The following is a 258,972-nucleotide window of genomic DNA, read 5'->3' as shown; positions in this document are numbered from 1 at the left end:
ACCTGCTCTCCTAAGTCGACGTCTATATTACATTTGTAATGCTAGTATTCCTTTTTTGCTGCTGTCAAAACGTCAAACTGACTAGGTTTTATGAAATAAATTAACATGTTAATTGAGTAGGCCAGCGTACAACCCGGGGTTCTGAGTTCTTTACGCCAAGTGCAGTCCCACCAGTCAACAGTGTATTTTCGTTGGCAAAAAAATCTCATCAGCTGCGATAGAGATAGAGTGCGCCAGTAACGTCAGGTTTACGTCATCACGCAAGTGCAGGGAGAACCCCACACGAGGCGCCAGTTGCACGGTGTCGTTGGGTGTTGTTTCGTTTCTCTCTACTGCGCGCCCTCTCGGTTAATTGAAATAAAAGGCTGAGCTTGGACAGCACATATTGCTATTAACAAAGGACAGGTTCATAATAAAATGTAAGTTTTTTTAAGCTAATCGGCAGGGGTTTATGTCGTGAGTGAACTAGATATTATTATATTGCCAGAAAGAGAATGGGACATGTGTGTAAGTGCAGACCGATGGTATGAATGGCCTAGCGAGCTGGAATATAGCTCAGCCTGCTAAATCGCGGTAGGCCTCATTTTACATCGTCGGTCAGCCCTGTAGAGATGGCTGCTACCTGGATTTCGAGCGAACTAAAAGCTTGCTGGACAACCAGTGTCCGCTGTATTGGCTACATAAAGGGAAGATTTGCGCGTTTTCTTTGGATGAGTGTTACTGTGCGTATATGTAGCTAACTTGGGTAGCTTTATGTACGGACTCGTTGGCTTTATTATTTATTTACTATTTTTTTTTAGATAATATACATCGGAGGTGGTAAGGTTAGTTGTAGCGCACTGGTTTGTATCTTGTACAGAATGCGTAGTCTATGCTATCAAGTCAGCAAATGTTAGCAAAAGCTAGCTATTTTTTGGTTACAGTCGCAACATAGCTGACAGTTTAAATTGGGCTGATTGGCTAAAAACATGCATGGTCACTACCTTGAAAACCTTTACATTTGAAACTTTGCACCAGATTTATCTTATAGCTGCTGAGAATGTTGGTGTTAACTACTTATACAGAATCGATGTGACCGTGACAGGTACTTTCTAGACTGTTCTTCAGGAGTGTTGTGTCTAGCTAGTTACCAAGATGGCTAATTAACGTTAGCTTTCATTCGAGCCGGCTACTCGTCACATGGCAAATACCCGTCGCGTTGCCGTCTTACGCAATTGCCTATGCAACCTAAGCGACCTGATGGCTTAATTAATTTGACGTATTTAGCGTTACACCTTACTTAGGTCGTCTCCTGCTCGTATTAACTGACTGAAAGGTATTGCACAATGAAAATGTGTGTCATGTTTACATTGAGGTCGGTTGTCCTTTGAGTGTGTTTTTAGTTCCTGCAATGTAGAATGCTGAAATATAAATATATGTGATAAGTCACATGAATGGCTACGTTCAATTGATACTTGGGTACCAGGACGAATGGTGCCATTTCCCAAGTTGGGATTCCGAAGCACGTGCACAGGAAAATATTATGGGAGAATTAATTTAATTTAAAGTTTTATTAAATTTTATTAAAGTTTACATAGTAACTGTTATTTAATATTATCTTTTATATTTGGTCATGTTAAATTGTAATGTGAGGTATCTTAACTGTACCACAAATTTCAGTAGAACTTTTCTGTAGTTCTTTTAAACAAATTTAAACATCTCATTTAAAAGGCAAATCTCTTTGTTTGCATAACTTCTTACAGACCTTGATGAGGGGGCTGGGAGCTGGAGTACTGCAGTACCAAACTCCTGGAAATATGACAAACTGTCCAAATATTAGAATGAAAATTCATATTTTCTGGTTACAGGGAGCAGAATACCATCCATCTTTTCCGATAACTCGCTTTGAAGTTTAGCAGTGTAAGGGTGCTAGACCTAACCCAGAAGTGTGTGATTATACCTAATAAATGTATGCTATTTTCCACTGCATGCATTAAACACAGTGTGTGGGTTAGCCTACTCGTATTCATGTGAGACTGTCAACTTCTGTTAGTTGCTCATTTTGTCAGTCTTTGGGATGAGCTTATAAACTGAAAGTGCCTCAGACAACAGGCTGCATGTGACTATGGGTGCGAGTGGAGTACCATGCTTCCTGCACTCAATGTCCTCCTTTTCCTCTGTTTCCAGGCAGCCTGCAACTGCAAAGTGGTATGACAGACGAGACTATGTCTTCATTGAGTTTTGTGTAGAAGATAGTAAAGATGTTCACGTAAAATTTGAAAAGTCAAAGTTTGATTTCAGGTAAGTGGTGTGCATATCATTGGGCGGTACTGAGTTAGTCTCTCTAGCACTGTACTCTAGTCTATGTCTTGTGCAGTGTGGCCCAGTTTTTTTCCTTTGTAGTTCTTAGCATGTGTCACATGTGGCGGGGGCTAAGATGGTATTGTGTGTGCTGTGGGGTTTTCATTGGTACTGTGTGTTCAGTGTGTTGTGTGCTGTGTGCTGAAGGCGCGGGTGAGTAAAAACAAGCCAGCTGTAATTACATCATCTGTGAGTCTCTCTAAACCTGTAGTAAATGCAGGTTTAAAGGCTGTATGCGTTTTATTTTATTGTCATAGTGTGAAATAGCCTTTTCCTTCCAGCAGGGGGAAGCTGTAGCTCAGAGATATCGAATATTATCTGGAAAAGAGCCTCTGTCTGCAGGTTTTTGTTTTAGACTAAGACTCCTGCTTATCAGGGTCTCGAGTGACAACCTGAGAGAAGTCAGGTGTCACAGTCCATCCGTCCAGCCTTTCGTTCATTATTTACACCCGCTTATTGCTAGTCAGGGTCCCAGGGGGTGCTGGAGCCTATCCCAGCATGCATTGGGCAGAAGGTAGGAATTCACCCTGGACAGGTGGCCAATTCATCGCAGGGCAGGTGTCAGTGCTGGACAAAAAAAGAACAAAAAAACCTGCACGCACATTGGGCAATAAGATTGGACCCCCCTGCTCTAGACATTTCCGGCTAATTTATTATGGTATAATAGTATCTTAGTGGTAGTTCTGTTGGCTATTGTATTAACTGTAAAAAAAAAAAAAAGAGAGGGAAATACATTAAGGTGTGTCACACTTGGCATGCTAAACATTGAGCCATGCATGCATCATGGCCCTCTAGACATAAATGTGCTCAAATATTTGAATAACAGCTCAGTGCAGCCCATTGGCACTGGAGTGGACCAGTATCTCTGTCGTTTGTGCCTGTATTTCTAATGGAATATTATTTTGTGCATTTGTGTTTTGTGCTTGCGTTGCTTGCCTTGTATAAGACTTTTGCCATAATAAGTAGTTAATTGCTTAGCCATAATATATAGGCTTGGCGCTAAGTAATCCAATGAGTCTGAACTAGAGAAAGTGGAGTTCTTAACATGCATACCAGACACACCAAGGTTGAAATCATAGCTTTCAAATTCCAACATCTTCTCATCATCTCCTCTTTAGTTTACTTGCCATTTGGCTTCTTTTCCCCCAGTTAATTTGTCTGTCTGGAAAAATGATGGTTCCTGTATTGTTCTGATTGAATGTGTTTCTTGCACACTCTCTCCTTTCAGCTGTCTTGGTGGAACAGATAACATCAAACATCTGAATGAAGTTGACCTTTATGGAGCAATTGATCAAAATGTAAGTGTGTTCATATTCAGAGGTCAATTTGTGTTTGCAACTGCAGTTCAGCAGTTTTAACATGTCTAGAATTCAGTTTTTTTTCAGTTTGGGAAAGCTTTGTGCTAAAATGGGCTTGTTTCTTAATTTTCTCACAGGATTCCAAACACAGGCGAACAGATCGATCTGTTCTGTGCTGCTTACGGAAAGCAGACCCTGGGAAGTCCTGGCCACGGCTAACCAAAGACAAGGCCAAGGTCAGTATTCGCGTGGGCCGAACCTGGGCCTGGGGTGGCACCTCATTTCCATCATTTTGTCCAGTGACTGGAGTTTGTACACGGCAATACAAGTGTCTTTATTGACTTTGACTGGTAAACAAAACATTAATATTGACCCTGCGAGGGAAGGTGGAACTGGACTGATATTTTGCTCAACAGCAAAATATCACGCAACAGAAATGTGTACGTGTTACTGCAAATAAATGAAAATTAAAAAAACCTTGCAGAAAGCACGTGGTGAGCACTGGTGCTGCAAGTAGACTGACTTAGGCTGGAAACATGCCTGAATTTTCTTGCACTTCGTGCTCGTGAAGTGGTTGCGTCCCAGGCGACATTGTTCACATGCTGGTCTGCTTACTTTCTGTCTGACTGGAGGTCTAAAAGATGTGTCCACTAGGGGGCTGATCATGGCTTCTCTTCAAATGATTCTGCCATCCTTCCTGGCTTCCTAGCGTCAGTCACGTCACTTGGCATAAAATGTATGCTGCCCCCGCTGTTTACGCTGGTATTTCACCTCGCGGAAACATAGCGTTAATTTTTGAGGACGTACTCAAAGAGCGCTCTGAATGACCGCAGGATAAGTGTGATGGCCATCTTGCGTACGCGATCGTATATTTTAAATCAAGAATGGTTCCAGCTTTAAGGTGTTTTAAGGGGACTCGTTTTTGCAGCAGTAGGATGGTCCTACTTTGACGATTGGGTAAGGGCTTGTGTGTGTCTGGGAACGGTCATTACTATTCTGAGGTCAACAGTTTTCCCAGAAGTAAAACATTTAAAAGTTACGATAAAAACAGAAAACTTCTGAACATCATAAATGGCTTGTACTGTAAGCTTCTGTACTGACACAGGCTAAACCTCATTGTGAAAGGTTCAGTCCTGGTTAATGCTCTTCTTGGTCAGACTGCCTGCAGTGTTCACCCAGGTTGAGCCCTGTTGACAGTGCCTGAGGCCTGCATGGGCGCAGTCGCGCTCAGCCGACTGCAGGCACCGCCCTCCTCTTTACTCTCCTCTGCTCCGCAGCTGAACTGGCTCAGTGTCGACTTCAACAACTGGAAGGACTGGGAGGACGACTCCGACGAAGAACTGTCCAACTTCGACAACTTCTCAGAGGTACGGAGTCTGGGGCGACCGGAACGGGGATTCCGTAAAGATAGGGCTGGTTCTGATGCTTTTCCGTACATGTGAGAGAATGGGGAATGCTGGCAGTGAAACTGTGTGCTGTGTGCTACTGCTGCCGAAGCTGCTCTTCACCAGTCTGTATGGCTGATTTCAGATGATGAACAACATGGGAGGGGAGGATGACTTGGCAGATGTGGATGGTGGAGATGAGGTAAGAATCACTTGTCATTACCTTTTTTTATTTTTAATTATGGTAATTTTTCATAGACGCATAAGCTTAAACGGCTATGCTATTGTAATTGTCCTCACAAACTATACAGGTTTGGTGTGGCATTAGAGGCGTGTAGCATGCTGCAGTGATGAGTAAATTTAACTGCTCTTGCACTGAGCTTAACCATCAGGGAGCTGTGTGGAGCAAAGCTTTGCCTATCCCAAGTGATAGCAAATAGTGGTATGGAATGTTAAAAATGCAACATTACATTACTTAACATTTTGGCATTTAGCAGACACTTATCAAAGTGATTGGCACAGATAAGTTTTTTTTGTAAGTCAGTCAATTTAAACAGCTGGATATTCACTGAAAGAATCCAGGTTAAGTACCTTGCTTGAGGGTACAATGACATTGCCCCAAGCTGGGAATCAAACCCGCAAAGCCCAGTTCACTAAACATTATTCTACACTATATGCAATTCAGTTTGCATACAATTTGATGGACGTTCCTGAATAATGATTTGTCACACATTGAGTATTTTTATTCCATGGAACAAATTTTCAGATCATTTTGTGTTAAAGCTTGCTAATTAAATTAATCATTTTTCACCTTTCATTCCCAGGATTCTGCAGATAGTGATGATGAAAGTGAGTATGTTTCCTACAGCCTTAAATATTTCTCAACCCGTGTCAGTCGCACATTGCATATTCAATATCTTTTCCTTGTCGGTTCGTTTTCAGAAATGCCTGATTTGGAGTGATGGAGACCAGGAGGTAGCTGTGAAGAACTATTGCATAACCTAACAAATCAAAAGAGGACAACAGATAGCATTTTTTTTTGTACAAAACCCCCCCTTTGTGTTTTTCCAAGAGCAGTTTCCCCCGAAACAGTCGCAGGCAGCTCTATGGGTTGATATTCATCCACTGTTCCACACCGCTGTTCCCATGGGCTGTTCCCGGCTGTGCGACTCCCCATCTCTTCCTCTCCCAGGTCTCAACTGGAGCACAACCCCCGCAGTGACTGATGACAACAGAAGTTTGAAATCTCATGAAGAGTAATAAAAAGCTTTGTCTAACCCTCCTAATGGGGGTACGTTCTGTGTTGGAGAAGTTTTGCATTATTCTTTGCTCATGAAACAAAATGATGGTGAAGGCTCTCAAAAATTGGCCTAAATTTCAATACAGCTTTTCACTCTTAATTTACCTGGTGTTGTTCACACTAAATGGAAACTATTTCTGGCACAGTATCTTACATTTTAACAGTTGTAAATACTGTTTATAAACATTTGTTTGGACTTTCATAAATGTTCCAATGTTCTACTAGAAATGGTTTTCCCACTTCTAATGGCGTGTACTTATTCTTTTCGCAAGGGTAATTTACATTTTATGTTCATGAAGTTATCTTTCATTACCAACTACAAGCTTGTAATGGTTAACATGCATACTTTCATCACTGTAAAAGAGGAACAGGTATACAGATATTAAAACAATTCTTCCATGTGCGAGTTGGAGAAGCTCAAATATGTCTGTACTGAATGTTTGACCAACAGACTCATGTAGTCGCGCAAACACACGTGTGTACATACCAACACATGCACATGCATATGCCTGCACGTGTGCACATTGTAGCCTCTAAATGTATGCATACTAAACTAACAAAGATTGTGCTGATGCCAGAAATGTAAGTGTGGTGTTCTCCCAGTTCATCCATCTGAGCAACAAAAAATCCTGACTGCACTGTTTCCAGGAAGTCTTTTTTGGTTATTATCAAGGGTATGAATATACTTGGAGGCTGCAGTTTGTGTGAGTGTCTGTAATGTGTGTAGGGTTCATGAGTAAATTTGAAGCCTCTGGTTAGTCTGATAATTCTAATGTACGAAATAGACAGTAAACAAATGGATGACCAAATTGTATTTGCACTGTCAAAAATTAATGCAAGTGTAGGTAAAATAAGTATACATATTATGCACTATTCTTACTTTGTATGTCAACCTGCCAGCCTTTAAAGGGCTGGACTTCAGTTTTGTTGAAATGCAGTGGGGAGCTTTTTTTATTGTCTACATCTTTATAATAAACTTAAGACACCTTTGACAGCGTGCCTGTGAGTTAGTTTATTTTGTCTAAATTGGTAATCTCCATACTGTTCCACCTTAAATGCATTATTTCAGTACTGTTCCACTTCAGGAGCAATTGAAGTGATGTTCCACCTTGAATTAGTTGCCCTGTATTTCCTCTTTAAATGGGCATTTAAATGTGTCCATTTAATTAAGCACAGAGGGGTGACTGATTTTAGGTGGATGCTGTTTCATGTAAAATTTATCACCACTGTTCTGTCTTAAATTAGTCATCAGTGCTGTTAAAATCACTTCTGGCACCAATGATGATGGCAGCCAAGGTTTTGTCACTCCTACCAGTTTTGCTTTTGTTCATAAGTGTTGTCAACTTCAATCAGAACAGGATAGCCAGCAAGAACTACTATACTTCCAACATACTGCACCGCCCCATCAGGTTCCTCCTTTTTCTTCAGTTACTGAGTTCTTGGACATTCTGGTCAATGGAGCTGCCCAAGGATGCGAGACAAAAAGAGAGGTAAGCGTGTGCGTACCGATGGGAGTTTGTTTCCTGGAGCAGCCACAGCAACCTGGAGTTCAATGCTCTGAAGATGGCGGAAATGATTGTAGACCAGGAGAAGCCCCACCCCCTCCCTGCAGGTTCTTAATATTAATGGCTCCACAGCAATGTGGAGTCATTTGAGTTCCTAAGCACCACAATTTCCCACGACCTTAAGTGGAAGAGAAACGTAATCAAAGTCACCAAAAAGGCCCAGCAGAGGATGTATTTCCTGAGCCAGCTTAAGCAATTCAAATAGCCTCAGAATGGTGACTCAGTTCTACACTGCCATCATCGAAACCTTCCATTTCTTCATATCTTTGGTGCGGGTCAATACTTGTATAATATGCTATCGCTTGCAGTATGACCTTTACCGTTATTACTATTTTTTAAATCCATATATTACAGTAATTCTATTAACTTTTTTTGCTCCATTTCATTATTTTATGTAGATTTTAATAACATTTTTACATTATTTGATTTATTAATTCTAATTTTATATATTTTATTTCCCTTTGTATAACTACCCTGACTCCAAATCCCTTTTCTGTGGTTGCTGTTGAGTTTTGTTTAATGTGATGTATGTGAGCCAAACCGAGGCAAATTCCTTATATGCGCAAACCTGGCCTATAAATCTGATTCTGTTCTACATCAAATTTTTAATGTCAGCACTTTTTTTAAAGGGGAGTTCAGGTGTGTGTGGTAGCATTTGCCCGTTTTTGACAGACACTAGAAAATGAAAAGGTTATCAATCGATTTTCTAGTAAACTTAGTGAAATTATGGCCTGTGTGATTAAATTACATTCGAAACACTATTACGTATGTTCGGAAATGGGTTTCGTGTTTGATCCCACAATGCAGATAATAGGCCTAAGGATAATAGTTGCACTTGCAATACATGCATATGGGGACTTATGAATGAAAACTTATGAAAGAAGTTTTTACGGAATAACATCGGTATTGTATAATGTACAACAAACTTTATAACTAACAATTACGTGGGAAACGTTAGATATCAGTCAGGCCGAATGTAGCGATGTCACACAAGGTAATTTCTAGTTGACAATACAAATTAATACTTATTATTATATATTGGTATTCAACAAAACAACTACAACACAAATAATAAACAAACAACATGCATGCATAGTTTACATATTTTGAGAATCTCCTCTCCCAGATAGGCTACGATAGCACAACAGTCGGCTCTAGGACCTAGGGCTGCCCGTCCTCCAAGCTCTGTGTACATCACCACGATTCTCACTTCCTCGAGTCGATTTCTTTCTTTTCAATGATCATGGCTGCACTCAAGTAGATAGAGCCAGCCATGTTTGCTAATAATGAAACCCAAAGGTTAGCGAGTAGCTGTTTATTATTTGCATCGTTTTTACCAACATAAACGACATATTTAGTCAATCAAGAAGATTCAATATATTGCTGTCTTTGGATATCGAGGATTATAAGGTTTGGTTTTTTTTGTATTAAAACTTTTCAGCGTGCGGCTCAATGGTTGCCGTTTGAAAATTTCTCAACTGCATCAGTGAAACTGAGTTTATTAAACAAAAGAGGAGTATCCAATTTGTCCACAGTAGAACAAATTATGGATTCTTGGGAAATATTTTATGGTTAAACGTAAATGTTAAAATTGTCCAGAAAGTTTTGTTAAAGTTGACGTGCAGCTATAGTATTTTTATTAACTTTAACAACTGTTTAAATAAACTTTAATCTGTCGTTATTTATGGAGGGCCTTGTATGCAAAGGCCGAATTATTGACCATTCATCCAAATAGCTAACGTTATAGCTAGATCCCAGGCAGTTTAGCTAATTTAGGTATGATTTCAGAAATTATTTTTGTGGAATCCGTTTAGGATGTTTGTATTGAACTGAATTCTTTGCTGAATATTTTTGCGGGGTGTTATGGTATTGTAAATATAAGGCCTGTGTGGGGTCTAATGATGAAATATTAAATGTCTGATTAGAAATTACGTTTTGCTTGTCGAAACAGCGTTGCTAGCCCGTTCGTTTCTTGCCTAGCTGGGTAACTGTCTAGTTTGAATGAAAATCGGTTAACGTAACGTCGATGGTTAGCTATCTAAGTTAGCTTGACATCTTAGTTGAAAATAAGGTTCGCTAGTCAGAAACAAATTCTGTATAGCACAGGTTGAATTCACTCGTTCGTTTAGCTTCTATCACCAATTGCAGTCTTACCAACTGTGTCGCTATTGTAGATGGGATGTTTTTTTTAGCTAGTTAGTCTAACGTAATTCATTTTAGCCAAATTAGTTAAACCAAGATAACTAGCGTTAGCTATTCCGCAAACTATTCAGCCAGATTGCTTTCCAGAAAAACGTGTTCATCACATCGCAGCAATGTTGCCAAAGATACTTATCCAAAAGCAGGAGTTTTCAAACTTGGGGGCGCAGAGGGGTTGCCGTTGGGGCGCAGACATCGATCTTAAAGCCTAGCTAACCTAAAATGAAATTATAACGTTAATTTATTTAACTTTTTATTTTTATTTTTCCTGTCTCTGCCACTCTGTTAGCTACGGTAACCAGTCTATTTTCAAGGCAACGCCAGACGGCGGCACTTCAGTTACCTACCATCCATCCATCACATAGGTCAACATATACAGTACACTACTGTAGTTATCAGAGCTAGAGATCAGATCACCAGCATGGAAATGTTTTTAAACCGAGACTTCTCGACCTGAAGAAACCATGCCGGTATCGGAAATACCATCCGTGGTTTTTAGATGTGGGGTTCACTTACACTGGGTCAGATGACAAGCCCCGAACGCAATCTGCGCCGAGTTCTCGCAAGTTAAATATTACATTTATTACATAGATATTCACCCCGAATCAGAGTAGATTTCTTGTATAAAGCTTTATTTTGTGTGGTCTGCCATTTCTGTACTACAGTCATTTGATTGGTCTTTGCAGAACTTGCCAATAAGGTAAATAACATACAAGTCGTTTTTTTCTTCTTTTGCAGATGGAGGCGAATAATCATTTTAACTTTGGCAGCCATCCAGCTGTTCCGACAAACTCAGGGTCTAAGCCTTCCTCAGGAGATTCTCACTATTCTAACGGGTCCTCCATAAGCCTCCCACAGCCTGGGAAAAGTGAGCTTCTCGGTCTCAGGCTTCTCTCAATATGGTTATTCAACCTAAAACACTGTTCTAAATCTTGTTGTTTAAAGTGTTGCACTATTATTAGTGCCAATGTTCAGAGGAAAATGTGGCCTACCTGTTTTTTAAATGATTATTGTTGTGATTCTTGCAGATATGAAGAGTGAGGTGAATGTTAATGGCATCACTACTGTAAAGGGACCCAGCCAGCCCCACCCCCTTCCTTCCACACCGTACACTGTGATTGGTCATCGCCGCCACCACAGCGAACTGGAATACGATTATCTGTGGGGCCAGCAGCAGTACAGTCCGCCAATGGGCATCGACCCCGGAGCCACCCTGCAGCAGCAGGAACACAGAAAATCTGAGCCAAACGGTGGGCTGGCGGCCTCCTGCCCACCTAATGTTACTGTGGGGAAGGGCGGGTACTGGAACCAGGGTATCCCTGGCCAGCAGCATGGCACTTCCCCTAACCTCTTGGAGTACAGCTCACACAGGGCCTTCCAGAGTCATCCTCAGCTCAGCGAAGCACCCCAAAAGGGCCACGACAACCTACAGTCACAGCAGCATCATCTGAAACACAAACACCCCCCATCACAACAGCTAGCATCCCAGCAAAACCAACAGCAACCATCCCAACAAAATCAACAGCAACCATTTCAACATCATCAACAGCAACCATCTCAACAACACCAACAGCAAACATCCCAGCAACACCAACAGCAAGTATCCCAACAACAACACCAGCACCAACCATCCCTACAGCAACAACACCAAACATCACAATGGCAACATCAACATCAGCCATCCCAACAACAACACCACCAATCATCACCTCAGCAACAACACCAGCACCAACCATCCAAGCAACACCAGCAGCAGCATCCTTATGGGATGATGTTCAGTGGGATCTCCTGCTTCCACCAGCTGGCGCCTCACCACTCGCACCCTCCGGCTCAGGTGATGCCCCCATTTTCAGAGAGCTGCGCCCCCCAAAGCAGTGGCCCTCGACAACACAACCTGGGCCAGAGAGGGTCTGCCAGCCACCTGTCCGTGCAGAGCTCACCTGCTGCTCTGGAGAACAGCACTCCCCAGGACAACAGTGATGCAGCGACGCTTGCATTCAACCACAGTAATGGTAAGCGACTGTGTTAGGTTCTTAATAAACGGTTTGTTCTGTGGGCGAAAGTAAGTTTAAAAATGCAAAGCCGACCCGGTCATGTGAAACTTAAGTTCAGTGTCCGTGTCGGTTATTTAAGGTTAGCAGTGCTTTAATTTGGTTTCAGTTTTGTTCTGAGGCATTATTTTTGAGACAAGTGAACCACCATCCAAATGTAGATCACTATCTGCCAGTTTTTGTGGTATGTGGTGTAACGTGCAACAGTTCGGAATCTTGTAGTAATTATTTGTCTGAGATCTTGTGATTCTAGTAAAGTTCATGCGTAAACAATGAATGAAAGAAATTGAGCATATGTGTGCAAGTTGAAATTTCACTTCTCAGAATGTAGTGCTTTTTCCTTGTTGAAATTTAGCTTTTTGAAATTTGAGGAAATTAAAAAGATTTATTGTTCCTAGAACATTACTGTCAATCTGTTTCCTCTTGTCTCATTGACCTTGTTTTGTCCTCCAGGGCACATGAATGAGGGGGGCAATGAGGCGGACAGCCGTTCCGGTGACAGCGAGCAGTTTTCTGTCACCCAGCGGCTCCCCAAGAATGAAGGGCTTCCTATTCCTCAACCCACCTCTCTCTGCCACTCGCAAGTTCGCCACACCTTTGTGGACAATGGCGGAGGCCCCACGAGCCAGTGGCAGCTGTCGAGGGACCCGCCATGTGCTTTTCCTTCACCCGCTGAAATGGGATCCAGGCGCAATGCTCCAAATCAGCAGGGATCTGCTGCGGAGTCAGACTCTTCCTTAGCAATGGTAGGGCCTTCCCTTACACCTGGTGGTCAACAGGAGGTGTCCAACATGAACATGGGCAGGGAGGTGGAAGCCAGCACCCCCCTGTTCCACTCTGGGGTCGCAGGTCTGGCGGAAACCCAAAATGGTCCTATGGTATCCTCAGGGAACAAAACCCCAGAGCACCCTCCCTGCATCCCCCAAAACAGCAGGTACCCAGACCACTCCCTTGGGAGCCTCTTCAAGAACCAGGAAACTGCAAACGGAATCTTCACCGCCAAAGATTCTGACGAAAGTGCTTCACACCTGGAGGAGACCCTTAGTGAAGGTATGGAAGTCAGACCCCCACACTCCGACCGCACTGTCTCCACCCTGCCCTCATCCTAGGGTGAGTGGGTGGGTCATGGTTTGTCATTCCCCAAAATGCAGTTAGGGCTTATTCATTCTTTTAAATGGGGATAAGGGCAGTGGACAGAAAATGGCCACTTTTTTACCATTGTGAGAACTTTTGACTTTGGACAAATTGGTTCCACAAAATCTGAACCATGCATTATAGTGACTGTATGGCTATTGGATCATTATTCATGCTGTGCACTGAAATGTGCTTTGCACCAGTCTTGCCTCTCAGCTGCAATTTGCAGATACTGATGCAATTTCCTGCACTGAAGTACTGGCAGATACAAACGCTGTGCACCTAAAATACCTCTTGTCCTTTTGAGAAATGAGTGGACACATCAACAAGCTTGTGTTCACTTTATCTGTAAACCTGCTTCGGTCTTATTTGGTCAAGAAGACCTTGTGTCAATCAGGTTTATAGCTAAAGTGAACACAAGTTGCATTGTTGCCTAAAAAAGGTGACTGAAAAGTGGTAGGTGTTTTTATGGGAGTCATCCACTGATTTGTTCAGTTTGCTTGTTTATGTCCTCAGTGGAATTGTAATGCGGATCATTCAGTCCCATAGCCAATGCACTTCTGTCCTCAGATTCTAAGTTGGAGGAGCTGGAGGAGGAGGAAGAGGATGTACAGGATACCCCAGGCTTGGTTGAGAGCGCAGCAGTGGGGGTTTGGATGGAGGAAAGGCAGAAGGTACCGTGTGACTCTCCAGCCTCCAGCGCTGGAGCCTGTGCAGAGGAAGACCGTGCCTTCCAGGCCCCTAATAGTCATGGTAACTCAGACCGCTCCACCAGCACCGCACCTTCCCAGCCCTCACCAGTCATAGTAACTCAGACCACACCACCAACACCTCACCTTCCCAGTCCTTACCAGTCATGGTCACCCAAACCGCACCGCCTGCACCTCACCTTTCCAGCCCTTACCAGTCATGGTCACCCAAACCACACTGCCAGCACCACACCTTCCTGGCTTTTTTCTGTGAAGCTAACCAATTTTTACTTTCACAGTTAACCACCTACCTATAGATTTCACATCTGTGCAGCCTTTTTTGTTCATGGTGTCAATATGCAATTGCAAGTTCATGTGTTCACAACCAAGGTTATGCAGTCTTTTCTCCCTGGTTGTCTCGTGATATGTCTGTGTGGAAAGAAAATGATTATTTTTGAATAAAGATTATTATATATTTCACTAAGCCTTCCTATAATTAATAAATATCACTGGTGTTTGACAGATTCACTGTGTGAAAAGGAGAGGAAAGATGACACAGAGGATGGGTCTGAATCTCTGGACCCCTCTGAAGATGAAACTTCTGCTCCCAGCCTGTCTGCTGCCCCGCCCACATCTTCACCCGCGTCCTCTCCCTCCAACTGCCAAGACCCGTTCTGCTCTCACCCTTACCCCCCCTCCCCCTCCCCGCTGCCTGCCAGACCCAAGGCCAAGAGGGCAAAGAAAGCACCAAAAATACCCAAAATGGAGGAGAAAATTGAAGACCACTATAGTGAAGAGGAAGAGGTGTCCATCTCCAACGGTGAGCAAAGCTCCTAAATTGAGAAGTTTAGCCAGTTAGTTTGTTACGGATTAACTGATTCTTCATTTGCAGTGTCAATCACAATGCTAATATTAATTTGCAAAAGGTCAGTTTCTCTAGCCCTAGAGATGTCCTGGTTTCCCAACTGTATGCAGGTGAACACTGGTTCAGACTATGACCTTTCAGGGCTCTGATACTGTGAGTGTCATTATGATTGCAACCTTTTCCATGCAGGCCCAAGGAGGAGGATAGCCACTGAGGAACAAGTGCATTTCCCACTGCAGCATGGGTAATGTAGTCTTCAGAGATTTCCCATTCTCTGAGCACATACGCCTTCTGTACAACAGACAAGAACAATTACACTCCTGCCTGGATAGTCTGTTTACAGGTTTTTGTTTCCAATTACCCTTGGTTCAGTTATCTAACTGGCTGCACACATCGGCCCTACTTCAGTCATGGATCACCATTAAAAAATTTACATAGACACAAGTCTTTAGCTGGCTTTCATAAAATTGGCAACCAGTTCAGACCCAAGAAACCAGGTATGGGGAGTCAGCTGTATTATTGCCTGTTTGATCAACCTGCTTTGAGTGACAGCAATAATGCACATGCTCTGTGCCTCTCCTAGGGGAAGAATGAGTACTGATATAGAAGACTGAGCAGGGAGGCAAGCATTACCCTGCACAGGAAGGTTGATAATAGTGGATACATGGTGCCAAAGAGCAGCACTGGACCGTCCCTGCCATTCTTTTAGAGATTTCCAGTGAGAATATGAGAGTTGCAGTATAGACCCTGTGGTGTATCACAGGCCTGATAACTAGTGGAGCCTGGAGGTTGGGTGCGGAAGTGTGAGGTTTGTGTTTGTGGCAGGTGGAGACTGGGGGTTGGGTGCAGTAGTGTGAGGTTTGTGTTTGTGGCAGGTGGAGACTGGAGGTCGGGTGCGGAAGTGTGAGGTTTGTGTTTGTGGCAGGTGGAGACTGGGGGTCTGGTGCAGAAGTGTGAGGTTTGTCTTTGTGGCAGGTGGAGACGGGAAGTCCGGGTGCGCAGGTGTATGAATCGGCTGAAGGGAGAGACCTGGTACTACAGTCCATGTGGCAGGAGGATGAAGCAGTTTCCTGAAGTCATCAAGGTGCATGCAGTGATGAAACACGAGGTTAAATAGTATGTGATGCACATCCCTGTGTTGGTTTTTGGTGAGTAACTGTTTGTCTGATTTGTCTGTGCAGTATCTGAAACGGCAGCGAGGTGGCGCCGTCTCCAGGGAGCACTTCAGCTTCAGCCCTCGCATGCCCGTGGGCGATTTCTATGAAGAGCGGGAAACCGCCGAGGTCAGTTGGACGGCGCCCATTTTGCATTTAAAAATAAGGTTCTACTCTGAGTCAACTTGAGCACCACGAATGAGGCAGATTGCTCACAGTGGCCGTGTGCAGTGCATGTAGGTCGTGTGCAGTGTGTGTAGATGGCGTGCAGTGAGTGTGTGTGTGCGTTGTTGGCAGCGGGTCACATGGGTCCGTGCGTCCCTCCTGCAGGGCACGCAGTGGCTCCCCCTAGCCGACGAGGAGGTGCCCTCCATAATCATGGCCATCACCGGGAGGCGTGGCCGCCCCCCGAACCCTGACAGGGAGAGGTCCCGGCCCCGGCCCCGCGCCCGCCGCACCCTGGGCGGCCCCGGCAGACGCCCGGGGAGGCCCCACGGCGCCAGAATGATGGATCTGCTGAGGAAGGTGGACGCCAGGCTGCTGCAGAAGCTCGAGGCTCGCGGTAAGGGGACTCTGTCACAGCCTCTGTGCGTACGCTCACCTGGCTGCCATACTGGCTAGGGTCTCTTAAGATGGGTCAGAGGCAGGGGGTGTTCACGTGCACGCAAGTGACTTGGGCTGGTATTCATTTAACATTTAGAAGTTGGCACAAATGTGTGGACTGTGTATACTTTGTAGTTATAAAATGCAATGGTTTAAACAAAATGTTTTCTGACAATTAACTTTTTTACTTTTCACAGAAATTCTCAGTGAAGAAGAGAAGGAGAAACTGAAGAAAATCAGGAGGAAAATGAATAGCAAGGTAGAAGGAATGTAGGGAATGCAGTCTTTGCACTGTGACTGGAGCACATTACAGCACACTCACACTGTACACTGCGATCTGAGCATGTTACAGCACACTCACACTGTACACTGCACAACACAGCAAACAGTGCAACACGACTGTACTCTGTACGCTGCTCAGCACTGCAGCACAACCAAAGCACATAGCAGCACCTTCACGTTCTGCCCAATATCTGCTCCCTCTGCAGATGGAAAGGTGCATTTCATCTCCTCCAAGAAATGTGACCAATAAGTATGTGTTCTGCGCAGGGTTTGCGCTTTGGAGGGACTTCCCTCAGCCTCTGATTGGTAAAGCATGCCTGTATTAGGGGCCAGGCTTTCATTCTAACCAAGCGGTTACACACCTGATTCCACTAATCAAAATCCTTAGCAGAGATTCTTGTGGTTGATTAGTGGAATCAGGTGTGTTCCTGCTCGGTTGGAACAAAAGCCTGCACGCACACCGGCCCTTTCTGGATAAGACTGAGGACCCCTGGTCTAGTGTAATGAGCATCCCGCTCATGATAACAAAACATTGAGCAACATGCTTGTAAAAATTAGTTTCACATGTCAGTACTACAATGTATTTTCTTGTTCAGAATGGATATTGCAGTTGATTTGTCTTTACTCACGGGCATGTTTTGGCTTTGAACTGCGCATTGTAAATGCTGCTTGTAATGATGACACGAATGTGAGTAGTTGGACTGTGTCAGCACTGCCTTGTGGAGGCGTAGTGTTTTAACCTGACAAAAGTGTGTGTTTTTCGTACTCCAAGACCGGGAACAAAAGAAAGGAAACAAAAATTTGGAAAATGCGGCAGGAGAGAAGGAGGGTTAAGGTTAGTCTGAGATGGCCGCAGGCTGTTGGATGCATGCTGCTGGTGGCCAGCGGGGTTCTCTTGCTGGGTGGTCTGTGCCTCGCAGTTTGACCACCAAACCCCTCTGGTCAAGCGGATGCCAGCATGCGTCTGCATGAGCTGCACGTTAAGTGTGCTCCTCTGACCGTAGGGCTGAGCTCACGCATGATGAATGGAAAGAAAGCAGTGTTTGTCATGTGCACCTGCAGCTATGGGGCTGACTGATGAATATTGTTGGGTGTTCCCGACTGGGAGAGAAAGGGAACAGTGGGAATGGGGGAAAAGGTTAAAGGAGACTGAAGGTTCTGCATGTTATTGCTGAAAAAGCTGAGTACTATAATGTGAAGGTTCTGCATGTTGCTGAACGAGCTGAGTGCTGTAATGTGAAGGTTCTGCATGTTGCTGAACGAGCTGAGTGCTGTAATGTGAAGGTTCTGCGTGTTGTTGAAAGAGCTGAGTGCTGTAATGTGAAGGTTCTGCATGTTGAAAGAGCTGAGTGCTGTAATGTGAAGGTTCTGCATGTTATTGCTATAAGATATAGGACTATGACAGGGCCCTTTAACAGGTTTTGTTAAAACCTTCCGGCACTTTCTCTCCACCCAGCTGGTGAAGGCCACAAGCACCGATCAGGAGTGGGAGGAGCACGGTGCGACCAGTCCTCGGCCCCTGGAGCGGAGGGAGGGGGCAGCCGCGGAGGCAGGCGAGGACACCCCCACCCGGGAGAAGCGGGCGGGCTCGGGGCGGAGCGATGCGAAGATGCTGGCCAGGGCGAGGGCGGAGAAGGAGGCCCAGGCTCACGCCGCGGAGGTGGCCAGGAGGCAGGCGGAGCGGAGGGCTCAGGTGCAGAGGCACCTGGAGGAGCGGCGCAGGCAGCAGTTCTTCCTGGAGGAGCTGAAGAAGCCCACGGAGGACATGTGCCTCGCCGATCACCAGGTGAGCCTTCGCGGTCGCGTGCACTGAGACCACGGTCGTGCGCACCCTTGACCGATCACAAAGTTCCTGAACTAGAGATGCAGGACGGAATTGGATTGCCCTGTTTAAGCAACGTCCTGGTAATTTAGTGAACACTCGACGGTGCTGAAAAGTAGAGTGTAATTCATTTCTTTAATTGCAAAATATATCCAAAACACTGTCATCTGCGTTACAACACTAGGCGGTGGGTTTCATGGGTGTTGACCCCATTAGGAAGTGGGTGTGACTGCTGTTAACTCCTTTTGGCAGCGGGTGTGATGGGTGTTGACTCCTTTAGGAGTTGGGTGTGATGGGTGTTGACTCTTTTTGGAGGTGGGTATGACAGTGTTGACTCCTGTCGGAGGTTGTTGTGACGCGTGTTGACCTCTCCTTTCCCAGCCGCTGCCTGAGCTGCCCTGTGTGCCGGGTCTGGTGCTCTCGGGCCGCGCCTTCGCGCACTGCCTCCAGGTGGTGGAGTTCCTGCACAGCTACGGGAAGGTGCTGGCCCTCCAGCTGTCCCACGACGTGCCCAGCCTGGCCACCCTGCAGGAGGGTCTCCTGGGCCTGGAGGGCAGTGAGGGCGAGCTCCTGGATCTGCTGGTGCAGCTAGTGCAGGCTGCGCTCCATGACCCGGGCCTGCCCTCCAGCTACCAGGTAAGGGCCGGCTGCTCCAGCCTGACGCTGTAACCACGCCCTGAATATATGAATGGAGAAAATGTGCTAGAGGTTTATCACGTCTTCATTCAGCCTCACAATTAATCCAGTTAAATAATAATTTAGCACCTGTACTAGGTTTAATATAGGTTGTCCTCAAGATAATTATTGATTTACTGATGGTATGTTTTTATTTGTATGACTGTTTCTAAGTGTTAATATTTATACTGTATATAAACTGACCCCCCAATTCTCAACTTTCCTAAAAGAATTATCTACATTTGAATAATTGCTACGTTTCTGAATGTCTCTCTGCAGTCGGTGAAGATCCTCGGGGAGAGGTTGGGGGACGTGGAGCTGAACCCCAGCAGCGTGTCAGAGGGGCTGCGGATCTTTCTGGAGTCGCGTGGTTTCGAGCCGGCCGCGTGCGCCAGCCTGTGCACCAGGCCTTTCCAGGCTCACAGCCCCGACGCTAAAGCCGCCATGCTGGCCTTCCTGGTGGGGGAGCTCAACGACAGCGGCATCGTCACCAAGTGAGAGCCAGAAAATGGGAACTCCACCACCACCACCTTCCTTTCTTTCTCCTCCCTCTCTCTGTCTCCACCTCTACCTCTCAACCAGAGGGATAAAGTGGCCATGATGATATCTCTACACAAAATGTATAACTAGCAAAGCTTAAGGGAAGAGGGCTGAAGGGGATGTTTGGGGATGTAATATCACGTGTATATTTTTAGAAAATTCTGCATGCTCACTGTGTATGTAGCTCATGGTATCATTGGATAATCCTTTTCTATCCACTTTAGGGAATTAGATAGCACACTGGAGAAAATGGCTACCTACAGGAAGAACAAGTGGATAATCGAAGGAAAGCTACGCAAGTAAGTTTGAAGCTCATCTCCCTGACGACGCTAGCCTGTGGAGTGGGGATGTACTAGAAACAAATCCTGACCATATTGGTGCACTAACACTGTATAGTTGCATTCAAAGTCTACATTAGCTAAGTAGCACTGAGGTTTGCGTGCAATATCACTGAGTGGTCTGTATTAGCACAGTAGTGCTGAGTGGTCTGTATTAGCACAGTAGCGCTGAGTGGTCTGTATTAGCACAGTAGCGCTGAGTGGTCTGTATTAGCACAGTAGCGCTGAGTGGTCTGTATTAGCACGATGGCGCTGAGTGGTCTGTATTAGCACAGTAGCGCTGAGTGGTCTGTATTAGCACAGTAGCGCTGAGTGGTCTGTATTAGCACAGTAGCGCTGAGTGGTCTGTATTAGCACAGTAGCGCTGAGTGGTCTGTATTAGCACAGTAGCGCTGAGTGGTCTGTATTAGCACAGTAGCGCTGAGTGGTCTGTATTAGCACAATAGTGCTGAGTGGTCTGTATTAGCACAGTAGCGCTGAGTGGTCTGTATTAGCACGATGGCGCTGAGTGGTCTGTATTAGCACAGTAGCGCTGAGTGGTCTGTATTAGCACGATGGCGCTGAGTGGTCTGTATTAGCACAGTAGCGCTGAGTGGTCTGTATTAGCACAGTAGCGCTGAGTGGTCTGTATTAGCACAGTAGCGCTGAGTGGTCTGTATTAGCACAATAGTGCTGAGTGGTCTGTATTAGCACAGTAGCGCTGAGTGGTCTGTATTAGCACAGTAGCGCTGAGTGGTCTGTATTAGCACAGTAGCGCTGAGTGGTCTATATTAACGCAGTAGCGCTGAGTGGTCTGTATTAGCACGACAGCGCAAATCATTCAGCTCTGTGTGCCCAGGCTGAAGGCAGCACTCGCACAGGAGCCATGTCTGGAGGGGCAGAGTAGGACCTCCAGGACAGAGGAGACTCTGGAGGAAAGCCTGGAGAGGAGCAGCCACTGCACCGACAAAGAGGAGGCCCAGCTCGGACAGGTGGGCAGGGCTACTGGGCGGGGCTACTGGGTGGGGCCATGAGGTCAGGTTGTCAGGGGAATTTTGTTAACCACTTTCCCTTTTCAGTTGGTTGACCTTTTGCTAAATGTATGCTTGGAGCATCAGAGAGAAATCTATTGCATATGTTTTGCTTACATAAATCATATTTACTCTCATTCTCCCTCAGGGTCAGAGTACTTCCTGTGGCAGCGTCCCTGACCTTGAACGGCAGATCGATAAGCTGACCAAGGTAACGCTCCGTTCCTCTCTCCGCAGCAGGACAGAAAGTTTGGGTTGGTAGTAACTTTTTTCTCCTGTTTTTTCCCCTCTCGCAGCGGCAGGTGTTTTTCCGTAAGAAGCTGCTGCAGGCGTCCCATTCCCTGCGCGCGGGCTTCCTGGGAGAGGACCGGTACCGGCGCCGGTACTGGGCCCTGCCGCGCGTCGGCGCCATCCTGGTGGAGGGGTCCGAGGAGATCTTAGGTGGGTATGGGTCCTCTCGGGGGTCCTCGTGCGTAGAGCGAAATTCGGCCTTAAAAAAGAGGCACAGATTTGTTTATCCTCCAAACTGTGGTCCTGGGCATAAGCTACCAGTGATGTGACCTGTATCCACATTTTATGGTTACCAGAAGAGTGCTGGCACCTGTTTTTGTTGAAGTTCTGTCACCCATTAGCCATGACATGACTGAGATTCTGGCGCTGTGGTTAGAGGGCAGCATATGCAGATTACAGATTCAGGTTTTTTCTGAATTTTTTTTTTCTGATAATTTCTAGTTCCTGGGATATCATGGTAGTTCTCCATGATCAAATTAGTGCTGGAAAATTGCCTGGACCTGGACTGGAGTCAAACAACCTGTGCTGTTCTTGAACTTTTATTGGGTGTTCTGTTCTGTTTCTTTTGCACAGAAAAATACACTCACCTATGATTATATAATGCTTTTTATGCTGTTCATATCCATTGCGGCACCAGTACCACCCTCCCCTTTCTCCCAATCCTGATCTTTGTCTTACAGGTTGCCAAGGAGACGTGTTTGTGTCCGACGAAGCTGTTCCAGATCTTGCTCCTGTTAAGAAGGAACCCAAACCTGAGCCTCAGCCGACCCCGGCCCCACCCCCGCCCCCAGTCCCTCCCCCCGCCGAGGCGGACCCTCTGCCTGGCATCGCATCCCTCATGTCCCGCCCCAGTGGGCGGGGCCGGCCGCGAAAAATCAAACCCGAGGTGGAGCTGCATCTGAGGACCGCCAAGAGCCGCCGCCATCGCCGTAGCAGCAAGGCGGGCCGGGAGGAGGAGGGGGGCGGGGCTTACCCCCAGCACAGGGACGGTGTGAAGGAGGAGGCGGAGAGTCTGCTTCCCAAAGCCCCCTGTTACCCCGCCCTACCCTCCAGTGACTCCCCCCTGACCCCTGCTGCTCCTGATTGTCATGCCACTTCACTTTTCCCGGTGAGTCCTGTCCATCAATCAGCAAGTTTACAGCTGAATGATATCCACTAGGTTACTAGGCTATTCATAAAAGCCCATCATCTTATCTGGTAATGATCCTGCCTTGAAAAAAAATCTTTATTAGATTTTATTGCCCCCATTTGTCATTGCATTGTTTGTTCCTACTGTTTACCTCGTTCTTGGTTTTGTTCCTGCAGTTCAACCAGGTGTGCTCCACCCCCCTCCCAAGACCGGGCAGGAGGAGGGGGGGCGGTGCCGTCGGCCCCCACGGCACCCCCAGGCGCCGTGGCCGCCCCCCCTCCTCGCTCCTGCGGCAGGTGGAGCAGCAGTACCTCTCTCAGCTGGACGCCAGGCCCATTCCCACAGGTCAGAACTGCCCCTGTGTCCGGCACCACCTGCCACCCCCCCAAACTGTGAGGGAGGGGCGGGGTTCTGTATTTCTGCCTCTACACATTCTGTCCAAAGAAACTTTGAACTGTGACCCTAGTGAAGTACGCACAGATACAGTGCTGTGAAAAAGTACCAACCCCCTTCCTGATTTTCTCTGTTATTGCATATTTGTCACACTGAATGGTTTCATATCTTTAGACAAAATGTAGTATTATACAAAGGGAACCTGAGTGAACAAAACACGTTTTTAAAATTATTTTTTCATTTAATGAAAAAAGTTGCACTCTAATCTCCCATGTGTAAAAGCAATTCACTGCACTGTAAATTGGCTGTTCTACTCGATCTATTTATTTGCAAATGATGTCGTGAAACATTTGAAGCCAGTAGGGACCGACTCCAAATGAACAGAATTGTAAAAAGCGCAAAGAAGTTGCGGCACACGTTAGTGTTGGTGCTCAGGTGGACAGGTGGTTTCTCCCTCGTCCCTTGGCGTTACAGTGAGTTACCTGCGGGAGCTCAGAGCAGCCCTGGAAAACGCTCTCTGCTTGTGTGTGTGCACGCAGGGATGGCGCGCGGCTGGTGGTGGGTGAGGGGCCCCGAGGAGCTGGCGGCCCTGCTGAAGGCCCTGCACCCGCGGGGCATCAGAGAGAAGGCCCTGCACAAACACCTGAGCAAGCACGGCGAGTACCTGGCTGAGCTCTGCGCCCGGGCGCCCTGCGGTAAGGCCCGCCTACAGGGGGGAGGGGCTTCGCACCGGGGGATCCCATTGGACCATGGAAAACTGCGGCCTCAGTGTGTTGTGATCTCTGTGGTTTTGTGGCTTGACTGTAGCCGGGGTGTCTGGTTTCCGCAGATCCCATGTTCCAGGAGGAAACTGCGACGGGCAGGGTGTCGCAGGCCCTGGCCCAGGCGTGGGATGGGGAGCGCAGGGCCATGGAGGCAGATCTCGGCGTGCTGCAGTGGGTGGAGGACCTGGAGAAGAGGGTCCTGTCGGCCCAACTGCATGCCAAGGTGGGCAGATCGAGGTGCAAGTACCCAGTCAATTTAGCTTGGGTGTACTTGAGGAATAATGTCCCTGATATTGTATAGTATTGCACGTTGCTGTGGGTGTGTTGTATAATATTGTTGTGTGCCAGCATCCACCATGTGTGGTCTTGTAACCTAAAGGTCCCAGGTTGTACCCTTGAGCAAGGTACTTTTTAACCTGCATTGCTTCAGTATATATCCAGCTGTATAAATGGATGCAGTGTAAATGGCATGTAAACGTTGTGTGAGTCGCTCTGCATAAGGGCGTCTGCTGAATGGCTGTAGTGCAATGTGGTGTGCTGTAGTTCTGTAATAACTGCTCTCTCTGCGTGTGGCTCAGGACTGGGCCTTGCCGGAGCCGGACTCCACGCGGGAGGACCTGCGGTACCACGAGCACGCGCTGGACCTGCAGGACGACTGGGTGTTGAAGCCCAGGAGGGAGCGGTGCGCGCTCCCGCGGCTGCCCTCCAACCCCCTGGACCTGGCCGTGCTGCGGCTGGGCCGGCTGGAGCGCTGCATCCAGCGCCGCTGCCTGAGGGAGCCGCTCTGGAGCCTGGGGGAGGTGGTGCGGCTCGCCCCCCTCGACCCGCCCGCTGGGGAGGCCGTCCCGGAGGACTTGGAGAGGTGCATTACCTGCATGTTAGCTACCCACGTGCTTTACTATGTCTTATGTCAAAATTCCAAATTTCTAGGCAGAATTCCCTTTGTCTTTGAGTTAATTTGGAGCTCTGACACGTCCAGTGGTTATCATCCTCACCAGCAGGTGGTGCTAGTACTCTGCAGTCGTAGCTTGCTGTGGTTGCATCCTGTGTGGCTTTATGGTTTAAGTGAAAGAGCTCTGCTTTGGTTCCTGTGTACAGACTGCAGAGAGAATGTACACTGACCTATAAAAATAAATGATACTGGTGGTGCCGTGTGCGTGCGTGCGTGTGCAGATTTGTCTGCGATAGGCGTGTGTTCATATGCGTGTTCTCTCCTGCAGTGTTGAGAGTGAGATCACCCTGCGTTTGCGGGCGTGGCGCCAAGCCCTGGATCGCTGTAGCAGCTCCGCCCAGCTCTCCCTGTGTTTAATGCAGTTGGAACATGCCATTGCCTGGGAAACGGTGAGTCCCGCCCACTCCCTCTCCCTTGCATTCCTGCCCCCGCCCTCACCCTCTCACCTCCACATCTCACTCACCCAATCCACCCCCCCCCCCCCGCCTTTCTGTCCCCAGGCTAATGGTGAGCAACGTCATCCTGCAAAGCAGAAGTCCCGAGCACGCAAGAGGTACCCGGGGGGGCATGAGCCGGGCAGCTCGGACGAGGAGAACCCCCCCAGGAGGGGAGGCGCGGGCGGAGGTGGGCCGCGCAGGGACGACGCGGGATTCTCCTCCTCCCCTTATTCCCGTTTCTCAGGGGACAGCTGCTCTCCTGCCAAACGCCGTCGCGTGACCACCCGCAACCAACCGGACCTCACCTACTGCGAGTACGTCACTCAGACTGTTACCTGTTCCCCCACCTCGTCATACTCAAACCCCCCAAACCCAACCCTGTGGGGTTGAGCGTGGGGTTAAGCGTGGGGTTGAGCGTGGGGTTGAGCGTGGGATTGAGCGTGGGGTTGAGCGTGGGGTTGAGTGTGGGATTGAGCGTGGGGTTGAGCGTGGGGTTGAGTGTGGAGTTGAGCGTGGAGTTGAGTGTGGGGTTGAGTGTGGAGTTGAGCGTGGGGGTTGAGCGTGGAGTGGTGGATGGAGATGGTGGGTGGAGGTGGACAGAGGTGAGAGTGGGGGGTTGGGAGAGTGGAGATGGGTAGTGAGGGTGGAGGTTAAGATAGATGGTGGTGGTCAGGGTGTGGGTGGAGCTGAGGTCAGTCTAATGTCCACCGGTGTTCCAGGATCATCCTGATGGAGATGGAGGCCCACGGTGATGCCTGGCCTTTCCTGGAGCCCGTCAACCCCCGGCTGGTCCCCGGTTACCGCCGGGTCATCAAGAACCCCATGGACTTCCTCACCATGCGAGAGCGGCTACTGCAGGGAGAGTAAGGGCCCCAACCGCTAAACCCCTCCCTCATGACGCATAAACCATTCCCCTAGGAACTGTAGCCCCATTGACTCTGCCCTCGTACACACTGGACGTTTTAGTTTTGAAATGTTCTGGAAACGCTTTAATTTTGAGGTTTCCGCTACCTTGATCTGTTTGTACGACTTCACTGGAATTAATTTTGTGGTTTTCAAAACTTATAATAACCTCAATGCAGTGCCTCTCCTGACAGCGGATTTTATCTATTGCACTTTGTAATCATGGTTATATTAATTATGGATTGCAAGTATTAAATTTGGATTGCAAGTAGAATTGGTTTGAGAAATCGTGGAACTGGTTAAGCCCCTGAGAATGGGGTTAGCGTGTTAGCCTCGCCTGTCCCTCACCCCCGCCTCGCCTGTCCACAGGTATCGCAGCTGTGAGGAGTTTGCAGCCGACGCTCGGCTGGTCTTCGACAACTGCGAGCTCTTCAACGAGGACACGTCGGAGGTGGGCGTGGCCGGCCACTCCATGAGGCGCTTCTTCGAGAGCCGCTGGGCCGAGTTCTACCAGGACAAAGGCCAGTAGCAGGGGCCCCTGGACCCAGGGCTGAGGGCCTGGTCCCCCCCGGGGGACGGCCGCTTGTGGAACCTCTGGATCTCTCATCTCCCACCATTTTGCGGATGTTCCTCATTACCATCAGATCTGCTACTGGAGCCCAACCGCATCTTTATAAATTCCAGTCTAACCATGCTAAATCAGGGATTATATTCAGGGTTATGTATTTTTCTGTGATTTGGTCGCACTGCTGATGAATCCACGGCACTGAACAGTAGCAATGTTCGAAACCAAAAAGTGAGCTCAGCTTCAGTCAGAAAATGGCTGCCTGTCATACTGAGTCCACGTCAGTGCCTTCTACTGAAAATACAATGCTGTGGTCTTAAAGGCTAGAAGCATTTTGTGTGCGTGTATGCGTGCGTGTGCATACCAACACATTGTACATTGACTGGCTGAGATTTCTAATAGCAATGGGTCATAATGAACATGCACATATCAAATAATAGGGATTCTTTAAATGTCTGGTGGAACAGAAATTATTTGCTAATTTTCAGTGAGTCAGACAACTCAATTCTGTGACATTGAGATGCTGCTTTATCTAGAATGTTCTCATTATCAGCTTGGAAGAGATTGTTCTCTCTCAGTCTTCTGGGTTGTTTGCAAGATGGATGTTGGTGATCATACTAGCAGGTATTTAATTCCTCTGCTTTTTTCCCCCAGTAGCTTCTGTAGGCTCGAGGTCTTGTACCAGTTTGTTTATATATATTCACAGAAAATGTTTTCTGTGCTTTAGAGGCATTTGTTTTTCACGCTGCTGCTGGGAATTGGTTGACTGCATTTGTACACTGACAGTTGGCGTTCCTGTTCAGTCGATATTTAGTTTTGAATGCTTGTTCGCTCAGTGGGCCCTCGGCTGCATTTCCTGTGAGGTTTAGTAATATGCCCGCCCCCCTCGATTTTATTATGTTTCAACACTAACAGGACCTGCTGCTTCGGCAGTGCTTTCCTGAAGTAAAATAAATGCCTTTAATCTGCGGCATTCAAATTTAGTTAATTTCCATTTCAAAAGCTGGCGGTCCCTGGCACAGGCTCACAGTTTCGCCGCTGCTGTTGGCTGAGGTGACGGTGCGTCGGTGCGAGGCTATCTGTTGGACAGTACCCGTAATGGCCAGCGGGGGGCAGGGGGGGGGGGCACGCAGGCAGTGTGGGGCCCTGAGGGCTGCTGCCTGAGCGTGCGGAGAGCCGTGTCGTGGCTCAGGAGAGCTCCTCTGGGTCCCTTAGCGTTTCCTTCGTTTCGCTCTACTCTGTAGTAACAGACGAAGGTGGCTTCTGCTTGTCCTCATTCAGATCTGTGCTGTTTATTTTTTTTTATTCCATGTATTTTTTTTTCCTTTCCCCCAGAATACACTGCAAACCTGCACTGATTTATCAAGGTTTGTGGAAGAACCTGAAAGGAAAGACATAGCTCTACAGTTTACTGGCTGTTTAAACGTCTGTTCTTACACTGGTTAAAAAAAAATACTGATGTGTTGTTTGTAACTCTAAAGCAGGGCTTTCCAATCCTATCGGAGAAGGCCGGTGTGTGTGCTGGTTTTTTTTGTTTAGCCTAGCACTACAACACCTGATTCAACTAATTAACCAATCATGGCATTCAATCAAGACCCCCTAGTAGAACCAGGTGTGTTGGTGCTGGGCTATAGCTAAAGCCCACACACCCACGCCGGCCCTTTTTGGATAAGGTTGGGCACCCCTGCTCTACAGGGACAATTTTTTTATGAAAACCAAAATGTGGTCTTTTGGTGATTTTAATAATGTACTATTTTATCATTAGATGCATTCCATTCTATTTTTTTAGGACCAGTATCATTTTTATGAGGTATTAAAAACATGTTATATTGAGTTGCTGGGTGGCCCATCTGGTTAAGGCACTGTTCTTATTCTAGTTCATGGATGGGCCCCACAGTCTGGGATCAAATCCAGACCCTGGCAGTGTGAACTGTGGCTAGTAGCCATGCGGGGTAGCTCATCATTGGCGTTAGAGGTGCCCTTTGTGAGGGAGGGTTCAGTTGGTATGCATCTCATTGTTCTCTACTGACCCCTGCTGGTTGATTGGGTGCCTGCAGGTGAAGTGTGTTCATCTGACTCGTACCTGCATAAACCCGACTGCTCGTCTGCACTCTCCCTGCTCGATAGCGGAGGACCCAATAATGAGCGCTCGTTTATGATGGGCCTTTCCAAATTTGGGGGAAAAACAGACGAATGTGATATAACGCCTCTGCATTTGTAGAACATTGTATCGATGGAACTCTTGTGCATCTGCGAGTGTTATACGATTGTGAGGTAACATCTGTGCTTTTGCGGAACGTTATACCAACGTTGTGTAACACCTGTGCATTTGTAGAACATGTATTACGGATGTACATGTGCATTTGTAGAACACGTATGGATGTAACACCTGTGCATTTGTAGAATGTACTGTGAGGAAAATAAAGTGTCTAGTTAGGGGCTCTGTCACTTTGTTTCCTTTTCTGAATGAATTCACACAGCAGTAGGTCCCGGTTACTCTGGTTTCTTCTGTATGGGAAATCGGGCAGTCTTTTCTTAAAGGGCCTGCTTAAGAATTCTAGCCCCTTAAGCACTGCATAATCTCTTCATAAGCACAGTCGTGTTTCTCACAATCAAATGATTGCAGGTCTCCCTGGCCCCAGGAATCAGAATTGCCACTACTTAACATGCACCTAGCCCTCGTATTAAACTGTATTACATAGTTTATTCTGGCGCTTTCACTTGATTGAATTGGCTCTGCAAAATTTGAGCTGCATTGCTGAGTCCTTGTCATTGCATTATGTCCAACCATTTGAAAGTGAATTAAATCTTGACCAGGTAATGGTATCAAGACTGTGACGGGCAATATTATCATTCTTTCGTTACTCACCCAAACAGGAAATGTTGTCCCCCGGAAATAAATACCACTTGAGGTAATATTTCTGTTCTGTGTTTCTACACTCGTCTGGTGAATCCAGGGTGTGATTCTACTAAAATGATGTTTTCTATTCTTGGTTTTTTCTTTTACTTTTTAAATGATTTTTACCCCCCCCGCCCCCACCCCCCAATCAGGAAATGCCAGTCTGTTCATGCTGCAATGCTCATTGCAGCCTCAGTTGATTTTAAAGCACACAGACAACCATGTGCTCTCCTTTGAAGCATGTGATGTCAGCCACTCCTTCTTACCGTGCTGCACTTTGCAAGCCTGGCTTGCGCATTTATAATTCGGAAACTGGCGGAGGCGTCTAGCCTGCCGTGTGGCCCCCTGCGAGGCCTGTCGGTCGCACATGGCTCTGGTCCCTCCCCCTGTCAGTCCCAGCTGAGCTCTCTACTGGATCCCCCACACCAGCTATCTCAACGTGCATTTTAATTCCATAGCCAGCAAGGAGTCCATGCGCTGCCTTAAAGGAAAATCAGTCAGTTGCCATGCCCAAAATTTACACTGTGTAAGACGGGAGGGCAATACTAGACCAAGAGGTACTTTGCTATGCTAACCTAACGTGGGTCTGGCTCTCTTTACCTTGTCATATGTTTTATGGTTTTATGGTGTAAGTATTTTTGAGTCTGTCTCTGTCATCCCCGTGGACCAAGGTGGGGGGTGTTGAAAGATGTCTTGTTTAAACGGGATAGGATGGTGTAATATTCAAGGGGACTCAGTGCTGGGTTGAGGTGCGGTGAGAAGGACAGCACACTTTGTCCAATGGTAAAAGGGAACCTGTTGGGTCCACCACTGGTTTCCCTGAGCTGGCAGAAATGAGGGGGGGGGCGTGTGGGTGTTGTGTCCTCGTCAGCACTCTGGGGGGTCGGAAACCGAAAAGTCCCCACGCTAGCAAGTTTCACACTAGTCCTGCACCGGGGCTTACTTCCACAATAGAAGGGTTACCAGCATTGGAAGAGTAATCTCCCCCCACAATGGGCACACCCACACACAGTCCCAACCAGTGCATTCTGGACCCAGTCTGCAGAATCCCCCTCAATCCAACATGGGAGAGTGCATATATATGTATACATACAACATGCGCATACACACACACAAAACCACTTGCGCATACACACACACGTTAGTGTTAGTTGCATTATGCACTTTAATATCTCCGTCCACATTTTTAAGGACTATTCCTGCCTGCTTCACTTTCTCTCCCCACTCATTATCCCTGCCCTCTCTTCCTGCTTTCTCTCCTCTTACAGGGTGCTGACCTCTCAACTCCTGCTATCACACTGTCCAACTACATGCTCCCTAAATCCCGCTCCACACCCCTCCTCCAGCCCATCTCTCCTGACAGCCCCCCATTCTTCATCTCCCTGGTGAACTCATCCCTGTACCCTGGTTGTGTCCCAACAGCCTTCAAACAATCTCCAAAACCCACTCCTAACCCCTCTGCCATCCAGAAGCAACATCCTATTTCTTTAGGTTCTTGAACGCTCTCCTTTTCTTGTTAGACCCTCTAATCTGACTTCAGGGCTGGCCACTCAACAGGAACGGCCCTCCTTTGCAGTCAGTGAGCAGCTCTTACTATTATAACTAATAATTCAAATAAATCATTTACCAGCTACATTTTGGCAGAAAGTAATGAGTTGAGTAATTTGACCAGCACCATACATGGATTGGCGATGGGAAACTATGAATCCCTCCCTTAGTGGCGCTTGTTTGAGGTTTGGGGTCCATTTGGTTTATTAAATTATATTAAATTGGTAGATGTGCTCCCTCTTTCATGTTTGAAAGGGAGGGCAAGTTATTTACTGTTGTGGTTTCACAAAAGGCACCATGGCAACAGGAAGGATGAAAGGCGGCTGTAGCCATGGCAATGTGCGCTGTACCACACAAGTGGGTTCCGGAAAGGAGACCTGATGCTTAGGTTGGTAAGCCGAGGGGGATATAAATTGAGTCCAAACTGTTTTTCAATGCTGCGTTTACCATGCTTCCCCTTGTGGCAATAAGATATTTAAACAGTAGAGAATTTTTTAAACAGCCTGAGTGGACTCTGATGACCAGTCTTTCTGCAGGCTGAGAAGTCAGCTCTAAAACATTACATTTCCATGTTTGATTGCAGCTTTGGCATGACCTCCGATCAGCCTCTTACAGGGGTTCCTTTCTCTTTTCTTCTGGATTGGTATAGTTTCTACTTGATAAATGTAAATGAGTATATGGGTATAATGGCATTTTTGGTCTGAGGGTCATTAGAAAGGTATAATTGTCAAAAGTCCTTGACCTTGGGCTTCTTTGACTTGTATCCAGCCATCTCCTAATAACAGATTTCAGAAAACATACTGAAAATGTTATTTAATAAAAAGAAAAATTATATTTCATATTTTAGATACTGCTTGTTCCTGTTCTGCTCACAGTACCACTAGCTGGCCCACTTTAGTCTGAGTGGGCTGTTTGTAAAGCTGTTATGAGCTTGGGTGGGGGAGTGGGGCGGGCGTCTTTAAGGGCAGGCGGGGAAGGGCGGGCTGCCGGGGGGGCTTGTGCAGGTCCTCCTGAACGCTCCTCCAGTGTCATTAACGAGCTCACAGCCCCACATGCCGGACGAGCAGCCGGAGAGAGACGGACCAACGCACTCAACACCCATCATGGCGCTGCGCGAGGTAAGATGGGTGGGGGGGGGGGGGCGGCAGGGGATACGCACCCAGCCTTGGGACCCATACGACGGCAGGGGAATGCGGGGCACCGTGTGGAAACAGAGAGACCGCGGTAAAACTCCGTGAATACACACCACACAGGTGTCTGGGACAGCCAGTCCCCCCTCACGGCTTCTGAGAGCACTGGGTTGCAGAATGAAACTTCCAGGTGGATTTGACTTTGCTGTTCCATCTTGAACTGGATTGCTGTTTTGGAACAATGACCCTCATGATTGCTTCCTTGACGGTTGAGAAAAAAAAAGGCAGAGGACTGAAATAGTGCACACTCCGTCAAAGCCAGTAGGAGTGAGGTCATGTCAAAATGGTTTCCACTGAAGAGTGCAGCCTATAGAAACAAAATAGTCCAATTTTCATTACCATGATCTAATCTTTTAGAATTCTGACTTTGTATGTTAAAAGTGTTATTAAAAGTGAATTTAAATGTGTATTGTCAGTACTTATCTGACATGTATTAATGTTGAACCTTCATTGATGCATTTGTCTCAAAACGAAGCCAGAACACTGTGGCGTCTACTAGGTGATGTGTTTGTGTCAGGAAAGGCTGATTCAGAGCCCACCGCATCTCTGCCTATTAATTAGGCCTCGTTGAGCTGAATGAATGATCCGGTCTTTGATTCTGAGTGTAGGGCTGTGGGCCTCTTCTGTGTCCCTCAGAACAAAGGGATCCATGCCTCTCAGCAGCCCTGAGAGCAGTGATGTCATCTCCTTAGTGACAGGCTTGACGACCTGATCCAGACCTACTGACACCGTCAAACGCGTGCCTGTCTGCTTTATAACCAGCTCTTACAGGAGAAGAGAGGTGTACCCTGGGATCATGGGCGATGTTGTGGTGATGAGGCAGCTGATTGCTCTTAGAAAAGCAAAACCCACGGCTTAAAAATTGCCTTAAAGAGCCACAAAAGGACAATATACCAAGTCCACGTTTATGCAATACGATGACCATAAAAGGATCAGCTACTCTATGACCTTGTTATTATTTGTACCACATTATTCAGTTTAGCCATTATTAGTGAAACCCATGGGGATTACTAAAATGAATGTCTCAACTGGTCGCAGGGATGGCTCAGGGAATACTTTACTAATCCTTCTACCCCTAATTGGCTCAATTATGTTTTCTTTGTCCATTGCGACACTTTGTGTGGCAGTTTGTTTCTAAATGTGATGTCCAAATTTAGAGTGATTTTTTTGTTTCAGTCCCATAATGCTTCATTCCTCTTCAGGAGCTGCAGAGACGACAGTTCTGGCGTGCGGTGCTGGCAGAGACCCTCGGTTCACTCATTTTCGTGTCGGCGGTGTTGGGCGCTTCGGTACCGGGCCCCGGCGATGTTGCTCAAGGGCCCCTGTACCCCGCCCTGGCTGCAGGGATGGTGGCAGTGAGCCTGGGGCACTGTTTTGGGGAGATGAGTGGAGCCCAGGTGAGGGGTACAGGTAGGGCATAGATATGGACAAGGTACCTATTGAGTGGATGAGTGAATAAGATCAAGATGAATCAAGATGAATTTTAAGATCAGTGATTCGGTTAAACATCTTTTCAGCAATGATCAAGTGAGGACTTGAGTCTGAAGGCTACCTGTCCTGTGCCCTCTAGGTGAACCCTGCTGTTACACTGGCCTTCCTGGCCACCCGCCGGCTGGACCTGCTGAGGGCCGTAGCCTACATCCTGGGCCAGTGTCTGGGGGCCACCCTGGGGGCTGGAATCCTCTACCTGGCCCTACCACTCAAATCTGCTGCCAAATGCTACGTCAGCAAGGTGAACTAGGGGCCCCATGATGGTGCTTCTGCAGATGCACATTTAAGTTGTACTACTCAGGTTATGTCTCTCTTAGCCATGCTGCTTTGTGTCTGTCTCTCTGAGCTGTGCTACTCTGTGTCTCTCTGAGCTGTGCTACTCTGTGTGTCTTTCTGAGCTGTGCTACTCTGTGTGTCTTTCTGAGCTTTGCTACTCTGTGTGTCTCTGCACTGTGTTACTCTGTGTGTCTTTCTGAGCTGTGCTACTCTGTGTGTCTCTGCACTGTGCTACTCTGTGTGTCTTTCTGAGCTATGCTACTCTGTGTGTCTCTGCACTGTGCTACTCTGTGTCTCCCTGCACTGTGCTGGTCTGTGTGTGTCCCTCTGCACTGTGCTACTCAGTCTGTCTCACTGCAGGTGTCCTCGGAGGGTAATGCTGGCCAGGCTCTTGGCATGGAGGTGCTGGCCACCTTCCAGCTGGTCTTCACCATTTTCTCTGTGGAGGAGCAGCGGCGGCGGGAGGGGTCTGAGCCCGGTAACCTGGCCATCGGGTTCTCCCTGAGCGCCGGCATTCTAACCGCGGTGAGACCCGGCGGCCAAGTCCCATCCAGCAGCAGCCGGCCTCAGTCAATACTGTATAATTAATAACACCAATCGAACAATATGCCATACGGCCTACATTCAATACGCCTAGCATAACCAGTCATAACAGCATAAGCAGCAGATGTAATAACACTGTTATAATATACTGTATGCTGGAATAAGTTTTCGGTTATTTTACGTGTCTTTAGGGCCTTTTCTCTGGGGGCAGCCTGAATCCTGCTCGTTCCCTGGGTCCCGCCATCATCACAGGAATCTGGGAGCACCACTGGGTGAGTCCCCCAAACCCCAGCCTGCCAATGCGGAGCTCCACATCATCATTATTATTATTATCATAATCATTATCAATATGTTCATCATAATCAATATCATCACCAATAATAATAATAATAATAATAATGTTGTAATTATTGTATTGGATATAATATTATCCATAGCAACAGTAGTAGTAGACATTGTAATAATTGCAATGGCATTTGCGGTGGTTTTATTAAAAAGTTCTTGCAGGACGGAGTGTAGCACAGTGGGTAGGGAACTGGGCTTGTAACCGAAAGGTCGCAGGTTCGATTCCCAGGTAAGGACACTGCCGTTGTACCCTTGAGCAAGGTACTTAACCGGAATTGCTTCAGTATATATCCAGCTGTATAAATGGATACAATGTAAAATGCTATGTAAAAAGTTGTGGATAAGAGCGTCTGCTAAATGCCTGTAATGTAATGTATTAGTAGTCACAGCTGTAGTAGTAATCACAGCTAGTCGTGGCTGGTTGGTGTTTTAGTGATTGTAGCTGTATTAGCAGTTGTTGGTTTATTACCAGCTGTTCTTGTAGTGGTAATCACAGCAGTTTTAGTAGTTGTAGATATATTAGTGGTTGTAGCTGTATTAGCAGTTGTTGCTTTATTAGCAGATGTTTCTCTGTTAGTAATTACAGCTGTGCTAGTAATCACAGCTGTATTAGTAGTTCAGTTCATCAGTTCAAATGTACATAGAAACTGTCTGTGGATGAATGTTCCTTTGATTCCTCCCTTCTGGTCCCCTGCCCCATCTCTCATACAGGTCTACTGGATTGGGCCGGTGCTGGGGGCCATCCTTGCCGGGGTGTCCCACGAGTTCTTCTTCACGGCCAGTGCCTCTCGGCAGAAGCTTGTGGCCTGCCTTACCTGCAAGGACATAGAGATCATCGAGACGGCCAGCGTCTCCCGATCCTCACTGTCCACCGTCACTCAGACTGCCATGAGGGCCAAACAGGCCCACAAACACGACCACAACTAAGACCAGCGTGAGGGCAGACCCATACTGGTGAGAAAAGATAGACACCCCATAATTATACCAGTATCAGATCTGGGACAAATACGTATTAGATTTGGATTCAAATACTTTTCTGTGCTCTATTGATCTTGCCTGGTATAATTGAGCCTGCCAGTATGACCAGAAGGCAGGGTTTGCACATTTTGAAAGCATTCCATTGGTGCCAATACACCAGACAAGATCAGTAAAGCGTAGAAAAGTATATGTATTTGACCCAGGTCTGACCAGTATTCATCAAATACTAATCATTCGAAAGAAAGCATGCAGCCATACACTGTTCTGTACCAACCAAAGTAACATGCACAATTTCATGTAGGATTAGAGCAGAAAGCTGAGGCCTTACCATAGGCTTACCATAGCTATGGTGTTACCGTAAGCTTTCCTCCATAACCATTAACTATGGCAGTTCACCACTGGTGAGGGTATGCTGTGAAATGTCTTGTGACAAATGTCTTATAAAATGCACAGTGTAAATAAGATTTGATTAATTCATTGATTGACCACTCTACCCAAACTGCTCCTCTGACTTAACCTGTCATGTATATGTGGAAAACTAAGGTATTGCCTATTGCCGGAGATAACGATTCCTGTGGAGAAATCCAACGATATATAATTTTCTACAGTACTAGAGGTCTTTGGCTGAGGGCAAACAGTGGACAGGGGCACTGCAATTGTGTGGGGGACCCACCAAATCAAGACAAATTGACAGATAGCAGTTGTGCTGCTCTGCACTTTAAAAAATATTTCACTGTTGTGTTTTTGTAGATTTTGGACCTGTTGGTTATTACATTTAAAAAAGAAGAGTGCAATAGCGCTTCATTCATAACAGTTTATTTATTTATTATTTATTGTCCTTTCTGCATGTCATTCAAATAGTCTGAAAGTCTGCGAAGCATCTGGCATTTTCACAGCAGCCACTCTGATTGAGAAACTAGCCAAAGCAGCACTATGTTCTTTCGTTCCTGTACTGACCTGCGAGCTGCAGGCTGAGGACAGAGAGTGGATTCCTCTCGCTGCTCTAAGAGACCCACCATTAGGCCCTTCCACGCTGCCTTTTCAGTATGGCTTTTCAAAGAGGCAACATGTCTGAGAGCTACGCGTGAAGAACCTAAATGATTGTGTAGGTACAATGGTTTTCTCACAAAATATATCAACCTATTTGGTTCGGGTTTAACTAATTAGCACGTGCAATGGTTTTTCCATCAAATTTACAGACCTATTTAGCTCTGGCTTGTTCCCGCCTTCAGTTCTGGCTAATCTTAATCCGTCTGAGATGTGAAGAACCTTAATTAATGTGTTTTTCTTTCTTTTTTGTGTAACTTAATTAGCAGGTGCAGTGTTTTTTTTTCCATAAAACACTTCAGGGGAAATGGTTGTGAGGGATTAGTCTGAATGCTGATGAAGAATATTACCCAGCCGATCTTGTTATCTAGGGGTAAGAGGTGTCAAAAGCAGGGGATGACGTCAAAAGATGGCAAAACAGGCAGTTGGCAATCTGACTAAACTGGATAACTCTGTCAATCCCAGTCCCGAAAACTGATCTCTCTCATGCATAAAGCAGTGGTCTGCCTATGTTTTACTGTACTGTTGTTGTTTTTTTGGGGAGGGGGGAGGGAGATTTCTCTCTATCATATGGATGATCACACATGGTAGAGGGAAACCTCCTGTCAGAGAAACAGCATTGTAGTCTAATGTTTATGTCAAGTATTTTTTTAAGTGAAATTTCATGGAATAATAAAGAACATTTAAAAAGGATAAATTGCACACTTACCACATTATTCCATTCCAGCGTTCCGACTCCACATGCACACACACACACACACACAAACACACACACATACGCACACGCACACACGCACAATAGAAAACAGCGAAACCATATGCTGCCAGCATTTTGTTTTGTGTGTTCTCTATATGTGTAAAGCACGTGGAGTGAAATGTTGAGCACAGCAGTACTCTTTCAGCCTCAGCCTGTCTCTGTGACTGCTCGTCAGCGCGATGCCCCAGTGAAGAACTTCAATGCCCCCCCGCCCTCTGCCCCACCCCCTGATCCAAATGGGGGATTTTCCAGGGCTTTATCTGGGGATCCAGTCCCTGCAGCCCCACACAATGCAAACCTCTGGCTAATCACTTCTGCACCCAACGGGCCCACAGGGCCCAGAACCAGGGGGAAGGTGCAAAATTTCACTGATCGCAGTCAGAGATGGAGCTGGAAGGGTGGACTTTTGTAAGAATGGGGAGCGGTTAATTGCTGGGGGAAATGAAGAATTAGATGCTTATTGAGAAATTGTCGATTGGTGAAGCAGATAGGGTGCTGGTTCTCTTGATACTGAATGGCATGTATTCACAATGCCTCAGGGAGAGGTTTAACAGTAAATTGCCCATGAAATGCCAGACCAAGATTTGTAAACACACTGAGCATGCCCAAGGTTTGTAAACACACTGAGCATGCCCAAGGTTTCTAAAAACACTGAGCATGCTCAGGGTTTGTAAACACTGAGCATGCCCAAGGTTTATAAACACACTGAGCATGCTCGGGGTTTGTAAACACACATGCACCCCCCACCACCTCAATTTCTCCTTCCTAAACCCATGGCAAAGAAAATGTATGTGTTTAAGAAGGTGACCACCTGTGATGTAATTGCACCTTTACAACTAAACCTTCAAAAGTACAAGTGTCTAAATTATTTTATGAAAATCATATTTATCTGCCTCCTAATATCATTAAAGTATTATGGCATTACTCTGCAGTATATTTGTACAGAAAGCCATTATGGTACCCAGAATATTTTAAGGTGGCATTATAGCATTATTTGAAACAATTGCCTGATTGGCAATTATCAAGAATCAAAGGATTAACATATTTTTATTGCCTTTTTTCTGTATTGATATGTTCCTAATGCTGGACTCTTGTAGAGACAGTCTCAACATTTCAGCTTCAGCAATAAATACTAACAAGAATTACAGAACACTAAAGCTAATAAATGAATGTGACCCAGTGGTTACTGAGACACTCCACTGTGACGGAGGTTGATAGTGGTAGCAGTAGCAGTGATTGTGTTACACTTAAGGAAATATCATTTAAATTACTCCATAAATTGTAAGGTCATGTTCTTCTGTTCAGGTATTCTTTTGAACTTGTCCATTTTGACTTAAATATTGTGACACTCTTTTGTACTGGCTGTGAAATAGGTCTCTTGTTTGATTATGTTCGCTGTTCCAGACTCCAGTGAAATTGATTCATGAATGTATTACCATCAGAATGGTATGGATGGTCCCCCATTATGCCAAAATTCCCTTGTCACTGTTGTTTATTCAATAACTGCTCTGTCAGTAAAGCAAAAATAACATGAACACAAAACAGGAAAATGTAAATAACGTTTTTTAAACTTACAGGTCTCCCTGCTGGTTTCCTCCGGGTATTCTGGTTTCCTCCCACAGTCTGTAGACATGCAAGTTAGGTCAATACGAGAGTCTAAATGGTCTTTGTGTATGAATGTGTGTGTGAATGGTATGTGGGACCTACAATGGATTGGTGACCTGTCTAGGGTGTATTCCTGCCTTTTGAAAAATGAATGAATGGATGGATGGACCTGATTCTCCAATCAAAGTTTGATAGGAACCAAATAATATTTTAGATGAGACCAAAACTAAGGTCATCGGCAGACTGGTGCTCACCTTTCATTCTTCCCTCATTCATACAATATCTTCAACAATAAGGCAAGAATCATCCCTACTTGCTTTAAACTCAGTCTGGGCAGTTTAACTTTTAACTTGGACTTTTTCAGGCCAGTAGATTTAAATGTCTCTGTAATGAACACATACATTATTTTTAACATTTTAATCAATGGTTTGTTTTATTTTGGTTTTTGAGAAGACAAGTAAGCTATGTTTTTATTGAACGGATGTCAACTGCAGACAAGTTACTTAGTTGCAGCATGTTAATTACATCACACCCAATGAAATTATTATATTAATTTATTGCCCCTTATGAATAATCATTAGCCTTTTAATTGTGTAAATCACAATTTCACATGAGAATTTAACATTCACATAAAAAGAAAATTGTCATATGTAAACTGGACATTTTTAAATGTGGCTTTTTTCTACAATTTTAACAGTTGAAAACAAAACATGTGAAATAAATAGCATAGGTTACTTTATTCTGCTCTCATCTTATAATTGTTTTTTTTATAGTTCACATGTGTACTTTTTACATGTTGGGTGTTCATATGTAATTTTCAGATTTTCACACTCTTATGAAGAGGTATATACACACACACACACACACACACACACACAATAAATCACACCCAAATGCATGCAGGAACATATATGAGAGCATACATTCATAAGGCCTGCATTGATATTATTAAAACATGTTCTCCGTGTACAGATTCATTCATTGTTATTTTAAGGCCCTTTTAAGTGGGGCCTCTTATGCTATTGCGAGTGGGATCATTTGCGGAGGTTGTTTTTTAGAGTCAGTGCTAACTCCATACAGAGAAACGGCTTATCTTTCTCACACTTCACAGTTTCTCTTGTTAGTCAAGAGGAAATGTCTAACGTGGCTGCAACAGGATGCTAAACTCCCAGTTCTAGAGCGATTGACGGGGCTGTCCATCACAAAAGCTTATTCACTCTGGCGTCAGGCGCTCTCATACCTGAGTTACCTGAACACACCTGTTTCTGCGGATTAGGAGCTTATGATATCTAACATCTGTGATCAAATAACACAATAATACAATAGTATTTATCTATATATGCACTGAAAGAATTGTATGCTAGTGTGAGAGCATACCATCCCTGATTCCAATATAAGGATGACATTGAACAACAAAATCAAAACTCAGCATCCACTGTAATCATCATTGTCGTTTCATTTAAACCTATTAAGGCCACTTGAGCTGTTCCTCCCCACCCCAGTAAAACACACACACACCTTTGTAATCTGTATAAACCACTGGAAACAGTCCGACTGCCACAGAAGGGTAAGGGAAGGGTTAACTTTTCAATTTAGGGACGCCCCCTCCCACTGGGCCGCCCCCTGGGGGATTATGGTGTCCCTTTGGCCCCCAGGCCATTATAAATCCCCCTAGTCTGCCCTCCCGGACTATCAGAGAGCCTGAATACCTGCAGGACATGCTCTCCATGTCTGTTTCCTAACCCCAACCATCAGGCTCACATAGATGCACAGATCCTCTGAACTAACCAAACAAAACAAAACTACAAAAAACCAGCCGACGCCCATCTTTCTGCACGCACACCGATGCCTGTATGAAACCGCTCGAGTCCAGAGGCTGACGTTGCGGACGAACGCAAACGAGGCGAGCTGAGTGGGGTCCAGCTCAGCCGTATGTCAAACTGTTCACGCGTTGGCGTGTCCTTAGTCTTAGATCATTTTTTCGACTTTGTCTTTTTTTGTTGATGAAAGAAAAACGTCAAGATTGGGCGAAGAAAGTTTTTGAAATTGAGGTCTGAAGCGTCCGAGCCCATAGGAAAATTAGCTTCACAGTCGTCCGATTGAGTGAAAAAAGGGCGTTCACGCGAAGCGTCCGCATTACTTTCTCTTTCCCACCCAGTGTTTCCTTTGGCCCCTGACCTCTGGTGAGGATGTGGGAGTTCAGGTCGATGTCGTTTTGGCGGGCGGTGTTCGCGGAGTTCTTCGGCACCATGTTCTTCGTGTTTTTCGGGCTGGGCGCGGCCCTGCGCTGGACGGCGGGCCCGCACCACGTCCTGCACGTGGCCTTCTGCTTCGGGCTGGCGGCCGCCACGCTCATCCAGTCCATCGGCCACATCAGCGGCGGCCACATCAACCCGGCCGTCACCTTCGCCTACCTGATTGGCTCGCAGATGTCCCTGTTCCGCGCCGTCTTCTACATGGCGGCCCAGCTGCTGGGGGCGATGGCGGGCGCCGCCGTCCTCTACGGGGTCACGCCCCACAACATGCGGGGCACGCTGGCGCTCAACACGGTAAGCGCCCGCGGGCACGTGCCCTCTCTCCCCGATCGGGGTAATGTTTCCCGTAGCGGTGTCAGAGACCAGAACAGCACCAAACCCCACGGACCTTCCATACACCAAATACATGTTGCTTTACGTTACCATGCAACACCCCAACATTCTGTTGCAGCCTCCTTTATAAATGACTGGTTAATACAAACTTTAAGGAAAATGTTATCAGAGCTGGTGGAAATTTGACCATCATCTGCTGCTAAAATACTTAACAGTGTGATGAGTATAGCTGCTTTTCTCATGGAACCCAGGCTATTGGAAATCAGGAACAAGGGCCTGAAAGAGCTGTCCATCTGCAGCACTTACAGGGGTGGGGAGCTAGGCAGTGGGCATATGCAGAGTAGAAGGAAACCTGTCATTTGTTGTGATTGGCTTCAGAAATCTCTCCTTCAGGTTGTGTAATGAGGCAGAAGTGCTATGTTAGCCAGGTACTATAAAGCTTCACTGTTCCTCTAGTGCAGCATGTGTTCATTGTGCTGCGACTGGCTAAGAACATCATAGGAATACATACTTCATATATATTTCTTTCTGAGTCAGTTTTGAAATGTCTATATGCACTGATGTGATATTCTTTGGACTGGTAGAGTGGTTCGCATCCGTCCCTGTTTAAAGTGTGCCATCACAGCAGATACTGAGGGTCATAAAAGACAGCACTTTAAGTTACACGCTGCACCATTCCTGCATTTAGCATCAATGAACCGAATGAAGCAATTTTGTGTGTTTATTTCCTGTCTTCTACTGGAAAGTCCTTAGGTAAAGCTAAAAGGAACCGGATTGCTACTGAACAGAGTGGTGCTCTGATTCCTGAGTTTTTATTTGGCACAGTTTTGACAGTCTGCTGCTTGAGATAGCCCACTGGATCATTGGAAAACACACAGCACTGTTGCTTGTTTTCCTTCCTGAAACCCTTGTGCAATATTTATCTGTTCCCAGAGATGTCAGTTTCATCATTTCGCCTCGAATACTCATATCTTTCGGTTAAAAATGATATAATAACAAGAAGAACAAACTGCATTTACCAAGCATAGTTCAATAAATATGTATTTAAGACATTTAAAATCCCAATGCTCCTGGTCTGCTTGTCGTATGTGTGGATTAACAAGTGTCTCCTCTGTCCCCCTCAGCTACAGCCAGGCGTTAGCCTGGGCATGGCCACCACCGTGGAGGTCTTCCTCACGCTGCAGCTGGTGGTCTGCGTCTTCGCCGTGACTGACGATCGCCGCAACGGCCGACTGGGCTCTGCAGCCCTGGCCATCGGCTTCTCCGTCACCATTGGCCACCTGATGGGGGTAAGGGACTGTCCCAAAAAAACACACAGGCACTCCAATTCATCACCATGCCAGAGTCCACACATGCTCGAGTATAATTAACTGCAGTTAAAATGCAATTCGCATATGTTGTCATTGACCCCTGTATTCATACAACATTAATTGACTGAAACATGTCCAGTATTTCAACTATTTACAACCAGATTACAAATCAAATGTCAGAAAATATCTTAAAATGTAAATGGGCTGACATGTTTTACACAGATCATGTCATAGTAAAATTACGAAATGGAGGTTGATATGATATGTCTAAGAGATGCTGTACTTGCTGTAGATGTACTACACTGGAGCTGGGATGAACCCTGCCAGGTCTTTCGCCCCAGCTGTGATGGTCAGAAACTTTGTGAATCACTGGGTAAGAGATGCGCCTGCCGTTACTTTGTACTTTAAAAATCTGAGGAAAGCAGATTTATTGTTTTCATATATTCCGCTGGTTAAATTATATAAGGAAATCTACATGTTAAGATAGATTAAGTTGATATTGCTGATCCCATGTAAAATGCTTCTGAAAACACTATATACATATATATATAAGATGAAAGTCTATTATATACATAGTTTCAATGTGATTTTATATGTGAATAACAAGAAATAAGTCATAGAATTTTGTTACCAGTTTATTACCCAATAAATTGAATGATAGGTATTAGGTATTTGATAACTGAAGACAGGCAAGTATTAAATTTTAGAAGAGGTTTACTCACATTGACACAATTGGTGTTATATATATATATATATATATATATATATATATATATGTATTTTCTTGTTTATAGTACTGTCTTTATGCATTTTTATTTCATGTGAATGTGTCTCAAACAGGACAGCAGTTAAATGTACCATTACAGGGCACAGGTTGAATATTTGAGATGTTGGGGCAATGTAATTTATAGCAATAAGAATGATGTGCATTTAATGCAGGTGTATAGTTATGTGATGGAATTACCAAATTGTGTTTGATAATGAAGACCTTCCTCTGTGTGTGTGTGTGTGCGCGCTTGTGTGTGAGTGTGATAAACAATACCTTACTGTGTGTGCTAGCCAAGACCTTACTGTGTATGAATGTGTGAGTGCATTTCCTAACCTAGCTCTTCTTTTGCGTGTGCAGGTGTACTGGGTGGGTCCCATGATTGGAGGTGCCATGGGCGCGCTGTTGTACGACTTCATGCTCTTCCCTCGCATGCGGGGTCTGTCCGAAAGACTGGCCACCCTGAAGGGCAGCAGGCCCCCGGAGTCCGAGAGCCAGCAGGACCCCCGCGGTGACCCCATCGAGCTGAAGACCCAAGCCCTATAAAGCTAGGGAACCCCCCTTTTACCTCCCCACCTGCCCCAACACACACATGCAGATTACTAATACATATACACGCATTGCTAACACACACATGCAGATTACTAATACATTTACATGCATTGCTAACACACACATGCAGATTACTAACACATATACACGCATTGCTAACACACACATACACATACACATTACTAATACATGTACACACATTGCTAACACACTCATGCGCATTACTAAGACACACAGATTGCTAACACACATGCACAACAGTAACATGAACTAACCACAAGCATACACGTGCCCTAACACACACAATCACACGTCACTAACACACAAATACACACAACCACTAGTAACGCACCACTAACAAGCACGAACACACCACTAACACACACGTCCACAAAACAGTACTCTTTGTCCCACGACCTGCTTGCAATTCAAACTGGACATTTTGAAACGGGGGCAATGACTACCCACTCCGCCGCCTGCCTCCCCTCTTCTCCAACCCCCTCCACTGTGCCCTGTCAGAGATGGCAGGACAGTGAAATCAGACTGCAGCAGAGGCCTGGGCCGCAAGGTGGGCAGGCTAGACCTGGCTGGGCCAATCAGACCCAGGGCCCCTCTCTCTCAACTGTAGTCTCATAGGAGTGAACTAGAGCAGTGGACTTTAATTCATGCTTTTTTCATTTTTTCCCCCCTTTCATATGTTTTAACCTCTTTCCTTTTTTGTTTTATTTATTTTCTGCACTTCCAATTCATGAAATGGATGTATGGTACTATTAGAATTTGCTAGGATTTTATTCTCAAGTTGAATTTGATTTTTGTGTTTGTGTGTGTGTATGTGTGTACGTGCGTGCATGCCTATGTTGTGTGTGCATGCATGCCGATGTGTGTGCATGTGTTTGAATGCATGTGTGTGTGTTTGTGTGTGCATGTAAATGCATGTGTGTGTTTGTGTGTATGTGAATGCATTTGTGTTTGTGTGTGTGTGTATGTGTGTGTGCGAGCAAGTGTGCCTGAATGTGTGTGCATGTGAATGCGTGTGTGTGTGTGTGTGTGTGTGTGTGTGTGCGCGCATGTGTGCCTGAATGTGTGTGCATGTGAATGAGTGTGTGTGTGTGTGTGTGTGCGCGCATGTGTGTGCCTGAATGTGTGTGAATGTGAATGTGTGTGTGCCTGAATGTGTGTGCATGTGAGTGCTTGTGTGTGTGTGCATGTGTGTGCCTGAATGTGTGTGCATGTAAATGCTTGTGTGTGTGTGTGTGTGTGTGTGCGCATGTTTGTTTTTACTGATTCTTTCATTTAGGATGTTTCACTGCCACTTGCCCGTGTTTGTACAATGCTTATGTTTAATTCATCAGTTTATCCTGAACAATAAACTCATGAATTATCCCATATGGTGACATTGTCCATCAGATTTCATTTTAGACCTTTAAACCTCCTTCTGACTTTCCACTTCATCTTTTTTATTCCTTTTTTTTCTTTCCAAAGACACAGTCCGCAAAACATATTGCATCTCAGTTTTGAAACGGCTCAGTCAGTTGAAAGCAGCTGTATGAACACATATCAGACTTTCTTTTTTAGGTCTTGATACCACAAAGTGATTCCAACCATATTGAAAAAAATAACACGAAAACATGAACACATGACAAACACTGATGTATTGTCGTAACCGCGCCTTTCAGCCCTCTGCTGTGTGTTAGTTACCCAAATACATATAGTTTTAGATGCAGATTTTACTGTGTGAAAACAGATCCTCGGATGTGTTTTTTAAGAATGGTATTGTGCCTCCCCAGTTTAATTTAATTGTATATATCCGTGCTGGGCAACAATAACATTGTGGTTAGATGCATCAGGCAGGTTTTTTCAAGTATAACCACTTTCCACCACTCACAGCAGTACAAGGGCTGAGTGACTGCCCCAGTGTGGACTGGTGGGTGAACTTTCCAAACTTGCTTAGATCCAGCAGCAGGCATTGATTGATGCTTCATTTAATTTTAAAATTAAATATAAAAATTAATATAAAATCTTACTTAAGAGATCTTTTGCTGAAGAACTACATGCAGGGTGATACAGTGGCATTGTGCTTCACCCTGGTATCGGTAGAGATCTGGTGCTTTATTTTGCATGGGCAGGGTATGGGGTAGGGATTTTTGGACCAAAATATCTTGGATTTGCTGAAAGAGGTTTAGGGATTTTTTTTTTGGGGGGGGGGGGGGGGGGGGGGGGCATTAAAAAAAGCCCTCAGATGAGTCACTCAAGCCCTCTTCTGTAACCAGTATCTCAGTTGCTTGGAGATAGTTCTATGTTTTTCAAGTTTTTTCCCCCTCAGCATTAGAAAACAATTAAAGATGAAAAGATGTGTTGAGTTGAAATGTCAAGTTTACGTGAAGCATACATATTTAATCACTGGGGTGTTCCGAGGTGTTGCAGTGACAGGTTTGTTTTCCAAGTCTCTATGTGAAAAAGTTTCTGATGTAAAACGTAATGGAATTACGCCACTGACAAAAGCTGGATAAATAATGTTACCTTTCTTTTTTCAACAATTTAGAGATAGAGGGCCTGAGAAGACAATGCTTCGAAACAGCTTCAATCTTCAATTTCTCATTTGATATTTTTTATGTTGTTTTTGGTGTCAAAAATAGATCCTGGGAGAACACATTAACATGTTTAAATAAGTATTCATCTCTCAGGATCAGAAAATAAAATATAGTTCTCAAGTTTTATTTTGGTTTCTTTATATATTAATATTTTTGCTTCTTTTTGTGTGGTTTTCATGAAATGCACTTGGGAACAGTGTTCAAGTGTGATTTTAGATACATTTACATGCATTTATATCAAAAATACCCCATTTGGATTTAATTAATAAGCTGTGGGTCTTTATTGTCAACAAAACAACTTAATATATTATTATTGTGTCACCCAAGGTAGGAGAGGGATCAGTCAGTTAGGGGTCTTAATTTCATCACTTCCCAGCGACTACCATGGGTCAATAAAATGTCTGTAGACTGTGTGCCAAAGCTACATATGAAAGGTCTTCCTCCAACTCCACCATGTGAAATTAGCTGTCATCACTGGCCCTCCAGAAATTCACTGCACACCTCTCAAAGGTGATGTCTTTTCCATAAAGCTGTCCAGCTTTATTTTTGCCTCATTATCTTTTTACTGTGGCTTACTTGGCAGATTTACAGTCCAGACTGGAATGTCACAAAAATAGAAAATTTTAAATAAGTTATGTAGAAACAAAAACAGGCATTGTTGTTTTATTTTGTCCACCAGGGGGTGCTATGCCTGCATTCTCCACCAGTGCGGCACGGTGCTCGGGGTGGTCACTGTGTTACATGGTGGTTGGTGAATGGATGCACAAAAATGGTTGTAGCTAACCGCTCGTCATTTACTAGTAATTTGCTATGGCAAGACCTTTATACACCCCATTGATTAGGCAATGGGTAACAGCTGTGATGATTGGCAATGAGCTTCCTATGAGTGCTGTCCGTGGTCCTACAGTTTTCCCAGGTTGCCAAAATAGGCAAGGTGCTGAACGGACAGTGCATCAGAAAGGAACACCCTCTGTGCCATGCACCAACATTCCTGCCATCATTACAAATTTTATTTATTATTATTACTTCTTATTTTTATTCAAAATCTTGACCATCATTTTAGACCTGTGAGAGAGGGGGAAGAAGGGGAGATGGGGTAACACTGGCCATTCTCTATGTAATGTCTCTAAATACTGTGCAATATAATCACTTAATTCTGGTGTTTATATGCCATTTTTTGGAATGGAAATGTGAGATTTCACTTGATGTGGCATTCATTTCCCGCATTCAGTCAGGATATGAGACAGTTTGTGAGCTAAAGTTTTCTACCATCATACAGGAATTGTTTAGTGGTTTGACTACCTGACAAACTGCAATTTCAATCATGAAATATCCCTGCTATTACTGCGATGAAACTGGTCAGTGTTAAACTGTTTTGTAGCGCCAAACTCTGGTTGACAAAGCAACATTCTCTGATCACTAGAATTTTGTGCAAAACATGTTGTTTTGCTGCATGTGCAGAATTTATAACATGAGCCATTTTAAAATTTCCCCCAGAAATACCTTTGTATAAGACATCTTTGAAAAGGCACTGTCCAACCCTTACAGCACACTGAAACTTTGTGGTCTGTGGCTTAATGTTCATATAATGATATGTACAAGTATATACGTCCAAAATAAGGATGGAAATAGTCAATCAGAAGTTGAATATTATGCAAATACTCTCTAGCTGGTCTTGAAATGAAAAAAATTGAATAAAAAAAATAAATCTGACATTTGCACTACTGGGTTTGAGGAGAAACATATGACATTTCACATAAGAAAAACGGACATTTTGAAACCAAGTAAGGAATGTTTAACTGCATACTAGTGTGACGATATAGTGGATATAAAAAAAGAGGATGTGTGGGCAATCTTTTTTTTTTTTCATAGTATGAAACTATGTGGTCTATGTAATGAGCAAAACCTAAAGAGGCATTTTTAGGATTTTAGAAATCCCACATGGTCCCAAAAAGAATAAATGTCCAGTAAAAAGAGTATGTCTGGTCAGCCCATGCATACGCAGTATCTCCTGGTTCCCCTCCTGGTCCCTCTCTTTGGCATTGACACATTCTGCTTGGTGTTTACTTGTTGAGAATAACACACTAACCTAGTTGGCTACTAGTAAGAGCACATAAAATATTCCTTAAATGCACATTACGTACTGTCAATAAAAATGTAATAAAGCTGGATGTTTACTTTGCTTTAGGTTGTATAACTAAAGGTATGTCTTTTCATCTTAAAGCAGAAAGTCTCATGTCTAGCTGACAATACTGAGGAATCGATCAACAGTGGTTTCCTTTCCTGTTTCTCATTTCTTTTCATGTAATGAAAAACAATAAACAGCTGGAAAATCTATCGTATGATATTGAAAATGGTATTTGGAATGCCTTAATAAAAAATGGCAAATGCCTAGCATCGACTTTTGGAGCTGTGGAAGCCTTTAAGTAGCATCACCAGCTATATCCCACGTCTGATTTAGTCGTGGTTTAAAAACAGCCTGCATAATCAGTCTGTAAGCTCTTTGGACAACAATAAACAAGGTTTTGTTTATATTTTTGGAAGCATTTGTTTTGCCCTATTTTCTCCAATATGGAATCACCAGCTATGCTTCTCAGGTCATTCCTATGCATCCCTACTGTGGTCAAACACGTGTGGTGCACTTACCCAGTGTACCCATCAATGCACTATAAATGACCATTTTGCATACAACAGGCAATGTAGGGTGTCAGTTATATAAGAAAATGTACATTTTAACATGACATTTTTTCATCCAGATTTAAAGTTAATGTAAATGTGCTTCTCTAGTTGTCTTTTTAACAACATATTTAAAAAATAACACACATAGATACTCAACTTTTTTAAAGCATTTTATTAAAATGATGAAGAACCAAGAAACGGCATTGTACCAAGTTAAAATAGGCCCCAATACTAATACTGTATTTACAAAAATATAAAAAAAGGCTATTTTAAATATATAGTAGCTACCTTTTGGGCCTCTGGAAGCCAATGATAACAACACAAAATTAAGAACCATTAAATAGCATATAATGGCTAAATTCAGCCAAAGTAACAATAGAAAAATAAAAATAAAAAAAACATTTCTTTCGCACGTTCAGCACATTATTCCAATGTAAAAGGTTGGATTTTGTATAGGAGTATTAAATTAAACATGAAACAATACAAACCCAAACAAATGTTCGCATTAATAAATGATATAAAAAAATGAACAAGGAAAAAAAAAAGCATATTTTCTCCCTCATTGTTATCAGGAAATCTCAGATAATTGTGCGCTAATTTAAAAATTAATTTAAAGAACGGAGAAATGAAAACTCGGGGGAGGGTGTGACAGTCAGTCAGGATCAGGACTTTCAGAGGCACCCAGTGCAGGCAGCGAACGCACAGATTTCACAGAGGTCTGCTCGGGCTGCCACAAAACCTGGGAATATAGAGACATGAGCAGGAGGTCACATTTCATCAGATCTCGCATAAATGACACACACACCCATGAACCTGCATACGAACACACCTATCATGAGCAATGATGCTGGGTTCTGGAAGTTCATTTTTCATGGATAATACACATTAGGATATCAAATTTATAAGTTTGTATTATTTTCACTTCAGCAATGTACATGTATGTCTGCAATGCCCCCCCTTCACCAACATGGAGCTGAACACACAATCACAGGCCCCCCCCCACCCCCCCTTCTCCTGAATTTCTTCCCTTAGCTTACCCAGTCTGAAGAAAGAATTGGCTGCTCCTTTGCTCTTGCAGAGGGGCAAGAACACAGCTGGCAGGCCTGGGTTGGTACAGACGGCCGTAGTACTGGTCTTTGCCAGGCGAGGGCTCTGTTTCACTGTCATGTCAACCCCCATGAGCTCTTCGAGTTTTTTCACTGCATCAAGTGGGAAGCTGAAGCCTCCTTCCTGGAAACAGAGAGAAAGAGACAAAAATGAGAAAACAATATTGTTTGCACTAAGTACACATACACAGGGCATCCTAACTGGTAGCCAAAGATATGATGTCATTGCCCTTTTTTGGAGTGCACACACACACTATGGATGAATACTGAACAAGTGATAATTAGGCACGTGGCATGAATTGAGTTAAAACTTGAACATTATACGTTGCAAATTCATCTACGTCGGAAACATTTTCTGAAGCCCAAATTTTGACTTGATCCACCTTTCAGAACCCAGCCAGACTTTGTGATAATACCATGATCTAGAAAAGAAATCCCAGGGAACAGTTACATACTTCCACTTGGACGGCTTCGGTGACCAGAGCGAGAGCTACAAGCAGGGTCGTGATAGACAGCATCGGCTTCATCTTCTCCTGTGAGTGGTTCGCTTTTGATATAGCTTTGTGTCTTGTCTTCCTGTTTGTGACCTTGCTCAGTCTATGCCTTGCGCTCTGCTTCTTCCTCTCCTTTTAAAGTGTTTACTTCAGAATCATAACAGCAGGTGATTGGCTGGGCAGGTAACGGACCAAAGGTCTCCGTAGTTAATGTGTAAGTTTCAGATTTATGATCTCATAAAATAAATTTCATAAATTACCCCTGACCTCACAGAGCGTGACTTTTTAGGCACCCCTGGTGTGAGAGTCATAAAACATGGTCTGCCTCTGTTAATCAATGATATAGCCCAGTGTAGCAGGGCACACACTTTCAGTCCGTAAACTAACATGGCTCAAGGGGATAACCTGAAACTGGAAAGAAATCCAATAGCCAAACACTCAGATAAAACAAACAGCCTAACACTCAAACCTCTGCAACCTAACAGAAATAAAAACATGTTGCGCTGAAAGCTTACATGAAAACTTAAAATAGCTGACAAAACCTTTAGGGATATACAGTTTTCTAGCCCTTCTCATTGTTAAAGGTTTTATGGAACTGTGCAATTCTAGGATTATATGGATGAGATTTGATAAAACAATTTAATGTAATAATATAACTAGGTAGTAATAATATAGTACATTAAGAGGTAGATCCTCTGAAGGAATGAAAGTTATTAGTGAGCTATTCACCATAAAGTTGGTAATTCCATTCCACATTCCTATCATTAGGGTGCATTTGCCTGAGTTTAGACTGTTAGTGCAATTTGTGTTTCAGATTCAGAATGCTATTGAACTGTCATGTATAATACACGTGTTCTCTCGTAATTTTGAGTGCAAGACATACCTGCAAAATGTTATTTTCTCCCCCATTCTCTGTTTTTTACAGTTTTATATGCCATAGTTATACCCTTGCCCAGAGTCACATGAAATATTAAATCTTAGACACCCATGTAGTGGAGATGATCTTTTTATTTTTTTAAATTTTTTTTTACAAAAGAACATTGCAAGCATTTCAGACAGGATTTGAACTCATGATCCCCAGGTACACAGCTCTACATTCTATGGCTTTTTCACAAAAGAATCTTATTACAACCGTATTTCTATCCACGATAGACTAGGGGTAGTAAAAGTGTGAGATTATTGCCACTGTGAGAAATATGTGCTTCACATGTGCATCTAGCATCAATAGCATTTCTTGTGATCATGTGTCTGTTTACAACTATTAATCACTCATTAATTATTGTCTGAGCTGAAATTTCTCGGAATTCAGTGATTTATTTGTGTGTTTGCTCAATGGGAATTTTAAAGATTCATAGTAAAGTATCTAAAAAAAAAACATTAATTAATACTTGCAAAATCTAGGCCTGCCGTTAAAAGTATTTATATCAAAATGAGGCCAAGATACAACGTTTGGCTGTCTTAGCTCACACAAATGAAACAAGCTCAATTTCAATGCTACCCAATGTTTCCTAAATTATTTCATGTAAATTTGTCCTGTGTTTTTTCATTTGACCATGTGAAGAGAATGTGATTATTCAAACTTCAGAGTCACATCAGAATGTCAAATAACAAAAAATCATTTTAATGAATGTTTTAAGCAACTGATTATCAACTTAATCAGGGACACATCAAAATCAAACCCACATCCAGTGCCAGAAGGGAAAGTTGATTTAACAGTGTACACATAGTCCACAGGGTAGCCATCGCTGGAGTCAACCAAAACAGAAAGTTTGAATCCCCATTTAGTAGGATCGGCTTTCATACACTGCACCATTCCTGTATGAGCCTTTGTCGCCACCAGTCACTAGTCTGTAGTCACTAGTGAGGCTGGGAATGACAGAAAAAATGTGGCTATGTCCCCAGTATGAACAGATGTCATCCAGCTTCAGCAAAGCCATGAAAAGCCATGAGACCCATGAATTTATATAATTCCTCAACAGATATGTCAGTCCAGGAGTATTTTTTGTGTGGTACTGATATATACAGAAAGTGCATAATATGTGGTAAGGAGATGCATGACACAAATCATGGAACAGTCATAAGTAATACCTGGCTGCTGCCATCATTTGAGAACGTGTGTTTGAACCTGTGAGGACACAATATCACTCTGTAGTCAGATACCACACCCCAAAAGTCTGCTTCAGGAGGGAACCTCACTATCAGTCTACAGCAGTCGAGCACCAGCCAGTGCAAGTGTTTGTTTAAGATAAAGCAATTACTTTTAAACCCACAAAACAATCACCATGAAAAGGCTGCTTACGCAAGATTTACCTACTGACCAGTTTTGAACAATGCAATAAAAGGGTTAGGTTGTGTTTTTGTAAGCTGATCTTAATTTTATGCTTTGTGATTTAAGCTGCATAGTATTTCACTGGGTCTTTGTGCTATTTCTAGTGTATTCATTTTTATATTGATTCATATATATTAACTGTTTTAGTGCTTAGTCATGCTGGTAAGGAAGAGTTCCATATGGAATTATGAGGTGTATGAATGCATCTTAATTATACCTGCTAATTATGTAGTATACAAAACAGCCTCTGATTTTTTTATTTTTTGTATACTTTATTTTTATGTGGCTTTAATTCTGAGAAACAATTAAAGATGGTGTTACTGTTTGGTATGATCAAAACATTATATTTATTATTTTTACTAGAAAATATTCAATATCCAGGGTGGCTTTTACGACTCACACACAGCAAAATGTCTAGTTCTAAACTCCAAGAGAACATATGAGGCCAGTGTGTACCATATGTACTCTAAGAGTTGATTTAACAGCGAACATTGTACTGTGCATTATGATTGATTTGCATAGCAGGATATTGACATAGGTGACTGAGGAACAATATGCATCTACCGGCTACAAGCGTAGCTATTTAACAAAAAAAAAAAAAAAGAGAAAAGAAAAAAGACCAACTTAAGCAGGAAAGGCTGCAGAGGGCTTGTTCATGTCATAACCCACTCCACAACAGAAAACAGGAAACAGAAATGACCAACGCCAGCAGCCATTGAGAAAAAAAAGCCTTTTATTACGCAATTCATTAGGCAATAAATAGCCATTGTAATGATTACAATGAGCCCCAGCTGCTGCCATACCTGTGACTAGGGCTGGCACTGCCCCCTGGTGCACAGCGCACCGACTCCCTTCCTGGCGTCACTACATACAGGATATTTTGTGATTTTCATTTCTTGTATGTCAAGGCAAATGATATATTTGCTGTTTCCAGGGAATTGGACTGAGAAGATGTTGTTTCTCTGGATGTGGAGGGGGAGCTGTGAGGAGAAGTCCCAGGAAGTTGACGCTGGGTGAGTTGGCATTCACTAGGACAAGAGTAAATGATCAACCATTCAGACGGACACGCTGACACCTCAGAGGCAAAATACGGACAGCAAACGTGCTTCTTTCAGTGACAAACTCACTCAAGGGTACTGATCATGGGAGCTTCAAAAAACAGTTAATGCATAATGTTTTTTGTGTGCACTGCATACACAATTTTGTTTGTACAAACTTTCATCTACCGCTCCATTTCCCTTAAAGACACTACAAAGGAAGTAGACTGGACGAAACTTCCCTGAGGGTCCACACACACTGCCTGAAGTATGTGAACAGATTTACTGCACTGTTAGTCATTCATTCATAAATGAGGCATTTCACAAGTATGTTGTTTGATTGAAAATCTGAAATTGTGGAGTAGTTCGGCCCCACAGTCTGGTATCACTTTGGCCAGCAGCCGCTAGAGTGGGGTATAATTGACCACAGTGTGGCACAGAATGAGAGAGAGTTGCACATGCAGTGTCTGCTTCAGTCTCAAACTGTGAGCCAAAAGAAGCAGTGCATGATATTACATGCTTCAGAGGAGAGTGCATGGATATCTGTGCTTTCTGGCTTTGAAAAAGAAATTGCTGTAATGAGCAAAAACATAGACACATTGGCTATATAGAAAATATATTACGATAGTAGGATAAAAGTTTTTTTAAAATAAAATTGCATTCATGCTTCCCATGAGAGGCATTTGTGAATTTGACAATAGCTTGATAATAAGCAAGAAGTAAAGTAAATACATACCCAAAAGCGATTTTTTACATGGCCAAGAGGAAACCAAGTGATTGGGGATTGGTAATTCCCATACATTGTCTGTGCTAACTTCTCGAAATGGTTGCATAATTCACAAAAGTGTTAAATTAGATTGTGACGCCACTGAAACAAAGGCATAAAGTGCTGTACACATTACAATTTGACAGTCTGCAGTGGCTGGTGGTGGAAACTATCATAAATTACGATGTAGGTCTATAAAAATGTAAACACCATATGTGTAAATCATTGCTTGTAAAATACGTTTTACGTTCACGTCCCAATTTCTGTCTTGTAAATCTGTAAACGCAGGAGTCAATGTGAAGAATATGAGCGCCGGTGACGACAATGGCGGTGAGCCACGCATCATACGATTGATGTGTAACCTGTGGAAAGTCTGGAGGAATAGGGAAGACATTGCACTCTTCAACAACCAGTGTGCCTTATGGTAAACAGACCAATGCATGCTGTCTGTATTATCATTCAGGAGATGTCCTTCAGGGGCTAGAAGTGCGTAGAGACAAGTAAATTGCAAGCTTAATATCTGTTGTCACTAAAAAAAGAAGTGTCAGGATTCAAAAATAGTATACACATGGCACCTTCTATGCCAGATGGTGTTGCATACGTAAGGTATTATGCATGCACATTCCACACCTTGACATACTGTAAAAAACTATTAGACTATTCAGACTTCAGCCAAGGTTTCTATCCTTTCGATTAGAACTAATCTGATTATAACATAATATGATCTTCAGTAACATTGTTTATTTGTTAGATTCGGGTAAATGCATGCACTAGCGATTTCACAAGCTCTTTCACAAATATTATTTCTACTGTTAAAACAGGCTGTTGATTTTTCTGGCTCAGATATGGCTTAAAATGGGTTAACATACTATACATTGATAAGCATTTCTTCATTTTTTTTACATGGATATTTTTTCAATTGTGTTATTGTATTATATTTTTGAATTTAACAAAATATATATTTTAATGTTCTACAAACGGCATCATTTCAGAGTCATATTTCATTTAAAGGTTTTTTCTGTGAGCTCTTTGTGATGAGGTGAGCACTGGGTATTCAGCTATCTAATCTCTAATGTAGGAAACTGGAAAGATAGCACCGGGTCCTGCCTTGCACCAGGGCTGTTACAAAAAGCCTTATCTGACTAATCGATCACAACTACAATCAGGCACAATTCCCTGAGAAATCCGAAGATGTGACATATGTGTTGCAATCAAACTGTTTATATGACAGGATGTTGCCATCAAAAATATTTACGTACTAATATAAAATGTCTCGCAGTAATATTTGGAGGCAGAATCCATAATGTGACCATAGAATGCTGCAAGAAATTATTTTCTGCCATGAAAGCAGATAGCCAAGCGGAGTCCCTCACAGTCAACACCTTGTTCTGTTTTATTTTATCAAATTATTTGGGGAAAATACCAATGTGCTGGTGTGTATATTCGTTTTCCTCAGACACGTTAAAAATAATAGTTCAAGCCTTGTTGCAAATTTGACTAAGACAGCTGTTCAGAGAACATTATGCTGTTAGTGACAATTCTTTTGTAAAATATCACACATAACAGTCTCTGTGGGTTTGTAAAGACGCTGAACTGCCATATAAAGGCCAGATAGCTTTGAATGCCACGTTTTTCCAAGAAAGAAGGCAATAAAAAATTAGGTTTCCATTGTTGTGTATTAAAACCTCCAATCAATGATTTCTGCATCCATTACTGGCTGCCTTTTTGTCAATGAGTGGTCTGCGTGCATGTGTGTGTGTGTGTGTGTGTATGTGATTGAGTGCCGCTGAAACAGGATGGAACTCATTCTCTTCAGGTTTTAACTTTTCTCTCAAAGGATTTAAAATACAACCTTGATGCAGGGAGTAACAGTTTAACAAAATAAATCAACCTGTAAACCTTATCAACCTGTAAAAACGTATTATAGCACCACAGAACCAAATTGATGACTGAGAGCCAAGACAGTCTGGTGTTATCTGTGGTTACCTGCGTCATAGCGAGAAGATCCCTCTTGTAACTTTTAAGTTGCCCTGGGAACCCTGACAATAGACCAACATATGATAAAATAAAAGCCTGAACAAATGAAATATTAACTCTTTTTGTGAAACGGATTTTATTTTAACCTTGAAATCAAGGCCAGCATCTGCAGTTAATGAATCTTAGGGGCTGTTAGGGCAGGGGCAAAATAAGCAGTGACTGGTCGTACGTGCTTCAGAGGAAAGCACAGGCATGTCTGCGCTCTCCTGGAACAGAAGGTGTTGTAGTGATGGGTCAGACCTACATGTATGATTGGACATTCCGTATTTGGAAAAATAGAAAATGGATACAACGGATATTTGACTTAAAAATTAATGCTCTTAAATAAATAAATAAATAAATAAAAAGAACAGCAGTCACCAAAATACAACAACATACTAGAATTGTGAAGAAGGAAATGAACACTTGCAGCCGTGGTTTGTTGCCGTGTTTGTCATCGGGTGATACTGTGTAGAAATTCAGCGTATACCTTTTCTGCCCTAAATGAGACCATTAGGATAACATGAACCCATTTTCTTGCACAGACGACTCCAGAAATCTAATCCCGGTTCTCCTGCTCCTCCATACAAGAAAGCGGTGCTCATTAAGTTTCTACTGCAGATGTTTCACTGATTACCAAAACGTGAGTGAAGCTGCAGAGGAGAGCGTGGCCTGAGCTCTCAGCGCCCTCCTGTGGTCAAATTGCATCCAATTTTTACAGCGCACAATGACAGTAAGACGACCATCCTTTCTTATTTGATACCAGTTAAAATTCCCTTTGGGAGGTATAACTTCACTAAAAGCCTAGACTGCGTATGACTGACCAAAACACAGTTTGGTGCTAAACTGTATTATTTTGGCTGCTGAGGTAGCAATCTGTTACACCTTCTTTATGAATATAATCTCATTCATTTATCGGTTGGGGAGGGTTTAGCGGTGATTTCTTCCCATCTAAATGAATCTAAATGGTTCCCAGTGTGCAAGTGTGCACTATGTACTCCGTAACCCAATCTCCTCTTGAATCACAGTGCTGTGTAGGACAATGTCCAATATATTGTATATATTAAATGAACGTGACTTGATTCAAAAAGGCTTATGCTTGATAAAGGCTTGTGCAATGTTTATGCGTCAGTGTTTGTGCAGTAGCATTGTGTTGAAGTCAAATTTCCCTCGGGGCAAATAAATTAAAAAATATATAAAAATATATATTAAATGTATCTTGAACAAAATGACTTCAAAAACACGAGAACAAGCTGTATGATTTCATTTAATCAAAAAATACATTTAAAATAATAAGTCTAAATAACTACTACTATCACATTAGAGTTCTTAAAGTGCCAGTGCATGATTAGACAGAATCGAATGGCAAATGAGTCGGGACGTAATGGACATCAAAGTCAATATTTTTTTCGATGACTAATGTCTGTGATATGCATGATAATGAGTAGGCAATTTACATTAATTTACATACTTTTAACATTGTGGAAAGTAGAACGGTAGAGAAAATATTTTGTTCAGGTGATTATTTTTGGTTCAGAAACCTGTCTCTAAAATGCTGTCCAGTGAGAAAAAAAATTGTGTGGACACATTCGCAGCAAATAGATAATACACATAAAATGGAATTGACAATATAAAGCTACTACCCATTTATACCCAAATACAAATTTTTATATCTGTGTCTATTATCGACTATATTGGGAAAGCTGTCTGCACTGTATCAAGCTTTTTTCAGTTGGCCCGGTGTAATATGGTACAAATGGCAGAATGATATAAAACAATGAGCCTTTCTCAACATTAAGAATACTAAGAGGTTGCATTCTGCAAGCAGTGAAGGACATCCATCAATGTATTACTGCTCGTCACGAGCTGCCTGCCACACTCCAATAGATATTTTAATACAGCATTAAAATGAGGGAAGAGCAAATTGTTTTTGTGGTGTGTGCGCTTCTTTTGTCTAAAATGAGTATAAAATGTGTTAAAATAAATTGCGACAAGAATATATTATCATAAACGTGTTACACATTATGCAAACAAATTGTCGCCACCTATAACTCTATCTGACCTCAAAAAGTAAATCTGGTCCATTGATAGCGTCACAGGTTAGTCACAGCTTTCCTTTTTCTAACAGAAATCGCCGGTGTCTTTTGGATATTAATATTAATGCACTTAATTTTCTGTTCGCAAATAAGACCTGTGCAGAGATGCAGATTCCTAAAAACATACTGACCACGTATTTCTATTTATTTATTATTTTGTTTGCATTGTTCTTTGAAGCATTTAGCACGGTAGCGTTCACGTGGCCATAGTGTTGAGTCGTAGGGGGAAACGCAATCATCGCGTCCACACCGAGGAGTTGCGAACTTGCAAAGCCACTGCAGCGTGAAGGAAGCGTGCTGAACGCGAGCAGCGATTGAAGTTGTATTGTGTTTTCCTTTTATGAGTGATTTGATATTGTGTTTGCTCTTTTATTTTATTGTGACCCCTAGATAACGAAACACTGGGCTAATTCTGGAAACCAGTGAGGAAAGCGGCACGAACTGCTTCTTACCGTGAGCCGGGAAGCACATCGTCAAGGCTGAAAGATTTGTTCTCCATGGAGAAGTGTCACAGCTCAGCTCCGAGATCTTGCAGCAGATGTTGACGAGGACCACGGTTAGTCATTTCATAGTTTGTATTTTAGCATGTGTTGTATACAATTTATTTAGGGCTATAAGTATTATTTTTAAGTGATGTGAGTGATGTGTATGGATCTTTCTTATTGTAGAAAGTCATTACAGCACATGACTACAAAAGTGATCATGAAATGAAACACCCCTTTCGCTCTTCTAGTGTCAGTGAAAGAACTGTACAGTCGCAGTCGCGGGAATTATGGAATGTAAACTGAAGCTGTTCGAGTTCTGAACAGCAGTTATTGTGAGCCTCAGATATAAATTTTAATGCATATTTCACTGATGTGAATCGCCCTGGACTCCGAGGTGTGATAACAGGTGATTTATCTGTAGTATTGGCTTAATTATATACAAATAAGGGTATAAAATAAACTCTTCTCTAGGCTATACATTGTACCAGTTGACAGTGGAGAAAATGACTCCACTAGAATTTTCCCCTCTAGAATTATTACTAGACAGAGTACATTGGCATATTTGCGAAGGTTTAATAAATTTTTGCAGAGTATTATGTTTCTGGTGTTGCTGGATATGACCCTTCTGTTGCACCCTATGTGAAATATGGCAATCAAGTGTTTTTTAAATTAGCTTTTAGATTGGCATACTGATTTTAAAGAGCACCAGTAAAGGATACATTTTTATTTATTAATTGTTTATGTGCATATTTTCTAATAAAGGGATAAAGGTTAAAAAGAAAAACTGATTTAGCATCTCTTGCCAGTGAGTAAAAGCTTGAATCTAGATGTCTAGAGGGATGGAAATTTAGGTCGAGAGACATTTTGACATGAACTAAGTAAGATAGCCCCAATACAGCTCAGGCTTTACATGCGTTTAGCTGGGCTACATCCTAGATGGCTAGAAAACTTCCTCTTTTCAACCAAATGTAGCTGGGTTTTCACCTGAACGCCTAGATGGAGGTTCACTGCCTTTTCAACTGACTTTTCACCACATAAATGTTCACTGAGTTGTAGAAGCATCAATTATATTCTTGTTGGGCACAACAGGTGAGAACCACCACTGAAGGCTTGTATTTTATTGCATGTGACCAGCTTGTATTCAGATCATTTCACTGCTTTCAATACACAAAAAATACAACTAAGCATCAGGACTAAAAGTATCAAATGTCTTTTGCAAAACTTAACCTACTTATTTGATGATAGTTTGTTTCTTTCTCAGTAGTCTCTACTAAGCAGTGATGCCCACATTTCCCAAGTGAAGTCCCAGTCTGAGTTGGAGATTATCAGGGAAGATTGTCAGGGCCCCTAGACTCTTCCTGCCTCTTCTGTCAACGCTGCTTCTTCACACAAAGAGTGGGTTTTAACAGAATGTCAGTTGAAGGAATGATGCTGGGCTCTGGGGGCTTATGCTATTTCAACATGGCAGAATCTCCCCAGAATCAGTATCAGCTGATTATTGTGAATACATCACCGGTGTCATGGATGAAGTAGCACAGCTGATTCAGAGGGGACTCGAAAGGCGGGCTGACCAATGATGAACTGTCATTTAAACAGCGCTGAGGCTGACTGGCGATAATTATATTGTACCATTTCTAGGTGGGCCAAAGGGTGTTTTATCTGAGCCTAATATTGCTTATATGCACCTGTAGCTTTGGATACAAGTCTTCATCTTTCTCCTCCTCATATGCTTCTTGGTTTCTAAAGTGCCAGTGGCTGCTAAAGTAAATAACGTGTGAAAGCCAGATGTTGCAATATTAAAATCAAATAAATTCTGTACGTTAGGTCTTGTTGTGGAGGGTCTTAGCTGTCAGAGATTTATATTTCATTTATACTGAATTGCATAAGCTCTGTCTAGTCTGGTGCTGCTTACCAGACAGTCTGACCTTTCAGAATGTGAATTTTGTCTTTAATTGTTCCTAACTGGTGATATCATTGATTTGAAGAACAAGAAGGAATAGTACATTTTTTATTTAATCCCAACTATTGCTGTACTACACCACTGAGAGTACTTAATTTTGATTGGCCATTTGGGCAATGTAATGTAGCGTAGTGTATTGTAATGAATTGGCAACTGGGCTTGTAACTGAAATTCCATGTGTTCAGTTCCCAGCAGGGATTGTATCCTCGAGCAAGATCATTAACCTGAATTGCTTGAGTAAAATATCGAGCCATATCGACAGTGTAGTATAATGGGTAAGGAAGGAACTAAAGGTCACAGGTTCGATTCCTGGGTAGGACACTGCCGTTGTACCCTTGAGAAAGGTACTTAACCTGCATTGCTTCAGTTATATCCAGCTGTATAAATGGATGCAATATAAATGCTATGTAAAAGTTGTGTAAGTCACTCTGGATATGAGCATCTGATAAATGCCTGTCATGTAATGTAATGTAATCTAGCTGTATGCAGACTGTGTGTAAATTTGTAGTCCGTGTGAATTGCTCTGGATAAGAGTTCTAAATTCTGAAATGTACGTTAGCTAAATGTAAGGGAAAAATAAAATTATATATCCTGTATATTTCATATATACTAATAGATATGCCATTATAAAACACGTTCTGTCTTAATAAAGCATATAAAACAGGATTCCAAGCTGTACTATAACTAGACAGCCAGTCGATCTGTGTTGATCTGCTGTGACTGAATGTCAAGACAACTGATTGGAAAGTCTGCAGCAACAGACTTGTTTGTCTAAGGTGTCTGTTAGTGAACTGAACCCACAGTAATGGCAGTGGAGGAGGCTGTCTACATCAGACGCAAACATGGTGCAGACTGGGTGTAGACCGCTGCAGCACAGCTTTGCAATAAGCATCCGGTCTATATTTCTTTCTCGTGTGGCACAGAGAAGTGTTTCTGCAATTAAATTTGCTCTAGAACATTGATGAAGATGCTGGCACATCACTTGTTCCCTTCTGTACAAGTGCAAAACAGCAGAAATATTAATAATCAGCTAATTAAATGGTAAATGGACTGCATTTATATAGCACTTTTATCCAAATTTTTTACAATTTTTATTGTAAAAATTGATGCCTCTCATTCACCAGAGCAGTTAGGTATCTTGCTGAGGGACACTTTGACACGCCCAGGGCAGGGATTGAACTGGCAACCCTCCGACTGCCAGACAACCACTCTTACCTCCTGAGCTATGTCACCTATGTAAACCAGCCTTTGCATTTTTCTACTGTCCTGGTAGAAATAAAATTAAGCCCTCAGAAAAAGAATCACTGCTGTCTCTGTTAGATTTGTAGAAGGGGTTGGGATGATTTTTAAAATACACAACTGAAATACTGATCAAATGACATAGCCTAGAAATGAAGGAAAGAAGAGTCACCACTGTTTGTGAGCTGAAATATATTAAGTTAAATGGAAACATTAACCAATTTCTCCAAGCCTGTTTGATTCCTCAGATATATTTAATCTCATTGTTTGCTAGAGGGGCATAATATAAGATTAGTGATGAAAATTATCTGACTTGAGAATGTTTTCCACCAGCCATTATTATAATTGCATTCAAAACGTGGGATGTTATTGGGGTGTCCCTAAGCTAAAATGCTTATCTTTATGATGATAAAACAATTTTTACTAAATTTGATCATTTAATATAGTTGAAGTGAATATAGAGGTGGCACCATGCGGGACACAAGCAGAAGTCCAGTGGATAAGATGAGCTCTAAATGCAAGTTCTCCAGCCACAGATATTAAAAGTTCAGGAGCTTAATAGGTTTGTTGATTGTTCCCAAACCATGCCTTATGAATAAAATATTTTTCTGTGTGTCTTCTACTGAGTACATGTGATGAGGGAAAGATTGACTAATTCATTTAGTAGATTTGGAAGTTTGTAAATTTGGGATAAGGGCTATTTAAAACATGAAAACACAAGAAAAAACTGGCTTGACATTGTGGAGTTTATTGATGAATTTGAGACTGCCATAGGTCTACGTAGAAGAACAAAGAGAAAATAGTTTTGTGGATGTTCCAGCACCTTTTGTCTCTTCCCCCTTCTCACAATTAATTATCTTGCATTGTGGTAGTCGGCCTGTTTGATAAGGACATTTTTAAATAGTAGTTTTGCATCTTGAAAGTAATTGTGAGATAAAATATGATTAAGCAGTATGGACATTTCTCATTATATCACAATTAATGATTCAAGCAAAAATACAACAGTATAACAACTACACAGAGTTGTATTACAAATGCCGCCTATTGGAAAACCCATTGGAAAAAGATGTCATAAAACAAAAGCAAATGAAACCAGTGTAGACAAGAGTGACAAGACAAGACATAGAAGTAGCCCCTTCAAGTATCCCCTTTGATGTGAAATTGATGATTGTACTTTGTTGACATAAGCTACACCTATGTGCTTGGGGAGATTGGCACAACCTGATCTGATTTATGTGGCGTCGCTTGGCGTCTTTTACCCTACCGCACACAGCTTACTGTATATTGTGTGCATTATGGGCACATGATGCAAAAGCAGTTTATGATGTGAAATTATTAATTTGTTTCACTGGCACATGTTGGTTTGGGGAGACAAGGTGAGAATGGAAGAGTGGCATTGTGTTACCTTGTGATGCCATTATGAAAACACACATTTGTCTTTTAGGAGACACCGGAACAGGACAGGTTACCAAGCACAGACATCCTGCTCCGCTAGCTTCAGGCTTCAGGCGAAAGCTCTCTTCTCTGAGATGGAATACAACAGTTTAGAGGACATCTGGCAGAACTGCTCAGAGCTCGGCCGTGTTTACTGCAACCTTACGAGAAACGTCAGTGGGGACTACCGGCACTCGATGATCGACGAAATCCTCCTGAACATCTTGGGGCCCAAGAGGTCGTCCTTCTGCCTTCCGGTCTCCATCGCCTACCTTCTCATTTTCATCACAGGGGTCACCGGCAACCTCCTCACCTGCGCAGTCATCTGCAAGCACAGGAAGATGAGGACCCCCACCAACCTGTACCTCTTCAGCCTGGCTATGTCCGATCTGCTGGTGCTCCTGCTGGGAATGCCGCTGGAGATTTACGACCTGTGGCAGAACTACCCCTTCCCCTTCGGCGAGGGCGGGTGCTACTTCAAGACCTTCCTCTTCGAGACGGTCTGCTTCGCCTCCGTGCTCAACGTGATGGCGCTGAGTGTGGAGAGATACGTGGCCGTGGTGCACCCGCTCAAGACCCGCTACATCGTCACCAACAAGCACGCCCACCGAGTCATCAGCGCGGTGTGGGTGGGTTCCCTGGCATGCGCCGTGCCCAACACCTCCCTCCACGGTATCTACTACCTGTACCTGCCGGAGAGGGTTGCCGAGTCGGCCACCTGCATCCTGCTCAAGCCACGCTGGATGTACAACCTGGTCGTCCTGGTCACCACGGTGCTCTTCTACCTGGTCCCCATGACGGTCATCTGCGTGCTGTACATGGTCATTTGTTGCCGGCTGGGCCATGAGAGGAGGCAGCCGCAGGGGACCCTGGGAAAGAACTGCAGCTCTGACACCAGCTGGAAGATCCAACTGGAGAGCAGGAGGAGGAGGCAGGTCACCAAGATGCTCTGTGAGTTCGTCCTTTATTGCTCCGCAAACTACTTTAGTGCAACTCATTTTCATGTTTTCTCAGAGGACAATCTGCTGCATTTGAGCCATGATTTGATTAGGGCACCAGTAGATATCTTCATTTTACCCACACACAATCATAGATGACCAAAGGTAAAACGGAGCGTGCCGAGAATGTAAAGATGAAGTAGTAGTGCTACCGTGGTTATTTAAGGAGGCTGGCCACAGCCATAGGACTACCCGTACATGGGACTAATCGAGAAATCAGACTGTATCCTACCGCATGGAAGGATACCCTAATGTAGTGATCCAATGTAGTGAAACAAAGCACCATTTTGGCATAGCCATAGCCATGTTCCATTCAGTACATGTGTGGTGATTGTTTGGGTTAGTGATAGGTGTGCAGAATATTTATTTATCCAAAAAAAAAAAAGTTATGTTACTTATTGATTTGACTGAGTTATCGATAATTATTGATAGATTGATATGTGGTCCCAGCCCTAGTAGTTATGAATATCATCATCAAATGAAGTACAGCTTGATGCTTATTCAATTTGACCCTGTTGCATTAATGTCCAGCAGCTCTTTCCCGCTGTCCATTGGAAAATGTTATTGATGAAACCGGTCAGTTACATTATCTAACATAGATTTAGTGAAGATAGCAGTCTTTTTGTTTGAATGTGTGGCCTGTGGCCTACTGAAATGTATGGATATGTCACAAAACTGGTAACATTTTATGACACTTCTTCGTGATGAGTCAATGTGGAAGCCACATGTAGAAACATTCGCTAGCAGACATTCATTTAGGGATATTGAGAGTAGATCAGTTTATTTTCAAACAAATGTCTTTTACTATGAAGGACAATATTTTGTGGCAAGCTTAGGTGCTAATGTGTATTTTTTATTCCATTGCCATTTCAAATTTGTTTTTAATTCTAGAAAGTCATATCTTTATTTTATGTACGGGTGAGTGTGCAACCGAATTTGAGACACGATATACAATCTGTGTAATAGGGTTATTTCTCTGGCTGTTGATTGGGCTTTGCAAGGTGGCACTGGCACTGGCACAGGTTTTACAATGGTAATGGTAATGTACAATGATAATGGTTTTACATTCTCAGGTATATTCGGATACTGAATAAGTATCTAATTCAAATGACGATTTTCTTTCGTGCTATAATAAGATGATATTTTTGTTGCAGTTACTGCAGTGGCAATATCCTTGCTATCTACCTTTATAGATTGCCACCCATTTTTGTAAATGGGTTCAACCGAATGTGGAAAAGACTTAATTGTGTTTGAGCAGCACACCTCTTCCAAGCATGTGCACTTGGTGACCTACTCAGGCTGATATCTTATCAGTACCTTATCAGCATCTGAATAGAATTTATTAGTTCTTTAAGTTAACTTGTCTTCAGCAGTCATTGTTTCTTCATGTGTATCTTTGTATTTGTATCAGATAGCATGACTATAATCATATAGACTATGGTAATAATTGATTTGTCAACGTTGCTAATTAACTTGCTAACTTGTCTCGCGTGGAACACTGAAAACAGGTAACGTTGACCTGCCAATGAGAAAATATCTTTGCTTCCAGAGCCAATAGTGTATGAAAAGGGAAATAAATTATAGTCAACAAATAAAAGAATGAAATATACACACCTGAAATTCACATGTATTTTTAAAGACCAAGGTGGTGATAATTCATGCAAGTGATTTGCTGTAATATGCAGTCACAACATTGTAATTTTGTAAAGTAGAAAGTTTTAAAGCCCTTTTAAAAAAAGTTTGTGTTTAACATTTTGGAAAAAAATATTCAAAAAGAATTTCAAATGTCATTATTTCATGGTACATTCATATTTCTAAAAAAAATAATTAAAAAACGCAATTAATTTCGAAAACCTAATCTAAATCGAAAAAAAAAAAAAAAACAGTAATCGCTCAGCATTACTGGCCCCTCAAGTTCCAAATTAGGGGGAAATAGTTTTTAATGTCAGCAAGCATCTCAGTGTACCGCTGATAATTCAATGTTGCAAATAGTATATTTCTGAATGAATCGTGTTGCCTGTAGTATTTCCAATACCCATACACTTTCCCTCATTCTCTTTCCGCAGCTGTTGTCGTGTTGGTATTTGCAATCTGTTGGGCCCCCTTCCACGTGGACCGTTTGCTGTGGAGCTTTGTGACACAGTGGACGGATTTCATGCACGGGGTCTTCCAGTACGTGCACATTCTCTCCGGTATCCTCTTCTACCTCAGCTCGGCCATTAACCCCATCATCTACAACCTGCTGTCCACCCGGTTTCGAGAGCACTTCCGCGAACTGATCTGCATGCGCTCTCAAGCTAACACCCTCCGCGGGATCAGCTCTGTGCCTGTCTCCAAGGTCCTCAAGAGCTCCTCGGACCTCATGACCTGCACTCAGGCTGGGGACTCAAGGCAGGTGCCAGCCTTCATCACCTCCACCGGCTGCTGGAAACATGAAGATCAAACCACCAACGTCTAAAACTCTCTCTCTGTCCCTCTCTTGAAATATGAATGTGCATGGTGAATTGTGGCTTGTTTCACAGATTACATATATGAGAATGTCATCCGGAAAGCAACAAGAATCTTAATGGGATTGGAGGATGGAGAATTTTTAAGAAGCATAATGGTGTTGAAACCGGGTTACATGCTCATTGTGGTCCTTTGGTAGGATAGTGTATTCCATATCGCTCTAAACATGGCTCAATATGCTTAATGAGTACATTAAACATGTTTATGAACAAAATACAATCAAAAATTCTGAACTGTAATTCTTGTATCATAATATCTGAAAGACAAGTGACGTATCCAGTAGGATGCTTGGAGATTTTCTGGCACAAGTAGCGCACACTGACAAAATGTCTTGGTAGTCTGAATGGATGGTTAAATTAACTGTAAAGATTATTTTGTAAATCTGTCGAAGAGTGCTACTTCAGATGATGTTAAGTGAGGATTAAGTAAAATATGTTTAATTACTGAATCCAGCATTTAATAGCTAACACTGTTGTTTACTGTCCGGCACTCAACATAAGTGTATCAACAATTAAAACCCAGCATTTAAATTGAATTAATGTAGTGCGGAAAGCTTGAGGTGCTCCTTGTACCATAGTTCTCTCATACGAGCATTTTGGGCATACATTAGTACTCTCTTTGTGTTCCCTTTCTTTGTCTTAGTTTGTTAGATTGTATGTCTTTTCTCTTCGTATAGAATAGCAGCCTTTATTTGTCTTGCTTTGTAAATAAAATATTTACCTTCCAGCATCCTTGGAAATGCCAGTCCTTGGTTATCGTCAACTGTCGTATTGTATCGTTATAAACTGTTTTCCCTTTTTCAGTGAATCTAAAGTATGTGGTTCACTTAAGTTGATGGGAGTGTACATATCTTTGAGAACCAGTGCATTGGACACATGTGCGGTTTTGGGTTAGCACTGTTAAGGGATTACTCACTGGGCATATTGGGATAGTAGGAGATTTCAGCTAATGGTGGTAATTGTATATATAGTTGCTAAATTAAATTTCAATGTAATACTAATACTCTTCAGATTTATGTTAAAGATCCTACAGGCTCATTTAGTGTATATTTAGTGTACATTTAGTCAATAAAAATTTGACAACCTGCCACCATTGCTATTTTTATTACAGCTCAACTTTTCCAGATCTAGGATGGAAAACTTGCAAAGGACAACAAAGCACAGAAATCATGCAGACACTGACAATGCAATTTGACAAGATTTATGGAAGTGCATTGCGGGATACATATTTGGGCTGAAATGGCAAGAAGCAGGATAGCTCTCTCGTTCTCGCTCACGCAAATACAAAATAGTCATACAATCCTCATTTCCCCTTGCTTGGCAAATACATGCCTTAAAGCAGAAAGAAGATTCATATCACTGGACAGAATTAGGATCAGGAAAGCCATACACTCAGGTTATTTTCTGCTCCATTTACTTGATTGTGACAGTCTAAGACGGACACAGGCACCCGTTGCGTGTTGGCTTGACAACAGAAGATATGAGCATTTTATGGACATCTATCCATATCCTCTCAGCCTCCTTCCACTGGACAGGCAAGACACAACCGGACAGTCCACCCTGCAGCCAAACTCCAGGCACACACTAATCCTCACAGTCTCTCAGCAGCAACCTGTGCAATATGCCAATGGACCCCAGATATTATGGTAAAAACCACAGGGTCTGGCAGACAAAAGGAATCAAGGAATGCCATTGAAAATGTGCAACAAACATGTGACAACCTAATCACGATGGTCATGAGGAGGAATATCTGACAGGTTGAAAAACGAAATAAATAAAAGTCACATGGATTCCACCCACCGCAACTTCTGTGTCATTGAGCTTTCTTCTTATCCTGGCGCTTGTACCCTGGTATTTGGTTCTCCCTTTGGATCAACCTGCCAGTTCATAAGGTTTCACCAGCTGTCAGATATACCTGTTGGCCTGCGTTGTATATAGACCTTACAACCCTGGTCCCTAGGAAGGGGGTTTAGTTTGAGAAGTCGGGCTTGGTGGCGATCCGCACCACGTTATATGTGTTCAGCCCTGGTGCATCGAAGCCGGGTGACACGCCCTTCTTGTCCAAAACATAAAAGTTAAAGAGCTGCCCATCCTGGGCTTCCAGGGACACAGAGGCAGTACCGACCCTTAAGACACATGGGTACTCCTTCTCAAAAACCACTCTGAAGACCCGATCCTCCAAGAAGTTCAGCTTTATGGTTCTGTATCTCTCGGGGATGAGATCCTCGATCTGGGGCCCAAACTGCTGCATGACCAGGGCTCCGTCCAGCCCAGCTTTGATCTCGTAGAAGGTGATGTTGCCATAGGTATAGAAGCCCACATAGGGGGCGGGGTTGGGCGGAGGGACGAGGATACGCCGAGCATCCCGGAAGGCCCTCTCCATGGCGGGGATGATGTGGCTGTAGGCCTTGGCCACGATGTCCTGGCCCTGCGGCCTGGTGCCGGCCATTAGCACCACCAGGCCCAGCTTCATGCGGGGCACCAGGGAGAAGGAGGCCGAGTAGCCGTCCAGGTCGCCGTCCTTGCGCAGCACCTCGTACCCCAGCTGCTCGTTGACCTCCCAGGGGGTGCCCGTGCGGTTGGCAAAGTAGTCCTTCTCGCAGCGGAAGAGGGGCGTCAGCATGGTCTTGACGGTGTCCGGCTCCAGGAGCTTGCGGTGGTAGGCGCCCAGCAGCACCATGGCCAACTTGGCCAGATCGGCGGCCGTAGAGAACATCTGTCCAGAGGGCCGGTACCAGCCCAGGTCGTAGAGCGGCGCCGGCTTCCCACTGGCATAGACGCCCACCGCCATCTGGCTCTGTATCCCGGGGGTGATGTCGAAGCCAGAGTCCTCCATCCCCAGCCTGTCCAGGATGTTGTCAGAAATCCAGCGCTGGTAGTCCAGGCCCAGCACCTTCTCACCCAGGACATGAGCCAGGAGGGAGAAGGCCAGGTTACTGTAGTGGCACCTGCAGAGAGGAGTCCATACAAACAGTAAGTAACAACCAAACCAGACCGTGTGCTGTCCGGTTTATAAAAACAATCCCACATGTTTTTCATTAACAAAACCACCACAGGAAATATCAAACTGGATGTTCACAAAATTAGGGCATCTGTTGTTATCTGTACATTTCTCAAAATACGGATTCTCTTCATCTCAACCAAGACACTGTAGAATATATAGCTTCGCCATTGGAACTCATGTTAAATAAATACATGGTCACAGCCTGTGGAAAAGGGATGTTACTTTCAATGGGACTATTATATGGGATTATATAAACACATAAAAAAATATAAAAAAAAGGCCAACAAGACTGGTCTATTATATCTAGATTACTGATGAAGTGAAACAAAGAAAGTAAGATTTAAATTAAAAGAGTCAGCTATCTTTTATTGAAGTGTCTGACTGAAGTATTTAAAACCATCAAAGGGATTAATGAGGTGAAACATGGAAACTACATAAAGCTAACTTCTGTCAATAGAAAATACATCACACATTACTGATGCATAATGCTATGCCTGTAGTTGTGGTCAGAGCTGTTTAGAATATTTGAAATATTCTCATCTGCATTTCATGATTAAAATGTGTTTATTTAATTCATAATATTTATTCATGTTTTAATTGTTTTCTTTAATGTATGAGTTGTAGTATATAGATATAATGTGCAATCAATATCATAGATATACTGTATAGGCAAAATTCATAGCCAGAGGGGAACTATGAAGAAGGACTTATAAATGCTTGTGTTCTTCAAAACAGATAATACTATTGGGAGAGACTGAATGAATTAAACTACTTCATTGCCTTGGGGGCCTGGAGCTTCTAATAGGGTTTATTATAGTCATTAATCTGTGGGAGTGAAAGAAATTAAAGAGTTCTAATCAGTTCTTTGCGAAAACATCAATTTATTTCTTTAGCGAATTAAGAAATAAAATAAAAATATATCTTAATATAAGAAAGTGAATGCCTGTTATTTACAGAAACATAAAAAAGCAAACGAAAGAAGGTAGCTTGAAAAATGCGTTTTGAAAACTGGGCTAACTTCAGAATTTTAAAGCTTCTTTTCAAATATGTATTAGATTAAATATGCTTTTATTAAATCAGCATGTAACACATACAATAAAATTTCATTATGTTGTTAGACATATATATGCTAGTTCAATAAATGCATTTTAATACAATACATATATTTGTCCTCCTCGCCTCCTAAATTAAGTGCTTTAAATGGGCGTCTTTCTGTTTTGGCTCCATGCACAAACCCTTGTGTTCAATGAGCACCATGCCCTGTTCACCAGAGCTTTAAAACCATCAACAGGGGCACACAGTGACTGCGTTCAAAACTCTGGGAGTCAATGGGGAAATGGGTCTTACTTGGTGCCTGGATCTGCCACAAGTACATCATCCTGCAGAAGACCGATGGCTGCCTGGGTTTTTCCCTTCCATAGAAGGTTAGTGGCCCTAAGCCTTCTGGGCAATCCTAGGATCAAACAGGATGTTTGACTATGACATACTCACAAATCCATCATCATACCATGCCAGTTTTTTCTGGCAATCTTCTGAATTATAATAATTATCTTGCTTGTGGCCAAGAGACTTACAACCATCTGAACTGTAGTAGTTTTCAACAGTAGTGTTTCTCCCATATCATCACTGGAAATACAAGGTTGATAAACATGTGTACATTGATTGATAAATACCAATAAATTTAAATTTAATTCATCACTGGACATGCAGGGGGGAAATACTGTGTCTTACTCAAATTGCATAAAGGCACTGTTGTCAGAACACCTTAAATTTCCAAAATGGAAAAACCTTCCCTTTTTCACATTTAATGAACATAACCAAATTTTTAAATTTTATAACCCCAGGTTAGAAATGAAATAGTCATTAAAATCACAGAAGATATACATGGTTTTAACCACATCAATTCAGACACTGCATGCCAATTAAAATGTCTGTATTACATCTCCATCATTTGACAAAGTAGAAAAGTTCCCTATGTCAATAAATGTATGTAACCCTTTATGACAAAATAATTTCTATAGTTTAGGATTATTTGAAACTAATTTGGTTGGAAATGAAGAGTCGTGATAACAGTGCCTGTAATGTGTGTGATGTTTGCGAAATTTGGCAATGGAAAGTCACAAAAAAGAATCTTCAAGCATTTCATCCCTTCAGGCTCCTGATTGTGTTTCTTCAATAAACCTTTTCAAAACATCTCTTACTTCCAAAGCCAATCAGCATGGCTCAGCAGGACCTCCTGATCCAGTCAACCCAGGAGGTAACCAGGTGATATTTCTAGCCAACTCTGACATCCTGACTTGAGTAATATAAAAGCTGTGTGCTCATGACATAGAAAGGGAAAGGAACTGTAATATTAGCAGATTTGCTTGGGCAATCAGAGATGCAACAGTTTGGAGGACTTTAGTCGATTTAGAATGGAAGAGAAAAAAATTTTCTCTCCTCAAGTATCACTTGAGGCCTCCTCAGCCATCTGTGTTTTAATGTCAATCTCTGAGCAGAGGAGCGTAAAGATGCGTTTCGGTTCTGCTTTGTTTAGAAGTAGACACTGCATAGATTACTGTAGATTACATGTGAAGCAACACACATCTGGGTGGATCAAATGCCAGAAGCTGAACATAATGCCTTTCATCCTGTCTACGAATGTGCAATTGTGATAAATGGTATTGTGCCAATATTGGAAGGGGATAACTCAACCTAATAGAAAGACAAGTTTAACTCTGAAATACATTTCCATGGAGAAATTACAGCACGTGGTGTATCCATAAATAAAATGTGTGTAGCACGCAGCGTGAACCTGAGACAAGCTCTCAGGAGGAAGGGAAAGTGTGAGAACGGTGATATTCACCGACGTATATAGTGACGTGCATTCCAGATTTGGATGAGTGATTCTTTTCCCCTTTCATCCACAATGAAAGCTGTGAGGAGAGTAATCACCAAGAGTGTCTCTGCATTAATCACTCTGGTCAACAGATACATGAATATAAACATTAATTTGCTCGCACCTCCAATTGGCACCATTTCAATTCCAACACATTCAAAGCACTGATAGGACAATTCACGCAGTTTACATGTATCACGGTCAGATTATTTTGCATTACTTATGTTTGGAATGCTGCCGTTGGGAACAGGATACAGTGAGTTGTGGGAATTAAAAATGGATTGTCCCAGATGACTATTGATTTGCTGGTGCCGCGGTCTCCTGTGGGTGCGGAGCCTCACCGGAGAGCTGACTCGCCATCCTGCGCAAGGTGACGGATGAGGAGCGGATCTGGGCCTCGCCGCTGTCCAGGAAGATCAGCCCGTCCGTCACGTACTTCAGCTCTGATTGGTGCGACCTGCCCAGGGGGTTCTTGATGGTGAAGTTCTCCACGTACTTCTCCAGCGGATCATCTAAGGACCCCACCTTCCCCTCCTCCCACAGCTTATACAGCATCAGTGTGGGGAAGATCTTCGAAAGACTGGCTATCCTGTGAGGGACAGACATTTAACGAGATGGGTTACCCATCCACGCTAAAGCTTCAGTTCAGTGAACTCCTGGCAATGGCAATGGGACAATGATTCTAAATGATTAACAATGTTTGTTTGTTTGAAAAATTGTATGATGTATTGCTCCATTGTATAATGCAGGGGGAAAGAATTCAATAGGGAAAGAATTCTGTCAGTGAATAAAACTGCGGAACGAATAAAGACCTTGGACAATAAACAAACAACGAAATATCGAGGTACAATAAAAACACGCCATTCAACAACCGTGGTGATGAAATGTGGGCTGCTAGTTGTTATGCCTGTTGAAGCCCTGTTCATAAACCATGCAGGTCTATGCCAGTAAGTGGGGCCAATGCTATTGCTAATGTTCCACAGGCAGGTTATCTTGATGTGTTGGCTTAATTTCACCCTAATATCCTTAATCAGAGTGAAACATTTGGGAGAATAGTAACCAGGTCTCACACATACAGTAATGCTATGGATGCATTGAGTAAATGGTAGGACATAACCAAATGACTCCTGAATAATTACCATTCAGGGCTCAGGCACAGAGCACAATTTCTAGTGCAGTGGCCAAATCATCGAAACAGAATGAACATCCAGACAAAGAGCTGCAAGACATTCCCCCTTGTTCTTTAAAATGGGGACACTCAAAATGCCACTGGGGAAGTAAACTGGCCAAACCCATTGCCTTCTTGTTGAAGAAATTCACATTCACAGGTAACTTCACACTTTCATGTGTTTTGTTTAAATTTGTTTAGTTAAACATGGTGAAAATGTCAACAGCTGATGACAGCTGAAACTCGTTATTGCAGTCATTTAATGCAATTCAAAATGGTACCCATATTCTGCTTGGTGAATTTGAATACATTAAGCCTTAAACCCAACAAAAGAAGATGCCTCTCTTGCCATTGGCTAACTCAATATGAATCATGAATATAGATTAAATGGGTCGACACTTTCTGTATGGTTTGTGTTTTCTTTGTAGCAAATGCAGTTTTTCACAGCACAAGATAAACATATCATGTTTGCAAGAGATGGAACACAACAAACTTCACCTTGGGGAAAACGGTGAAATCTCCCAGAACAGTCATGAAGTCATTTCAGAGGAAGAGTGCCTTCATTATCTTTAATTCAATACAAAATGAATATGCCCAAGGTTCAAACGTCATGAACACATTATTATGGAATACATGATAATTATAAATAGAAAGTCAAAACATTTCCCCTTATTTGTGTTCTTTCAGTCAATTTTCAGACAACATCAACAACTAATTAGAGATTGGATTGGAAATCTAAAGTAGAAATAATTGCATACAAACTGAACCAAACAATTCCACAGAGAAAATGTTCTTTTTTCAATTTAACTCAATTTACTGAAATTGTCTTCTGATTGATTGCATGCTCTAAATAGATTTCATTTCCACACCCACTGACATTTGACATTAAGTGTCAGTGAATAAATGTAAGCCATTAACTGGAGTTTTACATTCATGATGATGTGCCAAATACATCACATACAGTATTAACTACACTAATGTGAATGTTAATAAATAATTGCAGTTCCATTTGGGGAATTCAGTGGCAAGTGTATGTCTTGGGGACTGTTTTTCAAAACTGTGAGTCAACATGGCGACATTTGGAGCAACAAATGTGTACATTTTAAGTGAATATCTTCAGCAATATTAGTTCTGTGCAGTCTAGCTGGTATCCCAGCATGCTCTACAGTGTGCAACTATCCATGGATGAAATATGGGATAAAAAGGCTGTTACAGAATTGTTATTGCCTTTTGAATTGCAATATTGGTCATATACTCAGTTAGCATAATTGCTTTATATTTTCCTATCCAGTTGACTGACTGTATGGTGGTTTTTATGCCCGCAATAATTTCAACCTAAAATTAATATTGATCTGTTAATTACTCTCAATTAGAGACTATGGGCCAGATGTACATTTTGTATATGAAGCAGTGCTTAAAAGGCACAGTTAAAAACAAATATTGAATATCTTCCTTGGATGTGGGGAAATTGATGTGTCTTCTAGTACTAAGCAATAGCATATCCAGCACTACAGTTAGCATAAGACAAAGTGTGGACTGTGATATTTCAGCTGAGCTGGCAATTGTCAATTGGCAATTTGATGCAAAATACTGTAATTTTACAAAAAGATAATTATTGCCAGAATGGAATGGGAATATTGTAGGGAGGGTTCTCGTTTGTCTTTTATTTATCCCAGAAGTGTAATTATTTCTATAGCTGGGTGTTTGTCACAGAAGGTGCAGGTGTCATGGATTCCACGATTTTTGTCATTTTTTGGCTACTCCTGTTTTGGCTGGTTCTGTTTTTTTTTAGGACTTCTTTTGCTTTTTTGGCAGTATTGGATAGTAACTATAACACAGCCTGCAGTTAGTTGTTGCAATAACATATTTGACAGCCCCTGTCAGCAGTCTTGATGCTGCTCGATCCTCCTCCTGTAGCTATGGTAACATTGTCAGGGGCAACAGGCCAAAGGGGCATTAAAGACTCAAACCTAACAATGTAGGCCACCACATGTACCAAATCTTAAAAAAATAAAAACAGACACACAATAATCATATTTTAAAAATTATTTTAGTAATATAGGTTGAGCGTGCTCCGTTGCTATCAATATTCTGTTAAAGGAAAAAAAAGCATGTCGTGATGGACAAAAGTGATTAAATTATTATTATTTTTTTAGCAGCAAACTACCCAATTTATTTTTTTGAAACTTCAAGCACTTCTTACTCACTACAGTTGAGCATGTTATTTCAATCATTTCCCACTGCGGCACATGAGATCTATTGGTTAATTTAATAAATTCATTTTTAAAATACTCTGTGATTTCTGCCTCTTTTTCGCTTTTCTGTGATTTAAAAAATAAAACAGATTGTTCTCAATTGAATTTATTATTTAATATCCCAAAAATGATGTGAAGAAAAATTGGTTTTATTCATAGAAGCGATCTAACAAAACCTGTGCCTAAATTACACAATCTGCATATTGCAGATCTTCGCCATCAATATTCACTGAATGTGAATGCAGAAAATGAAGAGTACATGTATCCACAATTTTGAATAATGAGGCAAACTGGCTGCATCTGATTATTCAGTATTTTGTGACTTAATCGCTGTATAATTAATCAAGGAAAATGATTTAAAACAAGTAAAGACCAATAATCAGTAATGTTTTTTTATGAGCAAAAGGTACTTGCATGTGTTAGAATGACACATAGCTATGACTGTTGTAAATGTCTTCATGGGAAAAGCTTTAGCAGGCAACCTAACTAACATTACTTTTCAGGGAAGTTCTTACAACTTTTTTTTACGGGGTTAAATTTTAATTGCATTTGTTTTCAAAAATATTATGGTACAGTGCATACTTATGGCCACAGTTATGATCTAAATGAATAACACTGATTATAGTTTGCATCGTATTCCTGATATAGTTCTTCAATCCCATAAAGAGCGTAGGGGAGGCGGAGCTACTCAAGTGTGCCCAAACCATGTCTGAATTCACGCCCTGCTCGACCTCCTCACCTGTAACTCACCTGTAGATGGTGTACTCGTTGGGCGGGGAAGAGCTGGGGTCACTTCCATTTCTTTTCCCAAAGTTCCCTGTCCACAGCACTGTATCATTGTAAACAACAATGGCCGACAAGGTTGGGAGACTTTTGGAGTGAATGCTGCGTCGCAGGAGTAAGTCTACCTATTGAGGAGAAAAAAAGGGGGGAGGGCTCTGTTATTACCCCAGAAAACATATATGGCTGTCTGTTTAGTATCTGTTTGATTTCAATAGAGCTTGTGTGTACCTTATGAAAACATGCATGAATATATGGTCAGATATAACGCAAAACTTACATTTTAAGTTTTTAAATTGTTCGAAATAAGGAAGATATGTGATAGGGCAGCAGCAGTACTGCACAAAATTAAGGGCCCTCGGTAGTCAGGTCCACTAATTCCCCCACTTCAATGCCCAGTGTATGGCAGAACATACATATGCAATAAATTAATTGAAACAAAAATAAAAAAACTATTTAAATAAATGCATATTTATAATATGCATTTATCCATACCAGTAATCAGTTTCTACAATGTGGGCATCAAATTTAATTTTACATCTATTAAAGGTAATTATTTCTGCAGATATGAAGCAGCCATTGTAAATAGTCAGACTGATAATAAGTGTGGGGGGAAATTCTTAGTTTCCAAGACATTTTTAAAGAAATGCATTGAAATAAGTGAATTCTAATTTCTATGCGGGTGCTATACATTGGTGGTGGCTGAGGCGAGTCAGTAGTAATAGTAATAGTAGTACAGCAGTTATAAATATGGCTGGATGTTTGTTATGGAGAGTTTTGGCTTAAGTCACAGAACATTTAAAGGAAAAATTGTTAAAAATCACATAAAACTGAAAGACATGGAGTGTTTCAAGGAACATTAATTTATTAAATTATCCAATGCCTCTCATGCGCAGTAATGAGAAATGATTACACTAAAATGCACAACTATAGCAACAAGAACAAGTGGTTGAAGTTAAAATAAATAAATAAATAATAAATAAATAAATAGATAAATCAACGGGCACTTGCCGCTACTAGCAATCATGAGTAAAATGCGTTGAAAAGCTGGTACAATGAATTGATTCAGTCCTTCATGGAAAGAGAGAGCATGCTTTTTTTTCCTTTAAAAGGACATTGAAACACAGCATGCTCAAATTGCATTACTAAAATAATAAAACGTATTATGTTAGCGTGTGTCCATTTGCAGCAACAGTCACAAGTGCTTGAAGTTCAAAAAATAAAATAAAATAAAAAATTAAATGGCCCATATCTGGCTCTTATGAACTAGTACCCTACGAGTAAAATAGATAAGCTAATGCAGTTAATTGCTTAATTCGGTCCATCGCAGAAAGAATGCAGTTTTGCCTTTAACAGAATTTTGTTCTGTTTGCATGCTCAAATTGCATTACTGAAATAAAACATGATTACAGTGTGTTTGTTTTTATGTCTTTAAAGTTTGTTTTTGGTACACAGTGTTGTACATTGCTAGGTTTGGTCTTTGATGGAGTGCCTCTTGCCACTGTGTGTAACTGTAATGGGGGAAGAAGCACTGGGCATCAACATTGTTGACAGGGGCTGTCAAAGATCTGATTCCAACAACTGACAAGGAATCTTGGTCCCAGCACATTCCAGAATCTGTATGCATAGTAGCACTGTTTCTCCCCACATTTGTCAATATTGTTAAACCGAATATGCCTATACAAATAACACTGTAGGCTAAGTTAAGGTTGACAGTTACCATCCAAAACTGCCAAAAAGAAAGCACTAAAAATGTCAAAGAAATGTCAAAAAAAAAAAAAAACCCACAATTTGTAACACCTGTGACTGTGAGAAACACCCAGCTTTAATCATTGTGTTCTGTGGCTGTTATTTGGGTCTTCAGTGGACAAAGCCCCTTACGGCAAAGTTTATTATGACCAGGACAAGAAACACATTACTGTACCTTCTCTAGTGCCTCCTTGACACTTGGGACGGGGTGCTGCAGGGGGACGGGCTCAGGAAAGCGAGGACACATGCTCTCTGCGTGGGCTCTACCGCCCATACTTTCATCTGGAAAAAGACAGCAGAAGAAAAGAGAGGGGGTGAGGGAGAGAGAACACCGAGAAGCAGAGAGAACTGAAAGATAGGGAGAGAAAGATAGATTATTATCACTGAGCACAATGCTATTTTTTCATGGACAAACTCTTTCTAAATGAATTACTAAGGGATGCAATGTGTTCTCTAAAATGGCACTTTGCATAATACATTTTCATGTCAGAAACAACAGAGGTGTATGTATGTCCCTGAGCGAAAGAGGAAGAGAGAAATCAGTACTATGAGGAATAACGATTTGTCGACTGGTGATTTTCCATTAACATTGGTCAATTGTGATATGAAGTGAGAACATGCATAGCATGAGGAAAGTGGTAAAGTTGGCAAAACAAAACTGAGTAGCTGTGTCACCGTTAACTTGGTTGTCTAATCCCCTTCAGGCGCTAGAAAGGGGGCCAGAAAACAAGCTTGGTTTAGAAGCACAGAGCTAATAATAGAATGGAGTCTTCAATGATCTGCCCTGACCTGTACATATGATTGGGTCGGGGCTGCTCAGCACTTCACGAATAAACACACTTGTCTGTTTTTGCTTTCAATCCAAACCACCACCCACACACAGCTCAATTCCTCTCTCCACCATACATACAGTATTGCTATCAGGACGAAACTGGAAATGCTCATGTACTCAAATGCTTTACCTTAAGCTATGAATACAATTGCTTTAGAATACCTGGGTGTAAATATTTTCTCCCCTGTTTGGTCTTCCAACTGAAAAACCTCCTTCTAATAGAACGAGTTGTAAAACACTTAGTGAACTCTCCAGCCACTAATGTTAGAAAGGTCATTAGTAAGCAGAGAGTTCAAAGGGTTGTTTGTTTTAAAAATAGGTTGAGGGTTATTTCCATTACTACTCAGGTAAACACCATTACACATGAAGAACTACTTAATAAACATTCTTTTTCTGGAAGCTCTCATCACCATATTTGCTCAGTTTTGTTCTAATTCAGGTCCCATATAGCCCTGATTTCTTGTTAAAAATTAAATTTTGCATAAGTAGTTTATTCATTACATTCATGTGTTACTAGTGTTATTACTTTCACATTTGACAATTTCAACTGAGCTTAATGTAATCTTAATGACATTCTACAACAGTTAATTGAAGGATTAATCATATTTAATTAAACTGTATACCGATCTGTGGTCCTTTATACAAATCAATTCCTGAACACCTTTATGTCATTCATCCTGCAAATTACATGTTTTGTTACCAAAGCATTAAAATCACATACCAGTCAGGTGATAAACTCAGCATTCAGTTGCCAGTATTATCTTCTTATTGCCGCAAAGAACATAAGGTATATTCTCCTATTGGGGGTCTATATTATTTAAATTAGAAGAGCAATTGTGGTGTTTGAGGAACATAGGAGACTACTCAGAAGACAAAAACTTTCATAAACAGAATGCCCTAAATAAAAAATATAAGACATGAACAGTTGTGCCATTGGCAATAATAGAAATAAGGGTACTGACCCAGTTCTAGCTTTGGAAGGTGGTACTGCCACAGGAAACATCCTGTCATGATGAGGGACAGCAGGAGGAAGAAAACCAGACCTAGCTGGGCCCAGCTGACCTTCATCCTCCCTGGTTTGGCAAGCCTCTCTTCTCCTGCAGGAGAGGCGGTCTAGAAGACACAAGCACACATTGCAGATATGCAGCCATGAATCCAAATCCATTCATTTGAATGAGCTGCCAACAAATCACATCTGTCATATCAATTTTCTCGGAAACTGTCTATTTGGCATGGTTGATGGACCAAATGTTTACACATTTTTTTTAAACATTTTTATTCATGAATTTATTTTCTAAACTTTTTTCCACATTTTTTATGTTTCAGTTTTTTCGCATCTGATCATGACAGTTGGGCCATTTCATCTCTGCAGATTGTCACTTTTCACTCTGCAGTCTACGGTCACCAGCTGAGCTGCACAGACATTGGGCCTCATTCACAGAACATGCGTACGATCACATTTGATCATAAACTGTGTATAAGAACGTTTCCACGAACATTTCGGCATTCATCATTTTTTTCTTATCTGTGTTAGGTCGTGGCCGTATCCTTATGCAAATCACATGAACAGGATTCCGCATAAAATTTACAAACAGTTGCCTCATGAATCCCATATGGTTTATTCGTAGGAACATTTTAAAGAATAAAAGTAAGAATAATTTTTAAAAAGTTTTGTGAATGAGGCCCATTGTGCCAGAGCCCAACACTATGTATGCTTTGCAAACAGGCAGAACACAAGTACCTTACTGACCAGAGGAGTAATTGTGTTAGGAGATGAGGAACATCCTCTCAACAGTAACCTGCCCTCCCTATGTGATGATGTTTTGGGTTCAAAGACTTCAACTGTGCATGCTTTACCGAGTAACAACATAAATCAACTGTGCCAGCTCTGTTGGTCATGCATAATAATAAGACTAGCAAAAATGACAACCATCACTATCACCATCACTATCATTTTAGGGGATGCCTGGACAATATTTGATCTGTGATTACAATGATAGCTAGTTCTTAGCTGGATACATCACCTAGAAGTCATCGCTGCATAATATTTATTTCCACAGCCGGATATTTAAACAACAACAAAAAAAAAATAACCTTCAAGAACGCTTGCACTGTGCTAGGGATATTTTTATTCCAGTCGATTTAATATAAGATTGCGTTGATGATAGATTATGCTTCAAAAAATGGTATTCAATCAGAACAACTTACGTATTTACTCAAAAGTACATTGAAAAACTGCACAGTTCTGGAACAAATTTGTATGGACTGATGAGATGAGCTTTGATCTTTTCAAAAAGATGCAAAGAGAAAAATGTGTAGAAAGTAAGGATCTGCTCATGGTCCAAAGCATCCCCCTCATTTTTGCAATGTGCTGGAGGGGAGGCATTGTTATGGCTTGGGCATGTATGGCTGCCACAGGAACTGGCTCACTTGTAGAGTTCTCAACAGGCCTGAAAATGCAAGCCTGACCCAACCTGGCTTGAGTGAGTTGAAATCAGAGCTCGGCCTGGCCTGAGATCACCTGCATTTTACTAAGCCTGACCTGATTGGGGGGAAAAAAAAAAACCACGAGCCGGCAATTTTAGAAAACAGCTGTGCAACTCTCTTCTGGCTGGACTACCGGCATCTGCCACCAGACCCCTGCAACTCATTCAGAATGCTGTGGCTCGTCTGGTCTTCAACCTCCCCAGACACTCCCACGTCACTCCCCTGCTCACTACCCTCCACTGGCTGCCTGTTATAGCTCGCATCAAATTTAAAACATTGGTCCTAACATACCAGGCAGTCAAGGGATCAGCCCCAGCATACCTCCACAAGATATTCAAACCCTACATGCCAGCCAGATCCCTCCGTTCTGCTACCTCAGGACGCCTGGCACCTCCCCCTCTTCGCACCTGCACTTCCAGAACACGTCTCCTGTCTGTTCTGGCCCCACGATGGTGGAATGACCTCCCCGTGGAGGTCAGAACAGCTGAGACACTGACCCATTTCAAACGACGACTGAAGACTCACCTCTTCAGGTTGCACCTCTCCCCATCCCTCCCTACCCCCCTGTAAATGACTGTAAGCTTAGGGTTGTAACTAGGCAGCTGTTTCGTAGGTGACTTAGGTGCATTAACTGTCTTAACTACTGCTTGTATTTTTTTCATAGACTGCGTTGTTGCCGTTCTCGTGGTGTTAGTGTTAATCAGTTTAACCTTCAGGGTCCAAGTTGAACTATGCGGTTGTTCCCTGCGCTTGGACCGGTACTTCTCTCTAGGGTTTTTGTCATACTTGTTCCTGGTTATGGTTATACACTTTGTTGTACGTCGCTCTGGATAAGAGCGTCTGCCAAATGCCTGTAATGTAATGTAATGAATCTTGCATAGGCTCAGATATGCACATGCATAATGCAATGGGAAGAGAGAGGAGAGCAGGAACACCATGAGATTGACTAAAACGCATACCTGTGATCAAAAACTCAAGGATGCACTGAGTAAAACAAAATGCTTTGTCTGTTTTGTGCTCATTGAAAACTGATTGCTTTTGCTTTGAGCATATCTGTTCAGGTTCAGCTTGTTATGTTTGCCATCTTTCTGTTAGTAATGCACCATGGGGAGGGAGGCTGTTTTCCAAATGGAAAAAAAATGAATCCCCACTCAATTAAATTCATAATGAGGAGCCCAGTTAACAATACATTGCAAATGCATAATTATTTGCATTACAACCAAAAACAGTAGCTGTGCTAGAATATGCACAAGCCAGATATTAAAGAATTGACCAATTCTCTGTTTTTCAGGGGAACAATATCATAATATTCCCAACAGGTGTCCCATAATTTTCTCTCGCTGTGCAAAAACCCAAGAGCCAGTTAAGAGGAAATGTTAGACATCATGAAACGCATGACAGGTGGACCAAAGAAAAGGCTTCTGCGGGTCACTTACCCAAAACGAGGGTAATTTGATGAAGCAGAAAATCGAAGCTAAAACTGAGGGGGGCAAAAAAGCAGCTTTTCAGTCCAGCCCAGGCCGCCGCGATTCCCTCAGCAACACCACGAGATCAGGGCTCCGTGATCCTGGAGCCAGCTGGAGCTTCTCTTGGAGGCTGGCGGGGCCGAGCGTGGCACGGCACGGACATGGCTCAGACCGCCCATCCCTCAGCGAGCCGTGGCGTAATCCCGCCCGCTGCCCGCTCCTCGGACAGTATGACTCCCTCTCCGCCCACTCTGGGCCCTGACATCATAATCCTGGGATTTACTGCACTAAAGCCCCTGCAGTACCGAGGACTCTTAATCTCTAATCCCTGCAAATCAATTCACTCCAGTCCAGCGCAGGCCAGTCTGCAGCAGGGACGGGCTGGGTTCCTCAGCACTGAAAAACATCCCTCTGAGGACGGCCAGAGGCCCTCCCTCTGACTCAGACACAAGCTCCAGCTCCAGGAGTCCTTTATCACCAATCCCATCTGACCAGCCACGTCCAGTGATATAACATTATTACACTTCAGATGGAGTTACAGTCCATCTCCAGTGGAATGCATATTCATTTTGAAACATTCATTTTATTCTTGTTTTTTATTTCTTGCAGTTGCTTTGCAGATGCAGTTAAAGGCTAAATATAAAAGCCAAAGTCAGATCCAGGAGAAAGTCTGAACATCCATAATTTGCAAGCTCATCTAAAATGCAAAGTAGCAGAGTGCAGCAGTCTCTCCTTCCTTCTGTAGCATGTTCCTGAGGCCAGAGTAAAGGTTTTTTAAATTGTTTTATTTGAACAATGATTAGCAGCCTAATTTAAGAGCTAATGTGTCTAGTGGGAGCAGGTAACTGACTCAATGGGGTTAGCAGGGTGGCAGGTAGCACTAACACTTGAGGAAAGGCCAAAAGAGAAACATGCCCTTTTTAATTTGAACAAGCGTGCAAGGGATGCACATAAATGCACATGAAGAAAGGTATAAGGGCCATATTTACTAAGCATGCTGCCAATTCCTATCAGGGCCACAAATTATTTGCCAGATGTTTTCAGCTTAGCGGGGGCATGTATCACGACTGGTTATGTAAAGGAGCTCAGCTGCAGCAAGTTCATTTAAATGCAGGAAGGTGACATTGGTGTACCGCTCCATCTCTGGTGAAGTCAGATTTTGGACAGGTGTCAGGATTCATGAATGCAAAGGATAGGCACTGTCACCTTTAAATGTTAACACATCTCAGTAAAAAACCATTTCAGAACTATCTTAATATTTCAAGTTGTAGAATTTCGTAGCCAATAGCTAACCATCTCCACCGTCACCGTCACTCAACTTCTCCAATAGGCAACTGTTCCTGATGACAAAGAATTTATGTTTTAAAAGGATTTAAAAAGATTATACCCTCTCTCAAATGTAGGAGAGAGTCACCATAAATGTAACGCTTAAAAATACCCATGCTGATCTTGTGCCAGAAAGACGTTAACACCTGCTTTTGCAATTATCTTTGCAGCAACGGCCACCAGCCATGATAAATTGGCTGTAGCAGGTCATATGCACTCATTTTCATTCTCTCCCCAAATATTTTTAAGGTCGAATATCAGAATGCCCTAAAATGCATTTGGACTCTGGGATTTGTCTTGTTATTACCAGCACAAACCTCTGGTGTGGCACTTTAGTAAATGGAAAAATGCTATTTGTCTTGTTAGCATCTATAAAAGCCCTGAAAATCCTTAGTAAATATGGCCATAAATTTGTACAGAAAAACTCAATCTGTATCTGTATGTTTTCAGTATAGGCTTCCTAAATAGAGAGTAGCTGTTATTACTATCATCTTCTAGCATGAAGACAGGCAAGAGTTTATCCTTATTATATAACCAGCTGAAGCAGCAGCAGGGCAGCTGCCCCATTATAACACGTTTGCATACACACACGTGCACACATGCACACACATACACGAGCACACGAGTGCACACGAGCACACACGCAAACACACATGCGCACACGAGCACATGGACACATGAGCGCACGCACAAGCACGCACACACACATACGGACACGAGCGCACACGCAAGCACGCACACACACATGCACACGTGTGCACATGAGCACATATTCCAGAATCCCAGCTGAACGATAATGCCCTGTTCTATAGAAGGTGTAGTACCTTTGATTAGATTCAGAACCAAAGTCCCAGCTCCCTAGGGCAGAGATGGCCAATGTATCAGTTTCTCATGCTAACTTCTGGCCTTAATCATTTAATTAACCCTAAAATTTACACCATTTGACATTGTAGCTACATTCCTTGATAAGCACATGAATGTTCTTTTGTCCTATTATAAAACATTTTACTGTCATCTTATCTACAAGTGAACCAGTGTTGGTGTTGTGTATACAGCCAATTAGCTCATTTAGCCAGGGTATTTAGTGGAAACAAAAACTTGCATACACACTGGCCCACCACTGTCCTAGGGTCATTAAAGTTTCCAATGTACTTTCACGAAAGAGTAAGATAAGATAAGATAATGCATACACATGCACACCGCATACCTGTGGCTCTGCACCTTCCACATTTGCCTCTTGAAGTACTTTGCTTCTTGCCTTCCCCATGATTTCCACTGTCATACAAAATAAGAAAAGGCAATATAATAGCTTACTTATCTGTAATACAACATGTAGCCATAAATTACTATATTTATGCTTTCTAAAGAAAAAACTGATTTGAGTTTCAGAACAAAGTGAGCGAACAATAAAGAAGCATCATATTCAACTTATAATAAAATTTATATTAAACCTTAAACAGATTTTCTTTAATGCTGAATGTGTATATGTGGTCATTTATACTAAACCAGTGTTCAAGGACAAAGCAAATGGTAATGAGCCAAACCAATTTTGTGTTAGTCTGTTTAAGGATCACGCTTTCAATCATCTTAATTAAACATGAGATTAGCTGGAACAAAATCTTGCATACACAGGGGTACTCCAGGACTGGGTTTGAAAGCCACTGGTCCAAATTTATCTGCAGAACAGCCAATATACATGGACAACTATTACATCCACCCTGCACTTCACTGCATAAAGTGGCATAAACAAAAGTTAACACATACTCACATAAATGACCTCAAACATATTTATTTGCATTTGTATTATTGAATTCATGATCTTGACTTTTGTTTTTCATCAATTTTAAATGAGTAGTCAGATGTTTTAAAACGTACCTATGGCTTAAATTAGGTTTTAGGGCTCAAATTAGCATTCAGCTAGGGTTAGGATTAGGGTTAGGAAAAGGGTAAGCCTGAGTGTTGAGGCAAGTTTACGGCTGTGTTCAGCAGCTTGATGAAAGGTGGGCCTCACCATGTTGTACAAATTGGAGCCAAGGACTGCACAGTAGGGACATTAAGTCGGGTTGTCCACTAAGTGTGTGAGTGACAGTGACTCGGCAGTGCCTCAAAATGTCCCAGGGTCATCCACAAAATATTACAGCCTTGTCCAAATAATACAATAACTTATAATAAATTGGCACATGGAGAGTCATCTATTGTGACTACATTTTCTTGTGGGAAAAAAATTATGAATTTTGTATTTTGACTGTATTGTTACCTTTCGCTTATATTGAGATGGGTCGCTGAAACACCAATACTGGAGCCAACCACACTGGTACCAGTGAGCAATGTCAAAAGAGGAGTTTTTGAAGTATTCTTTCTGTTGATTCAATAAAAATGTGATAAAAAATTATTATTAAAGTTACTGCACAACTGAAAGAAACTGATGTGTTCATCAGTCTCAAACCTGCTCTCTCCATATCACAGCTTCCTCTCTGGGTGTGAACTGGCTTCTCAGTCATGAACTAGCAAGCTATTCTTAGCATATTCGTCACTTTCCTCAATAAATGAATGCTACATTTCATTTCTCTCTTTCAAAATGCCCTTGAGAACATCTGAAGTCTAGGCATGTTTTCTAAAATAAATAAATAAATAAATAAATACATTTCAGCAGGAATTTCATTCCCACTTTATCTTTCTAACGGATCTTTTTGTTTCGAGGAGAGGAATTCATTTCACCTCTGTTTAATGCAGCTCCATGACCTAGCCTCCTCTCACGTAAGACTTCACAAATCAAAATATTCCTTTGTGACCGAAAGCTGTGACTTTATGTACCTTGCTTCAGGAGAATAATCTCTTTTGTCATTTACACTGAGACATAGATGCTTTTACATTTTGCTTTTACATTTTTACATCAGTATATATTACTCATCAGAATATATCCCCCCCCCCACCCCCCTCCCCCCCACCCCACCCCACCCACCCACAGCTCCTGCCTCCCCAGACATACCTGAAGTCCAAGTCCCAGGTTCTAGGCTCTTTTCACTGTTGAAAGTGTCTGATTATCTCCTTTCTCTGTTCTGGCTGTGCCGTCTCAACACGCACAGTTAAATCCATCTTGTATCTGACCCTGGATACAGGATTATCTGTGGTGGCCATCATCGACATCTGCCAGAGCAGGGAAATGGTTCTCTGTCAATCCACACAATTCACCATACACACTTAAACAAACTGTTCCACACCACTTTTGTGTCTTCAAGCACAATATTTGGAGACTCAAAAAATGCATGTCCCAAAATGAATTATGATGGACAACTGACCTCTTTATAAACACAGTTGTTAAATGCATTTTAACTACCTTTTTGCACATTCACACAAGTCAAAATAAAATTGCTTTAACCTCATAAAATAAAATCAATTCAGAAATAATAGCAAAAAATATACTATATTTTTAATATAGTTTGTTATATCCATATGTTCAGTACATGCAATCCCCCTGAAGTTGATTTAATTACTACAGTAACTGTTTGGGAACTTTATTTTGTTCAGAATGACCATTTTTTGACCCTCGCTGGGAGATGCTGGGAGAAACAAAGAATCGCAGTGAATACTGTACATTCTGATCAAAGTTCACGTCCTTCTCAGTTGTTGCAATCAGATGTTTGATGGCCCCTTATTAATATACTAATGAATGACATTCATCTTACTGGAAGTTTAACCTCTCAAGTAATTTAATTTTCAAGTTCATTAAGATTTATTCATAAAAATGTATGTTTAAATCGACTTTACGTTTAAAAAATGGGTAAATATTCTCCCTCACTTTTGTAAAATATTTGGATGAGACATTGTAAAGATTTAGCCATGTTCACAGGCAGGAAAACAAGTTTTTTTCTGAAGTGGTTGCAATGAGAAAAACAAGTTTCTGACTCCATTAACCTGTAGTGTGGATGTTAGTGTGCATAAGTGTTTGCGTATACAGTATGTGTATTGACTGGGGTGTGCTGAAATAGTGGGTGGCAAGACTTGTACCCCAGAGAGCAAGACTATCTAATGCTGCCAGGCATTCATCTAATTGTTGACTGACAATAAGACCTTATATCCTAGTAGGTAAAGGTGCTACTCATCTGGGAATCTTGCAAATAATGTTCACGTCATGAATAAACGACTTTAACTTGATCTGGACACTGAAACTAACATCTGTCCCAGAGCTGCTGCACTTCCGATTAGTGAAACTATCACTATGCCCAGTGAGTAACCCGTATTCCGGTGTTCCCTCTAAACCGTATATAAGGCCAATTCACTGACTGGTCCTCCCAGAGATGGACACCTGGGTCAACGTATATGTAAACCACATACCTTAGATGCACTGAAAAGGGAAAACAGTTTACAATGGTATAATATGACTGTTGATGATAACCAAGGATAGGTATTTAAAGGTAAACATTGTATTTACAAAGCAAGACAAATAAGACATACAATCTAACAAAATAACACAACGAAAATGAACACAAATAGATTAGTTGTGCATACCCAAAATGACAAAATACTTGTGCAAGAAGATTATGGTACCAGGAAAACTGTTAAGCAGATTCTCCTTGAAGGTTTCTTTGGACTTGCCTTAAATGCTATCCACATTACACAGTTCCCTTTGTATGCTCAAATAAGGTTTGGACAGGTTATGTTCGTTATCATCAGCTGGATCTGTTTGGAAAATCATGAAGGAGTTTCTAATGACACATATTATCCTGCATGCCATATAATAAAGGCTAAGCCAAGCAAAACAGTCTGAATTACAGAATAAGTCTAAGGCAACAGAAGCCTATTTTAAACAAACTATTACCAGTAAATCTGATAAAGCTTGATAATCCACATTTACCCAAAAGGCTGGTGTTGAATTATTTAAAGGGAGAAAAAAAACACTTTGAAGAAGGTTAGAGGACAGGGAAACTAGCAAGATACATTAAACTAAAGGAGAACCCAAGCATTATTCCAGCCATCAGAGACACTAAACACAAACAGTACTTGTATGTGAAAATTGTCAATAGCACTTTAAAAGAATTGAATACCAAATTATATAGTTCTGAAGCATCCTCAGGCATGAACAATAGATCAAATGATTTATCATTAAAGCGCAGCTTTTCTCTCCGAACATCACTGGAGATTTCTGGATGAACCTTTGACTGAGTCATAGATTACAGATGCTGTCAACACACTTGAGTCTGGAAAAATCCCCAGGATTATATGCATTTACCCCAGAAACATAGAAAACACTTTGGAGAGCTAGTGCTTATTTTGTTCAGCATGTACAATGAATTGCTTTCAGCTAGGTCCCTATCTTCCCCTGTCTTCTTTTATGTCCTGCTTCTACATAAAAAGAAGAAAGAATCAGGTAAATGTAAAATTGTAAAATCTCTTTATTTTTATACAAAAATGGTAACTAAATAGTTATTTTATAATAAATATCCAATTGCATGTTACACAGGGTTGGGGGGTAAATAAAATGACACATAATTGCTGAAAACACTGTCCTGCTACAGGTAACAGCTGGTAAACAACAAAGCAAACTATTCAAAAGGCAAGAAGTCCTATCTCCTTCAGGATGCGGTTGAACTGTCCTCAGTAGGGTGGTGGATTGTGCCAGATGAGTCCAAAAGAATAATAAATAAATCTGAATGTCAGTCTGCTCATCAGTTCCCAAGATTGCTCTCTTCTGCACTAATGTTCTCAATCCCCAGACTTCTGAACGTGTCGGAGCAGAAAGCATATCAATTGGATTTTGAAATATTGCAGTACCACAGGAGCTTAAGGGAGGGAAATGACTGTTTCCTTGCAAGACGATAACATTTGTGTAATGTATTTTCTGTTTGTGGCTGGATGTGTTTTCTAGTACGGACAATTGGTTCCTTCTTGTAATCTGTACATACATGACTTGGCTTTGAATGTGTCCATATGAAAAGCAGCAGATTCGAGGACAAAGACAACCAGAATGAGTACGTTCTACGAGTTCTGCTCATGAATTTCTTCAGGTGCGGGCATTATCATGTGATCTCTATTTAATATATAGCTCACACATAGCAAGATAGTGGAATCCTACGGCTTATATAATATATTGAAGGGCAGCCTGTGTCAATTCTAATATTTACCAGTACAAATAAAGCAACAGTAGTAATAATGGATCATATTATCTCTTCAATCACCACACATTGGCTTAAGCGGAGACAGAGGAAACGAGAAGGGACCATCCATCTCTCCCATTTGGCATTACACCTTGTAACGTGGAAATCACAACCTCATAACAAAATGAAATGGTGAAAAAACATAGGGGAAAATCATAATAAACAAAATTAATATTTTTGCTGTTAATGTGTATTTGCATAACAAGTCAACTGCTGCCCATGACGGAGTGTAGGGCAGCAGTTAGGACGGAGCATAGGACGGAGTGTAGCACAGTGGGTAAGGAACTGGGCTTGTAACCGAAAGGTTGCAGGTTCGATTGCCGGGTAAGGACACAGCCATTGTACCCTTGAGCAAGGTACTTAACCGGAATTGCTCCAGTATATATCCAGCTGTATAAATGGATACAATGTAAAATGCTATGTAAAAAGTTGTGTAAGTCGCTCTGGATAAGAGCGTCTGCTAAATGCCTGTAATGTAATGTAATAATGATCCAATGTTACAGCAGCGGAGTCAGTTCTAAAGGAGCTACTGTGTTTGTGGCAAGTGGTCCGAGATCTCATCAATGCTTAAGTGGATGAAAAAGAGAGCCAAGACCTCTTTCAAGTCCATTTACAATGTGAACACGAAAAAAGATCGAGTTCATTTGCAGCCGGTTCACTTTAAAAGAAATGTGTAAACACCCTTAAATAGAATGCTACCTCCAGGCTAAGGTGATTAACCTAAGGGGACCTGAATTGATTTTGAATATTTTTAATTTAGTGAAAAATGTGCTGGCCTCGGTTCTGCCAGTCTACTCCAGACCATTGTGTGGCTACAAGTGGAAAAGATTGGTGAACTGAAATGTTTGACAAAAAAAACACTTTTTAAAGCTCAGCCAAATTTTTATGGGCATCTCTGGTAGCTGGCCTTTTCCCCCCTCAGGATAGTTCAAACAAGCATGTGCTTGCTTCTAAAGCTTCCATTATTGCTGTTTCTTTTCACTCCATGGAACATAAGTTGAACTTTCTTGGTTATTGTGGTTGAAGAGTGCACACTCCAGAGCAAGCGGAATCCAGGTGCCTGATTGAGCACAGGGCTGGTCTATAATGAGACAGTCATTGCATCAAGTGATGCCCTCTCTTCTTGGACAATTCTGCAGCCAGTTATGTATTGACCTGTGGGGCCGCTGGCCACAATTGACACTGGCTAGTATTGGATCTGATACCAGACCTGGGTCACCATCCACACATTTCAACAGGGTCTCAACAGGATAAATCAACATGCAGCCCATAGCTGTGTTTGAGAACCAGTGAAACTTCCCTGACTAAATGCATGTGTTGGTGATGTTTCAAAGTGTTGGTTATTCAAGATATTACCAAAAACAAGTAAAATGACCGTTATCCCAGGAAGAGGCAGATCAGAAGTTCGTAGTAAAAACAGGAAGATTTATTACGCAGCCGGCTACGGGAACAACTCAGCGAGAAAGTTCTAAATAGTACCGGTGGGTAATTAGTAGTAAACAGTTTAGAGTGGGTACATTTTGCATAATGTCAGAACTGGAGCGCTGCCTCTGATTGGTGATAAGAGGCTGTGCTTCCTTCCGATTGGACCATTCAAATTCAAACCCATCCTATCTATTCAAACAGGTTCCATTCACATTGAAATTGAAATACAACAGGGGGGCTCGCCCCCTCCCCCCCCCCCCCCCCCCCCCCCACCCCCAAACGCAGAATACACAAAAATGTAAGAAGTTATTCATTCATTCATATAGTTTATTTGGTAGGGACAATGCAAGTTAACATAGTACCACTTCAACTCGTTACAAACAAGTTGATGTAACTGATGTACCGCATACAGAGATTGCTAGTTTCCAGCTCCTCTCCCTAATTAGGCTTTTATGGCAAAGCCACAGACGTTCAATGGCAGCGTCTGAAATGCAGCACCTCTTTGGATATAGCAGCCTCTAGTGGCAGCAAGCGGATCAAAAATACTCTACATGAAGTGTTGCATATGCCAACCTACTATTTCAGAGTATTTTGGTCAGATGGAGAACAAATGTTTCATAATTTAAAGATGGAATTGAACTAATTTCATTTTTTTTTGCATTCCATTTATATAAATTATGTCATTATGTGGTAAACAATCTGTGTTCAATGAAATCATGCCAATTTCCAGCCCGTTATTTAGTCCATCCTGCCGTTTCTCGACAGCAAAACAATTTTGCTTTTCACATTAAAATCCATGGCCGTGGCTGTGTAGGGTATGGATGCTATTGCACAAACGGTGTTACTCTAAAAGTGGTCTTGCATGCCAGTCTTACAACCGACTCCCTTGACTGCTGTATGTATCTCCCCACAATAAGCTTGGAGAAAGCTATGGAATGTAAAGCAAAGAGCCAGCATGTTTTTGGAATATACCACATATTTTTCTGACACATAATATTGTCTTATGCAAATTTAGTATGTATGGACATTTGTGAAAAAGGCCAGCATCAATCCATAGAATATTACTTGATTGTTAACTATGAAGTCCTGTTTCAAAGAGACCCTCCATGAATGTTTTTGTGGAGAGACTATAAAAGATATGGAATACAGAAGAATTGTGCTTCACATGGAAAAAAGCCTGCAGCAATCAGTATCATTACATTTGTCTGATTGTTGCTAGATTTTTTAACTAGCAGTTTAAAGTTGTTCAGTTGAGGCAATTTTGCTTCACATTTGAAAAATGTTACTTGTGTCAAGACAAATCTATACGACTTGAACTCCATAAATATCAATTGAACACGCAACCGCACACTTACATTTTAAAAACCATCCAAGATGAAAACATGATGAAAAATTTAGCTCTTGTCCCAAGGTGCAGGGGAGCAGCGGCTGTTCTGGTATAAAATACCGGCTACACTTGCACTTGAAGGGAAGAAAGTAGTCTTTTATTAAAACCAACGTTTTTTGCCATATATCCTTCATCAGTTTCATAAAACATGATAGGCTAACACAATCAAAAAGTAATCCAATAAAAATTTAGGAGCACGTTAAAAGGCCAATGGTAAACATAGCTCTACTTTCACAAATAAGCGTAGAAAATGTAAGGGCTCGCTATATATTACGGAATAGATGTGCGTGAAGAGTTCGCACAATGGCCACTAGGTGGCACCCCAAGCCACATTTTAGCTACATCTTAATATTTATAGCAAAATCATTTGTCCTCGGCTGCAGCTGCTGGCCTACGCCAGTGATAGTCTGAAATGTATCATCTTGCATGTCCCTCCCTCTAAGCTTTTTAGGCAAACCGTTTATTAAAGTACTCAGGCGTGGAGTAAAAGTTGCCTGCGATGCCATTTTAAGGGCCCAACAGTCTGACATATTTCATGTGGAATGTGGGTGTGTACAATAATAAATTGAAATAAGTGCTATGTGGTTTTGTTGAAGTTATTGCGCTGGTCAACAAAATGCATTGTTGACATTTTCTGTTTTTCCCCTCCAGTTCTGTTAGACCTGAGGTGGCTGCTTTTTCGGTCATCTCGCCGTGCACGTGTGATTGTCTCATCACCAAGAATTTTTAGCCACTCACCCAAATATGAAAATATGCTTTCTCAGCTGCAATATCTACTATAAAATATGCTCCACAGAGCATCAGTTTTATTCATTCAATTGTCCTCATTTCCCACTGTGCAGGCGTCCTGGTCATTCACAGGCAGACTATTTTGAGGTGAAGTTCTGAGTTCTGGTAATAATTCAGCATTTTACTGCCTGCACAGATGGCTGCAACTGAGGCACGACGGAATCAGAGAGCAACAGTGTGATTTAGTTTACAAGTTCGTCTTCATTGCTAACGATTTTTCGGTTGCCTACTCTTACGGAAATGACATGTTCTGAAAAATATTGTAAATATGTAATTAAGAAAATTATATCTATATTTCCAAAGTACTGCAGTGCGATTGTGTATATCGCCCATGTAATGTATGTGTTGTAATGTGTTGCAGTATCGTGATATTATAGAAGAAATAAGTAAAATTAACTATTGAAGTGTTCAAACACCTGTTGAAATTCAACACTCAATTACAAACGTAATGCAGTTCAGTTGGACTGCATCACTCCAGCCTGTGCACCCCCTCTCTGGCCCTATGCCCCTGGGATATGCTAATGAACGTGCTTGTTTGTCGCCCCGTCTTGTCTGGGGCTCTGACGACATGCGTCTGCACGAGGCCCCCCGCCCTTCGCCACCTCTGTGGGGTGAACAGCGAAGCCCCTTCTTTGTTCTCACACGCACGTCGGTCGGTTGCCTCGGCCCCGTCTCAGCTTGGCTCGTCCCGACCTCTGACCTCTGCGCATCCCGCACGGGGGGAGGTGGGGGGAGGGAGGGGGGGTGACAACTGGAGGCAGCGTATCCTGTGGATTCCATTCGGGGGCTGGTAAAGCGATGCTCCGATCTAGGTCAGACGGTAACCGCTGACCTGGCCCCTCGTGACGCACTGTCTGCCGCTCTCCTTCTCCTGCGCGACCCGATTCCTGTGGCACGCGAACCTGTGGCTTCCCATCTGCTCCCGTACGTGCCATGCGTGTGCACCCGCCCCCATTGCGGCTCGCTTCCACCCATCCGTTTTACATGGATGTGCAGCTGCCCTGACGACGACGGCCTCGTACCGATGTCTGTGACTAACAAAACATGTATACACAATGCTCTTTGTTTTTTGTTCCTATTGCCTTGGTGTATGGCTAAGTAAATTTATTGTGTTTAAAGTAACTGATTTTACTTTTTTTTACTTTTTTTTTACTTTTTTACTTTTCAAATTCATTTTGATTTTTATTAGATTTTTTGGAACAGCCACATGAAATCAACTTTACTCAATCTGAAACGCTAGCAGCTAGAGACAATATATTATCAGAAATAACTGCAAATGATTCTGTGTAATATGAATACACTCCATACACGTCTTCTTAGAAGCAGGATTTTTTTAGGTGTAACTGGTGGATGTGTTTTCCTAAATACGGAACTCATTCACTGATTCACTTTCTTTGTGTATCACTTACTCATACACACGGTCATGTTCTCACTCACTCACTCTTCATTCATGGAGTCACACATGCAGTCATGCTCTCACGCACAAATAACTTACACCCTTACTCTTCCTCTTCATCCTCACTCATTCATTGAGTGACACTGAGTGTTGCTTTGATGTTTAGCCACAAATATACAAAATGTCAAGTACTGGCACAAATTATAAAAACACTGCATAAACAGTATAAACAGTTTGAGGATTGTTACATTTTGCAACAATTTCTTGTTCTGTCATAATGAGTGTATTAGAAATGTACTAAACATAAAATAAAATGAAATGATTAGCATTTGTGTTAAACAAGTAATAATAATAGTAATAAACTGCTTCGTTAAGCACCATGTTTACATAATTTGTACCAAGACTGCATTTTCCCCATACAGTGTATTGAATTTGATTTGTCATTTTTTGTAAGAATGTAAGGCTGTTCTGACAATATTTTCAGCATTTAGCTACACATACCAATGATGCTAAGATATGTAGCTGTTGGGTCGTTGGACCACTCAGGACACACTGTTCTAGTGCATGGATGTGCCCCACAGTCCGCTTCTGTATCTGGACTGTGTTGACTGTGTTGACAACTGTGTGCTGCTCATTTGCGCCTAGGCATGATGTTGTTTATAATTTTAAGTAGATGTTGCTTTCATCCCAATTGTAAGGGTGTATTCCTGTTGTAGAGCTGAGAGGCAGTGAGGCAGGGGGTAGATGAGTGCTGTATTGGTTTTTTTTGATGAAAGAAGCAGTGTTGCCTGAGGAAGAGAGTATTGGTTGGTAAATTGACCAGGCCTGACAATTGACCATGGGTTCACAAGGTCAGCTCTGGTTCAAGCCTGGATATGACGGGCGTAAGACCAGCTTCCCTGCTGTCTGACATCATACCCCTGCCCTAAACCCCTCCGGGCTTCAGAGGGGTCAGTGGTACAGGGATCTGCTTGCCGATTACATCGCCAGCAAAATCATTCATTCTCTTTTTGTAGCACAAATCTATTCAATAACTGTTTGCTCTGAAAAAAAAATGTTTTGTAATTTTCACAATTGTAGACATACTAGAAATATGTACTTATGTTTTTAATAAATGCATTTGGTGAACATGTGATTCAGGAAATTCATATATTATCATTATAAATACAGCTGCATGCAGTGGATGTAGAGGTAGGTCATACTGTATAATGATCAATGGTGAGCCATTCTTTGATTTTTTCTCCCCCTGTGTATTGTGGTTCCATGAATCATGGTTTCTAAAGACCAACAAGAATACTGTCCATATATAATATGGGATGCACCTTCCTGCAAAAAAAGAAAAATGTAATATTCATACAACACAATGGGGAAAAAAATACACAAACGAAAAAACAAAATTTTGTCATTTTTGTCAAAATCCACTGGAGAAAGTAAGTAAGTTTAATTGCAATATGCTCCAGCATTAATAAAGCAGTTATTCATGCTCAATGCATGAAACCACTGCATATATTGGTGGACGTGTTGAAGCAGTAGTGCCATTTTTTTGGTCTATATAATCGTCATCAGAGACCTATTTGGGATACATTCGCAACCACTGCAAGTGCATATTGCTGTGTTCTGCAATTCAAAAACCGGTGACCTACCATTTCTTGCTGGTTTCAGCGTTATCGATCCTGCATTATTGAGCCAGTAATTGAATACTGAATCTGGATTTAACATCACTTTGCCACTGCCATTATCCTTAAATGAAAGTGTTAGTAGGGAGAAGTGTTTTATTTGATATTAAAACACATCCTGTTGATTTATTCCTTATAATTTGTTCATTTACAAAAATGCAGTGATCATGATGAATTACAGTAATTATATTGCCATTCAGCCTTTCATTACTGAACACAAGCAGCATCAGTTATTGAAAACCAGTTACACATTGTTGGCGGCTATAAATAAACAAGCAAACCGATTTGTAGAAGTACACTTATTCTGCCGATAGTGCAATTACGTCACATTACATCTGGTAGATGAAGTTATATCTTCAGCAGTGAAAGCACGCCATGATGAAGTGCACTTAATATTAGTTTTATGGTCATACTGTATGCATTGTTCATAATGTATGTCTAGTAAAAAAAAAAAAACTAAAATTGACTAAACTTAAATAAGATAAATAGTTCGGGGCAAAACACACATTTACCAAGCATAGAACAAAAACATTGGATTTATATATTGAGTTCCAAGTCCTCTGCCAAGTGACAAAACACAGCTCACTGAGAGCAATAGCAGGACACAGTGAGAGGTGAAAGTAGAGGAAACCTGTTATGGCTCACACGTTATTTCTCACCTCAGACTGCCCCTCCCCCACATTCCCTACGCAGTGGTCCATAATCAGGGGGCGACATATCTCAGGAGGTAAGAGCGGTTGTCTGGCAGTCGGAGGGTTGCTGGTTCAAATCCTGCCCTGGGCATGTCAAAGTGTCCCTAAGCAAGACACCTAACCCCTAACTGCTCTGGTGAATGAGAGGCATCAATTGTAAAGCGCTTTGGATAAAAGTGCTATATAAATGCAGTCCATTTACCATTTACCATCTTCCCTTCTCCATACATTGGTCTCCCACTCCAAACTATCCCATCCTGCACAGCTCTTACATCTTGCCGCACACTCACGATGACTCACCGGCAGGCATTGATTTCCTGTCGATGGCTACATTACAGAGTGTCCCAGGCAATAGCCCTGGAAAAAGGCTTCTGTGAAAGACTGCCATGGCGTCTCTGTCAGGAGGTAGTGAGGATGGGAGTGACCCAGACTGGAATTCACTCGTCTGAGCTTGGCTGGGCCCTGTGTCTACGTTCACACTTCACTGCGTCAGCTTAGCATCAACAGGTTCCACCTTAACTCGGAGTGACTCGCTTCCACAAGCCTTCTGCTGCACAGGCTCACTTTATAACACTTCTCATAATTTCAGCAGTCGTAAATGTGCGCACAAATGTGTTTGTGATTTCTGTGTGACACAGCGCTGCTGTGTACAGCATACTTAGAACTTTAACTAAGTGTTGGTAGCTATGTAAACTAAGTTACAATAAGCGACCGATGTTGCCAATATAAAGGGTGCATTTATAAAAATAAAAAACCCAGAAAAGGTGCTTAAGCATGTTAATATTGGTATGTGATGAATTGATAATATGAACATAGCATTTATCAAACCCCCCCCCCCCAGTTTTTTGAATCATTAAAAAAAAAAAAACTTTTGAAAGTACCCCCAAAAAAAAACAATAAATTGAAAAAGCAAAGTCAATGCCAATCTGCAGACTTTGACTATAAACCACCTCTTGATATTTGCTTCACAAACAAAAAACCAAGTGCTGGAAGTTACCTTCTGGAAGTACCACCCTCATAAGCCTATATGTCTACAGTTGAATAGTCTCAACCTTTCCCCACAACCTCTCCAGGCAACCAACAGTGTCCTGGTGAACCTCAATTATCAATCTTATTAGCCACCTGCACACATGAGGCTAAACTATGAATGTATATAGTGCCTTAGTCATTGAAATGATGTCACTGCTGGTAACTGACATTACTTTTTCCTAGAATTAGGGCTTTAAATCATTTGTGATTGGGTTTTATAACATTTAATACTCCAGCTGCAGTGTGCCACTGCAACAGTCTAATATTTCTTCCACTCCAGTACATGAATCATCTAAATGAGTCATTAAATTATAACAAATTACATTTAACTGTGTCTATGACCAGTGCTCATGGCTTTTATATCATATAACCAATAGTTATAATAGGGATTGTGGTCTACATAACAGAATATGATTTGTCAACTTGTGATTTTTTTGTTGTTGTATTCATTTATTGAGAGCAACGGTGTAATCAACCATAAATGTCCACTTACAAAAACATTTTAAAATGCTACTTTTATGCAATTACTATGAAATTACAAAAGAACCCTAAAAATAATGCTAGCAAACATTAAATGTTAGTTCTGTACAGAGCAAACGGAACAATATTAGACTATAACTTGTTTTTGATATACTGGAAAAGTAAACCAAGTGATGCCTCTACAGTGTAAATCAAGATGACAGATACAATATTTGAGCAGCAAGGTTCACTTATGGAGACAAAAAATAGTTAGTAAATATAATGCACAGAAACTCTCATGGATTGTTTTTTATGAATATTTTCAGTCTGTGCAAAATAAGCGTTTAAACTTTAATGAATAAGCCCTAATGCGCGTAACTGTACTGTTACTTGCACCTTGTGAACTAGCAGCTATACACAGACTCTGTTGCTGTGTCTGTGCCTTCCTGCCAGCTGTGTGCCCTTCTGGATCATAGAGCTTATTAATGCATCTAAATTTAATGCATTTTTGTATTGGACTGTCACACGTTGTTATATCTAAATGAATTCCAGAGCCGGGGCACTCACAGTGTCTGCCCAAAGGGGCTTTCTAAACATGAAGAGCACGCTCAGTCTGTTTAAGTTGTTTGGATACAGTAACTGCAGTCGTAAAACTCTTTGACTCTAATCAGCTAATCAGAGTTTGACTTTTGTTGACCTTGTGGGTTTATCGCTCTCCAGTTAGCCAGAGGGATATTGACAGCAGCTTGACAAGGGTTAATCTTTCAGAAATGATGCTCTCGTCAACACCAGAAATGCCACAGAATAGCAGTATCATGGTATAGAATTCATGGTTAAAGCTCATGTGCACAGTGACCGTGGCACACTAAGCAATGCAGCACAGCACGTCGCTTGTAATGTCTGCACTGGTTCCTTTTGCTTTGCGTCTTCACCAGTGAGTTCGCCAGTAGGCTGCATACCTGGTTCTGAAAGGCCGTGACATTACTGCTCAAGCTAATTCAGTTTGAGAATAATGTTGTTTTAGCTATACAACTATTGTTTTTCAAAGAATCTGACCAAATCATTCTCCACAGACAAAGCTGCTTTTGTTGCCAAAATGTGAAGCATAATTAAATTGTGTTGTTATCAACAGATAGCAAATACTGGCCAATATAATTCTCTTTTGCCAATGCATGTTTATTGTAAACTAACACAGTTCTTTGGTACAGTTATCAAACTGTCCAAATCTGTAATTATGGCGTTCCTAATCAGCGCTCTGTTGGCATGGCAGATGTAGAAACATAGAACAGGCCCTTTATGTTGACTGATGGTTGTCTTCCAAGCAGATGGCGGTACAGCAGGATTTCAAAGGGCAGGATTCTGAAGTCTCCTCCTCCACTGACTTGTGCCCATGCAATCTACAAAACACAAATGGAGGCATTTCCATGTGCCCAGAGGTGCTTGGCTATGGTCACATGATTGTTTGAACTAACGAGGGAGTGGAGAGGTCCATAAAAATGAGTTTATAATGGAAAGCTGAAGTTTAATGGAAATCTGTCTAATTCAAGTCAGAATTTATTAATTCGGTCATAAATTTACCAGATAATTTTACTTGTTTTAATGGAAACTTGACACAGATGAGAAATTGTTGCTGTAGATCAATTACACAGAAGATGACAGCTGCACATCAGAAAAATTATTCTCATTCCTTATGCCATCTGTTTTAACATGATTGGCTGTAATACTTGAGATTCTTCCTCCTTTACTGTTCATGCATAGCAACATACAGAACATCTTACGTATTTCAGCATTTGCTTTGCATGTGAGCGGATAGCAGGGGAGGGAGGCCATTGCGATTGGCCTTCTCTCTGCCGAGCGCTCGCTGATAAGTGGATGCATGGATGATAATGCTTTGATTTGAGGAGCATGCTATCCTGTGTCCGCTATGCAAGCGTTATTGTCCTGTTCCATATAAGGAAGTCATTAGTTTTAAATGAAACCCCAGTGACCTGATGCGAAGCAATTGCAACTGACATTGAAAGGGTAGCCTGAGTTGTGGAGAAAAAAAATCTTGGTGCTATTTTTAGTGCAATTACTTGCACAGGGTGCACCAGCCAGTCAGACAATCGGGCAGGGATTTCATGAGTGCCAATCAAAGAGTAGGTTTCAGTTTGCCTGTCGACTATTGCATAGGATAAACTCATGTCAAGTTATGCCTGACTACCTTCTGCTTTATTAGACTAGGTCTTTCTACATGCAGTACTGTATTCTGTGCATTCAGTAAGAATGAATGACAAAAATGCCAGGAAACAAATTGTACAGTCACTATGTCCACATTTAAGTCATATTGTCATGAAAATATAATATTTCCATCTTGATAATATACCCACAGTTTGAAACCTCACCCTGCCCTCATCACCAAAAAGGACGAAACATAAAATAATTAGAGAAGCAGCCACATGATGATGATACTACAAGACGTGGTGAGATCTGAGCAGCTGAAACCTCCTCACTACAGCCATGAATTGTGTCTCCTTGCCACACAAGCTTCTATAATGAATCATGTGAGTCATCAAAAATGGGACAAATTTAGCGGCTCACTGACCCAGAGGGTGAGCGGCAAGGCAGGTACCAGACCCTGTCCCTCTGCCCGAGTGTGGTGTGCTGCCCCCGTCCCGTGCCCCCTGCCCCCTGCCCCCGGCCCCCTGCCCCATCCCTCTGCCCTCGATATCGCTGTCTGTTCCGAGGGCCGGTATTCTGGAAGAGACGGGCTCCTGCTCCAGATATTAAATTGCTCATGAAATATTGGCCTGGCCTCCAGCCTCCACGGCAGCCTGGTTAGACCCAGAGAGCTCTCCGAGACCAGGCCCCCATCACCTCCCCACACAGGGTCAATTTATTCAATTTAGAGCAGCAGCACTACAGGGCCTTTCAGCTTGTGTTAGGATCAAAGTCGCCTCTCACCGCCTTTGTAAATGGGAAGGGGGGTTCTCTTCCAGTCTACCTCTCCTAGTACACCAACTTTTAGACTCTTTCTGTCAGGTAAATATCATTAAAAATAATAAGCTCAGGTAATCATATCTTAACTTTTACAGTCACGTGAAGAAACAATGATTTATCCTTTTCTCTCAACTGAATCTTACTGAATGCTCCTGTAGTAATGACATACTACCAATAGAGGGCAAAAAAATCTGAACAAATTTCTGCGAATGCTGGAGATACAGTTTTACATTTTACTATGGGACCCTCAGCAAGAGTAAGAAGTCAAGCAGTGCTTCTAGTGGTTTAAGAAGTGGGAATTTGGGTTACATTTTAAGGCACCTTAACTCAGGTCTGGTGGATGAGTGCAGAGTCAGGTATTCTGGAGTACTCAATCATTCTGAAGCGATGATGGAGATGAAGGGGACACCAGATCCTCCTCCTCAAACGTTATTATTGACAGAACACACTCAAGTCCTTTTAAGAGCCCCACGTCAACTCAGGCTCTCTGTCAGAATGACTTCCAAAGGCTCACGTGAAAAAGGGTCAGTTGAAAACAGCGGTCGTCTGACAAAGTCAACCCAATGAATACTGATTAATGACCAGGCATGTCTCTTCAGTTATGTAGCGGGTATAGAGTTAAACTGTAGTAAATATCAGCTGAACAGTGTAAAATGAACGTTTACAGTATAATCACTCTGGCCAATGGCATCTGTCGAGAATAAAAAATAAAATATGATCAGACTGGTCTCAAATCTACTTTTGGTGTGTTCTGTGCAGTTTGACCCTAATGAGCAGCAATGCTTGAATAATTAAATAAGGCTAGCATATTTTATGCAAACATTATTTAATGTTTGTCCAGTGACAAAGGACCATGTGTCCCAACTGAGATGCAGCTGTTCTAAGCACCTGCTTTAGTCTGACTGCTGGGCCTTAAACCCTGCTTTGTACTGTAAACTGCTGAGGGTGAAAAACTTGATCAATACACATTTGCTTTTCTCTTTATGCATACTGTATAATCTATTTATACTGGATTACATTGGATTCTCGTTGGCTAATGATTTAGGTGTAACAAGCAATGGTTCTCCTCCTTGCAATTTTATGCATACTTAGCCCAAACATGTTGTGAAAGTACCATTATCCACCCAAACCCTTGCTGATCAAGGAGACTGAATACTAGTTCCAGCCACATAAGATAAGGAACAACGCATAAGTTAAAAATGATGTACTAAACAAATGCCTCTTCAATATACATCAATGAGGAACTGCCTCTTCAGGTTCAAAATATGGTGTTTTTTTTCCCTTTTCTTTTATAATGTATAATCCTTACTTTTCTATTGTACAGGCAAATAGCAAAAGGAATTGTTGATAGGAGGAGGGTTAACTTAAAAAAAAAATAAAAATAAACAAAACAAATAGTAAAGCCTGCAGGGCTAGACAATCATTAAGCATTAGAGACTTGCAATGATCAGCTAAGACTAGAACTGGTCATTCCCCCAGCACAGGTGATTCAGCATAGGTGTTTAAAATAGAACACCGTGAAAACAGCAAGGCTTCCCAATTCTGTATGCCCGAAAAACTATAGCAGTGAAAATCTCAATTAGAAAATCCTAAAAGTCCAGCCCAAGCTCCCAACTAAAAGAAAACTGCTGACATGAGGTACATATTACAGAGCATAAGATCAGAAAATGATCACAGACATTTCCTGCCTCTTTTAATGCCAACAGGAAGGGTGTCATCGCATCCTCATTGGACCAGAGAAAATGCACCACAGCTGCTCTCAATGACCAATTACTTCCAGTCTCCAAGACACTGATCAACAGCTGATCCACATAGCCCTATAATCAAGTGCTGATTCAAAGGAGGCTGAGTTATGAAATCAAGATCACAAAATCTAGAAGAGATAATCGAACAAAGCGAAAATGAAAACAAGCGCTGAAAGCAACTGGCAAGCACCATTGGATAGATGACTGCCACCGTGCTTTCACAGGACATTTACACGGCTGTTTTACAAGACACCTCTGACCCATGCAATGCTGGGCATCAACATCTGTACAGGACTCAACAGCTGTGCTGTGGCTGAACAGAGAGCATGTGTGTGACGCTTAACCTGGATGAAGACCCCAGCTGTCATCATCATAACAGTTTTTCTTTTTTTTCACAGACACAATGTACTGCAGTATATGCTTCCATATTCACTTATTACAGCTCAAGTACTTCCAGTCATATTTGAATTTTACAGCAGATGTCAAGTAGACCTACCCAACTAAAGTAATGTTCGGTATAAATTCAGTGCCCCATTGAACTTTGAGGAGGCTATGCACAGTGGCACGTATCAGTGATATAACTATTTATTTTCACATCTTTAAAAGTAAAATTTCTTACAAATATTCATTTCTCAGGAAATGACCGGGTCTATATCAAGCAAAAAAAAAAAGCTCCTGATGTTATGTGCTGTCTTGACAAATTCACCTCAACCGTTTATTCGCTTCTCAAGGATTTCCACAAGAGTAACAGCACTTGCTACAGCCAGAAACAGCAGCTGGGTCAAGTAGCCCGCCAGACTATATGGTTACATCACGTTAACGTTTAACCAGATATATTGTATGTTCTCCCATATTGTCTCATTTTTGTAGTTGCTGCTTTTCATCATCTGATAAAAGCACATCCATACTCAATATTAAAAGTTTTAAGCCCTAAATAAATAAATAAATAAGTCCTTTAAGGTGAAATCCAATTTGACCCACAGCTGCATACAACTCCTGGTTCAGGACTCTATTTGCTTACCTAGCGCCTGTTAGATAAACACTGTCTGTTCACACAGCCAATGGTTTCATATTCCAGAGCAGTGAACGTGTGGTGCTGCCACTGCTCTGTGACTCTGGGAGAGAGAGAGAGAGAGAGAGAGAGAAGGGGGGGCTGTTGTAAATGTCACTCTCTCCTCGCTCTGTTTACTGTATCCATCGCTGAGGCGGTGCCCTCGTTGACCCAGAAGCGTTACCCTGAAAAATTCACAAGCGCTTACCAAAGGTGCTGTTTTTCTTTTCTCAAAAAGGTTTTTTTTCCCCACTCCCTTTCTTTTTATCAGGAAGGTGAGAATGCAGTCACCCGTGACTATTACCAGTTCACTCATGAAATTTCCTACCGAGGGGCAGAATGAGAATGAGAGGTTTTTAAAAAAAGCTTTTATTTTTCAGATGCAGTGAGAGAAGAGTTTGTTTAGTCTGTGTATGGCAGGCAACTACCACAGCGAATATATATTTCATTGCGCTAAAAAACATTTGTCAAAAAAATTGAAAGCATTAGTTCTGAACATAGCTCAATCTGTACAACTAATACTTGGTTTAATTTAATTTGAATTAAATAATCTGTTTTTTTTTTTTTTTTTGAAGGGTAAAAGGATTAGAAGGGAATCTCTCATTGTCCCTCTGTGTGCATATTTGCATTCATACGTGTGTGTGTGTTCGTGTGGGTGTGTGAGTGTGAATGCGAGTGCGTGGGTGGGTGTGTGTGTGCATGTATATGTATGCGTGTGTGCGTGTGTGTGTGGTATGAGCTTGTGCATGTCATCATGTGTTTTTGTCTGTCATTAATCATGTGATTCAACAGTCTAATGCTCTTTCTACTTATAAATTACAGGTCAGTTATTTTCAAACAACAAAGAGCTAAGACTTAATGTACAGCATAAAGCGTCTGTGACCCAAATCAAGCTTTAGCATAAAGCCTCTGTGAACCTCAGGAAAGAAAGCTTCATACTTCATACTCATACTAGTGTTTTAATATTGTTAGTGACAGCTTGATATACATGAACGTGGCAGAATTTACAGAATCAACTACACCAAAAATGTAAAATTTTTATGCTTATTAAAAGCCGAGAATTCGTACTTTATCCACATGTGAATTGTGTGTGTGTGTGTGTGTGTGTGAAGGTGGGCTGAGTGTGGGTGTGTGTTTGTATAGTGTATCCAGCACTGTGTTTTCATTGTTTTTTTTGCCCAATAATGTTTACATGCATATGTCTCATCTTTATTAGTGAAGAAAAAGGAGTTGGGAGATTCATTGAATCTGTCTAACATGCTTTGTCAAGTTTAAATATAGAATAAAAGAGTGCTCACTGGTCCATAAAATATTTTTTATGCACTAGAGTGACAGTAATGCTAAGAAGAAACTGTACGATATGTCTGACAAATGTTTAACACTGTGCCTTAAAGTACCTTCCCTGGGATTAATGTACCTTCCTTGGGATTACCTGGAGACTAAGGGCTAAATCCAGTCCTGTACTTGAATGCATTTTTTGCATAACTCCCCATTGAAAGAGTGAGAAACTTACATGGAAAATGCAGATCTGGATTTGGCCCTAAGAGAGGTATGATACCTAGAGACCATATGAACTGAGATACCAGAAGAAGTCATGTCACATGGGACACCACACGGGACACCTGCAGTGACCAAAAAGCATCTGAAGAAATATCGGTAGAGGCTATCATTTCTTTAGATATTTTGGATATCTAAAGTGGGAAATCCCTGATGATGCAGAGCCATGGAAAATAACACTGTTTGTTTTCTTCCCGGTTTGTTTTTCTGACAGTTATAGAATCCAACAAACAGCTTGCGCTCTATCCAACATGCTATGGAATCAGGCATCTGGCAGCTCTCCACTGCTTTCCCCATCCCGCTCGGTGCCAAGACAAGCAAACAGTATGGCCGCGGACATTTCCTGCATCTCTGCGTCTTGCCAAGGCGTGGTGTGGTTGCTGCAGGCACTGGTTACCACGGTCCTTCCAGCTGTCTCGTTGGTGCCATCGCTGTAAGCTTGGACTCAATAATGTCACGGTAACAGTGAACACATATTCCTACAATGACATGAATCTGTCCAAAAAAAGACTAAAGTAATATTCAGACGATTTCAGGCATGAACGAAAAGACATTTACAATATAAATAGAAATGTATTCAATCCAGTGCCATTAACAAAGGAATGAAAATAATATGACTACAAATTATAACAGTGCTGGTATGGTAAGCTGGTCTGAATTCAATACGCAATGTAAGTTGTGAAATAACACAAAATGTATTAATTTCCTAGATAAAAACAGCCCAAAATTATTCAGTAAAAAATTTGAAAAGTTGAAAAATTTAACCTCCATTTGACAACCAAAGAGCAAAGAGATTTGGTAGATAGAGCAAAGAAATGAATGAAGCTAAACTAAAACAAACGGCTAAGGAAAGTGCTACCATTTCTCAACAGCTGAAGCTAAAGAAAAGCCTCATGATGACTTCTATCATATTATTTTAAGATATTTGAAAACCTCATAGCATTTCTGTAATTATAATTTCACGTCTCATGTGAATTACATAAAGGTTTACAAAGGTGAACAAAAAGTGATTATTACAGTATTTGAATGTACACATTTTTTAAATATGCAAATCTGTCAACCATAGGTTCAGGTAGGAAAGATGTCTCCCATCTTCCCCCAGTTTTCACTGAAGCTTCTTAATGTCCAGCCTGCTAATAATATAGCCTGCAGACGATTAACCTCTTAGCCCCTACTACATTAGAACCTCAGAGATATGAACCCATCAGGAATGGGGAATGGGAGTTTTTTTTCCAAATCTGAAATGTTCATAACTTTGTGTGAATCGCAATTTATTTTCTATAATAACATAGGACTTAAACGGTTTAGCAATGAATGAAAAAAGAGAAAATCAGAATATCATTGGTCAACTTCAGGATCATGAACATCTGCAAACAATGCACTGTCAAATCTGTCTACTTTCGTATAGGGTATCTGGGTTTGGATGCTCCCCTAATATACGTTCTTTACTAGGCCCTCCATTTTAATATTTTTAATCTGAACCCTCCAGTTTACTGTTCCTATATCCAATGTGCCAGTTATACTCTGCAGTAGGTGCAGTAATTAATCTTAAAGGGCATGCCATTCCAATCTGCTTTTACCACTCAATGTTGTCATACATATACACATTGATAAAAGCTTTGGTGTTGTTGCTGAGGTAAGCACGAGTAGAGACCAGCTTTACAGTTTAATTCCTGACCCCGCAAAGCAAGCCAGATTAAACCCGATTGGATCGTCAGTGCCATATGTGACCTACAATCAGCGCTCCGCAATGCACTGTCAGACTAGGGGGGTCAGGGATCTCCCTGGGCAAAGGTTACCATGGCAACGACCTCTGGATGCCGCAGTCGGCTGTTCTGCGGCCTCCGCTCGTCTTGAGGCGAAATGATCCCAGGATTCTTTTATGCCAGCTCCATATCTTCTGCTCTATTTCTCCCCTTACCCTCCCCCCCCCACCTGCCCCCACTGCACCCTTTCCTGGCACCTCGTTTTCTCTACACCCCCCTTCACTCAGTTCTTACTTGATTTTTGCTGCAAAATTTTTTTCCCTTTTATTTCTCCTAAGCATTTTCATGCTTCAATTCAATGCAATAAATTTTTCATAATCTACCACAGCTTTTTCAGGAAGACAGGAAAACCTGTTGCCCAAACAACAAGTCTGCAATATAATTTTGGCTACATCATCACTGCCAATGTCAGGAGCCCCAATTAGTTCAACCGCCAGTAGCCTTGTTCCTTTTCCCTTATGAACGCGTACACCAGTACCAGGATACAGTGGTAAGCTTTCAGAATTCATTTCACACCTCTCTCCCCTCACCAGGTTCCAACCCAACGGCTCCCCATCTCAAAGAAGTCACCTCACAGGTAAGTGAATATACTCAGCATGTAGATTTACATTACATTACATTTATTTAGCAGACGCTTTTATCCAAAGCGACGTACAAAAGCGTGTGTCTGTGTCTGCTAAATAAATGTAATGTAATGTAAAGTGCAGATTTATACACTTGGATCTGTTTCTCACTGAATAAAAGGAAGTGTGCAGCCTTGCACTCACACCCCACAGCACGCCGTTACCAGGGCACACAGTGACCTCTTCCACGCCCCGGCCTCCCTGCGGGGTGCTCCGCACCGCAGCATTCCAAAAGGGAACTTTCTCCTTTCTGTCAGGGGAGAGAATCCACAAGGAAACACCCCACACACAATGCGCAGATGGAAAGAAAAGACGCAAAACCGTCGGGATGTGGCAGAGCTTCACAACATCCCAAATTAAATATAAAACATGCATCAGCTCCCGCAATTTCCGCCGCGGATCCACCTCCACCCCAGTCCCTTTGAGCCAGCTGGGCACAGACTTCCAAGCGAATGGGTCAAAAACAATGCCAGTTCAGCCCAGCAGATGCTCTTTAATCAGACTCACTCAGCCCCACAAAACCCCAGGATGATACACATTCCTTATTTCCCAGGAACTACGTTACCCACAAGCCCTAGGTTCTGGTCTGGGTTTCACTGCTGCCTTCCACAGCTCTGCTGCACTGACTTAGCCTCTTTCCTCCTCCAGTATTGAACCTTGCTTACCGTTGCCCATCAGCTGGCTCAGCTCCAGGTAAACCTCATCATCAGCACTACTTACAGTATAATCTTATACTGCAGACTTTACATAAAAATTATCTTTCAAACAGCAGAGCTCTATCAGAACCTGAATGAAATGCTGCCATTCACCCTGAAATGACTGAGTCGTAGCCTTTTTCTTGAAAACCAATTCCACTAGACAGTGCTTAAGTTCTGACTGTTCTGCTTTAGGAATTGAACTGCTAACAAGTCAAATGTTCTTTCAGAAAATAAGGGGAATATATCACTGAAAAACTTTGGTGAGTGTGCATATGCAGTAGGGGTCACCTTGGTATGTTTGAGAGTAAGATTCAAACCAGGCTTGTTCACCTATTTTGGCACTGTTTTTGGCTGTTGAATGCAAAAAATATTAAAACACACTTCATACTTCATATTCTCTGTGGTAGAAAATAAAATGTTTTAAACAGACACAAACAGACATTGTCTGCCCTTGCTTCTGGAATAATATGTGAAATTGAAAAGGATGTTTTGACTCACCATTCTGGTATTTAAAAAAAAAAACAATCTAATCTGAACTACTGTACCAACAGACCCTCAGACAATAGGGATAATTCAACAACAGTGTGTGAGGGAGCCATAGTGATAAATCAGATCAATGTCTTCCAGATGTGGAAAATAAATAATCTACTCAACAGACTAAAAAAAGAACAGAGACCAGAGAGCAAATGAGTTCTCTATACACAAATGACAGGAAGGCTAATCTCATTCCTGGCAGCCACAGAGATTTAGCATACAGTACGCATACTGCAGTAGGCTTTGTCTCTTCTGCTATCCATATATAGGAGTATAGTGTTTACTGGCTGATGTTGGTCCTTAAATAAACTTGCTTTGCATGCTAATGCCTTGGATCAGGATCTTCATCAAATCAAAATGTCAGAAAAATTTAAATAGCTTACAGAGCAATTCCAATATGTGAGTGCTGCTTTATTTCCGCCACATTCGCTCCAAGCTCAGCACTTACATTCGCAATTATAGTAAAGCATGTATTTTTCATACATTTCAGTTTCTATGGATACAGACAGGAAGTATAAAACTGCTCTCTCCAACAGTCAGATTAACAGGGGAAACAGCCCTCCTATCATGCCCGCTGGACTCGTATAATGTGGCTGAACAGCCTTTGAAACCCTGTTAAAATTAATTAATGACAGCCATTATTGTCACATTGATGTTCATGCCAGAATGGCAAGCTTTTCTCCAAGGCTTCTGACAGCAGGAATAAGGCTGTCCTTTGCTTCCTAGACTGGTGTAGGATAGAACTTAGGAACAAAAAGATGTTTATCAGAAATAAAAATGTTTAGCAACCGCAAGGAGAAAGGCATGTGTTAGAGTGGGAAGCAGTGTGGAAAACAATATTGCTGTAATGGAATGTGACAAAAATATGTAATTGAAAATTTTAGTACAGAAAGTGTCACCAGCCCGGTAGTGACTTTGCACCTTTTTTTCTGGGGGCTGGGGTGGGGGTCAGGCTAATGGTACAGAATATTTTGGGCTTGAGGGTCATAGCTTGTGGACCAGACAATGCTCATGGAAGGACAGGAATCATATTAATGTAAAGCCACAATCCTGTAATTCTGGATTCTTTTTTTAGAAGGTGGGTGTGGAAAGGGCCAGGAGTCTTATTGAGAGTTCATCAGAATCAGACAAACCATCAGGAGGCGGGGCCCCAAAGAGATGTGCGCATACTCAAATGACCATGTCCCTGGGAAATCCTCTTAGTACCTAAATCCTGTTTTCCACCTCCATCTGCCACAGGGTGTGGTGGATCCACCAGCAGGGCCCCTCTCCAGGAGCACTGGCTGAGGCCTCCTGGAAACACTGATTCCTACTGGTGTTCCCTGGGAGATGTAGTCCTTAAAAATTCTCAATGTACAATATACATTTGCATATCGCAAACATGTTCAGGCTTCTGGAAGGCCCTCTTTATGGTATGTAGCCTTTGTGTAAATGCACAGTATCGCTAGTGGAAATAGTTTCACCTGACCACATGCAACTCCCGGTCAGCTCAACAATTATGCAATATGCGCAAAAACACATTTTAAAAGAAGTCCTGTTTTCATTCTCAGAGAACACATTGAAAAGTTCCAAGATCCGTTGGTAATTGCAGTTGGTCGCCTTTCACTCCCTGGAACTCGATAACAGAGCCAATGTGTCTCTAATCATCTCTGCAGGGATCAAAAGGCACATAAAGCAATGCCACCAAAATCTGGGGGAAACTCTTTCACCGCAGATTAAACATAAATGCCGTCTCAAAGGCGCAGCAATGGTCCCCTCTCAAGCGAGCAAAGAAATGTTTGCCATTTGTTGTCACTTGCCAGCATTAATAGTCATGATTAGTTGCATATAATTGCTTTGAATACATTGCAGCGCAGCTGGGCTGAGGGCTCTTTCCATTTTAAAAGGCGCCTTTATCACTGAGGTTTGGCTGGCTACAGTTCCATAAGCATGATCTTTCACCATGCATACAATTTGAGAAAGCATTCATCAGGTAGGCTGTATCTAGTAATATATGCTGGAGTTACACATTTTTGTGATTAAAAAAACTTTAACTTAATATAACACCCTAATTAAGGACATGATGCATTGTTGTCAAAAGCATTCATGAGTATTACTATTGAGATTTGTCTAGATTCAATGTTTTTTTTTTTGGGGGGGGGGCATACTGTGCTAAATAATTCAACAATCCCCATGTGCTAAATTACTAACAGCTCTTTTTGGCTTGGTAGTTTGTCATTTGTGTGAATAGGCATGTGAATATTCATAATTGATAAACTCACAGTTGCTGCTGGTGAGCTCTGAAGCAGAGACATCTGCATGTCTGTGGAGATCCCTGTAGTTTTCACAGGGCATTTGGTATGCATATGACAAGGTGCAATGTCACTGCTGTGATAATGCTTATCAGTATACGTTTCACAATCTCATGTGCGTTTGAAAAGCTTCATAATATTTACGAATATGACCAGGGTCAAGGTCATTTTTTAGAGCTGACAAAGGCTTTGAATTGTTTCATTGTAAAGTGTTGCTTTGTTCATAGATATGTGTATACTAAAAACAATGATTTGCGATCTGCATATATAAGGTGTCCATGTTGAAGGAAATGTAGCTAGCTGATATGCACACACAGTTTAATGGATTCACATACACATCGTGTTCACTTGTTAGTTGTATTTCCAGTATACAGTATCAACAATGCAAGCTCCATTTTAGGAAAGCATATTTAGTAACACACATTTAGTAACAGTACATTTTCTTAATGATGAATGATGACATAAAATCAACAGTATATAACCTGCTTTATGTAATTTAACACCTGAGCAGACGCTTTATTTTGGTCAGTCAATATGGTAATGCCTTTTGTCCTTGTGCAACCCATACCACTGCAACTTTTGTTCTACAAATAATTCAGCAGAACTACTTTATTAAATGACTCTCAAAGGAATGATTCACATTCCTAATATTGCACAGGAAAAATTCCCGAGTGCTTTGAGAGCTTAATAAAAACAGAACACACACACATCCATCATCCATAAATCTTCAGTGGTGCAAAGCAGAAAAACGTAATTTTTAATATTAAAAAGAATGCACACTTGGCTTATTTTTGTCTGAAACCCGAGTAGCACAGTGACTGTAGCTGAGTTTAAAAGTTTATCCAGGGAGAATGGAGCAGTGAATGGGTAGAGGCAGGGGTCTCAGTGCTTCAGGGCACTGACCTAATGCACTCTTTCATTAATGATGTGTAGGTATTGTATAGATCTGGTGATCTTTAAATGACCTGGATAACTCCAATTTCAGTTCACTGAACCTGCTACATTAGCCAGTCCACAAAACATATCAGCGCAGCTCTGAAACACAGAAAATCTAAATCAAAGTTGGAATTCAGTGCAGTCATACTTGGGGTCATTGTTTATTCTGAGGTTGAGACAATTTTAAGTTGAGGCCATTTTTCAGTGTTAGCAAAAAGCAGCTCAATTGTGGACTCTGTGTTTGAAATGGCAAACTTCTAACCATTTGCAGCATTCCTCCAACCTTTCTAGATACTATATTTCACCTTGACCAAATAATCAACACAACATATCTGGGACTGTCATTAAGCTGAGACACCTATTCTTAGCACACTGCAGTGCCCCACAGTCAAGTGTTGACTATGACAGGGAGTCCAGCGGAGGTCAGTGAATCAATCCAAACTTTTGCATTGTCACATTCTACAGAAGCAGTTTTAAAACAGGAAACCCAGTTTCCGGTTGGTCTCAGAAGACAGAAAAATCTGGCGTGTCCTACTAAATCTCTGGACCAGTTGAATCCTGATCATCCCAGTGTCTGCTGGCTGGCAGTCCTGTAAGATTGCACATGATTTGCCGTAGCCTTGCCATGGAAGGAGGGTTCCATTTGACAGGGCTGTTTTTGTCACTCGGGAGCCTGTGCCAGCTGTGAAACATTTTACTTCTCCTCAGAGGGAAGGGCAGTGCATATCATCTGGTGAACTACAGGAGTGAAAGGAAGCAGCTGCTGACTGCATGTGGACATGCATGCTTAGACACTGTCCAAGACTGACAGATGATCACAGCACTGATTACACCTTCCAAATGTGAGTAAATATAGGTGATAAAAACTTGGTCGAACTACAAAAGAAGAGGCAGTTGGAAGAAGTTGTTCATTTTGCTAGAGACTCCTGACCCCCCCCCCCCCCCCCCATCCCCCCTTGCTGGATATGAGGAGAAGGTGGGGGGGGGTGAGGGGGTGGGCTCAGGAGTCTCTAGCAAAATAATTGCTTGAGGCATTGCCTGTTATCTGCTGCAATACACAGTGTGCTGAGTCCCGATCTGACTAGATGAAGACATGGAAAGAGCAAGCATAACTGCCTGCTGCCATTGTAGATCGTCGGGACTTTAAGTCGCATGGATGAGTACAGAGGTCAATTTCCCATATCAATGAAGAAGTGGCTTATTTTTAGTCTCAGTGACATGCATTGTTGAGATCACATTGCATCACACAGAACACAAAGGATCAGTACTTGGTACGGTGCCCCAGTTGTCTGTTATTGTGAAGAGCAGCCATTTCAAAATGACTGAATCTGCATTCAACTTTCATATGTATTGTGTGCGTATAATATGACATTGATTTACAATGTGTATCCTCAATTTACATATATATTTTTTACTATTTGCATACCATGGCAAGCAACAGTCATAAAAATGGAAGATAGTATTGTTTGTCCCTTTTATTGACCAGCACTCATGTATAGCAACCACACATGGAATGGAAAACTGTAGAAACAGGTAAGTAGACCATTCACCTTTGAGAGCAGCAACATACGTACACTGACCCTTGATGAGCAATGCAAGCACTATGAAGCACTATAAAAAGGTAATTATGTTATTGCTGATCACCCAGTTTGATGTAATTATAGTATGCTAGTAGCCATATCTCTGTGCCCTGATGCTGAAGCTAAGTAGGGATGGGATTGCTTGTTATTTAGATGTGTTTCTTCTGGAAATGAGTTGGAGCCACTGCAGCCATAGCAGATCTCATGGCAGTTATTCCAAATTCCAAAAATGGCTCTCTTAATCTGGCTAATTATCCCCAGTTTAACTGACTTAATAAATCCTCCTTCCCAATGTATAGAGAGCTTTGTGGTGAAAAATGACTGGGACACATCATTCTGGTTGATGGCGCATATGATGATTATGACCCCATTGTAAAGCATCCTCAAATGGGATAAATGCTTTGTTTTTATTGCTTCTGTTGTATGAATTTAATGCATTTTGCGTTCTAAGTAATACTACTTGTGTACAAGAACATTGGGAACAAGCTTCAATATACAGTAAGCTTCAATAACACTGGTTTGCTATCTCGTACTGTATTATAATCAGACTCTGTTACAGTCTGACTATCAATACCATGGCCACTATCAATGATCTTGTGCTCAAGACTTAAAGCCAGTATGATTCCCATCTTGATTGATGGTAACAGTATGTTTTTCGGGTCAGGAACTTTAGTATGTTTTCTAGATATGACAGTCTAGAGAGGACATGTACAGCCAGGTCTTCAATCTCTGAGTGAGGTGTGATTGCTATCCCAAGTGTTGTGAGTCTGCGGGGGCTAATCCATGCGTGAGAGGTCTCCCTGGATTACAGAGCAGTCTAGATCTTATCAGGCAAGGTTCAGGGGTCAAGCTAAAACTTGACAAGAAGCAGGCCACTTTTTCAAAAAAACTCTCCTTTCCTCCCTCCACTCACTACCTCAGTGCTCCACATTTGTCTGCCAGTAAAATGTGCTCTTAAGCCTCTTGAGGTTAAAGGTGAAATTCATTTCAGACGAGAGGGAGCATTTTGCAAAAGATAAAACGAGGCAATCTTAAGCCAGGGAGGAGGACTTTGTGGTTAAGGATTTGAGACGTGCGGCGATCTCTCTGTGTGTGTTCTATCAAGCAGTCTGCGACTATTTCTGTTCCATAAGCACTCCTTAGAGAAAGCTTCAAGTGTGCATAAGTGGACTTATTTTAATTTGTCAGTCAGTGTTTGTGAGGAATAGAGGATAGCGTTGCATAACTAGACAGAATGAAGCCCTGATTATTTGAAGCAATTTAAGTATTGTTCCATTACAATATTTTTAAATGACAAAATATTTCAATAAGACTTTGAATAAGTCTGGTTTGCTCTCATTCCTGTCCTCACTGCATTTATGCAAGCAAACACTCCTGCATAGATCAACTTCTAGCAGACTCAACCCAGAGAAAATGGCTGCTTGGACAAAACACTAATTCTTAAATAAGTCCCCCTATTGTTAACTCACACAAAACAATTTTGAATGATTATCTAAATCATGAGAGATTTGTAAGTTAAGCTATAACAGCACAGAAATACATTGCAATTTTTTTCAAGAGACAGCCACAGGCACCCTTAAATTATTTGTTAAAGAAAGCACCTATAATTTGTCTCAACCCACACCACTAAACCTTATTCAAGAACATTTTTTATTTCCAGTCAGGCAGCAAAATTGGATCCTCTGCATCTCTTTCCAGCTCTAGATGGCACTGTTGGTGCAATGTGTTGTTAGTTTATGTGTCTTATGCTATTATGCTACATTGGAAAGAAAATGGTCCTGTAGCCCCCTGTAAAATTGGAAATACAATGTGACAATGAGTTCATATTTAATTCCCGTTTCATAAACTTGCTTGACAAATTTAGGAAATATTTGATAATCTGTTAAAATGAAGCCAGTCAATGGCCTCTAACCATTTTCATTGATGTTTTACCAATACCTTTACAACACTTGCTTTGATTAATTTTAAATCATTTGGATAAGTCCTGCATTTATGTTTTGTCATTTATAAATAATTACAGATATTTCATAAAACGTCTGCTGCAGTACAGGAAATAAATGCTACAGTATAAACACCTACACCAGTGGATTAAAATTTTATTGCAATTATTGTTTATTCAAACAAAATAAAATGCACTCACAACACATGCACTCATGTGTTCGTTTGTATATTGTTTTATGTGGACCCCAGGAAGAGTAACTGTCACCATGTGTAACAGCTAATCCTAATAAACTAAACTAAACTAAACAAGAGCAACAAGAACATAGGTATAGCAAATAATGAAATTATTCAGTATTAAGTGCTAAATCAATGTAAAAAAAATAACCTAGACTTTTAGTGCACATAACCAGATCATTCTTTATTTAAATTATTTTCTCCTAATTCATTTCAGTGCATGTGAATCACAGCCATACGGTCCATATGTTAATGGTTCTCAACCACAGCTACATGATATTGTATTGTAGACAAGGCTTAAATAACCTGAGAACTGTGCTGATGTTTGCCAGTACTTTTTATTCTAATGTGGCTATGTTGACCGTATATGGTCCTGAAAACATAGCATTACATTTCTGACATTGTCTAACTTTTCTCCCAGTAAGTTAATCTACTCAGTGCAGGTCAGGGGAAACCCCACAATAGCCAGGATATAGCTTAGAGCATCCATGATTGGATGCTCTAAACTAGTTCAGGAAAACCCCTACCAGTTTAGTTCATGCTCATATTCCCAAATGACATGGATATATGTTATTAGACTACATCTGTAGTGAGTTTTAATCTGCACACCAAATACGAACAAGAAGATGTCATCTGACGGTAAAACACCTGTTTGTGATAACCCAGAAAGGCACATAATTACAGGCTATGGTATCCATCTAAGAAAGAATCCAAATATGGGTTCTCAGCCATTTAAAAAATCTATTATTAACCAAACATACATCCAGAAATATGTAAATTCTTAAATCTAAAAAAAATAAGAATAAAAAATCAGGCATCATATACACCATACATTTCAGTTCAGCGAACTGTTCAGTTCAGTTTTTAGCAGTTCAGCGAACTGCTAAAAACACATTTACTACATATGAAAGAAGCCAGACATGGTTTTACTGAGGATCATACCATTTTTAATACATTGGTTTTATGTTGAAATATACATCAGAAACTCCCACATAAATATTTTATTTGAATATCATTTTTGTGAACATCCCCATAAAAAATGAGAAAACCAGAGACTGGTTTTAATTTGCAATAAATATACTTTACTCCACAAAGAATCACTTTTTATACAATCATTTTCAGCTGTCTTACAGTATAAGTTATCATTCCATCAGCAGTTGCAGACCAAAAATATTAGATGAAAAAAGATTTTTTTTTAACAGTGTATTCAGCCATCAGAACACATTTTGAATAATTGCATTTGTCAAAATAAAATGAAAAAATGAAAACAAAAGAAATGAAAGAAAATGAAAACAATAAAAATAAAATAATGTGTTTGGAAAAAATAAAGTAAAAGAAATTTATTATGCAGCACTTTTCACATATTGGTTCAGATTAACAAGACCTGTTTGCACATACAATTCCATAAAGATGTATAAAGCAGGATGTTACATGGGGTTATCCAATGATTCCATGCTTTGCATTTGCTTTAAACTGTCTTTTTTACTGAAAAATATTGGCACAGCACGGTGAACAGTTTAAACGTATTTTACTCAAACTACTCATGAAGTGAGGGGAGGTGAGAAACATAATTCCTCAAAAATAAAAGGCAACAAAAAAACATGAATGTTTGGTGACACTGAGGGACACTGTCTCAGTCATTGTGGCGTCTCATGTGTGCCAATGCTTGTCTCTCTATATCTCTCTATTTGCCTAATAAAGTGCTGCGTTTTCACCATTTCTACTGTGGCGTTTTCACAGAATCATTCGGATTATCCAAGAAGCTGCTGAGACAGGATATTGGTTTTACACCGCATGAAAAGAATTCATAAAATTATTGCTTGTGGCTTGGAAAATTTGGCAACATAAAATTAGATGTAGTATTTTTTCTGACTACAAATATGACAAGAGTATGACTTATATGTCACTATTTCCTTCACAGCAAATTATGGACATTAGCAATATTTTAGCAATATTTTCTCTGTATGTTTAAACTTTGGTATTTCAGAAAACCAAATACAAGTTAGAAAGCCATTGGACAGCAAGTCTAGATGTCCAAATGTGCCCACTTAATAAATAACTGAAAAATGATATACAAGTAAAACTGATGAAAATTAATTTGCTGTAATTGATATAATGGCCATGTAGAATTGGACTTTCTCTGAAAACACTGGCGGAAGTATATTTTGCAGAGGGGATTTTAATCAGGAACCTGAGAGCCTGTAGAATGATTCATTAAATGCATAAGGACAGGTGCTTGTAAGAACTCTGGGGAAACAACTGAATAGGAACAAATAAAAATGTATGAATTGATATATCCAGGGGCTCTTTGGTAGTCTATGACAAATTATGGGTGCGGGTTTCTAAATTCCAACAGTTTTGGATCATGTCATCGCATGGCATGATGGTTTATGTATGATCCACTTCATGTGACTGATTTCTGTCTAGTGCTCAAGCTGTATTCACTTAAACCAAGCCAGTCCCATTAAAATAGTTTAAGAGCAAAGTCCTGAATTTATTTTTGCAGAAATGACTGCAACCTCACCCCAGATCTTGATCCAGGATTCCTTTACTTTTTTCACATCACAAAATATATTTCCAGACATCCTTGATAGACATAAAAAGTAAAACATTTCACATAAAAATTTTTTTTGGATGAAATGAAAACAAAAGACCTACTTTCACTTTTTGTAGTGAAATGAAAATAATTGAGCTGGGGCACCATCTCATGAAGTGTTAGAGAGGGTCAAAAGTTTAAATGCGATGGAATTATTTCCATTAGAGGTGACAGCTTTGATTTTCCCGCATCGCTGTCGGTGGCTGTAACAATTCCTGCGATGAACAACTGGAAATCAAGTTGCAGCAGACAGGCACATGTGCATGGACATGCAAAATAAAATAAATTAATTACGAATAAGAATTTTAAATGAAATAGCTCAGCCAACGTAATCAATCAGCGTAATTGTAATCAGCCAAAAACCTCCTCCAAGCCTTGACCTCTGATGGGACTGCTATATAAATATGGAGCAAACATGGCAATCAAGACCCGATTCAGTTCTACTGCTACAATTTCAGGACTCTGGCTTTCCTCACATTATTTTATTAGCTGCTGCACTTAATGTGTACTTAGGTACTTATTGAGTGAATATATGTTTTCAATAAATAGTTTCATCATCTTCGGCATTATGTTTGGTCACAGTGAGGCAGCAAATAAGCAGCCATCAAAAAGTTTTTTTTTTTTTAAATGGAACTTATGTTGTTGCTACTGTTGCCATCATTTATAGAATAGTATAGCAATTAAAAATTAATACATTCATGCATAAATGATACGTAGGAAACATTCAGAATTCAGAAATAATTAATGAAGAATTGATCTAATTCACATGAAGAAGTGAATAATAAAGTTATAAAACTTCATTGTGCTTATAATAGTTAACATTGATAATATTGTCAGACTTATGTGCCGTTAAAAATGCTCATTTTCCACATGAATTTACTTTTAATCTACGCACATGAAACTACTTTGGGCTATTTTTATGAATCTATATTTGTACATGATCGCATCACACATTGTAATTATTTGTTTATTAATGTATTAGTACATTATATGTAATTTATGGAATGTATTTATGCTTGAGTGCTAAGTATCTCGCCGTGATTATCAATGAAGTATATCGGCAAATCAAATTTGTAACTTTCCAGTCATGGTGTGTAAGACTGGATTTGGGGCCTCCTTGGAAATTTTATGATTTTACTACTAAAACTTCATTGTGTTGGTGTTTTTCAATCATGGACACATACATTACCTGTTCTCAATGGTATTTGGTTCTCAATAAATAAATAAAAATAAATAAATAAATAAAATAAAAATAAAAACAACTACCGAACAGAAACACAATAGGCAGGTTTACAGTGTACAATGTTTTTAATATAAATGATACAATGAACATTTATAGAGCTTGTGTAACTGGTGTCTGTTCCCTCATGACAAAACGAACAATAACAAAGGATTTTTAAAAATGAACAACTATAATACATTTAACACATATATTAACTTTATTTAAATTATTTCACAGATTACGAGACTTGGACAAAAAATGGAGTTCGTCTGCATTGCCCTCTACCAGGCTAGACTATGGCTTGAATCTCTGTTGTGAATGTTTATAACTGCACACATTTTATAGCCTACTGCATTACATATTACCGAATGGCACCAGTTTTTATAAATAGCTACCACAGGACAAAAAACACCCAGTATCATAGTAAACGAAAGACTAGACAGGCCTTTATATTGATGTTTTTCTGTGTAGTGTGTGTGTGTGTGTGATTCGGGATTCCCGCTTTTCAAAAAAAAAAAAAAACAAACAAAAACAAAAAAAAAAAAAACCCTGCATGCTATGTGTACAGTACGTGCGGAAAAAAGTGGATTACATTTACTGCCGTCGTTATTTTAACAGATCACACCTAACACAGTAAAATGTCCTGTGTTAATTCAACTCAAATAGATAATATTTGGTCCCAGACCAAATCTTTGTTGTCGGAGTTGAATTAACACTGATAGAGTTAAATGAACACGCAGAGGTATTCACATTCACGCATTTCACAGAGATGTTAAATAAAGTGTGCTCCCGTCGAACAGTTGTAGGTAAACGTTAACGATTACTAAGCCTGTTCTTTCATGCAAAACATTATCGTGAGAAAAAACACGACCTGGAACTTAACAGTGTTAATTAATAGTTGCTTATTATTATTATTATTATTATTATTATGTGGAAGGGTTCTGCCCTGGTAGCCTACTTTCGTTCAAAAAACATTTAAGGAATTTATGGAATTTATGAATTTATGATTTTTTGTCTGTACACTTAAGAAAAAAATGAAAAAAATAGTACAACTTACTTTTCAGAACGTTGCTTATCCGTGTTTCCTCTTTCACCTGTCAGGTTATGTAGGTAATGCACCCTCAGTTCCGAAAATGCAAAACCTGCATCATCAAAATCTACACTAATACATAACTTTGCTGTCAAATCAAAGACAGTTCAACACCTTACAATCCTCTTCCATCGTACTTTTGAACGCTCTTTAATGTCCAGAGAATATCAATCACGGACGGGCTGAAAAAGCCTTTATTGCTCTGATTGACAGAATGGAAGCTGTAACATGCTTTGCAAGGGTGATATACATTTGGCCGTCACGGAACGGCGCACACATATGAGGCATAACAAACGTACTGCTATGTTACGACCTTATTCTCTTAAAATTCATTAATCTTAGACTAAAAATCTGATATCTGTTTTCGACTGCAAATTAGGATAACTGATTTTGCTCTTGAGCAATTGACCCCTTTGTCTGCGTTCAATTGGTCTCGCCCAAACTTGGTTCGGATTTTTGTTCTCTTTCTATGGTGCGTGGTTCATTCAATTGATGTTGAAGATTTGCGCGTTTCCATCAGCAGACTGTCAATGGCTTTTGGGACGTGTTTTATTTGAATGCATGGACTTTTAAAAAATATTTCGTCCAAAGCAACCTCGCGCAGTAATGGATATCTTATGGATATTATGGATACTACCCACTGTATTAGCTGTAGAAGGTAAGACAAAGTGTCCCCTTATTCAGTTTCTAAAGCATTCTGCCGAGTGTGCGAATGTCTCTTGTTACACCACAGTCGGATGAACGTTAGTTAATTTTTTTCTGGGGCAAGGTGCCACAATACCATTATTGTAAATTGGGCAGAGAATGGGAGTGGTGTGCGTTCCTTGTGTGATATTCATTTATGGGGTAAAAAAAACCAAATGGCACTAACAATTTTAGGGTTACCACTAGGTACGCTGTATTTAGCTATAACGTTTCATGTGGAGTGCACCAAGCATGCCCACCGCCGCACAGGTAGCTACAGTTCAGTACTGGGCATAAATGTGTTGATAATGATTAAAAACATAATTAGTAAAAACAGGCTAATATGAAGGGAACATCCAGCTGGATCAAATGTTTTACATCCTCAGCAATGGGCAATCTAATTTAGCACAATGGGATAGCCTGTCCACAGTGCGAAAATAAACAGTCTGGTACACTAGACTTCAGCAACGATGCGGCATTAGCTAGTTGTTTTCACGGATTCTCAAATGTCTGGTCAAGATGTGTTCACAGTTAGAAATATGTGCTCTCTGATGAAGCGAATGTTGCTCCAACCTATGATTAGCATTATTTTATTTATGTTAGATCTGTCTTGATTTTTCACGATGCTGAAGTGCTGTTTCGGGGCACTCTGCTCCTCTCGAATTATGGTGATTCCCAGTCGACGTGTCCAGCAGCACCGTACAATGCAAATGATAGGCTCCCATATTATTTAAACAAACATGAACATAGATATAGATACAACCAAATTGACGTGTAGGCTACACAACTGAGCAATTATTTTATAATAATTATTATTTTTGATTGTAGGATAAAAAAAATATACGGTCACTTTGCTTTTCTGTTTGCGTGCGTTTCATCGCCGATTACAGTAGAAGCGCTGAGCATCACTTGTCCTCGCGACACATTTCTCTCCCTGCTGGAGCCTAGGCCGGTTCAGAAGCGTGTCTGCAAGTTAACATATCAACGACAAATTTGGGGTCTAGACTTTGCTCAACTGCATTACACCCTGGTTTTGTTCGAGTTCATAAACTCACGCATCACCTCATTGGAGCATTTTACTGATTATAAATTAAGTACTTGAAGCTATTATTTTTGATAGTTTATCTGATAACTACCTGCTGATTTGGCGGTGTAGAAAGATTAGTCTGAATGTTAGTCTACGCAGTAACTTTTCTTAAATGATAAATTGACAAATTGTGGCGGAATTACGACATTCATATCGCAAGAAACATGTTCGAAATGTACCACTCAAAACTGAAAAAATGATTTTAATGGTTTATTATGAGAAATAAAAGTCACTAGGGGCATATCGGCCTACCCTGCTGCAAATGCTAGGTGAAAGCCTCACACTGTGCAGTGCAATAATAAGTAGAACCTACACAAGGGGATTGAAGTTAACAAAAACAAAATTAACAAAATATTTTAAAAAGTTGGTGCTTGTATACATATTGAATTATTTAAAGTAAGTAAGTAAATAAATAAATAAATAAATAATATTTACAGTTAGTTTTGCATTTTCAGTAATTGTTGCATTCATGTAGACCTTGAGCAAATCACACTATTAAAACTTCTATGCACATTGTTTTGTATAGGCCTATGCTTTTTCACAATTTTTACATAAGTCCAGTGTTTTTTTTGTTTTCTTTTTTTTTTTTGGTGTAATCTGAATTGTTACCTTTTATTTTTTTTGTGAACACCAAACTGTACTTGTACTGTAACTGTAAAAATTCATTGGAATGGAGAAGCACAAAGAGAAAGAATCATTTTTTTTTACATTGCTGTTTGTGTATTGTTGATTTTTGATATTTATGGAAACAGATATGCTGCATATGATGAAGTGGTAGAATTTTGCATGGTATCAATTAAAATGATTCACTGATCAAAACAAATGACCTATTTTAGCATATGGGTCTGTTTGTTCCGTTCTTATAATTGAGAGTATATTGCTATATAAGGGCATATATTTATTTGGTTTCTTACTGCCTGCAAAAATCTTTGAATCGGGCTGTTTAGTGGAAGCAACTGGTATTTGTAGATCAGAAAGTGTCAGTATGAAGTGGGGATGGTTGCTTTGTGACAGATTGAAATAGGCCTAATAATTTTCCAGTTTGCTCTTTAGGGCCTTGTAGACACACTGAAAAGCCCCGTCTGGGACATTGGTTGAGAGGTGGATTTGGGGGCCAAAATATAGCTCATTTAACAACTTTTTTCCTTCAGTCAATTCTTATTCCCAGCTGAATTCTAGAAGATTCAAACTGCCAAATTTTTGGTTGTTCGACATGAAATTGAATGAATTGCATGGCTAGGTTTAGGAAGGCAAAATGTAGCAATGAACCATTTCTGAATGTTAAACATTCTGAATATTCTGAAAATTAATGGTGCTTTGTTCAAGCACTCTAATTTGAACAAGACCAGGTCAAAACCTAGTATATGGCTGGACCGGCCGACCAATAGTGTAACTTCATAACTTGGCCAACCAATGGTGTAACTTCATCACTCAGTCACTCAGTCACAGACATTCGCGTTTGTAGGGCTGGCCCCGCTGTTGTGGTCCAGCCAAAAATGCAGGAAAAAATATTGTTACAAAAATATAGCTACATTTATTAGGCTATTTAATTTTTACGGTTGTCTCTGAAATACTATTTTAAGGCATAGAATCCATAAGATCCTGGTGAAAAGAACCTGTGTAAATATTGTGTTATATTCTTTGTTCAGGATTAGTTGTAAATAAGATGAGTGGATGCACTCTAGATAGACATCATAATATCTGATTTTGTATTGCAAAAAAACTGCCATATATTTTAGAATAGTTAGCAAAATTTTTATTTGATTTTAATATGCTAGGCTATATGTATAATATATGTTATATATTAAATTAACAGAATGAAAAAAAAAGAAATTTAAGGAGAGTGGACAGTGCATGTTCCTTTTGTATTTTTTGCTTGATTCAGACAGGGAAAACGCAGACAGAGTAACAGATTGAGAAAGGAACACAGCTCAAAACCTCAATCTCACACAAGTGATTCATATATGGCTTGAGAGTTTGCCACCTATGGATTGCACTACAAATTAAGGTTTAGTACACTTGGCAGAAATCTAGTGGATGTGATCAAGCTTCTTGTATTAAAATGTTTCTGATTAGCTATTTCTCTGTTACAATTTTTCTATCGAAGCAAGTCATGTAGGGGTTCCCGTGTAAAAATAGGCTATTTGATAATCGAATTGATGGTCTTGAGAGAAATTTGATAATGTCTGGTTACCCCCCCTCCCCCATGCTAACCTTGACGGTATCACCACCGATGATCGGCAAAATAGATTATTTGTAGCTAGCTACGTATTAAAAAATGAGAGTTCAGTTAAAGGTCAGTGCAGCTGTAACCCACAAAAACACACCAAACCGTGTGGAACCAAATTGCTTTGACGGCACTAACATAGCTAAAAACCATATTGCTGTCTTCTGTGTCTTGAGAACGTACAGTTGCAAATTATGAAATAAATCAAAGGAAATCTAAAAAGGATTATGTTTTTCTTTTTTCAGGTAGTTTTTGGTTCCTGAATAGTTCATTGTAATTTTTGAAATGTGTGTCATCAAGCTTTCACTTGATGCACATATCCAGCTGAAAATGAAAAAAGCTGTTTTATTTCACTTTTATGTTTGCTAATTTCCGAATGTCCGATCACTTTGAGCACTTGCATTATATATTGTATTCCTGAACTACCATCATTAACCTATGACCTACTTTAAAATGATAAATACAGATTAACTACAGCACCTTTCCAGACCCCATATATACAAACTCTACATGGCCAGAAGTGTGTGGATGCTTGACGTCCACGTCTCATCCGAAATTATGGGCATAAATATGTAGTTGGTCCACCCTTTGCTGTTGTAACAACCTCCACTCTTCTGGGAAGGTGTTATAATAGATATTGGAGCATTGCTGCAGAAATTTGCTTCCTTCTAGCCAAAGAGCATTAGTGTGGCCGGGCACTGATTGGGTGATTAAGCCTGGCTTGCAGTTGGCTTTCCAATTGATGCCAAAGGTGTTGGATGAGGTTGAAGTCAGGGCTCTGCGCAGGCTAGTCAAGTTAGGCTAGTCAACTTACACACCGTTCTCGAAAAACCATTTCTATATGGACCTTGCTGTGTGCCTGGGGGCATTGTGATGCTGAAACAGGAAGGGGCCTTCCCCAAATTGTTGCGGAAGCACAGAATCATCTAGTTTTTTGTTTTTATCATTCCTCGCTCATTTTCTGTCCTCCTAAAAATAGTATGTTGTCAATAAATTACTTTTAGTTTGATTACTTACCCATGTGAATTTTACTCTAGGAGTCCAAAAGGACCAAATGAAACATGATTTTTAACCTGAGTCTTTCTGTAAGTTTTCCTTACAGAACAATTCAAAGCAAATTGTTTGTTACAATACTATTATGAGGTGGTTTACTCATCGATTAAGATAATTGAAAAACATAAATAAATAAAAGGCTTTAAGTGGATTGCCATGTGCAGTGCATCTGTCTTTAAACAAGTAGGTTGTATGACAGTGGGGATATCATTAAGTGATTGACCAAAATAACCCAATCGGTATCATGTTCGGTACCACTGTTAATTTTACAGGCACATAATTTACAACTAAAATTTGCCCAGTTTGAGGTTCTGTTCTATTGAACAATCAATGGACATGATATGCGACTATGGATTGGGTGAAAATAAAAAGGCTATAGCTTAAATTATGTAGTACAGAGTACTCATTCTCATGTACAGTAACATGTGCAGTTAAAAATGTGTAGTAAAAATTTGAGCAGGCTTACAGAATACATACAGTGCTCAGCTATGCATTTAGCATTGACTCAGATAAAAAAGAGGTAATGATCTGAAAGAGGGTGCGATAGAATAAAACCCAGTGACAACGCTTGGATCCAGAAAAGATCGTGCTTTAAAAAGGCTGCATATACCCTTTTTACCAGTAGACTGAAAGGTGACACTTACAGTATCAACACACCCTAAATGAAAGCACAATGTAGTCTACTTTTAATGGAAAGCCCTTTGTGTGCTTTTTATTCAATTAAAATGACACATTTAGGACTTTTTTTAGACTAATTTATACGAATGAACTGATCGTTTTTATTTTCGTTGAATATGTTTTTATTTGGCCTATCTTTGAAATGTGATGAATGCTGAATTTAAGCAAGCTAAATAATTCCTGAAACTCATTCCTCTCCGGCCTGGCTGTTGAAATACACTTTTGCTGGCAATCTGCATATTAACGTGGCACTTCTGTTTGCGTTCCGGAGGAGGTAATGACCCGTCCACCAGGCCTGCTTTATGGATCAGGACTCGCTGTGGAGTACTGTGTACAGCGAGTGAAAAGCATGGCTCTCGCATGCGTCTCTGCGATTAAACAGGGGGAACTCTCTCTTCTCTCTCTCAGCTCCCTCGCCCCAGTCAGTCCCAGCGTTGCAGCTGGCTGCTGAGTCATTAATGAATCGTGAAACTGTTTTAATTGCAGTCCCCGGCACTGTGAAATTCGCTCGGCTCGGTGAACGCGAAGGGTAGAGCGGTGGGAGAGAGGTTCTGTTCTCCTGGCTGCGGTGGGCGGCTTCGTTTATTCGTCGCCCGATTTGTTTACCTGTGTTTCTTAAGCCGGGCCGCGGGAGCGCCTCTGTATGCCAGTAATGGTGAAGACGAAGTCCCCACGGATGGTAGTGTAGTGTAGTACAGTGTAGGGGTTTTGCAACTTGATTGTTGTGATTTTATTCCCATGCGGGTAACTGGAGTACCTTTGAGTGCAAGTGACTAACCTGAATCGCTTGAGTAAACATCCTTCTGTAAATGAGTAATATACAGGGGAAAACGTAAACCTCATATCACCCAGGGTACGTATCCCTTCCAAGTAAATGCAAGTCATTGATGGGCATGACAGAGGTTGGAAGCACTGCATTTTAAAATGTTTGTTTGGAAGGGCTAAAGGGATAAGTACACCAGTTAATGTAGTTTTAACATTTCATTCGCCATTGCATTATTAGAATTACAGATGGATATTTTCATAAATTATGCAGGTTCTTAATTTAATGGACTACATTTGGTCAATCTAAAAAACAGGATACCTGCTTGAATATGTTCAAAATTTAGGATATAATGCCATAGCAGTAAGATTGAGTGCCCCATTTTCACTCTGGCTAATCTTAAGCCAGGACTTTCCCCCCTTTTAAAATAGGTTTTTTTAAAATTAGTTATCAATGATCCAAGTTTTTTTTTAACTTTGTATCTGCCTACTCTACCAGCAGTATGGTCTTCTGAAGCAAATGCTGTGTCTGTTTGTGCCAAATTAAACAAGGAGAATGCCACTACCTGTTTTCTGCCCGACTGATCTGCTTTAAATTGAATTTTGCATTGAATGGGGCACTGAACCTAAAAATAATACATAATATTCTGTGTCCTCTCCATTCATGCGAATATAGTCGCTTGCCTTGTAACTCACAGGGACATTACTTAAAAAAATAAAAATAAAAACGTGTTTGGAGCTTTGTACAACGTTGTCTGTGTGCAGAATTGTTGCTGTCAGTACACTCCTAAGAAAGATGTCTCATCATAGACAGGGCAAATTTAAACCTATGTTACAGATACTCTTATCTTATCATTTTGACTCCCAAAATCCAAATAATTTTGAAAGCCTAAAATTACTTGTAAACCGAGATGGGAAAGGAATGATACATTTTGTGCATATACACTATCATGGTTGCCAACCCATTTAAAGTATGGTTGTCTGTACTGTGTAACAGTGCAGTCTGCAGTGCAGTAAAGCCATTTCCACATTAGTATGTTTTTGTTTCTAGTACAAAGTATTTAGTATTTCCAGGGCTGTTGAAGCGTCTGCATTCGCAGTGACTCCGACTGTATGTAAATAGCCACAGAACATTGATTGTAAGTGCTGCATTGTGTCCATGTGCTTGAATGATACCATTTCCGATTAGACATTTTTGCCAAGTTGGAGTAGACTTCTTTCAGATGCAGATCAGACAGAGGCGGTTACACATTTGTTTAACAGTTGTAACGTAGCCTTCCTCCTCTAGCAAACAATACGTTTGCGAGCTTCACCTCCGCTCGGCCGCAGAGTTTTCCGTTTTTTTTTCCGAACGGTCGGGGGAAAACGGGAGAGCGCGGGGTTTTCAGAAACGGGATTAAAGCGAAGCGAAAGGGAGAGGCAGGGACGCGGCGGCGGGTTTTCTCAGCCCGCGGAAAGAGCAGATGCAGGGAGCTCTCCCGCACACTAACGACCACGGCGGCGCTCACAAAGAAGCGGCCTCCATTCAGAGCCTAATCCCCAGCGCCCAGGGCCCGCCGCATTGTCACTCGCATGCAAAATTTCAATTAGCCACGGTACCAGTTGTTTCTGCCGAGGCCCGGGTGTCGCGTTTCGGGGACGTCCGCCCCTCCGCCTGGACGGGGTCGCCTGACGCGGGGGGCGCCGGAGCCGGCTCGGCGACGGTCGGGGCAGCGGCGGAGGGACGCCAGCCTCGCCGAGGAAGGCCGGCCCCCTCGGCGTGGCGTGACATCATCGTCTCCGCCGCGGCCGGGAGCGGGGCGTCTTCTGTTACGCCGGCGTATCGGAGCGTTAATTTCCTCTGGGGTTTCGGCGGGGCGATTGCCTGCCGCAAAGCGGGCGGCCCCGTGCCCTCGCCTCCCCCCTTCCTCCCCCCCCCACTCCCCCACCCCCCCACTCCCCCCTCGCACGCAGACGAGAGACTAGCAGAGAGCACTTCAGATGCAATTCACCGCGCTGCACTGTGCACAGCCATTTAATGACAAAGACAGACCTTGACGCAGAGCAATCACTGTTGTTGTGAGGATAACGCTACTCAAGGATATGAGCTTTTGTAGGAAATTGGATGTCTACTGTACTTCAAACCGCACAATTGCCATAGGAGTAATATTGTGAAAATTATTGATTAACCTAAATTATCGATTAACCCTACCCCTTATTAGTTAATTTGCCCTGTTGCAAATGTGTGCGTATGGGGAGCGTATCCGGCAGGGGGCAAACATGCTATGTTTCGGATGTGTCACTCAGAAACGTACACTGTATGCTACTTCAGGACTTTGTGCTCTCAATGTCCCACAATATGGAAATCCATTGTGTTGATGTGTTGCTCCAATCCTTAAAATGTGCAAGTTACAAACGATTTTAGCTTGTTTTCAATCAACTTCCATGTGCTAGTGCATATGCAGGCGTTTTTCATTTTTACAGAATATTAGAATACACCCTGTACATGTGGTCTTAGATTTAGGCAAGTGCGCTTTTCACAGATTTTTCGTTTGAGCACTTAAAAGCTAGCACAGGTTCTTAGGCTTGTCGGCTGCAGAGAATCTCTTCATTTTAAAACATTTTGAGGCATATTGGATTGATGTTCTACATAGCTGGAACAAATACACATTCAGTTTATACGATTAGTTATCCTTTGCTGGGGTGAAACAGATTCTGGAAAAAACGGCTGTTAGACTCAGAGGAGCACACAACTGGAGGGTGTGTAGCCTGATAGAAATTCTTTATTCTATTACCGAAAAAGCAGTCGTTCCTCCTGCACATGCTGGTGTACCCTTCACTCACTCACTCATCTCTGAGCTGTGATCTAACTGGATCATGCTGTTTTAGTCTCTTTTTAATCTGTTTTGAAGCATGAAGTTCATCCTCCTTCTCAACCCATACTCTTAACTGAGACTAATCTTTACATTTATGGATTAAGTTTGGCAAAATGCTTTAAAAAAAATAAAGTATTGGATATCATTCTTATAAGTCAAATAAATGGGCATTTAAAAAATAGCTAATTATCATTTCAGCTCGAGAATACCCTTATTCATATATGTTCAATGCTTATATTGATCTTTATCAAATTTCCCAATGACAATTAATTTAAAATACTTGTTGACTGATTTTAAGTAAGGGCTGTTTCAATTCTTTAAGTGCATTGAATATTAAGCATAGCCATGCTTTTGTTTTACAGTGTACATGCTCCAGTGTTCAGTATTCATGCTGTATTGGGAGGCTGCACATTAAGATTTAAGAGAAGTTGATTAAAGAATTTCCATTTAAATTGGATTAAGGAATTTCTGTTGGAGACATTTTGGCTCCAGCTATTGCTGCTCATGATAGAATAAATGTCATTGTGTATAGGCTAAATGCCAAAATTCTGATTTGGCCCAAGAACTTTTTCCAGCCTGACATGTAAGCTATTCAGGTCATTTCCAGAACATAATGGAAACTCAGCTAACATCTGCATTTCTCCCTTAGTTGACTTAAAACTGATGTGCTGTGAGCATGATCCTCATTAAATTTGATTTGGTGTTCTGGTGATGAGATGTCCAGTCGCTGTAATATGGGCAGTGCTTTGGAAGTACCCATTAGTCTGGTTGCCGTAGAAACCCTTGGATGCTGGAGGCATCCAAGTTGGGCCAGATTCCAAACATTAAAAACGGAACTTCACTGAGCAAAAACATGAACTTTTGCCCAAACACCCATCACTAGTGCAATTTGTGTTTTTTCAGTACGGTTCGATTTTGATTTGGTTTTGGAAAATAATCACTGTTTTTGATATTATTTTAAATAATGACAATTTTTTTTGAATATTTTTTTTATGGAAAAACAAATTGTCCAAAATGCACACTCTAAATATGCATTTATTTTGTTATCGTTCATATACTGGCAAAAATGCTCACTAAATAAAAACATTTTAAAATACTAGGTTTGCAGAGACTTCAGCAGTACTTACTGGTATCCTGAAATCCAGAATAGAATCACATGCTCTGATTTTAAATGTACTGCATTATTATTAAACAATGAACTGGAACCAGTTAAAATGGCTAGTTGTTAACAAATACTGAGATATACTTATTTGTGTTTGTCTGTCAAAAAAAGACCAGAGCCCAGATTGGGTTCCTGAGTCCGAAGTGGAGAAACTGTCCTGTACTCAGGGTGTATTTTCATCTCCTCCAGTCTCTGAACACATTGTCCACAGAGTTGCGTTGCTGTGGGCGATGGGGCTGATTTGCATGCTGAGAGAGAGCTGCCTGACTCAGCAAGAATCTGGAGCAGGTGTCCAGCTTGCTGTTTGTTTGGTCTTTATACATGCAAACTGCAGCCATTGCTTTAAAATGCGTTGTTTAAAACTGCCTAAGGAAATCGTGCAGATTAAATCTTTGGACCATTGATTGTGTAGTTTGTAGTGTGACATTGTTTATTGCTAGGGCGAGTTCTCTAAATATATTTATTATCGTGTTGTAAAAAACATCACCAACAATCATGTACAGTGCAGTCATTTCTTTAATAGTCAGGTGACTAGTGTTGCAATAGCTGGGTTCAAGAATAATGCTGGGGATTCAGGGCTAATTCACAATTCAGTTAGTTCAGATCTGTGTTTGGCGCCACTAAGCTAGTGGAGGAGCACATTGTGTGTGAGAAGAACACAGGGGGGCTGGGCTCATGTTGGTCACTAAGATCATTGACCAGTCCTACATTCAGAAAGTGAATACAGTCAGAGAGACTCTCTGCTATTGTCAATCAAGACCAATACATTGTGAAAGTGGTGTCACCAATATTGTAACATATGTATTAACAGCTGACTGGAGACAACAGTCCAAATACAATTATTTTTCTTTTTTTGGCACTTTCATAGCATGTATTGCTAGCTAACTATTTTTCACTACTGCTTTCCTTGAAGTTATTTTTTGCTTGTAATTCAATTTCAAAATCTAAAGCTTCACCTAAGATGAAGCTTCATCTAGTGCTTAATCGAAAATCTTATGACCATATAATACGCAAGTTAGCTAAATGATGTCACAGAGACTTTGTGTTATAAATTTACTTTGGGCAAGTGGATTTCTTGCTGACTCAGCATTTATGAAAAAACCTGAAACTCGTAGAACCCTGACTGATAAAATAACTTTGAGGTCTGGTTCTGTAGTTTCAGCCATTATCACTCTACAGCCCATAGGTTGTTTTGTTTTTTTAGGTGGTGGGAAAGGGGGTCAGGTTTTAAAAACTAAGAGGTGTCTGGTAGTGGATTTGCCGTGGTGAGTGTAACACAATCGTGGAGCTGGCACATTCCTCTCTTGGTGGCGAAGGAGGCCTCAAAGGATTGGGCTGAGCTGTGGATTGAGTTCTGGGACCCCCCAACGGGACCGCCATAATGAACCTCCCTTCAGAGCCCGGTTCATTCATCGCAACGGGCCCAGCATGGAGTGGGTCGGCTGTGTTTAACAGAAGCTCTCGTCCAGCTATGTGACAGTAGCACTATGGCGCATGGAGTGCCCTCTCAAAAATACAAACAGCATCAGAGAGAGAGCACAGACGCGTGCAGAGACAGCACCATCTGTATCTGCGTCTGTATCCGTATCGCTTTTCTCCAATATCATTGATTAAGTTCAGGAAGAAAAATCTGCATATTAGCGTATTAGCCTTGCATATTAGCCTTGCGTTTCTGAATGTGGGATTTGGGCTCGGATATAGGCTAGCCCTAAGACTGAACAAAATCAAATGAAGCCTTTAATGGGATACTTCAATTTCTGTGGTTTTGGATATTATTTCAGTTTTAGCGTACATTTTTAATTAGCCCACAGTTCTTTGAGCGAAGTAGGCTATTTTATGTACTCACAGATGTTTCCGATGACTTGCCAGCTTTATGATGGCTAGTACATTAGCATATTAGGTTTGCGGTTTAAAGCAAGAAAGTACCCTTCAAGTAACTCCAAGGAATGTTGTGTTTCCAAAGACTACACATATGAACACATTCCTATTATAGCGTTCGTTCAGAATTATAAACATAATAATCTGTTTCCATTTCCTGCCAGTATCCTATGTAGCCTATGTCCTTCTCAGTAAGTGGTGCAAGCACTTACTGGGTTTTTCCTGGCATGAAAAGGGTTTTTGGTGTTTGACCCAGAAACACATTTTGGGTTTTATGCTATGAAGAGGGGAATCTCAGCTTTCTTGTGATATTAATAATATATTTGTACTCCAAATGTTTAGCGAGAGATGCTAATTTAAATCATAAAGTTGCAACCTAACTGTTTTTGAGGAAAACGACTCCACAGTTCAACTGTCCATGTCTGATTTCACATAAAATATGTCTGTACAAAGAAGGTGTTGTAACCTTCACGTATAATGCGAAATAAATATAATGCCAAATAAATTATGTTCTGTTGTTTTAATGGTTTGTTTTCCCTATTTTCCTCTTTGGCACGTGCACATTTTGCAGGGGCAGGTGACATGGGGAAGGGGACCTGGGGCAGGGCACGTGGGGAAGGGGACATGGGGACGGGGACGCAGGGAAGGGGATGTGGGGAAGGGGACCTGGGGAAGGGGACCTGGGGTAGGGGACGTGGGGAAGGGGACATGGGGACAGGGACGTAGGGAAGGGGACGTGGGGAAGGGGACCTGGGGTAGGGGACGTGGGGAAGGGGACATGGGGAAGGAGATGTAGGGAAGGGGACGTGGGGCAGGGGCAGGTAGGCAGGCCTTGGCTTTTGTTTTTCTCTGAATGGTTAAATGATAGCAGTGTTGTTCCGCCTCAGGCCTGTAATTGCTTCCGTCTGCAGCGAAGGCGAGTGTTGTGTCGGGAGGCGAGACCAGCAGAGTTATGACTAATGAACACCCCGGCATATGCCTCTGTTATGACGCAGTTTCTGCCTGGAGTGGAGAGAGAAACTCTTTATTATCATAATTATCAATCACACAGGAGACGCCCTCACCCAGGATGACTCTCAGGGTGTAATTTTTACACAGTAGCCTTTATACATACTAGCCACGAATAACGAACTGTAAACTAAAGTAATGGTCAAGTCAGTGAAGTACAGCCCCTGAGTGTAGTAGTTCATTTTGTATGGCCCACGGTATGGCTCGGGCTATACAGAATGTATAATTCAGTTTTTATTGACTGAATTTGGTATCCTTTTACAACCTTTTTTTAGTATGCAGAGTTGAAATTGTTTAGAAGATTAGAAATGGTAAATTAGTGAAGGATGCCTTGATGTCATTAAGTAAAAGAGTAATGGATACTGTGGCCCTGTTAGAGGACTGCTACAGTGCTGTTCCTGTGCTTTGTGTTTGCTGGGGAACAGGGAGCTGCCAGGTGAGTGTGTCAGTGTTCCTCTGAAGCTCCGCCTCCTCAGTGACAGAGCCAGTCCTCGTCAGAGGAGCAATGGCTGTGTGCGGAAGGGACGCTGACGTCTCCGCTCCTCCTGAGCTCACTGGCCTCTGTGTGAACCAGAGAGCACAGACTGGGCCGGTTTGGGGACTGGTGGGGGTGGGGTGGTGGTGTTTGGCCGAGATGCACACTTTGGGTTGAACCGGCACACTCAGCCTAATATACCCCTTCCCTGTGCCAGGAGACCTCCAGCAAATGTGTTTCTTTTTTTATTGAATTAACGGCCAAACTGCTGATCTGTAAGATGATGGATGTCTGGAGGTGTCTGTTGAGTCCAACAGTCACTGTGGGGATGAGGGGGGGCATCTTACCCCCAAACCCACTGCAGCTTTTACCACAGCAGCATTGTGTGCTTCTTTCCCTCTATGGGTGAACAGCCATGTTTTTCAGAATCGCTGCCACCTCAGCTGTAATTAGCACCTGTTAATACCACTTCATTAGCACCCCTGAAAATGGAAGGGTGCTAAAAGGCATTCAATTACAGTAGCAAGTACAGTAACGTCTACGAACTGCCATTACAGCTGAGAATAAATCTTCTGTACTTGCTCTGCATACATGTATGGTACGCTCACAGCCATCTTTATGGAATCACCTCCCCTTCTGCATGATTATTTTACTGTGTAATTTATATGTTAAATGTTATTACAGAGGCATTCTGCTTTTTATGAACATTATTCATAATAAACTTTATTATATCCAGGAAGTATACATTTGAATTTTCTACCAAGTGAGAAAAATGTTATTGTTCAGTCCTCATGGATTGATCATGGAGATGAGAAAACCATATTGGCTAATATGGGAATTCATTGTATGTGGTTGAGACCAGTTATTGTTACCAATTATGAATGATTTATATGATTTCTTGGCTCGCTGTATTGGCTACTTACTCTTCCAATAAATATAGGAATATAAAGTGCAATTCTTTCTCATTAATGTTTTGGGAAAGCAGTGAACCCAGCAAAAAGGAAGATGCTAAAGACTTTGGTAGTTCAAATATTGAATCTGCTATTCCATTAGACGTCGAAGTATAAATTCTAAACACACTTCATAATTTCACTGAAAGGCTTTTCAGTGCCATTTTTAGGTTACTGAATGATACAGTACAGTCACAGCTTGCTTCAGACAGCTTCCTTTGTAAAAGACCCGACAGAAGAGTATTAATTCAGAGCTGCTCAGTCTTGGTTTGAAAAGAACACAATCCAGCAGGTTTTCCAGCTTTCTTTAATACCGTTAACACACACCTGGGGATGGATGCCAGATTGGTTCAATCAGAATACTGACTGGGTGAATCATGCTAATAGTAATGATAGCTTCACTGCAGATTAGGTGGATTCACTACAGGTGGTCAAATCCTATGAAAAAAGAAAGTTCTTTGGCAGTTATCTTTACCCGTTCTCATGGTTTTATTATATGTTAGAGCAAATCTGTTGTTCTTCAGAGAAAGAGAGAGAGAGAGAGAGAGAGAGAGAGAGACATAAATGTAAAGGACGGTGAGATGAGAAATGAAATGAGGTGAGGGAGCCAGAAGGTCAAGAGATAAACCATTCGAAAGGCACGGGTTACCCAACAGAAGGCTAACCACACTTCTTCTGAGTGGTTAATCGGCTGTAGTCCAATTACTCAGGGCTGCCCGGGGGCAGAGTGCCTAATTTCAGGCTCCGTATTAGACCTCTTAATCATCGGGGTATTACGGATTACCACGGGCTGCCAGGTGGGATTCGGCAGACCTTTACGTCAGCTTTGTTTTGAGGATTTGGACCGCTAGTCTGATGGTTGTTTTTGCTATTACCCTTCTGTGGCAACCATGCACTGCATGGCTTAACGCACTTGGACAGTTCTCCCTCCACCAGGCAGAACTCAGCAATCGGAGGTGCAGACATTCTGTTATTCTTTGGCATTATGGGAAAAGGTTTTTGGAGGCGTCGTGTGAGGCCAGTAGCGACTGTTATTTTCAGAATAAATTTTAATAGCTGTTATGGAGCCCTCCTAAGAAAATGGATTAAGCTATATTTGTGTTACTCATACATAAAACGTAATAACTGCCGAGCGTAAATATACCTCACTATGAAAAAATCCTCTCAGAGGAGAAGGGTAATGAGCAGATAGAGAATAGTGCCAAAGTATCCAATTAATTCAGTTTAATGGCTTTCTTTATTTCCTCCTTTTTGTGTGTGTGTGTGTGTGTGTGCGTGCGCGGTTTTTTTAACCTTTGTTTCATTTATGTAACCATTATAGCAGGAAGCCGTCAGTTTAACACACAGGCCATAGTTATGAAGGAGAATAGCGGCAGACATAGGGAGCCTGAAATATCTGGCGGCGCGAAGCACTGCAGCACAGCTCACCGCAACGGGAGCAGGACGTACGGGAGGAACGACGCCTGTTCCCTGCCGAACCTCCCACAGGCATCACCCTTTTCCCATAGTAATTACCACGGGCCGCTCTCAAAGCTGCTGGCACATCCGCGAGAGCTCTGAGACGGGCTACACACGCAGCGGAGGATACGGGCAGGCTGCGCGCGCGTCTGGGGACCCGTGTGCACAGACCCTGTTGTTTCACACAGCCCGGGTGTCTGGTTTTCGTATGGAGGTAACCCAAGCTGAAGTGTATGTCGCCGCACTGGCAGGCATGTTGCGCGATTCCCTGTCCTGTGTAACTGCAGCCGTCAGCTGGAGGACCACTCACGGTGTCTCTGCGTGTCGCCACTGCTAGCTGGCTGAGGGACAATACACAGCTGTGAAAGCCACATAATTGTGACCCCCCCCCCCCCCCCACCAGCAAGAGAAACTCAATGTAATGCACAGAGTTACATTTTCAGACACCTGTTTAAAATGGATGGGATGATAATGTCCCATGAAGACCTGTTTGTTATCCCCTCCCACTGGAGCAACAAACAGGACTGATGACACTGCTCAGCCAATCAGATTCCAGTGTTTACCAGCTGTTTCTTCCGATGTGGCACAGTACAGGAAGTGACCCAGTTCTCTGCTGGCCTCAAGACTGGTATTGCTGAACTGGTAAATACGGTTTTAGGCCTAGGGGGTGAGAGAGTTCTGCAACTCTACAGCCAGGTGAAGCAAGAGCTTGGTTGGACTGAATTTGTACTGAAATGGACCTCTCTTCAGTCCTCTGTATACCAAGCCAATGGCCCTGGACAAGCCTGAACAGCCAGTAACTGTTGGGGACATCGTAATCCAGGACAGCAACTTGGCCTTTAATTGACATTCTGCAATTCTTGCAAATTTTCAGTGACTGATTGTAAGTAATTATTTGAAGAAGGCAGACCATGCATATGCTCATCAAGTTGCAGCCTCTTTTTGGTTAACTGTCCGATTGGATAACTCTTGACAATATATTCTGTATATGATTATTCAAGTTTTTATATGTAGGTGACAGATTTTATGACAGTTTCCTAATTAAGATAAATAATTTGGACTCTTTTTGGACTTGCATGTGGACTTGTTCCCCCTTATATTTCAAATATTCTGTCTCTCGGCTCTTGAGACAAAAATCTAGACGCGAGATTATTAAAATCTTCCCTCAGAAAAGTCACTGCTTGCATTTTAAATTCCGCTTGCCTCGGTATTCGACAGATGAAGCAGTGCTTTCGATAAATCCCAGCAAATTTGTCTGTGTGGTGTTGTGGGGTGTTGCACACGTTGGAACCCTGACGAGTCAGTAGAGTGATTTCAAAAGCATTTCAGGGATCTCTGCTCTGCCCCCCCCCCCCCCGCCCCGCCCCGCCCCACACCTCACACAGGGGGAGGCTGTCAGTCTCATTCTGAGCCCCCCGTTGCCCGTTTCGACACGTTACCCTCCGTAGATGAAAAAGAAGAAAATATGGTGAGCGCACGGCTTGAAATGGATGGTTTTGTTTTTATTGCCAACACATCTGCTGTAAATGAAGCGGCCACCAGTTTTCTGGAGGCAGCATCGATGCAGAATACGGCATGTCAGCCTGCGCGCACTGATGGATGTGTGCATATGCTAATGTGTCCAAGTGCTGCTTCTAATGCTGTCCAGTTCCTCACGGATTATCCATTGCCTGCCTGTTCAGTGGTTTTTAGCTGCAACTTGCTGTAATATATGGCCCTTTTCATTCAGAATCGTCTTGGCTCAAGTTGTCTTTGGCTGAACATTTTGCAAATTGATTGGAATTATTTTTGAATTCAGCTTGCCCTCAGAGGTGCTATTTTATTCCGAGTATATTTTTTTTCTAATTTATCTCTGAAGGTTTATCACAGTGCACACACAGCTGTTTTTCATTACAGTTGCAGTTTTACAATTTTCTGTAGCGGATGCTTTTAGCCAAAGAAAGTTAGGAAAGTGCATTTTGCCTGGGTTCATATGGGAAGATGTGCTGCGGTCAGCAGCTCCAAACTCACTTCACTCCTTTCGCTTTTTTCTTTTCTCCCTCAAGTGTTCCTCAAAATATGGGTTTGTCTGTTTGCCAGGGGAACTTGCTCTTTAGTCCATCCTGGCAGGAAAGTTGAATCCATTGATCCATTGATGCTTGCCTCATGGAGCGAGAGCAGTCAAAGCCTTTTCACCAAATTTGTGCAGTGCCCAGATAGTGGGTCTGTTGGTCCTTTTCCTCTCAGTGGTATAGCTACTCACACACGCCCACACACACATATACCCACGCACGCCCACACACACATCCATACACGACATCCTATGTTAATTGGCATTTCAACGTGGTTTTGGGAGTCAAAACTGTAATTAACATGTTTTCACGGCATGTGAACATATTACAGGTTTTGGAATCACTCGGGGCCACATGCTGCCAATGTTGCCAGAGCCCTGATGGATGTCCCTTTTCATTCAGCTTTTCAAATCTCCAGCCGACAGATTGCCTGTCTTTCAGTCAGCACGACTGTCTGCCAATCCTCATTACAGTGGCTAATTTTGTCCTCGTCGCTCTCTTAAACCACGTGCGAGTCAAAGCAATCCAAATTCTGAAAGAGGCAGAATGTCGATTACAGGAGGCCTGCTTCCATTGGCCTTGTAGGTCGGCCATGTTGGAAAGCAATTCCTTTGCCAAAATTCATAATGGTGCAGGAGGGTGGTCAGCCTCATTGGATAGTTCTCAAATGTCTGTGCTTGTTGCCATAGCAGCGAGTTTGTGCACCTCTGTGTCAAGCGCTGTCTTTCGACAGCAGTAGCCTAGTTTGACCTTTAATCTCCAGCATGAAAACCCGTTCTAATTAGCATAATATGCTCCTGCAGCTGAACCGTGCAGTCGACACTGGAGTACTGCGCTTCTCACGCAGCTGGTCACTGTGACTGTGGCACCAGGTCACGATGAGATGGGAGATACTGTACCAAACCGAACCGTCCCGCTTTTTGGTATTGACAGCTCAGTGCTGTCCTTTGGGACTGCAGGCCACGGTCGGTACTAGCACTGCCGTCATTCCATTCCAGACCTCGGAATGGACACTTCATAAAGGCAGTGTTTTAGCAGGAGACAGGTGGGGTTTTTCCACTGCCATTTATTTGCCCAGTAAGTGAAGAATACAATGACATAGGATGCAATGCAGAACCTGCTGGGATCTGCCAAAAAGCTGTTTCCTTTTAATCAGCATTTAGAACTCCCCCCCCCCTTCTGAAAGGTTAAATAGTACAAGGACGGAAACGGATGCTGTACATGTATATCGAAGGCATTCAGCTGATACTGTCATGCGGAGTGAATGTCTCAGCTAACATACTTTAAAAACAATCCATTTATACGGCTGGATGTTTACAGGAGCCGTTCAGGCTCAGTGCTGTACCTTGCTCACGGGTACAGCTGCAGTTCCCCACCAGGGAATCAGACATCCCTGCAGTCGCAGGCCCAGCTCCCTACCCATTACGGCCTGCTGCATAGAATTACAAACACGGTGAATTATTAAAGACCTCAGGTGAAATTCACTTGAGAAATGCATACATAAACATTTCTGGGGTTTCTTGAGTGTACGGACCGTTTAATTTTTGATGGCTGTGGACATTGACATTGAGACCTCAGGTTATAGTGTTTAGAGTTTAAAAGTGCAGGCCTGTAGCTTTGCTGATGTTTTCATTGGTTGACGTGAAGAAACTCCAATTGGACTGATATACGATGGTCTAAATACAAGGGTTGTTCACACTCAAGACTTACTGAGCCTGACAGAAATGCTAGGCCAGCACATCCAATCATATCTAGATCAAATAATAACACTTAGCACCGATCTACAGCCAATAGATACTGAAAAGGAACATGTGTAATGTTAAGCACGTTAAGCCATAGACTTTAAAAAGTGGTTTTCAAAATACACAACATAGCATATATGTATGGAAAATATACTGTATAGGCCTATATCTTCTTGTCCTACAAATTTAGGCCTAGTCACAGAATTGCTATGCAACCCTGCAAATATACTGCACAGAAGGAATAGTCCTAATATTTGATATAGTTTTATAATGTATGAATCGTATTCTACTATGCGACACCTTAATGCAAGCTTTGATATAGGCTACAGTCTATGAGCAGAATTTGAAACGAATGCTTGTACCGCATTTTAAATTTAAGTCGCTGTCAATTAGCATTTTTCCGTGTGCCACATCATGCTGTTTGGATTTAAAAGGCTGATGTGTTTACAACATAATTTACATAATTGCTCGACTAAATGTCGGAAATATGTTATTGGTGGAAAGCTGCGTAAATTAAGCCATCCAGACTGTGTACTATTTAATCTGAGGTTGAGGACAGGAACTCAATCAAATTATGCAGTAAATGTCCTTTACTGTTGTCTCGAAGCTTGTAACTGAGGACACTGATTCACACAGCACCCCACCTTACCTTCTGTCGATACTGTCTGCGCTTTCCAGCACTTTTAAAAAGTCATCCGATAATGGACTGGCAGATTAACTGACCATTAATTTATGAACTGTGTGCTGGTGGATAGCAAATTGTCAATATCAGTTATCTTAGGAGCAGAGAGTTATTCCTTGCGAGTGTATTTTTTTTTTTTTTTTTTTTAAAGATCTGGGTCTTCGGCATGGCTATCGGTGTAAGTGCTGGCAGGATCCTGGCTCTCTTTTCCAGTCTCTCCATTACTCCTGCAGTTTCCTCCAACTGATCACGTTTTCCATTGCAGTCCCAGGGCTGTGTAATTAGTGCCATTATATCGCACAAGCTAGCAATTTGGTTAATGTTAGTGTTCATCGTAAATTCACCACTGTTTCTGCAGAAGGATGCAGGCCTGTTTAAATTGGATGTTCTTGTTATGGTAGGGGTCTGTTCTGTAATTTTTTTTGTTTGTTTTTTTTTGGTTTTGTACTGCTGTGAGAGGACAATTGTGAAGATTAACATACATTTCCTCATTTATTTATTCATGCACGGGAATCTAAATGTCGTCTGTTATGGTGATGTTGTTTCTGTCTGTGTACACAGCTGGCGATTTTGGAGTTTGTCTAATCGGGATGTAGTCTTGCACTCGTACAGAAACAGAGGAAGATCACAGAGTCTGTGTGTGATAAAAAACAGACTGCTGAGCTCATTAAAGGGTTTTTCCTCACGTCACAGAACCCCCACACTTAATTGATTCATCTCTGTTTCTCCTGGGGTTTCGATAGGGTGTGGAAGCCATGCTTTTTATGATGATTGCATGGCATGCACTTGTCTTTGGCATGACACATCCATGTCAGTGAATTTACTCCCCATTTAACAACTAGACCACACGCACGCCAGTTAACTCTGGGGAAACCTTGAATTTAGATTGTTTGGCAGCAAATAAAAACAATTGTGAATCACTTGCAAAGGCTGTGGTCTCCATTATTACTGGGAGTGGTTGTGATTGGCTGGCGTTGCTACAGGGAGTGGCTGTGATTGGCCTCTTTCATTACTAAAACTGAGCAGTGCAGAGAGTGCGCAAAGTGTTTCGCCCCATTCTCTGCACCGCTGCCAAATACAAACCATGACACAAGGTTTTATTCAGCATGAACAGTAGGTGAAAACAATTTCAAAACCTTCAAAAACTGTCTCTCAGTAGACAGTATTAAAATCTAATGGGGACCAATGGCAACGGTTTAGAAAATCTGACAAATTTCACAGTGAAAACATAGATAAGTTCTTTTCTGAAAATTAGGAGGTACAGTATACATGCTTTGAACACCACTGTATGATTTTTTGCAGGGTTTCATAGTCACATTCCATAAGTTTATAATTTTCTACGAAGTCCACTACCATCGTCAATCTCAAACTATGGTCCCAGCAGAAGATTATGGTGTTAGTCCAGGCATTACAATGTGGAAACACAGCGTCATCTTGAGTGCGAAAGAAAGAGACTTGTGAGCGAACAAAAGTGTATAAAGCGAGTAACATACACTTCCTGTCCGTCCAATCCAAAGGCATTGAGTGAAACGGAACAGCTTGGTAACTGATCCAGAATCTGAATCACAATCCTTATGTCTACAGTTCCTGGTTTAAGATGCGCCTTCCCCCTTGTTTTTTACAGAGTCTGATGTAAGTCAGCTTTTCTCCCAGTCCTCTGCCTTATCTTAGCTGGGGTGAGTGGGAGGGCTTCCCAAAGCAAATAGCCTCAGACTGACAGCATGTTGGCCAACCCCGGCTACAATTGCAGGAATTGACAATGCTCCTTTGTTACCTGTCTCACTTCAGGTCACCGGAGGGTTACCGGTCGTAATCTCACCGAAAACATGTCAGGAGTGGCTCTTAAAAAGCCAACAGTCGGTCACACCGGCCTTGCTCGCCTGTTTGACTCCGCTCTAGTGAAATAAAGCAGGTGCTCTCTTTTCATCGGGAGTCCTTACCCCTGTTTAATATGTTCTGCTGTGTCTCACGCTTTCCTCCCATGGAGAATAAATATTAATGGTTTGGAGGACCGGGTGAATGAAGCATTCCCTCAGCTGCACGTTATGGTCTTGTATTAAGACTCCGTCAGCGGCAGAAGATTGAAGGTGTTTTGTTGTAAATCCGGACTCGACCTCCCCCCCCCCCCCCCCCCCGGGCAGCTGCGGGGGAACATACGCTCCGCGTCTCAGACGTCTGGCCTGTCTGGGCACCCCCCCCTCGCCCGTAAATATCCCGGTAAAGCTACCTGCCACATTAGTGCCGTGCCGGAGCACGAATTTCCACCCCTCCCTCCCGCTTAGAGCCGTGTAAGGGGGGAGCAGGAGGACGGGCGCGCTTGGGGTCGGCTGGAACGTAGGGACAGTCTTCACCCTTTCTTAGCTCTCCTTCAGGGAGGGGGGAGAAAGGGGCCTTTGCCCAAGAGTCGAGGGAGGACGTGTTGGTCCTGTGGGGATGTCCTGCAAGAGCGTGCCAACGCTTCACAAGAGTGGCCTGTGAATTAATTAACTCCCCATGCATTATTCAACATGTTTCAACAGCTCATCTCATAATAGTTTTTCACTGTTCCTCTTTGGGGACAAACAGACAAAGCTCTCCCACAGTGGCATATTACATAAAAGAGTTTTCTTTTCTCCCTGAAGAGCTGTCTTCTCTGGGTTTTTTTTGGGAATTCTTCTTTTGAAAACGCCTCCCATAGTAAGCGTGTTTATGCAAAAACAGTCAAGTGGCAGATGGAAGTATTGACAGCTTAAAACGGAACACAGTTTACAGGCGCAGTTTATTCTAATGAGTTTGTACTTCCGTAATAATGATGTTTGAAATGTATCACATTAAATGGGTAAATTATAGATGAGTCGTGTTTGTGTGTGTGTGTGAGAATATTTATGCTGGAGGAGTGTGGTGGCTATCTGATACTGAATTGACACAGCTCAGAATAAAAAACCAGAGTAGTCCATTTTTACTTTTTTTCTAAACAAACCACCTCAAATTATTCAGTGATATGGGCAGATAGAAAGCACCCCACGATTATTCAGAAATGGAATGCCAGATTTTCAGAGCTCTATGGCAGTGTGATGCCAATAAATCAGTATCTAAACTCCAGTATTTGCAATAGATGCGAGTGCCATTTATTTGGTTACCAGGCTACTGAAGTACAAAATCATCTCTCTTGCTTCGGTCCTTTGGTTTTGGTAATTAGTTCAAATAATGCTCGGCCACTGGTCTGTACTCTGCAGACTGGGTTCAGACTGGGGAACTGTACAGTATGTGCAGCCATATACTTATCTTACTGGGCAATGATGCCTAGATTTTCTTTGCCAACTGACACTGTGAGATTGTGCCTGAGGAATTCTAATATTTCAAATTAGTGTTGGGATGTCATAGAGAGGTTGAGAGAATAGTTATTGGGTCCTGTTACTCTGTACAAGCTACAGCAGGCTACAACATGGCGATTCACATGTGATGTCACCGATCTTCAAAACAGGTTGAGGCGTCGTAGGTCTCATGTCAAATAGCGTGATGTCCATCTGGCTTTGGGGGTTTGTATGTCCACTGTGTTGACCCTACAGATCATTACACAGACAGACGTTTCACTATTTGTGTTTTCCTTTCGATCAAAAGTACATGTAAAACATATGCGTTCAGACACCTGCTACGGACACTTCTGTTGCTGTACCAGGCATGCAGTGAGAGGCTTGTCCGCTCTGTGTCTTCAGTCTTCCCAAAACACAGAAAGATATAGGCTACTCTTCTTCTTTCCCTTTGTATTCACTTTTAAATTAGGTTTCAGATGACTCAGGTTCTGCTCCAGGGACACTGCAAAATAGGCTATATATTCTTACCCAGGCAGTGAATAGAGCTGAAGGCTTCCCTGGTCAGATTTAGAATTAACCAGAAAGAGACGTTCATCTCCACTGCTGTAGTTTTCTTTTTTTCTGCCCATACATATTGCATCACCAATTCTGTGCAGCTTTTAGAAGCCTTCGGTCTTTTTTTGCTTAGGGTAATAAAATATTCTTTCTTTCATGTAAAGCTGAAAATGAACAGTCACGTCAAGCAGCATCTGAAGAGTTTTCAGTCCCGCCAACATTTTTCCACCGTGCATTTGCTAATGGTAGCTCACAGCAAAAAAATAATGGGTTTGGCCGTTGGTAACTGCCGGTTTAATTCCAAGCATTTTATTTCCCCTTTGCAGCATTTTGTATGCTTTTGAAGTGTGAGCACTCGTTCTCCAAGGCTGCTTTTGCATAGTTAACGAATGGGGTGGGGGGGGACACTCGCACTTTAGACAAATTAAAACTGAAGAATGAATCCTTTCATGGTTAGAAGGCTGCGTATAGGCCTGAGTCTGAGAACAGGAGTAAGTGTGACCCTCATGTTTTTAAATGAAGGAGATGGTTGGCTGGCGGAGTAGTGCTTCTTATTCAGGCGCTGCTCTTTGGCTGCACAAAGGGGAAGCAGACCCTCCTTGACCTCCAGGCAAAGGTGTGTTTACGTTTTTTTTTCTTGGTCTTCGCAACCGACCCTGGATCAGTGTCTGAATGTTTAGGCCTGTATCAAATGGCTAGGTGTCTGAATTGCAGCTGATCTTAGACCTGCCGTCAGGTGTGAAAAGGTACCCGGACATTGGCGATTGGCTGTGATTGGCCACGCTTGCGGTGTGACTCGGCCAATGCCCTCGCGGAAGGGCTGGTCTGATGTGCAGACTGTCGCAGCCCAGTCCCCGTCACCGCCATCCTTCCGCTAAATGTCAGATGAGTTTTCCGCATAATTACCGCAGGAGGTCGCCATGGCGACCAGCCTCCATTACCTTCTCGACGGTTCCTTTTAACTCTTTTGCTGCCTCAGTGCAGGCATTGGAGTGGGGGTTGGGGGTATGGGGGGAGGGGGGGGGCATGGGGTTCTCCCAGCTTCACCTGAGAGTCTTCATCTGAGATGTCTGTGGCTCATTTGAATGCAGTAAACAGAGTACTGCTAGTCTCTCAGGCCTCTGTGTGAGCGATTCCGTGTGTTCTCAAGGCGGGATGCATTCACAAGCGTGGAGCTCAGCAGCGATTCTGCTGTCCAGACATGTCCATCTGTACAGCGGAGGACTGTGCAGGCTCTTTCTCTTACCATATATACTATGGTATGAAGGCAAGATAAAACACAGTAACAGCCAAGCAGTGGATGTTCTCAGCTGGGAGTGAGTTACTGTGAACCTTATCAATCTTTGCTGAGAAGATGTCTTAGCAAACCAGAGCAGGCTGAGTCATTAAGGGTTGGATATCAGCATTCTATTTTCTTCTCTCTCTGGGCAGGGAAGAGCTGCCTGGCACCGTGTTCGGTTTTTGGGAAGATCGTGTACTGCGCTCTCCGGTCGTGCCGTGCGAGGACGCGCCACGCAGCGCTATGACGGTTTTCGCTGGAAAGAGAAAGCCGAATTAAACACGGCGAGTCGCTTCTCTCCGTCAGCGGGGCGGTTTGGCACGCTCATCACTCACGTCCAGCCTGGCAGGCTGCAGCCATGCCATACATCACAGGCACTGCTGATACTGCTCAGGCCCTGCTGCAGGGAAGGCCCTGCTGTAGGGAAGGGCCTGCTGCAGGGAAGGCCCTGCTGTAGGGAAGGGCCTGCTGTAGGGAAGGCACTGCTGCAGGGAAGGCCTGCTGTAGGGGAGACACTGCTATTGGGAAGGCCTGCTGTAGGGGAGACACTGCTATAGGGAAGGGCCTGCAGCAGGGGAGGTATCTATTCTCTCAGCCGCCAGTTATGAGCGGAATGCACCGTCTCTCTCTGTTAGATATCATTCAGCTCTCACTCCAAGCACCTTAGGAAATCTGCAGTTTGAATGTAGGTGCTGTTTGTGTGATTTGGAAAGCACATTCCGGAAGGTTTGCCAAGCATTGCGTCAGGACCGGATTAGGTCATCGTTGGCGAACGGAGGCAGCCAAGTTTTACGGTTTCATCAGAGATCTGCGCCTCATCGATCTGGTCAGGAGCGGGAAAGAAGTGATTGGAGTGGGTTCTCTATGTGATAGGGAATGAGTGATTGAGGGAGGGAGGTAACACAAGGCCATGCACCTGTATATTTGAGCCTGCATATGCTGTTTTCCCCCAGCCTGCTGGTTCAGTCCACGTGACGTGTAATTACAGGTATATTTACAAGGGAATGTGTTCTGGAAAAAGATACACCATTGTGTGTGCGTGCATGGGATACACCATTGTGTGTGTGTGTTAGGGATGTGTACAGTTTGTCGATTTGTCAGTTGTTAGTTGCGAGCATGCATGTCGAATGTTAAAATAAATAATCAAAATTTTTTTTGTTCTTTTTAAAAAATTCTCAAATCATTCATAATAAAAGATCACCAATGTTAACAAGGCTACCGTCAGTTGAAAATATGTGCTGCAAATTTGCATACCACACGTCGACATCTACGTATAATGTTAATCCACCAGAAAACCAAATTCCCGAGGCTAAGGAATCACTGCAAACAAGCTTCATGGTGAGACCTCATCGGCGTGACAGCTGTCCAGCAGAAACCACAACAGATTTACTTGCTAAAATGGTGACTAAAGATATGTTCCCTGTAAGGGCGAAAGGCTTTGGAGCCTATTGGCATTTTCTGAGCCTGAATGTACTCCATTGCGAAGTGCTATTGAGCAAAAAACCAGCACAGCTTGACAGCCACTTCATACCATTCTTCCTACTCTTCATACCATCCAAGTCTGACCATGTTGTGATAACCTTCTATGTGTGGATATCACTAACTCTACAGGGTCTTACGTGGCAATAACTTGCCACTTAATTGAAGATTGGGTCGTGTGTTAAAAAAGCAAAGCAGCATGCAATCATTCTAGAAAACAATATAGTAATGCTTATTTTTTACTTTTTAAATATTTTAATCTTGTGATCCACACTGATTCAAGTAGTGGCATTTTTATTAGCGGTATCCTACATTAAACGATTCACCGGTTTCAGACAGTGAGTAGTAGAATGTCAGAAATGTGTGTCATGCACATCCCTAGTGTGCGTGTGTTAGTGTGCGTGTGTGTGTGTTAGTTCGTGTGTGTGAGCGCGTGTGTGCGCTTGCATGTGTTGCGAGTGATCACCTGCGAGTGTGTGCATGTGTGCTGCATGAGAACGAATCAGTGCTCTCACAAGGCCCGTGCTTTTAACCTGCTGGAGCGTTAAAGCTCCCCTGGGGAAGGACATTAGGAGGCGGAGCAGGGAGATGAACACAGGGAGGGCGGGGCTGAAAGCTGGGCCTCGACAGGACAGCCTATTAGAGGACTCATATTTCCCCTGGGATTAGTGTGACACACACACACACACACACACACACACACGGAGTGGTGAAGCCTACCATGATTATGTGTGCCGAACTTATTATTTCATTACTCAAAAAAGAAAGTAAGAGAGGGAAGATTTTCTGCCACTTATATTTGTAGCTCAAAAACCACCCACTGCCTGGGCCTGGCAAACCACCAAAATACTGCACATGTGTCCATCACTTCATCCATTTACTGTTCTGAGTTACCAGCTGCATCGACCTGGATCTTTTCACTGGAGCGTACACCCAGTCTCATAACGAGGTGTTTAAAACCCGCACAGTCTGCATTTTATATCTTCAGGAAGCGCTCAAGTATAGGCTAGATGAGGTTCTGAACAAAAGAGGGCTTCAGTCCTCTTTTGGGCCTAGGTTTGTGGGGAGTTTTTTTGGGGGAGCCTAAAAAAACAGCCTAGGGCTGTACTTGGTTAATCTGCTGTAGGTGCAGCAATGAAAGGATACTCTGGTGTTTACGGTATCCAACTTCAACTTACTCAAAAAACTTACTCAAAGGTACAACTTCGAAATAATGTAAAGCATCTGTAACCAGATAATTGAATCACATTTTTAGCCTTCATAAAATAAACAGATCCTGCTCACATTGACTGCCTAAGAGCCAGTACAATAAAACTGTGAATAGAACAATGTGTCATCAGGGCGCTCTACTGTTAATGATTGATTTTTTTATTGACACAACAATGTTTGGACCATGCGCGGTTTTGAAAAAAGGAAATGAAGAATCCAGTACCCGTAGAACGTATTTAGAATGGGAACACAGAGCAGCGCTGTCAGATCTGTGAGGGCTCAGTTCCTTGCATATGCTGACACACTGAGATGCGCTCATAGCCGTGGAGAATGCAATCTGTTCTCATCATAACGTTATGCGATTGTCCTGTGTTGCAGACTCAAGTGTGACTCCAGCGGAATACAATCTGCAGCTTGTTTACCAGAATAATATGTAAAAGGAGGCAAGTTTGAGAAACGGTGCTCTGAGGCAGAACTTCAAAAATCCCTTGCCACCAATAGATTTTATTGTGATTGACGCTAAGGAAAAATGCATTGCCTTAAAGTGAGGATTTTGGTTTTTACTTTTATAACACCAAGCCTGCACATAAGATAATGCACTGTACCTGGACGCAATGAAATCAGTCACAGCAGAATTCTGTCTGACCCATTCTGCCTGAAACTCATTTAAACTGAAGTTGAGGCCATTGAAATTTGCTAGGGCTGACTGTTAAAAGTGTCTCATAGATGAACTGAATGAGCGTTTATGCAGTTATTTGACAGCTTAGAACAACACACCGCAAAACAGACCCATTTCAGACCCATAACAGGCTCACGTACTCATCTACTGCCACTTTATGATTGTCATTTTTCAGTTGGTACAGGTAGACTGCTGGCACCCAGTTGGTAGGATGTAGTACAATAAGGACAATAGGGTCTCACCAGTGAACATCCTCCCTGCTTGCATGACACTGCATCACTTATGCGGTGTGGGTGCCACAGTCAGCCCTCGCAGGTCCAGCGAGTGCATCACTACACTAAAACTAAGTGTACAAGAAAAAGCCACCCGCTATCTTTTAATCATTCATTTCAATAGACTGACACGCTAGCGCAGCACCCATAATTTAGCTCAGTTGCAGCCATGCTGGTCTGGGGAAAAAAAAAAAACAAAGCAAGACGGCGCATTGAAATGTAGTACGCGCCGCTTCGTGGGATACATCTGTGTGACTTTGATAGTACTGATGTGAGCATGAACGTTATCGGGCTTTAAGGTTTTGACACGCGAGTGTCTTTGAATAATGCATTGAGCGCTGAGAGAGAGAGAATTCATTTTTAAAAAGGGGAAGATGGTGAGGGGGAGGGGTGGCGTGTTCATGTGCAATTAGCTATTTTTTATTCAGGGAGAGCCGCTTGTACCGCGGTAACACCGGTGTTCAGGGGGGATTCGCTAATACACGCCCCCGGGAATGAGCTCTCTCTGGAAAGCCACTTCTCACACGGCCAGGGACGTAGCGGGAGTGCCTCACAATAACCAGCCTCTAAAAATAGCCGGAACGGCCCTGCCAAGAAGCAGCGCTCGCTCCCTGTCTGTGAGAAGGCGCAGCGATGTTTTCCTTTTGTTCCGGCCAGCGTTACTAGAGCGGGGATGTCTCTGCGGCCTGCACCATTTTCCTGCTCTCCGTCCCTTCTTCACTCTCTCTCTCTCTTTCTTTTTTCCTCTCTCTCTCTCTCTCTCTCTCTCCTCCTGTGTGTGTTTTCTGATCATTTTAAACCGCGTTTCTCTCACACAGTGAGCGTTTTGTGTGAAGCGGGTGATTGTTTGAGGGGGTCATACTTTGCACAGGGGCTTTGGTAGGGAGCTTTTTCCAGCCTGTGTTGAGACCATAATGACTGTGATATGCCAATCAAAGCTAAAGCATACACGTGAGATTGACTCTTTCATTCATGAAACCTGATATGGCCTACCGTGGTACATGTGCGGGTGAACACCTTGCCAAAAACAGGTTCATTTTGCACCATGTTTCACACATTGTTTACCAAGTGTCACACAAATCATACATACAGTATGTATGTGTAAAATGTAAGCTATGTGAGTAGCCCTGTTGTTTGCCAGGCAAATAATGGAATGGAATAATGTAATGACTTACATCCTTGATTTTAACCAAAAAAAGGATGCTCAGATGCTGAATTTAAACCTACCCTGCTGACTTCAGATAATGGCTTTTTATGTGAGTCCTTCATCGAGGCCCAAAGTGATATTTTAATGGGACTGAAGCCAAATTGCAGCGAGACAAATTCCTAAAAATCGTTCATTCATTCCTTAACTAGTATAAAGGTATCTTTCCTTTGCTTTCTTTTTCTCTCAGTCCAAATCACCCTCTAAGGGAGCATAGCTCTGAGACTCAAAAGAGAGTGTTTCTGAAGGCCTATAAGGCAGCTGGATTTTCTCCATTAACTCGCACCAGCAGAACGGATGTAAAACACCATTTCGGTGCGAGTGAGGTCTCTCATTTGCAAACACATTTCCCTTCCTGCCTTCTCGTATGCAGCGGAACAGCTGAGCATTATTTGCTTAGGATACGTTGTTTAAAAATACGCTATCCATTTATTAAGCTGAATATTTTACAGAAACATGTTTGATTAAGGCCTTTTCCTCAAGGGTATGAAAGCTGGACTCCCTGGAGCTAAAGCTACTAAATGAGTAGTAGTCTATGCCCTTTTGAAAGCTATGTCTGTACTTAACAAATTCCCAGTGGTCCACCTAGACAAGTGTATGACAGAAATGCTGTAGCTTGAACCCACAAACCGCTGCTTACTGCCTGAATTTCCCACCCTCTGTGCTACATGGCATTTCAGAAAATGGGTTAGTCCGTTGTGTGTGGTGGCTTTAATCTTGATGGAGCAGAACGAGGAACGCATGAATCTTTTCCTGTACACAGGGCACCTCTGCTCTCATATGCTGGATTTGGATGCATCTGATGACCCCTGTTGACCTCTTAATAGTTGTCTTTGACAGCAGGAGGCGGGTCACCTCAGTCCAACATGGCCGCCCTTTGGGTTAGACATGCACTATATAAGGTTATGACATTTTAGCTCCAGTGTACACAGGCAAACATATACACACAGGAACACACACAAACGTCCACAGACACACACATACGCAGGCAAGTCCCCTGAAGACAAACACAAAGCCAGCATTATCTTCATTGGGCCCATCTCTTGTTTCTCGTGGGCGCTGCTTGATGTGACTGAGCACATAAAGCAGATAAAAATGCTAGCTCTGCATTAGAACACCTGCATTTCACTTTGTTTGTCCCACACTCTCATAAAAGAGTTAAAATGGAACTTATTTTTCGGGAATTTTATGGTACTATAAACAAAAGATTTTGACTGTAAGAGTCTGTGGGAATATCACGAATATCACAGTTGTACTAGTATTATGGGGCATTTTATTATGCAACACTAGGAAAAAAAAGATTTTTTTATAATAAAATGTTTGATTGTATTTTTCCGCACCGTACTTATGGTCATGCAAATAAAACATTTAAGACTACTTAAGTAGTACACTCGCATAGAGGGCTTCTCTGCCATGAACCGTGCCCAGGGCGAGTTTAACAGTTTAGGGCGAGGGCTAAACTTAGCTAGCATTAGCTAGTTTAATTGTTTATTACCTTATTTGGGCATGCAGGGATGGATGGCAGTCTCTAAGATGCTGAAGCACGTTAGACGTGTTGGACCCCTTGGCAGCCACTTTTCGTCGGCATGTTTTGCAAATTGGATAGGCTTCTCCAACACACCCCTGGTCGTTTTTTTTAGATATCCAAAATGCTCTGCCATTTTCACAGTCTCCTCTCTGTACGCTAACTTTCACCACAGCCTGTCTTTGGCACTTGCGCACAAACAAGCCGCTAGCCAGCCTGGCAGACTGCACGCAGAAACAACGTGACTCAGCCGCGAGGCGCCAGAGCAGTGTTGACAGGGCAATGCAGAACGGAATGCTGAACACTGTAGCTAGATACCGGAGCTTCTGAATACTTAAGGGTTGGAAACCGTATCGTTTTTTAAGTGCAGTTAATAGTGGAACTTCTTAATTGCCACTTCGAACATCCCTACTTCTTTTATTAATCCTTCTCTCTCGCAAGGCATCTTTCAAAGGAATTAAATCTTATTTAGATTTAATTTGTACATTGCATTTCCACTTAGACGTTTTTGGCATTCTTAAATTAATCTTTTTCCTTTCAGTAATTTAGCCTGTCATTTTGCATAGGTTTTCAGTTGACTGAGAGAAAATCTGATCTCTCTTACGAAACCACACACACACACACACACACACACACACACTGCTCATAATTGTCTGTGCCAAGCGATCCCCTTTGTAGGAGCAACAGATGGAGAAGCGGCAGACACGTCGCCATGCACGAGCCCCGCGCTGCGCTCCTGTGACCTCGCCCTCAGCCCACCGGCAACATGACACGCACTCGAGGCTGCTCTGCGACCTCTGACCCCTCCAGCGTGGACGGACAGGCCAATCCACAGGGCTCTTTCATTGGGCCGGGGGAGTGGAGTCGACGCTGTGCGGATTTTATCTCTCGGCGTGATACCTAGAAGAGTGGAGGTTCTCTGTTGTGCATTAGAGAGGGAGACAGGTCCTGAATGCAACACTTCGCCGGATTGAATATTTCAGCAGTGCTGAAAGCTTTATTGTTTTTTCCCCTGAAACACTGCTTGATCTCAGAACCTTGAATATGAATGCTGCTGACTGGATGTAATATCAGCAGTCATTTAAATAAATATTGAATCTTTTTTTCTGGGTCCTCCTCAGGAAGTGTTGGTAAAAGAGTTCTGCCAAGTTCTTTCCGGAATTTTCTTTCTGGAAAGAGGGTGTGATACTCCTCACTCCGATTTGACTCCCACGGTTCCTTCGGTCAGTGACAGTGAAACAACCACATATAATCTCATTTATGTCTTACTCTGATCAAAACAAGAGATCTCTAAATGATCGTAAATAAGTCTAATTTAAGTCTCCTGAACATGGGACCATGAGATCAGAGAAAGAGCTCAAAGAAAACTCAGCTATGACTCCTAGGATCTCATGATTCTTCTCAAATATGTCTCAGTTTTCTCATAGTGACCTTGTGAGAACCGCATCTCAATTCAATATCCATTCATCTTACTTACATTCGTCTCAAATTCATTCTCTCATTATCTCATCTTTTCTCCAGAGGGGGTTTTAGGAGCAACAATTCAGGTTGAAGTGATCTCAAAAAGATGTACAATTGAGATCTTACTACTTTAAAGAAAAGAGTATCCTGAGCAGAAGATTTTTCCTTTGGGTTTATGTATGTGAATTCAATAATACACACTCCAGGCTTTTTACAGACATCGAGTAGCCTACGTGTACAAAGAATTTCCCTAAAAACTTCCTGCAACAATCAAGCCTTATTTCTCATTTATTTTAAGTGTAACTTTCACAGGCTTAAAATTGCGTATCATTTAATGAAACCCTTCTCTTTCAGTTAAGGGAGGAAGGACTGATAGCAGCACTGATTGTGAGAGACTTGTATTTCCTGTGCTTGCTGACATGTACATAGATGGAATGGATGGAAGCTCAACAACTGGAGTTCTGCATTGTTATCTTCAGAATACGAGAAACATAATCTCTATCAGAGATGTTGGGGTACAGGGGTGTGCATGCATTTACCTCACAGCCAGAGGGATAGCTTTTGGACACACTGAGGGACAGCTGGTGCGTACTGACAAACCAGTGTATTTGCATTATTTCAACATATCACTTAAAGAACAACAACATATCATTTAAATAAAGAAAGTGTCTACATCTCACCTAATTTTGAATGAGTAATCTAGTCTTGATTCATGCAGCCACGTCGCTATAATTCAACAGTACGACCCCCCCCTCCCCCCTCCTGCCATCTTGCGTGCTGTAGCCTCACGCTGAAAAGAGAGGGGGTGGGGGGGGGTGGTGAGGAAGGACGCTGCATAGACTGTGTTCTACAACTCATTTGCCTAATCTGGGGAACTGGAGTGGAAGCTCGGTGTATAATGAGGAGGCTTGGGGGGCGGGGGGTGGGGAGGGGGGGGGGGGCTGTGAAAGACATGAAGGTACTAGTCAGACAAAAGAAGCAACTGAAAGTTTTAACTGAGAGCGGGAGGGACCGGGGAGGCGAAGCACCCCTGTGGAATGGTGGAGTGTTCCGCGTTCCGAGTCCCCTCTCGTGTTCCGCACAATGTGTTCCGGAAGCCGAGCCCCTTCAGGCCGCCAGCGTTTTCCTTCTCTTTCACGGAGCGGGCCGAAGCCCTCGTGATGTCACGCAGGCTGCGCGCCGACGCGCCCTGCGATGTTCGGGGGGGGGGGGGGGGGGGGCTAGGGTTCACAGGGCAAACGGCTCAACCTGATCGGAGCTCCGCTTCATGCGAAATTGAGCCGAATTAAGTGTCGCTGTCGCGGGTGGGCTGGGCCGACGGCTCGCTTCTGCTCCCTTCTGTTCTGCGCTCTCTGCTCGAGAACCCAGGACCATACTGGTAATGAACTGAAACAAAGCAAAAAACATGCCCGCGGTCAACACTCCAATCACCAAGCGGTGTTTTTAAAACCCATTTATCTATTTCTGAGGGATGTTGTTTTTTAACGACCAAAGAGATTCGAATGCGGCGATTGTGCTTCTGTGATCAGACGTTCATGGGGGATTTATACAGTTGGCCCATTTCCCTCCATGTTTACATCTGTTTGTGTGTAATTAACCCTCATTTCCCCCCCTTCCTATAGTCCCTGGGGCCATGAAGTCCACCTCCTCCCACCTCAGAGCAGCCCCTGCACCAGAAGCCTCTGCTGGCGTAATGCCTTAATGATAGGGGCATTATCGGGGGTAATCTAGCGCTAAATTTGTCATAATTAATTACAAACAACAACAGCCCTCCGTTTCCGCCCGCACGCTCTCGCGGGATTGGTTCATCCAGCCTGGAGTCGCCAGTCAGCCTCTTTCATACCGTCGGGGAGAAAAAGCAACCGTTAGGCTACCTCTACCGCAGCCTACACACAGACGTCATGTGTGATTCTGATTCAGGATCAGTCACTTGACCAAAATCCATTCCAGAACAATTGTGCTACAGATTCAGGATCAGTTAGCCTAACCGCAGTGATTGTGTCTGAAAAGCGTCTGCAAAGGCTGATCCAGAGAAATTTATTTTTTATTTTTTACTCAGCCTGTGTAGCTGCCTTTCAGACATAATTACTGTCGTTTGGATGCAAGCTTTCATTCATTTTATTTTATAGTTTGGGAAGTAAATTGATATGGCAATTATATAAAGCACAGTACCCCTGTCATTATTTACACTTATCCAAGATCTATCCTAGATCATTGTGTAGAGGCAAAATATTTAAATGAGTTCTCAATTTTTGAATGTAGGCTTCTCAGAGCAAAACTGAGATGTTTCTCCTCAGGAAGGTATTCCGTGCTTTGTGTGAAGTTGCAGATGCCGCCCTGAGAGATTAAAAGACGTCTGTCTGTCAAGTCCTCCTTCCAGAGTACCATGGTCCGCTCTAATAAACTCCATATCTGTCACATTTGGCCACATTTTTGGAATTTATGTTCTTATTGGGGGGGGTGGGGGCACAGTATATCTGTGTTCATACAGGGATATATTAGAGCTCATTTGCATGTGTAAGTCATACGCTCCACGCCGCATGCATTTGCACCATTAATTAGACTTAAATGGCGCCTGCCGAAATGTTGCTTGACAGAGAGGCTGTTATTTAAAAAACACATTACGATTCAGCGAAGGGTGGGAAATAACAAAGCTGCTTCCTCCTTAATAAATCCACCGAGGGCTTGCGGATGAAGAAAGTAATCAAGTTAAGCCTCGTGCGAGGTCAAGGCTGAACGCAGAGAGAACCGACTAGCGGAGACCGCTTTTCTGTGTGCACACGCTCCCCGCCCCATCCACAAGGACTTAGGAGTGAGCCCCAAGCCGTCAGACTTCAATCAGGAACTTAAAAGTTTCCTTGAACAAAAGGTTCCCACCACTTTCGGTCGCTTTTGGTGCGTTATCAAGCGTTACGTTGCATTACATTACGTTGCATTACACTGCCGTTGCTTAGCACTCTCTGATGTTCTCTTTTCCAAAGTAGTGGAGAACATCAGTGTCACTCCTAGGAATACAACACCTGGTATCTTCAAGAAGGCACAGGGGCCCATTTATTACTACAAGGTGTAATATTAACCTCGAAAACGACAACTTGAATATCTTTGGAGGTAGGCCTTCTGTACAGTGGGATGAGGTTATCTCAGTAGATATATCAGCTTATCTCAACTGCTGCCAGCTTTCAAAGTTCATTTCACTCGTAGAATCTACTTGTCTGAGGCAGCCGGCGCAAAAAGTTTGCCCAAAACAACAATTCTGAAATACGCATCGGGGAGTTCTCCAGCGTTCCAACCCTAGATGAAAATCTGCGCGTGTTGTCTGAGCTAGCGGGCGCGTAAAACAGCCGCGTCTGTGCGCACGCACGCGGACGCCCGCGCGGCGCAACACGCCAGGTCACATCGCCACGGCGACAAATGCGCCCGTCTCATGCGGAGGCACACGCGCGAGGGGGAGAGAGCGCGCGGCGGGGAATGGATGCGCACGCACACCCCGCACCAGAGATAAGCCCCCGAAGGCCTGCCGACGCCCGGGGGCCTGCGACGGCCGTCCAGAGCAGAGCCCGCGTCAGACGCAACGCGGTCACGTCGCGGTGGCACGCATTCGAAAAGACGCGCACGTGTGGAGGCCTTCCCCCTTTCTCACCGCACTTCCTTTTTAATCTTTGGAAGTGACATTTGGAGCAGGGTAAAAATGAAACGTGGCCACTTTGGCTGAGGTGAATATGCTTTTCTTACAGGATAACGGAATTGTGCGTACTCATAGTCAACGGCGTAGTACACGCTTGTGTTTGTTGTGCTACAGCTGTAATAACATAAGACCGCCAGACAGGCTGAATTGTGGATGACTTGAAATGGATTAATCATTGAATTTTTTTGGCTAGGATTTGCAGAAAATCAATCAGTCTTAGTTCATTTTTATGGAAGGCTTCTGCGATTGTGCTTTGGGGTTTCTGCTCGTATGAAAGGACTGAATGGGGAACCCGGTTCATGATGATCCCTTTACCCACTTTGCTGTCACTAATCTCAGGCCTGGGGTATCCATATTCATGCTTTACCTCTGATTTACATCCAAGTGTTTTTCAGTGTTTGTTTTCTTCAGTGCAGGCACATTAGATTTTTTTGTGTGTTGAGTTTGGTCTATGAACTCACCAGACTGTGAAGAACGCTTGCGTTTTACAGTGAAAGTGTAGGACAGATATTTACTGATTCCACACTCGGAGGCTGTAGTCAAGGCCTACCTGTTTCTCCCATGTGTGAAATGTGAGTGCATGTCCACTCTGGCGGGACTGAATCCCATGGCTTCCCACCTCATTTCGAGCACCTTACACCCGTCACAGCCCAGCGATCCTGTCCCGAGCCCCTCCTGCTTCCCTCGGTCCGGAGCGGTCAGCCGAGTGGTCTGAGAAATATTGGACGGAGACGGCTGGGGGACCAGATTCCAGGGGACCGCGTCATGTGACAGCAGCATGTGATGCGGGTCTGTAGCTTTTAAATCCCAGTGACTCATGCGTTTGTGCAGGAACCCTGCAAAAGGAAGCCTGAATACCCCTGCTCTGGTCCTGGGTCCTGGTTGCTATGCCCCTGAACTATAGATCAGAAACGGTGCCGCAAGAACTCCTGTGTAGGGTTCTGAAGGAATTTGCTTATATGCAAATGCAGGGGTGGGCGATTTGCACAAAAAGGCGTTATCATGTTTCATTAGATATTGAGCATCATATCGCAATATTTATGCTAATATGGTTAATAAATAAAGTAGTCGTGACATCATGGCAACATGATTCAGAGCCCTATGGCTAGTGAATGAGGATGCTCAGAGATTGGTTTGACTTGCTTAGGTGCTGGCCAATCAACAGCTGCCTGCCCTGACGTGCGTGAGGCTGATGGTACTGGAGCCTGTGAGAACTGCCAGTCACATGACCACCTGGACTAGGCTTGGTGGTGTCTGCGTGTTAGGGTGGCGGGGGGGGGGGGGGGGGGCAGCGTTGCACAGTGAGGTCATACCGCTAAAACCAGCCGGCTCACCATAGAAGAGGGATGTCTGGGGGAGGATCCCCTGCCCCCGTCTCTTCCCCCTCCCACCTGTGAAAACCCCCCCCCCCCCTTCTGGCACTGCTGAAACTCACTGCTCACAGGGTCTTCAACAGGAAAGTCTGTGTGTGTGTGTGTGTGTCTAATTTTGCCTGTGTGCGCGTGCGTGCGCGCGTGTGTGTGTGTCTAATTTTGCGTGTGTGTGTGCGTCTGGGGGGGTGACCTCTCGTAGCCTCGCGAGTTGGCCGCTGCCCCCCCCCCCGCTCTCCTCACGCTCGCTGTGTTGCAGGAATTCCGTGCGGATCACTGCCCCCGCCCTCTTTATTCCCATTCAGGGGCCGCTCCGACACCTGGTCTGCCCGCCCCCTCCCTCCCTCGGCCCCTCATTAATCGCCCCTGATATTAATAGGAGCTGAACGCCGGGCGAATCAGCGGCCTTAAAGCCGTGGAATCTCTGCGCCTCCGCTCACACACTGGATTTGCATGCCAATTGACACTTTTTCTTCAGCTTTTCCCAGGGCAGTGGCTCTTGTGAATCTCTCTCTCTCTCTCTTTCTCTCTGCTCTTTTTTCTCCCTACTTTTTGCTGTTTTCTCCTTCTTTTTCACTGTTTCCTTCCTTCCCTTTCTTACCTTTATTCAGTCTGCTGTGTTTGGGTTCCCCTACAGCACATGTAGCGGTGTGAGTTCCTCTGCTATGTGTTCTGCTGTCAGGAGGCATACGTCTTTGCATTCATTGGTTCAAAGCAATGTTTTGGTTTATATTTCCAGTCCTAAAGGTTGTCATTTTAATTTTGCCTTTTCATGTTGTCAAATACAGTAAGCCAGGACTTTTTCAGTTTCAGACTCTGTCAGTCATCTGTCAGTGCTGCTGTCAGCTCAAAAGAGACTTTTGTGTATATGTAAAGATGGACAACCTTCTCTGCAACACAGCCCGTTCACACGCACACACACACACACACAAACACACACACGTGCACGCACACACACACACACACACACACACACGCACGTGCACGCACACACACACACACACACTGTTCCTGGGTGAATATTGGTGTTAAGACCAGCGTAAGGGCTTGTTTTTAAAGGCTGCATCCTTTAGAAAGTGCCGGAATGTTGCTGGTGGGGCATTGTCTGTTTTGTGTGAAGCAGGAAGCAGAGATGTGGCCAGGGCTATGACAGGTGGCTGAACACTGCCTCCTGCTCAGGAGTCTCACTCAGACACACACAGCCTCTGTCCTCCACACAAATACCTCCTCTGTCAGATTATACTTCCATTTATAGACCAGTACTCTACTCTTTATATGTGTTTATATATTCATGAGAGGAATTAAGTGTAATAGTATGCTTAAAGAGATGACTTTGAGAAAGGGCATGCTAAATAACCCAATAGTGCTAGCAATAACCTATTATCATCATTGTCATTATTGTTGTTTTTTTGTGAATTTTGCAGTTATTATGAAATTATTTTATTTAACTTCTTACCTGGAGGAATTCTGGGAATGAAACTGGGATTCCTGTATCACATGGTTTCCTGTGACTGGCTAGCTGAGGGGGAGGTTAGTGAAGGAGCTGTGTCTGTGCTGTGTGCAGCAGGTCAGGCTGTGCACTGCTTGTTTTTATGGAGCGTGTGGAAGCCGTCAGCCCCAGCTTTTCCACCACGAGTGTGGGGAACAAGCCCTGTCCCGGTTACCGCGGAACCTGTGGTCTCTGTCTCTACGACGACCAAACCAGGATGGGATAAGTGGAGGGAACTCAGACTGACTGTCCGCTGCAGAGCAACAGAGCTGCAAGCGAGTTTGCGCAGCAGCACCGGTGGGTGTTTTTGGCGTTCTCTTTCTGTCTCTCTCTCTCTCTCTGTTTCTCCTTTTCCTCCCTCTACCTCCGGCTCTCTCGTTCTGTGTGCGACGCCGCGCCGTGCGGAGGGGGCTGGGTGATAATTGGCTCCCCGGCGTGCCGCGAGGCGTGAGGTGGTAAAAGTGCACCCGGCTGTCTGCGAGCCGCGGGAGTCCAGCGCTGTGAAATGAGTTTGGCGGGCGGGCGATGGCGGACAGTCGGGAACTGAGTCGTTGGCCTGCCTCTGTTTTCCACATTTTGTCTGCAGCGTTATCAGACCTGCCGTCCGTGACTCGTACCTCTAGTACCCACAAGGATCTCCACGAGGCAGGAGCACCCTTTCAAACAACACGCTTTGTGATTTCGGAAGAGCCTCATTCGCGGCCAAATTCTAAACGAGGTTGAATCTACTCTCGTAGTCGGACTACTTGCTACTTTAAACTTTAAGGCGCTGTCCCTTAATGTGGCCAGCATCTGGGTTGATTTTTGTTTGGAGAAAAAGCACCTTGGCTGACCGTGTGAGAACACATATTCAGCAAAGTCAAATGTGTAAATCAGGCGCGTGAGGACAAATGGGTTCGTGAGTTCTTGGCACTTTTATTCGCAGTTGAGTCCAGGGCAAACACTACTTTCCCCAGAAAGTGTAGATCGCTCTCTAGAGTGGAGCCCCAGGGTTCCTCCAATACCCTCAGTGAGGAAGGAGTTTGGGCAGAGTGCCTGGATCCCCGTGCACAGGCGGCACCCACCCCGTGGTGGTCATCCAGATTATTCAGGTGGACCCGTCCCAATGTGTCCTCCGCAGAGCACATACCTCCCCGGCCGGAGAGACAGCACACGGTCTGACGGGTCTTCCCTACACCTCCGATTTGGCGATTTGGCAAGGGATTCACGTCTTTTCTCAATAAAAAAAGATATGTAAATGATCTTATTATCAGACCTGCTGTCGGTTCTGATACGATCTCCTGTTCCCAGGCGCGCTCCTGACGCAGGTGAAGCAGTCTCCCCCCGGTCCCTCAGCCTCTCTGCGGGTTTGTGCCAGTCGCCGCCGCGTCCTCGTTGCCCCCTCCCACCCCCACATGACATTTGGGTTCCCGCGGCGACGCTGATTTAAGGAACTGCCAGGAGAGCAGCGGCCTGGAAAAGCGAATCTCGCGCCGCCGCTTTCATAAAGAGCAGCTCTCCTCTGCTCTTCGTCCTTTCCCGTCCTGCGACGCGTTCGGAGGGACGTCGGGACGTGTCCAGGGCCAAGCGACGGCGCTTGCAGCGGACTTGAGTTGGCCCAGCGTTTGTCATTTCCCATTTTAAGCACTCGATTGCAGTTTTGCAGTGAGAATTTTCCTCAAGGGCTGCCCCGTAAGCTGAGAGAATGCTTTGTTCGTCTAATGCCTGTTTTGAGTCGGGGGAGAAAAGCTAAGCCCTCAGATCGACTGCAATCAGCTGTGAAAAGGTTTACCTCACCGGACCCTATATTTACATAAGCAAACGTTTGCGTAAGGTTAAGTGACCTTAATTGACTTTAACCAAACAAGTCAAGGTGTGTTTTTGTTTTCAATAGCTCTGCGACCCACCATCTTGCTAAGGCAAAAAATAAAAATAATAAAATCAGAGTCAGATTGATGGGACCTAAAACAAGCTTAGAATTGTTTGAGTGCTGATCAGCTATTAAAATAAATGTTTACCCCTCAGTTAAATGGTGAAAGTGAGTCTGCATTTAGTCTCCTGAGGGGTGTGGTAATCCGAGGAGACAGACATGCAGGACACCAAGCCCTTGGGGGCCGGGTGGAGGAGTTAGGCATCGGGGGAGGGGTGGGGGTGGGGGGGGGGTGGAATGGGGCTTGGTCCTCCCCCAGGAGTCGGTCACCTCTGTGTGTGTTGGAATGGATAAATATATTAATTACACCATGAGGTTGCTTATCAGACACCCTTGTCAGGTGCTCCTGTGTGCTTTCCTGTGATTAAATGGGGCTTTGATAACTCAGTTTGCAGAGGGTGGACAGGCCCCATTGTTCCTGATGGGGGTGAGGGGTCTGTGATGGTAATCCATCCCTCTCCTTACTTTAGGACCTGTAAGCTGGTGTGTGTGTGTGTGTGTGTGTGTGCGTGTTTGTGTGTGTGTGAGACTGAGTATGTGTACACAGCCCTGTTATCCCAAGCTTAGTGCAGAGAGTGTAAAGTCTGGAGGGGTTCTTGTCTGTTTGGAGAACGGCAGATGTGTTGAAAAGGAATCCGGGGCGGGGGGGGGGGTGATGAAGTGGATTTAACCTCTGTCACGCTGTGACTTGAGCGCCAGCCACGCCCTCTCAGAGTCAGCGGTGTGCATCACGGACCCATTCTGCAGAGCTGAGAAAGACTTCCAGCACGCAGCATGGCCGAATCCTGTCAGAGGTTTTCACGCTTCCCGCGTCCTGGGCTGGGGGGGGGGGGGGTGGCACAGGGTACATCAGCAAAGTGAATACCCCCCCCCCCCCCCCAATCCACTTAATCCTCCTCGTCTAATGAATCTCTGTGTTATTCAGGCAGAACTAGGCCCCGCCTAATACCAAAGTTCTCCAGCTCTCTCTGCAAAACGTCTGTTAATCCATCCCCCATCCTGATCCCCACATACACTCCTCACCCCTCTGACATTTTTTACAGGAAGAAATCCCTTCTTTCCTTTCTCATTGGTCCTCACGGTGTCAGTCTATTGGCTGCGAGCACTGAACAGGTGTGAAGCGGGACGGTTAGAGAATCAGAACCTCAATAGTCCCATGAAAACAAGGAGTCAGTATCGGAATGCACGTTTTCATACTGTTGTATTGCCTTGGGGCATTGCTGCTTGGGATAAGCAGACTGCCATTGTGCTTGACCTGGACTGCTCCTGAAAATGCACAGCTGTATAAATACATTACTGGCAGTGGTAGGATAGTATTGGATCAGGGAGCCGCTTATGTCATTACAGTTTGTAAAAATAAATTGTGTAAACACTGAAGGGTTGTCGTTTGGACTTTTTTCGCGAACGGCCCGCCGCGTAGCGTTCCATGTTGCTCGGACCCCCCCGTCCCGCTCCGGGCAGGCCTGACCGACGGAGTGGTCTCCCGTGCCCGTGGTGACCGGAACGCCGGCGTGGGTGGCCAGAGCGGGAGCCAGACCGGGAGGCTACGGTTACGGGTCCCAGGCAGCCCGGCGGGGGAGCCGCGGCTGTTCCAGCGCTGCGTCGGAGGCCCGCTACCTCACCGACCTGGAATCCGGCAGTTTTTAATGGTCTTGACCCTCTGGCCCAGGAGCCTCGCGGCGCGGTCACGGACTGCGGACCAGCTCGCTGCGGCCCGCTCCCTTTCCTGGCTCAGGGAACGGGAACAAAAGGGCCGAGCTATCGTCTGGCACAAAATGCACGTAAGGATCCAAAGCGTTGGCTTTGGCCTCGGGAGCTGAGAATAGCCCCATGAACCGCTGGTGAAAGGATCTGAGGCCCTGGGCAGCTTCCTACCCCAGTCAGCTGTTAAAGCTCATGTCTCAGGCTGCAATATTTATCTCCGCAAGTGGAATATTTCAGTGCGTGAGAAGCGAACCCGACAGAGAAAGGTTTCAGCCGATTATGTGCAGTCGCACACGTCGCCTGGTGATTGAAGCCCATGTTTTGCCCCACGGGACAGTAAATCCACCTGCCATGTGTTCAGTCTGATCTGTGATGCATTACATCATTAATCACCATTTACACTCCATTAAAATGCAGTACTGTACACATAAGTCCAGATTTTCTGAAGGATTTAGTGCATGCAAAAGGGTTTTGCACACGCAAACCACTGTCTTGACCAGTGAAATTAAATTGGTTAATTAAATTATTGGTTTTGTTGGAGCTAACACATTTTGCACATGCTAGAACATTTACTGGCCCATTGCATTCAGAAAAGAGAAAAAGCTTTACTTCTTTGTAATAGGATATAACTCATGAATCCATGTGAGTTGGATCTAGCTAAGTGATAATCGCATGATTCAAGATTGAGATACATTTTTAAGTACAGTATGATTATACTTGCACTTAACCAATATGAAATTATAGGGAGTTGACTGTACTTTGCATGCATAGTTACAAATGAACCATCAAAAAATCAAGACTAAAAGCAATAAGGTAATCATAAGTTCCCTCTGCATGGCTGGTAATGCCAGAGTCATCCTTTCAGTAGGACATGCAGATGCAGATAAGCACACAGTCCTGGTGTGTGTAGTGCAGGGCCAGCCATGCTGTGTGGTACTGGTAAACTCAGCCAGCCCCTCTGGTACAGTACCGCTGGCTCAGTACCACTAGCTCCGGGGCTGGTTTCTGCCTCTTGTCTGCTGGTTCCAGGAAGGACCTTTAGCCTAACTCACTTCATGGGAAGCAGGGACCATCTACCTCAGTTTCTAAATCCATATGACTTGTCCTGCAGTCTGCTTTTGGTAGCTTCATAGCCAGGGCAGAATTAACCCTGTGTTTTGATGATTCTTCAGGTTTCCAAACAAACTCAGTTTGTTTTCCAGTCGTTCTTTTCATTTTTTGATCAAAACGGTTGTTTTTACTGCACTTGGCTTGCATGTAGGCCTATCCAGCACTATTTCATATTCCCGTGCACCAGTGGTGAGGTCCACTTTAAAAGGAGACTCTTATATTCATTCACCCAGAATAGCATTGGTAACCTATGTGTAGAAACTCCCTTGCTTCCTAAAACATTAACAGCTGTTACCAGCCCAAGCTAGGGCCTGAGCAGGCATCTGGCAGTTTATCAGAGACGATGCATAAAGAAATTATTTTACAGCAGCTGATTTCAGTGTATTTTCATGGTATGCATATCAATAGTTTTAGCCTCATAGACAAACCCTCTATATTAATATTAAAGGTAAATTCTCATAAAGCTGTTGAATGCACTGACATAACCCATGTAGACATGGGAATATCTGAAATTTAGGGACATCATATGTCCAATGAGTTTACGCAGTAAGAGTGCTTTTCCAAATGTACAGGAATGAATGACAAACCAGATAGGCATGCACTATGCCAAAGCAATTCTGAAAACACTAAATAAGGAGTCCGGTTGAGGTAATTTATTTCTGCATTACTATGTACAAGTCACCCCCCCCCCCCCCCCATTTTGCCATCTTCGTGAATGGATTGCAGGATCCATGCAACTGTGTTCTCTAATTTTAATTTTTTTAAATTATTTTTTTACAAATGTATCAGGAGCTGGGATAAGCCAACATCAGGTGACCAGCCCACATGATGATGCAGGATTCTTTGCTTTTTACCTGTCTTCTGCTTGTCTGAAGCAGGAATTTTAGTGGTGGTGACAGTTTTCAGAATTCATATAATTAGCTTAGGCCTTAGAGGCTGTAGGCCAGAGCTTATGTCATTTTTTATTTGGCTTGTTCCAAATGCCTCAGATTCCAAGGACGTCTGCTCAGATCAGCGAATAGTAGACAGACTGTATGACCTCCCCCCCGCCCCCCACCACCGTACCACCACCGTGCCTTCATTGTTCCAGAGGAAAAGAGATTTTATTTATATGCATGAAATATTAATGACACCTGATTCCCCATTACCATCATATTATCATGGCTGCTGTTTTTATTGCAGGCTTCAAAGTGGCCGGGATTTCACACAACCTGTAGGCATTAAAAAAATTCTGAAGTCTTGAATTCAAATATTAAAATGCAACACGCCTATGTTTTCACTCTGCAATTGCAGTTTATCTTAGTGATATGAAGACACTGCTTTCGGTTTTACAGTAATTGCGTATAAGGTCAGAGATGCATAAATTACCCAGGGAAAATTGCTGGAGTGGAATGAAGAATCTTGTTTGGTGAAAGCAAATGAATGTTCAGCCTTAAATGCATTTGATTAAAATTACAGGATGCAAATCATTTTAACATTCAGCTACACTGCCCCCTTCATTTCTGGAACAGGCCATTTTAAAGTTTAGTTTTGATTTCTTTGAGTTCTGTAGGAAGTAATAAATTTAAAACTCTTGTGTCAGCTGGCAGCTTTATCTGCTACAAGGTGGGAACTTTGATATGGATTAATTCATTGGACTGTGAATTGTTGTTCGGTAAATAGCCTGAAGTGTCTGAATACTTTTATAGAACTCTGTGGTGTGTCTGGTGAAATATAGGCTGTGGCATCATCTTTAAAGGCTGAGAACTCTGCTTTGCCAGCACTAGTGGTAGTCAGGTTGTGGTTTGAGTGAACATTCTGTGACTCATGTTTGTAATAAAAGGCTGAGTGTCTCCAGAGCTTTATTATTTCCCTCTGATGGCCATTACCAGTCCCGCGCGGAGATGGCTAAGGGAACCGCGCCGTGGCAACCGGCTGCAAAGTGCAGCCGCCGCGCTTGCAGACGTGCCCGTCGCTGCTCGCCGCGGCGTACGAGCGCACGCGCAGCTTATTCACACGCCGGCTAGCGCACGCTGAGTCTCCTGCGCCAGGCCTTTTGAGATTTTCCACGGCTAAACTAACCTTCGGCCAGACTGTTCCGCGAAGGACGTTCTGTACATTCACCAAAATACCAGCTTCACTTACCGGGTTTACTGTGGACAGACTCGGCAGTGGTACCTGATAATGCCGTTTTTCTTTTTTAATCGTGATATTGAAGTGTCCAATCATCAAGAATTCCTACAAAAATCACTGACATTTCTGAACTTTGACTTTGTTTGGGCGGTTTGTGGAAGGATGCCTCTGGGCAGGGCCGTTCCTGCATTCTTCTGTCTGTTCTGATTAGCATGGGGACATCTTCTGCTCCCCACAAGCCCCGTCCTACAGACAAATGTTTATCCGTCAGTCCCCTAAACATTCCTCCTCAGCTGAACGCAAGACTAGAAATGTGCACTCATCCGTATTGGAATTTTATGATTGTAGTTAAATGTAGACTGTAATTCTGCACATGCTCTGTTGAGGCTCTTATACCTTTTTGATCATAACTTTCTGTAGTATTCCTTAAAAATGGAAGGAATGAAAGAGTAGTGATTCACTCCCACCCAATTTGTATGTCAAGGGATTGTCTCTAAACCCCCTGTTTATCCCAAATGTGCTGGGGAGATGCTACTCAAACATGTGAATGCCCAATAGTATATTGGGGAGCACGTTCTCACCTACCTGCGCCCAGTGGCTATTTCACATCATGCAGTTCCTGGACACAGCCGAGGTGGTGTAATAACAGCGTTTACGGCAGATGCTTTGAAAGCGGCACACCCGTCTCTGTCACGGACGCCGGGCTCGTCCAAACAGTGGGGAAGCCTTCTGGAAAGGCAGCGGTGGTTTTCACACTTGAAGGACGTTCAATTAGCCGCCAGCTCTTTTGTTGGGTGGATTAACATCGGAGCAGTGTTGATTGGTTATTAGTAATGTCTTCTGCTAATTAAATGCACATTTGCTGGGGAGCAGATATGTGATCGTTTGATGTTTAATGGGGGGGTGGCTACTAACCGGAAAATGCAAAGAGCCCTCAGGCCAGGATAAAATGAGGAATAATAAGATGAATATGATTGGTTTAATTTACAGTACAAAGAAGGCTACATGTGAGAATTCCTATAAGTCTAGCACTGATGAGGTCAACTGGCTTTTCTGCCAGCCAGACCAGTGCATCTGAGTCAACGGACGGGTGCGAAACCTCGCAGGGAACAGAAGCCGCCATTTCGGCTCTTATCTGGCACAGTCTCCGCGTACGCTCATGTAGAGGCTATCAGCGCGCGGTTCGCGCGTAATTGCGCGGACGCTGAGCGATAAGCGGGGCGTGCGCTCTCGGGGAGCCGTGGCCCACTGAAAGGTTAAGCGCGGCCCCTCTCCGGTTCCGTCGCGGGCTGCCTCGCTTTTGTGAGCCGCGCGGCCCCTTTCAGCGAGAGGCTTCGGCTGCCGGCAGGAGCGGCTTGTGTCACCGATCGAGGGCGCGGGGGCTGGTTCTAGGCTTACAGGACGCGGCGCGGTGCCCAACCGTGCATGTAAGCGCTTGATACATATCATAAAACATCATCCAATGTTAGGTTTTGAAAAGCTCCCCTTTTCAAGGCGTAGGGTTTCCCATTCTGCCTCTGAACAATGGCCTGGGACCGGCTCTGGTGGGTCCGCTGGGAAGCTGAACAACCGCCGCGCTGTGCGGGGAGAGCTTATCTCCTAATCTGGAGTACATTACCGGGGCTGGCCCACATAGCGCCAGTCCTTCAGCCAGGTAGTCCTCTCCAGCACCTTCCCCGCGTGTCCCCCGAGGTCCCGCCCCCCCAAAAACAAGGATCCAATCACGGCGGAACAAAGGCTCTCTGTGTCCGGGAGAACGGCTCTCCGCAGCTGCGCGGAGCTGGGATCGTTATTCCAGAGTCCGGCCGGGAGGAGGAGACGGCCGGGAGGAGTTCAGACTGAGGCTGCGAGTCATTATCCCACAGACCAGCCGAGCTGACCATACTGCAGCGCACGAGCATGGTCATTATCCCACAGACCGGCTGAGCTGACCGTACTGCAGCGCACGAGCATGGTCATTATCTCACAGACCGGCTGAGCTGACCATACTGCAGCCCCCGAGCATGGTCATTATCCCACAGACCGGCCGAGCTGACCGTACTGCAGCGCACGAGCATGGTCATTATCCCACAGACCGGCTGAGCTGACCATACTGCAGCGCACGAGCATGGTCATTATCCCACAGACCCACCGAGCTGAACGTACTGCAGCGCACGAGCATGGTCATTATCCCACAGACCACCACTGCAGCGCACGAGCATGGTCATTATCCCACAGACCACCACTGCAGTGCAAGAGCATGGTCATTATCCCACAGACAACCACCGCAGTGCAAGAGCATGGTCATTATCCCACAGACCACCACTGCAGCGCACGAGCATGGTCATTATCCCACAGACCACCACTGCAGCACACGAGCATGGTCATTATCCCACAGACCACCACTGCAGCGCACGAGCATGGTCATTATCCCACAGACCGGCCGAGCTGACCGTACTGCAGCGCACGAGCATGGTCATTATCCCACAGACCACCACTGCAGTGCAAGAGCATGGTCATTATCCCACAGACCACCACTGCAGCACACGAGCATGGTCATTATCCCACAGACCACCACTGCAGCGCACGAGCATGGTCATTATCCCACAGACCGGCCGAGCTGACCGTACTGCAGCGCACGAGCATGGTCATTATCCCACAGACCACCACTGCAGCGCACGAGCATGGTCATTATCCCACAGACCACCACTGCAGTGCAAGAGCATGGTCATTATCCCACAGACCACCACTGCAGCACACGAGCATGGTCATTATCCCACAGACCACCACTGCAGCGCACGAGCATGGTCATTATCCCACAGACCGGCCGAGCTGACCGTACTGCAGCGCACGAGCATGGTCATTATCCCACAGACCACCACTGCAGCGCAAGAGCATGGTCATTATCCCACAGACCACCACTGCAGTGCAAGAGCGTGGTCATTATCCCACAGACCACCACTGCAGTGCAAGAGCATGGTCATTATCCCACAGACCACCACTGCAGTGCAAGAGCATGGTCATTATCCCACAGACCACCACTGCAGCACACGAGCATGGTCATTATCCCACAGACCACCACTGCAGTGCAAGAGCATGGTCATTATCCCACAGACCACCACTGCAGTGCAAGAGCATGGTCATTATCCCACAGACCACCACTGCAGTGCAAGAGCATGGTCATTATCCCACAGACCACCACTGCAGTGCAAGAGCATGGTCATTATCCAACAGACTACCACTGCAGTGCAAGAGCATGGTCATTATCCCACAGACCACCACTGCAGTGCAAGAGCATGGTCATTATCCCACAGACAACCACCGCAGTGCAAGAGCATGGTCATTATCCCACAGACTACCACTGCAGTGCAAGAGCATGGTCATTATCCAACAGACCACCACTGCAGTGCAAGAGCATGGTCATTATCCCACAGACCACCACTGCAGTGCAAGAGCATGGTCATTATCCCACAGACAACCACCGCAGTGCAAGAGCATGGTCATTATCCCACAGACCACCACTGCAGCGCAAGAGCATGGTCATTATCCCACAGACCACCACTGCAGCACAGGAGCGAGGTCATTATCCCACTAATTGGCCCAGCTGACCATACTGCAGCACAGGAGCGCGGTCGTTACCCCACAGCCTGGCCGAGCTCAGCAGACAGCAGCTGCTCAGGGCTGTAGTGACTCTTCTCCAGACTGGCTGGGGGATCAGGCCCAGGCCCCAGGGCAGAGCTGAACCCTCCCTGAGGGCCGGCAGCCTTTCCGGGGCTCCTCGGAGCTCTGCGGTCGGGAGTCATGCCTGACTGCCCTGCATTTCACCTCCTCCTGGTTCCTCTGTCGTGTGACCCTGCACAGTCCGGCCTGGAGGTGCGGGCCTCTCTGTTTCAGTGCAGAGCGAAGATGCTCTACTGCGGAACCCGTACGCGTTTCCCTCTGTTTCACCTGTTAATGAATGACTCATGTTGCAGTGAATCGTGTGCATGTGCTGAAGCCCAGTTTCCTAGATCAATTCTGTGATGTACCTCAGAGCAGATTAGCTTTTAAAGGTCAGCTTGGGTTGCCTTAGACTGAAGGGAATTGAATCCATTTTTGATGTAAACCACTTTATTGTGGTTTTCAGTCCTGCTATCACTAACATATTGTTTGTATTTTATCTTACTATATGTAGTTTTAAAGCATTTCATCAGGGTGTCTCTGTCCATAGAGCAATGTGGTTTAATACTGGAGTAGCCTGTACTTTTAGCAACCACAAACCATCTAAAATGGTTACATTTAAACCACATAAATATTGAATTCAATCGCATATAATGTATTCATATATTAAAATTAAAACATGAAGTGTTTTACTTTTAATATTAAATAGTTTGAACACAGATAGTGAAGATCATTAATTAAAAATCCCTTTGGAGGCAGTGGTGTAACAGAGCCTAATGGTCTTGGCTGTTGTAGTATTAAATGCCTCTCATTGCTTCTGCTGCTGTTACACTTGGTGATAACTTCTCATCAGCAAAGCAATCTTTTCAATCTCTGTCTTTCATGATACGTGCGCCATAACTCGCGCTGCGTCTGTGGGATCTGGAAAGCACTTTGAGCACCCATACGGGGAGCGCTGCTTAAATAATTAAATATGATTCTTATGAAATATTCGCCCCCGTTATGAAAAGATGTCCTCTCTGGCGGTTCCTTGGCGGATGAGACGAACTCCCCGCCAACGTGGCATAGCGGGTTTTGGCCGGGACCTGAGCCCCGTCTCCCCGGCGGGTCCCTGCGCTCCCGCGGCGCCGTGCGGCCCACGCCCTTTGATCCGGGAGACGGGAGAGCTGTCGCAGCTCCCCGGAAGCGCGCGCGATGAAAAAGGCCAGTCTCCCCCCGTGGTGAGCTGGTCCTCCGTGCTCCTGCGCCCGCCCCCTACACGTGTTTGATCGTTCCAGGCCTCCCCGTGGCCCCTGGCTAAGGTGTCGAACATTCGCTGTAATTACTCCCATCAAGTCAATTAGTAATGATGTTTCAGGAGCTGTCACCTTGACGCAGAGTGATTTGTACAGTTCCAAGCATGTTTCCTGCAGGTATAACTGAAATTATGTAAGGCTTCTACGTTGGTGGAGGGGGGAGGGGGGGGGGGGTATCGGCGGAACGGTTGTGTGATTCCATAGAATAGCATTTCTGTTTCCGTTTCGATGAGCTCTAGCCTGCACAGTCGAGATGCACATTCCAAACCTAGCTGTGCAGCTTTGTGTTTTTCCCCTCTTCTCCAAATATTAATGTAGCATTTCGGAAGAAGGCCAGACATCTGGAAACGGGTGGAAAAATGAGATCTTCCTGGCTGCGTTTCTGCAGTTGGACCTGAACGCGGGGGCTCCCTTGGAGAACGCAGAGGAGAGCAGAGTCTCCAGTAAAGATCAGGCCAATCCTGCTTCAGTGCATCTGCAGCGCGATACTCTTATTCAAGTAAAACTCGCTTGCCATCTGTGTTGACTGTTGGGAATAGGCCTAATGCACAGTAAAACAAGGCAAGGTTTGGCCTTGAAGTGCGGCTAATGGCAGTGGCGTGGAGCGGGGAGAACAGAAAGGTTTTCAGTTAGCTGGGACATCAGGGCTGCTGTAACGCTGAGCGACGCAGGACTGGCTGTTGGAAAATGGCTCTGTCAGCGGTTACTCTCTCCTCTCGGAGCGGCGGTCCGGCGGACGAGCCATCGGCGCTCAGCCTCGCGGCTCTGCTTGAGCCGCCCGTCCCGGCCGAGCCTGGTTTTGGTGAGGTGGGGAGAGGGGCAGAGGGGCAGAGCAAAGGCTTAAAAGAGCAGACCCTATTGGTGTACTCTCACCAATCAATGATGAGTTCATTAGCCTACATTGAAAGAATTTAGCAGTTTAACAACAAAAGCCAAAAAAAAAAACTATAATGGCAGCAAAATGGAACATTTAAGAGATCCAAACTTATTTAGGGATCACGTTCCTGAGGCGGTAATAGTTTGGCGGGGCATATTGCCTTAATCATGATACAAAATACTGTTTATTATTAAATTATAGTCATGTGACCTCCACCTCATTGCCCTTCATTATGCTGAAGAGTGTTTGTGACCCTGCTGGCCTAAGACTCTGGCTCTGTGTTCTTATTATTCTGACCACATTGCATGAGTGACCCTTTAATACCATCTTTCTTTTTGTTTCAGCCCAAACCTGCCTCCACAGTTGTGCTGCTTTTACTTTAATGCGTTATCGTTTGGAGCTCAGATTTTTAAGGGGGCACTGTTTTAATGTCTTGCAGTAAAAAGTTCAAGGCTTGTGTTTCCTGCCAGAAACCCAAAACAAGCTGTGCTAATGACTTCAAACCCGGAGCGACATATTAAATTTACAGCCACCTGATGGGGTAATGACCGGGTGCGGGGTCGTTAAAATGAAACATGTCCCGTCTCACATTCAAACGGTGCATTATGCATCACTTGCGCATTATTGGAAATATATTATTACATTACGTCCTCTGGAATTTTCCGTATGAATGTGCCCACAAGTAATCAATGAATAACAAAGAAAGGGAATTTGAGGAGGAAGTTACAACAGTCATGAAGCCAGACTAATGAGGTGGGACAATGGCTGCATGTGTGTGTGTGTGCGCGCGTGTGTGTACATGTCATTTCTTTGTAATTAAGTGTATATGCGTTCAGGCGTGTACGTTTATACGTGTGTATGTGTGTGAGCATGTGTGTTTGAGTCTGGCCATTTCTGAGGTTCTCGTAGGCCAACACTATTCCTGGAGATCTATACTAACGTCTTGTCGGTTTTCATTTCAACCGTAATTTGACACACCTGAATTTACTAAATAACAGCTCAACAAGCTCTCTAGCTGTTGAATGAGGTGTCCTGTGTTGGGGTAGGAGTAAAAGCCTGCAGGACAGTAGACCTCCAGGAGCAGGGTTGTGAACCACTGTCCTAGGCAGTGAACAGCAAGAGAGTAGTCCCCCAGCCTGCATCAGTGGCTCTCACTACAAACTGGCCTTCTGTCTCTTCTGCATCCCCAAACAACACCAACCCACACGCTCTCCTCCATCTCTCCTCCTCCGTTCCAGTCCTCCTGTGCTCCCTTTCTCCCCAGCCAGGCACACACCCATCCAGCTCTTCTGCGCCTCCCTCCACTTGTGCTCACAGCCCTGGGACCACCCAGCCAGAGGGGAGGAGAAAAAGTGGGCCAGCAAGTCGGCTTGGAAATGAGGACGAAATTAAGAGAAACGGAGAGGCTTTAGTAAAAGTTGACGCATTCTTCAAGTAAATACGTTGGAGCACCGTAGAGAGGTATAGCTAGAGAGCAGCTTTGTGAAGCATTGTTGTGGAAAGACTTGTAAAGCAGAGCGTGTTGTGGAAAATGGAGAGCGGGCTGTGTAGAATGCACTGTGCAGTGTGGCCTACTTCTTCCCCTCAGAGAACGGTCCTCTCACTTTGGCTGTGCGCAGCCTGTGTGCGTGCCAGAGCTAGCTCTCACTTCGTAAAGAGACCGCAGTACACCGTGTGACATCCACCGCAAACAAACAGACGCCGCAGTCTGCTCATCTCTGGCCATACCGCGCTGTAGCCCTCTCCATCCAGCGGGTGGGCGGTTTTCACACCCTCAGGGAACACGCGGCGGCCGTCTCAGGCTCTAACCTTCATTTAACGTACGCGGGCGGGGCACGGGGGTGGGAAAGCGAGACCTCAGAGCCCCCTGTTTCAGAGGAGCAATCATGGGACTGTAGGGACTACTGGTGATATAGGGTTTTTGAGTCTTCACCCACTATCCTATCACTAGTGCACAGTGTGGTGCCAGTGCTTATCCTTACTGTACATCACTAGTGCACAGTATGGTGACAGAGTGCTCACTCTCCCATCACTAGCACACACTGCGATGTACACATGCTTGCAATTGCTCCCTGTCCCAACACGCGCGGACATTATACGCAACTGCGGCTGTATGCGACAGTGTCTTTCTGTCTGTGCGGCCGCATGTTGCCGGTGAGTTGTGCTGGAGCCCCTGCCCCCTGTGTGTAAAACCCAAAGGTCAGCAGAAACGTCCCTGCTGACCTGTGTGGTGTAGAGAAAGGGGTGCGCCGTAAGCACCGGGGCTTTTGTGCCTTTCCCATGATGCTCCGCTCTCATCCTCCCGCTGACACTGCAGCACGAGCAAATTCCCCAATTATTTAATTCACCTGAGACGAGCCCCAGCCTGCAGAAACTCCCATATGTGGGCGTGGGCATATCTGTACTAAGTGCCTGGCACGGAGTTAGAACCTACTGTACTGCACCTCCACCGACATGTACCTACCTCTACAGCTCCAAGCGGCCCCCTTTCATGGTGCCAAACCCCCCCCCCCCCCCCCCCCCGCCCCTAGTGGTCTGCTCCAGCATTCAGTAAGAGGCACGACTGCACTACAGACAGAATGTCTTTTGTCTGGCCCCCTCCACACTTCGGCATTTTAATGATTGGAGGGCAGATGATGTGATGTCTCTGACTGGCAGGGTGGGGCGGGTATTAAGTCAGCGCTGTTTTTTTGGGAAGCGGTGGCTGGCAGCCCATCCCTTGCACGTGGGGAATGCTCATCCAGAGCAGCGGTGCTGCCGATAGCATTATCACCAGCGCTAGGAGTGCGAGGCAGAATTCGTTACGCGCCGCTGCGTTATTCTGTTCATAACAGATGCCCTCGACTCCTCCAGTGTACTGAAGAAATCGGCTAAGGCCTGAATCCGGTGCAGGCCATGCGGGTGACCCGTACTCCTGCACAGGTACAGGGGTTCCAGGAAATGAGAAGACGACGCCCCTTTACGCTATCCGCTTTATTCCGCCTGACTGTGAGGAGCGAGCTACGCAGATAGCCTCGGTTTAAAACTGGGTTTGCCATTCAGGGCACGGTCCAGCCGCCCCACCCCGCCCCGCCCCGCCCCACCGCCGGGCCCGCGTTCTGATCTGCGTCACAGAGAAGCGCTTTATGATTCGAGCGGCCCTTTTTTCCCCCGCCGTGATTATCGCAATCGTTACGCCTCGTAACGATCGCCCTCCCTGCGTGACAAACACCCACGCTTCAGCAATCTGCATTGCATTGTGTTATCAATGGCTGTGCCAGCGCAATTTCAGCCCGGTAATTATATGATTTAGGGCTTTGCGATAAACGAAGGGAAATGTGAGGCGTGCTATTATGCGTCTCGGAGATTGTGTGCGTTCCTCGAGATAAATTGGGCACATGCGAAGCCCCGTTAATTGAAAGCAAAGGTTTTCAGAGGAATATAAATCAAGAGTAACTTGGGTGGGGGGGTTATCATATCCGATGAAACGTGCAGCCCACCTGCTTTGTCCCTCTGCCTTCTGTCCAAGGGGGACTGAAAGGATGGGATCCTGACCCTGCATCCTCCCCTCCCTCTCTCTCTCTCTCTCAACCGGGCACATGGCCGCCGTCTTTGTCAGTAATGGGATCAATCCTGAAAGCCTATTGAGTCATTAATCATACGTAGTTAATGAATTCTATTTTGAAATTGTGATTTATAACCAGTCATCCATGGCTGAAGGTAAAGCTCCTTTTCTAAAGGATGTGGTTTGCACTGGCAGCCAGAGCGTCTCCACTCAGCTGCAGTTTGTTCTAAGGGCTCGTCTCCTGAACACCTCTCTGTTGAGGGGACAACGCACATTGCGCTAGTTAGCCCGGGGGTAATAAATGAAGTCTGCGATGGTCTGTCTCCGCAGTCTCCCCCAAGAGAAGCCTGGGAGCTGTGGAAAGTGACTGTCTGTATGCCGTGGCTCGCTGTTAGTTGCAGAAGACCGCAGAACAAACAGAAAAGCATGCTGGGATAACCCTGAAATTGGCCCTGGCGTTTCTTTACGGACGGTAATCCGGGGGGTGTAGAGTGTCCTGTGTTCTGGCAGCGCAGGTGCCCCGGCAGGGCCGCTGAGTCCAGGGCGGGCTGCCGTGCGTGATTCGCCCAGAACCGCCTGCCAGGCGTCCTTCGCGCGGGGGCCTGTCCTGACTGTGCCAGGGAAGTTCACTGAACCGGTGCCCTCGGGCACCGCTGCTTTCAAAGGAACAGCGCACTGTTTTGTGCTCGTGCACTGTTGTTTAAACAGGATGCGGGTCGGAGGATTCAAGGGACGTCCTGCAAGTTCTGACACACATTCCCTCAGATCAGAGGTAGGGGCTGAGCACGTTCTGTGAGAGATGTTAAGTAAGAGAAGAATATGAGCGCTCAGGCCTGTTCTCTGTGGGGGGCTGACGGATATGACGCAATGGCGTATGGTGATAATGCCAGTTTTGAGAGATAGCTGAGCAGAGTAACCTGGCTCCAGACTGATGAGTCTATACTGGACCATGATTATGAAACCATGAGGTTTTGGAAGAAAACAAATGCTAATTAAAGCTAATGTCTTTTGAGGTCTTGTTCATAAAAATTGCCTTAAATGATGACCTCTAGTTTATATTTGCAAGCGCATATTTAGTCGATTGAAAATAATTCCAAACCATGTGTTTTCCTGCCCTCCCAGCGTCTTCTGGACTCTTTGTCTGTGGCAGTGTGGCCAAGATTCAAAAGCGTCTTTATTTAAAAGAAAAAACTGTTTTCGGCACTGTAAATTGAATGAAGGGATGAAAGCCTTCCTGTGGAAGCCAGGCCCTGGACCCCTCCACTGGCTTCCTGATGGACTGCAGTGAGCCTGGGAAGGAGGACAAGATCTTTTGACCCTGGCCTTCATCTGGCTTTGTTCTCCTGGACGAGACACCGAAAGTGTTATTGATGTCCTGGCCCGGCCTGTGTTTTCGGGGGGGTGAGGGGTGATTGGCCTGCAGTACTCATGGCTCTCCTGTGGAAGTAGTCTTATAGGAGTCTTTATCTCTCTTTCTTAATTTGAAGGTTAAGAGCCACTGGGAGGTTCCGTACGTAAGTTGAAGTCTCTTGCGAATTGGTTGTTTGGATGAGGCAGCAAAGCTTTGGGAAGCTGTGGGCTGTGATTACAGTAAGATTGCATGAGGGAGCCTGTTTGCCTCCCTCTCCCCACTGTCTGGTGGGCACGGTCTCTAATGATTGCACTTTGATTGTGTGCGGTTGATTCTGATTTATGGACTTATTTACGGTTTATCTGGATTGACGTTTGGCCCTGTAGATGCACCAGCAGAGTTTGCATTTCCAATTCCAATTTTTTTTTTTTGTATGAGTTTGGAATTGCAGTATAACATTTTTTATGGGGTTCATATGTGTCTGACGCTGCCAAAGTCCTCCGTTGTATTTGTTTTCCTATATCACTTTGGATTGGACGAGCTGATCTAATTTAATACCAAAAAGCACATCAAATAATGAAAACTATATTTTGAAGAGTCTTGTGATTTTGTCCAGATGTTTTATTTGTTTTTTTAAATGGGAACTTCTTCATAAATCTGTGTATTCAGCCGAATATCTAGCATAGCCCTTTGCATTGCTGTTATTTGCTAAGGAACATTGCTCCACTTTTGGGGCTAAGCAGTCTGCTTTGTAGTTGTTTATGAAAATGGAAGTGATAATTGAGTAGCAAAGCAAAATGGAATGCATGACCTTCCAAGAAACTTCATACAATGTAAACATGGAAACTTTGAGGCTCCTTAACATCAGTCGATGACTGATAGTGACTGGGGGGGATCTTGGGGTGGGAAGTCAAGCTAGCGTGGCCAATCCTTCTTAGACACAATTGGAGCTTCTTCAGTCAACACCAATCTTCTCTGCTGAACGCCAGCGTGATAAATCCACAGCTAGCAGCCAGAGCTGACAGGAGCATGCTGATTTCCCAGAAGTGTCTAAGGTCAGCCAGTACGGTTAAATTAGTTCTCTCCCGCATGTCCGTCGCTAAGCACCGGGGGACTAATGCTGTAGTGCCACCCGTTTCTACTTTGGAGCTCAATAAACATGTTAAGTATGCGTCCATTAAGCCTTCCAAGAAAGATTTACTTTTAACCTTGGATGACCCCCCCGCACCCACCCCCAATACAGCATTTAATATATGTTCCAAATGTTTTGAGAAACCAGCAGCAAAGTAGCAGAAGGTTGGCCATTGTCCCTGTGGACTCGAGTGAAGTTGATTGTGTGTGTTCAGGGATGTGTGCACTGATGTGCGTGGCATAACCGGTGTAAAGGACGTGGTTGTGGGTAACTCGGTAACCCCCGTCTCCCTTGCTTTCCCCTCTCTCCGCAGAAACGCTGATGGACTCTACAACGGCGACGGCCGAGCTCGGCTGGACGGTATATCCCACCTCTGGGGTGAGTGACATCACCAGTGTGAGTGTCATTCTACGCGTCATCCTCCTGCACCTACACCTACAGAATACACCTATTTGAATAGCTCTTATTTTACAAAGGGCTTTATCACAATGGAGCTATACAGAGATTTGGCCCTGAACCCCCCAAGAGCACAGCTTTACACACATACCATAACTTTTTAAACTCTACTAATTTTCCCATTTCTTGACATAGCCTATGTTGTGACATTTTTAATACAACAAATCTGCTTTTCAAAATGGTGATCTTACAAAGTAAACAGTTTGCAGAGAGATCTACAGAAAGACTTGAATATACAGATTTTGAAATGAATGTTATATGGCATGCATAGAGCTTTTTTAATTTCACACTGAAAGTAAGTAAACTGAAATTGCTTGCTTCATAATGGTACAGCCTGCTGTTATTTGCCTTTTTTTATTGTATTGTTAGAATTTTTTATTTTGATTTAAAAAAATAACGAGAGATGATTTGGAACTGCTACCATCTTGAAAGATGATGCAAGGCATGTTAGAACTCCAAGGAAGGAAGCCATTTTGATGCTTTTACTGTCAGCGCGTGACGAACATTAGACGTGTGAAGATGGCTGCCGCCGCATGGCGTCCTCCTCTCTGTGGACAGCGTGGGTTTGGCTTCAGTGCAGCAGTGCGATATCCCAAAGCCCGGCACCCTCAGAGCGGCTGCAGGACTCTCGGCCAGCTGCTTCTTAGGAGTCTAAAGCCCCGGGTTCTGGCTGGGCTGGAATCCTGCACCAGCGGGGTCAGAGGTTAACAGGGACTCCCCAGCTCTGGCACGGCCACATCTGCTGCAGCTTGTGCTCCTGGATGAACTCGGATCAGTGGAAACAATGGCGCATCTCACAGCGCCAGTCAACCCAAGGCTTTTAATCAGCGCTGCTGGATAGTGGCGGAAGAACTGTCATTGGGAGATCTCTCTAATCTAATTGTGAGCTCTTGGAATACTGCATAATTTCTGGATAAATCAAGCCATGCTTTGAAAAAGCTCTGAAATGTTTCTGTGTGACAAAAACTTGTTAGTCACTATGAGTTTAAACACCACATTTTTTGGTAGGTTCAAATACAGTTCCAGAGACTCTGACTAAGCTCACAGAAATGTGCTTTTCTGTGACCTCACGTACCTGGGTATGGTTTTACTATATGCAGGTTCTGTTCGCTGTCTTCAAACTCACTCTCTCCCCCACTCGTGCCAGGAGCTCTTAAGCTATTTTAATGTTACAGCACTCTATGACAAAGAAAAAAATCCAAAATGGCAGAAGACTTATTTTACACATACTACACAAATCGATGTGGCAAAGCATGGCTCAATTTCCAAAATAGTGCGCCAAGGTAGTTGTATCCACACGGGTCCTGGCGATACCTTACAAGCCTTCGCAGATCTGGGCTCCTGAAAAAGGCTCATGGGGAAGTATGTTGTCAGGCAATTTACTGGTGCATTTCATAGAACCACTCCCTATTTTATTCAATTATTCATGCTTCTGTGGTCTGTATCAAGGCTGGTTTGAATTATCCGCTGCCTTGTGTCTGTAAGCATAAGGACAGTGGGGGAGAAGCAGCTCTCTCTTTAAGCAGCATGATTCATGCATTTCACTTTCTTTTTCTTGGCATAATGCATTGACATTAGCGTTGGTTGTTCCGCTGCTTCACATTTTCTCCAGAGCTAATTTTACTCTGCTGTCTCCACAACCTGAGGGTGCGTACCGCTCAGCCTCTTCGTCTCTGATTGGCCCAATCAGCGTGGGAGAACAAAGGTCTAGCCTGAATCCAGTCTGAGCGGGACGAGGTTCACTGTTTTACCTCCTAATGAGGACAATATTACTCATTATTTGTCTCACATTTCTTAGATATCTGTCATAAGAAGTTCTGCTTTCTTTTGTGAATTCAGCATGACTGAATATCTGTGTCATAAAAGATATTTTTGGGCAGTTTTTTTTAAAAAAAAAGGTTCTTTCATTAAAAAAAGTTTAGGTTTTGAGTTTCATGCTATACAGGAAAATCCGGCCTGTATCACCCTATCCAGCAAGCTGTATCATTGCGTACCACGTCTCCTAGCTCATATTACGTTGAATGGAGCATAAAGGGTGCCCATCGCCCCCCTCTGCCTCACCGAATTCCAGACAGACGCTGCGTTCCTGTATTCAATAACCACACTTTTTTTGTGCACGTTTGACAGGGTTCATTCTCGGAGGAACACTCTTGCGCGACACCTTTGGCAGCCACACCGCTGCACACTGCACAGGACTTCTCTTTGGGGGCTTCTGGGTGTGACTGTTAGTACATTTACAGACTGACAGGGAATTGTGATTCAGTAGAGCTCACTACACGCTGTACTCAAGCTTCAGCTCAGGGAAGAAGGGGGAATAATAGTACTGTAAAAGAACACTGAGTTTTACTCCGTGGACACATCTTTCAATAGAAATGATCCAAAACCTTTGACACATCTCATGGTTTTTGGATGTCTGCTCAAAGTTTGGTTTTATATAGAGATGTGATTGACCTCTACTCAACACAAAATAATTAAGGGCACAGGTGGGGTAAAACCTCAACTGTAAGCGTGACAAACCAGACTGCATGTAGTGCATTGTTGAACTTCATAGTTCAACAGTCAGCGAGTCAGTCATATTGCACTTGACTAAAGCATTCTTCTAAAACCCTTTTACAAATTTTTTATACTTTTCATTAAAAAAAGTGTCGTTATAATAATTATGAAGTGGGTGGGGTGATATCAGCTTTGGTGTGGCATAGATATGTCCTTATGCAAGGCCTTAAAAAGCAATGTAACCTTAAGAAGAAAACAAAAGAAAACAGAAATAGCCATCTGCCTTTGGAGTAAAATAGCTAGTCATAATAAAGACAACATTTTAAAATGTCCCCTCTGTCCTCTATTGGCAATTCAAACATATATTTAAGAGTGAATCTGCCCTGTGCTTTTGGCGCGGGCTACGATATGGTCTCAGGCCCTGAGCATTCTGTCTCCCCGCAGAACATTCCTCCAGAGTTCATCTTCTTTGGAGGTGCTGTTCTGGGACCCACACACCCAGGAAACCCCCTCACCTCTGTCTGCTGGGAGTGCTGTCACGTCTGGGCACGAGAGTCAGAGAGAGAGTGAAGGAGAGAGAGAGAGAGAGAGAACTGTCAGACATGCCCAGCCTGAGAGAATCCAGCCTTCCACTCACTAAGAGAGAGAGAGGAGAGAGTGAGAGAGGGAGAAAGAAAGAGAAAGACTGAGGGAGAGAGAACCGTCAGACATGCCCAGCCTGAGAGAATCCAGCCTTCCACTCACAGAGTGATAGAGAGAGGGAGAGAGAGTGGTAGAGGGAGTGAGATAGAGAGGGATAGAGAGAGATAGAGAGACAAAGAGAGAGAGAGCGCTGACAGGGATAGGGCAGTATGGAGAAATAATTATAATGGTCTCCCTGAGGAGGCCCGTGAGCCGGAGGAGAGCCGCTCAGTCTCAGGCTGACTCGGAGGCGCACGCGGCAGACGCCCGCGGCGGCTCCTCCTCCCTCCGCTGGCGTCTGTCTGCCGCGCCTCCGTCACGGGTCCGTCTGCTCCCCGCGAGCCGCGCCAGGAGCCCGAGACGCTCCGCAGAGAGGGGGCGGGCCCGCAGGCCGTGACCCGCGGAGCGACTTCCCATGAAACCAACGAAAGCGTAAAACGCTCTACGCTTTCAGCCGTGTTACAGCTCAGCTGGGGATGCTAGCGTTTCGTCTGAGGACATTATAGCCCGGTTTGCTGTTTTTAAGAGCTCTCTGTATGTAGACGTGGGGCGATGACAGACCGTCAGCTCTGTGTGGTCTGTAGTGGTAATGGATTCCTGTGACTACTGCAGGTCTGTGAGTGTGTGAATATGCTTACCCAGCATGCAGTGCATTTATGATATAGTGGTGTAATTAACACTACAGCGGGATTCTGCTTTTGTGCTTCCCAGCAAGTTGCTAAACCAGGGATTGTCTGACCCCCACCCAGGCTCAAAGTCATCCAGGGGACCCCTGTAATAAGTCAGAAAGGGTTAAATTCAAAAATAGGTTTACTATTTTGCAATATTTCCCATAATCTATATATAATCATTGGATATCAAGTCTGTCCAGGGACCCCCTACGGTACATTCAAGGTCCCTCAGGGGTCCTTTACTGAAACCATTGGTTCAGTAAAGTATATTGTGGTTCATGGATTTATTCTCAGGTTATTTTAAGCACCTTGGACATGGTCATCTACCGGCCAATTAAATCCTTCCTTTTTTCAGTAAGACCTTTGTGGATGAATCAGTACTGTGCCTGCTGAGCACCGTGACTTTGCGGTAAAGAGCTGTTCCCTCCCTCCGGTGCGAGTGACTGTGGGGGGGGACACGCGGCGCCCGCACTTGGCCACACCTCATTAGCCGAGGGTACATCTCTCCCTCCCGTTTGTCTGCCGGGGCCCTCATCGCCGTTTCAGACCGCGACCGCCTCGTCCTAACAGACGCCGGTAACAGGAAGGGTCGGTCACTCAGCACATTCTCATATGCCTATAGGAAACCCCATTAACCTGTGCTCTTATTCGCTCTGCACAACCTCATGATGATGTCTTTCCCCTTTCACTCTGCACTCAGTTTCTAGTTTGGACTCAGAGTTGCGTCGTTGGTTACTCGTTAAGTTAAGCACTGTCAAAAGCAGGCCAAATAATGCCAATAACTGCAGCAATGTAATCAGCTCAATAAACAGATTATAAGTGATTAAACTGAATATTTAGTTAACCTCATATTTTATTATGAGGCTGATCATCTATTGATTAGATGAGCTTTGTTGATTAACAAACTACAGATATCTTTTTCTGTCTATATTCATCTATATCAGCTATTGACACTATGATATGGACAGTATGATTTTTTTGTAAGAGTGCAGATATCTGGAGGGCAGGTTGTTCTTTGCAGGGCGGAAATGCATGGTTAGATTATCATGTGCGCTTTGGAATCTCTGCTTGCACTTTGCAGCTCAGGATAAATAGGTAATAACATGGTCAAACGTGGTGACATTGCAGTGTTAACTTGCAATTACCCCAACTTCCTCCAGAGTGTGGGTCATTACACAGAAATAAAGACCAAAGCAACAATCACACTCAAATGAAGTGGTACCTGACGTGTTAAGTGCTACCTAATATCTGAATATCATAATTATTGCAGACCGCATTCCTGCTGACTGTAACGAGTCGCCCGTCTTTCTCTCTGCGCGGACTACACAAATGGACTGTCACGTGACTACAAAGATGGCTGCAACCAAGGCTGAATGTCCCATTCTCATTATGTCGGTGTCAGTCAAGTTTGCAATATGGGACAGACATACATCTGGGAGAAATCGTTTTTTGTGTCAGAGAAAATGCGTTTCTGTGCCAGTTTTTCTTTCCAATGATAACAGACCATGGCTTCCCAGGCTTGCCTGTTTCTGCATTTTTCAATGACCATTTCCCATACTAGACCCATTGAGCCAGCACTGTACCGCATTGTCTATCACCGACAGTGAAGAGATACCGCAAGTTAAGCATTTTATTTCTAAGTCATATAATCAAATTTTTAGCTTTAGCCTCTCTCAACATTCCGAATAAAAGTTTTTTTATTAATTTTTCTCTGTTTGCTTTTCTCCCTCCTCCCCTCTTCCCCCCTCATCCTCTGTCTCCCTCCGCTCTGTGTGTGGACTGAATGTCTCTAACACCTGGCGTGTGATTTCTTCTCTGCGATTTAAAATATGTAATTACGCTCCCAACGACTCGTTGAGGTGTTCATAATTTTGCTCAAATGCTTTTACCAGATGGTGTTGATGACACAGTCTCTCTCTCTGCGCCGTACTGGCAATCTCCTCTTCTCAGACTCTGTAATCAGCGCAAAAGTGTTGGAAGAAGTGCTGGGGGTTTACGCCGTTAAAGAAGCAGATGGTCTCAGAATAAACATGGCTGGTTATCTCCAGGAAGGCCCGCACTTTAGCGGAGTCCTCTCCCTGTTTTTTTTTACAGTCCACTTCATCATTTATGGCTGAATTCCGACGTGTGGAATTCCTCACAGAAAAGGACGGCCTGTATCTTGAGCGCGTTCGCCGACGAGCCAGTTTGTTAAACGGCGTGTCACAGCTTGACAGTTTTATTTATTCGTTTTTTTAACTGGGAAAGAAAACTTTTTTCTGTGATGCGTGTACGTGGGGTTGGAAATGACGAGCTCGGATCTGCGGGAGGGGGCGCAGCCTTCTTCCCTTCACCTGGATCTGCCTGCAGGGCAGCGTGCGGGTTAGCGGGGTGGGGAGGTGTGGAAGGTGCGGCTGCGGTTTCGGTGAAGAACCGGCATGTTAGCCGCTTTTCTGTTTAACGGGAACCCGAGTCTGTTTATAAAACAATCACGGGTCATTTCCTATGTCATTTATCATTTAAGACATGTGTCTAATTGAAGTTGAAAGGTAGAGTGTTTGACAAGAACTCGTGAAGTCAATGGACCTTAACAGAAAATGTTTTAAATGTAAGATCCAGTGGTTTCCCACCTGGCTTTTGGTCCTGCCCTCATATAAATTTTGGTTCCGTTTGATGGGCCATGCCTTCCTGCCCCCCCCCCCCCCCCCTTCAAATTCAGATTGGCCCGGTCCTTGTGGGTTTCCCGTCTCCCTCGGACAAACTGCTGTTCCTCTGACAGATTTCCCACCCCCGCAAATTGGACAGACAGGCCACAAGGGCTTTTTCCACTGCTTGGTCTGTGTGAATTATTTATTTACTCAGTCTGGGGACAGAAAGCTGTGATCCTAGCGCCGCGGTGCCTGCCATCCTTCACATTGATTGAGGGTGATGACAAGACGTGAGAACTAGCATTTATTTCCAAACTGCAGCTTTTCGAACCTTTCAAAAAAGGGGAAGGAGGGACAATCAGGAGAGGGAAGCTAACGCTCCTCGCCCTGTAGTCTGAAGCTGAGGAAGCGTGAAGGTCACGCATTTAGCCGAGGCTCGGAAGCCCAGATAAAGATGTGCGGTGGGCTGGCCTGTGGAGCGGGGCTGTTTTATCTGGTGGGTGAAAGACAGGTGTGGCAGGGAGGTTCGGTTTGTTTGAGCTGGCCCTTGTGCAGTCTCACACGGCCCGTGAAGTCCCCCCGGCTATCCTGATGAAAGACTGGCAGTAGCAAGATAAAGATTAGAGGTTACAGGTCACCTGCACTTTCTGAACTCTCCCAGTGTCTGGGGATTTATTGATTGTTGAACGTCGTCCTGAGGGAGCATTCTATATTAGAACGCTGATTACGTTCCCTCTCCTTCTCTCCGTTTTTGTCATCAGCTTGACTTCTCTCTCTGTCTGGCGCTCTTCAGTTCCAATTCACGTTCTGCAAGATTGGCATGCCATCACAATGTAGGGTCATACCAATGCCGGCATTACAAATGTCATTTATGATACTATGATAACATTAAAGCCGAAAGCCTCATTCTCTCCCTCTCACGCTCTTCTCATCACTCACTATCGCTATTGTGCTCCGCGAGCGTTCTGTGAGGCTAAAAGCAACATGTCACAAGTAATTACCCCACATTGTTTTGCGATCTAATTTTAGGCTGAAATTATTGCAGCGTCTCTGTACGCTAATAGCGCATTCATGGAGCTCATACGGCGTCTCGGAGCGAGCTGCATTAATAGCACACTGGAACGGCGCTGAATAAACCTGCGGTGCTCTGAGACGTGACCCCAGAGCGAGTCTCAGCATTTCATCTGACGCAGATCCTGCTGCCTGAGCTGTGTAAACATTGCCTTTTTAAATGAAAAGATAATAGACGGATGGCTTCTGCCTTTTTAAAGGTAATAGAATGAGCACAATAAAAAAGGCAACGGCTGCTTGGAATGTGGCCAGTCCAGCTCCTGCCCTGGATCCCTGCCCTGGATCCCTGCCCTGTTTCGGAGCGTGTGAGAAAGAAGGGCTTTAAAAAATAAAATAAAATAAAAAACCGTCCCCAACCCCGCCCTGGCCAGGACTGTGTCAGCTGTGGGTAATCCTCGCGCTGGGCTCGACTGTCTCACACACTTCGCCGATGCTGGCTGAGGTAGCCTCCCCTTCGAGTAGCGTGTCAGACCCGGGGCTAGAGGGGTGAAGACCGCTAGGCCAAGCCCCCTGCCAACCAGTTTGCTGACTCGTATTGCTTATTTTAAACGTGGAAGACAGATTAAATCTGCTCTGTAACTGTAACGGAGCGAACCTTCCGTTCCAGCTATGTTTTTCAAACGATCGGGTTTGAACTGTGTAGACTATCTGCTTATTGTGGCAGCAGTCAGTTGTTTGGTGCGAGTACGCCGCTTTCATAAATGTACATAATATACCATAACAAATCACATATGTTCCATAATATACCGCAAATTACTTAAACATACACTCGTGGTTTCAAATATTAAATTGATTTATATCAGCTTACCGTGTTCAATAAACGCAAAGTTAGGAATTGCTACTAACCGTTGTTCATTCCGTTTGTTCGATTTTCAAACTGGAACGACGTAGTCCGAAAGTCACGATTCTGTGCGATTTTATTGGAAGCACTGGACAAGAAGAACTGGCTATTTTAGATGGGGGGGGACCATAAAGTGTATTCGGTAATATTTCCCAATTAGATATGTGTTTATTAGATATAAAGTTGCAACTGATAATATAGGTATAATTATTTTTATGTGTAAAAATATACTGTCATTTCTTCTGAAATAATTGAATATTGTATGGAAATGGTATAGTCCGAATAATGTGTAGCATATAAACGGGTAATTTGCTGTCAGTAGAGGCGTTGCATTGTTATAATTGATGTGCCGATTCTTTTGTTTTGTATATGTAGCCTATATAAATGTTTATATAATAGTTTGTGGCACTTTTGAAAATAAAACACCCCACTTGTGTTGCACAAGTTTGAGTCTCATCGCCAAAGTTCACTGTAAAATCTATCGCCCAACCATCCTTGTAACAGTAACAATGAAACAAAAAATGCATAAAGCAGGGTCTATGCAAGCTCAGTGGGTAGATGCAGTGAAGAGTATGTTCTTAGCCCTATGTGGCCATAGCTGGCCATTTACCTCCAGGAGCAAGAGAAAGGGAGAGATTTTTCCTTATACAAATCACTAGCAAATCAAAAAAGGGAACGTTCTTTCTAGATGCAAAGGGAAAAACAAAAGTATAAATGTTTTTATACAATGCCAAATGTAAAGCTTGGAAAGTAAAATTTTGATGGACATTTGGAACTATATTGCTAAGTGGTAGGAGATTACCAGTTGTCAATCAATAATTCATCTCATATTAACATTGAGCTCTTACGCCAGGTTCGAAAGGCACCCTATAGTCTCTTTGGCTTTATATCTTTATTGCCCTGCATCCAAACTTCAGTATATCCTGAACTGTGAGCCTCGCAAAAAAAAAAAAAAAAAGAAGACACTCAAAGGCTCCGACGTGGCAGAAGCAATCAGCGCGGGATGAAAAAAGCTAGTGTAGCAATTCCCAGCCTCGTCACAAAAGCCCTAATCCCCCGCACCGCCCCCATACCTTAAAACACATGACCACTCCACTTTAGCAAAGAGGACAGGAAGGGCAGAACTGTGAAAATGAAGACGTTTCTTCTAATTTCACACCCTGCACTTGATTGCCGGCCTCTTGTTACACTCCATTTGATTTCCTCCACTGGCCCTGATGAAGGGGGACAGATCAGCCCAGACAGGACAGAATGAGGCCTTGTTCAGGGTCTCTTTTTTTAAGTCCCCCCCCCCACTTTGTACTTCCTCGCTCTCACTCTCTCTGTTTCTTTCTCTTTCTCACACTCTTTTTCTCTTTCAATAGCCACTGCTCTTTTTATTTTGATTAATAATTTACTTGGTTAATTTCAGCCTCAAGCTTTGCACTTAGAACAAGGGGAACACACCACAGCCACTGCTGCTTGCATTCTTCCATTCCTACCCTCCAGTTCCTGAAAAAAAAGTAGCGAAGGTTCAGCAGCTATCAATAACCTAGGACCAAATACAATTTTTTAAGAAGAGGTACCAGAGAGAGAAAGTGGGGGTTAGCTATTAGAGCAGGTAGACAAATTTGATGAACTTGGGTTTCTAGTAGCATCTAATTCACAGCATCTTTAAATATTTTTATCTTCTGCTACAGGAAAGATCTACAGCTCACCAAGGGATCATCTCAGATGTGTAGTGGTAAATTCTTCTCTTTGAAGTGTCTGGATTATTGGTCTTTAAGTTTCCCATAGAACATACTGCTGTTTATTATATTTCTGTGAGCACTGAAGCTACACATTGTGTAGATACACTGCAGTGAAATTCAGCTTTCATTTATGACACCAAATAATAAAAACAATGCAGAGAACAAGTAATAAATGTCCACATCTGTACAAACACTAATGAGCCTAAAAAGTATTTTTCCTGCACATTCAACCATTTTACATTTAATGAGCCTTGTGTATTTGAATAATTCATGGTTTTCAATTGAATTTGAGAGCAAAATAGTTAAAATTAGTCCCTAAAACACTCATTCAGGGCCTTGTGACTATGGAAATGGGGGGTAACCTTCCCTCTTTTTTCATAATTCTGGTTTATTTAGGACTCTTCCCCTAAATCTAAAAACGGCTTCAGTGTAGAGTGAATGAAGGAGAAGCAAGAGGCGGAGGGGTCAGTTAGGCTGGGGGTTGACGGTGGGGATGTGGGTGTTTGGTGTATACAGCCCCGTGTCTTGACGAGCAGATGCGCACCTTACCACTGATCCTGGATTAGCCATTTGTTTCTCACACAGTGTGTTGTGGGAAGAGCCATAGTTACAAAAGCTGGATCTGGAACAGTTGTAGTTGAAGAAAAAGGGGCTGACTCAGATTGGTAGGGTCAAGGACAAGGCTCACGTGTCGGTTGGAAAGCTTGATGTTTTACTGCTGAGGTCTCTGGCCTTGATCCCTGCCTAAGTGGAGAGGAAGTCACGGTGGTCACATCTGGATACTCTGTGAGCCGGGCAAAGAAGGCCCTCCCATTCTAGAGTTTTCAATGCGCCAATTTTCTGAGGTACCACAGCAGGTCACTGACCTTTGACCTCGTCCATTACCCTAGTTTATGTGGGTTATCAATGCATGCCTTTCTTTCCTTTGAATCAAATGCTTTGAATCATTGTCTGAATTAACTGTGATGTGTGCACAGTGAAAATTCAAGTTGAAGTATTTAAAAGGATGCCCTAGAGTGGTTTTCTAGTGGAGGGGAAAACATATTGGCCTTGTTGTTTTTCAGATAATATCTGCCGTGGGGTCTTTTATTAGGGTCACATTGTTCCTGAGAAGGTTCAGCTGTTTGAAATGTGTTTTTTGTTGTCCCAAAGAGTTTCAGAAGCTTTCTAACCTCCTATCATTAATATGCAAGTGCTTTATTGTCATATCTAGCTAGCAATCTAGTTCTCAAGTTCACTGGGGAAAATGTATGTTTTAAAGTATTCCATTATATAAATATCTATGGCATGCCAGTCATACACTTGCCTGTTTTCCCGTTGGGGGATGACTGATAAATATCTGGCAACTTTGAAGGTATGGCAACACTGCTCAATGACACCAAACCTTCACACTGGTGTACAGCTGTGCCAAAGCTATGCCAGATATGATAGACAGCACTAATTCTGTGTGTGTGTGTGAATAAGGAATCTCTTCTAGAAGATCTGCTGGGAAAATGTTAGCTTGCTGTCAATTGAATTACTCTTCAACATCCTCATGAGTTAGTCATATATGGGAATTTAAAGACCACATGGAGAATGTCTTTTGTAGTTAAAATATTTTACAAAATAAATATAATTCAGTTGTGCTTTCAATGTTATTTTGCTATGTGCAACGTTATGCATTTACTGCAGAATGCACTTTACAATGCATAATTTCACAATATATTCCACTATACAAAAACACAATTGCATGAATATGGCACTGACTGATTCTTATTGGATTATGAATACTGATGTTCATTTGAAATGCACTGATGTTACCTGCTTAGCATAGGCCATTATCTCGTGCATTTATTGCCCATGAAGAACATCAGAACTTAAAAATCTAACGTTGTCCTGCAGGGCTCTATATAATATTGTGTAGTATTATTGGAGTAGTGCTGTGCTGGTGAAACTCAGTGTTTGTGTTTGTTTGGCCCTCGGCAGTGGGAGGAAGTGAGCGGGTATGACGAGAACATGAACACCATCCGCACCTACCAGGTGTGCAACGTCTTCGACAACAACCAGAACAACTGGGTGCGCACCAAGTACATCCGTCGCCGTGGCGCCCAGCGCATCCACGTGGAGATGAAGTTCTCGGTGCGCGACTGCAGCAGCATCCCCAACGTGCCCGGCTCCTGCAAGGAGACCTTCAACCTGTACTACTACGAGTCTGACTCGGACACCGCCAGCAAGGTGTCCCCGGCCTGGATGGAGAACCCCTGGGTGAAGGTGGACACCATCGCGGCGGACGAGAGCTTCTCGCAGGTGGACCTGGGCGGGCGGGTGATGAAGATCAACACGGAGGTGCGCAGCTTCGGGCCCGTGTCCCGCCACGGCTTCTACCTGGCCTTCCAGGACTACGGCGGCTGCATGTCGCTCATCGCCGTGCGCGTCTTCTACCGCAAGTGCCCCCGCGCCGTCCGCAACGGCGCCGTGTTCCAGGAGACGCTGTCGGGGGCGGAGAGCACCTCGCTGGTGGCGGCGCGGGGCGTGTGCGTGCCCAACGCCGAGGAGGTGGACGTGCCCATCAAGCTGTACTGCAACGGGGAGGGCGAGTGGATGGTGCCCATCGGGCGCTGCATGTGCAAGGCCGGGCACGAGGCCGTGGACAACGGCACGGTCTGCAGAGGTAAGAGTCACTCTTCCCATCAGCCCTTTCACCTCAGCCCTTTTCAAACGGAGCGCGATCCCATTCAGTCACAGCTGTGGCCGCTGGGATCTCTCCTGGGCCAAAGGGCGGTCCATGACAGCAGAGCTGTCCATTCCCACATCCACAAGGGAGGCAGGGACATGGCAGGGCTACCAGTCCAGAAAGAAGAAGAGATTCAGCCATTAATTAGGTTGATGAGTCAGCCAATGCTTTGAATGATGACCAGTTCTTGTCATAAATTCAATTAATCAAGTTTATAAAAAAAAAAAAAAAATTATACTTCAAATACCCTGCTGGGCGATATTACATTATTTCAATTGTATGAATTGGACAACAGTAGTTGGGGAGTATGTGATGTTTTATTGTACTAAGCAGTACCGTAAATGTGTAAAACACTTAATCGCAATAGTTTGCTGTGGCCTGGTGAGAAATAATGCTCTGTTAGCATGAGGCTGTCAAAGTCATTAATGCTTAATGACAATTTTATTATCTCAACCACACATGCTTGATTAACTAAATGCAGTAATGATTACCGCACCATGACACACATCTGTGTGATCACATCTGTGTATCTGTGTGCTTCCCTTATTCCTGTTGGATTTCAGTCCTGACCAAAGGTCAGCATCTCACAAAAAGCTTTTTTTCATTTAAAGCGTGAAACTTGACTTCTTTCTCTGTTGAAAATTTTCTTTTCAAAAAGATTTACATATATATTCACTCCACACAGAAAAGGAAAATGAAACTTAATGAAATATTTGCAGAGGTAAATTTTGGCTCATTTGACGTTTTGATGCGGTTCAGATAGGCTTTTTGGCCCTTGATCATACAACTTCTTTGTAGCTGCGAGATTTTTTCCATCAGAGAGTAATTTAAGACTTGAAATATTTTACACAATGTAATATATGTCATCTTACGCTTCTCCTCAGTTCAAACTTGAAAAGAAACCATTTTCCTTTGTTGAAAATAGTGTCTTTCAAATGCATAACATTTTTTGTATAACAAGGAGAATGCATGTCTGTGGAATACTGAATTGTCCACAGTCTATGAATCAGCTCGTCCTCTGTAATGATCATTAAAGCTGAGGCTTCTCCCTGTTTTAAATCCATTCGCCAGGGCAGGAATGACAGCTGGTACGCTTCTACTCGCTATGTCCTTAAAAAGTCTTTTTCGCAGATGATGTCAGAAACAGAATTGTACTCATACAAACATTTCTGAAACAGGAACCGATTAACATTATGCATCATAATTTATAAGTGTCCTGAGAAAGGTTAGCAGTGACCTTGTTCACCTTGTTTCTGGGCTTTGTACCGTTATGCAGGGGAGCAGGAAGGCGTCTGTACCCTCCCCAGTACAGACAGCCACACTCACCGGCACACACCTTACTGTGAAACAGCGAAGCCCTCCTCAGACAGGCACGCGACACGTCCCATAAGCACAGGTGTAATTACAGCACAGTCTGGGGCCGCGGAGGAGGAAATGTGGGACAGAAACGGGTGTTTGGCTGGGAAGGAGGCAGACAGCTGGGTCGACTGCTCATTAAATGGTAGCTCACTGGGCCGGTGGATCTCTCCCCCCCCAGGGATGTGTCAACTGAACGGAAAAGCCCTACATACTTATGAAAATTTGGTCATATTGTCCTACGTGTAGATGCCTCCTTTTGCTTAATGCATATTTCGTGGGAGCGGTATTTTTCAGTCACACCGCCTCCACTTTCACACAGAGTAAAACAGTGGTCACGGTCAGGAATGAACCTAAACCGTGGATCAGACCGGTAGAACCGTGGGGCAGGACCAGGGTGGGTTCACACGGGAGCCGTGCGGGCCGATCCTTCAGACGTGCCGCCGTGCGTTTCTCTCCACCCTCAGCGAGTTAAATACGTGGCCGCCGGTCACTGGAGAAACGCCCCCTGTCCCATTTTCACACCATTTCCCTTTTCCCTTTTCTCCCTCCTCTCTCTCTCCCTCTGTGTTCCTTTTTTCTTCACCGTGGCAAAGAAACCCAGGGCTTTCCCGTCCCCTTGCGCAGTACCTGCGGAGATGCGGTGGTTCTCCCCTCTCAAACGGCAGCAGCCCGAGCGTTTTAAACTTTAATGAGCGAGGTGCATTCTTGGACAGAGCAGGAAGGACTTTCAGCACCTCCAACTGCCCAGAGCTCTATGGAAGAGGGCAGACAACTACCATAGATAGAAGATCTAGGATAATGGGGGAAGGGGAAGGAGGGGGGGAGGGGGACAGGGGCACATGAAGAAGAGAGGGATAAATGGTTTTGTGCGCGGTAGCTGGTGGTGCTGATAGAGGCCTGCCGTCAGTTGGTGCAACCGTGATGTCTGTCGGCAGCTGAAAGCTGATATCTCCGCATGATCGCTGCTACAGACAGGCTTGTGGTCAGCGGCTTTTAAATGCCCATTGGCTGAGAAATGAATTGATTTATGAAAGATGCGCCTTTTAACTGCCGATGGTCGGATAATGAATTGATTCATGAAAGGTGCCCTCCCCACGGCCTGCGAGATATCGTCTTTCAGTATGGATTATTGTGCCACGCTCAAAGGAAAGAGATGTCACATCAAAAGATTAATACCCCAGCCACCAGTTTGAATCCATATTGTTCAGACACCTCCACAACCCAACATATAATTACGCCCCATATCAATTAAAACCCCTGCCAGGGGTTTAGAGGCATAATTACACAAGAACGTGAAACTGTCAAAATATTGACGATGTGCAGGGTCGTTCGAGCCTAAAGTACAACCTTTTCTCTCTGCGATCGTCTTACGTAGGGGATTCAGTTTCCTCCCGCAGAAGCACTGGACGTAAATTAACCATTCAGGGCTCTTTCAAAATAGGCATTCCCAAAAAAGACTTTTTCTGCAGCTGGCAGAAGTTGAAGGAGATTCTCTGACTCCTATGGCATGTCCGCACTTTTAATTTGAAATTAAATTACCCACTTAAGCTGAATACAGCGAGAGCCATGTTTGGCGGTAAAATTCAAAATGTCTAATCGCGTCCATGTGTTTTATTGGCGGTAATCCGATCGCCCTGTAAATCCCGCGAGCGTTGCCCTGATTGGGTTGGGAGAACTGGCTGTGCTAAAGCACCACCGTTTAAAACAGCCGCAGTTCAAATATCATTTAATGACGAGTCTAAACTGCACCCCTGTGCGAGATCAAATGGCACTTAATTCTAGCCTGGATCATAAAAAAAAGAAATCTTTTAAGAATGCGGTCGCGCAAAATGTTTGGATAGCGCTGCGAAATTACTGCCGCGGTTTACAGGGGCGAGCAAACAGGCATCAGTCATTCAGGACCTCGCGCCGGGAGGCTAACGCGACGCGTAGAACGCGAGCGCTGGCCGTTTACTGAGTTTGAACGCAGTGTCGCGGGAGGTCGGCTGGTACAGCACGAGCGCCGAAGGAAACCCCGCCCCTGAATTATTATTGAATGTTCTTTAGCGGCTCTGTTAACCGCCTTTGTGCTTCCCGCGTGTTTCCTGCAGTCGTGTTTTGTTTGTATCGGTTCGGGTGAAGCAACCTGTAGCTACGAGCTCGGATCCTTTGTCGTTACACCGCGGTGCTCCTCGTGTCAAGGCAGAGATTACCCCCGCAGTATCGCAGTTATTCTCTATAACATCGCACCCTAATGTAATCAGACCATGCTGGAGGCATGGGGCCAATTTGCTGCTAATCTCTTTCTTTAACCCAGGTTTTATTTTTCCTCTTTCTTTAAGAGGCTTGGTATGAGCGGTGATAGTGCTTTCTCCTGTCTCCTCAGCTGGGTGACAGGCCGGGTTTTTGGGCTGGTTTTTTCCGGGCTGGTGTTGGGAGGCAGAGCGGTGAAAGGAGGATTCGGTAGGAGAGGTTTAATGTAATCCCCCCCCAGCTGAACGTAATGGCAGATAACAGGAGTCAGAGGGATAGGGAGGGAAGAAGGGATGAGCTGTAGGCAGCAGGGTTTGGGGAGTGCTTCCCCTGGGTCTGTGGAGAGAGTAGGGAGGGACAGAACGTATTGGTTGTTTTATTTTCTCTGTTTACCACCCCACCCCCCCCAAGTGCTGCTGCAATGACATATTCGATGTACTAACAACATATTTATATACTTGTTTTATGCTTGTGTGAATTTACCTGATCAGGGGAATAGAAGTGAAAGGACTGTTACTTGCCCCTGTGGGACATTTCCGTTGAGTCCCATCTCAGCTGTTTATTTGAGCGTCTATGGTATAGATAATGTGGAAAGCATTTTCTATTGTGCAGTTGTTGGGACTGCGGTGGCTGTAGCCTGGCCGGACGTCGCTGTTTCTGCAGTATACGCTGTGAGCATTGAGAGGACAGGAGCTTCTCCAGCTGCTCCAGCTTACTTGGATCAGTACACGATCAGAGGACAGCACTGGCTGTCATTCTTAGACTGCAACTTGGATGCAAGGAAGGTTCAGCTGAGCATTTTCATTTTAACTGCTGTCCTCAAACCAGTCTACTGTCTCTGCATTCGTTATTAAGTGGGAACTGTTAGCAGTGAAATTTGAGCTTAGCGGCATTGTGTTTTTCTGCTTGATTTGCGGTCTGTTATGTGCTTTGTGATTTGGAGCAGAACTCCGTGCTCAGTGGCTATAGGTTATATTTTCATTAACTGCAGTGAAGCCGCGGGTCTGGAGTTTCGGGCCAGCGGGTTCTGGGGCTGAGGCCTGATGGATTAAAATATTCTTCAGCGTTCCGCAGACACGGGGATCACGAGCCTCCTGGGACACGGGGGCCTGCCCTCCGCGCGCCCCCCCCCGCCCCCCCCGACCCCTGGGGGGTTCTGCGATTCTCCTTTACGGCGTGCTTCTCTACGCCGCAGGGTTCTCAGCCTTTCCATCTTCTTTCAGCATTCAGGGCCTTTTCAAATGCCGTCCGGGGGAGAGGGAGCGCCAGGGAAAGAGACGACCGCCCTCTGCGTCCACCGCTCGTACCTGCGCACCGCCTGACAGGGTGAGCGGGAGGGGTCAAAGGTCACGTGGAGGGTCTCCTGCCAGCCTGTCCCGCCGGGTCATTTCAACCCCCCCCCCCCCGGTCTCCCAGCTCTCCCAGCTGCCCCAGGGCACTCTGGGAATGCCCTCCACGCTAAGGCCGCTAGCGGCGGTGCGAGAGGGGGTTCAGGGCGATGACAGCAGCTCTCCGTTTGGGGCACGCTTTCCCTGGAGCAGCCAAACGAGGGATTAGGGGAGGGACGGAGGTGAGCTTTGATGCCTCCGAAACAGAGCAGCCCTTTGGCCCCCAAATGGTTTTCCTTAATCCCGATAAAGATCCCCTTCTCCCCGCAGAGCCGACACTCTCTTTCATGTGTGTTCTGATTCATGTCCTGCTGGATGCTGGTCCATGCAGTACCATTCATTACTATCTGGGCACCAAAACGGCTGTAGAATCGCCAGCCGGGTACAGATGCTTTTGATAAATGACGTGACGATGTATGTAAACTCCCAAGACCTCGTTTGTCTCACATCGCGTGACACCCCCTGGGAGGGACAGAATATTTGGACAAAGGGAGATGTGATAATTCCGGTTTACACCGGATTGTAATTGTACGGTTTATTTATTACCACGTCTCCCTTTGTCCAGCAATTCAGTCCCTCCCAGGGGTGTCACGCGAGGTCTTAGGATTTTACAAACAACAGTCGCGTTCTCTCGTTTCGAGAAGGAGAGCACGTTCCTTAAACAAACAAAAAATTAAAAAAAATATTTTCCATTCACCCTCTCGGGATCTGGGTAGAAAGAGTAAACTGAAATAACAAGGTGAAATCGAACCGAGACGCATGGAGAACCTTTCAGCCGGGTTCTTTCATGTCTCACGCTCTCGGCGTGCAGATTCCTGTCTCAGCCGCCTGCCGTGAACAGAAACACACTTTCGAACCTTGGGCTGATTAGCTAACACAGCCGCGGTGCGCACCCACTCAACCGGCTGGTGTGCTGCCAGACGGCCTCCATTGCCTCTCCCCGGCCCGTCACATAGTCCTGAGCCTTCTTTCACCCGCCATGTTGCTTAGCGCCCTGAATGATTGGCGTGATGATCTCTGATTTTTTGATAGCTGTTGTATTTGTTTGTGCGTTAGCATTTAAATATTTATTTATTATGTGTAGGTGACTGTAGACAACGGAGTTGCTGCACAGGGTCCCACAGGGACATCTAGTCACATTTGCAAGGGAGACTTCAGGCTACAGGTAGGATATTTTAAGGTCTCTGATGAGTGTCCATCACTGGGCACTTTTACGTACGCTATCTATAGTTTAAAAGCCTTTAACAATCGCGCAAGTGCCATTAAATAACAAGCATTTGACGTTTACAAAATGAGCTTTTTTAATACGGGTAATTTAAGCGATGGTCATGTGTTTTGGAAAGGGCTTGTGTCTGTGCAGTGTAACGCTGAAAAGGCTCGTAGCTGGGCATGAGCAGTAAGGTCTGCATTCCTTCTCTAGCTCACGCTGAATGACGAATGTGCGGAGAGGGCCGTGTTTGTTTAAAAGGGAAGGAGCCGTTGGCAGTTTGACTTTTTCGGGTGGGAGTCCAACATGGCAAAACGTGTACATCAATCTTCTTGGGAGGATTTTAGCTGGCTTGCTGTAAACTTTGTTGGTTTCTATGAACTGAAATAATCTTTTTTTGTTAATGACAGCAACTAGCTACCGAATGCCTACCCTAGCTTGATGCAAATAGCTAGGCTACTACTGTATGTGTCTGTTGGTAACTGTAGGCAACAGAGAGACCCCCTCATTTTCTGCTTAATTAACATAATATTGGATAGGGGCATATGAAAACTGGCTAACTTAAACTAAAGTTGGGGGCCTAGTGCATTTTGGAGGGAGACAGACACAATAATGCAGACCAAAATAAGAATCTGGCCATGACTGCCTCACGTCCTCTTGTCTGTCAAACTGTGTGAGGTGTTTAAAGATTAAAAGGGTGAGTGGGTTGAAGAAAAGTAGAGCTGAGAGAGAGAGGGAGAGAGGAGTTCACTCCTGCACCATGTTTCAGTAATGGGTGCCTTGTTACTCAGTGAAACAGAGAGCGTCTGTGGCTGAAATAGCTGTAGTCGGCTTTTCAGACTTGTAAAAAACGCTTCAGCTTTTAGTGAGCAAGCTTTACCGTGAACCCGAATCACAAAGAGCTTTTACGCTGGGCAGCGGAGTCTTGCGTCAGGTCAAGTGCGGTGTCAGAGGAGGCAGAGGAGGACATGGGTATTACTTCACTGATACCATAGAGACTCCGCATGAACACCATCCATACACCGAGGAGTTCAGATTGAGTTTTATTTCTTTTTATTTATTTATTTACTTGCACATAAGTAAAAGAGGAGTAAATAATAATATAAAGAAAAATAATACTAATAAGTAAATTTGCAGGTGAGGCAGAAACCCAAACTTATATCAAAACCTCACCCTCAAACATTGACATAACAGATTTTTTATATTTTCTCCTCATCATACATACGTGGTTTCTGCGGTATATTAAATGACAACAACTTTTACAATATGGCATTTCATCATTAATACTGCAAACACAATTTATAAACAGGCCGTGATTAACATCAACATCCAGTATATCAATACCCCTGGTCTGAAAGAGTGTAATTAGGTAAAACCTGGTAGAATGTCTTTAACTACCGTTTCTGCTTCAAAGCCAGTTTTAATTTCAAAGAAACCACCCATGCCGTTCCGTCCCCTGACCCCCGCTCTCCATCGGCCCTAGCCGTCATTCATTGGCGTAACGACCACGTAGTCTGCAGAACGCGACGAGCTGCACCGCAGGCCTGGAAACTCAAATTCCGTGAGCGTCATAAAATGGCTGCTCGTAGCCCCAAATGAGTCGCTAAGTAAACGAGCGGAGGTCAGAGACTTCCAGTGCAAGGCCTACGAGGTCACAGGTGGCTGCGGGCCCGCGTAGGCGCGCAGGTGCGAGGTCGTGGCCGAAATTTCCGGGGAAGGAGATTGAGCCATTTTCACAACGCGCAGGCACAGAGCTCCCGAGGATTACGGCCTGTTTGCTTTGGCAGATTGGCTTCATCGCTGCAGCGGCCTCAATTAAGGTTTCGCTTCATCCCCCCACCTCCCACTGTGGTCACTGCAGATAGAGAGGACGTCATTGGGACCGTTGTCTCCTTTGTGCTGCTCAGTAACCGATGCAGCGCACGGGTGAAATGCGGGTCAGATGGACCCACCTGGAAGGTGTTTCACATGGTGCTTCAGGCATCAGGTTATTACGCATTACGTGTGGGAGAATACCGTCAGGTCATAACATTGCATCTCAGAACGAATGAGTGACCAGGGACGCAGAGGTTTTGTTGAATAACTGGAATTCAGGAAAAAGTCATTTCCCCCTGAATGGCTTCAAAGTCTCTTTCTATAATATTCTTTGGAGTGCAGTGATCGATCCGTCACGGTTGTTTGGAAAACCAGGAGCACTGCTCCATGGCTCGCCAAAGCGCTCTCCGTGCTGTCAGCAATAAAGGCATCATTTCTGCAGCTCGCACACGAGCCCCACCGCTTCCAATCCCACCCCTTCCCCCACCGCAAAAAGGGCTTCTCAGACCCTTCTCCTCAGACTGTACAGACCACAATGCATTGCACCAGTCCCAGCATGCCCTTTTCATCCATCCAGACTGCACATACGGCAGACAGCGGAAGCTGGTGAGGGTTAGTCGGCTGTGAACCTCTGGTGCAAGGACACATTACTATTCTCACTACAGTAATCTGGCTGTCAGTCATATGAACCAATAAAAATAACTGGTCAAACTGTGAGTCATTGTAGCCATGGTAACCCGTGGTAGCTCCACCCCTTATTGGGGTTCATGAACCTTCATCAGCCAGCCTCATGAAATGAACTGGGTTGAGCCAAATGAAAAGGAAGTATAACATGATACGCACACGCGTGCATTGTGTTCTGAGCGCTTGCTTTGTTTCCTGCGAGGCAGAGCTGATATCTCTGGAGGGAATGGGCCGCACATATTTTCACATAAGTTTTATATTACTCAAGAAATGTAATAGTTTTCTTTAACCGATAGTTATTAAGACGAATTTTAAAACAAATGCGTGTTTCCTTTTCTAGTAATTTCAAGGTTTATTTGGTCGAAAAATCTTGAAAAATATTGAGAAGACATGCCAAGTCTGGAGAGTGAAGAAGACTTAGTTACACTTCAGAATCCAGCCGGCTCTCCGTCTCTGCAGGCCATTGAACACAAACATACGCTGCGCGCCTCTTAAAGAGACGGACGGCGTACACAGACAAACAGAGCGCTGAGTGGCAGCTGAAGTCAGGAGGCTCTCTCGCCCGTGAGTGGCGGTAATGGGCTGTCGTGTTCCGCGCGGGGGGCCACGCTCAGGCTTCTGAGGGGGAGGGCAGGAGGAGCCACGACGCTCCGCTTACATGAGGGGGAGAAAGGCTGGAGTTCAGACGAGCCCGAGACGGAAGGAGGCGTCGCCCGTCTTCGCGTTGGTGCTTCATGGCCCAGCGACCCTCAACAGCTACCGCTGTCTGCCGTATGTGCAGTCTGGGTGGATGAAAGGGGCATGCTGGGACTGGTGCAATGCGTTGTGGGCTGTACAGTACCAAGGGCTCCGAGAAGTAGTGGGGGTGGGGGGAGGGGTGGGATTGGAAGCGGCGGGGCTCGTGTGCGAGCTGCAGAAACGATGCCTTTATGGCTGACAGCACGGAGAGCGCTTCGGCACGTCCGCTCGACTCTCAGCTCCGCTCCGCTCTGAGCCGTGTGTGGAGCAGCGCTCCTGGTTTTACAAACAACCAGGATGGATCGGCCATTAATATTAATGAGACTGTTCCAATTCCCTCTTCCTTACCGTCATGCCTCAAACCCAAGTATGGAGGCGAGTCGACGCCGCGGCCATTTTGTAAAGCCCCCGAACAGGCCGTGGATAGTTAGAGTGTGGGGGGGAGGGTGAGGGGGGGGGGGTCAGGAGGAAGTGTCCTTGACGGATCTATCTTTACACTCTGCTACATGATGTTATGCGTTTGGCAGAGCTGGATTCTTGGCTCGGCACCGAGGGCTTCTCTCCCTGCTCTGGCAGATAAGGCTCTGGCGGCTTCGCCTCCCCTCGCCTTTATCTTCCCAGCCCCAGAGCAAAGCCTCCTCAACGGGCCGTTCTGAGTTTTTCTCCCGGCTGAAAGTCACCCAGCCCATCACCTAGCGATCAGGAGGGCGGGGCTGCGTCGGGCCGCGGCTGGCCCGGATGCTCGGGAGGTGTCGGGATCTGCTTCTCGTCCGTGGCCCCACCCGGTCTGCCCCTCTACCCCAGCGGGTGTGGGGGGGGAGGGAGATTGCGATCATCTCCTCTCCGTCGCTCTCCTCTCCTCCTCTCTCTGAGATGAAGCGCCATTACCACCCTTTGGTCTGCGGGGCTTTGTTGAGCTCCCTGATGAATGTGCCAGTGGGCCACCGGTCAGCAGATTAACATCGGTGACCTGGTCATTATTAACCTGCAGTGCTGTGGCTTCCCCGTGCTTCCCTTCCCACTCAGCTCCCAAAGGCAGAGGCCCACTTCTCCACAACTTATTTACATTAGCAAGCATTCATTTGCCAGAAGCTTTTGTCCAGAGCAACTCCATTATAGCAAACAGTGCTGAAAACCTGAATGCCAGCGAATACCAGAAGAGACTAGGCAGTAACTCTATGGAGATTGAGTGCACGTCTAATCAAACTGAGCCACTACACAAGTGAAATAAGGTATTGTGTGTGTAAGTACACAACACTTACAGTGCTATTGCTAAGAAGAACATGATGTTCTTAGTACTAGAAAACGTTACAAGAATACATAATCCTCACAAGACTTGACTCAAGAACTGTCTATTAAGAAAATATTTTAATTTTTTATGATACTACTCTTCTCAATCTTTCAATGCTTTAATGTATTTCTGTCTGCCATAATTAGTTTAAAAAAAAGATATGTTAGGGCACCATGAATTGCATACCAAATATAATAATCTTTCTTTTTTAATTTTGACCAAAAATGAGGTTATAATTGCTTTGCTTCTGAGCCCGTTAATGACATTGACACTGGATGGAATGTCACGCTTGGAGGTAGCTGGGGAACCCAACACTCTTATTGGGGGGGTGGGGGAGGCAGGCTTTAGAAAGATACATGCAGATCAAATCGGCATCATCGCCTTGCCTACAGGACCCCGGTGATGTCACCCTCCATCCCGCCCCGCCCCTTCCTGCCCCGCCCCTCCTGGGAAGCTCCTCCCCATGACCCTGTTTCCAGATATAGCGATGGCACATGTTGATTTGGAGACTCCTTGGAAGGTTTGTTTAGCATCCAGTGACCTATTTTGCCGGGCTGGAAGAGCGCGGTGCTGGCGCGGTGCGTCTCTGCTGGGTTCCCGCTTGTTTAAGCTGAGAACAGCACCGTGGCGTTTCGGCTGGACACGCGTGCGTCTGTCCTCCTGAGTCCTTGTGCGTGGTACGCAGTGAGGTCACATGACTGAAACCGAGCGCGTTTCTGTCGTTGCGTGTCTGTTGTGCGTCTATTGTGCGTCCGTTCTGGACCCCTCTTGTGTTTTACATTGTCTGACGGTGGCGTGTTGGCGTGCGTGCATAGTGTTGGCCCTCGGTTCTGAACCTCCCGTTGTTTATCCCGTTTATGTTTTTTTTGTGTCTGTTGTGCTGTTTTGTGGATGCGCTGTGACTCCATTCTTTAGTCTCAGTGCGTTATTGTGCATCTGTTGTGCATTTATTTTTGTCTTTTCTGTGTCTGTTTCTGTGCGTTCTGTTTTTGTTTTGTATGTTATGTTTTGCTCGTCTTTTGTGGTTTTTGTTTTGTTTTTTTGTGCACGGTGCCATCTCTCTCTCTTTCTTACTTTCTTTCTCTCTCTAGTGCTCTCTCCTCTGTCTCTCTGTGTCTGCCTCCTTCTCTCACTGTCTCCATCTCTGTCTCTTTTGCATGGATATGTGTTCTTTTGCGTGGTAAGATACACCGGTATGTCTCAGGTCAGCTAAACCAGGTGTAACTGTAAATATGCTCAAGTGCCTGTCACTGAACAAAAGACTCAGAGGCCTCAGCCTTCGTGGAACCCCACAGAAAAATTCCCAACAAGGAAGCGTGTGACTGGCACCCGAGAAGCCATGAAATATTAAAGTGAGTGAAGAGAGGCTCCTGCAGCGAGTGGAAATTCATTCCGTGCATATCCCGGAGCTGGAACCGCTCCGACACGCCCGCACGTTTCATAAACACCCGCACAAAACCACTGGGCTTAGGCACAGGGTGGGATCTCACTCATCTCACTTTGGTCTGCTTCTGGAAGGTTAGATGAAGGACGTGAGTGTGTGTGTGTGCGCGTGTGCATGTGTCTGTGTGTGTGTGCATGTGAGTGTTAGTGAGTGTGTGTGTGTGTGTTCGCGTGCATGCATGTATGTGTGTCAGTGAGTGTGTGTGTGTGCATGTGTGTCATCTTGTGTATGCACCGTGTGTGTGTGCCACTGTCCCGATGCCCGTGTGTGTGTCTGTGTCTGTGTAAGCGTGTGTGTTTCTGTTCACATGAGGAGGTGGTCTTTTCTCATTCACGTCTCCTGAGATGAGTTGGGGGTCTGAAAGGGGTCTGCTGGGTGCTCTGCAGCAAATTGTCCTTTAGTCTATCGCCCCCTGAAGGTCATCCAGCGCGGGCACGCGTCCCAGACCGCTGCCCTTTGGCGTTCTGCACCCCGCCCTCGCGCCTCCTCTGGATTTTTCACGCCGGGGCCGAGGGATCCGTGTCTCGGAGCGCGACTGTGGGCTGACCCCTGCCTGCCGGGCCGGCTAATCCCCGAGACTCCGGCAACCCTAGACTAATCCGGCCGGTCTCCGGCGCGGGCAGCCGCCCCGGCGATAAGATCTCCGCCAGCTCCCCGCGGATTAAGCCACCCTTCTGCGGCGGCAAAACAAGACGTGGAGCCCGAGCTGGCACCGGAGCGTGTCTGTTTGTGTTTCGGTTATGTGAGTTTGTGTGTGTGGGTAACATGGGGCAGACCCATGTGCTAACAGATAGGTTAATCCTCCTTTTTCTCTGGCTACAAGCTGCATTCATTTTTCTAATTAACTCATTGAGGCCTTGACCTGTTTATTTTAAAAAACGGACACATAGGGTTGCTATTCCTCTTTCATGCCTTACTGCCATTAGTATTGTACTACAGTTGTGAATTATCCTGTTGATATTCTGTGTTGTATTTTTGGTTATGTACTGTAGTGCACATCTTTGTGCCGGGTGGCACCATCTTTGTGTGGGACAGTAAGGCCACAGTGATTTGGTTTAGGGGTGACGGTGATAGGGAAAGGTTAGTCCTGCGTTTGGGACTGCTGTGGCCACGGTGGTTATCCGGTGACCGATGGAGACGTTCCGTGACGGTCATTCAACCCCGGCCCCCCATTTCCTTCAGCACCTGTTACCATGGCTGCGGTTACCCATGGCTCCGGGCAGCTTTCGGCGTGGGCACAGCAGCTCACCTGATAACCTCAGTGCACCGGCGTGAGCAGGCACTGCTGACTTTACCTGTTGTGGCAGGGATTTGTCGGGCCTACAGCAGTGACATGAAGCGATGAGACCATGCAGGAGTGATTCGCAGTCTTACCTGAGCTGCAGGAGGTGAGGGAGGCCAAAGCTAGCGTGGCCGTCAGAGCTCAGCAGAGCCCCGGGCAACTGGTACGCCCGGGGAGAACCTGACACACAAACGTGTCCAAGAAAAACAGCTGCCAGAGTTTGCAAATGCAGAGTTCCTGCTTTGTGTTAAGTAAGCTGGTGTTATGAACTAAGTAAACACAGGAGCGTTGATGATATATTGCTAGAGTGGTGCCAAGTCAGCTACCCTGTAAAAACACAGTGGGTGGACAAAATGAAAACGAAGTTCCTCTGAGGAAAATGGAGACAGAAAGGCTGCATCTCACGGCAGTCCGTTTCACCTCGGGGCGGTTTATCTGAGGTGTGGGCTGCCCCAGTCATGTGACTGTTCCATTGTGCGCGTGGAGAGGCCGCGCTAGGCCTCAGAAAACAGGAGCACGAGGGGACGGGAGAGAGCCAGCCCGCCGCTCGCGGAGCCCTCTGCCAGGTTACCATGGCGACGGAGGCCCAGCGCCACCCCCCCCCTCCGCGCCCTGCGCCTGCCCAAACCCCCTTAATACAAGCAGAGACCCCCAGGGCCTGCTTTTAACGGGCCACATTGATTGGGACAAATGAGGGAAGGCACAGGCGGCACAGCCTTCCCTCCAACTGGGTTAGGGGGACAGCGGAGGCAGAAGGGCGTTTTGAGGAGGCGGATAAATAGCCGAGCGGCGGGGGGTCTTCCCTCCAACAGATCGATGAGATATTTAAAGGATAATTAATTGATGCACGCCTTTAAATCCCAGAGACGGCGGAACAGTGCCTTGCCCTGGATCCGAGCCCCCAGAGGGGGCGCGATGGTGGGGGAGGCGGGGGTTGATGTGGGGTATGGGGGGGTTAAATCTGTACTCCTCCCAGGTGGGTGTCATTACTCCTGTAGGGTACACTTTCTCCTCCATTAAAGTGCGTGTGTGTGAGGGGCCGCTGAATTTAAAGCTCTTGCATTCCTCCTGGAGTACTGAATGCGATTATGGGTCAATCTGCGTCCCGGCTTGTTCTGACACGTCCGTTCACCAATCAGAATCACCCTAGATCACTTTCTCTTCAGCTGTAAATGTGTTTGCATGCCTACTTTATAATGAAACATTTTAATCAATGCCACTATTTCAGCATTTCTAAAATAATATCATCTGGCAGAAAAATAAACAGTTTGGAGAAGGCCATTCCCTGTTTCAGCATGATAATGACCGTGCGCACACGGCGAGGTCCATATAGACATGGTTTTGTTTAGAAGGGTGTGGAAGAACTTTACTGCCCTGCACAGAGCCCTGACCTCATCCCCATCCAACACCTATGGAATCATTTGGAAAGCCAACTGTGAGCCAGGCCTAATTGCCCAATCAGTGCCTGACCTCACTAATGCTCTTCTGGCTGAATGGAAGCAAATCCCTGCAGCAATGCTCCAACATCTAGTATAAAGCCTTCCCAGAAGAGTGGAGGTTATTATAGCAGCAAAAGGTGGACCAACTCCATAATAATGCCCAGAATTTGGATGAGATATTCATGTATGTGAGGTGTCCACATACACTACATGGCCAAAAGTATGGTTCTGAAAACATTTGAGGCGAGAAATCAGCCATGTATTTGTTGAATCTGGATTCATATATCTGCAAGACCTAGTTTGATCTGAGTTTCATGAGCCAGACACAGCTTCGCTGTAGATTCATTTGCATGTATAATATTTTATGCAAATGAGATGGACACGCCTACTTCAGCCACCCTCGGAACTCGATTTTCTAAATTGTGTAGTAGGCGGAGCCAGGCTGAAACAGCGAGTGCAATTACTCTTTAACGCCTAATTAACGAATCAAATTTTGACGCTGCTCCAGATTGCCTGTCAAACCAAAAGGCTTGTTCCCTGGAGCTGTGTCAGGTGGTCAGCAAAGCACAATGTGATTTCTCTCACTCCTTTGCCTGTTCATTAAATGTAAGTGTGAACAGCATGCCCAGATGATAAACTATGGGACTGAATGTGTACTGTCTCTGTCTGGACAGGTATGAAGTTAGCAGTGATGCTAAGATGATTTTTATTTTTATTTTTATCAGTCTGAGGTAGATTCAGGAATCAAATACGTCAAACTAATGAAAACTGACTAAATATGTCCTGGCAGCAATCGCACTTGAAATGGCAAATCGCTGAACTGGCTGGAAAGTTCAGTCTCAACTGTGTGTGTGTGTGTGTGTGTGTGGGTGCGTTGTGTTTGTGTGTGTGTGTGTGTGTGCGTGCGTGTGTGTGTGTGGGTGCGTGTGCGTGTGTGCGTATGTGTGTGTGTGTGGGTGTGTGTTTGTCTGTGTGCGTGTCTGTGTGTGCTTATGTCTGTGTGTCTGTGTGTGCGTGTGTGTGTGTGTGTGCTTTGTTACATTTTATATGTGATAGCAGCAGCTGTTGGCTGTCTAATAGGGAGCATATTTTTAAGCAAGCTATTTTTCTTTTGTTTTTTTTTTTTGTTTTTTTGGAAGATGGAACTGGAGACTTCAGATCCCAAAAGTCTCATCAAATTTAATCTCCAATAATTTTGCCCTGGGGGTCCGGGGCGGAAGCAGAGTTTGTGAATGTGATACGCCGCGCCTCAGTGGCAGGGGTGGGGCGGGGGTGGCATTAGGGAGAGACACGGACAGAGACAGGATTGAGCAGCAGCTGCTCTCTGCACCGTCGGCCCTCCCTAGCCCCCCTCTGTCCCCCCATTGCCCTGCTGTCTGTCTGATGGGGAGCTTTTGGCACCTTTATGCCTCCTGTCAGTCACTCTGACTGTGCTGGGGAGCTCGCCTCATAAAACGGTCCTCCTCCTTCATAACAGGAAGTGCATTTGAAGCTGTCAGACTGCCCCTTCTCCTTGCCGATGTCTGTAGACGACAGTCTCCTTGCAGCGGCGCATTGAATGTTTGAGTGCACAATAGACTTGCTGTTTTGTGCCCTCTACCACCAGAGTAGATGTCATGTACTGCCGTATTTCAAATATGATTCATATATGTTTTTAAACTCAACAGCAACAACGGTTTTGCACATGTAAGTGTCAGTAACAGTAAATTTGAGTCAGAAGACATGACAGATATTCTTTGAAGGCGCGGAGCGGGTCGTGGGTTTTGACACGGCTGTCCGTTGAGGAAGCGCGGATTGCGTGTTCCTCTGCCTCTGTCAGGGATGAACGGGGACTGCTTTCCCCCCCCCGTGCGCCTGCGACGCCGCTGGACGGGAAAGTGCGGCGGTAAGGTCCTGACGCGCGTGGAGAGGAGCCGTCTGCGACGCTGACCCCCGCGCGCGGAGTGGTGCCCCCAGACGCACGTCAAGCGGCGAGAGCCAGCGTGGCAACCGCTCCCGTTGCCCAGGCAACTGGTCGTCCTTGAGAAAGGGCGCACATTCGGAATTTAAGGCCAAGGCTTTGGCAGCAACAGAAAAAATAATGAAGTCTCTAAACACAGATGGAAAAATTGTAAAGAGAGCACCATGCAAACACACAAACACAAGTACATGCACACTCATACACACAATTACATATATACTCACACACGCTCGCACACACACACACACACACACACACACAAACTGACCCACAAAATTCCATACACACACAAACACAATTAAATTTGCGCACACACACACACTCCTCGTAGCGTGTGAGCCGTGGCCCTTGCCACTGACCCTGCACTGTAATTTTGGCTGCGCTTTATGTATTTGGCCCTGGGGGTTACAACATCTCCCACAATGGCATTCATATTCACCGGAGTCTCGCACCATTATTATTCGGAAGTAAAATATGTTCTCCCCGAACCCCTGCGCACGTGAATCCTATTGTACCTGGGCGTGTCCGGCCCCGTGTTGCCTGGCTTGGCCTCTTCAGGGCAGGATGGGATTGTGTGTCTTTTGTTTCCCCTCACAATGAAGTTCAAATCCTGACATGAGATCCCCCATGTCATCTGTTTCTCATTCTTCCCCCTCGTTTAAAGAGAGACAAGCGTCCGTAGGAGAGCTCTGTAAGAGCAGGTTTCATCCTGCTCCTCAGCCCTCTCGGCTGGAGGATGTAACAGCGACCCTGATACAGTAGGCCCCGTGGAGTCTCACATTACAGACAGAACGGTCCTGTATCTACAGCGGCACATCCTGTGACACAGAGCCACATGGGATAGGTCTGGAGGCAACGCTGTCTGTACGTGACCATATGTATGCATCTTCTGTACATTCCTGTTATGGCCAGGAGGTTTGCTTTGCTTTCACTTGCCAACTCCTGTCTGAGGTGATCTGTGCGTCCTGTGAATGGCGAACTAGGCCCAGGACCTCTTTCACCTCTCGTTTCTGACCCCGGCCTGCGGGGACCCTTGGCGATTGATCGGCGCGTCTAGACTCCGCGAATGCAGGCACTGGTCTCTTTCGGGGGTTTTAAAGGGGGGGGGGGGGGGGTTCAGGAAGCCGATGTCAGCCGCGGCGGGTCGACAGGCCGCCCATAATGGAGATTAATGTCTGCTCTGTGCCTGGCCACGCCCGGCCCACCGCCGTCTCACCATCAGCTGCCTGCTTCCTAAAAACTCATCCAGAGGTTCTGTACCTTTGTGCCCGGTGAGACGCTGCAGTTATAGCCTGTTCATGAAAACGTACTGTGCTGGTAAGCTTTATACCTTTTTGGGAGTGCAGCTCAATGGTCAATTATTATTCTGGTATGCTGTGTACATGTTTGGGTTGTGTGCATGTAGGTTTTGTGCCCAAAGCTGCACCGCCTCCCCTCCCCCCACAAGCTCATTTCCCAGGCGATCTCCCACTGGAGCGCTGCTCAAACCGGGACACGCCACGACACTCCTGAACACAACACGCCTGACGGACGGAGCTGAGCTCCTCTTCAGTCCCCCGCGCGTGTGGAGGTCACGGCCCCCTCGGTGGAGCGGGGCGACGGAGGTCGGGGGAGCGCGGGGAGGAGAGCGGAGGTCCCGTTTCCGCCGGGGCGCAGGGTAATGGGAATGCCAGCGCTCTAATTGCTTTCACACTGTCCTGATTGAATTAGCTGGCAGAGATGGGGTCTTAATTGAATTCCCAGGCCCTGTGGAAGCTCTGCCAAAAAGAATGCGCCCTCCCCTAAACCCCCCCTAACCCCCCCACCCCTGGGACGGACGGGATTAAGGAGACGGGCGTCAACGTGACGGGGCTCCCGGCCACAGGCAGAACATTAGCGTTCCAGAGCGTTAGCGGATTCATGAATCACGCTCTTGGTTGGGTGAGGTTCAGGACTTCTTGTGGAATAGGTTTTGGGGTTGGGGTGGTGGGGTAAGGTTGAGGTTGGAAGACAGATTGAGTAGATGGAGGACGGATGCATGCGATCCTCCCCTAATCTACAGTGAGAGTGCATGAGGCCAGATGGAATTCATCCGCGCGCTTGGCTGGGCCCTGAGAGATCTTGCGAGTGAGTTGCGTGGGTGTGGCAGAGAGGGGCTCAAGTTCTAAAGGGAACCTAACTTGAATCAGTCACAGTGTCTTGCTAAGGAGGACCAAGGTTTGTATAAGTCGTTGGCTGACAGAAATAGCTCCATGAAGCTATGCATTTTTTTCTCATCACGAGAATAAAGGAAATAGAAAGACATCTCTATCTGTGGCCAAAACACACATTGTCTTCATCCCTCCCTGCCTGGAATTATATAGGCACTGTTTGGAACTGTAGTCACTGTTCACACTTACATTAGGTGTCTTATTAAGAGGAGAGGGAGACTGAAAGAAGAGAGACACATAAAGACTGATGGAGGGATGGACAGAGAATGAATGGGGCAGAACCAGGCAGAGAGAGAGAGAGACAGAAGGAGGTGGGGGACGGGGGGGAGGAAAGCGTCAATCGGTTAATGGCCGCCGTCCTTGCAGCTACAATAGAAGCTTTTCTCGCTCATCTGCACAGAAAATGCCGGCCGACGCTTCCCGTTTCTCCAGCTTTCAGCACTTTTTTTGTGCTGCGCTAACAAAAGCTGGCATCCCTGAATCCTTTTCCTTTTACAAGCCTTTTTTCTTATACATCACCAACCCCCCGCCCTCCCATACACACACACACACGCTCGCTCACACACACACACACACACACGCTCGCTCACACACACACACACACACACACACACACACACACACACCTCGCCTCCCCTTTCTCTCTCATGGCTCTTTGTAACGGTGCTCTCATCACGTGCGACGGACCGAGGGCGGGGCTTGAGCGGCTGAATGGGTCAGCCGCCGGGGAGGGGAGAGGGGGACGCTAGCCGCTGTGGTCACTGGAGCGTCGGGACAAAGGAGCCATTTTACGAGCCCGGGCCGCGGGGGAAGGGGGGGTGTGGAGTGAGGTATGGAACAGGTCATGAGTTTTTGCTCAATAGACCTGGCTTTAGTGGGATTACCATGCCTTTTGGGTCAGCAGGGAGACAAGTTAATGCCAGTTGCTGTCCATTCACTGGTCAGGGTTTAGAGTGCGCTGATATGTATATATAGCTCCAACAACATTTTTTTTGGTTGATTTGGCTCTGTACCTCACGGATTTCTAATCAAGCAGTTCACATTCAGTTTAAGTTAACATTATCAGTGTTAATGAATTTCTACACTTCTATTTCACCGTGTAGAAATTACAGCACCTTTTATACAAGCTCCCCATTTCAGGGTACCAAAATATTTGGGACATATTAATGTTATGTAAATGAAAGTAGTCATGTTTAATACTTTGTTTAATGCTGTGTTTGCATGCAATGACTGCTTGAAGTCTGTGACTCATTGACATCACCAGATGCTGAGTGTCTTCTCTGGTGTTGCTCTGCCAGGCCTGGAATGCAGCCATCATCAGCCCCTGCTAGTGGCTAGTTTCCTTACATTTTCTCTTTAGCGTGAAACATATGTTAAATTGGATTCTGATTAGATGAATGACTTAGTCAGTCAACCATTTTTCGGTTTTTGGCTTTGAAAAAGTCAAACATTGTTGCTTAGCAGTATATTTGGGATCATTGTAGGATTAAGTGTCATCCAATGAATTTGGAGGCATTTGCTTGAACTTGAGCAGATAAGATGCTTCTGTACACTTAAGAATGCAGTTACATCATCAGTGAAGACAATACCCGTGCCAGTACCTGCGGCAGCCGTATATGCCCGAACCATAACATCCACACCAGGTTTCAACAGATGAAGGAGGGTGCTTTAGATCTTGGGCAGGTCCTCAAAACTTTTCTCTTAACATCACTCTGATGATTGGTCTCATCTGTCCACAAGACCTTTTTTTCAGAACTCTCTGGCTGTTTTAGATACTTTGTAGCAATCTGTAACTTGGCCATCCTGTTTTTGTGGCTAACTAGTGGTTTCCATCTTGCAGTGTAGCCTCTGTTGTTCTGTTAGTGAAGTCTTCTGCAGACAGTAGTCGATGACGCATCCACGCCTACCTCCTGTAAAGTGTTTCTGATCTGTCAGACAGGTGTTTGGGTTTTTTCCCCATTATGGTGAGAATTCTTCTGTCATCTACTGTAAAGGTCTTCCTTGAACTACCAGGCCCTTTGCAATTAATGGGCTCACTAGTGCTCTCTTTCTTCTTAATGAGGTTCCAAATAGTTGATTTTGGTTTGGCCTATGTCTCTGACAGTTCTTTTCTTATTTCCCAGCCTCATAATGACCTCCTTGACTTTCATTGGCACAACTCTGGTCCTCACATTGGCAAACGCCAATAACAGACTCCAAAGGCAATCAAAACGCTAGAATCAAGGCTGGATACTAAAAGCTCTCTCATACCTGCACCAAGGAAGCAATTAAATGTACCTGACCAGCCAGAAACTTAAGCCATTTGTTCCAAACATTATGGTGCCCTGAAATGGGGGGGCTGTGTATAAAAAGTGCTGTAATTTCTACATGGTGAAACCAAAATGTATAGCAAAACATGAGAATCTGCACTTTAACCACATGTGAGTAGTTTGATTTGGAATCTAAAATTGTGGAGTGCAGAGCTAAATCAAGAAAAAATATCTTGCTGCACCAAAAAGTTAAAAAAGCAATCTCCATTCCTATTAAGGACAGTGAAAATAACACATTCCTGCACACGCACGCACACACACACACACACACACACACACAGTACCTGGGCCTGCTGGGCCGGATCTTGCCACAGGGACTGTGGATGAAATGTGAATCAGACTTAGTGGTGATGCTTTGCTGTAAAATCAAGCTGTGCTCTGGCACAGGCATCCTTTCCGTGAAGTGTAAGTTCCTGCATTTTATTCACTGCAGTCCTGGGAGGGGTCTTTCTAAATCCTCTACGTCAGGCCGGATTATTAAAGGCAATAAAGCTAAAGTAGTCTATTATGAGCTATTCACGGCCTCATTATCACAAACATATTCATATTTCCCTTCAGTGCAGCGGTGGTGTTGATCTGGGGTGGCTAATTTTCTTTTAGCCACCTGGAACCACTTTTAGGTGCTGTAGATCCTTTGACATCTCTGCTGCTGAATTCTTTCAGAAGTGTTTATAAATTCCATTAGAATGTTTCGTGCTTCCTTTCTCTTTCAATTATTGCAGAATTTCACTGCCCCTGTCAAAACCTATGGGATCTAAGACTATGAAAATGTGTTTATTTTTTAATGATATTAATAGCAATGTAGCTAAATATTTCCCACTGGATTTTATGTAGCAGGGAGGGGTGTAGACACCACCCCCCCCCCCCCCCCCATCTCACTCCAGCTATCACATTTTGAATTGAGCATCCACACCTCAATAAAGTAAGGAAATAAATAGTGAGGCCATCTTATTACGCTAGACTGAGGTACACACAGGGAGTGGAGTGTTTAACGTGGGGGCCACAGTTCCAAAGAGCGCCAGAAGCCCTTGACGGTATTCGCACAATGGAACCATCTGGAAGTGAGTAGCTGAAGGTCGTGCAGGCCCGATCAGCGCCACGCTGAGCTGCGGCGCGTTGGCCGCTCTGGCACAGTAGCTCTGGCCGCAGCTTTGGGGTGGGGGGGTCGGGTGGGGGGTCCTGTGCCGAATTGTGCTGGAGACTGAACTTCTTTTTTTTTCTTCGCTCAGTAATTGGGCTCACATGCAGCCTCGTCTCATAAAACTTACTGGGAGTTTGTCAGGCCGGCTAAATAGCGCAGCGCTCAATACCCAGCTGAGTCCACTGTGTGGAAGTCAAATGAACTGGTCCTCTTCTCCTTCACCCACAAAAGAGAAGTGGCTGGGTTTTGTGTTTGTTTGTATGTGGTTAGATAGCAAAAGTCCTATCTCACTCTTACTCTATTGTTCTCTCTCTCTCTTTCTCTCTCTCTCTCTCTCTTTGTGTGTATGCGTTTTAAATTTTACGTTGTTAATTTGCTTTTCAAAACAATTTAAAAGTTCAATTTAGTCTTTAATTAATCTGTGATACGGGAATGATGCACAACCGAGTTTGACATCCACACCCTTGCACTACTTTATTCCCGGGGAGTCTGTGAATTTAAATGGTGTGATCGCCCGATCAGAACCATCATGGATTGGCCCAAACTGCGGTTACCGGGGTCCCAGCGGGGGTCCGCCCACTCTGGTTTCCTCTCTTCCAATAGCCGCGCCGCGGGCCTTTTCCCTGCTGCGTCCGCTAACCGGATAATTCAGCGCCAGGACGGAGGGTTAACTATGTTTTTATAATTTACTAGCGTGGTGTTAGTCCGAGGTTTGGCAGAAGGTAGACGTGCCTGTTCACAGAGGCAACAGTGGGAGTTGTGGCCAGGCTGACAGGCCAGGGCTGACTGAAGTGGGGTTCGAGTCACACCCCGCGTGAGAAGAGGGGCGTCTGCGGGTTGTGTTCGCTCTGTTGTTTGGCAGGCAGGCTTTACTGTGTGTTTTTGGGATAGAGCAGGGATGAAGTCAGCTCAGCTTGTACTGTAAATACAGAGGTTCACGCTGAGCTCCTACACGGGGAGGAAGCATCACTTGACATTGTCGCCCACGCTGGCCGTAGTGCATCCTGGGATTGCATCTACTCCGGTGGGTTCAGGAAGGCTGACACGCTTGCCTGCGTCACCGTGGACCTGGGACGGGCGCATAGTCGCCTTCGTCCTCCGTAATGCCTCCTCATCATCACTTTCAGGTCCTGAGTAAGGGTATTAGTGAGGAAGGCACGAGTAAACCGCTCTGAAATATGTATGTGAGATGTTTTGAAGTGGGATGTTATTTTAGGAGGGGGGTAAGAATGGTGTCATTTTTGCAGTGAGATGCTTTGAGTGTTTGAACGCAATCAAACGTGTATGACATCACTGGCACACTCCTGTTGCATCCTGTGAGCAAGATGCTGCATTTGAATCGATTTTGTAAATATCCAGCCGCGCATACTGACATGCCATGTGCTAGTCTCCTTGAACAAGGCTGCCTGCAAAGCTTTTTTTATCGGCCTGCAACTTATAATTCCTTTTAAGAAGAGATGTTTTTTAAATTCTGTTTTCTCTCACTGTTCTAATATCTACTGTTTTAATATCTGAATCTCGACACCATTGTAAATGAGGACTGTTCCTCAGTGCTATGGTGAGGTGAAATGAAAGTTTGTCTGTGTGACCGTGTGCGCTCACCCTGCCCCTCCCTGTGGTTACAGCGTGCCCGTCTGGCTACTTCAAGCCTGCCCAGGGGGATGACTCCTGCATACAGTGTCCCATGAACAGCCGCACCACCAACGAGGGCGCCACCACCTGCGTCTGCCGCAGCGGCTACTACCGGACCGACTCGGACCCCATCCGGATGCCCTGCACCAGTACGTATGACCCCCCCCCACCACCACTGAGACACCACTGCACTGCGACCAGCTCTGGCACACAGGGGCACAATGGCATTTGAAGAGCATTTAAGCAGGCTTGAAAGAGCAACAGCACATTCTAAGTCTGAGTCACAGAACAGCAGTCTCGAGCGCCACATTCAGGTGTGCTGCACATAAGACTGACAGCTGGAGATGAGCCAGTCCACCTGAATCCACTGGACCTGTGTGTTTATCCACAGTTTGGGCAGTTTTAGGTCAAACTCAATAATAGTGATAAAGAAAGGATTGGGCAATTTTAGGCAGAATTGCAAAGGCAAAATAAGTACAGCTGAGTGAAATAAAAATGATAAAAGCAACTGATCTTATTCAAAGTGTCTTTCTGCTTATACGAATAGCCTATGTATCCTTCTGCGTATATCCTGCTTTTCCCTTAATCGTTATTCGTCGGCTTGTTACTACCGCCAAATCCATCCGGTGTTGAGCGCTCTTTCCCAAGACATATCTAGCTAGCTATCCTGTCAGGCTACGCTAACAATAACTGAGCGCCAATCAAGCCAGCTCATGTGACTTTGATCTGAGGCTAACGGACCCTGTGGAGTTTGTAGCTCTGTGTTGTCTGTTTGACTTACTGCTTCAGGGCTGGATGCCAATGTTTGGGTACAATCACTGGTGTAGTAATCAAGTTATTCATCTGGTTTGTGAATATTTAAGAGGCTGTTTGTTGTCTTCACCGTTTGCTCATTAGGTGTGAGTCGATCAACAGAATGATAAAATGATGAACATCCATAAAAAGGAGTAACATCCATTGTATATTTATTAGGCCTGTTAGTTGATTACATGTTTCTCTATGATTAATTTTTCAGTGGTTGAGTAATCGTTTCACTGCATGTACAGTAGCTATTTCTTAAGACGTGGCATTATGCATATCAAGAGAGACGTCCAACTCTCTACAACATCTCTATTAACATTTACACAGATATTTGCATAATTTATCCTCAAACGGGCCCATTGGAAACACACTATATAATTACAATGGAAACGCTGAAACCACTGGGGTGGAGGTTGCATTTCCGTGGTTCAGGGTTTCTGTGCTGGTTTGTAAATCAAGGCATCCTATTGCTGAAGCTCATTGGCTCTGATTCCACAGCACTGCACAGAAAATGAGATCAGAATGCTAACAGGCTGCCCTGTGATATATTGACAACCTGTCCATGGTGTTGTACTGCCTCTCACCCGATGCATGCTGGGATAGGCTTCAGCACCCCCTGCGATCCTGACCAGGATAAGTAGATAATAGATGGATGGAGAGATGGATGGATGGGTGGGTGGATGGATGGATGGATGGATGGATGGATGGATGCTAACAGGCGTTTGCGCGCGTCTCTCCACAGCTGTCCCCTCGGCGCCCCAGAACGTGATCTCCAGCGTGAACGAGACCTCGCTGATGCTGGAGTGGGCCCCGCCGCGGGAGGGCGGGGGCCGCGAGGACGTGGTCTACAACATCATCTGCAAGAGCTGCGGGGCGGGGCGGGGGGGCTGCACGCGCTGCGGGGACAACGTGCAGTTCGTCCCGCGCCAGCTGGGCCTGACCGAGCCGCGCGTCTACATCAGCGACCTGCTGGCCCACACGCAGTACACCTTCGAGATCCAGGCCGTCAACGGCGTCTCCGACCAGAGCCCCTATTCCCCGCATTACTCCTCCGTCAACATCATCACCAACCAGGCCGGTGAGTCCACGCCAGCACTTCTGCTTCCTGTTCGCGCCCTTTCTCGGGTTTGTGCTTGCTACATTCTCCCCGTGTGTTTTTTGTTTTGTTTTACTCACTCCCAGTGTGAGTTTTTTGTGGTCAGAATTTCGATATTGAAGCAAAAGCACCGTATTGCCCGTCAGCAAATATGAGAAAATTATATAGAATTATATATTTAAAAGATGTGATATTGGCCAAATTCCAGACATCAAACTGGGTTTGGGTGACAGTTGTGTGCTCAAAGAGATGCCACGTTTGCCTCCTGTTACTCAGAACAGAGGGAGAGTCACTGTGATTAGTGCAAAGTGTGCTATTTGATTTCAGCTTTCGTTTGCTCTTAAGCATCCCTAGAAACAGTCTTGTCCCTCTCTCACTCACTTACCTAACCGAGTGGCTGCTTAAATAAGGTGATTCACGGAAGTAGTTACGGCTAGGTGTGTAACTGCTTATTTCCATGTTCAAAAACGCAATACGAGATGAGTACGTATTCTTCCTGAAAACCAGGCCTGGATTTGATTATAACGGTATGATCGTTACTCATTTTTAAATTTCGTTTTTTTTTCCTCCCGTCATCTCTGACATCGCATTTTATTTTTATCCGGTCAGTCTGGCTTTTGTTACAGATGTGGTAGCTCTCATTTCCCACTAAGTGATTGTGGTCTAGATGACTGCGCTCCAATTATTTCACAAAGGAACAGAATTGATTAGCTATTTAATTGTCTCTGTAAAAGGCACGGTCGGCCGTGCCAGGCTTCGCTCTCCCGTAACCGATGGGCGGGAATGACTGGAGCCTTTATCCTGGCCTGGGCTTTGTGTCCTATTGGCAGCCGAGGTGCATGTCATTTCTGATTATTTGACTGGACCCAGTTCAATCCAGTGAGACCAGGCTGTCTGAAGCCCTACCGTTGCCTTACCGAATGCGATGCGTCACCCGACGTCTACCTCGGCAGACGCCTCAACGGGTTTGGCTCCTGTCGACGTCAAGGAAGCAGCTTTTCAGAGACGCCAGGAAAAATTGAGAAGAAGAAGAAACACGTCGAAGAAATGAGTAGAAATACGCAAGTTCAAAGAGTTCAGTACTGAGGCCCTTGTATTTTTCCTTGGAGCAGACTGTTCTGGAAGTACAGGTCCAGTGCAGCTTTTTCAGTTCCCCTCATTTACACTCTATGTTGCTGGAGAGGAGGGCTTTAAGTCTTTGAAGTGGCAGCAGTGAAGGTGGGGCAGTGACCTGTACAGATGAAGTTAAGTGTGGGAAAAGCGGGCCTTTTAGGCTGATGGACTTTGGGTTTATGCAACAAATGTTCGTGGCGTTCTGCGTTCAAGGGTTTTGAAGTTTTAATGGCCATTTAAATTTTTTCCCACTCTCAAATCCCGCAAACATTAACATTTGACCTTGTGAGTAAAATTGTCAGACCTCATTCAGAGTGTTAGAAATGACTCTTGGAAATAAAGCTCGCCTACATTCTTAAAATGGCGCTTTTCTCCCCCTCCGTGGTACCTCCAGTTTTGGGGGAACTGGGGCCCTTGGGTGTAACAAAGGCTTCTAATGAGCTTCCCTCTCCCCTCCCTCTAACCCATCCCAAAGGGAAGCGGCCAGCCCTGACGACGGAATTGGTGCAAATTGGGCTACGGGGCGGTTTGGTACCGTCTCCAGCGTTGTCTGTCACTTTGGATTATGAGCAGAGACATCCCGTCCGACGGAGCTGTGAAAGGATCAAGCCCCCACCTCCCCCCCAACACTCCATGACCAGCCTTGCCCCAAAACACGGGGGCACAAAGTGGGACGGGGGGCAGTGGGGGTGGGGTCAGCCGCGGCGGCCCGTAATTACGGGCCGGTTTTAGAGGCCCTCGAGGTTACGAAAACATCTTGTCACTCCTAATTACCGGAGGCGACTGGAAGGCCGATCCGGCTCTCTGCGTGCGCTGCGCGCTCATTGGACGCTTCGGAAAGGGTTGGAACGAGCGTCGGCTCCGGCTTCAGGGCTCCCCGTGAAAAAAAAACAAACAGATGCATGAATTGGATGTGACTGGCGTGAAAGCGCTCTCTCGTGTGAGCAACCCCGCCACCCTGTTTAATTCTGTGACTTGTCAACGAGGAGCAATTAACATGCCACGGCGAGGAATGAGGTTTTCATTTTATCCGGCCCCGCCCAAGTAGGCGGAGCTTACGGTTCTCATCTGCGGCCTACAGTTAACCGAGTGGCTAGGGTGAACTGCAATAGACTTAGATAGGGTGAAGCCTCGATGAACACATGGAGTGCGTGTGTCAGCACATTGACACATTTTGGTTCATTTAATCAGGGAGTATGACTAATTCTGGAACATTCTTGTTACCCTGAAATTGTGTGATTTGGCTTTGAGACACAATCCTGTACATCAGGATGGTAAACCGTGACAAAGTCCATTTTAAATTTAACTGTGGAAACATCTTAATTTTTAAAAAATTTATAAAAACATCTGTCAAAATATGACATTCCACATCTTGCCAGGTTTCCAGGAAAAAAAAAATCAAGAGTAGATCCTGTTATTAGAGACCAGTGACAGAGGTGGCCCCCTAATACTCATCAGTCTGAATGTCTACATGCTAACATATGGCATTGAGACACCATGTGCACCTGTTAGCCAGGGACAGATAGACATATTGTCACCCAGCTAGTATGGACAGTGTCTACTGTATCTGTTAGCATGAACACAGGCAGATGGCATCCATTTTTTTTTGTTTTTTTTAACAAGCACAAGCACATACTTTCAGCCGATGTCCATACACGGCAAAAAACTATTGTACCTAAAACGGGAGTAAATGCAGTTCATCAATGAAATTATGTAAAAAAAAGAAAACAGGAAAAATTGAATCAAACTGGGCAACATTTTCTGATTAGCCACCGTGAAAGATGTTATAAAGCTGTTATAAACCTGAAGTAAACGAGTCGAGTGGCAGCCTGTGGTGGAGCCGTGTCCATAGTCAACACAGATGAGATTGTTATCAGGTGAACAGGCCGGGTGAATGAGACAGTCGCATTAGTTGGAAGCGAGTGGTTTCATCCGGTTCTTCCCTGTCCTGTGCTTGCTGAAGATTTATGACTTCATTATTTCTGAAATTGCACTAGCCAAAGGGTAACCAGGCAAGCAACACAAGACCGGTGACCTGCCAGACCAGGCTTCCATTTTAAAACACTTCTGGGTCATTCAGAACATGTGAGTGAAAAAGCAAAACCTGCTACAGTGGGCTTTTGTACAGGAGGCTGTAGCTTTGTTAAGTTTCTTTGACAGGTCCTAAATGATAGTAGGGAAGCATCTCATAAAACTGACTGTAATATCTGGCTGTTAGTGGCACAAGTTAGTTTTTTGAACATTTTGGAAAAAACTTTCCTCAAAAATCTGTGAAGCTGATCTTTTTCCCCACTTTGGGAAGTTAGAGTAAGAACGTTTCTATATGTGCCTCACAAAAAGAAATGTACGCGCACATATTCAGACACAAACACCATTATCAGTATTTTATTCCATATGAGAAACTGCATCTATTTTCACCACACCTGTCACACTGTCCTTCATTGCCTGCTGTGACTCTTTATATTGGCTTGCCTCATTGGCCGAGTTGTGGTCACTACGCCTGTACTTGGTCAGGTTCTGCCTCTGCTTTGCTTCTGTAATGGTAAAGAGAGACACCACTTGTGGTTTTCATCACTGGTTGCCATCGTCGCAGTGCTCCAAATGAGTGCATTTTATTCTGATTTGCGCTTGATTATTAGCGGTGATGGTTATTTTGTTAGCAGGCTTCAAGACTAGTTACATCTATCCCTCCCTCTCCCTTTCTCACTCTCTCTCCCTCCCACCCCCTCCTTCTCACCCTTTCCCTCCCCCCACCCCCTCTCTCTGACCTAATAGTATCTTTCATTGGTTCTGGCAGCTGTGAAATCAAATTATCCCTGAATGTTGAAATGTGTTTACAGCCTTTACAAGTGCTCACAAACATACACAGACATGCACAAGACTTGTGGGAACTTGTGGGTTCTGACTAATTTGATTGCTGTGTGGAATCATTCTGCGAAATGTTTGTGTATTTTCCAGGAGTTACATAAAAAGCAGACTATTCATGGGAGTGTGTGTTTACTGTAGCTTTTTTCAGTTCCACCGTATTTATTTTACACATTACTCTATTTCAGATGAGACGGAAAGCTGAAATGTGCACCCATTGCAATTTATCTGTACGCTGCATACACATTAGGCATGAAAAGGTCAGGAAATTTGCATTTGGAAGGAGTGGGTGTGGTCAAAGACTCTCCAATAGCATAATGATGTCAGACTCAGTATGCTCTACCACTGAACAGTTCTGGGTGCTCTGCACTGAAAATCTGGCCCGGTCTCTGTATTATGAATATTCATGAAGGTGATCAGTCAATAGCTGAATCTGCAGATATTAAGAAGTTTGTTTCAGTTGGGATTCCTCCATTTTTTCTCAGTTTACAAGATGGAACATTTACATTGTCATTTAGATTTGATTTGGAATGTCTCACTATGCATGTGTGTGGCTTTTCCAGACTGAATGAAGTTAAAGGTGTTAACCAAAGCAAAACCAAAGCAGGTGAATTGTTGTGTATGTCAGGAGACGTTAAAAATACATACAGTACTGGGTCGCTTAAGCATACCCAGTTGTATAAAGTTATCTTCAGTTATTGCTGTTTGTCGCAAGCTGTTGGGAAAAGCGTTGATTTACATCATATAAAATTAAGCATGATCAGTGGTGGATTTGAGATAAGATGAAGTCAGATAAGGTAGATTGAGGGTGTATTTCTTCAGTACAGCTGTGTACAGAGCCCATTAGCTAGCTCTCCTTTGTGTTTCCCAATATCTTTGAAGAGCACATTTAGGGAAGCATTACTTCTTTTTTTAAAGATAAAATCACCCACTAGTGATTTTCGTTTAGTTCTGTTGCTCAAATGTAGGGCCAAACCACAAGTCTGGGGAGGTGAATTTCACCCTCACGAATAAAATGGATTAATTCCTGAAATAAAATCAGTTTGACCATAAATGCTCCTTAAACATCCTATTTTTATGGTTCAGATTTGGGATTTTAAAGATTAAAACATTGCAACTGTAGTACTGAACAATAGCATGGAGAAGGTGGCTCTCGGTTCAAAATTAGTAGTGATATTTATGTGAATTGTACCTGAATCCCTGTTTTATCTGACAGCCATAATTCTCATACAGCTGGGGGGGATGGGGGATTGCGGGGTCTCATCAGCACTGGTCGAGTGATCTGTCCCAACTCTCTGAGGAAGTGGTCACACAGCGCTGACTGGCACACAGAAAGCATGCGGGTTAAGGTTGCTACAGCGACAAGCACAGTGTGCCTTCTGGAATTTGTGACTTTCTCCCAGTTGTTTCCTACCGAGTTTCACGTGTTAGAAGAGTTAGTAACTCCGCTGATTCAGCAGCAGAATACGAGCTACAGAGACTGCATCTCGGTTGCAGAGCGGCTAATGATTACTCTGTGATTCTTCGACACAAGTAAACACAAGTTGTCAAACTAGGGAAGTAGCTACTGAAATGTAATAAGACAGACACATAACAAAGCAAAGAAATAATCGACAAGCTGATCACTGTGGTTTGAAAGCCCTGCTGCAGAGACAGCAGCCTTGTTCTAGTCTTCCACTTCCGCCCCACTCCCCTTCTCCACGTCGAAACTCTACTTCACACTGATTGGCTTGACGGACTGACCGACGGGGTCCTGACACCTTGTGCATGCAAGGGCCGACCGCAGCTGACGACACACACACACACACACCAGGCAGACTGTACCCCTGTACCCCTTTTTTCAGTACATTTGAGATATCTACTGCTGCCATGTGCAGAGAAAGCCTTAATAACTGCATGCATAAAGCTATATGCTAATTAGGCTGTCTGATAAAGCAAACCTTCCGTATAGCACTCATAAAAGTTATTGCTGATATCAGACATCCTGAATCTCACATGGCTGTATTCAAACGTTTATTAAAGTTTTGCTCAGCACATTTGAGATATCCACTGCTGAAATGTGAGCTCAAAGTTTTCCCTTAGTGAGCAATCTATTCATTTTTTTTTTCCAGAAATATGATTTCCTTCATAGATACTGTGATACTGCAGGGATACATGCTCAGGATAATGTATTTTGTATCTTTTAAATAAACAGATTTTGCTCTGAATGCATGTGTTCCCATTTGTTTCTGTCCTCCTACCGCGGCTGGATGTTTGGTGGCTCCTAATGGCTGCTGAGCATTAGAGAAGGGCCGGTTGTAGCTGTTAGCACGTCTCCTCCTGGCTCTCCTCCTGAGCCTGTGGTTGGTGGAAATGCAGTGCAGGGGTAGCATGATAGCACCATCTGATCTGAATCAGCCCAGTGAGTAATGAGAGACCGATGGAGCCTGGCTCTGAATAAGTCTTTGGGGGGGAAAGGGGGCTTGTGTGCTAACGGGCAGCCTCCAAATGAGCCGTACAGAGCGTCAGCTACGATAAGGCCGAGTTCTCCATCACCTGCCCTCTTCTCCCAGGTCCCCGTGGCCAGACCCTGCAAACGGAAACTTACTGCCAGGGCCTGCGCTCACCTCATCCTCTCAGCTTGGCGGTTTGAACCGTTAAGTTTGTTGATGCTGAAGAGAAATTCGCTATGGAGGTTTTGCTCCGAGCCCCATTTCTAAACCAGCCGCGGCGTTGGAAAAACGAGAAAGAAACAGCATGAATAAATTCCTTGACGCTTCCTTAATCTAAGAATAAATAAAACATAGACTGGGACCTCGTACGTCGTTCTGAAGGCTTCAGAAATTATCGCTGCTATGGGGTGGTTTGGATTAGAAATAATCGTCTCAGTGATAAGCATTTGACAACTGTGTAAGCCTCTGAATTTACTGTTGCGGAATTTGCATATTGTGTGAAATTTTTTTTTTCCTCCCCGTAGTGAGAACGGTTTAAAGCTTGAGGAACTGAAATCTTAACAGTCTAGCTTGACTACTTTGGAAACTCTCTCGAGATGAAACAACCCAAAAATCTATCACAGATGGGGATCGGGGAGGGCTGCCAGCCTGGTTTTGGGCCAGCGTGCTCAGAGTGCATGCAGAACACAGGCTCTCCCCCCTTAAGTGCGCTGGCGGCACGTCTCGTAAATCAGGAGTACTAACAGCGGGAAGAATCCTGCTTGTTTAGGGAAAGACTGGGCTTGTGTGTTATCTGAATAGGACGGAGCGTAACACCGTGTACCTTCGTCTTCAGCCGAAGAACTGCGCCCCTTACCGTCTTCTTTAAACTTCGGATGAAATGAGTCATGTGACGGTGGAATAGTTTGAGCATTAAAAGGCACTGACCCCAGTGATGTCCGGAGGACTTTGCAGGTTTCGTTTATGGAGTGGGTGGGATTTGAGTCCCCGAGCAGGCTGATGTAGCCCTGCAGTGATCTCTGGGCTCTGGCAGCTTTATTTCCCCCCCACGCGTCTTTAATGTCATTAAACGCAATCGCTTCTCCTGCATGTTTTACAAGTTGGACTCTCCAGGGGGCAAGGAGAGGCCTCTGGAAAAATCAGAGTAAGGCAAGAGGGGACTGCCTTTGAAATGCCAATGGCTTTTTCAGGATAGCAAAAACTGCAGCTGTGTGTGTGTGTGTGTGTGTGTGTGTGTGTGTATGTGCACATGCATGTATGTCTGTGTGCTGTTCCACCAATGACTGCTCCCATTCCTCTTTCTTCCAATCATGCCTCTGTGATGATCGTCTGTACGCCTCTCCTGGCCAATCACGGTTAGAGAAACCCAGGCTGAAGGGCCAGGAGCGTGGAACAGAAGGAGGGAGATGGGCTGAATGGGCTGTAGGGAGTGAGAGGGGGCAACACGCCCTGAATGAGCGGGACAGCGCTGGAACAGAAAGGCCCTGGACAGAACAATAGCAGCAAGGGGTTATTTATTTACTGACTGGGTAGAGAGATTGAATGAGACGGATCAGGGTTCAGGAAATTGCTTTTGAGCGTTTGCAAGGCCAAGCGATGTTCCTTGGATGCAGCGTTAAATTGGTGGAGATTTAAATGACTGGAAAATGACTCCGTAAATCTCTTCTTTTGTTGATCACGGAAGTCACTGGATGCTCTCTGACAAGGGAGGGATACTCTGCGACTCTGGGCTTTCTTCTATACCCCAGCACTGCTCTGCTTCCCATTTACACACTGTCATGCTAGAATGGATCACAGGGCTGCCAAGTCCTAATGTAGATTGCAAGACTGCACATAAGACAGTTTTTTATACATCCAGCTTTCACTGAAGCTCTGGCCTCACCCTGTTCCAGTGCTCTCTCTGTCTCTCCCTGGAGAAGAACATTTCTCATTATTTATTAGATTTTTTTTTTCGTCTGAAAAGAAAGCATTGCTTTGTCTTGACGACTACGATTTGGCGCTCTCAGAACAGCCTGCATTAGCCTGGGATGTGATTGGACATATTTCTGAATTTGTTCAGTTAGCGGACCCCACACTTTGCAGCCGTAAGGCGCGACGGGTTGAATCATTTATTGAAAGAGTAATTTCGGTTTTCATTGTCAATGTGAATTCCCCTCTTAATTATTTAGCGCCATGTAACGATCGAGTAGAATGTGTAGAGTCTGAAATGGGAACTGTAGTTGGTGAAAATACATTTTGTGAAGCCCTACTTGTGAAGCCCTGTGCCCATTAGAGAAGCGCAAGATCTGTTTCTTCTATTCTGCTGCAGAAAACTGTCCCTGGATTACATTTTAAACTAATGCCCCAATAGTTGTTTGGATCAAATCTGTCTCCACCCTTAAAGATGTGGGTTATTAGTTCTGGATTCCAGATGTCAGAGAACTATCCCAGATTGAACATTTTTGCCGCACCTCCCGCGGTTTGTAGTTGCCGTAGCTTAGTAACAGGGATGTCTTCAGGCACATAATGTCTGCCCTGATTGGACGGTCTTATCCTTTCACACCTGATCTGTAATATAGGATTGCAAAGGATTTTTTGTTCTTTCTAATCACCAGTGAGAATGGGATTGGTTCAAATACTTTATTTCATTGTTTATCTTCTTTCCATTTTTTTTTTTATTTAAGGATAAAAAACCATATGTTCTCAGGTTTTTTTAACTGCTGTGTTTGTTGCACTTCATTTCACAGTGCTTTCTTACTGTGCATTAGTGTTTTATAGTCTCATTGTAACTAAAGCCTGAATTTTGATTTTGTTGGTCTGTACATGTTTGATTTCTTAGTCTTGTCTTAGTTTTTTTTTTTAAATCCTTAAATAAAAAGTGTCAGTCATTGGTATTCTCATTTAATTAGAGACTAAGTATGTAATGACCAAAAATCTTTGAATGGTGCTGCCAGCCACTTTGTGTATTCATGTGCAAATTCTGTTGGTTTTGTGCGCTTTGCTGGGCTTGCTTTGCCACCTTTTTAGCAGTGTCATCATTTGGCTGTCGTCAGATAGTGGGCTTAGTTGGCTGACCCATTCTCTGAAAACCAGTGGGTCAAGGTCATATTAGGAACTTTACTACTATCTTAAAAATGATAAAAATAAAAATAAAATGCATGCACATACAGAGAACTGGCACACGTTTCTGTGTGCGGGGTGCATGATGAAGAGAAACATGTCACGTGATTCCTGTTACTGTCCGTCAAAAAGAGAAAAAGGGAGGTGGGAGGTAGTCTCACGTCCCAAATCATTTTTCAAGCCTTGGCTGTATTTTCCCTAACGTATATCAGCGCGACACATGCACGCGTTTCCCTCCAAGTTCCGCTGGCGGCGAACCGGATTCCTCCGCACGTCTCCCTGTTTGGGGCTCTTCCCTGTGAACCGTGCGCGCGAACGTCCTGATTCTGCCAGGGAAATGGCCGCCGCCTCGCTGTGAGTCCGTTCCATTACCGCACCGTGACAGCTGGGACGCCGCACGATGTCATTAACCGCCATTATCGCCATCGCGCTAAAAGGGGAACGGCCAATGCCGTCGCTGCTCTGCTAAGCCCCTGCGTTCCTTTACTCAAAGCAGGACGAATGAGATGGCTGCGCCTGGTAGGCGGACGCTGTGGCGCATGTAAGCTAGATGCGTCTCACGGGGTCAGACCCAGCATTGTTGGTATTGATCGATCAAAAAGTTGCACATTGCCACTTTCTTGCCGTTAGGATGTGGGGTCTGGGGAGTCTGTTACTGTGCACAAGTCAGGAAGTGGTCTTTCTGCTGGAAGGACCGCAGGAATCAGCCTGAGCAGATTTCCTACTGGCAGCTGTCCATCTTTAATGCATCAAAACATATGCTGTGTGTGTCTGTGTGTGCCCCTGGGGCTGGTACTCCGTACGGAGCGTGGATGAATGGCGGTGCTTCATGTAAATGGGCCGCGTGCACAGAGAGCATGTGGCAGCCTGATACTCACGGGCATCTGCGATCGAAAGCTGGCGAGGTCTGCATGCCAGGCTCACGACTGCAGTCCTGGGAGCCTCTCGCCCCGCAGTAGCGTCGGTCTGGGCGATAATCCAGCGCAGATGAGAGCAGGGCGGGGCAGCTCTCCCTCAAAGGGCCGCCCGGCCCCCGGCCCCCGGCCCCCGGGTCCGAAGGGCTCCCGTTTCCTTTGGGGCGTCTCCTCCCCGGACCGCGAGGCGCTCCCATGTCCCAGACGGCCGCGGGGTCTGCGAGCTCGCCTTCCTGCCAGGCGCTCGACGGCCTTTTTTTTCCCCCCGCACAGATCATTTTGGTGATCTAATCAGTTTAGGTTTCTCTCCCTGGCTCCAAAATGGCGGTCTTATAAAGAGAGGAGGGAAACCTGCTGGATCGTAGCCCCGGAGCACCGGATTCCAGCAGTCACTCGGCGCGCTACGCTCCGCTCGCTCTCGTTAGCTCTCTGGAAGACGAAGTGCTATTGCTGACCCAGGAGGCGCCTTCGCAGGCTGCGGCAGTAAAGACTAAGAAAATGTTTTTGTATATATTCTCCCGTGCGGAGAGGAATAGCAGTGATAATGCACTCATGTGATTTCTGCTGTATAGTAGCTAGCGTCCCGTGGCTGCCATTTTTCTTGCTGTATGTCTGCAATTCGACAGGGCGGATGGCTGGATGACAGTAAACAGATTCTTAGAGCAGAGAGGGAGGGTGCACGCGTGTGAGAACCACCGCGTCGGCCCGAAGACGTGCTCAAAAGCAACTTGGACCCATTCAGATGACCTTATAAACACTTCCTGAAAAATTACCGGTGCACTGTACAAGTACGCTTTGCGATAGCTGAAACGTATAATGTACAAGTATGAATGTGTAAGTTATTTCTTTCCTGCACGTGTGCGTAATGAGTAAATTCTATGAAACTGTTGCGTGATGCACTGCAAGCAAATTGCGCATCGGGCCAGTAAAATGCTTCTACTGTGACAGTGGAGGGATTGCTCTCGTATATCTTATGGGCCAGAGGCAGTGTCTGGTCTAGATCCTTAGATGTTGGCAGAAAGGTGGAAGGCCCTGGGGGCGTTCTTCACGCCGCTCACACTCTGCTGCAGAACCTTTGAACATATGCTTTATGGGCCCAGGGACCATCTGATGTAACTCTCAGGGTTTATTCAGTGGGCACGGCATCACATTTTTCACGGAGATGCTACTGGGAAATGAAGTCCAGATTGAAAGCTCTATATCATGTAATGTTTCACAGTGTCTGCTGGGCATTGAGGGCCAGGGCCAGCATAAAACTACTCAGTTATCTCTTAACAGTTGGCTCCATCTCCTGTGCACACCATCGTAAAGCATTTGGCTTGGTGTTTGTCAGCTATACTCCCCTCTGGATTCACAGCCACACACAGGTATCTTTCCTTGGACTGTTGACTGTAATCATGCGCACTAGACAACAGCTCCCCTCGTGAACTTCCCAAGGGTTTGGCCTCTCGCAAGGCATTATGGGTAACACGAGAGGCACTCTGACCTTGTGCTGAATGAAGAACCACATGATACATGGTGACATTTTTTGCTACCACTTGACTTGCTTTTGACATCTGACCCACCCCCTTCCCCATGACAAAACTGCCACTTTTTGATTTGGCTTATTTGCACTACATTATTACTGTGTTTATGATCAAAATAAACACTATAATCCACAAAATCTTACTATAACTCTTACTGTATAGTAACTCTTATTGTACTTGAATGAATTTTACTGTTGTACATTAAAACTGCCTTCTACACAAAAAAAGATGCTGTAAAGCAAACCGCAAATACAAAATTAGAAAGCCAAAACAAAATCTCAATTTTGTGCATTGCATATTTGCGGCACCAGCAAATTGCATCAGGTTTTTTTGTGTGACTGCAAAATTTGAGTTTGCACCACAAATTTGTTCTTCCTCTTAAAATCCGAGGCCTCGGCCTTGAAAGTGAGCGCTGCCAAACACTTTGCTCTGACACTCGAGCTTCGGGCAGCGCAGATCGATTACCCGGACAAGACGAGGGTGGAACTCTCCAAGTCCTACTACAGGAGATTTTTTGTGTGCACGTGTGTGTGTGTGCACGTCACCCATTTAGATTCAGAGCCCTTTTTTTTTTGGCTGCGGTGAAAAATTGTTTTCAGACCGTCGATACCACAGCTTGCACCGTGTAAGCTTTTCACGCACCGTGAATGCAGAATAAAAGGGCTTTGTTTTTGCTTGAGCACGTTGTAGTTGTAGCTAACAGTTTCCTGGTAATAGTTTTGTAGGGTCCCACGTTTTCCATGCGCTCTATAGTACTGCCTCTTTATTTCTGACTGACTCTTTGCTGTTCTTTGCGCAAGGCTGTGGAATGAATTTGCTCATTCAACGATAATGAAGAAATGAAATATTTGTTGGTGTGCGGCCATGTGTGCGTGTCTGCATCTGCGTTTGACTGCAGATCAAATGTGAATACATGCGCGCTGTGTGCATAATGTGTGTATCAGAGAGCCGAGCGCAAGCCTCTGACACGTCTGGTCGAAACGAGTGAAATTCAGCCACATGCTTTCCTCTCTTTTCTACAGAGCCACGTTGCTCTACCGCGGAGGTCTCAGACTCCGGTCCTGGAGGGCCGCAGTGTCTGCAGGCATTCGTTGTTTCCTTTTTAATCAGCAGCCATTCAGGGTATTGAGAACGAGGTGTGTGGACTCTTTAACCAATCAGAGACTTCAGTTAATCACTCGTGCTGAAACGCATCGAAAACCAGCAGGCACTGCGGCCATCCAGGACTGGACAGGAGTTGGTCACCCCTGCTCTAACGTAATGGGCTCTGAGTTCAGATCTCTTCTGGGAGCTACATCACGTTGTGCACTTACATACCACAGAAATTCTGGCACTTTGAGGTCCATCTCAGATTTCTGTTTTAATTGTCTTTCTCTCTCCCACAGCTCCGTCCGCCGTGTCCATCATGCACCAGGTCAGCCGTACTGTGGACAGCATCACGCTGTCCTGGTCCCAGCCCGACCAACCCAACGGGGTCATTCTGGACTATGAGCTCCAGTACTATGAGAAGGTACGTGCCCTGTACCCATTTTCAGATACACATCACCCCCACACAGCCAGAACAAGGACCCAAATTACCTTAGGCCTGGCTCCTCCATCCTATTTCTGACTCTCAGCTAATCCGCGATTTAAACGCAGCAAGTTTTTATCTAAGAGTTGTGCTGACAGCTGCAGACCAAACGAAGCAGATCTCTCATCTTATTCTGTTTGAGAGATAACATCTTTGCTGCTCTGTGTCTGTTTACAGGCACTCAGTTCCAAGCAGACCTAGAGCTTCGTCTCTTCCCTTCAGTCAAGATTAGTGACAGCAAACGTACATGGCTGTGGACTCAAACAGCTGCTAGGCTGGGGGGCTTTCATGCAAATAAAAATATATATTTATGGAAGGGGCGAGTACACACACACAGAGGCACACGCAGACAGACACAGACACACACACACACACACACACCCCTGCACCTCGTGCGGCCCTCAGACGCCGCCGCGTACATTCTGTCAGAGCGCGCGTCAGCCCCTCTCAGCGGGCGCTCGGTAATGAGCGAGCGAGTGCGGCTCCGCGGTGCTCCCGCTTTGCGGGGAATGTCTGCGCCGCGCCGAAACGACGGAGCGCCGTCTGCGCCCCTGAAACAGACTCATCTGGCCTGACCCAAAACTGCCAGCGCCTCCCTCCAGAGCCGTCTAATTCCAGCTCACGACAACTGCTGGGGAGGCTGCTGGGGCCCGTTTGGCTGATTAGTCAACCGCCGCTTTGGCTGCGATGCCTATTAGTGCTTATAATTACCATTCTGACTATTAGTGTTTATAATTACCTCCCTAATCAGCCCGCCACGTGACTCATAAATTCCTGGATGTGGATATCTCCATGGTAATGGTAATTATTGACAGATGGATCATCTCCATGGCAATGTAATTTCCTACCAGGTGTGGCCATCTCCCCGACGGATGTTAAGTACTGTACTGACGCACGCGGTGATCTCTGCGGTTACGGTTATCACAGCGTTGGTTTCATTGGTCAGTACTGCTGTGTTCTGCGGTGTTCCTTTCACTGGTTGCCCCTGTAGGGCTCTGTATGGGTCGTTCTTGTGCCGGCCTTTAAATGTCATCGCGTGTTCCTCTCAGGACCAGACCGAATACAACTCCTCCACGGTGAAGAGCCAGACCAACACGGCGGTCATCCGAGGCCTCAAACCGGGGGCCATCTACGTCTTCCAGGTGCGGGCCAGGACCGTGGCCGGGTTCGGACGCTACAGCGGCAAGATGTACTTCCAGACCATGACCGAAGGTGAGGACGGCAGCCGTGTGATTGCGCACACGCACACGCTTCGCGCACTGACCGTGAACACGGCACACGTGTGCATGTAAGCTCCCCCACCAGAGAGCGGCAGGCCCCCAATAAGGTGGTTCAGTCTCTGAATGTTCCCTAATGCGAACTGAGGTTCCCTCAACAAGGAAAACAGCGGGGAATGTTTCCAAAGAGAACCGACTGGTCTAAGTACAAAACATGAAAGTTTAACTTATAAAAGGCCTTCGTCTTCATTAGTGGCATAGCCATGGAAAAGGGAAATGTATCACTGCCAGAGTTGGATATTAGCTTTTCCTGTTGTCAAAAACATTTCCCACCTCATTTCCTGCTATTGGTGGTTTAAGACTTTACGTTTTCCTTTGTGATTTCGGTGCTAAAATGAAGGCTTTTCTGTGTGTGCCTCACTCAGTTTTTGCTTTTTATTAGGCCGCATTTATTTTTTCACCAATTCAAGGCCATAATCATTCCTTTCCTACCTCCCCTTTCATCAGCAAGCCTCTTTAAATGTGTGCTTCACTCAGGAATGCTAGTGCTCAAGTGCTCAAGTGCTAGTGCGGAGTGCTCAAGGTGCTTTTTTCATTGGTTAGGTGTGTTTACAAGCTGTCTGTTCTCCACATTTTACAGCAGGCAGTCTTCTTGAGAAAGCGGTGCTCTGCGTACGCTAAGAGCCACAGGTTAACGGACCATTCTGGGGACTCATTTTTAGCGCAGTTAGTTTTTCACCCCCAGCACAGTTTTAAGGCGACCGATTAGCACCTGAATACTCAATCTGTGCCGTCCATTTCTCACTGTTAGTGTCTAAACAACCCCGTTTTTGCACAGTTCACAACAGAAAGTAGCCAGCGAGTGGGACTTTTCTGAAGAGCGGTGGTGGTCCCTTAAAGCGCTCGGCCACGGCTGCCTCCTGCTCGTAGCGAAGCGTGGAGCACGTCGGCGAGACACGCACGCGATGATGTGGAGGACACGCACGCGGCGATGTGGGGACATGCATGCGGCGATGTGGGGACACGACCGTTCCCGCGAGTCGGGGATCAGGCGGCGGCGCGCTAATCGCTGGAGAAAGACACCTGCGGGCAGGCCGCGGTCCGGCCCCGCGTCCAGCAGCGTGCGGCCCAGCCAGGGCTCTCCAAACATCTCATTACCTGCGCCGCCCAGGGACGCAATTAGCCTGCTCCCGCTACAGCAGCACCCGCCCTGGAGCTGTGCCAGGGACGGGCCGGCGGTGGGAAACACGCTAGGGGGGTGGGGGGGGGGGTGGGCATACAGGCGCCCGGAGCAAAGCCAGACGCCCCTGCCCCAGCTGTAGTTGAGGCTTCAGCTCCAGAGCAGAGTCATTAAAAAAGGAAGGGAGGGAGACACACAGATCCAGTATCCTGGCTACGGAAGAAAGGCATTCTTCCGAGAAGAATCGATAGATGAAAGAGGGGTCTCTTGCATGTGCTGGGGGGGGGGGGGGGGGGGGGGGTTGTCACGTCAGCCGGTCAGCGCCTCCCCCTGGCGTTGAGGCAGGCGTGCGCTTCTCCAGCCCTGCTGCCACGGCGATGCCGTGCCTCCCAAAATCTCCCGGAGGGGCGCGAGCAGCGCTGCAGCTACAGTGGCCGCTCCGGCACCATCTCCCCAGCCTTCTGTCCCGTGCAGGAGAGTCCCCCTCCGTCTGCCAAAACGCACTCTCTCTCACACCCCTCCATATGCTCTGGGCCCCCCGCCACCCCGGGGGCACGGATCTGCCCTAAACGGAGCGGAATGCTTTTTATATAGTGCCTTCCATCTCGTGCTCTCAGAGCACTTCAGAGTGAAGGGGGGGGAGCTCATCCACAGGCACCGCTGATGTGTGGCACGTCAGGTTCTGTTGGCCCACAATGCACAGAACCCATATTTCTTACAGTCTGTCCCTGCCATTAGAGCCGGAACATTGCAGCTTGATGTGTCGACTGACTACTCAAGAAGGGTCACGGCCGAGTGAAGTACTGTGTTTAAAAAGTAATCAAAAAAGTGTTCGAGAAAAAGTGCAATGATGTATCCCCGTTCCTGGGTGATGCACGGGGGCCATTTTGTGGCAGGATGCTCAGCACGCGTTAGGTGGCGTGGGAGAGGCGTGCGTGCTGACCGTGTGGGGGCGTGTCTTCTCTCGTTCACAGAGGAGTACAACACCAGCATGCAGGAGAAACTGCCCCTCATCATCGGCTCCGCCGCGGCCGGCCTGGTCTTCCTCATCGCCATCGTGGTCATCATCATCGTCTGCAACCGGTGAGTCAGTCTCCTGTTCCCGTCGACCGGGCAGTGCCAGGAGTTGGCGGGAAGCGGGCGGGGGAGGGGGGTCCTTGTCGTTAAGCCGGATGATTCTTTCTGCTTCATTACAGCTGTTTTCACTGCACCCCGCAGCTGGTAAAAGGCGGGTTTTACGAGGCCCGTGCCCCACGCGGTTATTGGGCACGCGGTTGTCATGCAAGCGGCTGGTGTGCACGTGGTTGTCAGGGTGGCCTGTCTCAGGCCAGCGCTATAGCTGTTCGTGTCTCCCCCAGGAGGAGAGGCTTCGAGAGGGCCGACTCCGAATACACGGACAAGCTGCAGCACTACACCAGCGGCCACAGTGAGTAACTCCCCCCACCCCTTCCTCCATCTCTCCCTCCATCCTCTCTGTCACTCGCTCGCTTTCCTGTTCTCACCCTGCCTCTCTTCTCAAATATTTACTTTCTCACCTCCCTGTCTGTCCATCACTGGAGCTCTTTGAGAACACATGTACTCTGCTTATTTACTAGCAGTTTATACTTTACATCATTCATGCATTTATTTACTTATACCGGCATGTGTCCTCCCCAACGCTCCCAGTAAATATTAAAGCAACGCAGCTTATGAATTATTCCGCTTCCGTGTACATACAGTCCAGGCCGTCGGCATAGGATTCCATTTATAGAGAGTAAATCTTTTGGAGGAGACTTGGAAATGGTACCTTCCCGGCAGAAGCGATGATTTAAAACAGGCTGATGTTTGAGAAGGCTTATGGCTTTATCTCCCGTCCTCACTCAGCTAAGTGTAAATGCAGAGCAGAGCTTCCTTTTCCTCCACGGCCTTATTTTGTGCTTACCTCGCCTATCGGCTGAGGCAGGATCCGTGGGGTAATCAGCGCTATCAGATTGTGATAAAGGCACCGTTTGCTCAGCCGGAGACCCCACTGGAGACAGCGGGATTCGCTGCAGTTAATTTCTACCTCGTAACTGTACTCCCCTTGCGCTCGCTCGTGTCTGTTCTCGCGCTCGTCTTGCTCAGGCTGTCCGCTCGCTTGTACTGTTCTTACTCCCACTGTCCTTTCTCGTCTTGCGGTCTTCTTTAAAGTCCCATATCACCCCCATGGAGTTCCCTAGAACTTTTCGCCTGGAACAGCAGTGCTTCTAGCCCAGATGCAGTTTATAGGATCCACATGAGGCTTTGAGCTCGGGCGGCCATTTTGGATGTGTTGAGGCAGAACTAGATAGTACATGGTGCTGTGCAGTGGATGGCATGTCTGCCGCATGTCAGTTTTAGAATGTAGGAGATTTTTTGTTTTGCACGGCACTCCCCCCCCAGGTTCAATTAATAGGGTGCTTTCGCATGAGGCACTCCGCCATACATCAACTTTCAACAAAGTGCTCTTCCTGGATAAAACGAGTACTGCCTGATGTATATTTTATTACGCCTATGGCAGGCCACGTGCGTATCCTGGAAACGGCCTCACCATCCGGCCATGTGCCTCGCCTCCCTCGTTCAGTCTGTTGGTCTCTGGCCATGAATAAATCAGTCAGTCATCAGAAATGGTGGGCAGCCAGATACGGCCTTCAGAACCAGAATAATCGGATTAGCCGCCTGGGATTCTTAAAACCCTGAACATTTTTCAAAGGCCATCTTAAGCCTATTTACCTGGCAGCTGGACTTAAGAGCCAATTTATTTCTTGGAGCAGAACCCGGTGATAAGCGCCTCGCTCCGTGACGCTAAATGCTCTGCTCTGGCACCCTCAGCGTCTTCTGCAAGGAAGTGGACAATATACTGCCTTACCTTGGCCTGTCCATCTGAATGCAGTCCAGTAATCTATTACTTACTTCCCAGCCCTGCCAGCGTATCTAAGCTGAGTGTCTCTCGTACTGGAAGCGCAGTAACCCCTCACTGCCTCAGTCCCGTGTAATATGCCTGCTCTGACTCCCACAGATACCCATAATCCACCTGCAGAAATCCCTTATTCTTACCCATGATCTACCTGCAGTAGTCTCTGTTACTCATAATCCACCTGAACTAACCCCTGAAGGCCAGTTGACGGTCAGTTAAGTGATGTATGATTGGCTGATGGATATCGCTACATTGTCACCAGCGTTCTATTATTGCTCGGCTTCGATATTGAACGCTGGCACTCGTATGAAGTATAAACATGTAACCGATAAAAAGGCATGGCTGAAGCAGAGTCATTAACGACATCGATGCAGTTCTCCTGTTTGGCAGATACAGACACGGAAACATTGTAATACAGTTTTAGTCTCGGCAACAGGCGCAATAATGATAGTGACGATGACAAATTGGCCGTTGTTCTAATATAAACTAAAAGTCATTCAGACCGACCATAAAATGTGACAGTCATACATCGCCTAACTGTAACCTGGCCTTTACTCTTTCAGGCATCCAAAACCCACCTGCAGTTACTCCTTATTCAACCCTGTTGCCCATGATTCCCCTTCTGTAACTGCTCACTGTCTCGGTTACCCAAAGTCCACTTGCAGTAACCACTCAATTCTCAATTTTACCATAATTCCACCTGGAGTATACTCACTCAAAACTCACTAATTTACCCATAATACATAGAAGAAGTGCGTGCGTGCGTATTTTAATGAATTGTTTGGTGTGTATGGAGCTGTGAGTATTATAGCTGATTCTTATTTTTCCAAGTAACTCCAGGAATGAAGATCTATATTGATCCGTTTACATATGAGGACCCGAACGAGGCTGTGCGGGAGTTCGCCAAGGAGATTGACATCTCCTGCGTGAAGATCGAGCAGGTCATTGGCGCAGGTGAGCTCAGCCTTGAAGCCCTCACAGTGCAGACAATGCCGGCTGGACCCTCAGGGTCTGCTAAGGCTACCGTTCCTGCAAGTGGAGATGCGTGCTTCCCACTAAACCCTCAGGCAATTGCTTTGTAGATTATTGTAATTCCTCAGCGGAGGTCCTGAGGAGTGACCTGCGGTCTTCCTGTCCCTTTGCTGTCTCTGCCAGGTGAGTTCGGAGAAGTGTGCAGTGGGAACCTGAAGCTCCCGGGGAAGAGGGAGATGTTTGTGGCCATTAAGACCCTGAAGTCGGGCTACACGGAGAAGCAGAGGCGGGACTTCCTGAGCGAGGCCAGCATCATGGGCCAGTTCGACCACCCCAACGTGATCCACCTGGAGGGCGTGGTCACCAAGAGCAGCCCGGTCATGATCGTCACGGAGTTCATGGAGAACGGGTCACTGGACTCATTCCTCCGAGTGAGTCTTTCTTTCTTTGTCTCTTCTTTTCTGGCTTAACTGCCACTCTTTTGCTTAAACACTCTGCCGCTCTGCTCTCTGTGCAACTCCTTATTTCTTTATTTCTGTTTTATATCCCTGCCTCTTATTTACTTTTCTCTCTCAAGGTCACTCTCTTTCTTATTCTCTCTGTTTCACTCTCACTTTGTCCGTCTTGATTTATCTCCTAAGGGGACAGAACTGCTCACAGAGACTAATGATACAGCCCTGACAGCATTCGGTCCACGCTGATATCAAAGAACGAGAGCACACGCATACACACACGCACACACACACACGCAGACAAACACACACACACACACACACAGCATGGCAATATGTTGCCTTTATCGCCCTTGTCATCAGTTTCTTCTCCTCCTGTGTGATTAACAGCACCCCTGGAGTTTGTCTGAGGTATCCAGACGTGTCATATCTGCGGGCTCTGCCAAGAAAGCGTCGCTAACAGCTTACATCCATCTCAGCCCATCATTCCGTACGGCTAAAGCAATAGCAGCTAGATGCTATACAGATTGGCCGCGCAGCCATCGGTCATTTCGGACCGGCTTATGATTACGAGTACAAGCGGTCCTTTGCCTGTTTAAGGCAGTGCTGCTCCCACATCTTAATGTTCCCTTACCTCAGGAAGACACCCGAAGAGCAGCTTGCGAAAGACTGATAGGAGTGCCTGAAACCCAGCGCCATTTTGTCTTCACTTTTCGGCGCTAAGTCGTTTCATTGAGCTCTTGGTCTAGAGTGGTATAAGGCACAGCGCTGTGACTCACACTAATCGCAGGTGTGTGATTATGGAAATGTTTTATAATCCGAACGTTACTCATGACGTGGAGGATCCGCAGTGGCACTGAGTTTAAGCTTCCTCCCCCCGCCCCCCCCCGTCAAGAGTTTCAGAATCATTCTGAGGAAAAGAACATTTTAGGCTTGTACAGTTGAAGTGTGGCGGCTAGCGTAGCTTTCCATTACCAACAGTCAGTTATGTCATTTGTGCGTCATCATGCATTTTAACGAAAGGAGTGAGTGTCCACAGACCTTTCATTGCTCAGCCATTTACCTCTAATTGGACTCTTGTCTTTGAAATTCATTGAAAGCAGTTGATTTATTAAATGTAAAATGAACCCATACATGTTTGTGTACCCATACAGGAGTTCTTCCCATCTGTGCAATTGAGGGCAAGCAGCATTAATTTATAATATACAATGGGGCTAATAAAACAGGCATACAAAATTGCATGTTTGTTTATGGCAAAAATACATTTATTATTTTACTCCTTTCAGAAAATTGCCTGTTCCATTCTCAGGTGGGCCAACCTTGCCGTTGGACCTTGAATTGTGTCAGTTACAGTAATGTCCAGCTGTGTTTGGGGCAATACATAAAGCATGTACTGTAAGCCGTGTGAAGTCACACTGGACCCGGGTGTCTGCTAATGTGGTAAGCAATGATAATATAGACGGTAAAAAATGTGGACATGAGGCCCACCACCCCCACCTGGAGCATGTGCACTTCTGTGACCTCCTCTTCCACAGAAGAGAAACACAAAACAAGACAAGTCATTACTCCTTCTGCAGAAGACATAATAGTAACATAATTGTCTCTGTTCAGGCAGTTTGGATTAGTAATAAGCTCCTGGTTCTTCTCTTGTCAGCTTTTGTCATATCGCTTCGTGCTGTCATTGTGTTTGTCACCTGGGATCATTGACTCTGGAGATTTAGGAGGCAGGAGATTTCTGAAGGAGGGGAATGAGGATTAAAGAGAGACATAAAAAAGGAAAATTAAGGTTTTTTTTTGCTTGAGGGAGAAAGAAAGGGACTGAGGAATTTTTTGAAAACCTCAATCTTCTGACAGTTTGATGTGGCTGCTGCTCGAACATGCAGACATGTCGCATCTGTTTTCCTGTCTTTGTTAAAGCAATATTGTAATTCCTCTCCTTCAAACGCACATCTCAGGCTCGTCTCAAGCATTGCGATACTTTTTGGTGATGTGTCTGACAGCCCACTGATCACTCTGGAGCAGATTGTTCCTCTACTGGGAGTGGAGCTTCACAAGCCCTTGACAGTGTTTAGCTGTAAATATCCATTTTTGAGAACATGAAGCTGTCTCTCAGTGCAAGTTCCACCAGAGCACAGAGGGTTGAAGAGTGAGCTGTCCTTCTCAGACAGAGAGAGGAGAGAGAGGAGAGAGAGAGAGAGTATAATTAGGCTATTTATACCTGTATTATTACTGTATATATACACACACGTTAGTAACACTGCTACTTTTGTCATCATATATTGTTGCTATGGTATAACATGTTTCACATTTGTGAGCCTGCGTCGGTAAAACTACATTTTGAAGGCACGCCGGTGGCGTATGATTTTTTGGATTTGAGCATGCTGTGCGGAGCAGAGGAATGCGATCGATACAGGCAATATGATCAATCCAGGGAGATCAAAGCAATAAGCAAGAGGAACCAGCTAAAGCCAAGCATTAAACGGCGGAACCCATTTTCATTGATTGCTGAAATGGAACCCACAAAGCAGACAGAACATATATGGGGGGGCAGTCCGTAACCGTAGTAGGGTCTGCTTTTAGCCTCAGTTGCTGTACTGTGCTAAAGCAGAACACTCCTTTGGGAAAGTGCATACATCATTGGAAGATATGTCAACATGAGTATAGCTTGCAAGTTCAAGCCCTATAAATAATGTATGACAGTTTATCATTACAGAATGTAGTACAACGAAGGATAACTGCATAATGTACTGGCTGCGATGAGATGCGCAGTGTTGTGCAGTTAATGAGGTATGAAATGTTCAAGGCACAGGTCCGTAGTCTGAGCACAGGAGAGCAGTTTGAGAGAGAGAGAGAAAGGGGGAAGAGGTGAAGTACAGTAGCAGGTGAGGCTAGTCCGCTGCTCAGTCTGCCCGGCGATGTCCACGGGAGGCTGCGGTTGGCCGTTTCTCCGACGGCCTCCGGTGCAGAGCGGAAACGCGCAGCCGAGTTGGCTGAATCCCCTGGGGCCCAGATGCAGGGTCCCAGGGGCCCCACTCAGGCCGCGGGGTCTAGCCGGAGCCAGCACCACAGTGCGAGACCGCTGACGTGTCACCTCCCCCCCCACAGCAAAACGACGGGCAGTTCACGGTGATCCAGCTGGTGGGCATGCTGCGTGGCATCGCCTCGGGCATGAAGTACCTCGCCGACATGAACTACGTGCACCGGGACCTGGCCGCCCGCAACATCCTGGTCAACAGCAACCTGGTGTGCAAGGTGTCCGACTTCGGCCTGTCCCGCTTCCTGGAGGACGACACGTCGGACCCCACCTACACCAGCGCCCTGGTGAGAGTCCGCATTTCACCTGTGCCTGCTCACACAAAGTCATACCTCATCTCCACCTCTCACACCTTCACCTCTCATACCATACCCTGCTCCTCTAACATGGCTTACTGTGTGAGGTCTCCTCTGAGCTGGGGTCTGTTTCACAGGGAGGGAAGATCCCAATCCGATGGACCGCGCCCGAGGCCATTCAGTACAGGAAATTCACCTCCGCCAGTGATGTGTGGAGCTACGGCATCGTCATGTGGGAGGTCATGTCCTACGGAGAGCGGCCTTACTGGGACATGACCAATCAAGACGTAAGCTCTGAGCTTCCTTTTATCTTCCATAAAGACATGCTGTTTATGCAAGGGCATAGCGATAGCCTCCTAGTGAGAGTTTGCTACAATGGTCAATATGTAGTTACAAAATCAACACCTCCAACTGTACAGAAGATGTTTCTTGCCTTTCCAGTAAAAATTTTTAGAAAGGATATGGTATGAAATGGACCAGGAAAAAATGGTTTCAGTAGTTTTTTTTCTCTGCGCTCAAAACATTCCTGAATTTACCGTTCACCTGGAAATTTTTACATTAGATTACATTTATTTGGCAGACGGTTTTATCCAAAGCGACGTACAACAAGTGAATTTTGTCTACTGACAGTCGGCATGACTAATGCAGAAATTGTGATCTTTTTTTCTCCATACCAGCTGTTTGTTCGGAACATGTTTATTCATTTTGGGTCGTCGGTATGGTTTCCTGGCTCTCTGTAGGCCTGGTAAAGGTTCCCAGTGTCTCTCCCTCCGTTCTGCTTTACAGCCCGGCAGCAGATGCTGCGTTTCTCATGTCTCTGGCTTTCCAAAGGCAGCAGTTCTCTCTGCTGACCCAGAGCCTTTTGCGTCCAGGTGTTTAATCTTGAACCGGCATCACCGCCGAGCTGTAGCGTCGCTGTAGACGGGCAGTGGCTCACGGCGGAGCGCATCTCCCAGCCTCAGCGTTCCCTGTAGGACCGCGGAAGCGAAGCAAATTAACGGGCTGATAACGGAAAAGCGTTCAAAATCGAAAGCCCGGACGCACGGCGCGCTAAGGAGGGGCGGGGGATATCGCCGTGGTTATCCTATTAGCGACTCCTGATAGTGTTTCCCACCCCCCACCCCCCAAACGGAGATCTTCATTTGAAATGGCTGAATGAGATTAATCTGAGATCAGCGGCTGGTAATTGAGGCCCTAATGAGCTGAGGAGCAGCGGTGTGGCATGGTCTGTGCCCCCCCCCCCCCCCTAATCGTCAGCAGCGCGCGACACCTCTCTTATTACACGCCTGTCTTATTGGCCCTCTCGTTTCAGGGGTTTTCAAGCAAGAAGCACTTTTATGCTTGTGGAGTGAGCCGTCTTTGCCGAACCCCCCCCACACCCCCCACCCCAAATTTGGCCAATCACCAGTGCGAGGTGGAGTGGACAGTTTTAACAATGTCCCGTGCCAATACTGGAATGGCAGATTCGCCTAAGCCCGAAAACCTAGCATGAGACCGATGCGCTGGATTTGCAGGCGGGCCACCTTATCTTTTAAGCGCCGTTTTTCATTTGAAATAATTTCTCTTTAATGTAAGCCAGTCCACACTCCCTTTCTATCGGGAGTCTCCATTTTACATACACAGCCAGATCTCACATCAGCACTGTGGTCCAGATCCAGGCTCCAGATCCCACGGGCTGTAGAAATGAAAGCCTTTGGACTGAAGCTTAGCTTCAAAAAAATAAAATAAATGTGAGGTCAGCTGTCTCGTCATTGGTGCAAATGGTGGTCAGATGAGGAATTGGTTTCAATTACAGGACACCAAGCTCTTCCTTATCATTCCCCCGGAGCGGAGCCGTTTAATATCCGTAACAGACGCGCGGCCCGCGATGGGACTTCCCCGCCGTCCCGGGAGGACGTGGGCTCGCCGCCTGATTAATATCCTGCCGCCGCGGAGCGCGGCCCGCCTATCGCTCACGCCGCCCCGCTAGCCCCCCGCAGAAAATTACGGCCCGGCGCCCCCGCCGTCCGCGGCGCCGGCGTGAAGAGGCGGGGACGTCAGGGTGACAGATTGCGCCTCCTGGCCGTCCAGTCAAGTCCAAACTCGTACCCCCCACCCCCCATCCCCCACCCCCGGACACCAGATAACGATCAGAGTTTATTTATGAAGGAGCCAGATCAAGTCTCACATCTCCCCTTCTCCCAGACACGATTTCTTCTGGAAGATTCCGCCTTGTTTTCAAATGCATACGGAAGAAAGAGTGCATGGGTAGAACCTCGTTAAGGACTTGGCAGTGAAATATTGCGGCAACATTTTGAAGGAAGGCAGTGTAGCATGCATCAGTAATGAGGGGTGGGGCCGTGAAATCCTTGTGGTGCACCATTGTTTTTGAGGCTACAGACAGTAATAATGCAGATGATGCTGCAGGCAGTGGTTGGGTAAAGCGGTTAGTGAGAGAGGATGGATGGAAATGGATGGAACACAATGGATGGAACACAAATACCATAGGGCGCAGAACTAGACAGTCGGAATGTGGGCCTGGAGGGGATCCCTTCAGCGGTTGCACCTGCTCACTGCGGGAGTCTGCTGTGACCACAATGAATAAAGACAAAAAAGCAGCTGTTTGGTTCAGTAAAACTTTCCTTCAAATAGCACTGCATATGGAGTTTGTTTATGGTGAAAAGGTTTGTGGAGACCTGGATGCACTGCAATGGGAACTCTGCTCTCTCCCCTCCTGTTGGTCCTCGTAGAGCCTGCTAGAGACCCTTAGAGCTCTGTGTCTCCCCCCACAGGTGATCAACGCCATCGAGCAGGACTACCGGCTGCCTCCCCCCATGGACTGCCCCAGCGCCCTGCACCAGCTTATGCTGGACTGCTGGCAGAAGGACCGCAACAACCGGCCCAAGTTCAGCCAGATCGTCAACAACCTGGACAAGATGATCCGCAACCCCAACAGCCTGAAGGCCATGACCCCGCTGTCTTCTGGGTAATACCCATGCACACACACACAAACATATACATACATGTCTTATGGTGTGGGTATGGGTTGAAACTTTGGAAAAAAAAAAAAAAAAACCCTTGTATCTTCAGAGATCCAAGGACCTCTCCTACTCGTGAGTCCTGAGTGACTCCCTGAAGAAACATTTTCTGTATTCTGTGAAACTTTACTTTCACTCCTCCAAAAGCACTGGCTTCTCCGCTGGTCTGTAGGACCGTTTCAACACCCGAAAATCATTAGTTTGAGTACAGACAGTCCCCTGAAGCCGGACTGATAGCCTCGCAAGAATCGAGCAGAACATACTGTACCAAATATGGGACAAATTTGCTCTGCGGGGGGTGGGGTGGAGAAGACGTTTGCACGATGATGCAGTACAACTCAAGCGCACGAAGAATGTCCTGCGCCTTGACGATAAACAGAGCTCTTTTTATTGCCGTGTAATGGAGCTGCAGAGCCTCCTGCTAAACGCCACATGCAGCGCTCGGGGGCACGCACCGTCTCTGTGTTTCTGTTTGTTTTCATGTGTTTTGTGTCGTAATGAATTCCAAAAGTCTGGCCAAGAGTTAAAGAACTTTCCACCAAGTTTGTGTACAAGTTCTCTTCGTATACCGAAACGGTGCTTCAAACATGAGCCGAGAGCTCAGACAGGGAGCACAGCCTCGCCCACGGGCCTGTGCCCTCCTAGTTCTGGTGGTGCGCTTCATGTCTACTGAAGATTGTTTTTTTTTTTTGTTTTTTGTATCTGTTGGCAACGGGAGGGTATGTAAATAAAATCCTGTTGGTTCGATGGCCCAGGCGTTTTGTTGAACGCCCGAGGCGATTCCTGATTCAATGCGGTTGTGAAACCAGAAAACTAAAACAGCGTCGAGCAGCTTTCAAGTGGACGTCATGTTTCCTTGAAGGCCTACGATCAAACCAAATTCCTCACCCTTTTTTGTTTGTTCTTTTATTTTTAAGGGTAGAATTGAACTTGTTTTTTTGGCGGAAGGCACATTTGTGTGTGCGTTTTCCTGATGTCCGGCTCTGGCATTGTACCACGTAGTCACACCTCTTCTCCACCCCAGCTTCCTGCTGGAAGGAGCTGCCTGCTCAGGACTGCGGACTTTTCCTAACCGGTCCTCACCAATGCAGTCTCGGATCGCTAGCTCACAGTTACTGCTACAGTTATAGATATCACGTACCATCATCTGTTTATCCTTTTGATAAGCCCCCGTCTGTTTTTATTGTTGTATTGATTCGTACTTAGGGCATCCTATCAAGTGTTAGCGCACTTAATGTCTTATTCCACCGTGTTGGCTGAGTGTGATCAGTCTGTTCTGAATATAGTAACTGTCTGGTCTGTTCTGTTCTGATCTTTATAGTTATGCTGGTTACTTGCATTTTCTATTAGCTATGCTATGATAGTGTCTGCCTAGTGAGTGCATGCAGACGTCCACAGTGACAGTTAATACGGTGTGAAGTGTAGTGTACTGCAGGGTTCCACAGTTGCCAGACTGTAAGTTTGGTTAGTACTCTGAGCACAGTACTATTGTAGTGATTACCTTCAGAGTTGTTCTCTCAGCACTCACTTATGTACCAAGCATCACTTCTGCACTGAAAAAAAAATGTTTCATTGGGTACATTTTTACTTCAGTTTGTTACGCCTATATTTTTTAGGTTCTCTCAGTTGAAGGTTTTGAATGAACATGAGAATGTTCAACTCTGAAAACATTAAAGTTTTAGGTTTTCCCAATGAGACATTTTTCTTCAGTGTGTCTCAGCAGCGTCTTGGTTGTTCTCACCCGTGTCTCTCCCCATGTCTCTCAGCATCCACCTGCCCCTGCTGGACCGCAGCGTGCCAGATTTTTCCAGCTTCAGCGCCGTAGATGATTGGCTGGACGCCATCAAAATGGGCCAGTACAAAGAGAACTTTGCCAACGCTGACTTTACCAGCTTTGATGTAGTCTCCCAGATGACTATGGAGTAAGTCCCCCCCCTCCCCTTTGTCCAGAACAGTTTCGCACCCTCCCAGTTCCTTAGGGTTGAGTCCCCTTAGCAATTACCCCGTTTCTCTTCTGCTCACACCTGCACAAACCTGCTTTTGTCTACAGTAGTTTCACCCCTAGTCTTCGTTTATACCAGTGAGCCACATGGCACATGAAATACTTCATTGCTGTGAAATGATATCCGTTTGAATTTTTTTGTCGTTTGTGAAAGTGTTGTTTCTGACTACCAATAAGAATTTAGGGAACTCAGTATATCAATCATATTTGATTAGAATGTTCCAGCACTGCTTCCTGTCCTGATATCTGTAAACAGTATCAGTTGTAAAGGTATGAGAAGGTTATTGAGGAAGAACAGCAAAAAATCTTCTCAAGCAGAGGTGTTTAACAAACACGATACTTAGAAAATGTGGTTTTATTGTTTGGTCGGTACATCTCCAGACATGATCTTACGTTGATAATTGAAACGTGAGCCACAGTCCTGGTTTGTGAAATTCTTTTTCCCTTGTGTCACAGACTGTAATATGCTCATAAAAAGGTTCATTTCACTAGGAAAACAAAAGAATGCTGTTGTCATTACTTTTTTTACGAACCTGGCATGTGGTGTGATGGTTATCGTGTTCCAAGGTAAATTTTTTGGCTTCGCTGTGAGGGCTGCTGTGTGTGTGTGTGTGCTGTACAAGCGGGGTGCAGAGTCTGTGGGGCTCTGTCCCTGCTCCTGCTCGCATCAGCGTTCTCATGAGTGACCCCCGTCCCCTCTTCTCAACCCCCCTGCAGTGACATCCTGAGGGTGGGGGTGACGCTAGCAGGGCACCAGAAGAAGATCCTCAACAGCGTCCAGATGATGCGAGCCCAGATGAACCAGATCCAGTCTGTGGAAGTTTGACCTCTGGAGACGGACCTGGGAGGGAGCAAGGGGGGGTGGGGGGGTGGGGGGGTGGGGGCCACGACGCTGGACTCTGTGCCCGAGGCTTCCTGTATGACCGTCTTTCTCTCTGGACATCTCCTCCCCCCCCCCCAACAAACGCTCTATACGCTCCTCTTCCCATCGTGCCCCCTCCCCACCAAAACCCCGGCTCCCCCAGGCCAGAATCCCGCCAGGGCAGATCCACGGTCACGCACGGGTGGCGAATGTCGTCGTCTTCTTAAACTTCCATCGTCTGCAGAAAACCACTTCTCTTACATTTACATTTTCTTCCCACATTTTAATTTGCTCTTTTTCCAGAATTTTGTAGAGAATTTTTTTAAAGAAAAAAGAAATGTTAAAATACAGCAAGAAGATCTATATAAACATATAGATTTGTTCATAAGGTGAACTGAATGAGAAGGCTACCCTTTAAAAGGGCAAAGGAATCAACTGTGATGGGGAGAGAAATGGCACAAAGCTCGGCTCTGGGATTCTTTACTCTTTGTGCTGTGCTGATAAAGATTCCAGTGCTGATGTCTCTGGCAGCCATTTTGCCATGGAGGATTCACAGAAGAAACTCAAGGAACATGAATTATAATAATCCTGTTGTTGACGCAGGAGAAAATACAAACTGCTCTTTCCATGAAATGGATCTTTGATTGGCAGCACTTACTTCCGTGAACAGTTTTAGAAAGAATTCCGTAACTATGCGATTTAAAAAAGAAAAAGAAAAAAAACTTAAAGCAACAAGGACTTGCCATGATTAATCTCTTAGTGTGGAGTTTAAGGAATTTTTTTTTTTTTTTTTGCTTCCTTTCACCATGAAAAAGTGTTTCCTTTTTTATTACATCACAGTCTGCCAAATGGGACATCCTCCCTGCATACCTCTGATGTCATCATCCTGTACATATCAGATACACTTGACATTATGATGTCATCACCACGAGCCTGTCATCTGTGAGGCTCGCCTCCATGTTTGGACTGCAGGATTTGATGGACTGGCTCACAAACTCTTTTTAGGGTGACTGGAGGGAGGTCATTATTTGTTGTCATTAATATTTTTCTTTATTTCCCAGAAGTTAGTTGTGGACCTGAAGAAAATTGGTAACAAACATTGTGCAGTCTTCCTCCATGACATGCTGTTTTGGGTGTTCTTTTTCCTATATTGTTTACATAGAGGGACCCCGAGTGCACATATGTTTTGGTCTTCACATGATGTACTTCTTTCCCTTTATTGTTTGGAAATCTTGCCGTTTCATGTGTGAGGCCTATCGAAGCCTGAAGCCTGGGGCTAGAGTGAGCATGCCGAGGCAAGGAGGGACTTCACCAGGGGCTTGGATTTAGACACTTTATGGAACACTGTGTTGATGTGCTTTTTTTCTCTCAAAGTTTTGTTTTCAAAAGAGATGCTTTATAATGAAGTGTTAGCAGAAGGGAGGAGCAGGGTAGTGCATACGATTATGTAATAATGTCATCTTGACCCATGATTATAGAGACATGTTCTTTTTTTATTTAAAAAATGGCCACCGGTACTTTGCAGATTTGATGGTAGGTTGTTTTATATGCTGTAATTATTATTATTATTATTATAAGTTTCAGTTGTAGAGAACACAGATGTTAATGCGGCTTTTCATGATGGGAAGGTAATGAGTGGGTGATGAAAGGGAAGGATCTAGGAGGAGGACACAGGGAGTATTTGGGGGAACAATTCTGTTACACTGTTACACAAACTGCTAGGACAGCCACAAGGCATCTCTCCACAGTTTACCTTCCCAAGACTACCCACGGTCCTCTCTCAGAAGCAGGGCATTCCCTGCCTGACAGAAAGACAGTGTCCACTCGTGCTACTCAGCTGGAATGGATGAAGATGGGTGAAGGTGTGACATCCTAACACCCCCTCTCCATAGTTATTTTTTTCTGTTTGTTTTTCAGTTGCTCAGACGTTTTTGGTTCTTACACACCAAGATTTCATATTTTCAACAGTGTAAGAAAAATATACACGTGCTTTTCTCTCTTTGAAGGTGCAGAAAACTGGTTGGTAATCGAAGAATCACCTTAATGCTTCTCGAAAGATGTGGTAGCATTTTATTTTAAGGGCCGATTTATAGTATTAGAAAGCATTTGATGCTATTTAGTTGTACTACTACGTATTAACTAAAGATGCATTACTTTTTCATATTTGTTTAACGCGTAGTTGTTATCTGTTAAAATAATGACATATTCATTGATATACTACTTCGGTCAGGGTTTGAAAATCTGAATGTAAATTTAAAAAACAAAACCGATCTTAACATAGTTAAGATGGTGAACTAGTTTTTTTTTGTTAATATTTCTAAAATGGATTTAACTTTTCAATCTGATGTTTATTTTGTATTACCTCATCACTACAGGTATAAAAAAAACTCATTTATCATCAACAGCTTTGTAACATTATAAAATAGGCCCTTGAAATTTAATGTGACAAAAGTTTGTCATGGTGTTCTGCTTAAAGGTATTTAGGGGGAAAAAAAAACAAAAAAACTTTTTGGGTGAGTTGAGGCTTGGGTGTCCAGTGTTGATTTGGGCTGACTTGTCTGGCCTGAGGGCTGAGAGTGGAGATGGGACGGTGGAGGATGTGGGGTTTGTCCCAGAATCAGCCTGTCAAGAGTCCGGAGACTGAAGGCCCCTCAGGCGTGCTGGAGGATAAGCGTAGTCCAGTCAGGACGTCGGTCCAAGCCGGAACATCAGGATCCTGGGCCCACTGACTGCAGTGCAACAGGACTATGTCCCAACGAACTGCTCGCAAGCATTCTGTTGGGTTCTGAAGGAACGATGTTTTAAGAGGCACTAACCACAGAATCATGCCGCAAACTCCTTTGACAAGTCCGGCACTGTCATGGCGATTAGTGGAGGATTCCTAAGCATTTGAGCCGGCCGAATCAAGCTCAGAGTTTTTGGGTTGAATGCAGTACCAAGGGGAGTGTAAGGGGCTTCCATTAGTTAACATAAATCGTTTGTGATTTTTTACAGAAGAAAAAAAAAATGAACCCGCGATGCTTCCCGTCTCGAGTGGGTCGGACACTCCGTCGGTCGGACGTGTGCCTTCCCACGACCGTGCGCAAGTGCTTTTCTTCTCTGTCCTTATCCTCAATCTCGCAAAGGGACCAGGGAGCTCCTCCCTTTGCGTGAGCCCGTCTGTCCGTCCCCGCTTTCGTCCAACTGTCCGTCCAGTGAATCAGGAGCAGGGGAGCTTTGCCGTGTGCCGTTTTGAATTCTGTCAAATTGTCCATTACAAGACGATGCTTGTTTCATGACATGCAGTGTGAAAGGGACAACTGCTGTGTGGGAAGACTTCCTGAGAATGTGTGACATGCTAGTACCTCAACATGGTGTTTCTCGAGGTGTGTGTGTGTGTCCCTTCTGATGACGTTAAGAGTGCTGTATAATTTCCGTTCATAATCTTCATTTTCATCAGCCCTGGGAAAGTTTGTATTCCTTCCTGATTTAAGTCATCCCGAAGGCCTCCTCAGAAAATGTTAACCTTTATTTTCATTTTTCATTTCATGTTTGTTTTAAGTCAACTCCACGAGGAGTGTGACAGGGAAGCCGTTTTCTTTGGGTCAATCTTTTTCCGCATCAAGATAAATGACACACAGCAAAAAAATAAATAAAATACATTCACTTTCCCTAGAAAAACAAATCGTTGAGAAAAATAGTGTTTGAAAAAGAACAGAAGGTGCATAAGCAGACTTAAACTGAAGGGAATGGAGTTCAGTATGGAGAGAGAGAGCACAGGGATTCCCTTCAGTTATCACATGAAACCCAAGGCTGACCCTTACTTTGCTGAACTCTGAGCTGCTCTTATGGCAGTTGTGTAGACCACATCTCCTGATTTAAAGCCTTTGTGCAACTTCCCTGGATCCTGGGTTGAACCCCTCATGGTGATCCAGCCAAAGCCCAACTTGCAGTCTCGCACTCAGGAAGGTAGACTCTATCCTGATGTGGATTCTCCTACCGCAGAATTACTGCTTGTTTCAGGCCATAGTGGCAGGGAGTAGGTTTAAAGTACATTCATGAGTTTTATATGTCTGCATTCCAAAAAGGCACCGGATACCTCTGACAAATGAGCAAACTATGATTTTTAGCCAACTGTCTGCATTGCATTTAAAAAGGGAAAATGCTAAATTATTTGAGACAATTCTCTTCAATTTTGTTCAACTATAGAATCAGAACCTGTAGGGTTAAGTGTAAGGTTGACCTTAATGCCGTACAGTAACTCACCTTCTACTCTTGCATGCTACTCTTACCATTTTCAAAGGGTAAACCAAATGAAATGGATTTCTGTTATACAAGAAAAAACATGCATTTTTGTCGCTCTCTCAAATTCACACTCACACACACACTTTTTTCTTCTTTTTTTTTTTTTTTTTGAATTTTCACTTCCAGCAGCTTCAGAAGTATTAAAAAGGCAGCCAATACTTTTTTTTTTTTTTTTTTTTTTTAACACTTCAACCCATTAAATAAATAAATAGTGTTACGTTACTGTCGGTATGTGTTACAAATGAAGCAGCTGATCAGTTTCCAGGTTCACAGCCCCATGGGCAGAACATTTTGAATGTGTGTGTGTGTGTGAAAGTTTGGAAGCAGTTGTTTGCTAGGTCGTTCGTCCTCTTACACCTCCCAGCTCCGGTCTTCCATGCGCTGCACTGTAGCTGCCACATGCAGATTTCATTCATTCCATCAGGCTAAATGTGTCAGTTATGCAGCATAAGCCTGCCAATAGCCTTTCACACTGGAAGAGAGTGGATGACCTGCAATGTTCAGTCATCAGCCTTTTTAAAGCAGATATCAGTTACTAATATGGTTTTCAGTGGAATGAGAAAGCTTTTTTAACCAAAGTAACTATGAATAATACAATAACATGAGATTGAAACTGAAATCTTCATAATTGGGAAGTTTGAACCATTAATCTCATTGATCCATCGTTTCGTGTTGATGTCAAAGCTACTGCTTGAAGAAAAGTGAAAGGCCTGTGTGTCAGCCTACTCTCTGTTCTGAAAGAGCATACAGGTGCCAATGTGTTCTGACTGTGCGATCTGATGTACTGTAAAAGAAAAAAAAAAACAGCGCTGTTGCTTCCATTCTTGATGTTCTCTGTCTGATTCTCTTATTGGGCCAGTGTGTATTGTTGTCGGTGGGTTAAAAATGGTGTTGGATTTCATGTCTGTATAAATGTGCTGATGGTCTTTGTAGTGCTCTGGGTCAGAGAGCTACGTAAATCCAGCCCTGTGGAGAAAGGTCCTGTTCTTCATGTACTCTGTCCTGGGAAATCCAGCGTTGGCTGGACTGTGGGAGGGCTGCTCAGTTTAATCAGCCTGGTTTCCATTTACCCACCTTAGCTTGTATGTGTTCCATCCTAATGGCACTGAAAATGGGGTGTGTATTTTAAGCAATGTGGCCTCACCAACTCCTTGAGTACTGCTGATGAGAACATCTTTACAGTTTTAATATTCTCATACTGCCTAAACCCACCTTTATGCATTCATCCCTGATTAAATGACCGATTGCACAGCCAATTTGCGGTTATATTCTTGCCAGCTAACGATTGAGGAAGAAGTCCTGACGTTTTCTTTTTTGTGAGACAACTGCAAAGTTCCTGTGGCAAATGATGCCAATTATGCGCATGGCTAGACCTTGACATCTGTAAAAGTGTTACATTCATTTTGTAGAATGAATTACAGATGATATGTAGACAACAATTGTGATACACAGGATGATGCAATGGGTGTTTCCTTGCATTTTGCACACCCCAGGCCTGAGGTGGGTCAGTGGACGACCTGTCTGTTAATGAAATGAGCTATAGATGTTCAGCTGACACATTACATCTCAATCATAACGGCAGCAGTAACTGATAATAATGTAAAAACAAGGAAGATACAGATATGTGCAGGAGTTATCAGCGACAGCTGACACCTTGATGGACAGTAGAGTAGAAGTTGTGCGTAAGCATTTTCTTATTAAATTATTGAAATAATTGAGGATGAACCAGTAAAACTGCACGAATGAGGTACTAGAAGTACAAACTCAAGGGTTAATGTGTCATTCAACTTACTGTCCCTGTGGTATTCAGTTTCTCTCTGTGGACCATTTTCCATGAACCACTAAATCAGGGTTTGCAGAATACAGAGATTATGAGACAGTTTTAAATTGATTCAGTGGCCCATTTGTAAAGGTGCCATGTTTTCCACCCACTTCTCAACTAGATATTTATCACAAGGCTCCCCGCAGCCGATATCACTGTCATTTTTATGTATTTTTCATACTGTCTTGAGTTTTTTCCCCCCCAGGCATGAAGTACTATGAGTTAGCATGCCGTTCCATATTCATAATGCACACCCTGGGGTTTTCCTTGTGAGCAGGTTGGGATACTGTTGCTCTTTTTAATTCAAAGTTCATCTTTCATTTTAAAAGAGCAGTTTCCCAGTTACCCACCACATATCAGCGAAGCACCATGTTTGTCAGTATGCACAGCTGAAAGGTTAATGGTGTTTTCACATGGGCTCTGCGTTCTTAAATCAAATTATTTGATTAATGTGTTTCTGTCCAAATGGGTCATGTTTGACTAGACAATCAGGGTGATTGGTCTTTCTTGGACATATTACAGTAAATAAGTATCTCCTCACGGTAGACACAAATGAAAGGGACTGTGCACACTAAGTTACCGAGCCAAGTTTTTGTGACGTCCTCTCTGGTATTTCCAGACTATTAAGACTGGCTCAATAGGAGAATGCTTGAGTGTTCATTTTGGGATAATTCACAAAGGTCTTCTGCTTGCATTAATTTAGTGTTTATCCAAAGCCTGGAGTCACTGAATGGTTTACCGTGTGTGTGTTTCTGCCTTTCTCATGCCTTCATTATTGATTCATCAACATCAGTTTCAGTCATATTTCCTCAGTCACATCCCATCCAAAAAAATATATAATTTGTTGAGTAGGAAAGCTTACTTATAGTCTCAATACTGATTTTTGGTGAGGAACTTTGGGTCCTTTTTGTGGAAGGAGACTGGTTATTAATGAGTTACTGTGTGTGTTTGTGATGGCTGCTTGTTGGCATCATTCACTCTTTCACTCTTCCATCCCTTGTGTCTTCTGCGCAGCTACTCATAATATAAACCATCATTTGTATAAAATGCCTACTGTTGGTGAAGTGTGACGGG

At 44.4% G+C, this 258,972-nt stretch overlaps 8 protein-coding genes across 17 annotated transcripts; 6 read left to right on the top strand and 2 right to left on the bottom strand.

Annotated features, from left to right (window-relative positions):
* Nucleotides 1-262: 262 nt before the first annotated feature.
* LOC118211766 (prostaglandin E synthase 3-like) lies at nt 263-7,320 on the top strand. 2 transcript variants are annotated; one of them, XM_035389199.1, is made up of 9 exons: nt 263-419; nt 2,167-2,280; nt 3,569-3,638; nt 3,776-3,874; nt 4,916-5,005; nt 5,169-5,225; nt 5,848-5,872; nt 5,966-5,998; nt 6,101-7,320. In XM_035389199.1, coding segments are annotated over exons 1-8 (477 nt in total). In that variant the 5' UTR covers nt 263-417; the 3' UTR covers nt 5,986-5,998; nt 6,101-7,320. The 2 variants fall into 2 exon arrangements, with proteins under 2 accessions (XP_035245090.1, XP_035245089.1); XM_035389198.1 differs by having other exon boundaries at nt 5,966-7,320.
* A 1,787-nt stretch (nt 7,321-9,107) lies between these two features.
* LOC118211171 (bromodomain adjacent to zinc finger domain protein 2A-like) lies at nt 9,108-29,132 on the top strand. Of its 3 annotated transcripts, XM_035388099.1 has the most exons (27): nt 9,108-9,298; nt 10,826-10,955; nt 11,116-12,099; nt 12,592-13,188; nt 13,843-14,025; nt 14,485-14,781; nt 15,016-15,070; nt 15,802-15,910; nt 16,008-16,109; nt 16,311-16,542; nt 16,781-16,842; nt 18,322-18,651; nt 19,069-19,323; nt 19,642-19,856; nt 20,127-20,201; nt 21,079-21,211; nt 21,399-21,461; nt 21,547-21,691; nt 22,222-22,649; nt 22,847-23,015; nt 23,603-23,758; nt 23,893-24,050; nt 24,406-24,689; nt 25,048-25,168; nt 25,280-25,530; nt 25,936-26,079; nt 26,489-29,132. In XM_035388099.1, exons 2-27 carry the CDS (start codon nt 10,826-10,828, stop codon nt 26,646-26,648), a joined length of 5,838 nt encoding a protein of 1,945 aa, XP_035243990.1. In that variant the 5' UTR covers nt 9,108-9,298; the 3' UTR covers nt 26,649-29,132. The 3 variants fall into 3 exon arrangements, with proteins under 3 accessions (XP_035243990.1, XP_035243989.1, XP_035243988.1); XM_035388098.1 differs by having other exon boundaries at nt 22,856-23,015; nt 25,048-25,530; XM_035388097.1 differs by having other exon boundaries at nt 25,048-25,530.
* Nucleotides 29,133-32,125: 2,993 nt separating this feature from the next.
* Nucleotides 32,126-37,640, top strand: LOC118210909 (aquaporin-4). The gene is made up of 6 exons (XM_035387416.1): nt 32,126-32,249; nt 33,524-33,718; nt 33,892-34,053; nt 34,449-34,613; nt 34,823-34,903; nt 35,688-37,640. The coding sequence occupies exons 1-6, from the start codon at nt 32,184-32,186 to the stop codon at nt 35,901-35,903; spliced, it is 885 nt and encodes a 294-aa protein (XP_035243307.1). The 5' UTR covers nt 32,126-32,183; the 3' UTR covers nt 35,904-37,640.
* Nucleotides 37,641-41,552: 3,912 nt separating this feature from the next.
* Nucleotides 41,553-44,573, top strand: LOC118211612 (lens fiber major intrinsic protein-like). Its single transcript, XM_035388955.1, has 4 exons — nt 41,553-41,912; nt 43,076-43,240; nt 43,554-43,634; nt 44,388-44,573. The coding sequence occupies exons 1-4, from the start codon at nt 41,553-41,555 to the stop codon at nt 44,571-44,573; spliced, it is 792 nt and encodes a 263-aa protein (XP_035244846.1).
* Nucleotides 44,574-50,001: 5,428 nt separating this feature from the next.
* On the bottom strand, nt 50,002-51,567 carry LOC118211614 (guanylin-like). The gene is made up of 3 exons (XM_035388957.1): nt 51,411-51,567; nt 50,887-51,079; nt 50,002-50,588 (listed from the first exon to the last, which is right to left on the bottom strand). The coding sequence occupies exons 1-3, from the start codon at nt 51,480-51,482 to the stop codon at nt 50,521-50,523; spliced, it is 333 nt and encodes a 110-aa protein (XP_035244848.1). The 5' UTR covers nt 51,483-51,567; the 3' UTR covers nt 50,002-50,520.
* A 6,700-nt stretch (nt 51,568-58,267) lies between these two features.
* Nucleotides 58,268-69,053, top strand: nmur3 (neuromedin U receptor 3). Of its 2 annotated transcripts, XM_035388995.1 has the most exons (4): nt 58,268-58,330; nt 60,084-60,249; nt 64,822-65,762; nt 67,876-69,053. In XM_035388995.1, the coding sequence occupies exons 3-4, from the start codon at nt 64,907-64,909 to the stop codon at nt 68,265-68,267; spliced, it is 1,248 nt and encodes a 415-aa protein (XP_035244886.1). In that variant the 5' UTR covers nt 58,268-58,330; nt 60,084-60,249; nt 64,822-64,906; the 3' UTR covers nt 68,268-69,053. The 2 variants fall into 2 exon arrangements, with proteins under 2 accessions (XP_035244886.1, XP_035244884.1); XM_035388993.1 differs by lacking the exon at nt 58,268-58,330 and having other exon boundaries at nt 59,925-60,249.
* A 417-nt stretch (nt 69,054-69,470) lies between these two features.
* Nucleotides 69,471-84,971, bottom strand: lactbl1b (lactamase, beta-like 1b). The gene is made up of 7 exons (XM_035389161.1): nt 84,906-84,971; nt 81,945-82,095; nt 80,326-80,432; nt 78,372-78,529; nt 74,540-74,787; nt 72,668-72,773; nt 69,471-71,264 (listed from the first exon to the last, which is right to left on the bottom strand). The coding sequence occupies exons 2-7, from the start codon at nt 82,048-82,050 to the stop codon at nt 70,286-70,288; spliced, it is 1,704 nt and encodes a 567-aa protein (XP_035245052.1). The 5' UTR covers nt 82,051-82,095; nt 84,906-84,971; the 3' UTR covers nt 69,471-70,285.
* A 39,614-nt stretch (nt 84,972-124,585) lies between these two features.
* On the top strand, nt 124,586-251,807 carry LOC118211777 (ephrin type-B receptor 2). 6 transcript variants are annotated; one of them, XM_035389232.1, is made up of 16 exons: nt 124,586-124,770; nt 183,351-183,415; nt 195,573-196,257; nt 220,424-220,579; nt 221,974-222,309; nt 235,662-235,786; nt 236,896-237,058; nt 239,218-239,326; nt 239,605-239,669; nt 241,989-242,111; nt 242,313-242,560; nt 245,687-245,902; nt 246,049-246,198; nt 248,683-248,876; nt 250,695-250,850; nt 251,648-251,807. In XM_035389232.1, exons 1-16 carry the CDS (start codon nt 124,719-124,721, stop codon nt 251,754-251,756), a joined length of 2,952 nt encoding a protein of 983 aa, XP_035245123.1. In that variant the 5' UTR covers nt 124,586-124,718; the 3' UTR covers nt 251,757-251,807. The 6 variants fall into 6 exon arrangements, with proteins under 6 accessions (XP_035245123.1, XP_035245120.1, XP_035245118.1 ...); XM_035389229.1 differs by having other exon boundaries at nt 183,351-183,433; nt 241,998-242,111; XM_035389227.1 differs by having other exon boundaries at nt 183,351-183,433.
* Nucleotides 251,808-258,972: the final 7,165 nt, after the last annotated feature.

Source organism: Anguilla anguilla, chromosome 13 (genome assembly GCF_013347855.1).
Source record: "Anguilla anguilla isolate fAngAng1 chromosome 13, fAngAng1.pri, whole genome shotgun sequence".
NCBI lineage: Eukaryota > Metazoa > Chordata > Actinopteri > Anguilliformes > Anguillidae > Anguilla > Anguilla anguilla.
Note: the sequence above shows the minus strand (reverse complement) of the source record. Positions and strands in the feature narration are given on the sequence as shown.

What these genes read in the sequence shown, in the direction of transcription:
- LOC118211766 (XM_035389199.1), top strand. An exon ending in ATGGAGCAATTGATCAAAAT is followed by an intron (nt 3,639 to 3,775) that starts GTAAGTGTGTTC and finishes ATTTTCTCACAG; the next exon opens with GATTCCAAACACAGGCGAAC. An exon ending in TGCAGATAGTGATGATGAAA is followed by an intron (nt 5,873 to 5,965) that starts GTGAGTATGTTT and finishes GTTCGTTTTCAG; the next exon opens with AAATGCCTGATTTGGAGTGA.
- LOC118211171 (XM_035388097.1), top strand. Translation starts at nt 10,826, where the DNA reads ATGGAGGCGAATAATCATTTTAACTTTGGCAGCCATCCAGCTGTTCCG. An exon ending in CCAGGCCCCTAATAGTCATG is followed by an intron (nt 14,026 to 14,484) that starts GTAACTCAGACC and finishes GGTGTTTGACAG; the next exon opens with ATTCACTGTGTGAAAAGGAG. An exon ending in CGCCAGGCCCATTCCCACAG is followed by an intron (nt 23,016 to 23,602) that starts GTCAGAACTGCC and finishes GTGTGCACGCAG; the next exon opens with GGATGGCGCGCGGCTGGTGG.
- LOC118210909 (XM_035387416.1), top strand. Translation starts at nt 32,184, where the DNA reads ATGCCGGACGAGCAGCCGGAGAGAGACGGACCAACGCACTCAACACCC. An exon ending in CCAAATGCTACGTCAGCAAG is followed by an intron (nt 34,054 to 34,448) that starts GTGAACTAGGGG and finishes GTCTCACTGCAG; the next exon opens with GTGTCCTCGGAGGGTAATGC. An exon ending in GCGCCGGCATTCTAACCGCG is followed by an intron (nt 34,614 to 34,822) that starts GTGAGACCCGGC and finishes ACGTGTCTTTAG; the next exon opens with GGCCTTTTCTCTGGGGGCAG.
- LOC118211612 (XM_035388955.1), top strand. Translation starts at nt 41,553, where the DNA reads ATGTGGGAGTTCAGGTCGATGTCGTTTTGGCGGGCGGTGTTCGCGGAG. An exon ending in GCACGCTGGCGCTCAACACG is followed by an intron (nt 41,913 to 43,075) that starts GTAAGCGCCCGC and finishes TGTCCCCCTCAG; the next exon opens with CTACAGCCAGGCGTTAGCCT. An exon ending in GAAACTTTGTGAATCACTGG is followed by an intron (nt 43,635 to 44,387) that starts GTAAGAGATGCG and finishes TTGCGTGTGCAG; the next exon opens with GTGTACTGGGTGGGTCCCAT.
- LOC118211614 (XM_035388957.1), bottom strand. Translation starts at nt 51,482, where the DNA reads ATGAAGCCGATGCTGTCTATCACGACCCTGCTTGTAGCTCTCGCTCTG. An exon ending in CCGAAGCCGTCCAAGTGGAA is followed by an intron (nt 51,080 to 51,410) that starts GTATGTAACTGT and finishes CTCTGTTTCCAG; the next exon opens with GAAGGAGGCTTCAGCTTCCC. An exon ending in CAATTCTTTCTTCAGACTGG is followed by an intron (nt 50,589 to 50,886) that starts GTAAGCTAAGGG and finishes CTATATTCCCAG; the next exon opens with GTTTTGTGGCAGCCCGAGCA.
- nmur3 (XM_035388995.1), top strand. Translation starts at nt 64,907, where the DNA reads ATGGAATACAACAGTTTAGAGGACATCTGGCAGAACTGCTCAGAGCTC. An exon ending in GCAGGTCACCAAGATGCTCT is followed by an intron (nt 65,763 to 67,875) that starts GTGAGTTCGTCC and finishes CTCTTTCCGCAG; the next exon opens with CTGTTGTCGTGTTGGTATTT.
- lactbl1b (XM_035389161.1), bottom strand. Translation starts at nt 82,050, where the DNA reads ATGAAGGTCAGCTGGGCCCAGCTAGGTCTGGTTTTCTTCCTCCTGCTG. An exon ending in AACGAGTACACCATCTACAG is followed by an intron (nt 74,788 to 78,371) that starts GTGAGTTACAGG and finishes TGTCCCTCACAG; the next exon opens with GATAGCCAGTCTTTCGAAGA. An exon ending in GTGGCAGATCCAGGCACCAA is followed by an intron (nt 71,265 to 72,667) that starts GTAAGACCCATT and finishes TCCTCTCTGCAG; the next exon opens with GTGCCACTACAGTAACCTGG.
- LOC118211777 (XM_035389226.1), top strand. Translation starts at nt 124,719, where the DNA reads ATGGATATCTTATGGATATTATGGATACTACCCACTGTATTAGCTGTA. An exon ending in GGGTGAGTGACATCACCAGT is followed by an intron (nt 183,434 to 195,572) that starts GTGAGTGTCATT and finishes GGCCCTCGGCAG; the next exon opens with TGGGAGGAAGTGAGCGGGTA. An exon ending in CATCATCACCAACCAGGCCG is followed by an intron (nt 222,310 to 235,661) that starts GTGAGTCCACGC and finishes TCTCTCCCACAG; the next exon opens with CTCCGTCCGCCGTGTCCATC.